At 42.5% G+C, this 288358-nt stretch overlaps 2 protein-coding genes and 1 non-coding gene across 3 annotated transcripts; 2 read left to right on the plus strand and 1 right to left on the minus strand.

Moving 5' to 3' along the window:
• Positions 1 to 77351: 77351 nt before the first annotated feature.
• On the minus strand, positions 77352 to 237833 carry LOC119942767 (transformation/transcription domain associated protein). The gene is made up of 71 exons (XM_038763700.1): positions 237785 to 237833; positions 226273 to 226435; positions 225887 to 225936; positions 221441 to 221551; positions 220261 to 220365; positions 218115 to 218198; positions 217172 to 217228; positions 215825 to 215950; positions 212930 to 213007; positions 212611 to 212699; positions 211939 to 212035; positions 210576 to 210714; positions 208569 to 208647; positions 207578 to 207812; positions 206691 to 207015; positions 206501 to 206598; positions 205656 to 205850; positions 204786 to 204977; positions 199625 to 199790; positions 195541 to 195797; positions 194506 to 194706; positions 188803 to 188954; positions 185003 to 185202; positions 184109 to 184326; positions 183762 to 183959; positions 180332 to 180592; positions 179472 to 179633; positions 178195 to 178291; positions 177495 to 177616; positions 173913 to 174083; positions 171763 to 171831; positions 167813 to 167932; positions 167373 to 167492; positions 166398 to 166562; positions 166126 to 166307; positions 165533 to 165731; positions 164675 to 164803; positions 160664 to 160930; positions 159736 to 159942; positions 157402 to 157560; positions 157173 to 157307; positions 156192 to 156302; positions 155282 to 155428; positions 154054 to 154267; positions 153207 to 153332; positions 147860 to 148006; positions 146776 to 146978; positions 145350 to 145471; positions 144844 to 145057; positions 142432 to 142611; positions 140655 to 140801; positions 138934 to 139053; positions 138319 to 138606; positions 138096 to 138233; positions 136902 to 137014; positions 136008 to 136143; positions 126324 to 126515; positions 123106 to 123301; positions 122033 to 122298; positions 121345 to 121445; positions 115668 to 115869; positions 111803 to 111967; positions 109905 to 109995; positions 104909 to 105108; positions 104000 to 104261; positions 95976 to 96201; positions 93292 to 93509; positions 89407 to 89591; positions 84377 to 84580; positions 84078 to 84272; positions 77352 to 78696 (listed from the first exon to the last, which is right to left on the minus strand). The coding sequence occupies exons 2-71, from the start codon at positions 226370 to 226372 to the stop codon at positions 78412 to 78414; spliced, it is 11511 nt and encodes a 3836-aa protein (XP_038619628.1). The 5' UTR covers positions 226373 to 226435; positions 237785 to 237833; the 3' UTR covers positions 77352 to 78411.
• Positions 237834 to 243851: 6018 nt separating this feature from the next.
• On the plus strand, positions 243852 to 269392 carry TMEM130 (transmembrane protein 130). Its single transcript, XM_038763096.1, has 8 exons — positions 243852 to 244141; positions 249930 to 250235; positions 252583 to 252754; positions 259920 to 260089; positions 261041 to 261125; positions 262428 to 262630; positions 264223 to 264335; positions 267574 to 269392. Exons 1-8 carry the CDS (start codon positions 244030 to 244032, stop codon positions 267760 to 267762), a joined length of 1350 nt encoding a protein of 449 aa, XP_038619024.1. The 5' UTR covers positions 243852 to 244029; the 3' UTR covers positions 267763 to 269392.
• Positions 262677 to 262814, plus strand: LOC119942961. The gene has a single exon (XR_005455452.1). It is a non-coding gene; the product is annotated as a small nucleolar RNA SNORA7 (small nucleolar RNA).
• Positions 269393 to 288358: the final 18966 nt, after the last annotated feature.

Genomic DNA, 288358 nt, shown 5'->3' on the forward strand with positions numbered 1-288358 from the left:
ATTTGAATATAGGGAGAGTGATGATGTGTCAGGTATGAAGTAGAGAGTTCCAATCAGGAGGGAGGGCAAGAGGAAAGGGTAACAGACTGAGGTTTCCAGATGAAACCAGTATTCTCAAGAGGAGCACTGTGGTCCAGCGGAAAGAGCATGGCCCTGGAATTCAAGGGATCTGCATTCTAAACCTGGCTCTGACACTTGTCTGCTGTGTCATCATGGGCCATACACTTAACTTCTCTGTGCCTCAGTACCCTCATCTGTAAAATGAGGATTAAACTCCTGCTTTCCTTCCCTTTTAGACTGCGAGCCCCACATGAGGCAGGGTTGTGTCGGATCTGATTATCTTGTATTTGTCCCAGGGCTAAACACAATGCTTGGCGTGTAGTAAACACTTAAGCAACAATACTTCTCCATCCTTAGTGACTCCCATGCCCATTGCCCATGCAGGCTGTTTCAGAATTTTAACTCATTCCTCAAACCCCCTGTGCCCACCATCTTTTTTCCCCTAATCATCTTGAGAGTTATTTCATTGATTAAAATTGAAACATTAGGTGTGATCTTTCAAATCTTCCCTGTTCCCTTCCATTTCCTTCTTCTTCCTGCATACTATTCAAGACTTCCATCCTTCCCAGCAGAATCTGAAGAGGATATCTCCTGTTTCTCAAATTCTCCCCATGGCCCTGTGCCACATCTCAAAACACGTGTCCCCTACTTACTTTCCTCCCTGACCATAATCTTTAACCATTCATTCCCAATGAATTTTGCCTCACTACTTTCAAATATGCCCATGTATCTCCTATCCTAAAAAAAAATCCTGCCTTGACCCCCGGCTTCCTCCAGTTACTACTCCGTCTCCCTCCTACCATTCCTCTCCAAACCCCTTGAGTGAGTTGACTACAACCTGCTGTCTCGTACTTCCTCTCCTCCAGTTCTTTCCTTGAATCCCTGCTATCTGACTTCCACCCCTTTTACTCCACAGAAAGAACCTTCTCTGGGTTCACCAGTGATCTTCTTCTTGCCAAATCCAGTGACCTCTACTGCATCCTAACTTTCCACTACCTTTGACACTGGACAACTCTCTTCTCCTGGAAACATTCTTTTTTTAAAAACTTTGGCTTTACTGGTATAGTTCTGAACTGGCTTTCATCCTATCACTGACCACTCCTTCTCAGTCTCTTTTTCTGGCTCCTCCTCTGTCTCCCACTCTCTAAATGTGGGGGTCAGTTCTGGGTCATTTTCTACTCTCCATCTCCACCCACTCCCTTGGAGAATCATTCATTCCCACTACTTCAAATATCATCTCTATGTGGATGATTCCCAAATTTACATCTCAACCCTGACCTCTCCTTCTCTGCTGTCTCACATTTCCTCTTGTCCACAGGCTACCTCTACTTGGATGTTCCACTGACACCTAAAATTTAACATGCCCAAAACAGAACTCATCTTCCCACCCAAACCTGTCCTCTCCTAGACTTTCCCATCGCTGTAATCAGCATCATTCTCCTTGTCACAGAAGCCCATAACCTTGACATTATCCACAACTTATCTCTTTCAACCATTCATTCAATCTTTCACCAAATACTGTCAGTTCTATCTTCACATTCTCTCTAAAATCTGCCTTTTCCTCCCATGTCTGCTCACATGCCAAATATTCATCCCACTGACACCGATTGATAGCTTGGCCCCTCCCCCTCTTTTTTATGGTATTTGTTAAGTGCATACTATGACACTGGGCATATGCAATGTAATGAGGTTGGACATAGTCTCTGTCCCACAAGGAGGGCACAGTACTAATCATTTTACAGATGAGGTAACAGGCACCGAGAAGTGAAGTGACTTGCCCAAAGTTACACACCATACAAGTAGCAGAGCCAGGATTAGAATCCATGGCTTTCTTCCTCCCAGACCCATGCTCTGTCCACTAGCTCCTGCCCAAGCATCCAAAGCACTCCTGGGGGTACTGGACTCAAGTACACCAGGCCACCAGAGAAATCAACAACATGGATGGTAGAAAACATGGACCAGAAACCCAGGCAAGGAGACCTACCAGGCCAACCTAACAAGCCCTAACCGTCCCCCATATTCCCCTTCTAAATGGGCCAGCAACAGAAACAGGAAAGTTGCTGGCCTCTGGAATGGTGGATGACAACTCTCTGAGAAAATAAAAAAAACCTTTACAATGACAATAACATCATCAAGAGACACACTAGGGATGGAAAACAAGATTTTTGGAGCTTCATCCTGCATTTAAAGTGTAAAACCCCTTTGTAACAATAGCAATTCTCAAGCACATCATCCAAAAGAGCATCAACAATATCATACTGGAGGAAAGAATAGAATTACTGGCCAAATTTTTCAGCAAATAACACAATGAAACAGGCTCAGTCAAAGCCACTGAGGTACCATACAACTCAAACATATTATAAATCAGCAAAGCCCCGAGGCATCATGTTTATATAGACACTTAAATGTAAAATAAAAATACTCAATCTTCATTGTTATGAACTGAGATTCAATTACTTCGAGCTTTACAGTCTGAATAATACCAGGCATAAAACTAAGAGTTTTGTCCCCAAGGTATTTGGCAATTGTGAGTCATTTAAATCACCTCGTTGCATGAAGCAGACAAAACAAATTAAACAAGAAGCAACAAAATTAGCCCTTATGTATGAAATTTCATATGTCTTGTGAAGTGGATTATGGGGAAATAACCATTCATAGCATCATGAAGTTCTCATCTTTTTTCGTTTCCTTTTAATCTCATCAGGCGCTCTAGCCGAATGCAAGAAAACGCTTTATTACTCAACTAGGATGACGAGTTGATCTTAATATTTCTGTCTAGGAGAAATAGTGCCAGAAGAAAGGGCCATGAAATATATAACTTAATGGAATATACATTCCTATGACAAACCTGAGGCTCATCAACAGCTTCTGGGAGTCTAAAGCATTTCTTTCTTCAGTCTAGTGCTTTATGCTCCCTGCTTTGAGAGGCTCAAACCACCTCTTTTAACAAATTTTTTTTTATGGTACTTGTTAAATGTTTGCTATGTGCCAGGCACTGCCGTAAGCACTAGGGTAGGAACAAGATCATCAGGTTGGACACAATCCCTGTCCACATGGAACTCACTTCTTAGTGGGGATTAAGATTTAATCTCCACTTTACAGATGAGGTAACGGTGCACAAGGAAATTAAATGACTTGCCCGAGGTCACACAGCCGACAAGTGTCAGAACCAGGTTTAGAACCCAAGTCTTCTCTGAGGCCTGCGCTCCTTCCATTAGGCCACACTGCTTGACTAAAGGGTCTCACCATTACCCTTTCAGCTACAATTCATTTTATTCTAAATGAGACTCCTTGGATGGTTTATTGAAGGAAAGTAAATCTTTAAACAAGGACCTTTCCGCTCTCAAACTCTGAAGTGTTTGCTATCAAAGAAACAATCCCCAGTCATTCACACCTGGACAATCCAGCTCTGCCCCAGATAGACTTCCACAAAGTAGACTTGTAGCCAGCCAAGTTTCCTTTTTAATTTTGGCTCTCCCACTGGAGCTCTGACACCAGCTTTTCTGAGAATATGGAAAACCATGAATAAAGTGTATCTTAAAACATAACTTCACAACAATCACAGTTATTAATTAATGACCCCAAATTTAACTCAGGAATGGAAAGGTTGAGGACGATGGGAGGCAGCGTGACTCAATGGAAAGAGCACGGGCTTTGGAGTCAGAGGTCATGGGTTCAAATTCAGCTCTGCCAACTGTCAGCTGTGTGACTTTGGGCAAGTCACTTAACTGCTCTGTGCCTCAGTTACCTCATCTGTAAAATGGGGATTAAAACTGTGAGCCCCCCGGGACAACTTGATCACCTTGTAACCTCCCCGGCGCTTAGAACAGTGCTTGCACATAGTAAGCGCTTAAATACCATCATCATCATTATTATTATTATGTGGGAAGGAGGAGAGTATATAATAGAAGAATGAAATGGATTTGTGGGTTGCTGGGGGATAGAAAGGCTTAAAATCTTAGAGAACAGAAATAATAAAATCTGTGCTAAAATTTACTATGCTTCGTTCCAATAAAAGTCAAGGAAGATGTATGATTTATAGGGTGATGCTTGGCTCAGGGCAACAATAAAAGTTAGGCCAATGAAGCAATTCTTTTCTTTAGTTTAGAAAAAATGGTTTAACTCTACACCTATCATCCTCACCCCTGAAAGCCTAGCAGTCATTCCAAGACATATGTTTATTTTCCCCAAACAGATGGGTCTGAAATTTTTTGTTTATTTGTTTATTTTTAAATCTTTTGAAATTCTAATCCAGGTTTCCTATCCACCAAGAGGAGAAAATAGATATTCATTATGTGCTTACATGTTAAACACTAGTATGCACTGGAGTAGATAAAAGAGAAGTAGCATGGCTCAGTGGAAAGAGCACGGGCTTTGGAATCAGAGGTCATGGGTTCAAATCCCAGATCCGCCAATTGTCAGCTGTGTGACTTTGGGCAAGTCACTTAACTTCTCTGGGCCTCAGTTACCTCATCTGTAAAATGGGGATTAAGATTGTGAGCCCCCCGTGGGACAACCTGATCACCTTGTAACCTCCTCAGTGCTTAGAACAGTGCTTTGCACATAGTAAACACTTAATAAATGCCATTATTATTATTATTATCAGATCAGGCACAATCCTTGCCACACATGGAGCTCACAGTCTGAAAGGAAGGGTGACCAGGTATTTTATCCCCATTTTACAGGTGAGGAAATTGAGGAAGAGAGAAGTTATGGTATTTGCCGAAGATCACCTAGTCAATCAAGGGCAGAGCTGGATTAGAACTTGGTCTGTTGACTCTAAATCCCATGTTCTTTCCACTAAGCCACCTTGGCTTGAATGATTTTGGCATCACTTAGATAAAATTCACCTGGAAATTATTCTGGACATGCTCAGAAACCAAATACGTTTACTGTAAACAGGAAGCCATCTATCACTGAAAGAAAATGAGAGAGAGATAGGTGTGTATAAACTATTAAAATTATGGAGAGGAGCCAGCGGGAAGCTTAAAATGAGTTTTCTTGAGAATATAAGAATTGAGCCTAGGCCATCACCTAAGCAGAAGAGGAACAAACCCTTGAGTTGCCCTCAAGTGTCTCATAGCTGATTAAGGAGAAAGGATGAACACAGACACAAATATGCAAGTAGATGTAAGAAAGGCCAGGCTTCAGACATCAGATAATCTGAGGAAAGAAAATATGTACTCCCCCACCCCCTCACTTCCCATTCGAATTAAACCATATTCCAAGTCCCTCTGAAGATCATTTCTTCTCCACCACCATTTCACTGCCACACCTGAAACCTCCCTGCTAGCACCCCTGGCCACCCCTCCACTAACTAAGAAACTCCAGTGGTTGCTCACCCACCTCTGCATCAAACAGAAACTCCTCACAACTAGCTTTAAAGCACTTAATCACTTTGCCACCTCCTACCTCACCTCTACTCTCCTATTACAACCCAACCCATAAACTTTATTCCTCTAATACTAACCTTCTCACTGCACCTTGATCTTATCTACCTTGCCACACCCTATATCTGGCCAGGAACGCCCTCCTTCCTCAGACAAATAATTGCTGTCCTCACTTCAAAGCCTTATTGAAAGCACATCTCCTTCAAGAAGCCTCCCCTAAGCCTTCCTCTCCTCTTCTCCCAGTCCCTTCTGAGCTGCTCTTACTTGATCCTTCATTCATCCTTTCTCCCATCCCCACAGCACATATGTATATATCTGTAATTCATTTTATCTTTTTATTTATATTAATGTCTGTCTCCCCCTCCAGTCTGTGAGTTCCTTATGGGCAGGAATTTGTCTGTCGTTATATTGTACTCTCCAAAGCTCCTAGTACATTGCTTTGCACACAGTAAGCGGTCAATAAATGCAATTGAATGAATAAATAAAAAAGCACCCTAAGCTGCTCAGTTCTAAAACCCTGTGTCCTGCCCCACTAATGTATCACTTCTGTCCTGAACGACACCCCACCCTGCTGTTGCCATCTTAGAGAGGGGCAAAGGGACAGGCACCCTTTCTCCTGCCATCTCTGTGAGGAGCAGAGAAGCTAACATTTTTGTGTGGGGCCAAGCTGCTGCCATCTTTTTGAGGGACCGAGCCGCTGCCTTCTTTGTGACTGACCATACTACCACCCCTGCTGCTCACTGTTCCCCACCCACGATGCTGTGCCACTGCCCCCTAAACTATTCCACTCTGAGATAGTCACCCTACTCAGCCATCTGAAACTGGCCTTGGTGCCAAGGCAAAATGTCAGGGGCTTAGGTGGGGGAAAAACAGAAAAGGAAAAAACAAACAAACACACATGGGCCATTTGCTGAGGCAAGCAGCAGTTTCTGGTGGGTAACTCATATGAGATAATACTAATTGTGGTACTTGTTAAGGACTCAATACATTGTGCTCAGCACAGAGGTTAATAATAGATAGGAAACAGCCATCGTCCCACATAGGGAAGAAGAACAGGAATTTGAGCCCCATTTTATAGGTGAGGAAACAAGCACAGAGTAGTTAAATGACTCTTCTAATCTCATGTGGCAGGCAAGTGACAGAGCCAGTTTTTCATAGTAATGCCAGCATCCACCAGGACACGTGATTATGGTTTAAAAAAAAAAAATCACTCTGGCTTTTGCTGCCAGGCTTTACTAATTCAGCATCCTGGTTACCAGTGTGTATTTGAGAAGGAATAGTCCATGCCCAACCCTGCTGGAGCCCAAGGCTTTTTGGAAGCAGCCACTTCCGCCGCATGGCCATATGTGCAATATCCATTAATGTGGCCTGAACTGGCCAAACACTCTTTAAACAGAAGCAGAAAGGTAATTTTCCAATGGATTTGGGATCCTCTGAACAGACACTGTAGAAAATTCAAGTAAAAATCTGTCCATTTGGCTTGAACTAAATATGGCAAAGTGTTAACGTATAACCATGTGTTCTCACCACAGGTTCAAAGGGACCTCTTGAAGAACAGGACAAGATGTAGCATGTTAAATTTAAAATACAGTAAAACCTAATTAGTTCAACTGAAGGGACTGAGCCAGTTTAAATTAGTACAAATGGAGAAGTTATTTAAAATGTAATTTCAATACGATGGAGTTGGAGGGTCAGTGTGCCATTTATCTCTTTTGTATATTTACTATGCATTAAATTACTTTAATAAAGATTTATCAATAGTTTAAAGACATTTATCTTTATAGTTTATAGCCCATAAAGGAATTCCACTTATTTTTTCTGGAACAGATCTTAATTTATAAAACATAAATCGATGGAAAACCATACACCTTAACATAATCATTTACTATACAGCTACATTTTTAAGAACATAACCATGTTGCATCCTGAGATATACAATGCCATAGGAGCAGACACAGCCTACTGGAAAGAGAGAGAGAGGGCCTGGGGGATCAAAGGACATGAGTTCTAATTCTGACTCTGCCACTTGCCTGCTGGTTGACCTTGGGCAAGTCACTTAAATGTCTCTATGCCTCAGTTTCCTCATCTGTAAAATGGGGATTCAATATTTGATCTGCCTCCAACTTACACTGTGAGCCCCATGTGGAAAGGGACTGTGTCCGACCTGATTAACTTGTATCTACCCCAGTGCGTAGAACAATGCATGACAAATAGTAAATGCTTAAATACCATAATTATTATATACCAGAACATTATTTTCTGTTGTTGTTTTAAGGATTTTCTTTTAAGTTTGAGACACATAATTTCTCTTCTAGTTAGGCTGGCCGAATTCATTTGCTTTTATCTTCCAGTTAGTAGCTGAGAATCTCCCCAAGCAGACAACAGTCAGCAAGAGATCAATCATATCATAGGCCTTTCAGCCTTTTAAGAGACAACTCAGAACTTGTTTAAGGGAATTTCAAGCTTTGTCAACTAAAGCCAATATTTTTTTCCTCTCCATTAAGTCTCCCTCCTTTAAAATATCTTCTTTTGGTTGCTGATCCATACAACAACTACCTCCCTCGTAAATGACACCTCCTGTTTTAAGTCAGAAAAGAAATGAGTCTTTGCAGGAGCCTGTAGAAATAAAAGCTTGTTCTGTTGATGGTGGTAGCAGTTTTTCAACTTCAGGGAAGAATTTGTCCAATTTATGTAAAACAGCCAGTTTATTTTCTTCATAAAACACCTTGTGTCAGGCTAAACTCATTCTGATCACCTTTGTACACTTTTGCACTTCTCCTTCTATTAGGATCTTCTATTTGAAACATTTATATAATTCATCCCCTTTCTTGAAAACTGATGCACAGTATTTTCATCCTGAAATTTTAGCTGTTGGGGAGAAACCTTAACTTCTTCATCTGTTTAAGCATCTTGAAATGATGAATTAGATTCTTGTTAGATTATGATTCTAAATTAAGTTGCCTTCCAGTTAACTTTGATTATCTGCTCAGGGGTCTTTTTTATGCCTTGAAAATCAGGCAAACTGTGGAGAGAGCTTTCTCCCAGATCCAGATTTCTTCAAAATCAGATTCCTTCTGTTAGTATAAACTTGTATCTATCTAGGGACTAAGCACATAGTTAATACCATAATAATAATAATAATTAATATTGATTGTTTAATCTCAGCTAGACGGGGAGAAAGTATAAAAGAGTTTTCCAACCCTGTAATGCTTGACAGGAATATTGAAGTCAAGTGTATGCACGGAATTAGGTATAAATAATGCATTTTGTACTAGTGGGTGGGTTATATCATAAGATTGCCATAACATGGGGAATATCTGAATTTATCTTGGTCAGCTGAGGTTAAGGCCCCCAAACTACCTGACCATTTCCCACTTTGAGTGTCAGAAACATATCCACTCCCAGTATCAGCAAATTTGAGTATTTGTTATCTCAAAAATGTATGCAGGAACTTCAGTTAAATAAGACAAGTACTTTAAGATATTACCAAATTTAGAATTAAAAAAGGGCCCCAAATAGGAGTAGATAATCACAGAGAAAAAATGGCACTATACAGATTCACAAGATAAACTGTGTCCTTGAGGGTTGGGCTAGCTCCTATCAGAAAATAAATTGTCTAAAATTCAAGTTGGGTTATTTGTTATAATGATAATAATAATAATAATGGTATTTGTTAAATACTTACTATGTGTCAAGCACTGTTATAAGCACTGGGGTACATACAAGGTAATCAGGTGGTCCCATCTGGGGCTCACAGTCTTAATCCCCATTATACAGATGGGGTAAGTGAGGCCCAGAGAAGTTAGATGACTTTCTCAAAGTCACACAGCTGACAAGTGGCAGAGCCGGGATTAGAACCCACGATCTCTGACTCCCAAGCCTATGCTCTTGCTACTAAGTCAAGCTGCTTCTCATAATTATGGTATTTGTTAAGCGCTTACTATGTGACAAGCACTGTTCTAAGTGCTGGGGTAGATGCAAGGTAATCAGGTTGTCCCACATGGGGCTCACAGTCAATTCCCATTTTACAGATGAGGGAGCTGAGGCACAGAGAAGTTAAGTGATTTGCCCAAGGCCACACAGCAGACAAATCGAGAAGCTAGGATTAGAACCCAAGTCCTCTGACTCCTAAACCTGCGCTCTTGCAACTAGGCCATGCTGCTTCTCTATTCCATGGAGGCCAGTTATTTTGTTTGATTTTACATTTACATCAATAACCATTAAAGAAATACTACTCTAATATGACTGGAGTCATAAACCATTGGCACTAAATGTATAGACTGCATTGGGTTTGAGTATGGTCTAGTCCAATTTTAATAAAAACAAACCAAATGGGGCCACCTGGTGTGTGGGTTAATACTTGGCAGGTTGGAGTTCAGCTTGGATTAAAACACAACAGGCCCAGGAGATTGTAAACCCTGAGGGTAGAGGCTGAGTTTTTAATCTTTTTCGAAATCTTCTAAGTGCCTACTACAGCACTTTCCTCCCAATAAACGCCCAAAAAATACTGATGGGTGAATGACCTTTGCCTCACTACAGGACAAACTTCCAGTTCTCCAGCAGAAGCAATATCCTAACAGAGAAGCAGTGTGGCCTAGTGGAATGAGCCTGGGCATCAGACCTGGGTTCTAACCCCGACTCTGTGACGTATCTGTTTTGTTACTTTGGGCAGGTCACTTCTCTTGCCTCAGTGACCTCATCTGTGAAATGGGGATTAAGACTATGAGCCCTATGTGGGACAGGGTCTGTGTCCAACCTGATTATCTTATTTCTACCCCAGCACTCAGGACGGTGTCTGGCACATAATAAATGCCTAACAAATACCATTAAAAAAATAACAATCTATCTTCAAAGCCCTACTGAAATTATATCACCTCCAGGAAGTCTTCCCTGACTAATTTCATCTCTCCACCCTATTTTCATTTCCTCCTGCATCATCTGTACACTTGAGTCCATACCCCACAATCACTTAGGCAATCACACCACTGCCTCCCACCCCCGCCCCAGCACTTATATGATAGCTTTATACTCTGTTGCTTCTCCTATTTCTAATTCATTTTAACATCTGTCTCTGTAGCTAGATAGTGAGCTCTTTGAAGGCAGAGATCATGTCTACTACCCCTATTGTACTCTCCCAGGAGTTTAGAATAGTGCTCTGCAACATAGTAAACACTCAATAAATTCCTTTGAATGATCGATTGAGTTCCAGCTCTTTCTCCATCCTGCTATATATTTTTTTTTTATCGAGATGATTGGTCAGTTTTTTCTTTTTTACAGGCCCAACCCCAGGCCTACCAGAAAAAGCAACTTGCTGAAGGTTTTCCACTCCTGCCTGCAGTAGAAGTCAGCATTGGACCTAATAATCATAATAATAATTGTGATATTTATAAACTTACTATGAGCTAACCACTGTACTGTGCCCACAAATAGATACAGTACAATCAGATCAGACACAAACCCTGTCCCACACAGGCTTACATACTAAGTAGGAGGGAGAATGGGTGTTGAATCCCCATTTTACAGAAAAGGAAACTGAGACCCAGATAGTTAAGTGACTTGCCCAAGGTCACATAGCAAGCAATTTGCAGAGGAGGGATTACAACCCAGATACTCTGACTCTCAGGCCTGGGCTCTTTCCACTAGGTCATGCTGCTTCTCCAACTCCAACTGAACAGATGAATTATTAGTGTGTCTAGGGAATGTTTTAGGGAACCCCTGCCACAGAATGTCCACCCAAAGACCTCCACCTTAGAGAGGCTGCAACTGTTAATTGCTGATTTATGACTCCATCCTTGATGATCAGTTGTCCTGGCTTGGTAAGATTTATTGCACACATCCAGCTGTGAGCACTAACAAAAATCAGATTAGGAGGCAAGGCTTTCTCAACTGGATTAAAATCTGCTGCCACACAGAACAATACCAGTCTCTATCTATTCTGCAACCTGCTATTATAAATGGCCAATGGATTGTGTGTCATAAAGAACTGCCTGCAATGCCATTAAATAAATGAGTTCTGGGAGAAGGTGGGTGATAGAGGTGACCTCCACTGTATTGGTTTTCATTGTAGCTGAGGAAGCTTTTTGCTCTGGGGGTTAGCCGCTCCACCGAACAGCTAAACTACATTTAAATGCACCAATCAGCTGAAGCTGTCAATAGTGGCCTGGTGAATAGCCCAGTAAAGCCTGAGCTCTAGAGTTAAACAAAGAAAGATATAGATCTGATCAGGGGCTTTGGGAAAGGGATGATAGAGGTCTGACTCCAAAATTGGAAAACTGAAAAGGACTAAAACATTTTAAAAGAAAAAGTGTGGAGGGTGGCTGTTTGAATACATGACCAATTCCTTAGAGGGAGGCCCAATTCTCAAAGCAATACTGAAACAAGACTGAAATGGGATGCTAATCCCTGAAAGGAGAGCCCAGGTATGAAGCCCTCAAAAGCATGATGGATGGAGATGTTAAGTGTGAGACTTATGTACCATTGATATATTGGTAAACTGCAGACTACCTTTCAAAAAAAAAGTTTTAAACGTGATTCTTTTTAAAGGGATAAGAGAGCATCATTTATGATTCATGAGGTACGTTACCAGTAATCTCCAAAGGATGATTTCCCCTGTTCATTTTATAATTGTTACTCTTTGAGCTTTTGTGTTAACTAGTTTCAAATAATGACCTTTATTTTTCTGAATTGCTTTGCATCTCTTGTTGCCATTAAGTAAGCTCCTTGAAGGCAGGGATCATGGGTACTTAGTCTATTATATTCTCCCAAGTGCTTAATATAGTGTTCTGGGTAGAGTGCTCATTAAATACCACTGATTGATGAAATGGTTCTATATGTGGGAAGCTTTGTATAAAATTCACCTCTACACCTCCTTGCAATGTTGTTACAGGGCATAGACAAGCTCTTCTGGTCAGGCAAGATGTTGCGGGAGATGACTGTACAGGAGAGAGAAGTTGATAAAAGTTAATGAGAAGTAGTGTTGTCTAGTGGAAAGAGCACGGGCCTGGAAGTCAGAGGAACTGCGTTCTAATCCTGGCTCTGCCACTTTGTCTCCTGCTTGACCTTGGGCAGGTCACTCAACTTCTCTGTGCCTTAGTTACCTCACCTGTGAAATGGGGAAGGAGGGGAAGTCAGGTGGAACAGAAGCAATTTCCCTTCCAGCATGGCCTAGTGAGAAGCAGGGTGGAATAGTGGAAAGAATATGGGCCTAGGAGTTAGAGGATTTAGGTTATAATCTCCGCCCCACTACATCCCTGCCATGTGACCTTGGGCAAGTCACTTAACTTCTCTGTGCTTCAGTTTCCTCACCTGCAAAATGGGGATTTGAAACCTGTTCTTCCTCCTGCTTAGTTGTGAGCCCTATATGGAACAAGAACTCTATCTGGCCTGATTATGCTCTGCGCACAGTAAGCGCTCAATACGATTGATTGATTACCTTATACCTACCCTAGTACCTATACCAGTGCTGGACACATAGTAAGCTCTTAAGAAATACCATAAAAAAACCCTTCTCCAGTCTCTCCTTGTAAAATATTCATGCTGTTAAATGCCCAGATATTTTATTCTTCTCCTTTGAAGAGACCCATCTCTCCAAGTGCTCCAGACACTAAGATTTTGAAATCATAACAATGTTTCTTGCAACACCAGGTGGTAAATCACAGCCCCCTAGCTGGACCCAAAGAACAACATTATTTCCTTCCAAGACAAAAGACCTGGACAAAGACCACATCTATCTAATTTCAACACCTGGTACTAATATTCAAAAAAGAAAACAAAATGCCTGCCGAGGACTGCAGAAAGAACTTGAGTAGGGCAATTATAAACAGCACTCTAAAGTCACCCTGAAGCATCAGAATTCTCTCATGGGCTCATGGACAACTAATTTCCAAGAAAGAACCTTGTTTAAAGCCTTAAAAGAGGAGGGTCAGAATTATAAAGAAACAGATCAACACCTAATAAAGGGACAGAGGGAGAAGAATAATACTAATAATAACAACAATTGTGGTATTTGTTATCACTAATTTAGTACACTTGTGGTGCACAAAGTGTTGGGGTAGATAATCAGATCAGATACCCTAACCCACACGGGGTTCACAGTCTAAAGGGAAGGAAGAACAGGTATTTAATCCTATTTTACAGACAGAGAAACTGGGGCACAGAGAAATCAGTGATTTGTCCAAGACATAGAGCAGGCAAGTGGTGGAGCTGGGATAAGAACCCTGGTTCTGTATTATTCTAACTGACCCTCTCAGTGTCCTTTTCTTCTTTTTCCATTGGTCATTTCACTCGTCCACAGGGAGGTGGGGGATGATGTCATTGGATAAAATCCCTCCCCTTTGAAAGACATCCAACTGGAACATCACTTCTCAGGACTCACCACGATCATCAACAGTGCAATGTGCTAAGTGTCCAGAAACAGAAAATAGAAGTAAAAACAAAAGAGACTCTGACCTTGAAGAGTTTACATTCTAGTGGAAGAGGCACATGGACACTAATTACTCAATAATCAACACATAAGAGTAAAAACCTAGATTCAAATGATGAAAACAAGAGTGATTATTCAATGATACTTATTGAACACTTACTATGTGTAGAGTACTGTACTAAGTACTAGGAAGAGTCCAATACAACAAATTTGGTAGAACAATTCCCACTCTCAAGGATCTTACAGTCTGGTTAAAATAAATTACAGGTAGGGGCCATTGTTTGAATGGTAAACAAGTATATACATTAGTCCTCTAGACACTAAGCTCACTGTGGGCTGGAAATGTGCCTGTTTAGTGTTATACTGAACTCTCCCAAGCACTTAATACAGTACTCTGCATACAGTAAGCTCTCAAAACAAGATTGATTGAAAGGATGTGGATTCCCTTGTAAATGGGCTTTTCATTTTATGTTCTTGAAGAAAACTGGATAGTTTTTTGGTCTTCCAATCCTACAAATATTACCTTGTTATTTTCCTTAGAGGGGTTTAAATATGAATCTGATTGGTGTTTTATTGAAAATTGGATTTGACTTCTTACTGAGAAATTCATTTTTAAAATGATAGGGTTGCTCTGCCCAAAGGGCTATGGTAAAGTAATTTCATGGTAATAAATCCCCTCTGTAATCATTCTATTACATTTACACATACTAGAAAGGAAATTTGATATTGTATGCATTACACTCTAATAACTTGATAAACTTTTTTTGAAAAAAATGAAATCAAATTTCAATAAAATATAGCATTATGCTTTGGCATAGGTCTGAAAACAGATAACTCAAATTTTAGCTTATAATATGCTTTGGCCTGAATGAATTGGCTATTACATGCTAAAAAGCTCATCCATCTGGAATACCTAGATAAAGCCCAGATATATTGTGCATGCCTGAATAATTGAATATTTTCATGTGCAATTACACTCCAATCAATGGTATCTACTGAGCACTTACTATGTGCAGAGTATTGTACTAAGCACTATTTCCCCCCTTACTGCATCTCCTATGTGCTTAAGTTTAAACACTCTCTCCCCCTGCCAAATCCCACAATCCCATAGCATTTATGTAAATTTCTTTATACTAAGTTTCTTCCCTACCTGTAATTTATTTTCATGTCTGTCTCCCCTACTGGATTGTAAACTCTTCAAGGGCAGGGAGCATCCCAAGTGCTTAGTATAGTGCTCTGCACACAGTAAGTGCTCAATAAATACGATTGAATGAATATCTACTTTATTGTACTCTCCTAAACACTTATACAGTGTTCTGCACACAGAAAGCCCCCAATAAATATTATTAATTGATTGTTTATTTCTACTCCTGAAGATAATTATGATGATTGTGTAATTTAAAAAGTGAAACATTCAGCCATGACATGACTTTAACCATCTATTCTCTCTGGAGGGAGTTCCAAATAATTATGTACTGTCTTCTAGGGACAAACAAATTTTTGGAAGATCATTTTTGAATAGAAAAATTCCACATCTATTTGAAGTAAGCCTCACATTGAGCATCAACCTAAAATTAGCTTAAGCAGGCAGATTTACATTTTTTGGAAGCACACACCACTTGTTCCTCATTCAATCCTGTCCTGGTAACCCTGATGTCAGCATAATTGCCTGATTGACAAGCAACATTCCAAGCTATTTCCTTCCTGTCTTTTCCCCCTTCCCAGCAACCTAGTGGCTCAGGTCAGACCAATAATACCAATAATTGTGGTATTTGTACTTATCGCTGGGGTAGATACAAGATAATTAGGTCAGATAATACCTGTCCCACACAGGGGGCTGACAGTCTAAGAAAGAGGGAGAACAGGTACCGAATCCCCATTTTTCAGCTGAGGTAACAGTCACAGAGAAGTTATTTTCTCAAGGTCACCCAGCAGCCAAGTGGCAGAGCTGGGTTTAGAACCCAAGTCTCCTGACTCCCAGAAGAATCCAGAAGAGCAGAGGTGGAAAACGAAGTAGAATGCAGGGTCACCACTCCTCAGACTAACAACCAGGAGACTCCTGGGACAACCAAAGGTCTCCATAAGGTTGCAAACGCATAACAGACCTCTGCTGTTCACTTGACCATATTATAACTTTGTTTGAATTCCAACTGCTAGAAGACAATGAGAAATGGAGCTCTGACGGGGTATGCTGTCTGTGACAATGCAGCCCAGATGAGGTGATAATACATAACATCTGCAGCCCAGAGCTGCCAGTGTGGGCAGCCAAACCTGATTTTCCCTGGCCATCTTGTGTCTTGTTGACCTTTCCCAAACATCACACTACCTGGCTCACCTCCATATAGCTGTGCTGGGTGGACCACGGGAAGAGAATGAACAACAGCCAGATCCTCAAACCACTGCTGGTTGGAGAGCTGAAATTGAGAAACCGAAAGCAGGCAGGGCTGAGGAAATGTTAGACGGGTGCAATAAAATGCAGCCTCAGATGGCGTTGCATCCCTCAGAGAACTGGGAGTCAATCGTCGAGGATCGACCAGCTTGTCAATTCTGCTATTTAGAAAGGAGTGGCTTTTTTTGAGTAAAATCTTTATAAGGAATAAAAGAGAATACAGCACCAGGTGCTGCAAACCTCGAACATAACAACACATAAGGGATGACCCTTTTATGTGCGCAATCTGTCCAGGACTATGGTTATCACATGGATATTTTCAGTCACACAGGTGAATTTCATTATCGGTCCTGCATACTGTATGTACACATTCGAATTTGCAATATACACTATATCCACTCCTATTGTACTTTCCAAAATGCTCCATTTAGTGCTCTGTACACAGTAAGTACTCAATAAATACGATTGAATGAATGAATATTGCATGGGACTCCCAAGTCTAGTCTACAATGACTGCATTCTTTGGTGGAATGAATGCGGACATTTACGTCAATGAGAATGAATGAATCAATCAACCCAACTTAGAGAAAATTAAATGGTAACGTCTCAGAAGCCATGGGAAGAACATGGTATGGACAGGAAGAAGTATGAGTCTAAATATAAAATAATGTAGGCTCAATCTTGATAGCACCACACCTCTGAATAAAGACCTGCAAATGGACTCATTAAAAGCACACCCATAGAATGCTCATTTTTGATAGTCTTGTGGGCAGAGAATGTGACTACCAGTTCTGTTGTATTGTACTTTCCTGAGCACTTAGTACAGTGCTCTACACACAGCAAATGCTCAATAAATACCATGGATGGATTGAAAGTCACAAACCATCTTGAAATTTTCCAAGCCTATTTATCTCATATGCCATTTGTCTTACCAACCTCTCTTTGCTGACCAGGGGGCACTTCGAGACACTTGGGGAAATGACAGAGATGGATTAAGACATAATCCTTCACAAAAAAATCATTATTTGAAGATGATGGTAATGATCAGCTGAAACCTATCCTTAGGTGAATGAGGCTGAAGAAACCCATGTGCATCAGACCTTCAGTTCCGCTCTGCGTTCACGTTAAAATGGTTCTGATTCTGATCCACCTCAAACCATTCCTCAGCAGGCAGAGATCAGTCAAGGGACTAAGAGTCAAATGAGAAGGGCAGCACCCAAACTGAACTTTATTTTGACTTTGCTAGGACAACTCAAAGTGAGACATCACCAGGATCTCAGACAGAGAAGGAAAAGGAACTGAATTGTTAAAATACAAATTTTTCATCAATCATTGCTCTCAGTAGAAAACCCCTATAGTTTACTGTTTAGTACAATGTTCTGTACAGAGTAAGTGCTCAGTAAATCACTGAATGATTGGAATAAAGGTAAAAAGGAGAAAAGTCAGGAGACAGATTCCTGAGGGGCAAACTGAACAGAGGAGAATGCCAGTGATTTACTTTAATCCATCTGTATGTGAACTTTTGATCAATTTTACTTACTGAAGTGATTGTAAGTAAGACTGCGTGTTCATTACCGATAGGGAACATATCTGTTAATTCTACTGTTGTATGCTCCCTTGTACCTGGTACAGTGTCCTGCACAGTAAGCACTAAATAAATATGATTAATGGTTTAGTAAAGCCTGGAAAGATCTGAGAATTCATCAATAATATGCTCCAATTAAAAATGTAAAATGGACAATAAATATAAAAGAACATTTTAAAATAGAGAGCAGAATGAACTCTTTTTTAGCTTGATGTATCAATTAATTGTATTTTTGAGCGCTTACTATGTGCAGAGCACTCCACTAAGTACATGGAAGAGTACAATACAACAGAGTGCCTTCTCAACAGAGTAAAGACTGTGCAACATAAAAATTCCATCTCCTTCAGGGAAGCTGCTCATAGTCAAGAAATACTTCAGTGCTGTCTGACTCGTAAAAAATTTTGCTGCAGAAATCTAACTTTAATCATAGTTTACTACGAACTGTTGTTTGCCTGCCTTGGAAATCAGACTAAGTGCAAGATAATGATTAGGAGGAAGCTAGTTGCTTACCTCATGGAGAAATGTAGTTTCTCAAATTTAAAAGAGGGGAAAAAAATGAAACTCAACATCACTGTGCCGATCCTGTAGCTAATGGAAGGTGTCCTATTTTTGATGAAACCTATTATTCTCTGTCTTTCTGCCACCCACAAAAAGTCTAATATGCCTGATTCAGTAGCAAAAAGAATGCAGGAAGAAAGTACCTTTTAGCACTTTTTGGGATATGAAAGACCTAACAGGTGATATCCAGGGTCACAGATATTTTGGAAATGGAATACAGACTTACAGAATCAGATGGGGAGATTCCTGTCAAAAGTGTGGCCAGGTAAGAGGACAGAATGTTCCAGAAAACAACAATAACAACAACAACAAAAGCTCATCAACTAAATACCTCCTCTTCCTGAGATTCAGTCTAACTGGCACTAAATCAGCGATGTTATTTCATTCAATAGTATTTATTGAGTGCTTTTTGTAAAATACTATACTAAGCATTCAGGAGAACACAATATAATAGAGTAGGTAGACATCGTCGCTGCCCTGGAACAGTCTCCATGGCCAGTAGCTTCCTTTATCTTACATCTCAGGAATTTCTTCCAGCCACTGATCATTAATTTCAATTCACAGATATCACTCATTTTCTAAGGCTTGGGGCTTCTCTTTAACCAGGGTCTCTGCTACAGTAACCACCCTCAATTCCTCTTTATTGCTCTCTAGCAATTATCTACCTCTGACGACACTCTCAGATGCAACCAAGCATGCCATTTCCTATGATCCCCTTTATATCTCTCTGAAACAAAACCATTTTGCTCTTTAGACTATAAGGAACAAACCAATGCATCATTTTGTTGCTCAAAACAGCTGACTTACAGGTCTCCTGTGCACACCAAGTGCTATTAAGAGTTACAACTCACTTCCCCATTAGCACCACTGACCTAAGTGGAAAAATTTGCAGATAAATTCTAGGGGAGCCCCAGGAAATAAAAAGTGCAAATCAAAGTTCAGTCAAATAATGGTACATATTAAGTGTTTACTTTGTTCAGAGTGCTGTACTAAGCACTTGGGGAAGTACAATAGAGTAGGAAGACCAATTCTTGCCCTCAAAATTCAGACATTAAAATAAATCACTGAGAGGGAAAGTGGCAGAGTAAAAGACTAGGTATGTAAGTACTGTGGGAATGGGATTGGCGTGACTATCCAAATGCTTAAGGAGAATGGACCTTTTCTAATGGTATTTGTTATGATTCAGCTATGGAATTTGTAGCTTCCCAAATGTCTCCAAGTGGATAGCTGCTTTTACCATTTGATTTTGAAGAAATCACAATGTGCTTAGAAGTTTGATTTACCTGGGGAAGCCAAAATTATTTCTTTATATTAATGTCTGCCTGCCCCTCTAAACTGTAAGCTTGTTGTGGCGAGGGAAAGTGTCTTCTAACTCTGTTGTACTCTCCCAAGAGCTTTGTATAGTGCTCTGCACACAGTAGGCACTCAATAAATACCACTAATGATGGTGATGATTTCCCTGGGAGAATTACCCTAGAGCCATTTTTTGTGTGAGCAAAGTTGTCAGTGGTCCAGTCCAAGACTGAAGTCCTTCAGAAGGCCAGATGTGCCGGAGCATTTACCCACCAGCCACTACATTTGAAATTCTTTCAATTTTAACCATTTCTTTGCAGCCAACCAAATGTATGGTCGCAGGTGGTGAGATCAAGATGTGCTTTGGCGAGATCTGGAGAGAACCCTCGAAACCTAACTTGTTTTTAAACTTCAGGTGGGACATCTTGGGAAACAGCACATTGTGGTTTCCTCACAATCAAATGATAAAAGCAGCCATCCACATGGAGGCATTTGGGAAGCTACAAATTCCATGGCTGAATCATCACCCAAAATAGCCACAATCACGACATGTCTGGTTCCCCTGAAAACAAATTACGTAGTTCCGTAGGCCACTTCCTTTGGTCAACCCCCAAAATAACCTACTACAAGATACATAATGCCTGTTCTTGGCTCTTGCTTTCTTCCTGACCCCAGACCTCAAGAGTGGGACCCGGGAAACCGCCCAGGAGAAACAACCTATACTAAAAGACAAAACGAGGGAAAGTTTGGAAATAATAAAAAGAAAAATGCTGCCTGTTGTGTTTCCCTTTAGAAACTATAATTAACAGAAGGCAAGGAGATTTCCCCAGTCTCCATCAGTCCCACATTTCAATGTTTAACAATTCTCACTCCCAGTCTCAGAAAGTTCCTCATTTAAACTTAACCTAACCTAAATCTGCCAAATTACATTTTGACTCCACTTCCTCTGTTTTCTCTCTGGGAAGTGTCAATTTGATAAAAATCAGTGGTGATACACCAGAAAGTAACAAGGGATGTGCCTGGGGACCCACTTACCTGATGCCACTCATTGTGAAGGCAGGGCCTTATTTTCTGATTAATTCCTGAATGTACCATGTGACACATTCAAGAAAAGTTCTGTCTCTTTTTTCCTTCAACTTCAGTTGTACCTCACTGCCACAAACACCCCTAGATTTGTTTTTCAATATTTTTTTCTTCATGAAGCCTGGCTAGTTACTGTCCTCTTTCAGGTAGTATTTGCAAATGAATATGTTCCTCCCTTATTAATGTCAAGTTTATAGATCTGTACTTTCAAGATTATGTTCCGTTTGCCCTTATTTAAATCCAGACAATACTCAGACCTACAACAAGATGTGGTTTTCAGGAGCCAATTGTAAGTCAAAATGTTACATCAGAACAATTTTTTCCATAGGAAAAATATCAATGGGGGGATTGATTCCTGAACCAACCTTCAAAGCCTTATTAAAGTTATTCCTCCAAGAGGCCTTCCCCAATTGAGTGCTCTGTTCCCCAGCTCCCTCTCCTTTCTGCATCACCAGAGAATCAGTGTGGCTTAGTGGAAAGAACACAGGCTTGGGAGTCAGAAGTCATGGGTTCTAATCCCAGCTCCGCCACTTATCAGCTGTGTGACCTTGGGCAAGTCACTTAACTTCTCTGTGCCTCAGGTACCTCATCTGTAAAATGGGGATTAAGACTGTGAGCCCCACATGGGACACCCTGATTACCATGAATCTACCCCAGCACTTGGAACAGTGCTTGGCACATAGTAAGCGCTTAACAAATACCATCATTATTATTATTTATTATATTCATTGAGCACTCAGTGTCAAAGCAGTGCACTAAGTACTTGGGTAAGTACAATCTAACAGAGTTGGTAGACATGTTCCCTGCCACAAGTCTATACACTTGCATCTATGCCCTTTTAGTACTTGGTATTCATCTCATCCTCAGCCCCTCAGAATTTATGTATGTAGCCATAATTTATTCATTTATATCAATGTCTGTCTCCATCTAAGCAGCCAACTCACTGTGGAAAAGGAACATGTCTACCAACTCTGTTGTATTGTATTCTCCTAAGTGATTAATAGAGTGTTCTGCATAAGTGCTCAATAAAAATCACTGATTGATTGATTCTATCTAAATTATTTGAAATTGTGAGCTGAATTATAATTGAATAATGTAACTATAGTAGTGCCTTTATATTGAGTCTGAGAGGTTTCATGCTAAGATAGGCTACTTTTAATTCATAAGAAGTGAAATAGACTTGTTAAACCACCTAAAGAAGCCACAAGGGTGGTCAGATAGCCTTGTCTTCCTCTCCAAACCTCTCCTGCTCCACTCTTCCCAAACTTTTCCCATTTCCTCCTTCCTATTGCAACTTTCAAAATTCTCCTTAGTTTCCTGTACCTCCCATACCCCTTCCCACCACCACCTCCACCCTCAGAGCTAGTGCTATACAGAACACAAGAAATATTGATTACTAGCAATATTTATTAAATGCTTATTTCGTGCCAAGCACTGTATCAGTGCTGAGGGAGATACCATACAATCAACTCGGACACATCTCTGTCACATAGGCCTCATAGTCTAAGGAGAAAGAGAGAACACTAAAGTCAGGAAGAGCTGTCTCCCTGACTTTCCCATCACTGTAGGCAGTAGTACCATCCTCCCCATCTCACAAGCCCACAACCTTGGTGTCATCCTCGACTCCACTCTCTTGTTCACCCCACTCATCCAATCCATCACCAAAACCTGCCGTTCTCACCTCCACAACATTGCCAAGATCCACCCTTTCCTCTCCATACAAACCGCTACCTTGCTGGTTCAATCTCTCATCCTATCCCGACTGGATTACTGCATCATCCTCCTGTCTCTCCTCACTTTAATCTATACTTCACTCTGCTGCCCAGATCATCTTTGTGCAGAAATGTTCTGGGCATGTTACTCCTCTCCTCAAAAATCTCCAGTGGCTGCCTGTCAACCTATCAAGCAAAAACTCCTCATTCTCAGCTTCAAGGCTCTCCATCACCTCGCCCCCTCCTACCTCACCTCCCTCCTCTCCTTCTATGACCCAGCCCGCACCCTCCACTCCTCTGCTGCTAACCTCCTCAATGTGCCTCGTTCTCGCCTGTCCTGACATCGATCCCTGGCCCACGTCCTTCCCCTGGCCTGGAATTCTCTCCCTCCACAAATCCGCCAAGCTAGCTCTCTTCCTCCCTTCAAAGCCCTACTGAGAGCTCACCTCCTCTAGGAGGCCTTCCCAGACTGAGCACCCTTTTTCCTCTCCTCCTCCCCATCTCCCTGCCCTACCTCCTTCCCCTCCCTACAGCACTTGTATATATTTGTACAGATTTATTACTCTATTTTACTTGTATGTGTGTATGTATATATATATATATATATATATATATATACACACTATTCTATTTATTTTGTTAATGATGTGCATATAGCTTAAATTCTATTTGTTCTGGTTATTTTGACTCCTGTCTACATGTTTTGTTGTCTGTCTCCCCCTTCTAGACTGTGAGCCCGTTGCTGGGTAGGGACCAACTCTATATGTTGCCGACTTGTTCTTCCCAAGTGCTTAGTAAAGTGCTCTGCACACAGTAGCCGCTCAATAAATACGAATGAACAAATAAATTACCACTTGACAAGGAAACTGAGGTACGTTGAAGTTAAATGACTTACCCCATGTCACATAGCAGGCACGTGGCAGAGCCAGGATTAAAATCCAGGTCCCTTGAATCATTAAGCCAGGCTGCCAATGTGATGTAATGGAGGGTCTAAATGTAGAAATGTTGTGAAGGTGGTTTGTTGTAACTCGAAATGTGTTGAAGACTGCCAATATGTAGTGGTCCTTTGTAATCAAAGAATGGTGAAATTCACGTGTGTGTGTGTGTGTGTGTGTGTGTGTGTGGTGTGTGTGTTTGAGAAAGCCATTGTGAGTTCCATAGTCCTGACAACATTGAACATAAAAGTTTGTGTTGTTGCCAGGTTTGCAGGAACCTGCTCCACAATTCGCAAACCAAATCAAGGACTGCCCTTATAGGTGCATTGTTGGCTTTGTTTTCAATCTCAGGATATTTACCGTTGGTTCTCACAATTATAGCTAGTGTTCCCTCAATGCCAGTGGTCAATTCCATTATATTCCTGAAAGTCAAGCCATCAGGGTCCAAAATTGGAATGCCTCTAGTCTTTCCCCAGTCCAGCCCTATTTGTCTGCCTAAACCTGTTCTAGATATTGCCTATCCCTGCATCCAAATCACTTTCTCTTAAACTAAAGGTTTCAGAAACAAAAATCACTAACCACTCCTGCACTTCCAATAGTGATGATGGCATTTGTTAAGTTACAATGTGTCAGGCACTGTACTAAGCCCTGGGGTGGATATAAGCAAATCGAGTTGGACACAGCCCCCATCCACGTGGGTCTCACAGTCTCAATCCCCATTTTTCATTCATTCATTCAACCATTCATTCATTCAATCATATTTACTGAGCGCTTACTGTGTGCAGAGCACTGTACTAAGCGCTTGAGAAGTATAAGTTGGCAACATACGGAGACGGTCCCTACCCAACAACGGGCTCACAGTCTAGAAGGGGGAGACAAACAACAAAACCAAACAAGTAGACAGGTGTCAAAACCATCAGAATAAATAATTGTAGCTATATACACAGCATTAATAAAATAAATAGAATAGTAAATATGTACAAGTAAAATAAATAGAGCAATAAATCTGTTAAAATATATATACAGGAGCTATGGGGACGGGAAGGAGGTAGGGCAGGGGGGATGGGGATTTTAAAGGTGTGGTAACAGGCACAGAGAAGTTAAGTGACTTGCCCAAGGTCACATAGCAGACAAGAGGCAGAGCTGCGATTAGAACCTCTGACCCCCAGCCCAGGCTCTCTCCACTGTATCATGCTGCTTCTCAGAGCCTCTTTCTTTCAGTCAATCACATTTAATAAGCACTTACTGTGTGCAGAGCACTGTACTAAGCACTTAAGAAAGTACAACAATAAACAGTGACAATCCCTGCCCACAACAATCTCACAGTCTGTGGGGGCAGAGACCGACATCACCACAAATAAACAGACATCATTCCTCAGCTTTCCTTTACAATCTGAATAAAGGACCAACCACCACTTGTTCCAGCTATTGTTAAAAATGCTTTCCTCTTTTTCTTTAAGACTTCTGTGAGTGTGGCATCTCACTTCTTCCGTTGTTTTTTTTCTTACCTCACTTCCAATGAGCTTCGAAAGCTGATTCTCTGATCTCACACCTCCTTTTCCCTAAGATCTCCTGGATTGGCTACTGCTAAGAGAGGGGTGACTCCTTTCCTTTTTGCAGGAAAAAGTTCAATAGAAATGCAGCAATTACACAGTAATCCAGTCAATGGAAGGGGTTCATGCTTCACTAAATCCTGCTTCCCCAAAGTCCAGGTGGGTTTTGGGGTTGTGAGCATACAGGGTTGAGGTCATATGTAACTGATCTCATATGCTGGATGGCATAGCAAGGTATCCCTGCCCATCAAATCCGAATAAGGATGCAAAGAGAGAAGCAGCAGTATGGTCTAGTGGATAGAGAACAAGAATGGGAGTCAGGAGACCTGGGTTCTAGTCACGGTTCCACTACTTGTCTGCACCCCGGGGTAGTAATGATAATAATGATATTTGTTAAGTGCGTAATATGTGCTGAACATTGTTCCATGTACTGGGGTAGATGCAAGGTAATCAGGTTGAACGTAGTCCCTGTCCCATAAGGGGTCAGAATCTAAGAAGTTCCATTTTTTTTTATAATATTTGTTATGCACTTACGATGTACTAGGCACTATTCTAAGCACTGTAGGTACAAGGTAATCAGGTCGGACAATGTTCTGTAATAATTGCAGCATTTGTTACTATGTGCCAGGCATTGTAACAAGCACTGGGGTAGATACAGGATTGTCAGGTTGGATACAGTCCCTGCCCCACATGGGGCTCCCAGTCTTAATCCCCATTTTACAGATGAGGTAACAGGCATAGAGAAGTTAAGTGACTTATCCAAGGTCACACAGCAGGCAAGTTGCAGAGCTGGGACTAGAACCCATGTCTCCTGACTCCCAGTCTTGGAACAAATTCTATGTTCCTCAGTCCAAAACCCAAGCTATTTCTCACCAGGAGCACGGTAAATATATTTGTTCTGTTGAATCAAGACATGGAACTCCATCTAATAATTTATGTCAAGTTCTCTCTCTCTCTCCTGCTTAGAGGGTTGTTTGTTTTATGATGACAATTTAATTACTTTGTTTTAGTAATAAAGCCATGATATCTAATTGCAAAAGGAGGAGCGCTGGCCTAGGCATTTCTTTGCTTCCAAAAGGATTATAGGATTATAGACTGTTGAGTCATAATAGTTTCAAATCATTTTCATAATACACACTACCCTGCAGGTCACCGAGCTCATTCTTTTATAGCTTGATATTTTCCTTTAGAGGGAGTTTGTGTACTTTCTCCTACTCTTGTTCCCTTTCCTGAAAATAATTACATTTTATGATAGAGGACGTCACAATACATCAATTATTTTATATAGTCAATGTTCCAAATATTAAATTTTAACCCATTCCCCCCTCCAGAAAAAGAAAAAGGAAGTTTGAAGACATTTCTTTAGAAAGGTTAGAACTTAAATATTCTGACACTCTTCTCCACAAATGGATTGATAAAAACAAATGGGTTATTAATACCTTATCAACCCATTTCTTCTGTCTCCCCAAAATAGGAAAAAAAAAAGAACCCAAAAAACAGGTTGTACAAAATAGGAACTCCAGATCAGAATAGTAAGGAGATACTATTCTCTGAGCTGTAAGAAAACCACAGTCTTCATCTCCTGAAATACCCCAACCTCTTGAAAAGTTGTGCAAATTGATGGTGGCTTTATTTGCCCTCAATCCTGAAATCATCATCATCATCAATTGTATTTATTGAGCGCTTAATATGTGCAGAACACTGTACTAAGCGCTTGGGAAGTACAAATTGGCAACATATAAAGACAGTCCCTACCCAACAGTGGGCTCACAGTCTAAAAGGGGGAGACAAAACCAAACATACTAGCAAAATAAAATAGAATAGATATGTACAAGTAAAATAAATAAATAGAGTAATAAATATGTACAAACATATATACAGGTGAAATGACAGTTGAAATGGCAGCTTTTCCCCACACCCAAACACAGCAATTGGAAGCCTGACAATTAGTGAAGAATTGAAATGTCCTGGACACATGGCAATCAAGAGAAGCAGCATGGCTCAGTGGCAAAGAGCACAGGCTTTGGAGTCAGAGGTCATGGGTTCAAATCCCAGCTCTGCCCATTATCAGCTGTGTGACTTTGGGCAAGTCACTTAACTTCTCTGTGCCTCAGTTACCTCATCTGTAAAATGGGGATTAAGACTGTGAGCTCCCCGTGGGACAACCTGACCACCTTGTAACCTCCCCAGTGCTTAGAACAGTGCTTTGTACATAATAAGTGTTTAATAAATGCCATTGAAAAAAAATCAACCGTCACATCAATGGAAAGTCAACAGCTTTTTCCTGGATTTCTCCATTCCTGAAGAGTGGTTAAAGCAACTCACCTTCCCAGAAAAGGATGAATGATGCTAGCCAAGTGCTGGTGTAGGCACATTCATCAGCAACAGGTCGGGTACCTACAACCAAGTGCTGTCAGTCGGGCATAAGCCCATAACCGTGATGCAAGTGCCAAACCAGCTTTGGCCCATTTCCCAGTGCCGGCAGGAATGGGAGGTCAGATATAAGCTCATTATGGTCAGGGAGTGTGTCTGTTTATTGTAATATTGTACTCTCCCAAGTGCTTATTACAGTGCTCTGCTCACAGTAAGTGCTTAATAAATGTGATTGAATGAATGAGTACTTTCTCTTATCCTTACTCACCAGAGCAAGATTGAAGCTAGAAATACCTGAGGAACATTGAGAAGCAAGAGGTTCTGTTTCAGCCCAATCCTTAGAACTGGATCAGAACTACATCTTCCTAGGACCCTCTTGGAGGTGGAAGTGTCCATCCACACCAAGCAGGCCACAATTCCGCATCCCACAAACAGGTCATTCTAGCCTTGAGGGCTTTTGGGAAGGTTGGAGAAGCTCTGGCCCCTGTCCCCTTACCTCTCACTCTCTGAGGAGCTCAGGTTATGATTCCACACAACCAATTTCCCTTGGCTCTTTTGATGATCAGATTGGCAAGGGAGGATTGGTTTGAGCACCCATAGGTCATCATCCATGGAAACAGAACCCACTAGCCTGACCCAGTTCAAGTGTGAACCCATAGCCAAAGGGTTCAGGGAGATTTGAACCACAGGATTCTCTCCAAATCCCTAGGTCCAATATCCAGGTATATGCCTTAAAAAGATTAAAATCAATCCATCTTGTTAGCAGGGAAGCATTATGGCCTGATGGAAAGAGTACAGGGTAGGGAGTCAGGACAGAGAAGCAGCATGGCTCAGTGGAAAGGGCACGGGCTTTGGAGTCTGAGGTCATGGGTTCAAATCCCAGCTCTGCTAATTGTCAGCTGTGTGATTTTGGGCAAGTCACTTAACTTCTCTGGGCCTCAGTTCCCTCATCTGTAAAATGGGGATTAATGTGAGCCCCCCGTGGGACAATCTGAGCACCGTGTAACCTCCCCAGCGCTTAGAACAGTGCTTGGCACATAGTAAGTGCTTAATAAATGCCATTATTATTATTATTACTATCTGGGTTTGGATACCTGCTCCATTACTTGGGGAAGTTACATAACTTCTTTGAGCCTCATCTTCCTCATCTGTAAAATGTGGTTTCAATACCTGTTCTCCCACCCTCTTAGGCTGTGAGCACATGTGGGACAGGGACTGTGTCCTACTTGATTACCTTGTATATACCCCAACATTTATCACAGTCCTTGACACACATCAAGCAATTAATACTACTACTAGTTATTATTACTACTACTATAGGAGGTTACTAATTCATTCAATCATATTTATTGAGTGCTTACTGAGTGCAGAGCACTACTAAGCACTTGATGTCCAAAGTGTCCATATTTGAGGGACTAAAGACAGGCTGGGGGCAGGAACTCCTGGAGCCTCAAGCATTCACATATAATTCATTCATTCATTCATATTTATTGAGCACTTACTGTGTGCAAAGCACTGTACTGAGAGCTTGGGAAGTACAAGTTGGCAACATATAGAGACAGTCCCTACCCAACAGCGGGCTCACAGTCTAGAAATGTACACACACACACACACACACACACACACACACACACAGTCTCAACCATTATTGCCCTGCACCAGTAGGCTAATTATAGGACTGGACTAAATGGGCACATGCCCAGAGTCACCAATTTGAAGAAGAGGCATTTTTTAGGCCTTGCCCCTCCCCATTCAAGCTGGCATTTCACAGCACTGGATGGAACTGCTTACAACTCTGGCACTTCCACTAATAAAATGCAAGATAATCAGGTTGGACACAGTTCCTCTCCCACATGGAGCTAGGAGAAAAGGTATTGCATCTCCAGTTTACAGATGACAGAACTGAGGCCCAGAAAAGCTAAGTGTCTTGCTTGGTCACACGGTAGACAAGTGGCAGAACTGGGATTAGAAAATGGGTCCTCTGACTACCAAGCCTGTGATCTTTCCTCTAGGCCACACTGCTTCTAAATGGCCATTCTCTTGACCAGTTTTGGAGTGGGGTGGCATTCTGGAACCAACACACTCCAGGCTCCATTTTACAGTCTGGAAATATTATGGAGCAGATTTCCCAAAGTGCAAGCTGGTTCCCTGTCTTTAAAACACATTCCTCCCAATAGGAGCTGCAGAATGCCCCTGTGCACTGAGCCAACAAGCTGGTACCCCGACCAGCTTAGAAAGGGGCCTAATGCCACCTTTCATGCAGTGCCAAGGAGCTCTGTGACCACTGATCAACCATGGTGGCCAAGGCTGAATCCTGAATGCTTCGTGGATGGTCAATATAACTTGTCTTCAGCCACACTGGAAACCTCAAGGAAGTCACCTGTCCACTCAGCAGGAAGGGAAATAGAGAAAGCCAAAGAAGGAAGAAGAGGAGGTAGATAGGGACCTTCTATTCTATTACTCCATCTCTCAGCTGTTAAGATGCCACCACAACCACCTCAGTTAGCAGATCCCCTCCCACCATCCCAGATGCAAGAGATTCCCCACAAGAAGTGATTTTTAAGTGGCAGAGAATCCTAAAACTAACCACTTTTCAAACCTTGAAACAAACACTAAATATTTATAACATGGTCAAAATAAAGTGAGCAGACACATTCCTGAGTCTTAAACAAAGTGTTAATAAGGTCAGAAGTACTAGGGGTGGCACAAAGGATGATAATAATGATAACGGTGTTTGTTAAGTGCTTACTCTGTGCCAAGCACTGTTCTAAGCGCTGGGGTAGATATAAGGTAATCAAGTTGTCCCACGTGAGGCTCACAGTCTTCATTCCCATTTTACAGATGAAGTAACTGAGGCAAAAAGACGCCTCAGTTAAGTGACTTGCCCAAATGTGGCTCATGGTGCTTGGAAATAAATCAGAAAAAGATTGTTGGAGGAAATGAGATTTTAAGAGGGATCCAAATGCGTGGAGAGTTCGGGTTCATCTGATGTGGGAATGGAAGGAGTTTCAAACTGGGAAACAGTTTGAGCAAGGGGATGGTGGAGGGAGAGTTAAAAGTGGCGTACAGCTAGAAGGCTGCCTTGGAAGTAGCAAAAATCAGCAGGTTGGGGAAGAGTGGGTGAAGAGAATGGGTATGTACGGTAGGACCAGGTAGTGGAGAGCCTGGAAGTTGCTTGTGAGGAGTTTTTGTTTAATTTGAAGTGTCACAGAGAGTGAGTGGAGGATTCTAGAAGGCAACAGCTGAATAAAAAGACAACAATCCTCCAAAGAGCTAGAGAAAAAAAAATTAATCTGTACTCTGTATAGACAGTATTGCTGGTGGAAAACTCCAAGCTGAGTTAGAAATCTGGGTTCAATTACCTATTCTGCTACTGACCTGGATGAAAAAGGAGAAAAAAGAAAAGTCACAGGGAGATGAATAAACATTGATCTTTGAAAGCACTAGAACAAACCTTAAATGATTCAACTACAAATGAAGGTTAAAACTGTCAACTCCTAGAGGACAGGGATTGACTCTACTCTTCTAATTGCTTAGTACAGAGTACTGCACACTGTTGGCTCTCAGTAAACACAACTATTTACTGATAACACAATTAAAAAAAGCATTAGCAGTCCAATCAAAATGATGATTGAGTTGAGCTAGTGTTACCTATTCATAGTTTCCCCAGCTCAAAAGTAGCTAGTGCAATACCATCAGCCAGTGCCAACTTGAAACTTTAAAAAGTGCAAATAGATTTCTTGTTAGGCATAAAGTGTCTCTCAAGATTCAGGTCTCAAAGCTTTAGCTGCCACAGGAATGGTAGCTTAAAGGGAGGAAGCAAATCATGTTTGCAAATATTAACAATTTTCATCACAAAATAATCCACTAAAGCAGCATCTCTGAATAAACCAGATATAACTCTCAGACACACCCTGTTTGAAGCTATTCTCAGCAGCCTCTTTGAGCTAATGAGCCTTAGAGATGGGATCATCTCAAACTGCTTCAACTCCCAAGGTAATGGATGTACCCTGATCAAGGGTTCTTTGGCCTTTTCCAAGTTCAAGAATTCTATAAGAAATTTCTGCCTGAAACTATAAACAACCTGCCCTAGACAAGTGCTTTTCTTTTAGTAGTCCCTCACTAAATGACTTTTTTAAAAAAAAATGGTATTTGTTAAGCACTTACTATTTACCAGGCTCTAAGTGCTTGGGTAGTTACAGCCTAATCGGGTTGGACACAGTCCATGTCCCACATGGGGCTCATAATCTTATTCTTCATTTTACAGATGAGGTAACAAGCACAGAGAGGTTAATTGATTTGCCCTAGGTCACCAAAGCAGTTAACAGATAGGCCCTTTCCCCTGCAATTGTCCTATTCTAAATAATAATAATGATGGTATTTGTTAAGTGCTTACTATTTGCAAGCCACGGTACTAAGTACTAGGGTAAATACAAAATAATCAGATCAGACAGAGGATCTGTCCCACAAAGGGCTCAAGGTCTCCATCCCCATTTTACAGATGAGGTAACAGACCCAGAGAAGTGAAGTGACTTACCCAAGGTCACATAGCAGAAAACTGACAGAACCAGGATTAGAACCCAGGTCCTCACTGTATCCATTAAGCCATGCTGCTACTAGACTGAAGATTCTTGAGCCAAGTTCACATGGAGTGGACAAGTTCCCATGTAAGAATCAATCAGTAATATTAATCAAGCACTTGTTGTGTGCACAGCCTTGTATTAAACACTTGAGAGACTATGATAGATTTAGTAGATACAATCCCTGCCCTCAGCTAGTTTACCAGGTTAGCAAGAGAAACAGACATTAAAATGAATTACAGATAGGGGAGGCTACTGTGTATAAGGATATGTACTTAGATTCTGTGAAGGCAGGGGTGGGTAGGGAGATGAGTACTTAAGTGCCTAGCAGGTATACACTCAAATGCATAGGTGATGAAATAGGGATGGAAAATATGGTGAAGAGATGAGAGATTATGAAGGGAAGGTTTCCTGGAGGAGAAATGATTTTAGGAAGGCTTTGAAGATGAAGTACTGCATGACCTATATTATGCTATAGGCTCTAGACCATTAGCTCCTTATGGCAGGGAACATGTCTACCAACTCTGTTATACTCTCCCAAGCGCTTAGTATAATACTCTGCAAAGAGTTAGCACTCAACTATGAATAATTGAGACTGGTACAAATCTCAGCCAGGCAGATTATAAACTTCTAGAAGCCAGGAATCATGCTTAACTGACACTACTGAGTGCCAAACAAAGTCATGTGGAGTGTGTACTTGATGAACACCTTTTTGATGATGAAGAATTTACCCCCACAAATTTTCTTCAGTTCTAGCAGATTTTAGAGATAGTTAAATTCCACCTATTACATGCTTAGATTTTTTTTTCTTAGACTTGTAATAGTGAAAGCTAACTACTTTCCAATCCTTGGTATCACATCTGTCATATGAACTGAATATGCAAATGCTTTTCCAGGTCAGATAATAAAATAAGGGCAAAAGGGGAGGTCATTTAAATAAACTCTGTCAGGAAACGGAAAAAAAATCATTTTACATAGGAGCATTGCAAGAAGATTTTGTGTGAAGCAGTGTGACCCTGGGGGAAAAGCATGGGCCTTAGAGTCCGAGGACCTAATAATATAGGCTCTTCCTATGTGACAAGCACTTTATTAAGCACTAGGGCAGATGTAATTAAATCAGGTCAGACAGTCATTGCCCCTCATGGGACTCCCAGTATAAATAGGAAGGAGAGCAGGCATTTGATCCCCATTTTATGGATAAGGAAATTGGCACAGAGAAGTTAAGTGACTTGCCCAAGGTCAAACAGGAGATGCATGGGAAAGCTAGGTTAGACCCCAGGTTCTCTGATTCACAGGCCTGTTCTTTTCCCATTAGGCCAAATTGCTTTTCTGGGTTCCTGCCCCAGTTCTAATCTAAATTTGGGTCCTAATTCTGACTCAGCCACTTGGGTAAATCACTAACTTCTCTGCACCTCATTTCCCTCATCTGTCAAACAGGGATTCAACACATCAAACAGGGATTCAACACCTGTTCTCTCTGCTAATTGGACTGTGAGCTCCATGGGGGACAGGGCCTGTGTCTGACCTGATTATCTTGTGTTTAGTACAGAGTTTGGCACATAGGAAACACTTAAGTATTACAGTGATTCTTAGATAGGGAGGCAGGGGGAAACAGGGAGCTACATGATTCTAACAGGCCCGGTACAGTAGGCTCTTGAACTGAGAATTATAGTTTTCTTTCTTATCTCAGCAACCTGCCCAGGTCTCTTTACATTAAACCCCTTTCTCTTTGATGATTTGCAGTGACATTACAGTCCAATTTTACATGGCTTTTACAATGGGAAATATTGATCCTGAATAATTGGTACTGAGGGAAAGAGAAACAGGGGAAGCAGTGATGCCCTAGTAGAAAGAACACAGGCCTGGGGGTCAGATGACCTGGATTCTCATTCCATTTCCACCACCTTTGTTGTGTGACCTGTTGTGTCTCTCCCCTGTACCTCTTTTACCTCATCTGTAAAATGGACATTAAGAGTATGAGTTCCATGCTGGACATAGATTGTATCCAACCTGATTATTTTGTATCTATTCCAGCATTTAGTACAGTGTCTGGAGCACAGTACGCTCTTGAAGTATTATATATATAAAAAATAAGGGAGGAAATAACCATGAGACTGGCTGTCAAGGAGGGTCACCATCACTCCATTCCACTGCACATCCTGTTGCCACTGCTGGAAACAAGACTCCTCAGCCATGAAGTGGGGACAAAGAGACTGAAGGGAGGAAGACACGCTATGACACACATCACCCTCTTGAAGCATCACTCAGCCTATCTCAAAAATCTTCCTCTGGCTTTCCATATCTCTCCGTATCAAAGAAAAACTCCTCACAATTGATGACAACGATTTCCGCCATCTGGCCCCTCCTTATCTATGTGCTATTCCTCAACTTACTCTCTTCACTCCTCCCAAACCAAAAGTTTAAGTGTTCTTCCCTGACCCTCCCACATCCAACCTACGCTCACACTGTTCCCTTGGCTTGGAACTCCTTTACTTTCTAAATCTGACAGAACCCAGGTCTCCATACATTCAAAGCCCTCCAAAACTCCCACTCCCTTCAAAAAGCTTTCCCTCGTCAATTTATCTAAGCCCTTTCATTCTCTCCAGTCAATTCTAATACTTTTAAACATAAACTCCTTGATTGTAAGGATTATGTCTATCAACTGTATTGTATTGCACCCTCCCAATAATTTACTACAATGCTCTGTATACCATAGGCAATCAATTAATACCTTTAATTGATACCCATCTTCAGTACTTTTGCACATATATCTATTCAACTGTACATTCAATGATTTATTTTGATTATTTCTGTTAATATTTTATGCTGGTCTCTCCAGTTAGACCATAAGCTCTTGGAGGGCAGAGAACAAGTCACTTCTTTATTCTATATTCATAAGCACCTAGTACAGCGTACCAATAGGTATTCAGTAAAAACTACTACCATCATTAAAATGGCACTTTGGTTGCAGATTCTGAGGTCTACATTTAGGAAGAGAAAAAATAAGCCAAATACAATCAAGAGAAGAGAGGCAGAAACAAGCAGACAGATAGTGAGGCAGGTAGGCAGAGAGGGTGATGTCGGAGAGACAGCAATGGAGAGAACCTAATTAGCCAAGCCCTATGGGAAGAGTTGAGGCTTGCAGTAGGTTAAAGGAAAAAATAAAGATTCCAGGAAGAGAGGGAAATGAAGGAGAATACTCTTCAACTCCACTGGTCCCATGAATAAGCTGACTTCATCATGTCAAGTTCCTCAAAAAGAAGGCTAACCCAGCAGCTTGAGGAGATGTTGCTAGCCAGTGAGAATTAGATAAATTGAATCTCTCCTGTGGCTTTTAGCATCCCAACATAGTCTTGGGGTTTGATTTAGTTGCCATATAGGCAGAAAATCGGATAAGAAACTCATGCTCTGACAATAGGGAATATCGTGCTTACAAGAATCTAATTTAGGAAAATAGATCAGAAACCAGTGTCTATAATGAAACGAGATCTTGCCCTGGGATATGTAATTTGACTCAATGCTCCACATGAAGTATTAACAAATACAATAAATAATGGAAAAGGCTGACATTTGGTATTAACAAAACTCTGTCAGGTGAAAAAACAGGCACCAATGATGACTGCTGCCACTAGGATTGGTTAAACTTCCACTCCCAACCTTCGTTATGATTATGCTAATATTGGTCATAAATAATTGTAATATAATCATAATTACGAGAAATGTTGTTTTGGGTACCACTTTTATCCCCCCATTTACTCAAAGCACAACTTTCCGCAGCACCTTCTACGTACAGTAACCCAGCAAGTAACCAAATTCTGACTCCAGGTTGTTTGCACTAATTGTTTCATTAATCCTATAAACAGTCCAAGGAACCCATTTACCAAACAGTGCTTATTTAATTAAAAACTAAGAGGACTCTGAGATAAATAATCCTATGTTGAACACCAATACTTCAAAGCCTAGAAGAAGAAAATCTGTATTACAGTCCTACAGAATTCTAATATAGCAATTTGATTTGATATTTGGGGAAAAACATTTAATGTCTTGCTCTGAGAAAATTACCACTTCCTTTAACTTAAAATGTTTTCAAGTAAGATGAAAATTTAGTTGAAGCACTATTAAGGTTGTTGAGCGAACTCCTCAAACTCAACCAGGATAATTTACTAAACACAGAGGTATTGTGAATAGAATAATGAACAACAGCTTTTGAAGAAGAGACCAAAAGAAGCATAGCTTCTTGTGTCAAAAAATGAGAGTAGCAAAGGTAAGAGAACAACACTTTTTTTAATAATTAAAGAGATTCATCCCTGCAGAGCATTTTATTTAGCAGCTTAGGTACAGGATAGCTTACTTCTTAAGTGAGTAAACTTTTCAAAAGTAAATAGTTTGGGAGCAAAACACTCAACAGAGGGGAGGAGTTGGCAGTTGCAGTGTTGACTTTCAAATGAAAACACCTTTTCTTAATGAAATAAAAATATCAGCTGGTCCCCAAAATTGCATTTCCAAATAAATAAGGCCTCTGTGTGATTCTGACTTGCCATATATGAGCATAAAAGGTGAGACTTATGGTTTGGCCCCAACGGTTGGATGGGACATACAATCTTATGAAGAAACTCTGGATTCCCTGCTTAGCACACCATATCTACTTCCAAGTCCATCAGGACTTTAGACCAATCTGATGTATGCTATTCAGTAAATTCAAAATGGAGGAGAGAGGCAATGTCCACTTAGCAGCTCTATTCAGACTACCCTATAAAAAGCAGTTACCAGCAATGTCATTTTTCCATGCATTTTTCATTCATTTATGTAAACTGAGGAATTTATTCCCCAATATCCAGTTCACAGCTCACTAGAGAACTTTAAAACAAATATTTTTGTTGGGTCAGCCATCTATGTAAAGGCCTGGAAGAAAACAAGCCAGTGACCCAGGTCACAAAGCAAAATAGTTTCCCATAATTTATTGAGAGCACTTTGAAAAGAAAAACAGAGCTTTTTTTGTTTTGTTTTAAATAAAGTCAAACGGTTGAGTGTAAGGACTGACTCTGTGTTATATCATTTTGAATGAATCAGCATTACTTTCCGGATAGGAAATCTGTGCTAACTCAGATGACAGTGGCAAAAAACTGAGTTGTCGGCTGAATTAAAGAGTACGGTATAAGGTACTTTAATCTAGTGGATTTCCACATGAAAACCACTCTGTGTTTAAAACTGTCCATCAGCTGTTATTAGTAAAGCAAAATTGAAAAATAATCAGATAAAAAGGCACTGGCCTATTTTTCTATCGCTTGAGGTGTCCTCAATAAAATAAACGTTTACATCCACCTTATATGAGCATTGTCTTTCTCCATTTTTGTCAATTACACAGAGAGTGAGAGGAGAGGCAGACACACAGACACCACTCTGTGCTCGTTGGAATGCAGTTGGTGAAAATCCAGGTACCAGGCCAACCTCCATCATCTCAAAGTCATCCTCACCTGCTGTAAACTCTGCTCTCTCTTGTACTCAGAGAACACTATTTTTACTCCTGTATTTGCTCCGGTGCCCACTGCCCACACCAACTAGTCCATTTAACTCCCTTCTTAAGCCCCTCTGCCTCACCCCCAACAACCTGGTCAACTATTCTGATGACAAAGTTAGAGCCATCAGACTTGAACTCCCCTGATGAGCTCCCCAGTTCCCTCTTACCCCCATCCACTCTCATCATTCCCAGTTGTCTCAAAAGGAGAGCTCCCGCTTCCTTTCGAAATCTACCCTCTCCACCTGTGCCTCTGAGCCCATCATCCCTTGACATTTTAAAAGCAATTCTCCTCCCATTTCTTCCCTCCCTTCCTGCCATCTTCAGATGCTTACTCTCTGGTGGATCATTCCCTTCTGTTTCAGACACACCCGCATCTCTCCTAACCTAAAAACATCCTCTTAAACCCACTGCACCATCTACTTATCTCCCCGTCTTCCTCCTACCATTCATGTCAACTCCCTGAATGGGTTGTATGCATCTGTCTTCTCCACATCCTCCTCTCTAACTCCCTTTCTGACCCTCTACAAGAGCCCAGCTTCTGTCCCCTTCTACTGGAACCACTCTCCTCAAAGTCACCAATGACCGACTTCCCACCAGATCTAGCAGATGCTACTCCATCTTAATTCTCCTTGACCACTCAGCTACTATTGACACTGAGGACTGCCTCCCCCTCCTAGAAACATGATCTAACCTTGGTTTCTCTGACACAGTCCTTTTCTGGTTCTCCGCTGACTTAGCTGACCTCTCCTCCATCTCTTTCTCCGGCTCTTCTTCTGCCTCCTGCTAACTCCAAGTGCCCTTTAAGGTCCAGTTCTAGGTCTGTCTATTCTCAATCTATATCTACACCCTGGGAGAGCTTATACTCTCTCACAGCCCTTCACAGATGACCGCCCCCCAAAAAAAATCTACCTCACTTTCCACAACCATTCTCCCATTCTGCAAACTTACCCCTCCGCTTGCCTCCGACATATTTAAGTGATTGTCCCACTGGCACCTCAAGCTCAACAATATTAAAAATTGAATTCCTCACCTTCCCTTCCCCACCTAATTTTCTTGACACCACCACTACTGTCCCTCTCTCTCTCTCTCAACCCCACAACTTTAACTTTATCCTTGACTCCTCTCTCTTTTAAGCCTGACATACAGGCAGTCATCAAATCCAGCAGATAATTTCTTCAGAACAAACTGAAAAGGAAATAGCTACAAATCTGCAGAGCAAAATCAACATGAGAAAAACAATGACTCCAATAATGCAACATAGCAGCTAAGTCCCAACAACTGTGTCATAGCAACCAGTTAACTCTAGCACTTACCTATTTATAAACCTTCTTCTGCACTTTTGTGCACATGTCGAATTAACTGCATTGTCAATATTTATTCTGAAGACTCCATTTGTGAATATTTTTATGTCTGTTCCCACTGGAACCATAAACTTCTTGTGGGCAGGAATTAGATCCTGTACTTCTGTTTTACTTTTCCAGGTGCTTAGTACCATTATTACTGCTGCTGCTACACTGTAGCAGAGAGTCCAGCCTGATAGACAACAATCACTTACTGGAGTGGAAGCTTCCTGAAAATTGGGAATCCAAAAGCGTGACTTTGAACAAGTCATTTCACTTCTCTGTGCCTCAGTTACCTCATCTGTAAAATGGGAATTAATATTGTGAGCTCCAAGTGGGACAGGGACTGTGTCCAACCTGATTATTTCATACCTATGCCAGAGCTTAGTACAGTGCCTGGAACATAGTAAGGGTGAAGCAGCATGTCTCAGTGGAAAGAGCCCGGGCTTTGGAGTCTGATGTCATGGGTTCAAATCCCAGCTCTGCCAATTGTCAGCTGTGTGACTTTGGGCAAGTCACTTAACTTCTCTGTGCCTCAGTTCCCTCATCTGTAAAATGGGGATGAAGACTGTGAGCCCCACATGGGACAACCTGATCACCTTGTATCCCCTCAGCTCTTAGAACAGTGCTTTGCAGATAATAAGCACTTAATACCATCATTATTATTATTAACAAGTACCATAAAAAGGAAGCTCTCAAAATCAGAGGCCAACACTCTAGAGGACAAATATTTTCGCATGGGAAAGACTAAAGGAACATAATATGAAATAGAGTGAGACTCAGCTGCCTTTTCAGTCACAACCACACCTAAACAAGACTTCATTTATCAGTTATGCCATCCCTGAGAATAAAAGGTCTCTCATTCTATCTCCCTCCTCCTAATTCCAAGTATATGTGTACATACATTTATGTACCCTTTACTTTTCCCCTCTACCAAATAAGGAGGTGATTTTTGTTCAACAATTGATCTTAGGTACAAAGATGATGGATGGGATGATAGGGTGAAAATAAGGTTTCATTTTCTTCTCTCTCCTTTTTTTAAAAAAAGAAAACTGCATTAAACTCAAGCTAAAGCATCACAATGAGTACCTTGAACCACTGGGCTTCTACGGCACCACTTATGGATTTAGGGAAATATCCTTAGAAACATCTGGTTAAAAACCCTTCCAACACCTTCAGCTAAAATGTGTCTGTAGCAGCAGTAGCATCACAATGAAAGCAGTCAAACTACTGTGGCTTTTCTCTTTAATACAATGGTCTGTAAGACAGAATTTTCTACCAGCTATGGACTGTGCTGTTCCCTCTGATCCAAACCACTGATAAGACTTAATGAGGCATTTATCTCTCCATGGACCAAAAGGAATTGGAAGTGATTTACAGGGAAAGAAGAAAAAGATGTCATGTATGAGATGCATTATTTTTAGTGAGCAGCTTTGGGATCCCTACACACACACCCACACAGAGCATGCAGTGAAGTTTAAAGGCCTGCAGTCAAAACAGTATTTTATTGTGTATCTCAAAAACTTTCATAGCCTAAACAGGGATTTTCTGACTTCCCTGTAGCACCCATTAGTAGGGATCAAAAATAGGAGAGCAGTAGCACCCATCATCTGTTTTTTTGATCTGAAAACAGTGGACCTTTGTGCTATCTTTTTCCATATTAATCTCCTCAGAGAACCCTAGGGAAGAAACATGGCCTAGTGGGAAGAGCACAACCCTGGAAGTAAGGGTTGGCTCTGCTACTTGCCTGCTGTGTGACTTTGGACAAACGATTTAAATTTCTCCATGTCTCAGTTTCCTCATCTATAAAATGGAGATTAAATGATAGTAATAATGATAATTGTGGTATCAGGCATTTACATAGTGTCAGGAACTATACTAAGCTCTGGGGTGGATATAAGCAAATTGGGTTGGACATAGTGTCTGTCCCACATGGGGCTCACAGTCTGAATCCCCATGTTATATATGAGGTCACTGAGGCCCAGAGAAGTGAAGTACCTTCCCCAAGATCACACAGCAGACAAGTGACAGATCAGGGATTAGAATCCAGTTCCTTCTAACTCCCAGGCCCAAGCTCTATCCATTAAGCCACACTGCTTCCCACTCCTTCCAACTTAAACTGTAAACCCCATGTGGGACAGGGATTGTGTCCAACCTGATGATCTTGTATCTATCCCAGTGATTTGTACGGTGCTTGTGTAGCTCTACCGTGGACACAAAGCTGCAGGATCCAGGCTTCCCTCACTTCAACATCCACTCTGACCTACATCTTCAGCCCCAGCCCAATAACTCAATTTTCCTGCAAGCACAAAGCTATGCAAACCACAGCATGACTTGACTCCAATTTCGAAGGTGAGGTGGACATCAACTCCAGAGCACAAGACAGTGTTGGAAACTTGGGAAAGGCATCCTGACTTCACACAGCATGAAATGTGACAGGAAGGCTCACTTAAGGCTGCATGGGCAGAAGCATGTTCTAATAAAAGAGACACGTTATGGAAGTATCCTTGTCACATTTGTAGGTTTCTGGATGATCAAACATTGTGTATCATATGCTCAGACAACACACATGGTCATCATCACCCCACTTGCTTCTGTGTAGAATGCATAAGTGTGGACACAGGCATTGCCCCCCAAAATAAAGGAGGTATGGGCCAGGATGTGGAGGACTCTCATCCCAACCTACTCATTATCAGCCTCTTTTCTTAGGAAGATCCCATCTCCTTCCTTCTGCCAATGTTGATGTAAGCCCCCATTCTGGGGAGGGAGCAGTCTTATGCTTACTCGTCCCCCATACTCCCAAGTTGTGCCACTAAATTCTCCCTAACATAGCCCAAGGTCCAAATGATGTCCAGTTTAATTCCTTTCTTTCTTTCCCACCTGCCCTCACAGCCCCCTCTCCTCCTAAAGTCCTATTCCCGATTAACTCACTGATCTTCCTTTACCTTTCTAGATGGGAGCTTTATTAAAGCCCACACTCTTCGCTCCTCTAATGTCAACCTACTCACTGTACCTCAATCTCGTCTATCTCGCTGCCGACCTTTTGCCCACATCCTGCCTCTGGCCTGGAATGCTCTCCCTCTCCATACGTGGAAGACAATCACTCTTGTCACCATCAAAGCATTTTGAAGGCATATCTCCAAGAGCCCAGGTCCTTCTAACTCCCAGTTCCGTGCTTTACCCACTAAGCCATGCTGCTTCTCCAGGAAGAAATGTTAGGACAACCAAAAAGATGAACCCAAAAGATCATCTTTTTGGTTGTCTTAATACCAGAAAATACCAGCAAAGAGACTAGACCAGAGACATAGAGAATAATGGGAAAGAAAGAAAAAGAGTGATAGAGGAAAGAAGGAAAACTTCTCATAGTTGGGCCAATCCTGGGTACAGAATGTCCACTAGTTCTCTTAAATGCTCTTCCTCGGGTCCGCAGCTCCTGCGGCATTTTTCAATGTTGCATTAAGGTAAAGCCAAAGCTCTTTATTCCATTCCTAAATTAGTTGCCTTAGAATTTGAAACATTTAATAAATTCACTTGCAAATCAGCCTGACCATGTTGCTTAGTTAATTTAGCACAGTTTATCTAGCAATTCATTCTGAGGCAAATGTAATTAAATGTTTGCCTGGGTTTTGTTTGGTTATTAAGGCTTTCGGTGCCAAAGGAAAGGTTTATGGATGTGAAAGCGGAAAATGCCATCTACTATATAACAGGAAAAGCTACACATTTTACTTTGACTTCCCAAAGAAAGTCTGATGGAGAATTGAGCTGTTAAGCATTTTGACAGGTTTAAGGCATATGACTGACAGCATACATTGGCATGCATATCCAGAGAGGCAGAAGCAAAGAGAGATAGACACTCTTCCCCCTCTAGACTAAAACTTATTGTGGGCAGGCAACATGTCTACTAACTCTGTTATATTGTACTTTCCCAAGGGCTTAGAACAGTGTTCTGCATACAGTAAGCCCTCAATAAATTTGATTGATTGATTCTCCAGTGAAAACACTGAGTGGCCATGAAGACTACTCAATCACAGAATGACAAAACTTACATAGCTAAGTTCTTTTCCTCAACAGAGACTTCCACCAATCTGTTCATTCAGTCATTCATGCAATCATATTTATTGAGCACTTATTGTGTGCAGAGCACTGTACTAAGCGCTTGGGAAGTACAAGTTGGCAACATATAGAGACGGTCCCTACCCAACAGCGGGTCACAGTCTAGAAGCAGGAGACAGACAACAAAACAAAACATATTAACAAAATAAAGTAGAATAGTAAATATGTACAAGTAAAATAGAATAATAAATATGTACAAACATATATACATGTGCTGTGGGGAGGGGAAGGAGGTAAGACGGGGGAGGGGAATGGGGGGGGGGGGAATATCAGTCCCACATTATGCAGCGTAATAAACTTTAAAGCCATTTTTTTCCCAAATCAGCACAACTTAGTCTTTTCTATTTCTATTCTTTTTTTTTTTAAGTAATGACCGGATTTTCCATGAAAACATCAACCACAGAGGTGTTTCTCAAATCGGGGGTTATTTCATGCTACTCACTTGGATGTATGTACTATCGTACACAATAATTATTCAAGAGGAGCCCTCTGAGACCAGCAGGCCTGAGTTAAGAAAACCCAACAGCCCACTGTCTTGTTAAACAGCAACATTGATTTGTAGGGTGTACATTCAGTGATCCTCCACCCTGAACCTAACTAAAGCAAAATAGGGGGTGGGATGGGAGGTATGACAGTAGGAATAGAAAGGGTAGAGGAGTGCAAGGGGGAAGAGAGAGAGAAGGATGAGAAGGAGAAAGGAAGGAGATAAGGAGATGGGGATGAGGGGGAAATGTGGGAAGAGGAAGGAGGGAAAAGGGAACGGAAGATGGGAAAGTGGAAAGAGAAGAGAGCAAGAGAAGGGGTGAGATGAGTGGAGAAGGAGGGGATGAGAGGGGGGAGGAGGAGAGAGGAAGGAAGGAGATGGAAACAGGGACGAGGGAGAGAAAGAGTGGAGAGAAATGGGGTGAGTAGAGAGGAAAAAGAATTTACATGGTCCTGATCACCTGGGTCATGAATAAGCACCTTCCATTTCTCTTACATGCATGATTTTCACCACCTATGGGTGAAGTGAAATCCAATAGCTGAATTGAGTATACAATCCTTAGATCTGTTTCTCAATGTAATTTTGAAGACTAAATTTTAAGATGCAATCCCTTCGTTTTCCTAATTGGAAAATTGAGTGTATGGTGATCAACAAAATATTCTGAGGCACAGAAGATTTATGTGCTTTTTTTCCCCCCTAAAGTCAAGCTAAAAGGCATTCTTGAGTCCCCATATCTAGAGTTTTGACAGATGAATGTAATTAGGACTCAGTGTGCTTACTCTACATGTTGAGGCACTTTACCTTATTTCAGCTTCTTGACATACGCAGCATATGGTTTGTTTTCTAGTCTGGAAAGCTGCCTTGTACACTAATAATGTCTCCCTCAAGTGAGGAAACGTGCTTATAATTTTATGACATGACCGTCTGAAGTGGCTTAACAATGAAATTCTGGAAATGGAAATGTTGCTTTTCAGGTAGGTCTTCTCCTCTATAAATTCCCAGCAATCAACAGGGGTACTTAATGAGTGCTTACTGTGTACAAAACACCGTACTAAGCACTTGGGAGAGTACAATATAACAGAGTAAGTAGTCATGTTCCCTTCCCAGCAGTGCTCTGTACAGGAGACTGATGACCAACCACTGTAAATGCCAGTTTTTTTGTTTTGTTTTTTTAAAATGACATGTTAAGTGCTTACTTTGTGTCAAGCACTGTGCTAAGCCCTGAGGTAGAAACAAGTTAATCAGGTTGGTCACAGTCCCTATTTCATATGGGGCTCACAGTCTAAGCAGGAGGGAGAACAGGTATTAATTTCCTATTAGAGAAGCAGCATGGCTTAATGGAAAGAGCCCGGGCTTGGGAGTCAGAGGTTGTGGGTTCTAATCCCGGCTCCGCCAATTGTCAGCTGTGTGACTTTGGGAAAGTCACTTCACTTCTCTGTGCCTCAGTTACCTCATCTGGAAAATGGGGATTAAGACTGGGAGCCCCACGTGGAACAGCCTGATTACCTTGTAGTTATTCCAAAGCTTAGAACAGTGCTCTGCACACAGTAAGTGCTCCATAAATACGACTGAATGAATGAATTTTGCATTTGAGGAAACAGAGGCTCAGAGAAGTGACTTGGGGTCACGCAGCAGCCAAGTAACTGAGCCGATTAGAACTCAGATCTTCTGGCTCCCATGCCCATGCTTTATCCACTAGGCCTCACTGCTTCCCTACTCCTGTTTGCTTCCCAATGGGACTCGAGAAGCAGTGTGGCTCAGTGGAAAGAGCACGGGCTTTGGAGTCAGAGATAATGGGTTCAAATCCCTGCTCCACCACTTGTCAGCTGTGTGACTTTGGGCAAGTCACTTAACTTATCTGTGCCTCAGTTACCTCATCTGTAAAATGGGGATTAAGACTGTGAGCTTCATGTGGGACAACCTGATTACCTTGTAATCTCCCCAGTGCTTAGAACAGTACTTTGCACATAGTAAGCACTTAATAAATGCCATCATTATTATTATTATTATTTTTCCCAAGACTATCTTTTCCAGATCGAAGCAGCTTCTAATTCACTACCCTTCAATCATTACCCCTCTGAAATGTTCAATTAGGTGAATGTTTGGTTTAATGTCTCTGTGTGAAGGGTAAATGCCAAGGAAGCAAGGAGGGGATGAGGAATTTATTCTGCTTCACCCACAGGCCGAGTTTTGTCAATTCTATCCATGCTACCTTCTCTGATTTCTGGTTTAATCACTCCCTGAGCCGCCATCCCTAGTACTGGAGGAGGAAGGATGGTCTCCTTGGAAATGGGAGCAGTCCTCAAGGGTCTACCCCATGGAAGCCTGAATCCAAGATCAGGAAGGGTTCTTTGACTTGAGGGATAGAGGCAGAAGTAAGGACTAAGATCAATTCAACAGTTCTCTCACTTGGCATGGTGATTGCAGAAGGGGCTGACGTCCTGATCATGAGAAAGCACTGGGTTTTCTCTTAAATATGTGGAGTGAGGCTGGCCAGGGGAAAAAGGAATTGTCAAGCAATGACCCCAGTGCTTTTCCCAGAGCAATGGATGTTTGGTGTCCCCAGAAGACTGGACTATTCCAAACTACAGTTGCTCTTCTTCTTCCAGAAACCAACACAACAACAACTATAATAATAATAAAGATACATGTTAAGCACTATATGCCAAGCGCTGAGGTAGTCACAAAATAATCGGATTAGATACAGTCCCTTCCCTACATGGAGCTCACAGTTTAAGGGATGGGACAACAGGTATTAAACCCCTATTTTATAGATGAGACAACTAAAGCTCAGAGAAGTTAAGTGATTTGCCCAAGGTCATGCCTAGAATAGGCATGAAGCAGAGCCAGGATTAGAACCTAGGTCACCTCACTCCCAGCCCTGTGCTTCTCCCACTAGGCCATGCTGCTTCCAAACAATAACAACAAAAAAATCAAAGCAATCTCCCTGTTATGATTATTACATGCAATTCTAGAGGACAAGTACACTCCATCACTTCTAACTCCTCAGGAAAAAAAAGAGTGGACACCTGGCTATTACAGAATTCACCCTAGCACAGTGCCTGGCACATAGTTTGGTGAACTCATTCGCTCCCATGGCTTCAACTATCATCTCTACGCTGATGACACCCAAATCTACATCTCTGCCCTTGCTCTCTCTCCCTCCCTCCAGGCTCGTATCTTCTCCTGCCTTCAGGACATCTCCATCTGGTTGTCTGCCCACCATCTAAAACTCAACATGTCCAAGACTGAACTCCTTATTGTCCCTCCCAAACCCTGCCCTCTCCCTGACTTTCCCATTACTGTTGATGGCACTACCATCCTTCCCATCTCACAAGCCCGCAAACTTGGTGTCATCCTCGACTCCGCTCTCTCGTTCACCCCTCACATTCAATCTGTCACCAAAACCTGCCGGTCTCACCTCCGCAACATCGTCAAGATCCACCCTTTCCTCTCCATCCAAACCGCTACCCTGCTCATTCAATCTCTTATCCTATCCCGACTGGTTTACTGCATCAGCCTCCTCTCCGATCTCCCATCCTCCTATCTCTCCCCACTTCAATCCATACTTCACGCCGCTGCCTAGATTGTCTTTGTGCAGAAACTCTCTGGGCATGTTTTTCCCCTCCTCAAAAATCTCCAGTGGCTACCAATCAAACTACTCATCAGGCAAAAACTCCTCACCCTCAGCTTCAAGGCTCTTCATCACCTCGCCCCCTCCTACCTCACCTCCCTTCTCTCCTACAGCCCAGCCTGCACCCTCTGCTCCTCTGCCGCTAATCTCCTCACTGTGCCTCATTCTCGCCTGTCCCACCATCGACGCACAGTCCACGTCATCCCCCTGGCCTGGAATGCCCTCCCTCCACACATCCGCCAAGCTAGCTCTCTTCCTCCCTTCAAAGCCCTACTGAGAGCTCACCTCCTCCAGGAGGCCTTCCCAGACTGAACCCCCTCTTTCCTCTCACCCTCATCCCCCTCCCCATCCTCCCCATCTTACCTCCTTCCCCTCCCAACAGCATCTGTATATATGTATATATGTTTGTACATATTTATTACTCTATTTATTTTACTTGTACATATTTATTCTATTTATTTTATTTTGTTAATGTGTTTTGTTTTGTTGTCTGTCTCCCCCCTCTGGACTGTGAGCATGCTGTTGGGTAGGGACCGTCTCTATATGTTGCCAGCTTGTACTTCCCAAGTGCTTAGTACAGTGCTCTGCATACAGTAAGCACTCAATAAATATGATTGAATGAATGAATAGTAAGCACCGAAATATCATAATAATTACAGGGAAATTTGGGGGGGAAAACTGCAGTAATTTTACAGGAGGAAAATTACATCACCTCAGTTTAAACAGTGAATTGGTATTCATGACCTCACTTGTAATGCCAAGTTTCAGGAAACCACTTGACCTGACTTACATTAAATTAAGCCACCAAACCATAATAATAAATAATAATAGCATTTGTTAAGCGTTTACTGTGTCCCAACCACTGCACTAAGCAGTGGGATTCCTGCAATCCCCGAGGATACTGCCCATTTCTTCAGAGATTTCTCACATAAAATGCAGGCTCAGGGCCAGACCTAGACCTGGTTGAATTGTGCAACAGCCACACAACCCAAAAATGAGCAGGGCACCTGATCATACAGAAGGAATCCTTTCTACATGTGGCCATCTAACTCAACCCTATCTATATTACACAGCTCCTCCAACATCAGCCTATTCACTACATCTCGATCCATCTATCTCCCCGCCGACCCTTAACCCAACAGCCTCCCTTGGTCCTGGAACTTCCTCCCTCTTCATATCTGACCATTTTTCCCACCTTCAAATCCTCCTAAAAATCACATCTCCATCATGAGGGCTTCTTTGAGTAAGCCCTCGTTACCCCTATCTTTCCCTCTTTGTCAGCTTTGCACTTGCCTGTGTACCATTCAAGAACTCTGATACTCACCTCAGCCCCACAGCACTATGTACATATCGTTATACAATTTCCACTGTCTAATTTATTTTAATGTCAGTCTCCCCCAGTAAGTTCCTTGTGGGTAGGGCTAATGTGTAGCAACTCTATGGTATTGCACATTCCCAAGTGTTTAATACAGTGTTGAGCAGTTACTTATTGCAAGTGCTCAAAAAATACCTTTGATTGATTGAGAAATAACCTCATTGGAGTGAAAGAGACAAAGCTTAGAGACTCTACAGCTTCTAGTGTCTGGTCCCAGGCTGCCACAGCTTCCTAACCCTCTTCAGGATTTGAGGCATGCTCCAATTAGACTTTGGATGAGATGGAGAAATCACACCACAAAGTTTCTGTTTTCACTTGTCTCATACTCCTTACAGAGGTCCTGTCAAAAGGAGGAGCTCCTTGCCAAATAGCAGAAGGTCATAGACATTTGAGGCAATGGACATCCAGTTTTCAGCTGGGGAACAGCAATCAACAGTTATTTACTGAGCATTTACTGTATGCACACTGTACTAAGTGCTTGGGAGAGTACAATATAATAGCTAGTAGACATGTTCCCTGTCTACAATAAGCTTATATTATCATGGAGATGCAGCATGTCCCTGAGGGCCAGAACGGTGTCTAATAGCTCTATTTTACTTTCCCAAGCACTTAGAATAGTTTTCTACACACATAAGCACCCATTAAATACCATGATTGATTGTTGTCCGTGTCTTTAGAACATTTCCTCTTGTCCTCGCTTTCAGTTTCCCACTGTCAACTCACCATACTCTCCCAAATGCTTAGTACAGTGCTCTACTCACAGTTAAGTGCTCAATAAATAAGATTGAATGAATGAACAATACAGCAGCCCTTAAGGTATTGTGATTCCATCCTCCTCACACATCCCACCCAGAAGAGCCATGTTAAAGTAGGCATAGCTTTGATGTTAAGGGATGACTAGCAGTCCTATTTCGACATTTTGTGTCAATTTCATCAATGGTATTTCTTGAGCATTTACAGTGTGCAGAGCATTATACTAAGCACTTGAGAGAATACAACACAGAGTTAGCAGATGGATTTCCTGCCCACAATGAACTTGACTTACAGTGGGGAAAAGAGTCTGCAGATGATGCTGATATAAGTGCTCAAGGATCACATTTCTGTGGGATCCAGAACCCACAGCCAGCAGAAAAAGTTGGGCAGTTCTACAGCCCTTTGAGCTTTTAATTTGGTCTGGAGCCTGTTACCATGCTGCTGCCACATAATAAACACCATACAGTACCCACAGTACTTCAAAGGGAAGGGAAAATGATGTTCACTCACTGGGTGTTCTTTCATTATATTGATTAGGTTTAGTGAAGGCTTAGAATTTTATTTTGAGAGAAGAAGCAGACTTGGAGAGAGTATAGAGGCTGAGATGACTGATGCTGTGTGAGCCAGTCAGGAGTCATAAAGCCTAGGCTGGTGATCTGTTCCTGGTCAAGGTTGGCCAGGTCCCAAACTGCTATTCCTAGACCCAAGCATCAGTTCTGGATCCCCGCCTCACTCTCCAGATCACCTACTGGGCTACCTGACTGGACCACGGGGACGTGGTTTCAGAGGTCACCCACAGAACCCCTGGCATACCACAAAGTGGTGCAAGAAAAGGGAGGAACCTAGCCACAGCCAGGAAGTCATGGGTAGCTGGAAGGGTACAACCAGTGGAGCCTCCACCTTGGTTCTACTTCTGGACTCCATCCAGCTCCAAGAAGAGGGTCGGGCTAGCTACAACCACCATCTCACTTATCTGTGCCTCAGTTCCCTCTCCTGTAAAATGGGGATTAATACTGTGAGCCCCATGTGGGACATGGACTGTGTCCAACCTGATTAGCTGGTACCTGCCTCAGGGCTTAGAAGAGTGCATGACACATAAGCATTTAAATACTATCATTATTAATAAATCAATCAATCGTATTTATTGAGCACTTACTGTGTGCACAGCACTGTACTAAGCGCTTGGGAAGTACAAGTTGGCAATGTATAGAGACAGTCGCTATCCAACAGTGGGCTCACAGTCTAAAAGGGGGAGAGAGAACAAAACCAAACATACTAACAAAATAAAATAGAATAGATATGTACAAGTAAAATAGAGTAATAAATATGTACAAACATATATACATATATACAGGTGCTGTGGGGAAAGGAAAGAGGTAAGATGGGGGGGGGATGGAGAGGGGGACGAGGGGGAGAGAAAGGAAGGGGCTCAGTCTGGGAAGGCCTCCTGGAGGAGGTGAGCTCTCAGTAGGGCCTTGAACGGAGGAAGAGAGCTAGCTTGGCGGATTGGCAGAGGGAGGGCATTCCAGGCCAGGGGGATGACGTGGGCCGGGGGTCGATGGCGGGACAGGCGAGAACAAGGTACAGTGAGGAGATTAGCGGCGGAGGAGCGGAGGGTGCGGGCTGGGCTGTAGAAGGAGAGAAGGGAGGTGAGGTAGGAGGGGGCGAGGTGATGGAGAGCCTTGAAGCCCAGGGTGAGGAGCTTCTGCCTGATACCTATTAGCTTGCCTGCCACAGTGCCAATCCCAAGAAGATGGTGATCTCTTCCCTAGCCCCTTCTCCTCATGATCATGTTGGTCCTGAATTTCTATCTGTGATTGTCACAAACCTTGAATCAAAGCCTCAAAATCTCAAATCCCTATTGGCCACTAAGCTTCTGGTTTTCTCAGCTTCATTTTGGCTAACCATGGGGACTCCCCAGAAACTCTCCCCTCCATGTAGAAGGGAAAGCTGTGAAATATAAATACAATTGATTGGTATCTTTCCCTGGGAGTTCTTAGACTAGTTGCTACAGAAAACAATCATTTATCCTACCCCAAAACCTCACCTCCACCTGTTACCTTCAGTTCAAAGTGGAGTTAATCATAGAATAAAATGTATTTTTAATGCAAGGGTAACTGATTTTAGGAAATAAGATTGGTGGTGTTTTAGTTTTACACAAATGAAAAAAGCCAATTTGAGAGACTTGTTTAGACTCTTAAATATTGGGTACTTAACTCCCCAACCCCTTCCCTCTTCCTCTCTCTCTATCCTGTCCTCCCTCCTCTTCCCTCAAGAGCAGTCCACTGGGGACTCCTGTTTTTGGCTCCATACCTCAGAAGCTGTGAGCATGGTTTTAACAAGTGACGTGGAAACTACAGTTCAAAGACCACAGAAATCTCAGGAATTATAGTATACTTTCTGGTTGATGGGTCAGGAGATGGGATTCCAAATAAAGAATGAAACTGTTTACTCTGAGAATCCCGTTGGAATGAACCCTTTGCTCAAACAAAGTGCCCCACTCCATTTTTTTTTAATCTCACTACTGCAGAACTGCAGCACTGAAAGGATCCTGAGTTAAATCATTGCATAATATGATGGTAATGAGCTACTCAGCTATCCCTTCCTATATCAGATGGTAATGAAATGGAATATCTTCCTTCTCTCTTCTGCTTGGAGAATATGCAGGTATGCCCATCCTCATTATAGCTTAATAGAAACAAAAGCAATTAGCACAGGTGCTGTAGATTTTAATGAGAGAGACACATAGAAACCAATCCAGCTCAGTTAGGATGACACTTATACCTAGGAGAAACTGATAAGAATCTAATGAGTCCATATCAATGGATGCAATGGGTTGATCAATTCCTTTCAAGAATGCCTTACTTACATGACCTTACAGTGTTGTAGAGACTGAATGTATCCTTCAATCAGATGAGGAAAAGGAGAGGATGGGGTGGTGGGAAGAGGAGAGGGATGGGGGTGGGAAGACAAGAGGAGGGATAGTGGGAAGGAGAGGTAGGGAGAGGGGCCTAACTCCCTGTTTGGCCTGGAGAGAAAATTAGAAGTGAAACCACAATCTTGCATCTCCTGTTGCTTCCAATCCAGTGCCAAGGCCCAGTGGACTACCCACAGAGGCCCATCTTACTTGACCTGGGGATGTGAAAAGAAGTGTTACTCCCATACTACCAACTCTTCTTTGTCCTCTGCTGCTACTAGGGCCCAGTTCTGACATGAAGGCCACACTTGTGAAAAGCAGTATGTCCCAGTGGAAAGAGCAACATACTGAGCATCAGGAGACTTGAGAGCTAATCCAAGCACTGCCAATAGCGTGGCTCAGTGGAAAAAGCACGGGCTTTGGAGTCAGAGGTCATGGGTTCAAATCCCAGCGCTGCCAATTATCAGCTTTGTGACTTTGGGCAAGTCACAACTTTTCTGTGCCTCAGTTACCTCATCTGTAAAATGGGATTAAGACCGTGAGCCCCCTGTGGGACAACCTGATCACCTTGTAACCTCCCCAGTGCTTAGAACAGTGCTTTGCACTTAGTAAGTGCTTAATAAATACCATCATTGTTATTATTAATAAAAACTATAATAATTAGTGGTACCTGTTAAGTGTTAAACACTACATTAAGCCCTGGGAAAGATACAAGACAATCAGGTCAGACACTGTCATTCTCCCATACAGGCTCGCAGTCTAGGGAGATGGAAGAACAGGTATTTAATCTCCAGTTTACAGATGAGGAAACAGTCTCAGAGAAGAAGGAACTTGCTCCAGTTTGCACAGCAGGCAAGTAGCGGAGCCAGGGTTAGAAACCAGGTCCTCTGACTCACAGGCCTATACTCTATCCACTATGCCACGCTGCCTGCTGTGTGTCCTTGGGCAAGTCACTTTACAGGTGAGGAAATAATAATAATAATGATAGCATTTATTAAGCGCTTACTATGTGCAAAGCACTGTTCTAAGCGCTGGGGGGTTTCAAGGTCATCAGGTTGTCCCACGGGGGGCTCACAGTCTTCATCCCCATTTTACAGATGAGGGAACTGAGGCCCAGAGAAGTTAAGTGACTTGCCCAAAGTCACACAGCTGACAGTTGGTGGAGCCGGGGTTTGAACCCATGACCTCTGACTCCAAAGCCCGGGCTGTTTCCACTGAGCCACGCTGCTTCTCTAATGCAGGAAATAAATATGTTAATAAAGGAAATGCAGGCACAAATATGTTGTGAGCACTAAATTCCTGTTCTCCCCCGACACCTCCTCTAGACTGTTAGACCTAAGTGGGATAGAAACTATGTCTGATCTGATTATACTGTATTCACTCCAGTGTATGGCTCATAGTAAGTGCTTACTAAATACCACAGTGATTACTGCTATTACTCTAACACAACTAACTCTGCAACCCCAAACCAAATAAACACACAGATGGAACCCTGCCCCATCTTTCAAATAGAAAAACTAAATTATTCAGAATACCCGTGTATTCAGATTAGCCTAAATACATTTTGGGTAGTTGAGCTTTTATTGGTTCTCTTTTATAAATAGCTTACCAGGTTCTATTCTTCTCAGAGTGTTGCCATTTGGCTAACTTGGAGACACACAGGAAAAGACAACCCAATCCCCAGGCTCATGGATGACCAGACAACACTGTCCTGAAACTGCACACCCTGAAACTGCACACCTAAACCTTACCTTCTGGGGAGCCAGGAGCCCATCTACCTCAGTCTTGCCTTTCACTGGGCCGGAGTCTGGGATCATGATGGTTCTGGCAGAATGGACATGGGGAGAACTTGGAAAGGTCAACGTCTTTTCACTAAGCCCCCCGGCCTTCTACTCCTACCAGGTGTAAGAGCACAATGCCTGCTCCAGGGGTGATATGTGGAAGCAAGAGCGAGAACGAAAGCTTTCATGGAAACCCTGCCTGCAGTTGGGGAAAATAGGGCAGACATATTTCATTGCCAGACCTTAAATGAAGCTCCCAGAAAAACTCCAAGCTTGACTGGGTCCTGCATTTCTTCTTGATCTTCTGGCTCTGCATTTGAAAAATCTTCAGCTGCTCTTTGCAGTGTGCTGCATCCCTGTCCCCCTAATAATAAGTATTATTTGTTAAATGCTGTGTCAGATAGAGTCCCTGTTCTACATGGGGCTTATAATCTAAGAAGGAGGGAGAACAGGTATTGCATCCTTATTTTACAGATGAGGAAACTGAGGCACCTACTTACTCTATGTACCCAAGCAGGATCACAACTGGTAGGAATAAGAAGGTGTGAGCAATATTACACAAACTACTAGTACTTGAATTAAATTCTTTCAGGCGGGCTCTCAGTCCTGAAGTCTCAGGTCTGAGTCACAACAGACACAAAATGGCAGACACCCTCATCATTGTTACCAAAAATAGTAAGCTACTGTGCTCCCAAATACCATAGTCTTCCTACCTCATAAGCTCCCAAGTCTCCCAGACCTTTCTCTTATTCTCATTATTTTTTCACATTACCCTTCCCACCCTCTAGTTCCTTACCTTCTGTTTCTTTCCCATTCCTGCTCCTTTACCTTTTTCCCTTGAGCTTCGGGTCCTCATCACTCTTTCCCCTAGTAGGTTAAGATCTCCAAACACAGAAATGCTCTAGCCCTAGATCACAAAACCTGTGCTTTAAGAGTCTTTTGAGAACTGTTACAGGAAGCAATCATCTGTACAAATACAGACTCTTAGTCAAAAGGAGATCAGTAAGTCTGTTACCTCTGCAGCCCATTCCCTCACTCCCAACTGTGCTTAATCTGGCTTCTTGGGTCCTGACGGAAAGACTGACTCAACCTCTCAGCCCCTCCCTCTCATTAAAGCAGCACAGCTGTTTCCCCCTGACTAAGCACAATTGTCCCACAAAGTCCTCTTTTAGGTCAACTTAAAAGGGCAGGAGTTAGAGGTGTCTCTTTTCAATCAATTGGTGGTGTATAATGAACAATTACTCTGTGCATAGCACTGTACTAAAGAGGAAAATATTAAAATAAATCACAGTTAGTGTAGAGATAATAATAATAATGAGGGCATTTATTAAGTACTTACTATGTGCAAAGCACGGTTCTAAGTGCTGGGGAGGTTACAAGGCAATCAGGGTGTCCCTCAGGGAGCTCACAGTCTTAAAACCCATTTTACAGATGAGGTAACTGAGGCACAGAGAAGTTAAGTGACTTGCCCAAAGTCACACAGCTGACAATTGGCAGAGCCGGGGTTTGAACCCATGACCCCTGACTCCAAAACCCATGTTCTTTCCACTGAGCCACGCTAAGTGCTTAGGGAATACAGACTCAAGTGCAGATGTGACACAGTGGGGAGAAAAAATAGGACTTGGAGATGAGGTTATTCATTGAATGCCTCCTTATGATTTCAAGAGGGTTTTGAAGATGGGGAGAGAAGCAGCTAGCTGCCTATGAACGGGGTGGATGATCCAGGTGGGAGGGAGAGTGGAGCAAGAGGTTAAAGATGAAAGCAAGGCTCCCCGCAAAATATACCCAAGTCTATTTTCTAAAAATGAAATATTCTGTGGAGAACTATGTTTTAAGCCAGGTATAATTCCAAATTTTCCAAGCCCCACTTCTGACTAAAGTCCTGCATTCAGCCTAGAAAGCATCCCACTCAGAGGTCAAGTCAGCCTCCGCAAAGGGTACACATTCCGTGCTGAAGAGAGATTGAGATGGGCCCTATTCTTGCAAAGAGCCATCTTGTTGGAAGAGGGGAAGACCTGATTATTAGTTTTACTCTGCTTCAGGAACAAAATAAACACCAGGGATTTAAGTGTGTGGGAAGGGATAATGTGATTTTAAGCTGTGTGCAGGAATACATTTTCCCTCTGGCCCCTTTTCCATTGGAACTGCCGGGGCCCAGTGGTCCTGGGCAAACCTAATTTCCTTGGCTCTGTCTGCAGCTGACTATTCACTAGATTACAAGACCCCTGAATGTACCTTCCTCATGAGGGACATCTTAGTGTGACAGTGGCAGACAAGCCCCCCACGGGAACTCCTGGGGATCAGCTTGATTCTCACAGCATCCCAGGTCCCAAGAGATTAGATGAATGTGGCTACAGGCTTCCCAGAGTCCCAGCGTCTCTGTACCGAACCCTCCTCCCAAAAAGGGGCCCACCTCCACTCTCTCAGGGTGGGGGGGGGGCGGTCAGAGGGGAGCCCTTTCCAGAGCCATTGATGTGACCAACTGGACCCAGAGCTCAGTTTTACCTTCAATCCCAGTTCAGCAAACACTTCCCTCCCATATATTCATTCAGGGATGAGTTATGAAGCCCTCAGCCATGCCTAGGTTCAGGTCAACTCACTGCTCATCTGGTCCACTGTGACCAAGGGGATGCTGGGAAACATAGAACATAGACAGCTGACCCTCACCACCTTCAGATGAGGATACTTGAATCTCATGCCAGTGACATCATCACTGTGCCCTGCTAGGGTGGAGATATGACCTACTTAGAGGAGTCTCCTTTGTTTCCTCTCCTGGAAATAGTTTTGCATGATAGTAATAATGATCATCATTAATGATGATAATATTTGTTAAGTGCTTACTTTATGCTAAGCACTGTAGTAGATATGACAATCAGGTCAGGCACAGCCCCTGTCCCCCATGAGGCTTACAGCCTAAGGGGAAGGGAGAAGAAGTATTGAACCTCTGTTTTACAGATGAGGAAACAGACACTGAGAAATGAAGTATCTTGCCTGATGTCATGCAGCACACTAGTTTCAGAGGCAGGATTAGAACTCAGATCTTCTGATTTCCAGGCCCACGCTCTTTCCACTATCCCAGGTTGCTTCTCAAGAGCAGACAGGGGAGATACCAGCTGAAGACCAGACTGCAAAACCAGATGAATAGTTACTCTAGTTAGGTTGACATGGGCAGGAGCAGGGACAGATGAGCTAATAACAATAATTGTGATATTTGTTAAATGCTTACTATGTGCCAGGCACTGTGCTAAGTGCTGGGGTGGATACAAGCGAATCAGGTTGGACACAGTCCCTGTCCCATATGGGGCTCATAGATTCAATACCCATTTAACAGATGAGGTAACTGAGGCACAGAGAAAGGACTTGCCCAAGGTCACACAACAGACACGTGGGGGAGCCAGGATTATAACCCATGATCTTCTAACTCCCAGGCCTGTGTTCCATCCACTACGGCACGCTGCTCTGTGTCTGTCCCACTAATCCAGGTACAACCAGGCTTGTATTATTACAAAGGCTATTAACTGCCAGAGTGGAGAGGAATAGGCAAATCCTTGAAATCATTCCCACTGCCCAGAATATAAGATGCAGACCCTCTACTTCAATAATTAAGATAATAATGATGGTATTTATTAAGAGCTTACTATACACTAGGCACTGTACTAAGTGCTGAAGTGGATACAAACAAATCAAGTTGGACACAGTCCCTGTCCCACATGGGTCACACTGTCTCAATCTCCATTTTAGAGATGAGGTAACAGGCACAGAGAAGCAAAATGACTTGCCCAAAGTCACACAGCAAACAAGTGGCTGAGCGGGGATTAGAGCCCATGATCTTCTGACTCTCAGGCCTGTGCTCTATCCACTCTGCCATGCTGCTTCTCCTGACAGCCTGCATAAAAGGGGCTATTTGGAGATAGGAAGCAGAGCTGTAAGAGGATAAATTAATCCACTGTGGATTTCAGACCAGGAAAACAGGCCTGCCAATTGAATTCTCTATCTTGTTTTCCCCAGTCTTAGCAAGTGGTGTAGAAAACATGAAACTTTCCAGTGTTTTTTTTTCTCTGCTAAAAACTGAATATTTAGCAATCAGTAGAAGCCAAAACACATGTTCACAGATTTAATTGCAGGGAACCTGTTCTTCTTTCCTGTGACATTTCTCACCTTGAAAAGGGTATTAGCATCTGGAGGTGAAAACAATATTAAAACACCAGCCTCCAAGCATCTGGCAGTCACCTGAAATTACTATTTCTCAATTTTCCCAGAAACAAGCACTTTTTGGAAGTCCTGAATATGGAGCAAGCTCTGTCATTTCCTAAGGGAACCTGGAAGATGGTATTACCCCCTCCCCACACACCTGATAGCAGTTCCAAATGAGCCATTAGTATCCCATCCATAATCACACACAAATGTGATTTATACAGTGCTTGTGAAATGAAATTTAAAAATCTATAATCTGAGCCAAAACCTCTTCAATTGCACGTGGAGAAGTGATGGGAAAATCCATGTCACTCCCTGTTCATATCTACTACAAAATCAAGAATTTTCCAACTGGGCAGGATGGTTTGATTCTAAATGTCCTTCCTTCCATATGATTTGTGGACAAGGAGCCAAGATATAGCAGGATAAAATTATAGACCACTAATAGTCCCCCTAGATGCCCTTGTCTATCTAAAACACTCCCCTCACAATGCCAGAACTGTTTCATTGAAATATTTATCTAATTTCCCCTTATTCCCTCAATAGGACCTCTTCAGCACTTCTGCATTGACTAAGAACTTGGCCCTCATTCCTCTCCCCTATGCGTAATTTTTTTTTCCTTTGATTTGTTTTTTAATGGTATTTGTTAAGCATTTACTGTGTAACAGGCACTGTTCTATGCCCTAGGTATATACAAGCTAGTAAGGTTGGATACAGTCCATATACCACTTGGGTAAGCTCACTGTGGGTAGGGAATGTGTCAGTTTATTGTTATAATGTCCTTCCCGAAGTGTTTAGTACAGGGCTCTGCACACAGTGCTCAATAAATACTATTGAGTGAATGAATGAACAAATTGTTATTATTATTATTATTATGGTATTTGTTAAGTGATTACTATGTTCCAAGCACTGTACTAAGCGCTGGGGTGGATACAAGCAAGTTGGGTTGGACAAAGTCTGTCCCACATGAAGCTCACAGCCTTAATCCCCATTTTACAGATGGGAGAACTGAGGCATATAGAAGTGTAGTGACTTCCCCAAAGTCACACAACAGACAAGTGGAGGAGTCAGGATTAGAACCCAGGTCCTTCTGACTCCCAGGCCTGTGTTCTACTCACTACAGCATACTGCTTTCCCTTATAGTCTATCTCCCTGCACATAATTTAGTTTAGCATCCTTCTCCAGTGCTCGATTGTGAGTTCCCTGAGGGCAGGGATCAGGTCTACTAATGCTACTGTACTCTCCCAAGTGCCTAGCACTGTGCTTTGCCCAGTATATCAATCAATAGGCACTATTGATTGATCAACTGATTGAATACATCCCCATATTAAGGATCCAACCCCAGCTACCAAATAGCAAGGTAAATTCTTTCCTAAAGCGTAGGTTTGATGCTGAGCAATCATGACCTGGAACTTTTGAGTCCTCAGCTTTCCAAGGGAAGGGTGAGCAATGAGAGATAGAACAGGACAGGGTAGTTTGGGGACCTGGCGAACAAAATGGAATTGATCATTTTGTCTCCAGAGCCCTGTATTCAAAAAAGTAGGAGGCTACTATGTGCCCCCCCTTAGATGGCGGAATCAGTGCTGTCAGTGAACTAGGACAACGGTGGAATGAGAAGAGCAATAATATTAACCAACTCTGTTATATTGTACTCTCCCAAGAGCTTCGTACAGTGCTCTGCACACAGTAAGTGCTAAATAAATACAATTGATTGATTGGATAATAATGATGATGGTATTTGCTAAGCGCTTACTATAAGCCAAGGACTATACTAAGTGCTGGGAGAGCTACAGGATAATCAGGTCAGACACTGTCCCACGTGCGGATCACAGAATACATCTTTAGGAGCTACAATATTGCTATCACCTTGTGGCAGAAAAAGAGTTTTGCCATGTCACTGAGATTCAAATGATTCCTCTTCCTCTCTGAAGCGTTTGTGAGTGGTGTTTACAGAGCATATGTATCTGTGGATTATGGGATTAAAAATTTGTCTTCTGCTAGTCTGCCCATGGTAGTGGGTCATTAAGTGATGTTTAACTTCAATCTTATCTGCTCATCATTAACATGAGATTTTGCTAGGCTCTTCATTCCATTCTCTTTGGCAGTGGGTGTGAACAGAATTCAGTGGCATCTTTTAACTAAAAAGCCTCAAGCCTCCTGAGAGTTACTGTTTCAATTGACAAGGAACCCCTGTGCCTCTTCCAGTTGAGTTTTTCTTCTTGTAGAAGAAGGGTGGGGTAGTGGAATAGCTCTGGCCTGGAAACCAGAGGACCCTGGTTCAAGTCCCAGCTCTGTCACGGGCCTGCTGTGTGACCTTGGGCAAGTCACTTAACTTCTCTGGGCCTCAGTTTCTTTATTTGGAAAATGGGATTCATTACCTGTTCTCCCCCCTACTTAGACTATGAACTCTGTGTGGGACAAGGATTGAGTTTGATACAGTTATCTTGTAATTACCCCAGTGCTTGATATGGTACTTTGCACCTAGTAAGCACTTAACAAATTCCACATTTTGTCTGAATGTGTTTCCTCATCTTCAAAATGGAGATAATAATACCTGCCTTCCTACCTAGCCCCCAGGACTGTTGTGTTGGCAAAAATGAGATAATTTATGTGAGAGCATTTGGGGAATAAAAGAGCTGTACAAAAGAAAGGGATTATTATTATTTCTTTAATGGTATTTCTTAAGCTCTTACTTTGTGCCAGGCACTGTACTAAGATCTGGGGTAGATACAAGTTAATCAGTTTGAACACAGCTCATGTCCCATATGGGCCTCACAGTCCTAATCTCCATTTTACAAATAAGGAAACTGAGCCACAGAAAAGTTAAGTGACTTGCCAGAGGTCACACAGCAGACAAGTGGCAGAACCAGGATTAGAACCCAGGTCCTCTGATGCCTAGGCTCATGCTTTTTCCACTAGGCCATATTGCTTCTCATTCGTACTTACCTGTTGTACTTACTTGTACCCTGGGGGATGTTCCCAGGTGCAGCTGTTCTGGGGAGCAGAACAGTCCCATTGCCTACAATCAATCAATCAATCAATCATATTTATTGAGCACACACTATGTGCAGAGCACTGCACTGAGAGCTTGGGAGAGCACAATGCAACAGAATTAGCAGGCATGTTTCCTGCCCATGATGAACAATGAGAGGATTTTCTTGAAGCTGTCAGCTAGTCCCTCACAGCCAGATAGATCCTCAGACAGCTCTAAGCATGTTGGAAGTAGGAAATATGGGCTCCTGGCCACTAATAGCTCATTCCCTGGGGATTCATTTGGATTTTCACATCTTCACAGCGCTGCAATAGTTTCCTCCTTTCCTAAACTGGAGTCCAGAGTCCCCACCCACCCTGGAGTCTCTGCTAGCCTGGATCTTCCTGAGGAATGGGAGCATACAACCCTCACTGCCCTCGGCCCAGGATCTTATGCCCAGCTCTGCCCTAGGCCAGGGATAATTTTGGAAGGTACTTTCTACCATAAACTTCCTTTCATGATCTGCACTTACACCAGAAGGCTCTAACCCTCAGCACCCATGGAATCCTTAGGGGCAGAAGTGGCCCTCAAACACAGACCCCCACAGACTCGCTCCAGGAACCCTGACATTATCACCCTCACCTGGAAGGCAGAGAATATTCTCAATCAGTCAATCATATTTATTGAGCAGGGAATGTGTCTGTTTACTGTTATACCATACTCTCTCAATTGCTTAGTACCATGCTCTGCACACAGTAAGCCCTCAATAAATACAGTTGAATGAATGCATTGAGCACTTACTGTGTGCGGAACACTGTACTGAGAGCTTGGGAGAGTATAATTTTCTCCCCCTTCTAGACTGTGAGCTCATTGTTGGGCAGGGGTTGTCTCTATAGGTTGTCGATTTGTACTTCCCAAGCTGTTAGTACAGTGCCTTGCACACAGTAAGTGCTCAATAAATACAATTGAATGAATATAACAGAGTTAGTAGATGAATTCCCTGCCCACAACAAGCTTGCAGTCTAGAGAGAGACACAACCATTAGTATAAATAAATTATGGCTATGTATGTGAGTGTTGAGGGGCTGTGGGAGTGGTGAATAAAGGATGCAAATCTAAGTGCAAAGGCGATGCAGAAAGGAGTGGGAGAAGCTGGGAGGAGCTGCCAACCTGATTGGAGAAGCAGCATGGCATAGTGGATAGAACACGGGCCTGGGAGGTAGAAAGTCACGGGTTCTAATCTCAGCTCTGCTACCTATCTGCTGTGTGTCCTTGGACAGGTCACTTCACTTCTCTGTGCATCAGTTACCTCATCTGTAAAATGGGGATTGACACTATGAGCCCCATGTGGGAAAGGGACTGTGTCCAACCAAATTTGCTTGTATCTACCCCAGCACCTAATATAATGCCGGGCACATAGTAAGCTCTTACCAAATACAATTATTATTAGTTGCACCCCATACCCACCTATGAGACTTATGATCATAGCAACTTACATTCTCTAGTACTTAGGAACTTATCTCCACACCTATTCTTTCTCTTTTTCTATCCATTAATTATTTTTGTGCCTGTCTCCCCTTTGATCAACCAATCATATTTATTGAGCACTAACTCTGTACAGGGCGCTGTACTAAGCACTCTTAGACTGTAAACTCCTTGAAGGAAGGGAGCTTTAAACTTCTCCCAAACACTTAGTATAATGTTCTGTAATTATTGTGGTATTTGTTAAGTGTTCACTTTGCACCAGGCACTGTACCAAGCACTGGGGTAGATACAAGGTCATCAGGTTGGACACAGTCCCTGCCCCACATGGGGCTCACAGTCTTAATCCCCATTTTACACATGAGGGAACTGAGGTCCAGATAAGAGAGTGACTTGCCTAAGGTCACACAGCAGACAAGTGATGGAGCCAGGATTAGAACCCAGGTTCTTCTGGCTCCCAGGCCTGTGTTCCATCCACAAGGCCACACTGCTTCTCTACCACAGAGTAGCTCTGCCAAAAATACTGTTGATTGATTGATGGTAATATATATTGAGCATGTATTTATTGAGGGATGCAGTGAACTGACCTAAGCACTTGGAAAGTCCAACAGAAGGAGAAGAAAAGTTTCCTACCCACAAGGAGCTCACACTTTAATCAATAGCCATGTTGACCAAGCCTTATTCTCTCCTAGTTCCTCCCACCCTGTCCCTTACTTGTTAAAATGGCTTCAAATCCAGGGCAGGAATTATGTGATTCGGGAATTTCTCTTTCCTTCCCTGCTTATTTGAAGAACATTTTCTTCCTTCTGTTCCCTTTCCTGAGAGATATGTTTTTTTATGAGCCCCTAGCTGGCTTTAATGCTCTCTGCTTGGCTGTTTTCCCAGGCCCAGTAATGCATTCAATTGTCTCTTTTCCTCCTGGTATTGCCATTTGCAGGACAAGTTGATGTTTGTTGAGAAGCAGTGTGGTCTAGTGAATAGAACACAGGCCTGGGAGTCAGAAGGACCTTGGTTCTCATCTCAGCTCCATCACTTGCCTGCTGTGTAACCTTGGACAAGTCACTTCATAATAATAATACTTGTTAAGCGCTTACTACGTGTCAATCACTGTTCTAGGCACTTGGATAGATACAAGTTAATCAGGATGTCCCACATGAGACTCACAGGCTTAATCCCCATTTTCCAGATGAGGTAACTGAGGCACAGAGAAGCTAAGTGACTTGCCCAGAGCCACACAACTGAAAAGTGGCTGAGCCAGAATTAGAACCCATGACCTCTGACTCCCTAGCCCAGGCTCTTAACACTAAGCCACGCTACTTCTACTATGGGCCTCGGTTACCTCATCTGTAAATGGGGAATGAGACCGTTACCCTCATGTGGGACAGAGACTGCACCCCACCCGATTTGCTTGTACCCACCCCAGAGCACCTGACATAAGTGCTTAACAAATGCCACAATTATTATTATTATAAGGCTCTTGGTCACAGTCCGAGCCACTGTAGTGCAAGGACCTTAGACTCAAATCTCCCAAGGAGAGTTCACCTCCCGTTTTGAGGTGGAAAAACTCTACCTGGGGAGTCCATGACATTCCTTGAGCTCTCCAAATTCCCACACTCAAAATTTTCACTGATGAGGTTCTTCCCAGCAGGCTCTGGGACTCCTAGGTCAGGGGAGAAATCTTCCGATAAGCTGTTAGCTTCCCTCCCTGGTTCCCTTCTTGTGATTTCAGGGCTAGTCTCCCTGTGCCTCGATCCCTTAGGTCAGGAAGGGCATCAGTTTCTCAGGGACTGCTTCAGCCCTGGGAAACTGTGGGACCTGACTCCACCAGGGGAGAAAATGAACAATCATGGGGGATCTTCAGGCCAAGAATTCTGAATTGGTCATCTTCATTTGATAAATGAAATGGGAGTAATATTGTTCCATCAGGAAATACTCACAAGTTTGGTATGTCAACGTTTTTTTAATAGATACTACAGAGCATGGGTACCAAGTCACTCCCTCTCAGGATAATAATGATGGTATTTGTTAAGTGTTTACTATGTGCCAAGCACTGCCTGGAGAGTTTCCAGAACTCTACCAGTCTCGGCTATAGGAGGCAGAGTCAAGCAGGGGCCTACCCATTTCATTCCTAGCTTAGGCAGTGGCTAGTGAATGGAGGGCAATCTGCTATAAGTCAAAACTCACCTGTGCTGGGCAGTAGTGGCATGGGAGAGATTTGAGGGCAGAGACTCAAATTTACTGCATGGAAGGAGGCAATAGTAAACCACTTGTACATTTTTACCAAGAAAACTCTATAGGTACAGTAGCAGAATGATTGCAGAGGGAGGTGGGATGATCTCAGAGAGATGTGTCCATGGAGTCACTATGGGTCAGAGATGACTTGACAGCATAAGACAACAACAACCAATTCACCACTGACCCTTCTCATCTGGAAGGGAATGATGTCTGGAAGGCTGATGTATTGCAAAAATGGAAACTAAACCAAAATGAGAGACATACAAGTTCCCCAGACTCAAAAGTCCTGTCAGAGTGGGAGAAGGGCATTGGATGCATCTGAAATCAGATTTACTTTCAGACCTTTGGTCTTACTGCAATGTTCAGTGCTAGAATCAGGGGGAGGGGAATTGTTCATACAGACTAAAGTGGGATCTGTGGGACCTGGGAAAGCCATTTCAGTCTACAGTCTTTCTGAGAGGAACAGGAGTGAAATCTAAATGGCTTGAAAATAGGATAGTGCTTCTATCCTTGTTCCCTCCCTGACTTTCCCCCAAGCCCTCCCCCTCTGCTCATCCCACCTCTTCCCATTCCTATCCACTAAAATTCAATTTGGTTAACAACCTTGGGATATGTTTGACACTTAAAAAATGGAAGTTTCACTTTGGTTGTGAACATAAGCAATCAAGAGACCTAGATTAGTTTGAGTGTCTGCTCTCATAGAGTTTTATTTAAAAAGTTTGAGTGTGTGTGCGTGTGTGTGCGCACGCACGCATAGAGAGAGTGTTGGCACAGAGAGAGTGTTTCTGCTTGTTGGTAAAGTGGAAAGGCCATTAAGGTTTTATCGGTTTGGCTTTCCACCTCAGAGATGTAAAGTAAGTTCCTGGTGTGAAAAATGCACTGGGAGTAGCATCCATTCTCTCACCCAACAATGAAATTCCTGGATTTAGCAAGATATCTCAGACATGGACTGATTCTGAAAACCCTGGTCATTCATTGATACTAGAATTGCTCTCTCATTTATAATGAGTTCAAGCACCCAACTGATGTGGCAGCCACTACTGCTTCCAGTCCCACCTCAGTGACCTCAGCCCTCCCATGTTTCTTGCCATCAGACAAATTAGTATAGACAGTTCTTATCCTGTGCTACACAATTCCTTCTCTGGTCCAGATGAGCCCATAGGCAAAGGAATAGACAATAACTCCAGGAACCATCTCCTCTTCCCCCTTCAATCCTCAATGAGTTCGGAAAAGCCTGGATTTCACATATGCTGAAACTGTGGGTGTAACATCCTGTTATTTTTAAGGTTACATGGCAAGGGGACTGTTAACTCATGACGTTGTCCTTGAGAAAACTGTGGCAGCAGCTGCTGCTGTAGTGGTCACTGTGACCATGGTTGTGACTGTGCACTGAACTGCGAGGAGTCTGAAATTCTGCTCCTCTAGCCACAGCACCCTATTAAGCTTTGCTTTGTCTTCATGTTATCTTAGTGGTTTTTTGCATCTCTCCTTAGGTATCTGTCACCTGTCCCCTTTTCCCTTTTTAGTTTTAGATTGTGATCCCCTAAGGGACAGGGGGCTCACTTGTGTATTCTTCCCCAGTGTTTAGCACAGTGCTCTACACCCAGTACAAGGCTGATAAATACTATTACTACTACTACTGCACTACTGTAGATTGAGTGTAAGCTCTTCTGTAAATTGTAAGCTCCTTGAAGGCAGGATCTGTGTCTACCAACTCTGTTATATTGTACTTGGTAGAACTTAGTAGAGTGCTCTGCACACCATAGGTGCTCGAAAAATCGATTGTTACTGTTTGTCCTTTGAACTCACATCGTTGTCCTTCATATTCGAAGATGACACAACTGACAGTGAAGTTCATCTGTGAGACTGCATATGACTGAAACAGCCAATGAGGGGTCCACAGTCCTGGAAAAATTGGACACACAAAAAGTTGTCCACTATGTTGTTGTGCCTAGTGCTGGCAGCACGTGATACTGTTTCTCTTTCGCCTCCTTGTCTCTTTCCATAGAAAGCTTTTGCTGCAGGTCTGTCCTCTGCGATTGACTCCTGCCTTTCAGCAGGGATGAGGCATTGTCTGTGGCTTTGTTTTTCTGTGTCCTTTATCCTTAGAACTTTTTCTCCGCACTCCTTTTTTTATCGTATTTGTTAAGCCCTTACTATGTGCCAGGCACTATACTAAAGTGCTGGGGTAGATACAAGCCCATCAGGTTGGACAAAGTCCCTGTCTTACAGATGAGGTAACAGGCACAGAGAAGTTAAGTGACTTGTCTAAGGTCACACAGCAGACAGGTAGTGGAGCTGGCATTAGAACACAGGTCCTTCTGACTCCCAGGCCTGTGCTCTAGCCATTAGGCCACACTACTTCCCTGCTTGCTCCTTGCTTTTGGTTTCCTAGTTTCAGCGCTCCATACGGCAGTTGTTGGAGCATCCGACAGTCGTTCATCTCTTCACATGCCCCACCCACCTTACCTGTGTTTAGGTGAGCATAACTTTGATGCAAAATCAGTTTCAAAGACTAAAACCTTGTATTTGAATAGTCTTTCTTTATTTAAGTGCCTTTACATTATCTTGTTTTCTCCTTAAAATATTCCTGGGAGGTAAGGAGAAGCAAAGATTAGTAATTATCATCATCATCAATGGCATTTATTGAGTACTTAGTATGTGCAGAGCACTGTACTAAGCACTTGGGATAGTACACTTCAACAAAGTTGGCAGACACGTTCCCTGCCCACAAGCTGATTAATGACAGCTCCTCCTTAGACTATAAGGTCCTTGTGGGCAGGGAACGTTTCTACCAACTCTGTTATGCTACACTTTCCTGAGCACTTAGTACAGTGCTCTGCACACATTAAGCACTCAATAAATACCACTGATTGATTGACTGATCTGCATTTCATAGATGAGGAAACGGAGACCCAGAAAGATGAACTGGCTTTACTTTTGCCACACAGCAGGTCAGTGTCAGAATTTTTTTTCATGGTATGTGTTAAGTGCTATGTGCCAAGCACTGTTCTAAGTGCTGAGGTGGATAGAAGGTCATCAGGTTGGGCACATTCCATGTCCCACATGGGGCTCATCGTCACAATCTTCATTTTACAAATGAAGTAACTGAGGCCCAGAGAAGTGAAATGACTTGCCCAAGGTCACATAACTGACAGATGGCAGAGCTGGGACTAGAATCCAGGTCCTTCTGACTCCCAAGCCCGTGCTCTATCCACTAGGCCATGCTGCTCGTCTTGGAACTAAATTGGAATTGGAACTAGAACCCAGGTCCTCTCACTCTCAGGCCCATGCTCTTTCCACATGAGTTTACACCAGTTGATTCAGGAAGAATGGCAGATTATTACTATCCAAATATTACCTATGCCAGGGTACCACTAACTGATAAGGCCTTGTGAGTAATAATAATGATGAGGATAATAATAGTAATATAATAATTGTGGTATTTGTCAAGCAATGACTATGCCAAGCAATGTACTAAGTGCTGGTGAGGATACAAGATAATTAGATCAAGCACAGGTCCCTGGCCCTAATGGGACTTAAAGGAAAGAGAACAGTTATTTTATCCCCATTTTATTATTTCATCCTCATTTTACAGATGAGGAAACTGAGTCACCAAAGAGTGAGTTGACTTGCCCAAGGTCACAAAGCTGGCCAACAGTGGAGGCAGGATTAAACCTCCCAGTTGAACCTTACTGTTGGACAGCACTTCAACCTTTCCTATTTTTCCATTGAGTTTACTTTTAAAAGAGCTGTTTATAATTGTTTCTGAGGCATTCTGGGGATGGATTAGCTGTCTCTTTACACTCTCCCTGTAGTCCCTGGCAGCCTGAAGAGGGTGAGCAGAGGAATTGCAGCCTTGAATGGGAGATTCCTTTCTGGGCTTAAATGGCATTCAGATCAAATGTGCTCTAGTTCTTTATCTCATTTAGACCTGGGAGATGGGTGGTGGAGCCACTGACCAATGATTGAAATGGATGGTGCTCTGTCATTTTCTGGGGGAAATATAGCTGGAGAGTTGATGGGTTCTGGCTCCACCAGCCATGCTCCCGCTGAGATAAATCCTCAGAACCGCATGGATGGATGGGTTCCAATTTGGCATTGGCATCAAGTCTGATTGGGCAGGGATTTCCCTGTACCCAAGAGTGTTAAAATGCATTTTGGGGCTCACATTTCCCGTTCATAAATTGACTCCCCTAAGCACAACTGCTTGAGTTGTTTCCTGCAAACGAAATACATTAGCGTCACTCACAGGTTAAAAAAAGGGCACAAAAGTGAAACTTCTGGAGTCAGCTACTCGGGGTTAAAAAGACCTTGCTCTGTGGGCTGGTAGCCAAATTTCCTGGAAAATCTGACAATAGATGTCTGCAGTGCCTGTGAGGCTGGAAAGGTTGCAGCTTAAATCTTCCCTGTTGATTTGACTCAGCTAAGAGGAAAAACCATCAAGAGGAAGGAATTTCACTCGTGTGCACCGCATCCTACTCTGAGCAGTCAACCGGCTAGAAAAGTCTAAAGGGCGGGACCAGGCACCCGAAGCACCACGGCCTAGTGGAAAGCGCACAAGCTTGGGAGTCAGAGGACATGAGTTCTAATCCCTCTAGACCACTTGTCTACTGTCACTTAGGGCAAGTCACTTAATTACTCTGTGCCTTCATTTCCTCATCTGTAGAAGGGAGATTCACTACCTGTTTTTTGTTTGTTTGTTTTTTGGTATTTGTTAAGCATTTATCATGTGTCAAATACTGTTCTAAGCACTCAGGTAGATACAAGTTAATTAGATTGGACACAGTCCCTGTCTCACATGAGGCTCACAGTCTAAGTAGGAGGGCGAACAGAACTAAGGCACAGAGAAGTTAAGTGACTTGTCCAAGGTCACACAGCAAGCAATTGGCAGAGCTGGGATTAGATCACTGTTCTCTCTACCACTTAGACTGTGAGCCCCATGTGGGACAGGACTGTGTCTGACCTTACTAACTCATATCTGCTCCAGAGCTTAGAACAGTGCTCGACACATAGTAGTGTTTAACCATTATAATAATCACTCATTCACAGCAATCGTGCTTTCACTTTCTGACTTCTGGGCCACTCCAAATTGTCATGTGGGCTGAGGCTGCTGAGAGAGCTCAAAAGTTGTTGACTGACCAACTGACCACTAATGGCCCTTCGTCCCCATTGGCCAAAGATGGACGAGCTACTTGGAGGTAGAATTGGTGAATTTAGTTCCATTTCACAGGACTTGGGTGGAGGACACCTTAGTGCTTAGTACAGTGCTCTGCACACAGTAAGCCCTCAATAAATACAATTGAATGAAGGACAAAGACTGGAAATAGAGGCAGAATTGGTGAGCAGATAACACCACATGATAGAGCGAATCTCCAATCCTGGGGAATCCCAGGAAGGCCTATTTCAGTCAGCTCTAAATGAAGGAGACTAGCCAATTGGTAATTACCAAATTAACAAGGAATATGCTTAGTAGTTTTTAGCATGATGTATCCTGTCGCCTCAATTTAGCATGCCCATCCATCCAGTGGCAGGGGTTAGCAGTGGGAGAAGGTCCATCACTTTTTTGGGACAGACAGATAGGAAGACATTGGAGTGCCCAATTATATGGGGTATTTGCGGGGAGATAGTGTTGTGGGGCGGAGGGCGGACTTTGCAATCTCAGCTTTGGCACTCTAGAGAGACACTAGTGCTTAAAGATTGGGAAGAAGCCAAAATGACTGGGGCAAGACAAAAGCCCCAGCGGGGAATAGTTCAGCCATAACAATCAGCATGGGCCCTTTGTGGCCTTAAAGGAAGTAGTCATTTGGCTTGAAAGCTTGGCTGCTTCTTTCAATTCCATTTTTTGGGAGGGTTGCAAAGGGATTTATGTTTGGAAGAGAGCTCAGGAGTGGATTTGTTTTTGGACACAAGATCAAGTTCTGCAGTACAAAGGTTCTCAAAGGTTTTTCAATAATAATAACTATTGTAATTATAATAATGATGATAATTGTCATTTGTTAAGCACTTACTTTATGCCAAGCACTGAACTAAACCCTCGGATAGATTCAAGACCATCGGGTCAGGTACAGTTCCTATCCCACATGGGCCTCGCAGTCTATGAAAAGGAGAAAACAGGGGTTGAATCACCATTTTACGGATGAGTAAACTGAGGTCCAGAGAAGTTAAATGACTTTGCAGAACCAGGATTAGAACCCAGGACCTTTAATTCCCAGGTCCATGATCTTTCCATGATCCTCCAAGGCTCACATCTCTCTCCAACAACAACAAGGATGCCAGTTTCTTGCCCTTTTGGGAGGAGGAAGGGAATGAAAGGGGAGAGTCCAGGAGGTGGAAGTTAGTTCATACTATTGCTAGATCTAGAAGTTCTCTTTTTTTTTTTAATGGCATTTGTTAAGCGCTTACTATGTGCAGAGCACTGTTCTAAGCGCTGGGGGGGGTTACAAGGTGATCAAGTTGTCCCACGTGGGGCTCACAGTCTTAATCCCCATTTTACAGATGAGGGAACTGAGGCTCAGAGAAGTTAAGTGACTTGCCCAAGGTCACACAGCAGACATGTGGTGGAGTAGGGATTCGAACCCATGACCTCTGACTCCAAAGCCCGGGCTCTTTCCGCTGAGCCATGCTGCTTCTCCAACTTTGCCTCTTTGTCCCTGGGCCTCTTCAAAGATTGGTATTATCATTCCCATTTCACAGAGGGAGAAGCTGAGGCAGAACAGCGATTAGGCTTACCCAAGGTCTCCTAGAGGATGAGCAGCCGAGCTGAGATTAGAACACAAACCTCAAGGACCAATAAGAAAGGCAGCTTCTAAAATCAGAAGGAAACGACTCTTTCCACCACAGAGATTGAAATCTCCCAGTTTTTGAAAATTAAGGATAGAGAAAGAGGCCTAACGGGGTGAAGAGCATAACAAGAAAAGGGAACAAGATTTTTCTTTTTAGTAAACTGTCTTAATAATAATGAACACCTGACCTTTTCCAAGGGCATCTCCTCCAGGACAAGACACCAAGCTCATAAAGGCAAGGGGGATGGTGGATAGCAGAAGAGACTGCAGAGCTGGGACACAATTGGACCATGATTAAAACCCCCATCTGACTGCCATGGAGACCAAAGAGAGCATAGCAAGGCTCTGAGAGGCTTTTTGCAGTGCCCCTGCCTCTCCACAGCCACTGGGATGGCTCTCCTGAGAGAAGTGATAACACACAGTGTTTCCAAATGCCAGGCAGAAGGCTCACAGACTACAATAATGAATGTGCTCATATCAGAGGGGAAAGGGAAAAAAAAAAAAAACCTCACAGACAAAGGGCTTTGTCCTCTTCAGATAAAAGACCCGAGAGATTTTCCCTTCACAGGGTCTGCAGAGTAATGGCTCAATGTGGTTAGAATAAGGGCAAGGAATAGATTGATTGATGAAGGTGGAATTCCGACAGCATCTCAGTGACTTTGGATAAACATCATAGCCTTATCTTCTCCCTGCAGACCCGAAGGAAAAAAGAGAGAAGAAAAGAATTCTGCTTGTGTGGATTGAGCATTAGAGTGGGACACGCCTAAGAATAGTTCCTCCACAGTTCTGGGGAGTATTATCTGTTGCCAAATTGTACTTTCCAAGCACTTTGTAAAGTGTTCTGCATACAGTAAACGCTCAATAAATACAATTGAATGAATGAATGAATCCCAAGAACCAAAAGGCTTTCAAGGGGATAGCCCACCTACTGCTTGAGCGCCACTGTACCCCTGACAGACAGAATGTTTACAGTGTCGTCCAATGGCTGCCTTTCTCACTTATGTATTGTATGTCCATCCTCAGCACTAGCAACTGACGTAGGAACAAGATGATCAGGTTAGACACCATATCTTGCCCCAGACAGAGCTCACCATCTAAGAGGGTGAGAGAATGGATGGTTTCACCTCATTTTACCCAGATCTGCTGTGGGAAGAAGCGTGGCGTAGTGGATAGAGCACAGCCCTGGGAGGCAGAAGGTCATAAGTTTTAATTCCAGCTCCGCCACTTGTCTGCTATGTGGCCTTGGGCAAGTCACTTCACTTCTCTGTGCCTCAGTTACCTCATCTGTAAAATGTGGATTAAGACTGTGAGCCCTATATGGGTTCCACCCCTTGCCTGCCGTGTACTTCTGTTTCCTCATCATAAAATGGGGATAAAATTCCTGTTCTCCTCTTTCTCTTATGAGCACGGTGGGTAGGGGACTATGTAAGATTTAATTATTTTATGTCTACCTCAGTGCTTTGCATATAATAAGCACTAAAATACCACATTTGTTATTGTTGATTGCATGGTGAGTTCTAGAGGAGAGTTGTACCCAAAGACACTGGACAGACGGATGTCAAGGAGAGGCTCCAGTTCAATTTATGCTACTGCTGATTTTCCCAAACTCGGGAAGAATTTGGCAGCTAAATGTGGCTGTGGATTCAGAGCTGGGAGAAGCCTGAAATTTGGCTCCTCTAGCCACAGCACTCTAAGATCTTTCAGGTCCTCTGACTCCCAGGCTCATGCTTTTTCCACTAAACCACAATCAATCAATCAATCAATCGTATTTATTGAGCACTTACTGTGTGCAGAGCACTGTACTAAGCGCTTGGGAAGTACAAGTTGGCAACATATAGAGACGGTCCCTACCCAACAGTGGGCTCACAGTCTAGAAGGGGGAGACAGAGAACAAAACATATTAACAAAATAGAATAAATAGAATAGATATGTACAAGTAAAATAGAGTAACAAATACATACAAACATATATACATATATACAGGTGCTGTGGGGAAGGGAAGGAGGTAAGGATGGAGAGGGGGAGGAGGGGGAGAGGAAGGAGGGGGCAAAGTCTCGGAAGGCCTCCTGGAGGAGGTGAGCTCTCAGTAGGGCCTTGAAGGGAAGAAGAGAGCTACCTTGGCGGATGTGGGGAGGGAGGGCATTCCAGGCCAGAAGGATAATGTGGGCCGGGGGTCGATGGTGGGACAGGCGAGAACAAGGCATGGTGAGGAGATTAGCAGCAATGATTCTTCTGTGCAGGGAATGGGCTTATCAACTCTTGTACTTTTCCAAGTGTTTAGTAGAGTTTTGCACAAAGTAAATGCTCAATAAATACCACTGACTGAGGAAGCAGCGTGGCTTAGTGGAAAGAGCACAGGCTTGGGAGTCAGAAGTCATGAGTTCTAATCCTGACTCAATCACTTGTCAGCTGTGTGACTTGGGGCAAGTCACTTAAGCTCTTTGTGCCTCAGTTACCTCATCTGTAAAATGGGGATTAAGACTGTGAGCCCCACGTGGGACAACCTGATTACCTTGTATGTACCCCAGCACATAGAACAGTGCCTGGCACATAGTAAGCGCTTAACAAATACCATCATTATTATCATTACATGCACCTCAACTGGAACAGAACTAAAACTTCACCTTCCCCAAGAGGAATTCCCAGATTAATCCTACCGCACAGATCCTGCAATCACAACAACCACCACGTTATGGCTGACCTTAGTTTAGAGGTCAGATTTAAAAAAATACAATTACATCATCATCCAAAAGCCTTCATCTACATATGCTTTTATTTATTTTTTAAAATGCACCTATCTTTAAGAAAATCTGGTGTCCAAATAAAGCTGCCCCTAACAGGCTCTATGGCAATTGCTGCTTTTATCCATCTAAAAAGCTAAGGATACTATACAGACACACTTTGTGCTTCTTTACCTTAAGAATAGCCTGCCAATGTATATTATCTATTTTAAGGCTATCATCTAAATTAGGTCTCTCCATCATCAAATGATTTTACTCATTGAATTTGAACATCAAATTTAATACAACTTCATTCTCTTGTTATTTGTAAAATAAAGTCTGTTAGCTTTACCTGAAGTGCTTTGAGTCATCTTATTCCAGTAAGGATCAATCTTCCCTTTGAATCTGATGATTCATCAACAGTCCAATCACAGAAGACTAAAAGCAGCATATCATTTGGGTGTGGGGTTAGAAGGGAACAGATGAATAGAAAACAGCCAACTAATACCAAATGATTTACATTATGGAATATAGTTTACTTTAGAAAACATCATGAATGACAATGAACTTTCAAAAGTAGGATGAAGTCAGGCTTAAAGGCAAAATTACAGTATCATCTAGGCAGAAGCAAAGAGTTTACCTCATCACTAGTTTAGACTGTATTGGTCAACATGGTTCTTTGCATCTTTTGGTGGAGAGTAGGTAGAGAGAATATGGTATTACATCTTAATTATAACTTTTTTCCCCAACCAATTTGGCCTGTTGGTCCATGAAGGGCCCCCAAATACCATTTTCCAGGCATCTAGACCATGAGCCCTCTGTGGAAAAGGTTCTAGGCATGAACTGATTATCTTAAATCTACTCCAGTGCTTAGTACAGTGGTTGGCACATAGTAAGTGCTTAACAAATACCAGTATTATTGCTTTCGAGACCACTTTTTATTCTAGTGTTTCAAGATGATATGTAGTCCTCACTGGCTTCCAAGTTGAGTCTGAATTTGCCTAGCTCAAGACAGAGAACCTTTTCCCAATCCCGATGAAACAGACTCCATGAGAAAAGTGCCTACAGAAGACACATGAAGAATATAATTTTTACATCTAACAACTCATTGCTCAGCTAAAATTCTGCACCCATAAAATTACTCAAACCACTTTATGAACCAGTATTTCTTTTTCTGAGGTGGCTCCAGCACCTTTTGGTAAATGAACATTCCACTCTTTGAAGAGGACGTGTTCAATTTGAACAAGTGGTTTTTGTTGCATGTGTCCTCTGCAGCCAGAAACTGAGGCTTTGTTGGACACATCAAGGCCTTTCAGAATAACAGTGATCATTTTCTCACTATTCTGGCAGTTCAAGAAAGTTACCTTCTGCTCCCGCTTGGCTGCAATTTGGATGTAATGTCTCTCACAAAAGGTTTGCTTAGGGGAATTTTTTTTTTTAATTTTAAAACTACATGTCTCTCACTGTAAATTAAATTTACAGTCTTTCACCAGCAACCAATTTGTTCTGCATAGTAATTCTACGTTTGCTGCTAGAAAATCCTATCTATGGTAGGAATAACTGAGGTAGAATGGGAACCAGGATGGTACAGTAGAAGGGTTGCTGGTCTGGTATCTTGAAGGAATTGGGTTCAAGTCCAAGTTCTGCCACTAGCCAGCTGCATGTCCTTAAGTAAGTCACTTAACCTCCTCTGTAGCTCAGTTTCCTCACCCTGCAAAATGGGGAGACTAATAACAGCCTTTCAATCAACCTCACAGGATTATTTGGTAGGGCAAACATTTGATAACTATTGCGAGAGCACTTTGGGAATAAGAGCACTATGCAAAAACCAAGGTGTTCATGATCCATACACTTACTTTGAAGTTACTGAGGTCAGGAGACCTTCAGGTGTGCCACACCTCTTGGAAATATAAGTCCCAGGTTGCTAAAGCTAAGAGGATTGCACAATGAGTTAGGCCTAAACTGCAGGTTCTTGAGCCTCCTAGGCTTGGGACTGGATCGGTTCCTGCCCCACAAAAGTTAGCTGGCTGAGTTTGATTACTGCTGCTTTCCACCTCCCCAAGCTCAGGCCACGGGGCTACCATGAATGTTCAGCGGGCTTAGTGGTCCCCCTGTGGACTGAAGGCTCTTCTAAACACTCAGGAATTCTGGTTACAAACGGAACCTGGGTTGGAGTTGGTCCTGGAGTTTGGCTCCGTTCAAATGGATTGCAGCTGGATACAAGGCAGGCCAGCCAACAAAACAATTAGCATCTCCCAGGGACTTTAAGGAGGCCAGGGAGCTCGACTAATGGCAACTCAAATACCTCTGCTCCTTTCTCTTATGTTTTTCTTAAGTTCCCATGAAAATTTTAGGCATGTGACATCTAAAAGTAGGTTTCACTTCGGGCAAACACAAACCTGGATCCACCTGAAGAAAGAAAGGGGGAGTGCAAGTGTTATGAAGGCCACAGAAAGTTTGGATAAGGCTGGTGAAAATTTTGCAGACATAGATTTTTCTCTAAATGTGAAAATATGCAAGACAGGTCTCAAGTCTTCCAATTAAAAATACATCTGGTCTAGTCTTCTTGTACATCTGTTAAAATGTGGACTGAGACTGGCCCCATGACTTCTGCGAAGCCCAAACAGTCTGTCAGTGTCTGCAGGTTAACGTGACCTTGATTTATCCTGAGGTGTCACTGACACACTCTCTCAAAAGGATGAAAAAGGACTAAATAATCTTCATCATATTTTGACATCAATGTCATTCTGACAACGGGGCTTTATATTATTAGTGAGAATTTCACTTTTTGCTCATTCGCAACCTTGTTTAAGTCTGCACCGTAGAAGGGACAGAAGTCTAGCCTGGTAAATATGACAGTCACAGATCTGTTCCACATGTATTGAGGGTGAGCAAATGGAAACTGTTCAAACCCGAGTTCAGTACCGACCACACCTTAAGTGCGAAACTCCACACCTAAAGTGCCAAACTCCGAAGCCCCCTAACAGAAGAGTATCCTCAGGCAAGCAAATGGTTTGCTGAATAGCCAAAGGACATTCTACTGTTGTGGACTAACTCCGCTAGTTCAAATATTTTATCGAACCTGCAAATGCAACAAAGTGTGCTAGAATCCACAGATCCTTTTAGAAAATATTTATTCTGAAAAAATCACTCTGTACAAATTTAGGTAGAACATTCGCAACACCGCAGATTTATAAAAATGCTAACACAACACAGAGGGCTCAAGTAAACTCAAGATCTGTTTTTAAATTACAAATGAAAAAAAGTCTTCTAGGAAGCAACTCTAACAAAAACAAAAAGTCTACAAGTGTCCTAGAAATCATCGCAAACCATGAGCAGATCCATTTTGATAACTTTTGCTGACCCACTTTGAGCTACCTTCAGATACATAACGTCTGGAAGGGCGGCGAGATCCTCAGCGTTTTATAAATCCCCATTTATACATAATGGTCAAACACTAAACTCAATTCCCAAAACTGGTTGCACTATCACTGTACACGGACTTGTGCTCTGAGAAAAAGCCCAGCACGATTTGTTCATAATTTTCTGTTTCGCTACCAAAAGTGGATTTTCTATACACTTGTTACAAACATCTGTACAAACCAACGAGGCCTTTGGAAAATGGTGATGGTTCTGACAGGAGAAAACTTGACAGAATATCATTGCTTTCAACAGTCCATCTGAATCTGGACATTAGTACAAATAAAGCAGTTTAGTAAAATTTCACAAAGAAAATTCACCTGGGGAAAATCTTTGTTTCTTCATGGGAATCTAAAAACATCAACACCAGGCCTAGGACTTGCTCCTAATTGTGTAGCGACGCTGGTGTTTCCACATTCTCCCTAAAACTATCAGAATACAGCTCACATCCTTTCCTCTCCACTTCCTTCTCTACCTCTTAGCCAGGCTTCAAAAAATCACCTCCGCATATCAAATTGGGGTATTTCCCTTTCACACCAAGAATCCCCCTTTGGAAACAGTTATTCGGCAGGACTTTTGTAAACATGATTAACAACTAGCTAGAGATGGAAATGAAATTGGCGGCAGCGGCCGGGTAAGCCAGTCTCAAATGAATTCTTCACATTGTCTCTCCCCTCTTCTCTTCCCTTCCCCACCCCAAAACCCAAAACATGGCTCATAGCACAAGGGTAGCAGAAGCAGCTACGGAAACGTCCCGTTACAGCCAAGGATGCCAGGCTGGATCCATACGGCACAGATTATCCAGACTATTTGCAGCTGCTACCAGGGTGTTGACTTTGCTCTCCCCGCCTTCAAACTGGGCGAGGTTATGAAGTCGAGTCATGATGGCGGTCACTGCTTTTTGGACCAGCGAGACCAGCTGCTGGCTGTCCATGTTCTCCGGCTGCCCGGCAGCAGAGAGGGGAGAGGAGGTGTCCTCTTGGGTTTTCTTATGCCAGGCAATGATTTCATCCCGAAGCACAGTTTTCAGGATGCCGTCAACCTGTGCGTGTAGAAGAAAATGAGTTAATTATGTCACACTGAAAGTACAGCCAAGGGACATAGAGGACTTTTAACTCAATAAGGAAATAAATTGCATTTTGACATTTGGGTCCCACTTTGCAATCTCCAGGCAGTGCTTGGTGGCATAGAAAAACTCGTGACCTACAGCAAAGCCTTCGAATCTGTTTTGGAAAGAAGCGATTTCCTCCTCCAGAGAAAATTTTCAAATGCTTTAAGGAAATGCCATCGAGGGTTGTCTGGCTAGGAAGGAACAGTGCTTCTTGTCTAGCCTTCAAAAACAGTTACAGGAGCCTAATTCAACTACATGCTTGTGTGTCTACTCTATTTTTAAATATAAAATCAATTTAATATATTTATTATGTTTTTACCATCAAAGCATGCATAGATAATTAGCTTTTAGATGTACATGAATATGTACACAGGAAAGGGATAATAAGGAAGCCTGCCAACCAGGGCATTTTAACTGTCCTTTCCTCCCCTCCCATTCTTTCAACAGATCCTAATTTGTTCTGAAAAGTAACAATGTTTGCTGCTAGAAAAAGCCAGTACTTACCCGTGATAGGAATAACTGAGTTAAAAACACGACTTTGCTCTAAGTCACTGAGTTCAGGAGGCTCTGAACCACACCAAGGCTATTTGGAAAGTTCCCACAGCCCCTCCAGCTAAACAAATCATGTGTATTTAAGCTGAGAGTTAACTAGTTGTTCGGCCTCAAGTTGTAATTTTATTTGTCTTTTACTATGGAGGGTTTTTTGTTTTTTTTAATGGTACTGTGAGGACTATCCCATAATCAGCCCCCCCACAAAAAATGTAAAACCACCAAAGGAACTTTCTATGTCCAAATGAAACTTTGTATTTTGATCCTTAAGGTCCAGATATAGTGTCTGGGTAGAGATTAATACACCTTCCTATAAATGGGTTTATTCACCCATTCACCAAACCAGAACTAAGAGATAAAGCTTTTTTTTTTTTTTGGTATGACCTTGGACAAACATCCTTTCCTCCTTCCACACCTAAAAAAAGACTAAGGGAGGCGTTTGGGGATTATGTTAAGTGTTCTGCCTGCTAAGCCTTTGGTATCTTAAATCTCTAATTCTAGTCAGAATCCACAAGAATTTCTGAGCTAGATCTGCAGCCCTTGGCCTCTCAGGACATCTAAGCTTTCCACTACCTCTGCATCTATGCCTTCTGTCTTCCCCTCTCCCCTTATCTCTTACCCTTCTTCCGCTGCCCACTCCATATTGCTGCCCATCAGTTCCTCTCTCCCACTACTTGTGTTCTCTTGCAAGCCTCAGCTATCTATGAGATTACACTTTCTACCCTACTGGAACAGTTTCCCAGCAATTAGGTTTAAAAATAAGAATGGTTAAGAATGTATTATTTGCCATGCTCATGCTAATACAAGGTAATCGGGCCCATGCAGGCCCTGCCCTAAAAGAGGGCTCACACTCTAAGGCGGGGACAGAGAACAGGTACTTAAATCCCTGTTTTTCAGATGAGAAAACTGAGGTACAGTGATGTTAACTGACTTGCCCAAAGTCACACAGCAGGCAAGTGGCAAAGTCAGGAATTCATTCATTCATTCACTGGTATTTACTGAGCGCTTACTGTGTGCAGATCACTGTATTAAGCGCTAAGAGCCCAGGTCTTCTAACTCCCAGGCTTGGGCTCTTCACATTAGGCCATGCTGCTCGCTATACATATATGATGGCATTTATTAAGCTCTTACCACTCACCAAGCAGTAGGCTAAACACAGAACATACAAAATAATCAGATCAGACCCAATCTCTGCCCTACATGGGGCTCACATCTAAGAGAGAGTGGAGAAGGAGAACAGGTATTTTACCCCATTTTATAGATGAGGCAGTGAAGAGCGACTAGACACAGGTCTTCTGATTCCCAGTCCCAGGCTCTTTCTACTAGGCAACTTACATTCAATTGTTTTATTCTGATTCCACTACTTGTAAATGTTTTTTTTTTCATTCATTCAATCAAATTTATTGAGGACTTACTCTGTGCAGAGCACTGTACTAAGCGCTTGGAAAGTACAATTTGGCAACAGAGTCAATCCCTACCCAACAACGGGCTCACAGTCTCGAAGTGGGGAGACAGACAACAAAGCAAAACAAGTAGACAGACATCAACAGCATCACTAAAAATAAACAGAATTATAAATACACATCATTAATAAAATATAGAATAACAAATATGTACATAGTACATAAGTGCTATGGGGCTGGGAGGGGGTAGAGCAGAGGGAGGGAGTTGGGGCGATGAGGAGGGGAGGAGGAGCAAAGGAAAGGGGGGGTGCAGTCTGGGAGGGCCTCCTGGATGATGTGAACTTTTCAGGTCTGCTTCCTCCTTTAAATTGTCAGCATTCACATTCAAGGCATGCATCTTGGGCAATCACCGCATTTTCCCCAGAACTCATTCATTCAATCATATTTATTGAGCACTTACTGTGTGCAGGGTACTGTAAAAGCACTTAGGAGAGTGCAATACAATAATAAACTGACACATTCCCTGCCCACAATGAGCTTACAGTCTAGATATGAGCTTACTTACAGTCTCAGTTCACGTAATACACTCAGTGGACACTGAATACCATTACTACTAACGATTCCACAAGGAACCCCACCTTTTAATAATGATAATAATCGCATTTGTTAAGTACTTACTATGTGCCAAGCACTGTATTATAAGGTGGGGGGGAAGTGTCAACCACAGTACCTGTCCCATATGGGAAAACGGATCCCCATTTTACAGATAAGGAAAATGAGGCACAGAGAAGTGACTTGTCCAAGGTCACACAATATGTAAGTGGCAGAGCTGGGATTAGAACCCAGGTCACTGACTCCTAGGCCCATAGTTTGTCCATTAGGCCACACTGCTTTTCATTTCTGTCAATAACACCATCCACCTCCCTTCCTATTAACCTGAAACTTAGATAACATCTTCCAAGCCTCACTGATTTTCAAGTCTTGCTACTCATCTAACTCTTGCTCATTCTTCCTCCAAAGCGATTCATAGACCCACCCTATCCTCTTCAGCAATAGAGTATAAAGAGAGGTACATAAGTGCTATGGGGAGGGGTGGTGAGACAGAGAGGAAGAGCTTAGGTAATGTGGAAGTGCTGAAATGACAGCAAGGAGGGAAACAGTGTGGGAAGATATTCCCTCTCCCTTCTGCATTGTCCGTGCACTTGGGTTTGCACCTTTAATTCACCCTACCCTCAGCCACACAACATTTATGTACTTATCTGTAATTAACGCCTGTCTCCTACTCTAGACTATAAGTTCCTTGTGGGCAGGGAACATGTCTACCAACTGTTATAATGTACTCTCCCAACCACTTAGTACAGTGTTCTGCACACAGTAAGAGTTCAATGAACACCACTGACTGACGGACTGAAATGTCTCCCGAAGATGAGATTTCAGAAGGGCTTTGAAGATGGGGAGAGAAGAGGTCTAAAGGATGTGAAAGGGGAAGCAGCTCCAGGCAGGAGGGTTGGCATCACCAAAAGGTCGACAGTATTTGAGACCAGAACAAGGCATACTGAGTAGGCTGGCTTGAGAGGAACACAGTGTGTGAGTTAGGGTGTGGTGGGAGAAGAGCGAGGTTAAGTAATGGGGAAAGTCCTGATTAAGTTCCTTAAGCTAATGGACAGGAGTTTCTGCTTGACGTGGAGTGGAATGGGCAACCAATGAAGGTTTTTGAGGAGTAGGAAGAGTAGTATTTATTAAGCACTTAATAAATGTTCACAGTATTGTACTCAGCACTGGGAGAGAATATACAGGTGGAAATTAGACATAGTCCTTGCCCAAGGGGATTTCCCAATCTAAAGTATAAGTGGAGACAGATGCATCTGGAATGATGTAACACAAAACTCAAAAGAGACAAATAGACAAAACACAATCAATCAATCGTATTTATTGAGCACTTACTGTGTGCACAGCACAGTACTAAGCGCTTGGGAAGTACAAGTTGGCAACACATAGAGACGGTCCCTACCCAACAGTGGGCTCACAGTCTAGAAGGGGGAGACAGAGAACAAAACAAAACATATTAACAAAATAAAATAGAATAGATATGTACAAGTAAAATAAATAAGTAGAGTAATAAATACGTACAAACATATATACACATACACAGGTGCTGTGGGGAAGGGAAGGAGGCAAGGCGGGGGGATGGAGAGGGGGAGAAGGGGGAGAGGAAGGAGGGGGCTCAGTCTGGGAAGGCCTCCTGGAGGAGGTGAGCTCTCAGTAGGGCCTTGAAGGGAGGAAGAGAGCTAGCTTGGCGGATGTGGGGAGGGAGAGCATTCCAGGCCAGGGGGATGACATGGGCCAGCGGTTGATGGCGGGACAGGCAAGAACGAGGCACGGTGAGGAGATTAGCTTCAGAGGAGCGGAGGGTGCAGGCTGGGCTGGAGAAGGAGAGAAGGGAGGTGAGGTAGGAGGGGGCTAGGTGATGGAGAGCCTTGAAGCCGAGGGTGAGGAGTTTCTGCCTGATGCTAGGTTGATTGGTAGCCACTGGAGATTTTTGAGGAGGGGAGTAACATGCCCAGAGCGTTTCTGGACAAACCAAATCAGGAGGCTGCTGCGGCAAGAAATGTGCACAGAACATTTCATAAAAATGATACTGGCAGCAGAGTGAAGTAGGACTTGAGGGGAGAGATGGCGGGGGGGAGATGGGCAAAGAGGCTGATGCAGTAATTGAGTTGGGATTTGAAAAGTGCCTGGGCCAGTGTGGGGACAGTTTGATAGGAGAGGAAGGGGCAGATATGTTGGAGAGGAAGAACTGACAGATATGGTGACAGACTGATACCATTCTTCCTATTGCTCCTGCCATTTGCAAATATTCTGCATGGTTTCCCCATTACATGGTAAGCTCCTTATGGGAGAAGAATATGTTTTGTGCTTCTGCAGTATTTTCTGAAACATTTAGTACAGTGTGTTGCACTGGGAAGGGTTAAATAAATGCTATAGCTACTTTAAAATCTTGCTGAATTGACTCCCTTAGTTTGGTAATACAGCGGTATGGTACATAACGAAAATGTGCTAACTGAAAAGCAGGGTGGCCTAGTGGGCACAGAATGGGCCTGAGAGTCAGAAGGACCTGGGTTCTTGGCTCCACCACTTGTCTGTTGTGGGCCCTTGGGCAAGTCACTTAACTTTTCTTGCCTCAGGTACCTCAACTGCAAATGGGGATTAGGACTGTGAGCCCAATGTGGGGAATGGACTGGGTCCAGCCCAAATAGCTTGTATCTACCCCAGCACTTAGAACAGTGCCTGGCACATAGTGAGCGCCTAACAAATACATAAAAATATTTTAAATGCAGTACTTAAAAGGGGACCACTTACCTTAAAGTTAGGCTGTGCAAAACACCGGGCAACAGCAATCATAGATGCAGTTAATGGGCCCGAGACCCCAATCATGGTCAGGAATTCAGAAATGTTAGGGGTGAGGCGGAATGGGACAGGGCGATTGGCATCCAGATCTCCTGTAGCATCATTGATATCAAATCGAAAGTAGGCAACATTGAGTTTGCCCGTATCCTAAACACCAGAGAGAGACCCAGTCAGAAGCCGTCTAACACCAAGGAGGAAAAAACATTTGGAAAAACCCCCAAAAGGCTTAGGTTTCGTGGGCAGCAAATTACCTGAGCGATCTGTAACATCTCTGGGTTGAGCCTATTCAAATGAAAGACGAATTCTGCGAAACCAATCAGAGCTAGCTGAATGGTGAACATCTTGCGGAATGTCCAGTAGTCCGTTGCATTGGGAAATGTGTGCAGTGCCCACTCCTTCAGCATGCTGCGTGGCACCATGTTACTCTGAACTTCTTTGAGGATATCACGAAGGACCTACCAACAAGGAAGAGTCATTTCAAAAAGGGTTGCCAGGTTTCAAAAGACACCATCAGCTGACACCGTCCTCCCACTCAGAGGAAAAGTTGTATTTCTAAACATCCAAGTGCTTAATTTAATCATTATTGTTATTATTATTGAAGTTACACATTAAAAAGAGAAATCAAAAAAGGTGATCCAACTAACAAATGACACTGATGCACCAAAAATTCTTTCCTGTGAGGCACAAGAGGCAAGTGAGGCAGGAAAGAAAAGTGGACGACGTTTGGGTGAAGGCAAAAGCTTCTAATGCCTTTTTCATAACCAAAAATTTCCACTGTACCCACTGGACCAGAGCAAGTGCCACTTGTCATGGGAGGTTGCACAGTCACTTCAGAAAGACTCCAACTATCTCTGAACGTAATCAAAGAGATCTGATGACTTGCATCCTACTGAATTTAAAAGAACTAGTGGTCCTACGAAAGAACAGAAAGTTGGGAAGGAATGGCAAAGGAAATAAAGGATGATGCTGGTAACTAGACACCTGCATCCCCAAATCAATCAATGATATTTACTGAGTGCTTATTGTATGCACAACAGTGAACTAAGCACTTGGGAGAACTGTACAATACAGAGTTCATTCAATCAAATTTTTGAGCACTTACTGTGTGCAGAGCACTGTACTAAGCACTTAGTTCCCTGAAAAACTTCATAAACATGTCAACCCATTTGCAACTGCCTCAAAGAGCAGAAGATTACAGGAAACAACTAACCTAGTTTAGTGAAGAGCAAATCATGACAGCCCAATTTAATTTCCTTTCATGACAGAGTGACAGGCAGGTGTAGACAAGGAAGAAGCAACTGATACTAGCAATCAAGCTTTCAGTTAAGCTTTTGCTCTATTCCACCAGATATTCCCAATGCAAAGCTGGTAAAGTAACTTACTGTTAAGATGGGGTACACCACTGGCTTAAGGATCAGTTCTGAAGCCAGTGCTATTCAGTATTTGTATATGAAATCTTTGTCAATGAACATACACATGAATCATTGAGTACACTCACTGTTTAGGAAAGATTACTAACAGTTGGAATTTTATTCCAAGTGATCTTGATAAATTATGGAAATGGTAACTCTAAACAGAAGGAAATCAATTAAAGACAAATATAAGGTGGCATAATTAAGAAGAACAAACAACTATGTGGTAGGGCAAGTCTGGTGAGCTGTGAACAGCAGAAAGAAAGCTACAAAGTCATATTTGTGTATCAAGTGAAGGCCAGTCAGATAAGAACTGCCTTTATGAACAAAATTGGCTTAGTTCAATAGGCATCTGACTTGACAAAGTCTGGCACATAGTGAGCGCTTAACAAGTACCATAATTAAGCTCGCTGTGGGCAGGGTATATATCCGTTTATTATTGTATCATATTCTCCCAGACACATAGTAAGCGCTCAATAAATATGATTGAATGAATGAATATGAGAAGCAGCATGGCATAGGGGACAGAGCCCAGGCTTGGGAATCAGAGGTCGTGGGTTCCAATCCCCACCTGCCACTTCACAGCCGTGTGACTTTGGGTAAACTACTTTACTTCTCTGGGCCTCAGTTCCCTCATCTGTAAAATGGGGATGAAGACGGTGAGGCCCACGTGGGGCAACCCTATTACCTTGTATCTACCCCAGCGCTTAGCATATAGTAAGCACTTAACAAATATCATTATCAGCAGTAAGAGAAGCAGCTTGACTTAGTGGAAGGAGCCCAGGCTTGGGAGTCAGAGGTCATGGGTTCTAATCCCGGCTCCGCCACTTGTCAGCCGTGTGACTTTGGACAAGTCGCTTCACTTCTCTGGTCCTCAGTTCCCTCATCTGTAAAATGGGGATGAAGACTGAATACAGTGAGCCCCACGTGGGACAACCTTGCATCTACCTCAGCGCTTAGAACAGTGCTTGGCACATACTTGTACATATTTACTATTTATATAGCACTTACTGTGTGCAGAGCATTGTACTAAGCACTTGGGAGAGTACAATACAACAAAGTTCATTCCCTACCTGCAACAAGCTTAGTGTAGAGGGATTATTCAGTCACATCTCTTCCAAAAGGCCTTCCTCAATTAAGTCCTCTTTCCCCTGACTCCCTCTCCCTTCTACTATGTCTTTGCACTTGGATCTGTATTTTTGGGCCCTTGATATTCTCCCCAACCTCAGCCCCACAGAACTTATGTACACATATGTAAATTATTTATTCATATTAATGCCTATATCTCCCTCTAGACCTTAAGCTCATCCTGGGCAGGGAACATGTCTACCAACTCTGTTGAACTGTACTCTCCCAAGTGCTTTGTACAGTGTTGTGCACACAGTAAGTGCTTGATAAATGCCACTGATAACCCTTTCTGGTGATCTGAAACATTACAGAGAAAGGTAAAATAAAATCATCCCCTGTAAGATTAGCCTCATTTCAGCTGCAAACATCAAGAGGGCTTGTTCAGGTGTTTCAGGAAACAGCCTCTAATTGCATGATGTGTGGGATAGCTCTTCTTGGGGATGGAAGTAAAAAACATCTGAAAACTACTACTGTATTTAGTTACTGCAGTATATACTGGGCTAATTAACTAGAAACAGAAACGAAGTCAGGAACTACTTCTCTGCATGAATGAACAGTTGAATAGCAATGACACCGCTTCAATTAAAAGACTATTAGAGACAAAAGTTTCATAACCTGAAGGAACTATTTTGCAAATCAGAAGCAGATGTTACAAAACACTTCACACCATGCTTTATCTTGAAAAATCCTAAGACTGACTTTCCTTTATTGCAGACATTACAAAGAAGACAAAGCTCAACCTAGGTGTTTTACTGGGCTGGCACAAAACGTAACAGAATGGCACTGGAAAATATTATAAGGAACACGTGATCCAGAAAATTGGCACCAGGCATCAAATATTTCACTCCTGAATTTATAGACGAGAGTACTCAAAAGGTGCTTCCCATTTGCTAGTTTGAATTAAATTGAGTTCATGGTGGAAAGAAGTGACCTAAACTAGTTAAGGGGGAGGACATCCAGGGAGTTGGGTTGGGAATTGGGGGTGGGGGGGGTGGGGGGAGGGTGTGTGTGTGTGTGTGTGTGTGTGTGTGTGTGTGTGTGTGTGTGTGTGTGTGTGTGTGTGTGTGTGTGTGTGTGTGTGTGTGTGAGAGAGAGAGAGAGAGAGAGAGAGAGAGAGAGAGAGAGAGAGAGAGAGAGAGAGAGAGAGAGAGAGAGAGAGAGAGAGAGAGAGAGAGAGAGAGAGAGAGAGAGAGAGAGAGAGAGAGAGAGAGAGAGAGAGAGAGAGGGGAGATTGATTCAGCGAGGCCTTATGGGGTCTGTGAAAGGAAGTGTCTATCTGAGTAGGGTATGAAGCCCTGTGTAGGGTTGGGTCAGAGTTTGTGGGTGATGCATACTGGGATCAGCAGTGAAGAGACCTTATTTTGGGTGGGGAGTATGAGGGCCGGGTGTTGAGGGTTTTGTGTTCTTTCAGCATCTGCTTCCCCGAACTATGTGCCCATACTCCCTTTCTGATGCTTCCAGCAACCTCAACTTTCCGTTAAAATAAGTGCAGGGAGTACTGGGGTAAAAGCCTGGTAAGTATATGCCAGGGAAGCCAAAGAGTAAAACTATACACTGTCATTGTTTCAGAACCTGCCTTTTCAGCTAAAACCTAAATTCTACCAGTGCTTTTCCTCTCAATTTGCACCTCCTCCCCAAAGCCTTTCAATATTTGACAACTCTTCGCTTACAGGAGACCTGGGTGTACAGGAAAAGTGAAAACCCCCGGACTTCTACACTGTGCTCCCTAATCCTGAAAGGCATTTGTTATCATCAACAGAGCAGCAATTTGGCAACTGTTAAGAAAATCTGGCTGGCCTAAAGAAAGTCACCAAGAACCTTTGGTTCCACAAATACGTGGTGGGTCAAAAGAATGAATAAGAACAGGATACTAGTGGCTGCTACAAGTGAATTGAAAGGAAGCTCATGCAAGCTGAGGGGTTAAGTGAAAAATCACTTAAATCCAAGATGAAGCCTAGTTTCAAACATTGAGACTTGGCAGAACTGTTGGGTGATGATGATGATGATGGCATTTATTAAGCACTTACTATGTGCAAAGCACTGTTCTAAGCGCTGGGGAGGTTACAAGGCGATCAGGTTGTCCCAAGGGGGGCTCATAGTCTTAATCCCCATTTTACAGATGAGGTAACTGAGGCCCAGAGAAGTTAAGAGACTTGCCCAAAGTCACACAGCTGACAATTGGCAGAGCTGGGATTTGAACTCATGACCTCTGACTCCCAAGCCCGTGCTCTTTCCACTGAGCCACGCTGCTTCACGCTGTTGGGTGACCAGTGCAGTGGACAGGCCAGCCAAGCAAGGCAGCAGTCAGGGAAGACAGCATACTCCTCAAGTAACAGCTTCAAGGAGATCTAGATGGCCAGAGATGGGCTCACTCTGAATAGTGTCACCTTCGAAAATACAGGCCAGCCACAGGCACATGTATATTTGCCATCTGTTGCTCCAATAAGCAGACACACATTCAATGCTCTCTGAGGTTCAAAGTTTCCTTAAACTTGCCGGATTCCTGCTGAATCCTCCATAATCTTAGGAAAGTTAGGGTCTTCTAATAAACCCACCGCAAACTCAAGACATCTCCTCAAGAAATGCTCTATTGGTTTCAGGTGGTTTCAAAACTATAGCTTTATAGAGGAAAGATGAGGAAACATGCAACCAGGGTGAAAAATATGAGGTAGCAAAGTGATGAAGAGGTTCATCAAACCCTCCAAAGTGAACGGGAATATTATTAATCACAAATTGACTACCTGATGGCTGGCTTGTGTCCCTCGTGCTTGCACTGTGGCCAGTCGGTCATAATAACGAGAAATGGGGTTGTCATGTTCAATGCCTTTTTTGGCACAGCGTTGCTTGTATATTTCCACCAGGGAAAGAGAAGAGGGATTGTCTTCAACAAGACGCATCTGCGGAGAGACCGCCACCACACGGGGAACTGGAAATAATTGTGGAAAGGAAAGAGGGAAGAGGAAAAAACCAACAACAGGTTAAAGCCATATTAAAATCCAGAAAGGGAACTTTAACAACTTGCAAAACGTTCCTCCTAAAACACTGGGAGCGCAGTCCTATACTCGGTGTTTCATCATTCATTCAACTGTATTTATTGAGCGTTTACTGTGTGCAAAGCACTGTATGTACTAAGTGCTTGGGAGAGTATAATAGGAAAGACACATTCCCTGTCCACATTGAGCTTACAGTCTAAATGGGGAGACAGACATTAATATAAATAAATTACAGACACGTAATCATCAATAGCATGTGTTGTGTGTCTGTGTGCAGCCCACTGTACTTGTACTTGGTCCTGCAGAACAATGCAAAAAGAAATAATGAATGTCAGTGATGGTGAATTTTTATTCTACTGAGGGAGAAAAATGGACAAAATTGGAGTAACAGCATGGCCTAGTGGAAAGAATACAGGCTTGGGAGTCAGTGGTCCTGGGTTCTAACCCCAGCTCCACCACTTAATTGCTGCGTAACCTTGGGCAAGTCACTTCATTTCTCTGTGCCTAAGTTCCCTCATCTGCAAAAGGGCAATTCAATACCTGTCTTCTCTCTTCCGACTTCTGAGCTCCATGTGGGACCTGATTATTTTGTATCTACTTTAGCTCTTAGTACAGAGCTTGGCACAGTAAACACTTAAATACCACAATTATTATTATCATTAAAATTGTCAGATACACAATAGGGAGAAGAAAAAAGGCACTTGTTCAGATGACAAAAATGAAAGTACACAAGAGAAAGGCAAGTATATAGTTTTTCTCTTAATGTAGCATCTGTATTCTTATAGAACCTGGCATTAAGGACAGCACAAGCTGTCTTATTCACTGGGTCCACTGCCACATACATGTACACACGTTTCTTCCGACATCATGTCACCCTGCACCCAGCCAGGTTTACGTTGTCAGAAGAATTTTCCCGAATTCTGTGGTACCACTTTAGGCAAAGCAGGGAGTGAAAACAAACTGGCAGAACTGGGAGAGTATAATAGGAAGCAGATACATTCCCTGACCACAATGAGAATACACTCTAAAGGGGTTTAAACTGCTCAGGCAACTGAGGGAATGGCATGACCTCTAAATGAGGGGCTAGGCAGGGAATACCGGAGAGAATGACTTTTAGAGAGGTCTCTGAATGTGGAAAGGGAATGGTTTTGGTTTCGACAGTATGAACCGCAGGGAGGATGACCAGCAATTTCAGCAGCTTAAGGGAGAGATTTCTGGGAGTGGTCTCAAAAGAGAGTCACAAGGGCGAAATCCACATGAACAAGAATCTGGAAGGCAGAGTGGAGGCAGAAGGAGGATACCACCCATTTTCAGAGTTGAGATACAAAAGGGAGATGGGCCAACAGCTGGAGAGAGAAGTGGGAGGATGAGGGAGGAGGTTAAAGGATTATTTTTTCCAGCAAAAGGAAGCTTTGACCAGAGGGGGAGGAGTCCAAAGAGTGGGTTGTTATTTCAAAAGAAAAAAAAGGCTCCAAAAATAAATTTTCCAACCCAACTCCCATACACAATTTTCCTAAACAATATGCTGTGGAGTTCTATAACCTACACTGCGTGCAGAAACATTCTTAATTAGTTAAATTCTTCTCTGTTGCCATCATTTAACTACAGGGGAGAGGAACTGAATGTGTGGGCTTTGGGGAACATCAATAAATAAAACAACAGGGAAGGGAGTTGAGAGATTTTCACCTAGACAGTAACATTAAATGAGATCTGCAGATGTGGTTTAATACTAAATTATGTGGTTTCAGCAGCAGCATCCAGTGATATTATAGTTAAGGGTCAGTTCCTATTATTAAGTCCATTTTTCAGGAATTGGTACTTTAGCCATTTTAATTACTTGGATTTCAATTTGGTATGCAATGTTGTCAATACAGATGCTTTGGTTTCCTAATGAACTAAGGCAGCAAATTTAGTTAGGTGTCAGTTAAAACACACCAATTAACATATTGTGTCAGGTGCTTCTATTAACCTGGTTTCATTCCTACTAGAAAATGCTGTTCTATTAAAAATAAAACTCCTTACAAGAACCATTCTGAGGTAACCTTGGGACCTTTAATTTTGTGCTAGGAGACCATGTTTCTCTGAGGTGGAGGGTGAAGGAGGAGATTAACAAAAGGTTATTTAGACATTTGTATTAATACAAATTTGGCAACTACTCTGTTTATATTTTTTAAAAGCACTTAAACACTTGCTTTGTTTGCCTTTGAGATCAAGAGCGTTGCTAGGTTAAGAAGTGGATCTCTCTTTCTGTTTAAGGACCTTCTTTTGGTCCCATTTTATTTCTTACTAGAGGGGATTTTGTTTGCAGGTCGGGTCATTAGGGTCCAATTTCTCAATTAATCGGTAGCTGATATGGGATTCACAGGTCCAAGATGAGAGTGCGGTCACGATGAATTTTATAACTGAACTGCCCGAAAGGCCCTGCCTGCACTCCTGGGTCCTTGTGCTTTCCCCTGACCCTGTTCCTATCTGTGTCTCTCCATGGCAGTACTCATTTCCCTAGCAATTCCTGGGTCCTTCCTTGACTAGACTCTCTCCTCCCTGCGGCTATCTCTTTCACTCCCCTTCCCTGATGTCTTCAATTTCTCAGGTCCTGACCTCTCCATTTCCCCCAATGTGGAGTAGGGGAAGCATTCAGACATGCTAAGGGATGGGCGCAAACTGCAACTTCAGCTTGTGAGTTTACTCTTCAGGAATAACAAAGTCAGTACTCCTACAGCTTGATTGATTTTGCCCTTAAAAAAGTTGTGTTTGCAGTTAATTGAATGGCCACCAGTGCCTCTCTCATACATAGTCAAATAACACAAACTCAGAGAAGCAGCGTGGCTCAGTGGAAAGAACACGGGCTTGGGAGCCAGAGCTCATGGGTTCTAATCCCAGATTCGCCACTTGTCAGCTGTGTGACTTTGGGCAAGTCACTTAACTTCCCTGTGGCTCAGTGACCTCAACTGTAAAATCATCTGTAAAATGGGGATTAAGGCTGTGAGGCCCACATGGGACAACCTGATCACCTTGTAACCCCCCGCAGCATTTGGAACAGTACTTCACACATAGTAAGCACTTAACAAATGCCATTATTATTATTAAATAACCATTATAATGCCATTTTGTATGGACCTGGCTTAATTGCATCTACTCCAGGGCCAAGTGTTCATTACCCAATATTCTTAAGCATTGAAAATCATATTTTTTTAACATGATGAAAACTGGCACTCTCAGTCCAGGGAGGAATGGAGTTGATAGTACAGGAAAAAGATTCACATAATATTACATCAGATAATAATAATAATGATGATAATAATAACAACCACCATCACCACTCAGGTCTTTCTGACTCCCATGCCCATTCTCTATCTGATAGGCCATGCTGCTTCTCAGTGTAATATATAGTGTAAACACTAGATAAGTGCAAATGCAGAACAGCAGCATGTAATACATAATCAAAGACATCTAAATGCTTGCCTAATCATCAACAAGTCACAGATTTAATCTTAGGGTCAAAGAGGTCAAATGCCTAAAAAGCAGGTCACACTTTGGTCGCATGAAACAAACATAACCAAGAGGTCCCTCTCAAACTGCTTTGGCCATTCCTCTCCGATAGAGAGAACTGTTTAAACACATACAACCAGATACCTGTGAAAAATAAGTGCCTCTTTGTGGTTTCTTTTCTCTTTTCCAAACAGGGATTCAGAAGACGAAGCAGCTGTAAAACCCGTTCTTCTCTGCGAGACTCTGTCAAGCAAGCGTCATTCATCACTAGATACGGGTAAATCTTCCCATTATGACCTCGGATATACAGTCTTCTGGCTGCGGTATTGTGCTTCTGTACTATCTCTACCCTGGGCATGAATCTGTAAGAGAAAAAGGTAAAACATTTGAGCTCTCTCTGAAATCCGAATCCTATTTGAGAGGAAAATAAAAATTTAAAGATATGAATTATGTGTAGAAAAATCTGGCCCTCTCCCACAGGGGGCAATTCAAAATAGGTACTATGAGGGGCAGGTGATCTAAGAAGGGATGAGGGGAGTTGGGGAATGACAAGTGATGCCCCTAACAGTCAATCAATGGTAATTACTGAGCATTTACTGGGCACAGAATACTGTATTAAGCATTTAGGAGAATACAATAAAGTTTTCCTTTTTTTTAAATGGTATTTGTTAAGCACTTACTTTATGTCAGGCACTACTCTAAGCACTGGGGTAGGTACAAAGTAATCAGCTTGGGCACACTCCATGACCCACATGGAGCTCACAGTTTTAATCCCCATTTTATAGATGAGGTACTGAGGAACAGAGAAGTGAAGTGACATTCTGAAGGTCACACAGAACAGAAGTGGCCGAGCCGGGACTAGAACCCAGGTCCTTCTTACTCCCAGGCCTGAGCTCTATCTACTAGGCCACATGATCCCTGCCCTCATGGAGTTTGTATTTTAGTGGATAGCTATTTATGAAAGCAAATTTTACACAAGAGACAGATGTAAGGATAACTTATTTCAATGCCTAAAAAAATCCAGATTAATGAGGTGTCCCCAACCTAACATTCTGGAAAAAGCTCAGAGAACCCCTTCTATACATCCGGAAACCGCTCTGGAGTGGAGAGGCACATCTGCTCTTTCATTTCATCATGTGAAAAACTAACCAGTATCTGCTCCAGTAAAACTCCAAGGCTCCTAAGCAGAGCAGGGCTTGGCAACTGGGAGGCTGAGATGACAGAAACATCTTCAAAAACCCTCCGAAAGAGGCCTTCCATGACTAAGCCCTCATTTCCCCTTTCCAAGGTCCCCTCTGTGTTGAGTAAGCACTTGGCTGAGTACTCCTTAAGCACTCTGATACTCACCCCTTACGCACTTTGATACTCACCTCAGTCCAAATGCGCTAATGTATATAGCCTTATCCTCCAATATTTCCCTTACCTGTAATTTAACAGTTCATTTCCCCCTGAAGGCTGTGAGCTCCTTGTGGGCAGAAATGGTGTCTACTAATTCCACTACATTTTACTTTCCCAAGTGCTTACCACAGTGTTCTGCGCACAGTAAGTGCTCAATAAATACCAGTCATTGAATGATTGATGTGTCACAACAGAAGGACCCCTAACCTGCTTGCAACTAGTGTTGGAGTTGCATGCTGGAGGGTAGGGTCCCCTAGGAGACAACATCTAGGAGCTGACATTTATTTCACATTCTTCTTTCCTTTAAATGACAAATGTTGAGAATTGAAAATGTCAGGAGGTGCAGGAGATCTATTTGGCTTTTTACTTTTTTCTTTTTATCCTCCCCAATCAGATAATAATAATAATAATAAAAATGATAATAATAATAACAATTGTGGTATTTGTTACGTACTTACTATGTACTTAGCGCTGGGGTAGACATTTGCAAATCGGGTTGGACCCAGTCCCTGTTCCACATGGGGCTCACAATCTTAATCCCCATTTTACAGATGAGGTGACTGAGACATACAGAAGCTAGGTGTCATGCCCAAGGTCACAGAGCAGACAAATGGAGGAGCCGTGATTACAACCCTGGGCCATATGACTCCCAGGTTCATGGTCTATCCACTAGGTCACGCAGCTGAAAGCTTGGCCTCTTCCTGAATGTCCTTAAGGCAGTTATGGGCCCAGTTAGAGGGGTTTTGGTCTGTTTTTGCAACATGGCATTAAGGTTTGGTCAAGGACTCTGCCCTGCATTCCCTGACCCCATACTGTGGCCTTCTCCTCTGCTTAGGAGAGACAAAAGCAAGTCCATCAACTCCACCGGGAAAGGGAGGGATGTCAGGGATGGGGCATGGAGAGATAGGATTTAGAGGAAAACCCTGAATTTTAGGAAGGATGGAGAGCAAATAAGACTACATTTTTTGTTCCAGATTTCAACATTAAAAACCCCAGAGCCTTGTTCTTCATATAGAACATTCAAAATGAGCTACTACCCACAAAAATGTTGCATCTGTTCCTGACAAATACAGATATTCAGTCAGAAATGCAGTCTGCAAAGGATACTGAGGCTAACAAAATATTTATCCTTCAGCAAGCTCCACACTCATTTAAAAAAGGTTCATTTGAAAGTAAACAAAAAACAATACCCAGGACATTTTACCCATCACTCAAATCAAATCCTTTAGCTAGAACAGGAAACAAGTCTAAACAGCAACATTAGGGTATTTTTTCATGTTATTTAAAAACAAAATACAGCTACAAGTTGAAAATAAAATTAGAAAACTGGGATCAACACTATAAAAACCTAACGTCCCTAACTAAGGCACTACTTTATTTCTGTTATGTTAACAGAAGTTATAGGTCCTCTCTGCTGGTTCTGAGTTTACCTGGCAATCTTGATATAGTAATGTGTTGGCTTTGGCATAAGGAACTCTCCAGGAATTTCCACTTCTGCTGTCTGCGCTGAGAAATTACTTAGGAAGCGGCACTTCTCTTCTATGAGGAAGAACTTTGGAAGCTGTTTTGTTTTTGCCTCCAGGATTTTGATCCATTTCTTCAGTTTAGAAATAAGATTATGAAGTTTCATGGAGCCAGGAACACTGAAGTCAAAGTCTTGAAAACAAACAAGATGCAAGTACTTATTTTAAAATGTCTAGGATTGAACAAAACTACTGCTTCCAACTAGTAAGACATAAGCATCCTGCAGGCACCTACTAGGGTAATAGGCATATTCTTGGCAGTTTGGAGGGAGAAAACAGATGATAAAAAGTAAATATTAAGAGTCAGAAGAACTGTAAGTTGGTTAAACACATCACTAGTACAAACAATACCCATGAAAACATAAGGATAGTACTGTTGCAGAGAAAAGGCAACAACACAGGAAATTATATGACCAGAATATTTATTTCTCCAAGTTCCATTCTCCTATACTTTAGAGGGAAAGTTCAACACCTTGGGACTGCTTGGGGAAAAGCTCTGTAAACATACAGTTTAGTTTATCACAAGCACATCTGCCTCTCAGAATTCCTTGTACCCAAATGTACTCGCCTTTCAAAATGTGGTCAAATCCACTTCACAGTTTTCTTGCAGTGTAGTGCTCCAAACATAAAAAACTACACTACAGAGGGGCAAGAATATTGTACAGCTGGAGTCAGCATGACAAAATCCAAGGCTAAAATAATAATAATAATAATAACGCTTTTTGTTAAGAGCTTACTCTGTTCTATGCACTGTACTAAGTGGTGGGATGGAAAGGAGCAAATTGGGTTGGACACCTTTCCAACTTGCCCAAGGTCACACGCAGACAAATGACAGGGCCAGAATTAGAATCCATGACCTTCTGACTCCCAGGACCGTGCTCTAATAATACTAATAATAGCATTTATTAAGTGCTTACTATGTGCAAAGCACTGTTCTAACCACTATGCCATGCTGCTTGTGGCATAAAATCCCCAGGATATTGTGATTTACCTTTTATTATGCCTAAGACTGCCCTGGAAATGTGTTTGTTCTTTTTTTTTCTTTTGGTTTCAGAGCCAAATTTGCAAGAAGCAACCTGAACACGAAATGTCAACCTAATGTTAGGCAGGGTTGAGCTTTGCAGGTTTGCCTAATGGTCACGATCATGTCTCATGTGTAAGAGACTGATGAACACTGCAGGAGGGAGAGTAGGGAGGACTGAGTACCCACTCTCGAGGGAGCCTCAAGAATCTTAAAGCCATTGTATTTCCTAAATGATAGACTTTTCCACCCTTAGCACCAACACTTACACCATGCTGCTGTTTTGGGGCGGCTCAAGAGATTCTCTAACAAATGGTCAGCAATCAAACTAATACTAAAATTTCAACCTAGCCGATTACCAATCTCCAGAACATGCCAAGCATCACAAAACCAATTAATGCGAAGTGCTGGAGAAGGGTGCTGACAAGTCTCCATTTAATTCTCCATCTGATCAGGGGCCATCTCTAATCAGACTGGATTCAATCTGTATTCAAAGGAACTCTAATCACAGTCCCGTGTGGAGGGGACTGCTAAATATAGCCCATTCCTGCTTCCAATACTGGGGCTGCACAAACACTGAAGAAGCTCAGGGTTTGAACTATCTGCCTTCCCTGCAGACAACACCCCTGATTCCATTTGACAAAAACTTCTTCATGCATATGTTCAACCAAATGTTCAACCAAACCAATGTGAACTCAAGCCTCCTATAAAAAGGGGATTCCAGGGGGAGAGAAATGCATTCCTAACTAACTCCACATTAAGGAATCTTTGTGATGTAGTTGGTGTGCCTGGCACTTGGACCTATGATCTTTGAGCATTTGCATCTTGCCCTATCCTCCACCCCACAGCACTTACCTTTATATACTGTAAAATATTTATTTTACAATAATGCCTGTCTCCCCAACTAGAACTGTCAACTCATGTTGGGCTGGGAACATGTTTGCCAACTCTGTTGTACTGTACTCTCCCAAGTGCTTAGTAAAGAGCTGTGTACATGGTAAGTTCTCACTATCACTGACTGATCCATTAATCAGCCATGAAACTAATAACAATTCTTTCCAACATCCTTACCACTAACGCCTGCCATGTTGGCAAAACCCAGGTGGAATCTATAAACTCTTTTAAACTTACTGTTAGGCTCTCCCCTTTCAATGATACCTTGGGCACTCATCTTAATACTGCAAAACCATAAATTAAGCTGAATACAGCTCATACCAGTAGATATTCTCTTCAGACTTCAATAAGGCAACAAGAGTTTGTGTATGACATCAAGTAAACATATTTTCACGGAGCGCAGCTCAAAAAGTTAATCTCTACCGTTTATAGAGTTTATCAGGATTGACTTCATCAGCAGCACAATCTCTCAACACAAAGGACAGCATTCTTTTCAGAAATTTGGGGGAGAAAATACATCTGGTTGGGTAAGTATTTTGCTAAACTCACAAAACAATCAGCTTGGAAAAAGGGTAGAGATGGCAAGGTTAACTACTAAATATAAAGAAGAAGGTGAAATGAAGTGCAGAGACAGGTAAAAATTGAGAGTAAGACCCATATTACAGAGTGGAGTAGGGGAAGCATTCAGACACTCTAAGGAAGGTAATTCTAATTTGGGATTTAAAAATAAAGGTATTACTCCAGCTACCACCTCTGTTATGCTGTACTACTACTACTACTACTACTACTACTACTAATAATAATAATAATAATAATAACGGTATTTGTTAGGCACTTACTATGTGCAAAGCACTGTTCTAAGCGCTGGGGAGGTTACAAGGTGATCAGGTTGTCCCATGGGGGGCTCACAGTTTTAATCCCCATTTTACAGATGAGGGAACTGAGGCCCAGAGAAGCGAAGTGACTTGCTCAAAGTCACATATCTGACAGTTGGCAGTTGGCGGAGCCAGGATTTGAACCCATGACCTCTGACTCCAAAGCCCAGGCTCTTTCCACTGAGCCACACTGCTTGTACTTTCCCATGTGCTTAGTAGAGTCCTCTGCATATGGTAAGTGCTCAATAAACAGCACTGATTGATCAATTAGGAAAAAATTCAATGCACACTAACACATTCTTGATGAACCCCATTTTTAGGAAAACCCCAAGTACATTAAACCCCTCTAGAGTGTAAGCTCCTTGTGTGCAGGTAACAAGTCTACCAACTCTGTTATACTGTACTCTCCTAAGCTCTTAGTTCAGTGTTCCGCACGCAGTAAATGCTCAATAAATTTGAGTGAGTCTAGCATATGCACCTCGGCCAAAATCACATGCAAGTGCACAGCTGCTTCTTCTAACTCCGCATCATATTCTATCCAGCTAGACATGCATACTCAGAATACAGTTCCCTAATTCTTAACCACTGTACTATGTAAACTGTATAGAGAAAACACTCATTATTGGGAAAACTGAAGATGGTTTATAGGTTAGAAAGCTTGATTCTCAAGTGACAGTTTCTGCACACTGCATCTTAAAATCTGCTTTTAAAAACGAAATTTAAAGTTTATTTTGGAACTGAGGAAACTATTTCCGGATTTCTCACAAGATATGAGTAGAAAATACATCACCATACAGCTTCCAATGAAAATGTAAATCAATAATTTAGTTACAGTATACCACTGAAGATAGAAATTCAAATTTCCTGCAACTCAGGTTATATAACGTGACAAAGATTATTCCCTTCAAAATATACTTCTAAAATGGGGAAAAATTCATGGAAATTGTATAACGTTTAAATATGCTATTATAAAAAAGCACTTCGGTATGCTATTAAAAACTTGAACACATAACTTGCGAAGAAAATGTTATTTTAATACAATTTCTCCACCCATAATATCCTGTCTTTGCAACTCACCTTAACATCTCTCCAATTCCCAAACTGCTAAATGCACCTACACACAATGTACTACTTTACTTAGTTTACACAAATAGCAAATAGCTATATTTTTAAACAAGTATTTGTTTGACCAAATGTACTTAATATGTATGTGCAAGTGCTCTTCAAGTCTGAACAAGATCCTAGAGGGAAACTGAACCTATTTTACCTGTATTGTTCAAGACCTACCTCCCAGTTATATTTATGTAGGTACTGAACAATATTTGTGATGTTGAAACTTCTGCAACCAATGTATCCCTTTCCCCCTAAAAAATTCAGAGGTTAATTTTTCGATAGCTTAAATGACCATGACGAACAATTAATTTTGCCTGCTGGACCTAGTCAAGACCGAGAGAAATTCAACAGCACTGTTGTTCCATAACAAGTGCTTCTAAATCTCCAGATGCTTGTCCAGACAGCTCACTCTCCGAGAGTCAGCCGGTGTGACACCCAAATCTACATCTCTGCCCCTGCTCTCTCTCCCTCCCTCCAGGCTCTTATCTCTTCCTGCCTTCAGGACATCTCCATCTGGATGTCCAAGACCTTATCTTCCCTCCCAAACTCTGCCCTATCCCTGACTTTCCCATCACTGTTGATGGCACTACCATCCTTCCCATCTCACAAGCCCGCAACTTTGGTGTCATCCTCGACTCCGCTCTCTCGTTCACCCCTCACATCCAAACCGTCACCAAAACCTGCCGGTCTCACCTCTGCAACATCACCAAGATCCGCCCTTTCCTCTCCATCCAAACCGCTACCCTGCTCGTTCAATCTCTCATCCTATCCCAACTGGATTACTGCATCAGCCTCCTCTCCGATCTCCCATCCTCCTGTCTCTCCCCACTTCAATCCATACTTCACGCCACTGCCCAGATCGTCTTTGTGCAGATACGCTCTGGGCATATTTCTCCCCTCCTCAAAAATCTCCAGTGGCTACCAATCAACCTACGCATCAGGCAAAAACTCCTCACCCTCGGCTTCAAGGCTGTCCATCACCTCGGCCCCTCCTACCTCACCTCCCTTCTCTCCTTTTACAGCCCAGCCTGCACCCTCTGCTCCTCTGCCGCTAATCTCACCGTGCCTCGTTCTCTCCTGTCCCACTGTTGACCCCCAGCCCACATCATCCCCCGGGCCTGGAATGCCCTCCCTCTGCCCATCTGCCAAGCTAGCTCTCTTCCTTCCTTCAAAGCCCTACTGAGAGCTAACCTCCTCCAGGAGGCCTTCCCAGACTGAGCCCCCTCCTTCCTCTCCCCCTCCTCCCCCTCTCCATCCCCCTCGCCTTACCTCCTTCCCCTCCCCACAGCACCTGTATTAATGTATATATGTTTGTATGTATTTATTACTCTATTTTACTTGTACATATTTATTCTATTTATTTTGTTAATATGTTTTGTTTTGTTGTCTGTCTCCCCCTTTTAGACTCTGAGCCCGCTGTTAGGTAGGGACCATCTTTATATGTTACCAACTTGTACTTCCCAGGCGCTTAGTACAGTGCTCTGCACACAGTAAGCACTCAATAAATACGATTGATTGAATGAATGAATGAATTTCCCTGTGAAGTCACTCTAAGAAGCAGGTGGCCCCACCTGCCTCATCCTCCTCAATGGAGGCCCTTAGCCATAATCCCCTTCTCAATAGCTGACCTATATTTCTGTAATTCAATCTGTGAAAACCCATATCCAATTATTCATTTGCAGGAATGGGACATGGTAGCTAAATGACTTCCCCCTTAGGAGTGAAGAACCTCCCTAGTTGACAATGGGTAAGTAGACTTGGTTTGTGGAACTGGATACCTTTTACAAATGTGAATCAGAAAGCTGATACAGTCTGAGACCTAAAAGCGATTATAGTCCTGAACATATTCTATTATACTTTTCATTCTTTCCTCCACCCCTTGTACACCAAATGAGATTTGTAGATGCAGAAAGGTTGAACATACAAATGACCTGTACCTTAAGAGTTGATGGGGGGTGGGGGGGGGAGTGGAGAGTGGAGATGAAAATCTCTATGGAGGTCTTTGCTGTCAAGTCCTTGTTGCTAGTGTCTAATACTTTCTACAGTGTGTGATTACAGGCCTACAGGGAGGCATTTCACAGGTCCTTTTCTTAGATCTGCACCCTTACAATACTAAGATCTGTACCCTTTAAGCACTTGATATTTGCCCTATGCTGAGTCCCACAGCAATTATGTGCATATCCACAGTATATTTATGTCTGCCTCACCCTCCAGACTGTAAGCTCCTTGACTCCAAAGCCCTTGCTCTTTCCACTGAGCCACGCTGCTTCCACAGCAGCTTCCATATTTAAGTGGATATTTTTATGATGCATTGAGTGGAAGATGAAAACTGTCTTCTGACTTTCAAAGTACCTCGTTTAAAATAAAAAAATATCTAAATGAAAACCATTTCTGGATATTGAATGGAAAAATGTTGATAATCAGAACTTATAAAAGGGCTCTTGCGAAAGAGCTTGGATGATTTCACAAGAGTGGTTCCCAACTATTACTTTCATGATCTATTATTTGATACACACTTCCTCCAGAAATTCTAATTTCATTTTTTTCTTCTGGGGTGGAGGGGAGGAGGGAGATTACGGTAGGGAGTGAGGAAAGAAGCCTTACTGAAGGCACATTTCCTTAATGGAGGTCTTCCCTAACTAAGTTCTCATTTTCTCTTCTCCCTCCCCTTCTGCATCACCCTTGCACTTGGATTTGCATCCTTTATTTATCCCTCCCTCAGGCCCACAGCACTTATGTACATATCCATAATTTACTTATTTATATTAATGTCTGTCTTCCTCTCTAAACTGTAAGCTTGTTGTGAGCAGGGAATGTCTACCAACCCTGTTAATTGTACTGTCCCATGATGAATACAATGCTCTTCACACAGTGAGTGCTCAATAAACATGGCTGATTGCAAAGTTACAGACAAGCTTTAAACCTGAAACCTACATTAAAATCAAGTAAATTATCCTCCCTTACAGCCAACCTGGATTAGACCTCAACTTTCAAAAAACTTAATCTACAGTAAACCTCTAACAGCAAAAGTACTAGCATGCTTTGATCAACCACTACACATTCATTTTCACTCCAAAACTTTCATTATTTACAGTGAATAGTGATTAAAAGATTCATTAGAATTTAATAATACAAAATCTTGAGGCACTTAAAAGCAAAAAAAAAACCCAAACCAGATTTCAATATACTTATGAAAGTACTTTCAGAGGGGCAGCTCTGAGGAAAGGAGGTACAGGGGTGTGAGTTTAGAAACAGTAGGCAAGGCCCTAGAACTTTTATAGTCCTAACTCACCCAGGTAGCCTAAATTTCAAACTTCTACTTCTTTCAGATTGGAGAGAAAGTGGTTAAGCATGAGCTCTTTAGACAAAAAAGCATCTATTAAAAATAGGAAATGAGGGCCATAAAAAAGTGCTTATTTAAATCATTTAAAAAGTGATAGTATATGCTAAAATGTAGCCTAGAAATGCAGTTACAACAAAATGCTAATACATTTCTTGCTACAAAAGGAAATTAACTTCCAAAATCTGCTCGTGCATGTTTGGATTCTACTACAATCAAAATTTTGATTTCATTTTCTGCATAATTAATTCAATGAGGAAATTCCATACACTAAGCACAGTGTCCGTTGAATCTCATGCCTAGCTTCTCACTCGTTTCCAGGGGAGAGAAAGGCCACAGAGTCTTGTACAGCTGATGAGCCCAAGTGATGCCAGGCCCCGGCGTATGAAAGGTGGAACATGGAGAAAGCGAGGGAACCCACTGATGAGCTGCAACCCAGCTAAGAGTGGATAAGAGTGGATCCCTGATATCCTTTCTGGTCAAGAAGGCTCTATCTGGAGCAGAATAAGATGCTCCACCCCGCCCAGGATTTTTTCATGACTGAGATTTGGGTTTCTAGAAATGCTAATGCACTGAAAATTACTGGAGATTTGTTTGGTAATTTGCCATTTCTTCATTTTGTTTCTGGTCCAAATTTTTTCTACATGCAAACACCCACCCCCTTCCCCCAACCAAAAAAAGAGCTTACCTGTCGTGAACTGCCCTTTCAGTTTCTGAAAGACAGGATCTTGAGCTGTTGCTTGAGCTCTTCTAGCCAAGGACTCTGAAGCTGCACTGGAAAACATGGTGGAGACGTTCGAGACATTCTCCAAGCCCACACCAAAGGTGCTGACCAATTTCTTGACAAAATTTAGGGTGTGGGGGGTAATTTTGGCATCGGAAACGGCTCCGCTTTTCTCAAAAGCAACTGAATAGCATTTTGCAAGGCCTTGTTGTAGCTGTCTGAGAACCTAATTGGAAAAAAAAATCATATCTGCATTAAAATGGATTCCCTTGACATTGGAGAATATGCACTTGATATTTTCTACGTTCAGAGTGGGCAAAATTTGATTCCTTAAATAAGGCACCTAATAAGAGGCAATTTACCCCACATCACTCTCAAGAAAAGGTGACTTTACTCTCTCCAATTCAGAGAATTCAGGTCTTGTGCCTTCCCTTTCATCTTCTATTTACAATAATAAATTATTCACATGATACCTGCTGTTTATAGAAATAGCCACCTATGTTATCTGCCAGAGCCTATATTTATTAAATACATAAAACCACAGAATGTTATGTAACCAACTCTGTACTTTGGACTATGTACAAATAACATGTGACCCACACTCATTAATGTACACACGAAGGGCTCAAGAAAACCGAAATATTTTACCATTTAAATGAAATCACCACATGGTGGCCTGCTCTCTGTCTGGCTTCTCTAGCCTGCCTGAAGTCTTCTGGTCACTCCCTGATTGCCTCCTGCTGCTGTTTAGAAAATCCCACCCAGGCTAAAGAGGAGGCAGTTGTCAGTCCCCATCAAGGGGTAAATAAGCAGAAAGTGTATTTGGTTGAGCCCTGAATAAATGGATACAATTTCTTAGTTCAGGCCCTATACCTCTTCGTGCCAGTTTTCTCTGAACCAGACCATCTGATCAACAATGCCTTCCAAAGAGGACAGCAGAGTTGGATGCAGCTCCCGCTGCATGTGCATAATTCTGCTGCAGCGCCACATTGGTGCCGTGGCCCTTATCGGCCCCGGATCTGACGCGGAATGGGACTGATTACCCACTGAACTCGGCTGCTGCTGTCCGGAATCTGCAAGGAAAACACACGAGTGGAGGGTTAGCCACAGAACCTGTAGAGGTGCCACTGGAGCCATGTGAATGCTGAACTAGAATTTCAGTTTTAAATTTTAGATTGGAATACTCAAGATCAATTAATCTTCAGTCTTACACGTTTACCAGCACATCTGAACACTGCTTTGTGCTCCCTGCTTTCTGAGTGGTAAATCTTCAAACACCCACAGCAACAAATGTAAAGGTGCTACCGAACAATAAAAGACAAATTCTCCCTCCTACTTAAATCTGTGAGCTCTATGTGGGACAGGGACTGTGTCCAACCTGATTAACTTGTATCTAACCCAGCACTTTAGAACAGAACTTGCCACAAAGTTAGCACTTAATAATAATAATGGTGGCGTTTATTAAGCGCTTACTATGTGCAAAGCACTGTTCTAAGTGCTGGGGAAGTTACAAAGTGATCAGGTTGTCTCATTGGGGGTTCAGTCTTAATCCCCATTTTACAGATGAGTTAACTGAGGCACAGAGAAGTTAAGTGACTTGCCCAAAGTCACACAGCTGACAACTGGCGGAGCTGGGATTTGAACCCGTGACCTCTGACTCCAAAGCCCATGCTCTTTCCACTGAACCACGCTGCTTCTCATGCTTCTCAATACCAAAGTTCCCTGCCCTTAATGAGCTTATAGTCTACTCTGTAACAAAATGCATAAAAATCTATATTTGGAAATTTAAAATATTTAATTTGGAGATTTCACCCAATCACACTTCAGTAAGCCATTTTCCAAAACACCGAAGACTTGCATGATTAGATAATAATAATGATTATGGTACTTGTTAAGTGCTTACTATGTACCGGACATTGTTCTAAGTGCTGGGGTAGATACAAGATAAACAGGTTGAATACAGTCCCTGTCTCACATAGGGCTCACAGTCTTAACCCCCTTTTTATAGATGAGGGAACTGAGGCACAGAGAATTTAAGTGACTAGCCCAAGGTCACACAGCAGACAAGTGGTGGAGTTAGGATTAGAATCCATGTCCTTCTGAGTTTTTAACCATAAAGTATCACTTGCCTCATAAAGTCAACCTTTTAGGACACTGTCTTCAAGAGCACTGAATTCGGGGAGTAGAGCCGCTCCCAGCTTTAACTGTGGGGTGCTGTGGAGGTCACTCCCGTACCTACATGAGGCTGAGGGGCAGGGACTCTCTATGGTGTGAAACACTGTAACATGAACACTGAGACATAAAGGTGTTTGAGTGCACTGTGGTGTGGCAGAACTGATGGGAGTTCCTAATGAGTACAGATGTGGACCAAGGTAAGGATCTAACAAGAAGCAGACTAGACTGTAAGCTCCTTGTGGGCAGGGAAAGTGTCTGTTATTATGTATTCTCCCAAACAGTACAGTACTCGCCACACAGTAAGTGCTCAAAAATTACAACTGATTGATAAGTAGTAAGTTGGACTTGTCTAGGATAATACAGGAAATGTAATGCTTACATGATAAGGGAAATCTGAAAGGGAACATTGCTAAAACCAATGTGTAGAGCAATCTTTATTGCACGCTGGACTTGAAAAAATTAAAAAACTAAAAACCAACCTCCTGCAAAAAACCCACAATGTTCTAATCATATGATAATAACAACAACAATAACAATAATATAGTAATAAAAAGCCACAGAAAAATTCCACCTGCTGCCCAGGAACTGAACTGTAGATTCAGCTCAGGGACAGAAGGGTAAAGGCACTTTCAGATCATAAGTTCCTGTGCATTGAAGTCAAGCATTACAAACAACACTGGGAGATGTAGTCTTACAGTACTTCTGCAGTATGCAGTCCCAAAAATGCTGGTGTGGACAAGTGGAAAGCACTAAGCGCTTGGGAGAGTTCAAAACAACACGAGTTGGTAGGGGCAGCAGAGTAGACTGTAAGCTCACTGTGGGCAGGGAATGTGTCAACCACTCCGTTATACTGTATATTCCCAAGCGCTCAGTACAGTGCTCTGCATATAGCAAGTGTTCAGTAAAAACGAATGACTGTGAGTCAGAGGACCTGGGTTCTAATCCTGCCTCTTTCATTTATTTGCTATGTGACTTTGGGCAAGTCGCTTTACTTCTCTGTCCTTGAGTTTCCTCATCTATAAAATGGGGAGTCCAGGCCTGTCCTATCTCCTACTTTGACTCTGAGCCCCATGTGCGACAGGGACTGCCCAACCTGATTATTTTATATCTACTTCACTACAGTGCTTGGCACATAGTATGTGCCTAACGAATCCCACAATTATTATGTTCCAGGCTCCATAAACAGGTCATGATATTATAGCCAGGGAAACACCTGGACAAGGGACTAAATCAGACATTTGTTCTTGGTTCGGAATTTGTTGAGGGGATTTGTGGCCTGAAAAAAACAGTGGGAACCAACTTGATGAACACGATATAAAGCATGAAGGTCGCTGAACACAAGATGATACAGCTGCCTGAAAATCACAGGGTGTCAGGGGAGAAACTAATAACTAAGGAAACACATCAGGGGAGTCAACCCTCTTGCATCAGCCGGGATTTGGACAGGGGTTCTGGCAACTTGGGAAAAGGGGACAATGGAGAGAAGTGACAACCCCTAATTCCAGAAAGTATAACCTATCCTGAATTCCACTATTCTGAGATGCCCATATTGTTAGCTTTCTCTAGTTTGTGAATCATTCTGAATAATTAATGTGAATCCCATGTGGGACACAGAGTGTGTTCTACCTGATTATCTTGGATCTTATCCCAGTGCTTGGTACAGGGCTTGTCACAAAGTTCTTGGAAACATTATCCAATCTTAACTTCACTGACTCTGTGTCCTCTTCTGGTTCTCCTCTTATCTCTCTAGCCATTCATTCTCCGTCTCCTTCGCAGGCTCCTCCTCTGCCTCCTACTCCCTAACAGCAGAGGTTCCTCAAGGTTCAGTTCTGGGTCCAATTCTATTCTCCACCTACACCCACTCCCTTGGAGAACTCATTCACTCCCATAGCTTCAACTACCACCTCTATGCAGCTCATACCCAAATCCACAACTCCAGCCCTGATCTCCTTCCCTCTCTGCAGTCTCACATTTCCTCTTGCCTTCAAGACATCTCCACTTGGATGTCCTCCCATCACCTCATGCTAACTAAACATGCCCACAACGGAACTCCTTATCTTCCCATCCAAACCCTGTCCTTTCTATGACTGTCCCATCACTGTAGACTATGGCACCACCCTCTTTCTGGTTTCACAAGCCCGTAACCTTGGTGTTATCCTTGACTCCTCTTCCTCACTCAACTCACATATTCAATCCATCAGTAAATCATATTGGTCCCACCTTCATAACATTGCTAAAATCTGCCCTTTCCTCTCCATCCAGACTCCTACCATGTTCATACAATCACTCATCCTACCCCACCTGGATTACTGCATCAACCTCCTCCCATATCATTTTTCTACAACAACATTTAGGGCATGTCATCTCGCTCATCAAAAAAACTCCAGTGGTTGCCCATCTAACTCAGGATCAAACAAAAACTCCTCACCATTAGCTTTAAAGCACTCCACCACCTTGCCCCCTCCTACCTCACCTCACTACTCTTCTTCTACAACCCAGCCTGCATACTTTGCTCTTCTAATCCTAGTCTTCTCACTGTGCCTCACTCTCTCCTGTCTCACTGCCGACCCCTCATCCGCATCCTGCCTGTGGCCTGGAACTCCCTCCCTCCTCAAATACGACAGACAATTACTCTTCCCTGCTTCAAAGCCTTATTGAGGGAACATCTCCTCCAAGAGGCCTTCTCAGACTAGGCCCCCACTTTCCTCTTCTCCCACTCCCTTCTTCGTCACCCTGACTTGCTCCCTTTGTCTGCCCCACCCCACCCAACAGCACTTATGCAGGTATCTGTAACTTATTTATCTGTATTGATATGTCTCCTCCCTCTAGACTATAAACTCCTTGTGGGCAAGGAATGTGTCCATTTATTGATGCATTATACTTTCCCAAGCACTTAGTATAGTGCTCTGGACATAGTAAGCACTCAATAAATATGACTGAATGAATGAATGATATTAATAATTATTATATGAATGAGCTGGAATTGGGGAATGTACTTTTGCATGCTGGCTGTATACAGCTATGCAGTACTGAATATTTCTTCAGTAACAATTCTTCACTCAGTCCCACCATTTTCCTTGCTATACACCCACTGAACAAAGACACATTTCCAATAGTGATCTACCATCGGGATTTGGAAGTGAATTCTCAGTGGAGCACAGTCACAGTATGGTTATGGGAATGCCCACAGTTTAACTAATAGAGCCACAAATTATCACTCTGAGAAACCTTGAGGATCATTCAATTTCATATGATTTGGTCTTTTGGTTTTTCCCAGGCATGCTTCCTTACACTTTTGGAGTTGATATTTGGGATTTTAAAAGGTCCTTACTTAAAATGTCCCTACACCTTTTTCCTTCATAATCTCACTCATTCGTGTCAACAAATACATCATGATATAGGTGATATTTAAGCTTTGGTTGGATAGTAAGCTTTGTCAACTATGCCCATTTCTCATCTTTATGGGTAAATGCCACAGGACCAAGCCAGAACTACCTGAAAGTGAATTTATAATAGACTTCTTGGAATTCAAATGAATCGTAATGCAACAACAACTTAGGTCTGGAGTAGATACTGAAGCACATTTGATATTAAACAATCTTAAAATTCTTTACAAACATCACAACTTCAAGGAGTTTTTTAAACAGCTTGGTGCAAAGGTACTACAAACAGTAAGACTGCATGAAAGTCTCACCACTTTTGTAGCGTTCTCGTTGCTCTATTTTCAGTGTCAAATACAGAGTTCTGATGGGAAAGTAGACAGCTTGGGGATATACTCTTCCAACCTATTCAGGGAGAAAGAGGAAACAGCAATCACCCTTTTGCTTCCTAATTAAAGGTAATCAGATTTAAAAAGAAATCAATCCTAGGGCACAAGGAAATAGCTTGAACATTCGTACTCTGTTTGAATTAAAGAAATGCCCATTGTCATTTAATCACAATATATTCCTGGTTCTTTGAACAAGCACAGAGAAAAGACACTCTAATTATGCTATTAAAAAATAATCCAGGAGATTGCAAGGGTGCATTTCTGTAAATTCTGCCTGGGGACTGTTAATGCAAAACCTCACTATGGTATCATCTAATAAATCGGAAAGCAGTAAAATGTGAGAGTACCGGGATCAGCATAAAGATCTTATTCACATAAACAATAGAAAAAAACAGACATAATGACACCAGTTAGGCTTTAAATTTGACCACAATTCCCAGTGAGCCCAATGCTGTGTGATAGCTGGGCCCATTAGAAGTAACTAAATTCCTTATAAGCTGTCAGGGAGGTTAAAAAATGGCTACTTAAAGTAAGGAGACACCATTTTCACCAAGCTGAAATTCTAATGCCAAAAACACTGAGTAGACACTGTCGTCTTTTTGTCTTTAAACCTACTAACTGCAGTATTTATGAAATTAAAGAAACAATGTATATTATAATTGCAGTAGAAAATGTAGTGTGGTTTGCAAAAATATAACTGTATTTAACATCAAAAAATATTAGACTGAATCTACATGCTAATGGTTAAGTATGAGCAAAATTAAAACCCTTAGAGACTATCTTTTGAATGAAAAAATAAATCTTTTGAATGAAAAAATAAATCAATTTGGAAGCTAAGAATTGGACAGATAATGCTGAAAATGTTATCTGGTGGAGCGGCATTTAAATATATAATAAGCAGGACATTTCTAAAGATACACATTCAAAAAAAAAAATCACACCAGTAATTCTAATTCTATAAAAATAAAACTGTACCAACCCTAAGTTCCATCAACTAGATTTTAAGCATAGCCACCAATTTTTCATTTTGAGTACGCGGGTGGAAATGGAGGAAGGCTTCAAAGGCCTGACAGGTCCCAAAGCTGCCATTTGGAGTTTTTTCAGTCCTGACTAGGAATTCTTAGGTCCATGTCCCCACCTAGACTGTAAATTCCTTGTGGGCACAGAACATCTCTGCCAACTCTGTTGGTACTGTACTCTCCCAAGCACTTAGCACAGTGCTCTACACAAGTGTGCGTTCAATAAATACCACTGATTAATTGACTGAAGGTTGAGAGTCCAGCTCAAACAGCAACCTCCCTCCTCACTCCCCAGGGACTTGGTACCTACAACTTTATGAGACAAACATTCTACAGAGTGGGGATTTTGTCTTTATATCATCTAGAAATCTCCTTGTATACTGTGAGTGATTGATAATATTCATTTGATATATCACAGATCTGCTCTAAAATTATCTTTAAGCCATCTAGTCCTAACCTTATGGAACATTATAACCGTGAATGTATTTACACAAACATTCACACCTTCCATTATTTCACTCGAGTCAAAGAAAGATTATGATTCCACAGAAGCGATGATTTACTAGACTCGTTATAAGATAATGGGAATTCATTTCTTTCATCTTGGAAACCAGGATTCACATGAAAATTATCTGTGACCTCTTGGGGAGCACAAACTTCATACTGTTTTGCCAAAGGAAACTTTGAAATTTCAAAGCTTTTAAAATGTACTTTTAATGCTCTGAGGATACAAGTACCCACACAAATGCTGAGACAGGAACCATGAGCCAAGAAAAGTAATGAGCTGTGCCACAATAATCCTACCTGACTAATAAGGTTCAAAAGAAGCTTCCCCTCTGAACCAACCAAGCAAGTTAACAGCTGTGGAATCCAGGCCAGCCACTGAATGGGTGGTACTCCAATACAGTATTTGTCAACTGCATCAGCTAATGTGTTTTTATCATCATCGAAACTCAATAGCCACAGGACCTAAAGAAAAGAAAAAAACATTTCCAATGGTCAAGTATACTTCACACACTGATGATACAAACCAAAATGAGGGAAATGCTCACCTGAGACATTTAGATGATATGATGCCAATGAAAACAAATTAATGAACAGTACACTGCATCTAAGTTTATATCCACATGCTATTAAAGTCCTCTTGAAAAATGGAAAAAATCCTCAATTCCTTTAATTTAGTACTATGAAAAGTGATTTCACAGATGGAATTTCATTTAGTCAGTCAGTCAACCGTATTTATTGAGCATTTGTGTGCAGAACACAGTACTAAGCACTTGGGAGAACACAATATAACAATAAATGGACACATTCCCTGCCCACAATGAGCTTACAGTCTAGAGGGGGAGACAGACTTTAATAGAAATAAATTACAGATGTAAGTATATAAATATATACATATAAGTATACTTATACTACTTATATACTTATAAGTATATAAGTGCTGGGGGGTTGGGGGTGGGGGAGGGGGTGGGATGAATAAGGGGAGCAAGACAGGGTGATGCAGAAGGGAGTAGAAGAGAAAAGGAGGGCTTAGTCAGGGAAGTCCTCTCCCCAGAGAAGTTCTAAATTTGCCCACCTTCACCTTCCACACAGCAGGCAAGTGGAGGAAGCAGCATTAAAACCCAGGTAGCCTATCTCCCTGTCCTGTTCACTTTCCACTAGATCATGCTGCTTCCCAATATCTTCCTACATCTGTTGGAACAGCAAGCACACTTAGTATTCAGCATTTAGAACAGTGCCAGCGCTTAGAACAGTGAACAGTGCTTAGAACACTAAGCACATAGTAAGCGCTTAACAAATACCATCATCATCATTTTCATACTGAGCATCTGAGCAATTCACAGGCAGCGCACTGACATGGGTAAACCCGATTATAGCTTCTTAAGAATAATTTGGGATTAAGTTGTCTTAACCTGCACATTTGAATCATAAAACTGAACCCCTATTTAATTCCAGTGACAGGGAAATAAGTTTTTAGTAGTATTTTGTCGGAAAGTTGCTTTTGAATCAGCAAAGTAACAATTTCTGTAGCTTTGAAATTCCTTTTTTTAAAAAATGAACAGGCCCATTACTGATGAGCCAAGAATTTAATATACCGATTAAGTCCAGCACTTACATGAACATAGTTCCTTTCAGGGGCTCATGAAAGCACTCCTGTAGGTGTGGCACTGGCCAACATGCTGTCGGTATTTTGCCCACACGCCTGGACAGGTAGATAGAAGTAACAATGGGTGACATTTGTGCTGACACCCGTGTTGCATGTACAAGTGCTAAATAGGGAGGGTAGTTCCCCTCCCATGGTACAGTTGTCCCGTGGCTCACCTAAGATGTTGCGGAGAAAACACCCCTTGCACATTGTGCCCATGGAAATACAGTAGTGCACGTTTTCTGACCTCTGTGCAAATCATCCTCTCTTCTCAATACAGTGCTTTCTGCACACAAGCACTCAATAAGTACCACGGACTGATTGACTGAGGGACTGAGCCATACTGTTGTCTCTGGAATGGGGGTGGGTAGTGGCGGAGGAGGAGGAGGAGAAAGAGGGTACATGAAGAAAGGAATGTTGGGAAGGGAGGAATGCTCAACCTTTGTGTTCCAAAGTGATGGTACAGACTGGGTTGCTGGCATGTGGGCAACTGTGATGGCAAAAAGACATGCAAGGCTAGTAATGTGTTCTCCATGGGAACCTGAGGAGGTGCCCTTTGTTTGAACCAATACCTAATACTTGTAGAGCTACTCAAATTTAAGGCAGATGTTGGTATAATTGTCATACTTTATTTATATTGATCATTTAGACTTATTACAATCTAATACAGAACCATGAAGTACCATTTTTAGTATGCTAAACGCCACCTGGTAGCCTCTATCTCCTGCCTTAAAAATAATGATTTCAAATGGCAAGAGTGAGGAAGGAAGGCTTCATTGTTAAGCCTATTAGCTTTCTACCCTCCTCTTTCTACCCTCCACCTTTCCACCCTCCTCTTGTTTCCCCCTCCTATTTAACTGTTTTTTGCTATTTTTGATTTAAAATGTGTTCAATGTTCATTATATAAAGAGCACTATGGGTTTTGAGCTCTTTGGCAAAAAAGACTACCTACATCTCAAAGACTCACAAAAGACTCAATAAATAAAACTGTTTACCAGATATAGCCCTTAATTACATCCACCAGGGCTAACCATAAAACCATAAACAAGTTGATTGAATCGACAGTTCTAGTGATTCCAGTTATTTTACTTTCCCTCCACTACACTATGTAGGAAAGTATCCAACTGTTCAATCTCAAAGACATAAACACCTAGTTCTTCACTTACTTAAATACTGCAGCAGAGAAAAGAACAAGATACTCATTCACATAATCACACTTCCCCCTTCAAAGCCCTACTGAAGGCTCACCTCCTCCAAGAGGCCTTCCCAGACTAAGCCCTCCTTTTCCTCAGCTCCCCCTCCACTTTGCATTTGTGAACCCCTGGGAGAAGAGTAATCTGGCTGTCTGAATACCTACTAGTGGGGTGTGGCAGATTGGGTACCCTTGATAATAATGATGACAACCGTTAAGCCATTACTATGTGACACATGTTATCCTAAGCTCTAGGGTAGATACAAGATGATCACACCAGACCAGACAAAGTCTGGTGTCACAATCTAAGAGGGAGGGAGAACAAGTATTTTAACCCCATTTGATAGATGAGTATTTGGATCTGTACCCTAAAATACTTGATATTCACCTCACCCTCAGCCACACAGTATTTACATACACACCCACACACTCTGCCATTTCTCCTAACTTTAAATTAATTTAATACCTGTCTCCCCTTCTAGGCTCTAAGCTCTTTGTGAGCAGGAATGTGGCTACCAACTCTAATTTCCCAAGCACTTAGTAGAGTGCTCTGCACACAGTAAGCTCTCAGTAAATGCTAGTGGGTAGACTGAAACCAAGACTTGGGGAAATAGGAATGACAGAAATGGAGGAGATAAAGGGAGAGTAAGGGAGGTGATCTCTGATTTTGCTGATAGTTTTCAGAATTCTTGGTCTCTCAAGTGCAGCCACCTAAAAGATTCAGCTCCCTTACTCCATCAAAACCCTACCTCCTTCCCTTACAATGAGACCAAACAGGCTCCTTACTCTTTTAATAAGAAGAAATTGGCCTTTATATAGCAAGTTCAGTTTGACACCCCCCACAATTGGGGGGGGTTTGAATAGTGAAAGACCCACTAGTAATTATTATAATGAGTGCTTCACAAGTACTATGATTATGTGACAAGCACTTTCCTAAACATTGGGGTAGATACAAGATAATCACGTCAGACAAAGTCCCTGTCCCACATGGCTCTCACAGTCTATGTCACAACCTCTAGACTGTAAACTCGTTACAGGCAGAGAATGAATGTACCTGCTAATCCTGCTGAACTGTATTCTCCCAAACGCTTAGTGTAGTGCTCTGTACATCAATACCACTGACCGATGAAGGAGGGAGTAGGATTTAATCCCCATTTTATAGATGAGGAAACTGAGGCACAGAGTAGTGAAGTGACCAGCCTAAGGTCACACAGCAGACTAGCGGTGGAGCTGGGATTAAAACCCAACCCAAGTATTCCAGGCCTGTGCTCTTTCCAAATAGGCCATGCTGCTTTTCCACTGACCCATGAAAATTTCCCGAGACTTACCTTGGCCAAATATTTTCTCGATTTGCTTTCATTCTGATGACGACATGCATGGAGATAACAAGTAATGGCAGATACACCTAAGTGAAGTTGCCGTTCCTTGACAAATATGTTCTCCAGATAATCGCCCCACATGGCCCAGGCCTTCACCAACACATCATGCATCTGAACTGCTGCTGAAAATGCTTTGTTTGCTTCTTCAGACCTGCAAAGGCAAGGAATATTTTTAAATTGTTTTCCATTAAGATTAAAGTCAAGTGACCTAAAATAAAAAGAATCATAACAGTGATGTATGGGGTTTTGCTTTTAAATACACAATGGTTACAGTTCTCTTTGAAGCGTGACTCATGTAAGTCACGTGTTAAGATATTAAAATTAGACCATTTGATTTAACAATAACAGTATTTATTAAGTGCTTACCATGTGTCAAGCACTGTTCTAAACGCTGGGCTGCATACAAGGTAATCAGGTTGTCCCACATGGGGCTCTCAGTCTTAATCCCCATTTCACAGATGAGGTAACTGAGGCACAGAGAAGTGAAGTGACTTGCCCATGGTCACACAGCAAACAAGTGGCGGAGCTGGGATTAGAGCCTTCTGACTCCCAAGCCCGTGCTCTATCCACTATGCCACGGGATTTCCAACTGCCGCACCGGCCTCAACAGAAACTCTTTGGACAAAGCAAAACTAAACTCATTTTTGAATTTAGCAACTTCTCCACTTTGCCCGTCACTCATTCTGATCGGTCTTTCAAACACTTATGAAGACTTTACAAATGACAACCTACTTCAGAACCTAAAAATAATTCATTCAATCATATTTACTGAGCACTTACTGTGTGCAACGCACTGTACTAAGTGCATGGGAGAGCATAGTAAACCAATTAATAGACAAATTCCCTACAGAACCCAAACACGCCAGCTGGGAGATTTGTGCTTTTGAGGGCAACAATTATAGTGTCAGTCAAGAAAAAAAAAAAAAATCAAAGTTTGAGAAAATAGAGGAGAAAAATGAGAAGGGAAATAGATGTCACAAAGGGAATAACACCATTTTATTGAGAAACAAAGTACTGTTCTTTTGTGGTCAATAATCAAATGACACTAAAACTCCAAAGACAATGATTACATGAAGAGGGTGAGCTCATTACCAAAAATAGCATGAAACAACTCTTCAACTAGAAAAAAAATGCATTCACTATCAACACTTCAATCAATCAATCCTATATAAGTGCTGTATTGTGTGCAGAGCATTGCCCTAAGCGCTTGAGAGAGTACAATATAACAGAGTTGGTGGTTACATTCCCTGTTCACAAGGAGCTCAAATACTTCAAATTGTATGGTAGTTCTGATTTCACAAAACATATGAAATGACCTTTCTTCAGTAAAAATCAAACCACTGCCATTTCAAGAAAATTAAGCCACTGAATATATTAATTTTCTAAATTTTAGGCACCAAATCTAAGCAAATCACTCCAGGGTTTAAAGTTTAATCTTCTCACATTACCAAGTCTATCAAGGAAAGAAATCACTGAATTTTACTTACATCTAAAAAACTGAAAGACTTTGTTCACTACATCCCTAGGATCACTTCATTGTATTGTATTCTACATATTCTCCCTCTTTTCTGTGATGCTAATAAGCCATATTCTTTTCATGTTACACAAACACAATGTTCTGTGCCCCATCTACTGGACTGAGAGAAGTTACTGGTTCACAGAACTATTTATCTGCACCCTTTATTCACCCCACCCTCAAACCCACAGTGTTTATGCACACATCCATAATTTACTTATACTAACGTCTGTCTACCCCGCTAGATTGTCAGCTCCTTATGGACAGGGAACTTGTCGATCTACTATGTTATACTGTACTCTCCCAAGCACTCAGTGAAGTGCTCTATACACAGTAAGCACTCAAATATGACTGAATACTCTTTCATATGCAAAGAGTAAGATGTTCTTATAGAGAACCAATGCAAATTTCCTAAGATTTTTTTTTATAACACTGTGAGCACCATGTGGAACAGGGACTGTGTTCAACCTTATTAATTTGCATCTACCCCACAGATAAGCACAGTGCTTGGCACACAGTAAGCACTTAATACAAGAATAACGGATCAAAAACTTTCTGTTTCAAATTTTAAAATCTCACCTCATCTTCTCTATTACCCATTTTTGATAAGGTTCAATAACATTTTGAGACCCTACTTACATAGCCCTTTCTTCAGCATACTTCAAAACTGATACCTCCCTTAAATCCAAAGGTCTAACACTCTGGAATTAAGATTTCATTATGGAATGCTAGGAGGGGCATAGTATTTAATGCAGATAGCCACATCTTATAACTTTTTATAATTTCTCATTTCTAATCTTTATAGCTAATCAAGATGGTGTGATCTAAATGCATGGAACAGAAAAGTTGAAAGACTAAATGTGGATTTCCTTATGACAATGCATTCCAAACTGATATTTTATACAGTTCAATAAAAATACACACAAAAAAACCCCCACGTGGCTTAGCAGAGAGAGCATGGGCCTACAAGTCAGAAGGGGCTGGGTTCTAATCACGGCTTCTCCACTTGTCTGCTGTGTGACCTTGGGTAAGTCACTTGACTCCTCATCTGTAAAATCAATCAATCAATCAATCGTATTTATTGAGCACTTCCTGTGTGCAGAGCACTGTACTAAGCGCTTGAGAAGTACAAGTTGGCAACACTGTGAGCCTCATGTGGGACGGGGCTGTGTCCAACTTGATTAGCTTGTATCTACCCCAGAGCTAAGTACAGTGCCTGGTACATAGTAGGCCCTTAACAAATATCATTAAAATACAATAACAGCAGATAGCAAGCCCTTAACAAATATCATTAAAATACAATAACAGCAGCAGCAGCAAAAAAAATAAAAAAGCTTCCAGTAGGGCCTTCCCCTAGAATAATCTGCTGAAGTTTTTGCAAATAATTACTTCAAACTCTAGTAGCAGAATGAACAGGAAAATGTTATTTCATCTTTCTTTGCCTCTTTCACCAAAAATTCTTCCAGCAACTGAAGATCACAATGGGTATGCCTACAACAACTCAAGTGGCACAGATCTCTAGACTTTAACTCCTTTGTTTCTAGCAAACGTGCCTATCAACTCTGAAATATTGTACTCTCCCAAGTGCTTAGTACAGTACTCTGCACAAAGTAAGAACTCAATAAATACCATTGATTGACTGACTGGAACTTAGATTTGCTTCTCCCAGAACCGTAGCTATGTGCTAGGTCAACTAGGAATTAAAACAAGCACACTTTATAAAAATGTAATCAATACCCTCTTGTCCTAAATTTATTCTTTTCACACTTGACATACAATATTAAATGAAAATGAGCTTAAGAAATTCTTAAGCCTACTGTAAGGCATAAGTTTTTCTTTAATTTGAACTGTGAAATAAATTCAAAAGTTGAGCACTGTTTTTTGGTTTTAGTTTAAAAAAACCCGACAATGTACTCAAGTCACAGATGTCCTATTTTACGGAAAAAAAATTAGGGGTCTTAAAACTGTGTAATTAAAATGACTAGCATTATGAAAAAGATGATGCTAATAACCTTGTCTATCATAGCTTAATAAAAAGCTAATTAGCCTCAGTAATACACAGACACTTTATTTTCCTTTAACAGCTTTCTATGACCTAGCTTGTGCCTTTCTGGCACAGATTATTTTGGAAGCACTCTGATAAATGACTCACTTTATCACTACTTTCCATTTCTAACAACAGGATTTGTCATGAGCTTCTGCTTTCTTCCCTCTTCCCTGGGTTATTGATCACCCTGACACCTCTGAGGACTCTTTCCATGTTACTTCCATCACCTTGTTCACAGAATAAGGGGCAAAGGAGGATGCGTGCACCCTCACCTGTAGATGCCTGTATCCTCCCCTGTAACCTCTAGCTTTCCTAATACGTTTACGACTTGGAAAGGTGTCAGTAATTCCTCAGAGCTGTGGCATTAAGAGGAGTCTGACAATCAGATGCATTTTGGATAAACCATCAAGTACTACATTTTCCATATTTTTTTTTCTGGAAACAAAAGGCAACTGGCTATTATATATACAGTATATATTCTAAAACCAAAGTCCTAGTCTCCCACACACTTGAATGCCTCGCCACACTGATGACTTCATCCCATTTCCAGACAGATCAACTACCTTGGAATCCTGAACCCTGTGTTCAGTAAGTATTTAAGATTATGGAATAGAAGTTGTATAGCTTTCATTTTTTCCTAAGATACTTCTAGTTTCAATTGTCTCGAGGACTCGCTCTCATAATGTACACGACTACACTAGACTTAACAATAATGAGCCTTAGAAATGTGGGGAATTCATTCATTCAACATATTTATTGAGCGCTTACTGTGTGCAGAGCACTGTATGAAGATTGCTCACCATTAGTAAAACAATCTTACCATTTTCTCACTAAACATTTTTATTATTTTTAACCTCAATGTGACAATGAAAACACTGTATTTTTATTAAAGAACAAGACCATCTGGTTTTGATAAGCTCGATTAAAATAACAGCTATAGCATTTCTCATTGTTCAGACCCAATCAAATCCCCACTAGAAACAATGGTTCCACCACCTCAGATATAGCCTCCTTTTCTTTCTTTCTTTTTCTTTTTAAAAGACACAAACTCAGCTGTCACATTACCTAACTGATCTTCTACCACAAACGAACATACATACTTTGCTCCTCTAGTCCTAAACTACTCAGTGCACCTTATTCTCGCCTGTCTTGCCACTGAACCCTTGCCCACATTCTCCCTCTGGCCTGCAACTCTCTCCCCTTTCACATCCAACAGACCACTACTCTCCATAACTTCAAAGCCCTACGTAAAAAATTACGGTATTTGTTAATTGCTTATATGGGTCGGGCGCTGTACTAAGTGTTACAGTGGATACAAACAAATCGGGTTGGACACAGCCTCTGTCCCATCTGGGGCTCACAGTTTCAATCCCCATTTACAATGAGGTAACTGAGGCCCAGAGAACTGAAGTGACTTGCCCAAGGTCACACAGCAGGCAAGTGGTGGAGCCTGGATTAAAACCCATGACCTTCTGACTCCAAGGCCCATGCTCTATCCACTAAACCATGCTGCTTCTCACATCTCCTTCAAGAGTCCTGACTAATCCCTGATTTCTCCTATTTGCCCTCCCTTCTTCAATGCCTATGCACTTGATCTGAACCCCTTAAGCACTTGATAATTCACCTCACCCCCATCCCCACGGCATTTATGTTCATATCCCTATATTCTCCCATTTCCCTTAGCTATAATGTATGTGGGCATGTCACCACGACCCCCTGGAGTTGGGTACCAGGGCAGGGTGGAAGGGTGGAGTTAGCACTAGGGGCTGTCCATGGGCAGTATCTGGACATGCCCAGAGTACAGCCAGCTGTGGCATCAAGGGGCAAGCTGTCTCAGGGAACCCTCTTGGAAGACCATTGAAACACAGGAAGAAGAGACAACGGCCAAGCAACAGAAGCAGAATATATATGCTGGTCCAATTCTCTGACAGGCCACACTGCACTGATCAATTTTGTTGACAGGACTGGATGTGAATACTACTGTTTAAAAAAAAAATCTCAAAAATCTGTAAATTGATTTCCCCACGGTTTTTCAGAAAATGTATCTATTTCAGAATACATACTTGTTAATCTGAGCCAAGAACATTCCCTTCAGTGCATAGAATTCAGCCGTCATCTCCTTTGTAAAGTACTTCAAATTTGTGGATTCAATAACTTCAAGCCCCTGTTAGAGGAATTGCATGGGAGAAGGAAAAAAAATTCACACACATGCCAAACTCTTAAAACAAATAAACGACTTCCTTAGATGATCTGTTAAGACAGTGATCTCCTTGCAATCCGGCTTCTAAGGGATCATCATTAAAATGAATTCTGAAGACACTGCACTTATCTTCAATCACTGGTCTATTATCTAATACTAAAAAATATTTTAACCTAGTCACTAATTGCCAAACTATAGCACTAACTCCTTAGCTCTGCATTATTAACTCTCCATTTTTTCTCCCTGTCTTTCACTTGCTTATGCTGATATAGTCTCCATTGTGCTATTAATTACTTATATGCATTTAATTCTTGAATTTTGTAAATATTTTTACCTTGACTAGAAAAACTGGGGATGAAACAAAGCTTATAAAATAACATTACATAATGCTCCTTGTGGACCAAATTTAACTGACTTTTGCCCTTAAATTAAAATGATTTTAAAGGTAGAATATGCACCTTTGTCATAACTATACTTTCAAACACTATACGTATTTTCTTACAGCTTATTACTAATACATTAGTTGGAAATTCAACTTGGCACTACTGTACCTGCATACATTCATTTTTGCCCATGACTCCAGCCAGCTGGAGGTAACACTTGACTTGCTGTCGAATCTTCTGAAAGCAATCCACAATTGGTACAGTAGGAATCGTGTGAATACGACTTAGAATGTCTAGCGCCACATTGACCAACCCTTGTTTCCGAGCGATTTTTCCATACTGGATAATTGCCGAAGCTGACGCATGGACTCCCAGCATGGCATTGTTAGAACTGGGATCGTGCTGTGAGCTATTCTCATAGGCGGTTACAATAGCTAGAAAGTAAAGGAATGAGTTTTTAGTACAGCTACAACAATTACACAGGAGAATCAAGGAGGCCAAACACAGTACTTGAAGATTTTCATAATTATGACAAATGGCTTATCATCATCAATCGTATTTATTGAGCACTTACTATGTGCAGAGCACTCTACTAGGCGCTTGAAAATGGAAACTGGGATGGATTCAAACTCATTCTGCCTTTTGCTTTTGAATCATTTCAATTCAAAAATGAACACGCCTAACTCATTGTGCTGAATATAATAATCGGTCCATCAATAGTATTTATTGCATTTATTAGGGCCTTCCTCTTTGCAGTGCACTGAGCTAAGCACTTGGGAGAGTACAACAGAAGTACGCTAAATCTAACTTCCTATAGTAACTAGGGCACAAATGCTGCCTTGAAAAACCACCATCAACCTGGGATTCCCATCAGTAGCTCTAGCTCACCTTCAGTGGCAAGAAACAAAAATGGAAGCCAGAACCAAAGGCCTGAGGTAGAACATTACCTGGCACCACATGATTCTCGCCACTACTGAGAAGGTCATCTGTGTGATTCATTCATTCATTAATTCATTCCATCGCATTTATTGAGCGCATACTGGGTGCAGAGCACTGTGTTAAGCGCTTGGGAGAATACCAATGTAAACAGTCATGTTCCCTGCTCACAGTGAGCTTACAGTCTAGAGGGACTCAGTTCTAACTAGAAAAATGTGACATAATGAAAGCATCAGTCTTTTTTAAAAACAATGGGTTGTCTGGAAAATTACATGATGAATGCATGCTGGACCAGGTAGATTTACCCTGATAATGATGCTGCCTCCACATGAAAATGCTGCTCCAGTGAGATAAATCATCTGACACAATGGGCAACCTGTTCCTCCAGGTTTTTACCACAGTCTTCATGTCATGCAGGCTGTTGTTCCTCCCCAGGTTAGTTGGCTGCAAACCTGCATTAATTTGCGCTGCTTCCTGAAGTTCAATTATTTGTTGTGCTGCCTAAATGGGAGAAATGGAAATTACAAAAAAAAAAAAGTTTTCTTACAGATGAATGCTAGGAAAACCAAACTGCAATCGATTTCATTGAGAGCTCTGTTGTGCTTCAAAAAGGTCTCCTCCTTGCCTTATGAGGAAATGACTCAGTCATGCACACCTCTCAATTCTGTGCATTCAGGGGGATAGATGAAACTTCACAAGCTTTATCAATAAAGCAAATTTATTGAGCACTAACTGTGTGCAGAGCACTATATAAGCACTTGGAAAAGTACAATATGATAGAGTTGGTAGACACGTTCCCTAACCACAACTTTACACAACACTGTTCAGGCAATAGGGCTTGTAATATGTTCCGCAGTAATGTATATAAGAACTAATACATGGGGAAAATAACATGGGTTCTTAAGCTTTTAAATAGAATGTTTTAAGTAAGAATTCATTAAGGTACAACAGAAACCTCTTAATGAAATCCCACTTTGAATCAGTATCAGATTTATTTACTCTTCAGTAATATATAAAAAAAGTGAATTAACACCTCCAGCCCCAAGGCACTTACATACTTACCTGTAATTATTTATTTATATTAATGTCTGTTTCCTTTAACGTCATTGTGGACAGGGAATGTGTCTGTTTATTGTTATATTGTATTCTCCCAAGAGCTTAGTACAGTGCTTTGCACATAGAAAGCACTCAAATACAACTGAATGAGAGAATTATAGTACCGTAATTTTTAATTCTAAAAAACCTGGAAAAAACAGTACCTAAGCTAAATATAATTTTCAGCCTGTCAGTTCATTTATGGCAGAGAAGCGGCATGGCTCAGTAGAAAGACCCCGGGCTTGGGAGTCAGAGGTCATGGGTTCTAATCCCGGCTCCACAACATGTCTGCTGTGTGACATTGGGCAAGTCACTTAACTTCTCTGAGCCTCAGTTCCTCATCTGTAAAATGGGGATTAAGACTGTGAGCCCCACATGGGACAACTTGATCACCTTGTACCAACCACCCCGCAGCGCTTAGAACCGTGCTTTGCACATCGTAAGCACTTAAATTGTATCATTATAATTTTTATTATCATTTATAAAAATGTAAACCCTGACAATAATTGCAATAAATGTAAAATTAGAGGTAATTAATCTATTGATTTTGTATTAAGATAATACATAAATTGTAGGGCTCACGCTTATCCACTAGGCTATGCCGCTCTTACAGGAATTTCAGGTCTAGTTCCTTATCAAGCTGTGGCATAATCAACGTAAATGGAAGAGGAGCAGGGTGGCCTAGTGGATAGTACATGGGCCTTTGAGTCAGAAGGACCTGTATTCTAATCCCGGCTCCACCACTTGTCTTGTCTGCTTTGTGACCTTGGGCAAATCACTCAATTTCTCTATTCCTTAGTTACCTCATCTTTACGGGGGATTAAAGCCTGTGACTTTGTCCAACCTGATTAGAACATACCTACCCCAGCACTTAATACAATGCCTGGCACTTAGACACCATACAAATAAACTACCAAAACAAAACAAAAAAAGAGTTGGTAGGCATTCCCTGCCCATAGGGAGTTTACAGTCTAGAGGGGGAGACAGGCATTGAAATCAACTACAGGTATGTATATAAGTGTTGAAGGTGGGAGTGACTAAAGGTAATAAATCCAAAGTGATGCAGATAAGGAGAGGCAATAGAGGATATGAGGGCTTAGTTGGAGAAGGCTATTCATTCTTCAAAAACCTGAAAAAAATAAGCAGAAGTTGGCAGCAGACACATTATGAAAACAGCAAACACTTTGAACTGCCAAACCACTACAGAGAAGACTTGTAAATTTAACTGGAAGTTAATCACCTGCAACATAATAAAACTAATGTACTATTCTCCGAACCACTCTTCCAGGAAAAAAGAATAAGACAACAGTCATATTAACTGTTCATCAGCGAAATAAAATACTGTTCAAATATCAAACACTTCAAAGTCAACTCTTGAAACAAAATAAAATTATGTAAAGTAACATTTTTCACAATCATCACAGTATCAGCTCACACAATAGCTTAACCTTCATTCTACTCCCATTCATCATGTACATTTAATTTTCTTGTAGGAATTTAATCACCTACTATCTGATGTAGAAAGGAATTACTGCAGTGCAAATTCACTGCTGGGTTTGTACCTTTGTCATTTGCTGCCTATTTTATCATTTCTACTCTAAGAATGTGCATAAAGATTATTTTTAAAATACCATTTTTAATTGATGCCATGCAAGTCTTTTAAATACTTTATTTGGAAATATTAATCCTTGGTTATTTCAGGAACTCCAACAATATAGTTGGCAATACCACAGCTTTCAAGTTGAGTTAAAGTGAATCAAGAAAATACTTTAAAAGGCAGCACAACTGTTCTTTTTCTATTTCTATGTATTTACACTTAATATCCTCAATTTAAAGTCTGTTAAATGGAGCCCAGTCTAAGTAGTTCAAACTTGCACGTCCTTTGGTTTCAGATTAAGCAAATGACCCACATTTTTGAGCTACAGTTTTTATTTCGAAAAGTGCTTTATATTTGTCAAAGAAAATACACAATCAGTGGTATTTACTGAGTGCGTACTGTGGGCAGAGTACTATACTAAGCACTTGGGAGAGTACAATACAAAGAGTTGGTAGACACCTTGCCTGTCCACAATGACCTTAAACGAAAGAAGCTTTGAAAGAGGGTTTTTGGCTCCAATGTACAGATGAAGCCCTCGAGCTTTTAGTTTTAATGCCAAGGCTGACTGTTAAATTTGAGAAAAATGTTCTCATCCAAGCAGACTTAGTGTGGGCTGGAATTTTTGCAAGTAAGTGCATCCAAATACTAGCCACTAATACTCATTATACACCTTCCAGGCAGCATGGTATGGTAGAAAGAACACTGGTCCTGGAGTCAAAAGAAACCGGTTCTCACCCCAGCTCTGTGGCCGGCCTGCTGTATGACTCTGGGAAAGTCATTTGACTGGCTCACGGCAACCGCGGCTACTAGGACACAAAATGTTTATCTTACCTGAAGAAGGGGAGTGTGAACATGCGACACAACATGGGGAAGCCTTCGCCATTCACGAATGGCCAAGCTACTAGCCATTTCAACGAGGCGTTCAATGAAGTTGAGCTGCTGTTCTTCAGGATGGCAAATAGCCAGATATCCTCGGTACATGTTGACTTTCCAGGCCATCTCTTTTGGACAACTCAGCTCCACCTGGTAGTAAAAGAACTGAATGCTTATTGTGCGAAGAGCACTGTGCGAAGCAGTTGGAAGAGTGCAATATAACGGAGTTGGAAGATATGTTGCCTACCCACCATGAGCTTACAGTCTAGAGTGGGAGACAGACATTAATACGAATAAATTACAGATATGTATGTAAGTGCTGTGGGGCTGAGGAAGGGGTGAAAAAAAGGGTGCAAATCCATGTGCAAAGTTGACACATCATCATCATCATCATCATCATCAATCGTATTTATTGAGAGCTTACTATGTGCAGAGCACTGTACTAAGCGCTTGGGAAGTACAAATTGGCAACATATAGAGACAGTCCCTACCCAACAGTGGGCTCACATAAGGGAATGGGAGAGGACGAAGAGAGGGTTTAGTCTGGAAAGGCCTCTTGAAGGAGATGTGCCTTCAATAAGACACAGTAAGTGCTCAATAAATGACAGAATGAATGAAGTCAGCCCACTGGTGGAAACATATTCATCTTCATTTATATTTGAATCCTGTTCAATTTTAATTCTATTGCCTGACCTTGGAAAGAAGCTTGATTCTCTCTGGTCTAGAAGTGTCACCTAGGGACTGACTTCACATGTCTCTCACAGTGTTCCTCGAATCATTTCAAAAAAACAGCTATATTCACTGTCATTTAAAACCATGCAACTTACTGTTTATAATGAAAAATAACTTTTGTTCTTGTATTCAAATTGTGACAAGTCAATGGCTTGCCTCTTTTACACTTGATTTTCACTGCTAATGTGATCACATTTTCCATAGCTTAAGGAACGGGAGAAGACATGGTTAACACACATTAGGGCCAAAAGATCAAGACTAGTAGGGAAAAAATGAGGAATAGGAGACAGGCACTAGAGAGAGACAAATATCCAAAGAAAGAAGCAAATACATACACAGGCAAAGAAACCCATTCACACTCCATCCCATTCCCTCACTCCATAGAGAGAAAATGAATTAGGCATGGGGATGAGGAAAGCTGGAGGAGAGAGTAAGAGCAGTTGCTGTAGCAGAACAACTTTCCCACAACTGCCATCACAGCTGAAATAGTGGTGAAGATTGTGTTGTGGCCCCATCTCTCTTTACCTGGCCCTGCCACAACTCACCACCACCTGCTTGGTTTCTTGAGCTACCATCTGAACCACCAACTTGGCCTCACACACCACTGCTGCAACAACTGAAGCAGGGCTTTCAATCAATCAAGGGAATTTGAGTACTTACTCTGGGAGAGCACTGTACTAGGCATTTGAGAGGACAGAAGAGACAGGAGACACGAACCCTGACCGCAAATGGAAGATTTTTTGGGTGGTGGAAAAGGCCTCCAAATGTTCTGATTGCCTTGCCTAATGTACACTTCCAATAGATCACCCAAATTATTTTGATTCAGAAAGATAAACAGAGGTCATTCTAGGGACAAACACCAGAATTCCAGAAAGCCCTAAATGGTCTGAGGTATAACACAACAAACTTTGATGTGGCAGTAGAAAAGAAAAAATATATATGAAAATGGTCCATTTATCAGCACATAGGCCATTATTCTTTCAGAACCTGATACTATTTCATGACATTTTACATGATCTGACCAAATAGAAATTCCATTTCTATTTCTGCCTTTTCTCTTCAGTTAATAAATGTCTCATTACTGAAAAAAATTCCATTCAAGCATATCTGCAGTCACCGGTAGCTGCCAGTTCTCTTCAACCTACAAACTATCACAGTACAGCTTGTCAGATATATTAAATTTACTCAAGGCTTAAATTCTACTGTGGAATTGAGTATATATTTTACATATTTAGAGTTACAAAAAATAAATAAGATAAGCCTCTTAATTAAGGTGAACTCTTGCGTTTCAACTGACAAACTCGTAGATAGGGCATTTTGCTGATTTTGGCCACATTAAGCTAAGTCACAGGAAATTTAAAATAAAGCCAGTCCAAACGAATGTGACACTTAAGCCTGATCATCAATTCTAGCTACTGGCATTGCTAAAAGGTGAATGATTTAAACTCAACGAGCCCTACTACCTTGCAGATAATTTTTTCCATCTATCACCTGGCAATCATTTTCCCAGTCATTCCAAAGTCATGACAATAATGTCTGATGGCAGTTTTTCAGGCCTAGTATTAGCAGACCTATTTGCAAGGCTGTTCTTGGCTTAGAATTTCAGTGGATAGCTCTCAACCACATCCACTTTCTATTGTGCCTTTCAAGCAGAAACTAAATCCTAGTTTTAGGATTTTAGGATGCCCTATGAGTGATATAGGTCTCCAAACCCCTTAAGAAGTGTTGTTTAAAACAAATGCATGTGTTGCTTTTTTTTTTTTTAACTGAAAAGGAAAAATTTACAGTCAAAAGGAAATAATTTTGGACAAATTGAGAAAACCATCAAGACTAAAGCAACAATTCTTGGGGACATTCCCATCTCTGTAGACAACACCACTGTCCTTCCTGTCTCACTAGTCTGTCACTTTGGCATTATCCTTGACTTCTCTCTCATTCAACCCACATATTCAATCACTAAATCCTGTTGGTTCAACCTCCACATCACTAAAAATCCATCCTTTCCTTTTCATCCAAATTGCTACCACATTAATCCAAGCACTAATTCCATCTGCCCTGATTACTGTATCAGTCTCTGTAGAGACCTCCCTAACTCCTCTCTCTCCTTACTCTGGTCCATATTTCATTCTGCTGCCCGGATCATTTTTCCACAAAAACCTTCAGTCCATATTTCCCCACTCATCAAGAACCTCCAATAATTGCTCATAGACCACCATAAACAGAAACCCCTTACCATTAGTTTAAAGCACTCAATTACCAGGCCCCCTCCTATCACACCTCACTACTTTTCTATTAAAATTCAGCCCTTACACTTTACTCCTCTAAAACCAACCTACACACTGTACCTCGATCTCACCTATCTAGTGGCCAACCACTAGGCCACATTCTGCAACACCCTCCCTCTTCAAATCCAGCAATTATTCTCCCCCCTTTCAAAGCCTTATTGAAGGCACTTTGCCTCCAGGAGGTCTTCAATGATGAAGCACTCTTTTCCTTTTCTTCTACTCCACCTGTGTCACCCTTACTTCCTCCTTTTATTCAATCCTACTTCCCGGCCTCACAGAACTTATGTACATATACATAATTTATTTTTTTATATTAATGTCTGTCTCCCCTTCTAGACCGTAAGCTCCTGGTGGGCAGGGAATGTGTCTATCAAGTCTGTTACACTGTCCCAAGCGCTGAGTACAGTGCCCTGCACCATAGTATGCACTCTATAAATATGATTTATTGATTGGAAACAAAATTACATTTCCCCTATGATTTGGTAATGTTAAACTGATAAGCTAGAAAACACAGTTTCCACAGGCTGCATAAACTAAGAAAGCATGTTCAAGAGTTTCATTTTTGTAAGGAACAAAGAAGATTCAAACTTGGTTTTAAAACTTGAGAATTACCTCCAAACACAACCTTCCCCATTCATTAAGTAAAACTAAGATGGCACTGTAGCTCCAGAAATAGACAAAAATCACTAGCAAAGTTTTAAATAATAGTAAAGGAGTTAATTTTACACTAACAAGTCCTTTTAAATTACATTTTCAGCAGGTGGTCAGGAAATTGCTTAAGTGCTTCAGACTTCGTAAAAGCAGTAAGTTTCTTTCCAATTTCTCTACCAACAGTCTAGAACTTATGAAGCATACATTTATCAGGCATATAGATAGCACAGAGCCATGTACTCTAAATGAGACCTTGAAAATGGCAAGACAGGGGGGTTAAGTGATCTACAAGGATTTGTCATTCAGCCAATTGTGGTGTTGGAGCAAAATAATGAACTTTAAATGCATCCAGAAGGTCACTGGTAAACAATAAATTTGACCAATTACTTTCAGTCTACAACAGTTTGTACATTGCTTGGCCAATGCACAGACCCTAGTCCTTGCTCTATTCTAAAACTTGAGCAAAATTAGATGGAAGATTTCAGATGCCTAAAATAACCTATTTAAAAAAAAATATCTTGGAAACCAACTTAATAACAAACATCACTGAATTAAAGACAAATTGAACTGGACTTAGGGTTCTAGGATGGCACTCCTCAAGGTGAGACTTTGATTTGTGTAAATGTGTGTCCACTCAATGACTAACAAGCTCTCCAGCAGCCCTGTTACATTTGTTACCCACAATGCCTACTGCCATTTTTTGCTTCTCCCTCTTAGTGATATAATATAAAGAACTAGAAACTGTTTGAAACCATGACACTATTTCAATTCATTCTATTTCGAGAAATAGGATACTTGGCCCAGACATGTAAAGCTTTTATCCCTATCCAACTATACACTGGGTTTCAAGTCCAAGTTCTTTACCAATTAGCTTCTTTTTAAAAAGAAACATAATATTTAGAATTGCAATAATTTTTTCAGTTAAAACTCACCACAGGATCTCAAACACTAGAGCAAATTCCCTCCTAATCTGAAAAGACATGATTCAATCACTTCTGAATTATAAAAATAAAGACTAGAATTGGCCTGTTCATTTCTTAATTTCAAAAAGACATTTTAGAAAATTATTATCACCCAAAAAACAGTTGCTAAGTAAACTTCCTCCCCTCCATTCAAGAAAAAAAAACACCCAAGAAATTTGTGTGCACTTACATATACACACAGATACCTAAAGAGGAGAGGGGGAGGGAGAAAGAGAGAGTGAGAGAGAGAGAGAGAAAGGAAGGAGAGAGAGAAGAAGGAGAGAGAGAAAAGGGGAGAAGAGAAAGGGGGAGAGAGAGAGAGAGAAAGGGAGGAGAGAAAAAGGGAGAAAGAGAGAGAGAGAGAAAGGGAGAGAAGGGGGAGAGAGAGGGTGGGAGGAGGAGGACAGAGAGAGAAAGGGAGAAGAGAAAGAGACAGTTAGTAATCACTGAAATTACCCCTATCCAGCTCCCTGTAGACTGGAAAGATGTGTTTCTTTCCTGAAGGGAGGAAAATATCTCTGCCTAAAATATCAGCCCTTCTCCTTCCTTCGTCAGTTACATAAAATTCAGCATGACCCTCACGAATATTCAAGAAAAAGTACAAAAGATCAACCCCCCAAAAAAAACTAATGGAAAATAACTGTTTTGGAAGTATTTAGGGATGAAAATCCAATGATAGTATGCCATCTAAAGAGGTTTCTCATGATATGAGCACTAGTGGATCAAACCCTCTTACAATTTTCACCCACTAATCATTTACCCCATGAGTTGTACAGTTTTTTGATTATACTGCTTTATAAATATTTCATCTGAGATAGAAAAGGCTTCTTTATGCCATATCCCTTGATAGCTAACATTAATAAATTAAGAAAACCTTAAAAGGTTGTATTTTGATTGCATGCTCAGCGCATAGTTCCCCATTGGTTATAAACAGCCTGCAGCCTTGGTTTCAATGCTCCACAACATGTTAATTATCTTAACATACTCCCCTGGGATGTGTTTACCCCAGAAATAATATCTGTTGGCATGATTAGCAGTCTAAGCCAAGAATTAGTGCCCTTGAGTCTTTTAAATCTGGTATTTACACAGGGCAAATTCTTCCATTTGTTGCTCATTCAGGTCTTTCCTTTTCTTTCAATTAGCAACATGTCAAGCCAATGAAGCCAATTTATGGGTGATAACTGTACAGCGTGCAGTGCCTCTTTAGAAGCAGGAAGCCTGTTTCTGAAAGTTACTTTCTTTTAGTGGATTCTAGATTTTGTTTTCTTTCCTCGGAATCTGAAGAGATCAGGGATTAGAACACATGGCCAACTAACTTTAGTGGGGTCTGCACTACACAAGAGCCTGAATATTTTTTGAAGCCATGTCCCATTAGACTTACCACCAAGTCATCTGCTTGCCTGAAAGATGGCATTTCTGGTCCATCAATCCCTCAAAATCATCACCTCTCCCACTGCATACAGTAAATTCTCAATAAATACCACTGGTTGATTGATTGACTGCCAACTGGTGGTGGGGAGATTGGAGGTGGGAAGGGAATGAATGGCTCATGAAGGTGCAAGAAAACTAGCAGTGAGGTGATGAGGGCAGCTCAAAGTCACAAGCAGCTTTACTTTATTAGGAATCTGTTAAGTGCTTACTATGAGCAAGGCACTGTACTAAGCGCTGGGGAGGATACAAGCGCACCAAGTTGGACAAAGTCCCTGTCTCACATGGGGCTCACAGTCTCAATCCCCATTTTACAGATGAGGTTACTGAGACACAGAGAAGTGAAGTGACTAGCCCAAGGTCACCCAGCACTCTTGAAGGATACCCCATTATGGAAAATTTGCATCACAGTATACTCCCCACTGTGCCTAATATCAAGTGTGCACATGCAACAATTTATTCCAATACCACACAGAGCGACATCCAGGCAGGCACATACTGTTAGAAGAACTTTCCTTAATTCTGCTGTCACATTCTATCCCAAGCATGTAATGAAAACACACGTTATGGCAGAATGAGGAGTCTTGGAACTGGGGCGGCTACCCTTCTACTTCAAGTGGAAGGGCGAGGAAGCAGAGGTATCAGGTATTCAAAGGTTGGGATGCCATGTCTGCCACTATATCCACTATATCAACCTACGCATCAGGCAAAAACCTCCTCACTCTCTCTAGGCTCTCAAGGCTATCACCTCGCCCCCTCCTACCTCACCTCCCTTCTTTCCTTCTACAGCCTGGCCCACATCCTCCGCTCCTCTGCCGCTAACCTCCTCACTGTGCCTCGTTCTCACCTGTCCCGCCGTCGACCCCCGGCCCACGTCCTCCCCCTTGCCTGGAATGCCCTACTTCTGCACATCTGCCAAGCTAGCTCTCCTCCTCCCTTCAAAGCCCTACTGAGAGGTCACCTCCTCCAGGAGGCCTTCCCACACTGAGCCCCCTCCTTCCTCTACCCCTCCTCAGCCCCCCGTCCTACCTCCTTCCCCTCCCCACAGCACCTGTATATATGTTTGTACAGATTTATTACTCTATTTTACTTGTACATATTTACTATTCTATTTATTTTATTTTGTTAATATGTTTTGTTTTGTTGTCTGTCTCCCCCTTCTAGACTGTGAGCCCGTTGTTGGGTAGGGACCGTCTCTACATGTTGCCAACTTGTACTTCCCAAGCGCTTAGAACACTGCTCTGCACACAGTAAGCGCTCAATAAATACGATTGAATGAATGAATGAATAAATGACTGTAGCCATGGCACAGGCTGCGGGACTTTGAGCCAGGACGAGCCCAAAACACTGTTCCTCCAGTCACAGTGTCCTACCCATCTTCCTGCCTATATCGAGAAGCAGTGTGGCCTAGTTAAAAGAGCATGGGCCTGGGAACCAGAGGGCCTTGTTCTAATCCCAGTTCCACCATTTCTCCGCTTTGTGACCTTGGGCAAGTCACTTCACTTCTCTGAGCCTCAGTTACCTCATCTGTAAAATGGGGATTAAGACTGCCTGGGACAGGGATTGTGTCAAATCCGGATATTTTATATATACCCCAGTGCTTAGAACAAATGGTGCATGACACACAGTAAGCATTTAACAGATACCACACACACAGAAAATGCTGTTCTCATTGTTTATGGATTTCTATTTTTGTTGTATTCTTATGACCGTCACCCATCCCCTCTTCCATTCCACACTTTTAGACTGTGAGCCCCTTGAAGGCCAGAGACCTTGTCTATTTTCAATGGTACATTTTTTCCCAATCCTTTGCTAATTTCTCTGCCCACGAGTTTAATATGTAAAATCACATCTCCTCCAGGAAGCCTTTCTAATCTTTCATCTCTACCCCATCTCCCCCGATTCACGGCATCACCTATGTATTGAACCCTCATCCTTAAAGCTCTTAAGCAACAAGGGTCAGCATGGCCTCGTGGAAAGAGCACAGGCCTGGGAATCAGAAGACCTGGGTTCTAATACCGGCTCTGCCAGTGGCCTGTTGTGTGACCTTAGGCAAGTCACTTAACTATCCTGTGACCTTGGGCATGATGATGGAGTGCTGTAAAGTTAATGGTAACAAGTTTCTGTTGGATGCGGAGATGGATGGGCAACCACTGATGGTTCTTCAGGATTGGGAATGGATTGAAAGAGTAAATCATCAGGGCAATCAATCAATTGTATTTACTGAGTGCTTACTGTGTGCAGAGCACCGTACTAAGCACTTGGGAGAGTAAAATAAAACAAACACAGACACATTCCTGCCTACAATGAGCTTACAGTCTAGAAGGGGAAACAGACATTAATATAAATGAATGAACTATGGATATGTACATAAGTGCTCTGGGGCTGGGAGGAGGGAATGAATAAAGGGAGGAAGTCAGGGCAAGGCAGAAGGGAGTGGATGAAAAGTAAAAGAAGGCTTAGTCAGGGAAGGTCTCTTGGAGAAGATAAGGCTTTGAAGTTGGGGGAGAGTAATTGTCTGTTGAATATGAAGAGAGAGGGTGTTCCAGGCCAGAGGCAGGATGTGGGCGAGAGGTTGGCAATGAGAGAGACAAGACTGAGGTTCAATGAGTAGGTTGGCATTAGAGAAACGAAGTGTGCAAACTGGATTGTAGTAGGAGAGTAGCGAGGAGAGGTAGGAGGGGACAAGGTGATTGAGTGCTTTAAAGTTGATGGCAAGGAAAAACAGAGTGAAGTATGGACTAGAGTGGGGAGAGACAGAAGGCAAGAAGGTCAGGAAGGAGACTGATGCAAGCAATAAAGCCAGGCTTGGATAAGAGTTTGGATTAACATAGTGGCAGTTTGGAAAAAGAGGAAAGGATGGATTTTAGCTATGCTGTGAAGGTTGAACTGACAGAATTTGGTGACAGACTGAACATGTGGGTTGAATGAGAGAGATAAATTGAGGACAACGTCAAGGTAAAGGCTTGTGAGACAGGAAGGATGGTGGTGCTGTCTACTGTGATGGGCAAGTCGGGGGGATAGGGTTTGAGTGGGAAGATGAGAAATTCATCAGTATATACTTGAAATAATTTATGAAAACCCCTAATGTGTGCCAAACAGAGTAATGAACACTGAGAAAAAATGCAATTTTTGAGAAAAATGAGAATACAATTGAGGACAATGATAAATACTTGAACAATAAGGCAGCTTGGTAAAGTTTCAGGCTCCTCACACCTCAGTACAACAGTCATATAAGTGACCATCCCAACATCCAGATAGTAAGAAGGCCTCAAACTGCATGAGTTTGTGTTAATACCTCCTTTGCATGTCCCCCAAGTACTTAATAAGCATTCTGCTTAGAGCACAATAAATACTGCTTATGACTCCTAGATAACCAAGGTAATTTACTACATAGATAAAACTTACTTCGACTGCCCAAATCCCCAGCTGTATCTTCAGTCAGAAGAAATCCCCTAAGAGACATCCACTATTTTTGTGAAATGAGTTTACAATGCTGACTGTAGAAGTGTACTCAGCATAATGTGGAAGGTACAAACACCTTAAGTGAAGCACGTCTTCAAATGGGGCTGGGGGAATCTTACCTGAACTAACGCCTCCTTCATGGCTGTCCAGTTTGACACTCTCCAAGCACATTCCAATACGAGATAAGGATTTATATGACCTTTCGACTGCCCGTATTCTGTCAAAGCCTCCCACTGGTTCAACTCCTTAGAGCAGCTACAAAAATGAGAACAAGTTTCAGCTGCCCTTTTACCCACCAGTCACAAAGAGAAAAAGGTGATCAAGTAATTTATAGCTTTTCCTCAGAGAAGGAAAGATGCTGCATAAATGTCAAAGCCCCAGTAATTAAGGAGGCTCCCTCAGTAGGTAAAATATGCTCAGACTTTTTGTTTAAGCACAATTTAAAAAACATCGCCAGGGCACTAAACTGCAAAGGAGTTTATTTTCTCCAAAAGGTGAATAGTTAACTAACTAGAGGAGGCCAACTATTAGGGGTAATACTAACATTTGGCATATTAATAATGAGATTTTTAAAATCGCATGGCAACCGTATTACAGATTTAAATAGTATTTTGCTAATTCCTATTTTACTACATCATTTTCAAAAGCTCCATTAATATGAGAAACCACTAAAACAAAGATAATATTTCTACACAAAGAAATAAAGAACTACGAAGCTCTACTTTACTTGTAAAGCTCCAATGTACCAATCTCAAAGGAAGAACAAACATCACCTAATTTTCCACCAATGCAAATACGCTTTGGCAGGATTTTATAAACAATTTAGCAAAAGAATAGCAACAGTTGTATTACAAATTCCCTACAGCTTTTAGTTGCAGTTGAAATTTTTTGAGGGTTTTTTTGGCTCTTAAAAGCGGTGTTTTCAAACAACCTCAGTGCTTGTTTTCCAGTGTTGTTCTTCTGAAGCTTTCCAATAGCAAATGCTTTGAAATATAACAATTTTAAACTCCTACCGAATCCAATGGTCTTCCCACAGCTGGTATTCTGGGAAGATAGCAGGAGACGCATTATTCCGTTCATGTTCCTTTTTGGCTTTCTCCATTGCTTTTTCATAGGATTCTTGTGCCTAAAAAACAGTTCTTAATATTTAGTGTCTTGCCATTCTATAAACACAAATAGAAAGAGAGAAAGCATTTTCATCCATAGGCAACACTAAATTTATCCAGGGTAATTTAACCATCCACCTTCCTTTCCCTCTACATCTCCCCCATGAATTTGGCTACCTGCCTTTTGCTGACCAGTTCATAATTCACAAAACCTCCATTAAGGCACAGGGGAAGAGAGAAGGGGAAAAGAAAGATGAGGAAAAAGTGAAATAATTTATCTGCAATGAAAGAATAAATCATTACCTTTCTGGATTATCTAGAACTTCAATGCATCTGTTTAAAAAGCCATTTCATCCAAGAAACACAACCTAAATTAGGTCCCCATTTCCCCAACCATCCCTCCCATTAACCACCCACATATGCACCTGCTTATTTAGTTGTTACTGACTGATTCATCTGTGCTATTAGTTCAGGCTACTCTCATTCTTAACTATGGGTCGCTGTTCAGTGTCTATCTTCTATTAAATTTGAAAGCTCAAGGGCAAGGATCACATCTTATGCTTTTTATATGTTCTCTAATATCTCATAGAGTGCTACTGTTTTATTAAAATAGGTACAATTCATTCAGCTGTGGTGATTTACTCTACTTAGTTCATGAGACTTGTATAAGATAAAGACTCCAGCGCATTGCAGAGTGCCAGGTACCTGATCAGTCCTTAATACATGACATAATTATTATATGGCCCTTAAATAGTAATACTGATAATATTTGTTAAGCATTTACTAGGTACCAAACACTGTACTAATTGTTGGGGTAGATATAAGATAATCAGGCCGGTCAGAGTCCCTGTCCTTCATCGGGCTCCCAGTTTTAAGTAGGAGGGAGAACAGTACTGCATCCCCATTTTACAGTAGAGGAAACAGAAGCACAAAGGAGTGAAGTGACTTGCCCAAGATCACCCAGCAGGTAAGTGGCAGAGTTGGGATCAGAATCCAGGTCTCCTGACTCCTAAACCCATGTACTTTCCACTACGCTATGGTGTAACTGTTCCAACAGTTCCTTACCAAATGAGTAACTTCACTGTGTTGACAAATGGTTACCTGCTCAAAAAATCCATGCTGTTCATATGCAATAGCTGTGGCTGTCTCAGGAAATTTGCAGCGTTTTTGCCATAAACCAGCCCACATATCCTCCTCTTGCAACAGTGAGTAAAGTTCAGCAAGTGAATCCAGTATTTCCTAAAAGATGGCACATATTAGATTTGCATGGGATTAAATGTTCTCCATACAACAAACATGATACTTTTCTAAAAGCATGACTTACTTGCTGAGGTGGTGTAATGCTCTCTTGCTCATAAAATTCTGTGGTCTGTTTAGGCTTAATTTGGAGACTTAGTCCTTTTTCAAAAGCTTGGTGCTCGAGCATTAATGTGGATCGGAACCAGAGATTATGAGTCTTGCCCAAATATTTCAGCACACAGGGTCGGATAGGGATGGGAGGGACACACTGGGACATAGCTTCCACGAAGCAGTTCAAAGCGCTTGGCTGGCAATCCCTCTGGACTTGGTGACTCCCACTGCACAAGAATGGGCTTATTTCACCCGCCAGTGCCTAAAATAAAGGGATTAAAAAAGCAAACAAAAAAAAATCATTTCTTGAAACAATCATTTCTTGAAACCAGTACACATCAATTCTCTATTCTCAACAAATTTAGAATTTTATTTTCAAAATTGGCTCTCTGGACGAAGGTGCCAATTTTCTTTGCCCACATTTGAATTTGTTCAACGGCACCTTTCATAAACATTAAGTACTGAGATACATGATTTGATTATTAATGGTATTCACCGACAGTAATGAGGCAAGTAATGGCTTAACAATATCTTTAAGAGAAAGGGAGGTGGCATGTCAACAATAGCTAAATACTTTTTTAATGCTCACATGTTGCTGTCGATCGGACAGAATTTTCCATAATCTGGCAAAAAGCTGGATCCAAGTCTTTTCAGCTAATGTTGTGGAAATATGGCACAGCTGGACAAAAGCACTGAGTAGTGCCCCAGTCTAAAGATACAAAGAGCTATTAGTTTTTGATTCACAGATTTATACCAAAAAACCCCCCAAAACAGATCCCCCATTCCCCACACGTATATATTATATATCTATAATTCTATTTATATGATGCCTGTTTACTTGTTTTGTTGACTGTCTTCCCTCTTCTAGACTGTATGCGTTTTAGAAAATCTAATTAGATACCATCATTTAATAATAGATGTAGTTCAATGACATTTAACAGAGGACTCTGCTTTTCAATGACGTTACAATATTTTACCTCAAAACATTTAAAAGTAGAAATAATCCTCAAAAATCTCATTCTATGTCCAAGCATTTCTTTCCATAATCTTATCCAACAAATACTGCATAATGAAGTAACATCTTTCTTTTAATCTTTTTGTGACCAGTATTTTAACTATGATTATTCCTCCACATATTTAATTATAATCTTAATTCTTAGAGTCTTGAGTTGGTATCACATGGGATTATTGCTTTCTAATTTTTTTTTTTAATTTAGGATTTATGGGGTAGGCAAACTCATATTTGATTTTTTTTTTTTTTTTTTTAACAAACTCACAAAATACCCTTCGTATCTAAAATCTAAATTTTGGGGGGATTCAATCAACAATATTAATTGTTTGTGTAGAGTAGTATACCAGGTGTTTGGGAGAGTTCAGAGTTAACGGTCAATCAATCATATTTATTGAGTGTTTACTGTGTACAAAGCACTGTACTAAGTGCTTGGGAGATCCTGCCCACAACGAGCTTAGGTCAAATGCTGCTCGTAAGGACCTTGCATTCTACCAGGTAAAACTGATACTGAAATAAATTAAAGGTTGGGGGAAGCAACAAAGTTTAAAGATACATACATATGGTCTGTGGGAAGAGACCAAAATAGTCATACATGCTTACGCATTATTTATCACTCAGGCTGCATTCAAAAGAGAACACACTGCACCTAATAATACAAGATAATCTACCTTGACTTTTTCCCTCTTTCAAGAACATTTCTTTCTAGATGCTAATTGGGACAGGGAAAGAGTCTACTAATTCTGTAGTATTGTACTCTCTTAAGCACTTAGTACAGTGCTCTGCACATAGCATTCAATAAATACCACTGATTGACTGAATGATTGGGAACATTATCTTCTTTCCGCCCAAGACAATTTGGAATTAATTTTCCTAAGGCATAGTTTTCAAAAGAAATACTTTCACTTAGCAACTTTATGATTTGGGTTCCACATTCTCAATTTAAAATGACTACATAGTATTTCAAGGGCTATAACAAACGATCCCCCTCTAGACTGTACTCTTCAAGCGTTTAGTACAGTGCTCTGCACACAATAAGCGCTCAATAAATACGATTGATGATACTCTTGTTGTGGGCATGGATTGTGTCTACCAACTCTGTAGTCTGTAGTGCTTTCCCAAGCACTTAGTACAGTGCTCTTGCACACAAGTGAGCACTCAATAAATATGATTGACTGATCTCAGAAAAAACAGAAACAGAGAAGAGAGAAAAAATACTGAATTTACTATGAATGGACAATTTAGGATTTCCAACTGCAGCTTTTCAGGAACTGTACTCCTGTTCCAATGGAAACACAAACCTTCACTTCCCGAAGGGAGTCCAGGAACTTGTCATGTCTGTTGGTCAACATATGTAATTGGTTGCCAATGTCTTTTTCAGAAAGTTCTTTGGTTTTGGGTGTGCTAGTCTGATCTCCTGGAGCTAGTTCAATGTCTATCTCCACATCCTAAACAGAAGTAAAGTTTAATAAAAATAGTTAGATTTTTAGGTCTAATCAGCAGAGGTCATTTCCTATAGATCTCCTAAAGCATTTCTGTCCCTGAGTTTGGGACAGTTTCCTGAAAATAATTTTGATGCTGATTTTGTCAGTCATCCTTGAGCTTTTATAGCAAAACTAAACCATTATTTCCATTATAGTCTTACTTTTTCAGTCAACAAACATTTCACATTGTTTCACATCTAGCTTTTTAGAAATTTAATTTATACTAACAAATTAAAAATAGCCAAGTTAAAACAAAGGATAAATCAAAGTTGGGTAGACAAATTTAATCAAATAAAATATGCAATATGTGACAAATTTACTTAGCAGCCTTTTTCCAATCAGATGAGGGCTGTTAAAGGAATAGCACATAATCTTGGAGCAAGATCTTGTTCAATAGAATTCCAAAGAGGCTTAACCCCCACCTGCACTCCAATTTCCAGCTGCCCAGAGCTTTCTGGAAGTCATACAATATTTGATTACCAAACTACTCTGCCAGTGATGTCTTCTATTCATTTCCCCCTGAACCCTGAAGTGGCTGTATTATCCATTAGTCCCCAAACTCTTCCCATTTCATAACCATTTTTATCCTCTCACAAATTCTGAAGTGCCTGAAGACTACAAGGCTTTAATGCCTTTATAGTTTGTATCACACAGGATGATTATTAAAAGACAAAGGAAGTCAACCAGATACCTTTTTACCCACACACAAACACTAACCAAAAAAGTGGTTCAAGCATAAGATTTTGGTTTAGCCTTTAAATGCTCTATTAAGCCTCCAGCTATGTGGGCAATTTTTTCTTCCACTTCTTCAGAAATAAATGAAAAAGACAGCACACCCATGGACCTCTGAAGTGTATGGCAGAGATGATCTACTTAAATTTGGATGGTTCTTTTCCTCCTAATAACACAATGCCACGGACAAAAATGTACTCGACTTCTGGAAAGCTCATCCCCCAAAGAACTAAAATCCCCAAATCAATACTATTTAGTCCCTGAACCAAGGATCTGTTGAACTGCAATTCTGATACCTGGGCCTTGCCAATATGAGACCCCATTACAGTTCACCCAAATAACCACAAAAGCCACTATGAATTCCTGGTGCCTGTTTTAAAGATTTCATGCCAGTGCCTGGGCTTGGGGTCTGAGTAGATAGAATCCAACTAGTGTTTCTAGTGGTGGGGTTGGGGGGAGAGAAATAGAGAGAGAGTGTGTGCGTTTGTGCGTGTGTGTGTTAAGGGTGAGGATTCTATGAGCAGATGACTGTAATGTATTTGTCACTAATTCCCATAATCAGTAAAGTATCTTGGAGACAAGAGTTGCTGAGATACCAGCTTTCCTTTCAGCAACTGCTGCTTCCCAGTACCAAATAGAGCAATTACTCCCAAGGTTTTCCACCCATTAAGATCAAAGGGGAAAATGAAAAGAGTGAGAAATCGTGATTTCTTTTTAAATAATAATTCTCATTTAGGATTTTCAGAATAAGTCACGTCTAAAACCATTGCCTTTGACCAATAATCTCTGCTTGCATAAACCTTTCACTCGGAAAAAGACATCTCAATCCCTTTTGAAGAAAAAGCAATAAGAACAATGTTACCTCTTCTTTGGATTCACTATTCTCCCTCTCCCGGGGTTCCTGTTTGACGTGGGTTACCATGGCAAATGCTGCCCGGTCGTGGCTGTCAGCTAGGTTGATGACATTAGTGATAGATGGCAGCATTGCGCCCTGACAACTTGTACCAATTGTCGTGTTTTTCTCGCAAACTGCCAACAGGAGCTAAAATATTTTTGAAAGATGAAAGGGAAAGGATTTAAAAAACACATACATGGTTAAAATGGTACTTAGATGTTCCCCATCCACAGATGTCTACATAATCACTGGTATTTGTTGAGGGCTAACTGTGTACACAATCTGCCCCTTTAGGCTGTATGCTCATTATGGGCAGGAAATGTGTCTGCCAGTGCATGGGAGAGTACAATACAATACAGAGTTAGTAGACATCTTCCCTGTCCAAAACAAGTTTGCAGTGTAAAGGGTGAGATTAATAGATGGCAATGCCAGTAATCCATTCCTAGGAAATATCACGGAACTGAGCCTTATTGAAACTGCAAATGAAGGCTCAGTTCAAGTACCTCAGGATCCACCAAAATAAAAAGTTCTGTGGAAATTTTCAGGATTAAGGGTCTACACATTAGATGATACTTCTAGGGGCCTCACTCTTTCAAGCTTGCCTTTGGTATTTCACACTGAGTTGAGAGATCAAAGAGTAGAAAACCCAATAACCACAGTCCATTCCCCCTACACTGAGGAGAGGAGGGTTCGAGTCTTTGGAGGGCATCCTCCGTCATCTTATCAGGACAGCAGAGGACAGAACAGTGTGCTCTCTGATTTCACTTGCCATGACTGGCACATCTATAGAGGACATTATTCCAACAATACAAAAGGAGGAAGTGTAGCTCTCGGCCACTGGCAGCCACCCCGTTTCTTCTATACCTTCCTCCAATGCTTGTGGTACTCTGAGATTGCCAAGTTGACCTCGGGGGTGCCATGTTAAGTTGCAGATGTACTTCATTCAAGGTCCCCAGTGGGGGCTAGGGTGGTTCTACCAATTAATAGTATTTACTGCTTGCTAAATGCAGAGCACTGTACTAAACGCTTACCGTACCTCGTTACGGTGAGTTAGTCCTCACCGTACCTCGTTCTCCTCACCGTACCTCGTTCTCGCCTGTCCTGCCATCGACCCCCGGCCCACGTCATCCCCCGGGCCTGGAATGCCCTTCCTCTGCCCATCCGCCAAGCTAGCTCTCTTCCTCCCTTCAAGGCCCTACTGAGAGCTCACCTCCTCCAGGAGGCCTTCCCAGAATGAGCCCCTTCCTTCCTCTCCCCCTCATCCCCTTCTCCATCCCCCCCATCTTACCTCCTTCCCTTCCCCACAGCACCTGTATATATGTATATATGTTTGTACATATTTGTTACTCTATTTATTTATTTTACCTGTACATATCTATTCTATTTATTTTATTTTGTTAGTATGTTTGGTTTTGTTCTCTGTCTCCCCCTTTTAGACTGTGAGCCCACTGTTGGGTAGGGACTGTCTCTATATGTTGCCAACTTGTACTTCCCAAGCGCTTAGTACAGTGCCCTGCACACAGTAAGTTCTCAATAAATACGATTGATGATGATGATAAGCGCTTGGGAGAGTACAATACAAATGCATTAGCAGAAACATTCCCCACCTATAACAAGCTTAGAGTCTGGAAGGGGAGATAGACATTCATGTAAATAACATGTATAATTTAGAGATATGTACATAAGTGTTGTGGAATTAGGGGAGGGGTGAATAACAAATGCCCAGAGGTCACATATCCAAGTGCACAGACGAGGCAGAAGGGAGAGCAAGGCAGGGAAAAGAGGGCTTAACTGGGGAAGGCCTTTTGAAAGAGATGTGACCTTAGTAATAGCTTCAGAGGTGGGGAGACTATAAGTATCATGACTATGATCTTTGGCTCTAAATGAGGTGTCTAACACTCAGCAGTACCATGGGAAATTGAAAGCATTCTTTGAATTTTTATATCTAGCTTGACATCTGTAGTGTCAGTTACAGCCAGGGCAATTCTGGGGAATGGCCTACAGCCCTATTCTTTACAATGCACCTTGAGACATACAATGCAGATGATGATGATGATGATGACGATGGTATTTGTTAAGCGCTTATTATGTGCAAAGCACTGTTCTAAGTGCTGGGGAGGTTACAAGGTGAACAGGTTGTCCCTGGGGGGGGCTCACAGTTTTAATCCCCATTTTTACAGATGAGGTAACTGAGGCACAGAGAAGTTAAGTGACTTGCCCAAAGTCACACAGCTGACAACTGGCGGAGCCAAGATTTGAACCCATGACCTCTGACTCCAAAGCCTGGGCTCTTTCCACTGAGCCATGCTGCTTCTCTGGTAGATGGTCATCCAATGTCCATACAGCAGGTCACACCATGTTTTAAGACGTTTGTCCTACCTCTATGCACTGTTTGATCCAAAAGTGGTTGCCCATGGCCTCCCAGTTTTGAGAGCAGGTCACATAAAGCAGACGTTCATAGACCCGACGCTTCATGGAGTTGTCAAAGACCTCAAAAAATTTGGCTCTGATGAGTGGCTGAGCACAGCGTAATCCTGAAAGGAAGGCAGGCTCTAGTTTCGCAGTGAGCTCGCTCCCAGACAGATTTTCATCCCTGTAATAAAAAATATACAGTCTGTTGAAAACAATAGCCTAGCCCACCTAAAATTCCCCCCAAAACACTTAAGTGCCAACATGTAAAGTAAGACTCAAAAGTAACTTTAGAATGTGCTCTCGTAGCCCATTTACGGCTTGGACAGGGAGCCCATCAGCATATCAGTTGATTTAATATTAAGAAACTTTTTAATTTACTCATAACTAGAAGATAAATGACACTTTACAGTGGCCAGATATAGCACACATTATAAACCAATAATCTGCCATATTTGATTAATTGCCATAATTACCTATAGACATAGTTAACCAAGTCCAAGAACTGGGCATTTAATTCAAGGTCTTCTGGAAACCGCTTTTCAATGTAGGTCATCATTTTCACTAGCAAGATGGACTTTTCTCGAAGAGTGGGGGTCTGAGTTGGAAAAAAAATACAATTAATTTTCCCAATTTGAGAAAAAAACATTCAGAAACCATTTCAATAGCTTTCTATCTTTTTAAAAAAATCCCTAAACTACAAGTCAGTGCACATCCCTAAACTACAATCCAGTGCACTGGAACCACATCGTACTTTAAATGTAAAACTACAGCCCTGAGCACATGCATCTGAATCTGTTCTCCTTCCTAATGACAACCATCAGCGTGGCCTAGTGGGAAAGACACGAGGCCTGGAAGTCGGAAGGACCTGGGTCCTAATTCCAGCTCGGCCGCTCATCTGCTGTATGACCTTAGGCAAGTCACTTCAGTTCTCTGTGCCTCAGTTACCTCATCTGTAAAAATAGGATTAAGACTGTGAGCCCCTTGTGGGACAGGGACTATGTCCAACTCAATGTGCATCTATCCATCCTAATGCTTAGTACAATGTCTGGCACATAGAAAATGCTTAACAAATACCACAATCATTATTATTACTATTATTATTATTGAATTTGTCAGGCTCTATGTGCTAAGCACTGTGATAGATGAGATATTCAGGTCCCTCAGTGGGTTCTCAGTAAGCCTACTTATCCCACTTAGTCTGTGAGCCCCATGTGGGACAAGGACTTTATTATCCAACTTGATTATCTTGTATCTAATCCAGCGCTTAGTACTGTAGCACTTAATACCACTATCATTACTGTTATTATTATTATTAATAACAACTTATTTTGCTTGATTTTAAAATCAACACATTGCAAGCACAATTTTTTTAGCAATTCAGAATCTGGTTTTCACTTTTGGCCTTAATCTCTCAATGAAAAGATTAGTAACAACTAAAGGCTGAACTTTACAATAATGAAAAGTTTAAGACAAATGGCATGCTTTATAGATATATGAACAGGAATATGTTCATGAAGTGATCAGGAAGTAATCGTATATTACATACAATCATATATATTGTTTATAATTAGATATATATTTGTATATTGAATACATACACATATACATACACACACACACACACACACACACACACACACACACACACACACACAAATGCACTGGTCAGACCTCAAACTAAGTATCCTGTCCAGCTTTGGTCACTGCACATTAAAATGGGTGTAAAGAGTTAAGAGATGAGCAACAGTGATGGCTAAAGAGTTCAAAAATCGATCCTTCGAGAAAGAGGAGGCTACAGGTCAACTAACCAGTTCTCTATGTCCACTGAGACTGGGTGAAAGAAAATGGACTTGAATTAAAGCAGGAGACGTAACCCACCATCTCCACTTAATTGTTTACCTGATTGGCTGCCAGAGGAGAATTATTTTTAACCCATTCTTCCACAATTTTTACAACAGCACGAAGAATCTTTGCATCAGATGATTTTTCAATGAGTGATGTCAGAATAGCTTGAATGAAGTTCTTCCTCATTTCCATGCTCATTACAGCAAGGCGAGTTTTCACAAGGTCCAAACTCAACATCACCAGTTCACTTGTACCTGCTAATGCAGAGAAGTACACTCTATAACATATAAAATATGTACAGTTTTTGTCCTTACTTAACATAAGCAAAATGATATTTTAGTGAGGCATTTTTCAATAAGCTAAACTATCCCTAAAGTACTCAGTGCTTGGCACATGGTAAGCGCTTAACAAATGCCATCATTATTATTACTCAGGAGTTCTGATATTGTGATTCCACTTAAAAGGGGACTTTTAAAAATTTAGGCAGACAATGGTTTAAAGAAGCAGCATGCTCTAGTGCAGAGAGCCCATGCTTGGCAGTCAGAGGGCCTGGGTTCTAATCCAGGCTCTGCCACTTGCCTGCTTGGGCAAGTCACTTTATTTCTCTGGGCCTCAATTTTCTCAACTGCAAAACAGAGATTCAATACCTGTCCTCCATCGCTTTTAGACTGTGAGCCTCATGTGGGATGGACTGTATCTGACCTGATTACTTTGCACCTAATCCCGTGCTTGGCACATAGTAAGACTTTAAATACCACAATTATTGTTAGGAATGCGAGGGGGAAAGGGTTGTGAAACAAAATACTAAGGACCACTGTGGTCAGCCTTGATTCTGTAGAAATGTATGGAAACCTATTTTCTGCACAACTAAATTAAGGCATTACTTTAACAGAGGAACACCCTGTTACATTTTGCAACAAAACTCATTTTTCTACACCATTAATGCCACCTAGAGGGGAAATCTCTTCATGCTTTCACTACCAAATCTGCAACTTGTCTTCATCCCTTACTCAATATCCAATCAGTACTTATTTGTCTCTGACCTTTTACGAAATGATAGCACTAACAGCCCCAGCTAACAGCCCTCTAGTTAAGAAAAAAAATACGATCGAAAATCATAGTGTACCAAATAGGTTACCTGAGTTTGCTTCTACAGTTCCTGATGCTGCTTGTGGATTTAAGTGATCTCTAACCATCTTCTGTAGGGACCGCATGAAGACAGAAATTAATCTGTCTATGTAGCTAGGGTTGTTACTGCAGGCAGACTTCAGAATCATTAAAGTACCTGAAAAATATTTTTTTTTACAGTTTTAACAGAAAGATAATGAAATTCTTCTTAAGCTACAATAAAAAGCCCATAATGGGAAAATATTAATAAAAAATTAATATTAGTGAAGTGCATACATAGAAAGATATAATCCATTTTAATTACACTGAGGTCTAAATTAACTTAGAAGAAATTTCAGAGTCAATGAAAGAGCAACAGTCCTAACTGTAAAACACTTAAAAGATGATAAAAATTATGTTTTGAATTAGAACTTTCTACAAAAATCACTGACAAATAGAAAATTACTTAAGTGAAATAATGCTGACTACACAGACAATTTTAGAAAATAGTAAGGATACACGCTGTTTAAAGTAGTTTACAAATTTGGACAATTTCAAGCCTGCCTTAAAGAATGTCTACATAGCAAAACTCTGAATATCTTACACAGTCCTAACAGACCTAGAGGAATCGTTCTGAAATTTTGATATAGGGAAACATTACAATTTTTAAAATGCTCCTTATAATAAACGACTTGTTGGGGGAGCCAATAAAATGAAAAAGAAAGCTATTCTTGAGCTGTCCAGGAATTCTGGAAACATCTAAATCAGGTGTATAACTAAAGCAAAGAGTCTCATTTCCATACTCTATGGATCCTTTCTTCTGCATCACCTTGCACTGAAGTTCAAACGCGGTAAACACTTTGATACTAGCCCCACCTTACACCCCCAAGTACTTAAGAATCTGTATCCTTAAAGTCTGTTGCTTCCCATACCTGTAATTTATTTTATCTAACTCTTCCACTAGTTTGCAAATCCCATGAGGACAGGAAATAGGGCCAAATAACTCTACTGTACTCTCCCTAATGCTTAGTTCAGTGCTCTGCACATACCATAAGCACTCAATAAATACCAATGACTGATTAATCTAGATAATTTACCCAATAAATCCAGTGGTGAATCATCTGGTTTGGCTGTCCACACTGCCCAAATTTACCAGGTACCGCCTGAATGTTTCACCTCTATTTAACCATGTAGCTCCAACACAAATTTCTAAATTTAGATGGCAATGATTCTTTGTTAGTGGCCTTTCTCAGGGAATGGTTTTTGCAATAAGTGTTACATAAACTCAATAAACAATAAAAGCTGTGTTGTTTGGGACTTTAATAACCACAAAGTTCTTCTATCAGTTACCTCACCTCTTGCTCCCCCCAACACAGGGAGGGGAAACAAAATACTAAGGACCACTGTGGTCAGCCTTGATTCTGTAGAAATGTACGGAAACATTTCTCAGTATGATGCACTTTGGTATTTCTCAGAATGATGCACTCCTTGGACACTCAAAAGCTCCGAATTAAGATCAGAAAATCTACCTCCTGCCAATCAGGGAATCCCACCATTCACTGATGCCCGCTAGCTAAATTGTCTACATAAACTCTTGTCAGATTCCTACAATGCCTTCCTTGAGCAAACAGGGTTAGCTGGTCTGATAAATACGCTTAGCAAACAGGCTTCAGCCTCAGTGATGGATCTGTTACTAGAGGGAATCTCCTAATCTGATTAGCACACAGACTTCTGAAAATGAGTGTGACCAGGGACTATACTAGGAACTTCACTAGGTAGTCCTGGCCCTCACTTAGCGGGAATCTTAGGCTAAATAGCTCATTCTCCAAGCATGTTCATATAATAATAATAATAATTGTGGTATTTGTTAAGCACTTACTATGTGCCAAGCACTGTTCTAAGCGCTGGGGTAGATACAAGGTAATCAGGTTGTCCCACATGGGGCTCACAGTCTTAATCCCCATTTTACAGATAATAATAATGGCATTTATTAAGCGCTTACTATGTGCAAAGCATTGTTCTAAGCGCTGAGGAGGTTACAAAGTGATCATGTTATCCCATGGGGGGCTCACAGTCTTAATCCCCATTTTACAGATGAGGGAACTGAGGCACAGAGAAGTTAAGTGACTTGCCCAAAGTCACACAGCTGACAATTGGAGGAGCTGGGATTTGAACCCATCAACCAATCAATCAATTGTATTTACTGAGTGCTTACTGTGTGCAGAGCACTGTACTAAGTGCTTGGGAAGTACAAGTTGGCAACATATAGAGATGGTCCCTACCCAACAGTGGGCTCACAGTCTAGAAGAGGGAGACAGAGAACAAAACAAAACAGATTAACAAAATAAAATGAATAGAATAGAATAGATATGTACAAGTAAAATAAATAGAGTAACAAATATGTACAAACATATATACATAAATACAGGTGCTGTGGGGAAGGGAAGGAGGTAAGGCGGGGGGCATGGAGAGGGGGAGGAGGGGGAGAGGAAGGAGGGGGCTCAGTCTGGGAAGGCCTCCTGGAGGAGGTGAGCTCTCAGTAGGGCCTTGAAGGGAGGAAGAGAGCTAGCTTGGCGGATGTGGGGAGGGAGGGCAATTCAGCCCAGGGGGATGATGTGGACTGGGGGTCGATGGCAGCAGGCAAGAACGAGGCACGGTGAGGATATTTTTAGACTGTGAGCCCACTGTTGGGTAGGGACTGTCTCTATATGGTGCCAACTTGTACTTCTCAAGCGCTTAGTACAGTGCTCTGCACACAGTAAGCGCTCAATAAATACGATTGATTGATTGATTAGCGGCAGAGGAGCGGAGGGTGCGGGCTGGACTGTAGAAGGAGAGAAGGGAGGTGAGGTAGGAGGGGGCGAGGTGATGGACAGCCTTGAAGCCGAACCTCCGAACCCATGACCTCTGACTCCAAAGCCTGTGCTCTTTCCACTGAGCCACGATGGGGTAACAGGAACAGAGAAGTGAAGTAACTTGCCCAAGGTCACCCAGCAGACAAGTGGCAGAGCTGGGATTAGAACCCACATCCTCTGACTCCCAAACCCGCGCTTTTTCCACTACTGTAGTCATTTTTTCTTTGCTAGAATTCTTCATGAAATATAGGCCATAGACGGTTCAATTGTCAAAAAGTCCCTCATTTCACTTGCTTCTCTGAGACTTAGAAGTCTAAATCAGTTTATAGAAATACCACTAATTGATAGTAAACAGTGGCAAAAATACTTGACAGTAACCACGGTGACTGGATTTGGAAAACAAAATTCATAAAAGTGAGTTTTAAGATTGCGTTTCTATTAGAATGAGTGTTTCCAACTTGCAATTTGAATAGAACACGAGGGGAGAATAAGGGAAGGGTACCATTATTACTTTGAAATAGCTGTGAACTGCATATATAAAGTGATGGGTGGCTACGCCAGGGATGCTGTTTCAGGAAGCTGTCAGGATCTTGTGGAAATCATTATCAGTTCTTTGTTGGCATTTCAGAGGGAACGATTTGTAAATATTTGAAATTCACTGTTTATTATCAATAAATGGTATCTCTAGAAACTGATTTAGACCTCTTGATAAGTCTCAGAGAAATCTCAGAGAACTAAGTGAAATGAGACAGTTAAAGTTAAAACAAGCCTTAGAAATCTTTTTCTACAACCTACTTGAATTTCACCTGGTATAACAGTAGTTAGGCAATTTTTCAATTGTTTTTGACCCAGCTTCCCCTTTCTCTTTATTTCCCAATGAAACAATTGATATCCCAACATGATTTCTGGCTAACAAAGGGTTCCTTAAACATAATTACTGTTTTGTAGGAGAAATGCTTGTGCATGCAATGGTAATGTCAACTATAAAACTTGGGCTGAGTTAAAGACAGGGACTGACAGAGGGATTAAATGAGAAAATCCAGCACTTAGAACAGTGCCTTGCACATATAAGCGCTTAAATGCCATTATTATTGTTATTATTATTATTATTAAATGAGCACTTACTGCATGCAGAGCACTGTACTAAGCACTTGGGAGAGTAAAATACAATAGAATAGGAAGACATGATCCCTCCCCACAAGAAATTTACAGCTAAAAGAGCTTACAGCTTTTCGTGGGTTAGTTATATAAGTTTCCCAAAGATTTTCAATATTCTTTTCCAGTCAAACCAGTGCTTGGCCTATTCCCTGAAACCAGTTAATTTTCTCAAAAGCCCCAAACTTCTGAACACTTTGAATGACCTAGATACAAATTCACCTCTAAGTCTTTTCAGTCCATCAGTCAGTGGTATTCACTGAGTGCTTACTGTGAGCAGAACACTGTACTAAGCACTTGGGAGAGTACTACAGAGTCAAGAGACTCATTTCCTGGCCACAGAAGCTTACAATCTTGAGGGGGAGACAGACTAATATAAATAAATGAATCACAGATATTTACTTGAGAGTGGTGCAGGGCTGAGGGAGGGGTGCGTATCCAGTGCTTAATAATAATAATAATCATAATGGTATTTGTTAAGCTCGTAGTATGTGCCATGCACTGTTCTAAGAGCTAGGATAGATGAAAGATAATAAGATTGTCCCACGTGGGGCTCACAGTCTTAATACCCATTTTATAGATGAGGTAACTGAAGCACAGAGAAGTTAAGCAACTTGCTCAAAGTCACACAGCTGACAAGTGGCAGAGCTGGGATTAGAACCCATGACCTCTACCCGTTCTCTTTCCACTAAGCCACGCTGCTTCTCAAAGGGTACAGATCCAAGTACCTAGGTGATGCAGAAGGGAAAGGGAGTGGGGAATAAGAGGCTTAATCAGGGCAGGCTTCTTGGAGGAGATGTGACCTTCAAAGATGGGGAAAGCGGTGGTCTGGCATATAGGGAGGAGGAGGAGGTCCAGGTCGGAGGGAAGATATGAGAAAGGGGTCAGCAGCGAGGTAGGTGAGATCGGGACACAGTGAGCAAGATGGCACTACATGAGCGAAGTGTGCGGGCTGGGCTGTAGTAGGAATTCAGTGTGATAGGGTAGGAGAAGGGTGAGTTGACAGAGTGCTTTAAAGCCTGTTGTAAGGAGTATCTGTTCAATGCAAAGATGAACAGGCAGCCACTGGAGGTTCTTGAGGAATGTGGAGATGTGGACTGGATGATCTGAGACCCATGTGGGACAAAGTCCAGATCCTACCTGACAATCTTGTACCTATTCCAGTACTTAATACAGTACATAACTGCTTAACCAGAGTAACTGCTATTATTAAGTCCAGGTGCACTCTCAGCTATCACTCAGTTCAGGAAACATCCAATTTCATCAGTTTTCTTTCACGAAAGAAAAATGCCCAATGCCAAAATAATTGTCAATTAACTTCATCTATATATTATTAACATAGAAAGGAGGGGAAAAACAAAATCTTACCAAAGAGTTGGGAAGGATTAGCATTGGTGGCCTTTTCGTAATTAGTAAGACCCTCATAAATCACTTTTCCTACTGCAGCATAGAGGCATTCCAGCTCTTCATATTTTGAAGCTACACTTGAAGTACCTGAAACAAGAGTTTAGTACAGCAACTTCTTGGCTTTTGTCCTTCAAAACTTCAACTACCTCTAGATAATTGGAAATCAGATGCACACAAATAAATTCTCGCATGCTTTTGAGTAACTCATGATGACACCAAAGCCATAAATATAAAGGAGTCTTTTATGACCAGAATTTGCATGGAAATACTTTGCATCTATTTCTAGAGTAATAGCCTCTTCACGGTGAATCTCTACAACACTCATCAAATCAACTATTTTGACTTTATTGGCATTTCCATACTATGGCACGTTCTAAATAAAATTTATTCAATAACATGGCAAAATTCACTTGTCAACTGTTCAACATTAGATTCAGTACATTTTACACCTAATTTCCCTTTCACATCTTAGTAAAGTAGTGATGTTCTACAAATGAAAAATTTCATTTCCAAAGCAGAGGAGAGATAATTGTAAAAAGACATTAAATTTATAGCAGGCATTTCTTGAGCCAAACCAATGCCTGCCCCGGGTTATTAAGTTTTTATGTTTGGAGATAATGACGCATTCCACATGATTACTTATTTCAACTTTTTTTTATGGGGGTTGGGAGTGCAAACTAAAAGGAGATGATAAAATGTAAAATCTGAGATTAGTCCATTCAAAACAGGCATCTCTCACTGCCCCTTTTCTTTAATCGCTAAAATCATGATGTGGAAAAAAGAGAAACCCAAGAGAAAGACTGCATACTTGGCTCCGTAGGGAAGATGCTCATTAAGCGGGATAGAAGGCTGTGAACTGCTCGCAAAACTTTGGTGTTCCCACAAGTCATGCAGGCAGCTATCCCTCGCTGTAAAGGTTTGAAGCTACTGAGGATTGCTGGAGACTGCAGAACGGTTAGCAGGAAACTCAGTACTTCTAAGCCAGTGCAAATATTTGCAAAATTGGCTTGATTTGGCTGCTCCTAGAAAGGAAGAAAACAGTCACTCATAGGTGCCATGAATGCTACAGATAGGTATCTTAGAGTTTAATGCCACAGTCTACTGAAAAATGGATTACAAGATAGGATACATTACCTAAACAGCATGTATATAAATACAGTAAAAATCTGGACAGATGTGTGGAACTTCCCCAGCACTTAGAACAGTGTTTTTCACATACTAAGCAATTAACAAATGCCATCATTATTATTATTATTATCTTGTTCTAATAACGAGACAGGAGGAACATAATGATGCTATACACACACACACACAAAAAAAAAAACCCCACCCCACCCCCCCACCATCTTATTCCAAATATGTACCAAACTCTAACCCTATATTCCCCATCCAGTGGCCCAGTAGTCTTCAGAGAAAGCACCTAATATGTGCAAACTGAGGGGGAAAAAAAAGTCTTGAAAAATCTGTGTCAAAAGACAGCTATTGCTACAATAAGTGTCTCTAGTATATAATAGAAGAGTCAGTATCTGTTTTGTAATGTTTCATGGTAAGCTGACATAACAAGAGATCAGTTTTTAAATATATGTTTTAATTTCTAAGCTTTCAACTAGCCACATTTCTCAAAAACAGAATAACAGTGTTCCTCTCAGAATAAAAGGGCATAATTAACGCATACTCTTCTGAAAACAGAACAGTAAATTTCAGATGAGCTGGGAAATAAATAATGGAAAGAAATTAAAATCAAAGCGTGCAATGCAGATTTATGGGGCATGAACATCTCATGTTCCACAAATAAGGCCTTGAGTTTTGCAGTCCTTCTGAGTTCAGAACAATATTCTTAATGACTCTAATTCAAAAGTGACTTCACTCGATGGCTTGGTAAATCAATCAGACAAAGTAGTAGTAGCAAGAATATTTGCTGAGTATTTACTGCGTGCCGAGCAAAGACCCCAAAATATTCCTTTCACACTTTAGAGAGTATGATTAGACTTATAGTTAGCAGTCCGTGAAATCTAGTTTACAGGCTATATACTTACCACAGTCATCAGTAGCTTGTCAAACCACTGTAGCTTGAGTTCTGATTTTGGCCACATATCTGGTCGCAAAGCAGTCTTTAGGAGATTTACACAGCGACGAGAAAGCAACTCTCCAGGAGAGCCTGCAGTATTGGAGTTGTCATTTACCTAAAAATCCAGAACGATCGCCAGATTTTTATTGTAATCACACACATGCATTTCATTGCTACATAGTTAAAATATATAGCTGTTAATTCTTATTCTATAATACAGACTTTTTCTGTCCTTTGAATCTTTTCCAGTTATTTGTTCCAATGCTGCATATACAGAAAGAGCAATCAGGAGCATGAGAAATACACAGTTTCAAGCAGGCAACTTGCTTATACGAAGAAGGATGCCTTAGTGGAAAGAGCATGACCCTTGGAGTCTGAGGACCTGGGTTCCAGTCTACCACATGCCTACTATGCGTGACCTTGGGCAAGTCACTGAACTTCTCTGTTCCTGTTTCCTTACCTGCAAAATGGGGATTAAATATCTATTCTCTATTTTAGACTGTGAGGCCCACGTGGGGAAGGGACTGTGTCCTACCGGATTATCCTATATCTATTCCAGAGCTTAATGCAAGAGCTTAGCACATAGGAAGAATTCCAAAATTATCATTATCATTTTTATTATTTACTGGATTTATTGAAAATATTCTTAACCAAGCATTCCAAGTAATATTCATTTAAGAGTTTGTCAGACTATGAGTGAAAAACACTGACCCACCATTAAAATTTTAAATTTTTTCAATATCCTGGTAAACTAAATAAGTATAAAAATGTAAGCAAGTGACAGGTCTGCTGAAATTTGCCATTTTACTAAAGCCACCATTTATAATAAATAATTTAATAAATAAGCAAAATGTAATAAATCTGGAATCACACAGTACCTGACAGGCAATTCTAATCAGAAAGTTCACGACAGTATCAGTATGCTGCTTATCAATGGGCTTGGCTTGAAGTGCATCAGCCCCAGGCAATGATTGGCTCCTTCCAAACACCTGGAAATACACATGAAGGGATGTTCAAGTGATAGCATATCTGATGCAGTAAGAGAATACATAAAGAAGCAGCGTGGCTCAGTGGAAAGAACATGGGCTTTGGAGTCAGAGGTCATGGGGTCAAATCCGGGCTCCACCAATTGTCAGTTGTGTGACTTTGGGCAAGTCACTTCACTTTTCTGGGCCTCAGTTCCCTCATCTGTAAAATGGGGATTAAGACTACAAGCCCCCCTTGGGACAACCTGATCTCCTTGTAACCTCCCCAGCGCTTAGAACAGTGCTTTGCACATAGTAAGCGTTTAATGAATGCCATCATTATTATTATAAAAATGAAATTCAGTTGGACAAGTTAAAGCATGCAATTCAACTGGGTGGACAGACCAACAGCTTAACAAAACCCAGACTAATTAATGTAGCTCATCAGCAACCTTAGCCTAAATCAAGCTAGGGAAGAGGAGATAGCATCCTTCAGCAAAGTAACACTACTATAACTGCCATATTCTAAAGAGCAATTTACCCAACCCTCCATTATCAACCTATTCTCCTCATAAAACACAAACCTCTGAATTATCTTTCCCAAGAGATAATTTCACTGTCACTCATTTAAAGAAGAACAATACTGAATGGGCAAGAATGATTTTGGCTTCAAGAGTACCAAAAGAAAGAAGGTTTTTAATTATTTGGGAGTGGGAGAAGAAAAGGAAGAAAAGCAAAGAAATGAAATAGCTTTGACATCCACATGTAGGTCAAATGCCAACAAAGAGTTCTATGCCAAGCACAACCCTCATAAAAAAAGCACATCGCCAATAAAGGGAAGTATATGTCGGAGCTGCCAGTGTCCATGAGGATTTATAGAAAACAATCTCTTACTGCACTTATTGCTCCAGAAGCAGTCCTGAAACGTTTCACTTCTTGGCCAGAATCAACCGACAGTCCCCTTTTAACAGCAGATGAGGTAGAACTGGCTCCCTCTCCACTTGCAGTTGAATCCATATCTGAATCCGGCTAACAAAGCAGAGAATAGCTTCAAGTAGGTCGCTTTTAAGGGGAAATGGGATACACACATCTATGAGGAATAGCAAGTAATTATTGTTCCTACCTGCTGATCTTTAATCCTTTGCAATTCCCATTTAATGACCACTTCCGCCAGATCTACAGCCAATTTTCTTTGCTCAATGGTAACGCTGGGAGTGAAGCCCAATCTCTGCATGGCACTCACCATATGTTGCACCAAATGATGTCTCACTGGGTAGTAAACCTGTAGGAATCATTCCCATTGACAGAACCATCATCAACATCAATGGCATCTCTTGAGCCCCTACTATGTGCAGAGCACTGTACTAAGCATTTGGGAGAGTGTAGAGTTGGCAGACATTCCCTGCCCACAACAAGCTACCAATCCCTTTCTTCGTATTTTCCAAAAGATTCAATAAATACAACTTTCGATCTCTTACTGAATTTGAAGAGCAACCACATGTATTTTCTACATAAGCTTGCCTAGGGCAAGCGTGACCCGTAACCGCGTAATACAATCTTTTAGAAAAACTAGAAACCCCCCCAAAAATTGACACGTAATTCCATTCTGTTGGATCACACTTGCAGGAGTTAAATTGCTGTAGGTCAAACTTGGGAGAGAAAAGTCTTAGTTTATAACTACAAGAAACCTCCTTCTTTGCCCCACATGAAAGATCCACTTGGACACAATCAATCAAGGGTATTTATTGAGCACTTATTAGGTACAAAGCACTGTACTAAGCCCTTGGAAGAGTAGAGTATAACAGACTTGGCAGACATGTTTCCTGCTCAAATGAGAGGCAGCTTTGTCTAGTGGATAGAGCACGGGCCTGGAAATCAAAAGGGCCTGGGTTTTAATCCCAGCTCTGTCACTTGTCTGCTGTGTGACCTTGGGCATGTCTCTTCACTTCTCTGTGCCTAGTTACCTCATACGTAAAATGGGGATTAAGACTATGAGCCCCATGAGGGATATGGACTATGTCTAACCTTGGTAAACTGAACCAACCTCGGTGCTTGCTTAGTACAGTGCCTGGCATATAATAAGTGCTTAAAGTGCATAAAAAACAAGCTTACAGTCTAGAAGGGGAGATAGACATTAGTCTAAAGAAAAATTTTAAATATATAATTCAGATTCATTCATTCAATCATAATTATTGAGCACTTGCTGTGTGCAGAGCACTGTACTACGCGCTTATGTGTACATAAGCACTGTGAGGTTGAGGGTGGAGTGAATAGCAAATGCCCAAAGGTTACAAAAGATGCAGAAGGGAAGAGGAGTTGGGGAGAAGAGGACATAAATGGGGGAAGGTCTCTTGTAGGAGATGTGACCTTTATAATGCTTTGAAGCGGGGAGAAGAGTGGTGGGTAGCATATAAGGAGGAGGAGGGAGTTCCAGGCTAGGAGAAGGATGTGGAAAATGGTTTGGCAGCAAGATAAATGAGATCAGGGCACAGTGAATAAGCTGGCACTACATGAGCATAGTGAGTGGGCTAGGTTGTAGTAGGAGATCAGTGGGGTGAGGTAGGATGGGGTGAGCTGCTTGAGTGCTTTAAGCCAATGGTAAGGAGTTCGTTTGATGTGAACGTGGGTGGGAGGTCCTTCAGCAGTGGGGAGACATGGGCTGAACTTTGTTTCTTGAAAAGCAGTCCATGCAGTAAAGTGTGGATTGGAGTGGGTAGAGACAGGAGGTAGGGAGGTCAGTGAGGAGCTTGATGCAGTAGTCACAGTGGGCTAGGACAAGTGCTTGGATCAGCATGGTATTAGTTTGGATACAGAGGAAAGGTGGGTTTTAGCAATGTTGTTGCTAAATGTTGACAGGATTTGGTGACAGATTAAATACATGGGGAAGAGAGGGATTCTAAGGGAAATGATGCTTTCTGAAGCAGAAAACACTGAATGTCCTTGGTGATTTAAACTAGAATCTGAATGTTTATTTCACGACACTATGTTCAGTGCATTGCACTACACTAGGTTCTATAGGGTTAAAAAAAAATCAACCAATAAAGCACCCTTGGCAAAGGGCTCAAGGAAGCAGGAAGTGGAAAAATAGCTAACAAGAGAAGCCACGTAGCCTAGTGGAAAGAGTACAGGCCCAGGAGTTAGAAGAGTTCGGATCCCAGCTCTGCCACATACCCTGTTGTGTGACCACAGGCAAGTCACTTCACTTCTCTATGCCTCAGTTCCCTCACCTCCAAAACAGGCATTCAATATCTGTTCTCCCTCCTACTTAGACTGTGAGCTCATATGGGACCTGATGATCTTGTGTCCACCCTAGCATTTAGTACAGTGCTTGGAACAGAGTAACAAACACAACAATCATTAACAATTAAAAGAAAAACCATAGAACTTGTAAGAACTGCACTTCTGAGGACAAATCCTTGACTAGACATATCATCACACATTATTATTTGCTACAAACCTTGAAATGCTGCACTATTAGATGCAAGATGTGGACAAGTTGAGGAACAGTATGACCCTCTTCTACAATGATTTTGCGGGTCCAGTGAGTCAGCATCTGGTGCCCATCTTCCATCCGAGCTGGTACTGCTGGAGTTAGGATAGCCATTGCTTGTCTGACAATTGCACGGGCCTCCATGGCGTGAGCCTTGAGAAGACTGTGAAAGACCTAACACAGGAGAATCTTGTCAGGTTACATGACTTGAAAATTAAATTTCCAAGCATGAATAAAGGAGCACTGTCAACTCAATGAAACAAAGACCAGAAGCTCATTAAAATGGCTTCTGAATGAGACTAAACGGTAAGTTCGGAATATTTCCAAGAGACACTTACTCTCCAGACCAATAAAAAGCAACTAAATGGTTTGATCTAATGCTTTACGGTATTAACAATTAGCTTGGCTTAACACAAATAAACAGAGAAGCAGCATGGTCTAGTGGAAATACCATGGGCCTGGTATTTAGAGGACCTGGGTTCTCATCCCAGCTCTTCCAAATGTCTGCTGCGTGATCTAAGGCAAGTCACTTAACTTCTCTGTTGTCTCATCTGTAAAATGGGGATTCAATGCCTGTTTTCTCTTCTACTTAGACTGTGAGCCCCATACAGAATAGGGAGTGTGTCCAACCTGATTATCTTGTACCTACCCCAGCTCTTAGAACAGTGCTTGAAACATAGTAAACGCCTAACAAATACCATAAAAAATTAAATGAAAACAGACTTAGCTGGCAAACAATCTAAAAAATGACAACCAAGTGGAAATAAGATTTCAGAAGAAGCCATGGAACCTAGATAAAAGGTTCAATACAAAAAAAATAAAAAATAAAAAACTCTAAAGTAACTTCATCTAGAAATAAAAAGTAACGCCAGGAAGAAAAGTCTATGCAACATACCTGAAGAACTATTTTCTTGTGTATTGCAAATTTGGCAATTATATGTGCAAGAAGTAAGTGACCACTGTATTTGCAGGCTGGATCCACACATGCCTTCGATAACAAGCACGGCCAAGCAAATGTCATCAAGCGGCGCAGTTTGCTATTCCGATTCTTGTTGTTATCGTGAATATGGTGTGGCGCGTGTTCAACAAGAAGCGTAGCAAATTGTAACAGGTAAATTCTGAGAGAGTCCAGCATGTCTGCCTGCTTCTCTGGGTCAAGTACCTAGCATGGAAGAAATGGAAAATATGGAACATGCTCATTTGTTTCTTCTTGAATTTAAAAGAGAAGTGTTAGAATTTAAGGCTGAAGAATTGAACAGTGGTGACCAAATCACTGGCTGAATAAGTGTCCTACCGACTAAATACCGGAGATGAACTAGTTGTTTTAGGTGTCAGGAGAGCGGTTCATACATTCATTCATTCAATCGTATTTATTGAGTGCTTACTGTGTGCAGTACTAAGCGCTTGGGAAGTACAAGTTGGCAACATAGAGAGACGGTCCCTACCCAACAGCGGGCTCACAGTCTAGAATGGGGAAACAGACAACAAAACAAAACATATTAATAAAATAAAATAAATAGAATAAATATGTACAAGTAAAATAGAGTAATAAATATGTACAAGCATATATACATATATGCAGGTGCGGTGGGGAGGGGAAGGAGGTAAGGCGAGGGGATGGGGAGGGGGAGGAGAGGGAAAAGAAGGAGGGGGCTCAGTCTGGGAAGGCCTCCTGGAGGAGGTGAGCTCTCAGTAGGGCTTTGAAGGGAGGAAGAAAGCTAGCTTGGTGGATGTGTGGAGGGACGGCATTCCAGGCCAGGGGGAAGACGTGGGGGAGGACAAGGTTCTAACCACCCTTTTGTTTCTGCCATAAATGGAAGAGATTGCTGATTCTGCTGGAAACTACAATGAGGTATCTGGACGTGAAGCTATCTGCTTGACTTAGCAAAGATAGCATTCATCAGAACTGAGCAAGGACGATAGTGTGGTTGCAGAAACAGGGAAAGCCTCTAAATGGCTTTACAGTTAGGAAGACCAATCCTCAAATGCATTATTTAAAATTGGAATAAAATTGACCTAACCTGGGTTAACAACTGCCATGTTTCATTCTAGATTTTGACCTACTTATAGTTTGAATGAGTTCACGGCCACAGAAGAATGGGTTGTTATAAACACACAAAGGCATTCAATCATTTCGCTCCGTTCATTTTTGGAGGGAGGAGAGAATACCAGGGCATAAAACTCACACAACACCAACATGCTACTATGCCAACAAGAACCAATCAACCGTATTGCAGGGCATTTTGCAGCAGGGACAAGGGCCCCAGGTAGTACTCACACATGGGCTAAAAATGAACCTTCCTGGAAGACCCTACCTGGAAGAAAGGGACAAACAGGTACTACTTACACAGCATCTCCTGATAACTCCAGGGTTTTCCATCTTACAGGAATAACCCATTAAGAGCCAGAGCAGAACTGCTAGTAAACAAGGAACAGCTTGAAGGCTGAAATGTCCATAAAGCAGCTTTCCTCAGAAGGTTATTCTCAACTATTTCCCCTACCTGCAATGCATTTTAATGTCTATCTTCACTGTAAACTGTAAGCTCCTTGGGGACAGGGATCATGTATTTTTAACTCTACAGTACTGGACTCTCCCAAGTCGGAAGATTAGCTTTACACATTCAGAACATGGGGAGGTTGCCATGGTTCAAACTAAGGTCTAGTTCCCTGAGATGTTTTACTTATCTTAACCTCAGAGTCTTGGCTTAGTGATGTAGTTTGTCACTGTTTGCAACCCCTTATTATTATGATCTCTGTCTGCCCTGACCCAGATTGAGCTCTATGTAGGACAGGGACTGTGTCTGACCTGCTTTGTTGTATCTAATCCAGCTATTAGCACAGTGCTCTGCAGACGGTACAGACAATACAACAACTCTAGTAATATTTTGGCTGCAAGTGATCGCTGTAAAGTGAAAAAGAAACCCAAAACCTACACTAGTTAAAAATGCTCCTGATGCTTTGTTAATATTCCTAGTTACTTGGCCATGGTTCAAAGTGGTAACTGAGCTAGATTAGCTGATGCTGGCCCTCTGTGCACTGAAGGTTATATTTAAAATTATAAAATAATGACCCTGAAAGACGTTTCTAAATGATCTTTAAAATAAAGTCTATTTCCCAAAATATGACAATATAAGAATCCTACTTTTAAAATTTTGGTGTTTTTAAACCACTAATAGTTTTTCTCAATTAGGGTTAACCCTGATATTCCTAATCTGATCCCTCCCAATTCTCTTGTAAAGCAGCACTAAATACTCTTGCCCTGAGAAGCACTGTTTAGCACCCACCCACCCAATCACCCGATTCTACCATGGCCCCCTGGAGTCTGTAGGATCAATCCTGATATTTCCGAGCCAGTCCCTCCCAATTCTCTCATCAATGGTAGTTACTGAGTGCTTACTATGTGCAGAGCACTGTACTAAGTGCTTGGGAGAGCAAAATACAACAGAACAGGACAATACTGGATCCTCTTGCCCTAGCATCTTCCCTCCCCATCATTCCCACCCCACTACCCCGCATCCTGATTCTGCAGTGACCACCTGGAGTCTGTTGGACCTGAGAATATCAACCTTCGAGAACCTTGACTTCAAGTTCCAAGTAAACCTCTAGTTAGGATGCCTGACAACATGCCTCACTACTCGCCTAAAGGACCCACACTCCACGAGGAGTTGAGTGGAGACATGCTGCGCTCAGAGACGGTTACGATGACCTGAACACAGCTAACCCGAAGATCAAAATACTCTCTGCCACCTCCTCACGTTGCGTCCATAAGTCTTCTACAGTCACAGTGGGCAGCTGCCAGGGTTTCAAACTGCTCTTTACCCCCTACCTTTCAGGAAGAGAATAGGGCACAAAAATTATCTGACAAACTATGTGCAATGTTATGTATTCCCTTGCAGATTAGTTCAATTCTTTTCAGAGACACATTGTGCTGGTCTTCACTGAAGAATTTTTTCTTTAATAATCCAATATACAGCTGGGTAATGGGGTATTTCTATTAGCCCACCCATCCATAAAAATTCTTCTGACTACAATAAAAACACTATCTTTTGGAAAGCCTGTGACTGAATCCGGACTGGGTCCCCAGATACTGTCTATAATTCAGTCAGTCAGCCAATCAATCATATTTATTGATTGCTTACTGTGTGCAGAACACTGTACTATGCATTTGGGAAAGTACAATATAACAATATAACAGACACATTTCCTGCCTACAACAAGCTTACAGTCTAGAGGGGTAGACAAACATTAATATAAATGAATAAAATTACGGATATGTATGTAAGTGCTGGGATGGAGGAATGAATAAGGGGAACAAGTCAGAGTGACGTAGAAGGGATTGGAAGAAGAGGAAAAGAGGGCTTAGTAAGGGAAGGCCTCATGGAGATGTGCCTTCAATAAGACTTTGAACAGAGAGAGAGCAGTTGTCTAGCGGATATGAAGAAGGGCATTCCAGGCAAGAGGCAGAATGTGGGCTAGAGGCCGGCGGTGAGACAGACAAGATGGAGGTACAACGAGAAGTTAACATTAGAGGAGCAAAGTGTGTGGGCTGGGTTGTAGTATGAGAGTAGCGAGGTGAAGTAGGAGAGGGCAAGGTGACTGAGTGCTTGAAAGCCGATGGTAAGGGGTTTCTATTTGATCAGTTTCTGATGAGTTCACCAGGATGCCGCTGCAAGCTCTTTGGGACCTCCTTCGAGCATGTCCATGACCTCTGAGGGGACACAATTAGAGCCAGGCATCACCTGGACTGATTTCAAAGTGTGCAGCAATATTAGTTGGGCGCATTATATGAAGTTTCCCGACCCCACATCCATATCTGGGCTCCACAATAACTAGGGCTTACTAGACACAGGCATTACTAGTCCCTGCTTGTGCTCCATCATTTGTGACAAAGTACACATATTTTTACCTTGGTTATAAAAACACTGGTGATGCTTTCTGGATTATCTCCTTCTGGATTGGGAGGTCCCAAAAGTTGCTCTCCTTCGGTTTTTTCGAAACTATATAAGAAAGCAGGATTCAGGACATGCTGCAGAACCTAGAACAAAAAGAATTACGATAAACAAAATCATGCCACTGGTTTCCCTTAAAATTGGTGTTGTAGCAATTGTTTTCTCCTTGTTAGAACAGCTCTGTTGCACCACAATATAGCATCATCATCATCATCAATCGTATTTATTGAGCGCTTACTATGTGCAGAGCACTGTACTAAGCGCTTGGGAAGTACAAATTGGCAACATATAGAGACAGTCCCTACCCAACAGTGGGCTCACAGTCTAAAAAGTGGGAGACAGAGAACAAAACCAAACATACTAACAAAATAAAATAAATAGAATAGATATGTACAAATAAAATAAATAGAGTAATAAATATGTACAAACATATATACATATACAAACATATATACATATACAAACATATATACATATAGCAGGCAATCCGAAGGTGAGGCCAACTTTTCTTTTATCATTTTATATTTAAATCCTTTGGAGTTACAAAGAAAGTTGGAGAGGCTGACTCTTCTCCCCAGTCCTTTCAAAAACAGATTTTCAGGAGGTAAGAACTATATTATTTCATTTCCTAAGTCCAATTTACTATTAAATCAGACTCTTACTTCCCTTAGGAATGGTATTTTCACGAAAATATTTCAACCCGTTACTTAAATGGCAACAAAAATAATGAAAGCACGTATTGTCATATTACCTCACTGGAAAAAAATGGGACCTAAATATCAGCCTGTTTCTGTTTCGTAATTTTTAGGACTCACCTTAGCCTTGAGCTCATCTCCAAAATTTGGGTCAGTGAAGTCTACAAAGCGGAAGAACAGAGCACGTTTTTGAGAAATGCTGTAATTTTTGGGAATTTCTTCCTCCATATACTCCTTTAAGAATGTCATGTTACAGAGGAAACGACCGGTAAAGGCTCGAAGCAGCTGAAAGAGCAACTCTATATCTCCATAATTTCTTCTGAAAGATCAAGCAAAGAAAAATGATTTTAAGGGAAATATTTTGCCCCAGCTATTAAATAAAGTTATTTTTCTGGAATACAATGAAAAATTCAGTTAGAAGACTCCTTGGAATGATGAAATAATCTGAGGGTGATTGCTTGAGGAATTTGGGTTTTAGTGCGTTGTATTTTTTTTTTTAAAAAAAAAGCTTCTCTCCTTTGAAGAAAATTAAAAAGTCAGCTCTCGGCAATTTTAACTCGAGGGCAGAAAGAAGCTAGCGGATTATTCATTCATTCATTCAATCGTATTTATTGAGCGCTTACTGTGTGCACAGCACTGTATTAAGCGCTTATCAAGCCTAATGAAACAGATGAGACAATTTTCTTAAGCAAATGTATACCAGATCACCCTACCTGCAGTAATTTAGCAAGCAGTATGCCAACAGCTTAGGCTCCTTCCAGTTAGTTGCAGCCATATTTTCCTTCCGGTGTCTTTCTTGAAAAGTTTCACTCACCCACACACGCCTTAATTGACTCACTAAGGAGTGTTGATTTGCCAACCAGGATTCATCATTCTTAACTATAATACTTATGATCTGTCAAAGAGACAACAGGAACAGGATTAAAAGAAGTGTTTAGCAGGCAAAACACGTAGGTTTGCAAAGGCCTGGAACTACAGAAGGTACCTTGATGGCCTGAAATTGAAGATCGAGACGCATTGTGCTAGTGCTGGGAGATCCAGGTCTTACTGCTGCTTGAGTACCACCAGGTAACAATAATGTGATGAATCGGTTTGGATTCGCCGCCAGGACATCCCGGAGAGGTTTGGCATCTTTGTGTTTTAAAAAACTCTGAAAAATAGCAAAAAAGGATTTTAGGTACCCTAACCTCACAGAGCACTGAACTGAATGATAACCAGGGGCCAAACCTGGTAGAAGCCTCACTATATACATGTTGCTGTAACACAATACTAAGTATCATATATCTTCATAATCTTTTCCACTGCTTGGAATTTGATCATCATCATCATAATAATAATGATAATAATATTGATGGCATTTGTTAAGCGCTTACTACGTGCCAGGCACTCTTCTAAGAATGGAGGTAGCTACAAGATAATCGGGCTGGACACAGTCCCACATACAGCTCACAGTCTTAATACCCATTTTACAGATGAAGGAACTGAGGCACAGAGAAGTTAAGTGACTTGCCCAAGGTCACACAACAGACAAGAGGCAGAGCCAGGATTAGAACCCATGAAAATAAAACACTGAACTCAGTGCCGCTCAGACTTCAGATTCTCACCCCAGCCCCACAGCACTTATATAAACATCCTCAAACTCTATTTCCCCTAATTATAAGTTATTTTACTGCCTGCTTCCTCCTATGGACTATAGGCTCCTTGTAAGCAGGGAATGCATCTTCCAACTCTAGTACATTGTACTTTCCCAGGCACTTCGTACAGTGCTCTGCACACAGTAAAAGCTCAATAAATACCATTGACTGAACACCACAACTCTACTTCAACATTCAAAAAGTCAGAGAATTTTGGTAATTCGGGCTATTAGTGGGCAAAATAATAAAGTCTTTTGAAAGCATTTTTTTTTAAGATTCAGGGTATCAGTTACTGAAGAGAACCTTGATTTTTCCTTAAAAATTACCATAAACATTCGGCTCCACTGTGGATCATTCAATGTAGCTTCCATCATGAAGAGTTCGACAGTTTGGGAAGGGTGACGTGTTAAAAACTTGATCAATGGCTCTCTGAATGGACTGCCAGCCTAGAAACATTTGGCAAGAACATAAGACAAATATTTTCCTTTGTAAAGCTTCTCTATTCATAATTGGCTCTTCTACATATGCAAATGATACATAATAGTAGTTCTGATCTGTTTTATCCTAGGAACTTTTTAGTAGTTACCTCTAAAACAATGAAACAACATACTATCATCAGTCATGAACTCAAATAAATGTGTGTTCAGAAAGAGTGTTAGAGTGTTCAGATATCAATACTTTTGCGTGGACCAGACTAAATTAAAATGATGTCTAAACAACCAGTAGGTTAAACACCAAAAAAAAAAAATCAAAATTTCATTGTTACCTCTATCAACATTGCTCGTTCGGTTTTCATTACAACTTCTAACAAAGGCTTAACCAGAGTCTGAGGAGCAGCTGGGATCAGATGAAACAGATTGATGATTGCTGAACAAATCTTCATTTCCTATTGACAAAAATCAGTTTAATTCACTTTTGCAACTTAAATAAACTTTCCTTCAGAACCTAGGACAGGCTATATTAGCAGAGCTAGCCAACAAAAGCAGGAGTTAACATAGGAAAAGCAACTTACCTGCAACAGGCAAATAACTAAGACCTAAAAAAAAAATGTTTTCACTTTGGCTTAAAATTTGAATTATTCTTTATGGCTGGGAGGGTGATGACTGCTTTGGGGGTTTTTTGAGCTTTTATGGAAAGGGGCTTCTTACTGGGATACAGAAATAAGAATCTCGGTTTATATGGCTCAAGATGCTAAACGCTTGATAAAATCTGGGTTCATAGGGTTTCGGGGTTCTAACCATCTTTCAAAGGCCATGAAATGGAGATGAAAAAGGAACTCAAGAAAGAATTACAGTAAGAACTCTTCTTGAAAGCCAGCCAACCAGGCACTTCTCTTCGACAGGATTTTCAATATGAACACACATAATTTATTCTGAAGTTATGTGGCTTTAATTTTTGGGGGGCGGGGGGGTTCTTTTTTGCCTACTTCTAGGAAAAGAGACTGATTTTCTATTCACCAGGTTTGGCCTCTTAAATATAAAAGCAGTCGGAGATAGGATAGAAAACCTATAATCTAATATTTTTTAAAATATTCCTCCATTTCCAGTGAGTACAATACACCAATTGTGTTGGACTGGGTTAGGAAAGTGATTTTTACACAAGCATTACTGTGATAAAATCCAATGAAATTGTTCAAATCCTTTCAAAAATAATATTAAAATATTGAAACTCAGAGTATGGAAAACTAAAACACTTAGAATCCTACTTCAAACTTCCTAATACAAAACATGCTTCGCATCCTTAACAATTCACAGCAGTGTTACTATTACATCTCTGCCACAGACAAACATGACAGTTCACAGCACTGCACTCAAAGGCACAATGCACTCTGCCCAATACAAAACAACAATACAGCTAACAAGTCACAGCAAAAACCAAATACAACAACAAACAACCTCCTGATGCCTTCACTGATATTCTCACCTCTACCCCTTCCACGGCAGGCTGAACCAAAACAAAAATTACAGCATGAAAAAAAAATGCAACAAAAAAGTAAAAAAATAAAAAAATAAAAGTATTTTCTATTCTGCAGATTGCACGTCAAACTAACTTAATAGGTTTATGTTCTCACCTCAAACTGACAGAATGGAGACAAGGAACATCTCCCGCACTCTGAAATGCTCTCCTGAGGATGGGGAGGAAAATCATCTTTTTTTTCTATTTACATTATTTACATATAATTTCCCATACACTTGTGCACAAAAGGTGTTAAAAGGAAAACAACACAGCGGAAACACAATATTCAGTTAACACTTCAGACATGAGAACTGCCAAACAAAAAAAAAACCAACACACCACCCATGAAATGTCGAGCCAAGTAACCCTTCTAATACAGTTCTCCCTTCCCTCCCAAAAAACAAGGATGCGATCCAGGACAAGAAACTACTAGATTAGGTTTACAGCAAACAGTTCCACCTGGAGAGCTGCTTAGCACTATAAAGGGAAGAGTCTGAGTTTTATAATGAATGAATCTGAAGCTTTAAAAAAAATAATAATTAGAAAGGCTTCTCTCCCCTAAAGTTGAAAATAGGTTCCAGAAGCACATAGATTTAGCCTTGGCCTCTAGGCACTTAATCGGGGCACAAATATATTCTGAAGAATTGGGTTGGGAGGATGGGTCAAAGCTGAGAGTTATCAGACCCACACAGAGCCAAATACTGAACTAGTCACTGATTCTGGGTTTCAGGTGTTTACGTCACTTTATAAACTACATCCACTTCTGGGGGTGGGGGACTGAGGGGGAGTTAAAAAAAAAACCTAACTACAACAAAAAACAACACCCTGGTTTAATGCCCAAATACAATGATTTTACTAGAAGGCTAGTCTTTCATCAGGTATCTTCTTATTTCTGTTCTCTATACCTCTGACTGTTGGCTCCACATTGTACTGTAGTCAACTTGATTATCCCATATCTACCCCATGGTTTAACCTGGAAATTGGGAACAAAGTACTCAATAAATACCACAGTACTATTCTGGTTAACTTAATCATTAGAGAGTGCTCTTTAGGTGTCCTTATAAATGGATCAGGGGGCAAAGTGTCCCCCATTTTACAAACTAGGAACTGCATGATTCTCTTAGAACACAGGGCAGCGTGAACTTTGGAAAAGGGAAAAGGGAAAGAAGAGAAAGACCTTCAAAGGAAGTGGCTATTAACACTTACAGTAAGGTATTCTCATATTGTCCTTGGTTCCTGCTGCCCTCCCTGATCTAGGCCTCTGACTGTCCATGGAGTGCAAAATACCCATCAAGCTTGCCATTCACGGGCACTTGAGAAAATACTCCTTCTGCCTTAGTGTGACACAGGGTGAATTCCGGACCTATATCTCTCACCACAGAATAAATTAGTTTAGTTTAATGTCAAGCCCAATGAATTTGAGTTAAATCCTTTATCTGGTGCCTTTTTTGATGCTTTGGAGATGAAACAACTATTTCATTAAGATTTTACATAGCAACTCATTAATAAATCTTCAAATTTGGTGTGATAGCAGAAAACAGATATAAAGAAAGTGCACTGCAATGGCCCCAAGAGCCTGCCTCTATTTTTGATCAATAGCAGCCATTTTCAAAAGTTCATGAATGGTGCCACTCTTCTTCAAAGTTAAAGTCTGGTTTAATTTTTTTAGTTAGCTTTTATCAACACAAGGATCACACACACACACACACACACACACACACACACACACACAAAATGGTCACGACAGAGCACAAAGGCAAGAAAATTAATAGGTCTGGTTGAAACAAAGCAATCAACACTTACACACGACAGATCAGAAAGCTACTGTGGTTACAACTCTGGAATTCCATAGAATTCCCTATGCAAAAACTTGTAAAGAAGCCAGTCATATTTCAAGAGAAACCTACGGGAACCACAAACCCTTCCCTGAGAACACAACCACTAACTAAATATGGAATGAATGTATTTTTAAATATTAAAAACAGAAGCAGCAAGCAATTTTAGATTCAAAAATATCCAAAAGCATGTCAGAACTGATGGTGACCAACTTCAGATTTCAAAACCACGGCTGTTCTGATGAGAATAATAAAAAGTCATTGAACATTAAAATCTACTTGAAACAATTGCTGAACAACTATTCAAATAATTTAAAAATCTTAAAAGGCCCCTTTCTCACTTTGACCAATAATGGTGCTTCCTGTTCCTTGATTTGAGGGCACCTATATGTGGAAATCTTTACTGTATGTTCACTGAAAATAGCATTTATTCAGGAACTACAATGTGAAAGACCCTGAAAAAAATATAAATTCCAGAAGAAATGGCTGATATACCACTATGAAAACTCCAGTTATGAAAATTATTTTGGAAAACAGACTGGTTTTAAACTGAATTATAAAAATGTATTACCATATTTCCCATTTCTCAGGTTAGTTTTTCTACAAGTTAGTTTGAATTTTAAGATAATCCATCCTACTCATCTCGTAAATGAGGAAGCCACATTCAACTGAGCAAAATGGCAAATCTTGAAGGTAAGCAATTTTAGTGACTTGTAAGAAATTTAGAGAATGCCCAGAAATGGCTTGTATTAATAAACATGGCTCAGTTTTACATTTTAAACGACTTAACACAAACTGCTAATATTATACACACACCTAGCCCTTTGACAAATATTTTGCTAGGAAATAGTTTCATGTAGTTTTAAGTCAAAAGTTATTTTGTTCTGCAATGCTTCCCCTCCCAAAATGAAAATTATTAACTTACGTTTCCATCACTTCTCTGTCCTCCTTTGTGAGTCATAACAACCACCTCCATCCATTTACGCAGGTGTTGCTGTTGGAAAACCCATTAATAGTTGCACATTAGTCAATATTATTTGCTTTCCTTCAGAAAAAAATTACATAAAACCACATGTAGATTTGCAGTATAAACTTCATTATCCAAACTAATTGGGATGTAAACTAGTCTAGATAATCTAAGGCATTCTCAATATAGTTCAGGGATCCAAAAATGTTTGGGGTTATCTGAACTACTGCAGGTGGACATTAACATCGTTCGATGCTTTAGTCTACCAAGATCAAAATTCATGTAAAACTCTGCTCAAAGACAATTGCTCTTGATAATACAAAGATAAAGGGAAGTAATAGGATAATTTGGAAAACTAGAAAATATGAAACCCTATTTTACCCCCATGCTTCCTAGTCATGGAAAGATAACTGCAAAGCTGATTTAATTTCCCTTTATTTACTATATTCCCTGAACAATCCCACATGTTTAAAAAGTAAACAAGTAGTTTACTGTAAAAGAAAGAATAATTACCAAAGTATTAGTTTTCTAAGGAGAGAGGAAGTTGTTAAAAATATCCTCCAGCTATTAAGAAAAGTATTAGAGACTTGATCTCATTTTGAAAGCACATCATACGCAAGGGAAATATATGTCAATGATATTGAGAACCAGCACAGCCTAGTGGAAACAGCATGGGCATGGGAGTCAGAAGACTAGGGTTCTAATCCTGTGTCCTCCACTTGTCTACTGTGTGACCTTGGGCAAGTCACTTCACTTCTGTGGGCCTCAGTTACCTCATCTTTACAATGGGGATTAAAGCTGTGAGCTCCATGTGGGACATGAACTGTGTCCAACCTGATTATGTTGTATCTTCCAGAGCTTAGTACACTGTGTGGTGCATACTAAGCACTTAAATACCATTAAAAATGCAAATGAGCTGTACCCTTAAGAATAGAGGGAAACCAATAATACATTCTTATTACCATCCTTCTGTCAAAGCAGCTACATAGGTAAACTAAATAAAAATGCAAAACTAATTTTACACATTCTATCAGACAAGGGAGAGCTGTTCCCAAAATTTATATGAGGTGGCTTAAATTTAGCAAACACGGCTCATTGTGGCCCTGAGACTAGACTGTAAACAGCAATAAGCTCTACACACTACAGCCGATCACTATTCAAAGACAACAAGTACCTAAACCAGAGAGAAACCCTGGCTCCATGCTTAAAGCCCACTGCACCTTTAGGAATCAATATAATCTGTGGTGTAAAGAGCTCCCAAAGAGCTACAGGTGGTTAAAGAGAACTGACATATTGAGACATAATCCACTACCATACAATCAGTGGTGCTCTAACTTGGAGACTGTGGTCCTGAAGAACTTCATGTTGGGGAATAATCATGAGATCATCCTCATGCCTGATGGATCGATACCATGTGCATGCCCCCAACCACAATGCATGGCACATAGCAAGCACTTAATAAATACCATATCTAACTACACCAAACCTACTTGAATTCAATTATGGACGTAGGTCTCTCTCTCTCTCTGAGACACACATTACACAAATAACTTGTCCTAATTTTTCAGGGGGTGCTAGCTAAACTGCTTAATAAAAACATATATTAGAGCAGAAATGATTATGTGAGACTGAGCATCTAATAATGCAAAATAATAACAACAACAATAATAATAATGGCATTTGTTAGTGCTTACTTTGTGCCAGGCATTATTCTAAGCCCTGGGGCAAATTCATGCTAATCAGGTTGGACACAATCTCTGTCTCACATGCGATCACAGTCTTAAATGGGGACTAAGACTGTAAGCACCATATAGGACAAGGACTGTGTCTAACCTGATTAGCTTATATTTACCACAGAGCTTAGAACAATGCCTGGCACATATGGTTATGTACGTACGTGCTGTGGGCAAGAGAGTGGAGTGAAAAATCAGGTGCTTTAAGGGCACAGAACCAAGTGGAAAGGTGATGCAGAAGGGACAGTAAGTAAGAGATGAGGGCTTAGTCAGGGAAGGTGTCTTGGAGATGTGATTTTAATAAGGCTTTGGCATGGGGGTTGCAAATCTAATTACGATAATTACATCTCAAATCTTTAAATATGCACAACTTACCATCATCTGATCACAGAATTTATCATTGAAGGAGTTTGGGAAGAGCCTCGTGACGGAAGTTAGACGATTCACAACATTCAGGGTCAAACTTCGATAATCTCCCAACATCATCAATAAAGGCCTCATGTGTGTGTGAATCTGATCAACTTCTATCGTAGCACCCTCCAAAAACTGTTACAATACATGAAGAGCAATATTAGAGACATACATGTAAACACATGTTGAGCAAGACAATAATTAACAGTAAAATGCATCAGAGTTCAAGTTTAACAAATTGTTTAATGAATTCAAACTTTTCAAGAAACCTCTCCATAGATCTCAATTTCAGGAGATTACCATAGGAATGACCTATTCCTTATCTTATGGCCACTGTAACTGACGAATCAATCAATTGTGTTTATTGAGTACTTACTGTGTACAGGGCATTGTACTAAGCGCTTGGAAGACAGCAGACACATTCTCTGCTCAAGATGAGCATACAATCTAGAGGGGCAAGCTGATAATAATGAACACCAACTACACTTCATCAACCACTGGGATCTGCTCCAGAGCCATTACAAGTATACGGAAAAGGCATATGCCCCAGGGGTTATTCACAGGAATTGAGGGGGTCCAGTCACTACGGCAGATAATGGGAACTCAAGGGACCCCCACAAAGCAGCAGGAGCTTGCAGAAAGCTCAGCAGAAGTTTCTTCTTCTCACCTGCTCCAGCTGCTGTCACCCTCTCTCAATCAACCAGTACATTCAGCCTGCACCAAATCCTGTCACTTTTACCTACACAACATGTCTAAAATCTGCTCTTTCCTCTCCAGTTTGGATACTGACCCATACTGAACCAAGGACTTATGATATCCTGCTTCGCTTCCTATCGTGCTTTGACTACTACATCAGTCTTTGTGCTGACCTCCCAGTCTCTAGTCTCCCCCCACTCCAGTCCATACTTTACTCTGCTGCCCTGATTATTTTTCTAAAACAAAAAACAAAAAACAAAAAAAACCCAAAACAAAAAGCTGCATAGAACATATTTCTTCAGTCCTCAGAAACCTCCTTTCCATCCACCTCTACATCAAACTCCTTACCACTCAATCAGCTCTGCTCATCTTACCTCACTGATCCAGCCCATATACGTAGTTCTACCACCAACCTACTCTTTGTAACTTGATCTCATCTATTCCACCACAGACCCTTATCCTGGTCTGCCTTCTATCCTGAAACTCTCTTCTTCATATCCAACAGTCTGCCACTCTACCTGCTTTCAAAGTGTTCCTAAAATTACACCTCCTTCAAGAGGCTTTTCCTAACTGCATCCTCAAAATCTACTGCGGGACAGGCGAGAACGAGGCACAGTGAGGTTAGTGGCAGAAGAGTGGGTGTGCAGGCTACTATGTAGGAGAGAAGAGAGGTGAGGTACGAGGGGCAAGGTGACGGAGAGCTTTGAAGCCAATAGTGAGGAGTTTTTGCTTCATATGACGGTTGATAGGCAACCATTGGAGATTTTTGAGGAGGGGGGTGACATGCCCAGAGAGTTTCTGTAGAAAGATAATCTGGGCAGCAGAGTGAAGTATAGACTGAAGTGGAGAGAGACAGGAGGTTGACCTACCAACTCAATCATACTGTACTTTCCCAAGCAATTAGTAAAGTGCTCTGTGCCCAGTAATGCTCTGTGCACAGAAAGCGCTCAATAAATACCACTAACTGCTCTGCTTGTAGGTGTCTTGGTTCTAGTATTAAGACATATGTTAGGTTGGAAGTGGGGTGAAGGAAAAGAGATTGAGTGCAAGTGGGAGTATGCGTGGTGAGACTAGGTACTTATTCTGACAAGAATAAAGACATTTTTTAAGTAATTACTATGTATATTTCGGGGAAATATTGATGTCACAGGAGTAACTGTTCCTAAACAGTTACTTAAACAGTTCTTAAACGCTTACACTGGTCCTCTATCTTTAGTCATACTTATTACTCAGAATCAAAAGCTACTCTGAGCATCAGTAGGTAACCGGACCATCATGTTCCCTGAAGGGGGCAATTGTTCTATTTTTTCTTTCATTACCACCCTCCAGCTAGAGGACAGGTTACAATCTCTCATTCTAAAATCATCTCTGCCCAAACGGAACTGACCTTCAGTTCAAACACAACATTGCCAATAGTGACATGGTATCTACGAGGATGTGTCTTGCACATACATGCTGTGCCCACGAAAATACACTCAGTTCTCCCATTGGAGAACACTGTGTTTAGGAAAACTCGAAGTGTACACTCATAAACGGTTGCAGTGTGCAGGTGCATAACTGTGTTTTCCATCTTTGCTCTGTGTTCTATTCAGCTAGACCCACAAAATAATAATTGTGATATTTGCTAAGCACTTACTATATGCCAACACTGTACTAAGTCCTGGGGTAGATACAATACAATCAGACCAGACACAGTCCCTGCCCCACACAGGGCTCACCATCTAAGGGTAAGGGAGAACAGATATTTCAACCCCATTTTACAGACGAGGAAACAGACACACAGAAGTTAAGTGATTTGTCCAGGATCATAAGCACGCAAGTGGCAGAGTCAGAATTAACAACTCTGGTCTCCTGAATCCCAGTCCTGTGCTCTTCCCAGTAGGCTTCACTGCTTCTTGTGTGGTCAAAAGAACATACCCTAATAGCATTTTTCCCAAAATGCACAGTGAAAACAGGTGTTATAGAACTACCCTCTAGACAACTGAGATGAGCATTGCTCAGACTCTTTAATAGTCAATTTATAAAACCAAGTACAAAACACTGTATGATACAGTACAAAAATCTAATAGTAAATGCCCTTACAATGGTTTGGAACAAGCTCAGTCAAGATATAGTGAACTTCTCCTGAGAAGCAGCGTGGGCTAGTGGAAAGAGCACAAACCAGAGAGCCAAAGGACTTGGATTTTAATCCTAGATCTGCCACTTGCCTGCTGTGTGACTTTAGGCAGGTCACTTAATTTCTCAGTGCTTCTGTCTCCTCATCTGTAAAATGGAGATGAAATACCTGTTCTCCCTCCCCATTAGACTGTGAGCCCAATTAGGGAGACAGACTTGCCCGAACTGATTGTCTATATCTACTCCATTGCAAAGTACAAGGCTTGGCCTTCAGTAAGTGCATAACAGATATAATCCACTTTAATTGTCATTATCACCATTATCAAAGGCAGAAAGTGCTTGGCCGCTAGAAGCCATTCTCCCTCTCAGTGCTTCTGTCCTATTTCTTATTTAAAACTATGCTGACATCACTGAAGCCTAATTAGTCAACACTGAAACACTGGACTCTTACCTCAGTGACAGCACCATCTCCTGCTCAGGGTTGGCAAGAAAGGGGCAGAAGAGGCAGCAGAATATCTTCACAGAGGGTAAATTTGATGTAGACTCATTTTGGGAAAGGAGGAATTTGTTATTTTTCATGTTCTACGACAGAACCTCACCTTATCATCTACCCATCAATGATTAATTCCTTACATTACTTCTTTGCAAGAGAATTGAGTATCATGATAGAGAAGAGATAAAAGGAATGCCCCAGAGCAATTCTTCTCCCAGCTTTTTTCCTCTAGTACCACTAACCTTTCTCATACAGGCTTCTCCTGCCTCCTGAAGTTCATTATTTGTGGAATTAAGTGCCTTGAAAAGTGCTGCAATGATTTTCTCTCTGGACTGAGGAAGGTAATTGCAGGCCGCTAGAGCATCTGGGGAAAAATAAAGTCAATGTTATTTTTGTGTGCCTTGCTCTTTGAGAGAAATCAGAATTTGGTACTTCTCTAAAGGGTTGATTTCAGGCTTTATGAAAAATACAAATGGTAAAGTTAAAGCAATAGGCACATGAATGCAGTAATATCAGTTGTGTCACATGTACATTCTCTTAAGCAATAATGACTGAATTTCTATTGTCCCAGCTAACGGGACTATTGCTGGCCTTTACACTGAGGTGTCATAAACATTACCTTTAAGCATTTTTAAGATCAATGGATAAAGATACGTAATAATGCAAAAATATACAGTGTAAACCTAACAACTTTTTCCATTCAATACAAGTGCTGAATGTCATTCTGTCTTCTAAATGTTCTTTTCAGTAACAAAATGATGGGTACATTAGCACTAACATTTTTTAATTCAAAAGATCCCTTAGACATTATAAAAACTGGAAAGTACAACTTGTTTTGAATTTACTACATAAATCTGAAAAAACAAAGAACAGTGCAACAGTTCCCATCTCATTTTATATTTATATTATCTAATTTTACAATATTTATGATATTTAACTTACTTAAAGCTGCAATTCGCAAAGGTACAAGTGATGGAAGACTTTTATAACAGGGTAGTTTCATTAAGGCTGCATCTTCAGCCTCACACAAATTCAGCAGCTGAAAAGCAAAGATAAAACAATTTAATTTAGCCTACTGATTTTAATGAAGACATTAATAAAAGCACACTTCTATACACCCAATTCAACGGCCATTAAGAACTTCATAAATACTTTCAGTCAAGGCAATTACTTTCAAAGTACAGGTATGCCAAATTCTTAAAATCCAAATTTAAAAGCTAATGTTTATCTTCCAGCATTGTTTTTAAATATCTACCTCCACCATTAGATTGGACGCTCCTCAAGGACAGGGATCATGGCTCCTAATTCTACTGTACTCATCCAAATGTTTAATATAATGCTCTGCACCAAATAAGTACTCAATAAATACTATTAAATGTTCTAAAACAAGCAAAATACTGCCAATAAAAAAGACACAATGTCCCTGTAATTGAAGGAACACTAAGCTGAGCATCCAGTCCTAGAGTTATTACTAATTACACTAAGAAAGGTTTTCCCATTCTTTAATGGATAATTATATAAAAATTAACTATTCTTCATAAGATCCTCAATTATTATAAATCAAGATTTATGGGCTCAAGACTTATTTACAGCTTTAAGCTTTTTTTTAAACTCATACCTTCCCCCCACCTTGTCTGTAGGGATAATGTACTCACTCTTTAATGGAAGTGTATGGAACTGAATAGGGTGAAGTGTCCTATGAGTCCTGGCTCTCTCCACAACAGAAAAGTTTATATGGGAATTCACCCAATTCTTTCCCCACTTTTCTTCTGCACTGCCCTCCGGAAAAAAACAAAAAATCCACCCAGTGTCCTCCCCACAAGCAAAGAATCTTGCTTTTTTTTTTTTTTTTGCTTTTTTTACAAAAATTCAAAACATACACAAGCATTTCAGACAGAATATTACCAACATCTACACAAGTAATGGAGCTGCTGGAGCCTGGTAAGCCTCCAAAGCCTTTGGTGCCCAAATGTTTCCCTTCAACAACTTTCATTCCCTGTACCCAGCCAATACTCCAGCTGTCTACTCTAGGTAAACAGCTAGAACCTCACTTCTACTCACATTACCTAATTCATCTTCAGCTGACCTGCTTATCCCTTCAAATCTGCTATCTATCCCACTCCCTGCATATCACCTAAGTGATAGGTTTCCTGATCTTCCTAGCAACTTGGCAGGCATATTTATTAGAGCCATTTCTACATATTCTAAAAGGGATCTACCTCTGTATAGAAAACCTTGTGTTCTACCACATTGAGGTCCATTGTAAACAGTCTTGGTTGTAGAGTTGTACAAAATGTGTTTCCCTCCATTAGGCCAATCTGGGCATTTGCAGGTTGATGCCTAAGTAAATGCTTTTTAGGAGGAACCATATCTTGGAGGACCTACAAAGAGAGAAAGGTATCATTATTGGCATGATTTTCATCTAAAAAGTACTTTGTGAACCTCTATATTATGAGACAGTGAGGTTAGCTTCCAAAGTCATCACACTTCTGTAAGCTACTTTGTTCATTCAGTACAGGAATTCTGACTCTGCTTTCCCAACAACAATGGAACAAGAGAGATCCTTCACCAACAAGCCCCACAGAGCTTAGGATGTGTTTAGTGAGTCTCTAAAATTTTCTTGTAAAAAAAAAACAACCCATTGCCAGTCTGCCCCACCCTGAGGTGGTCAACAAGTCACAAAGTGCACAAAATAATGACTCATCTACTCACCTAACATCTCTAACTACTGATTGTGCAGAGGGTGATCAATCCCTGTTCTTCCTCCTACTTAGATTGGGAACCTCAAGTGGGACAGGGACTGTGTCCAACCTGAGTAACCATTATCTCCCCCAACATTTAGAAAAGTGCTTGATACCCTGTAAGCACTTAACAAATACCATTAAAAAAAGTGAGTGACAGTTATTTTTAAGGCTGTATGGAAACAGTGGAAATGAAGGGAATTTAGGACTATGTTCATATATAGGTCATATTAAAAGTTGTTAACCAATGCAGCACTTCAAATAGGTTTCACTTCAAACCATAATTTTCAAAGTCTTCAATCTTTTACAGAAGTGATCCCGATTCTGAATTGCCTCACCTCTTTATGTGGCTCCATTATCACAGTGACACTTTTTCCAGTGACTTGTGCTAACACCTGCAGTGAATGCATAGCTTGCTTCCTCACAGTGGAATTTGGAGAGGTGACTTCTCGCACCAGATCATGTGTTACGTGGTGGAAAGACTTTTCCTGAGCTGAGAGAATCTCTTCAGATTTTTCCTCATCTTTCAAGGGGGTAGCACACCTAATCAGAAGCTGCTCCAGAGTGGTTTTTGCCATAGCCACTGCTCCATTGGAAACCTATGAAGTCATTGAGTCATTTGAGTCAATACCAACTAATGTCATTTAGGAGAACTGTATCAATTTAACTATTTCATATTAGTCACATCTCTATAGCCACATGCTGGTGTACATAAGAATATACAGTAGGTTCTACCATAATATTGGTTTTCATTACGTGTTTTGGAGAGAACACTGTTAGATAAATTTGTAAATATTCTTCCCATATTGGACATATTCCTGGCTCCCTCTCCCTTCAGTACTGACAATGCACTTGGCTCTGTGAACTTCGGGAATTTCATATCCGCCCCACCCTCAACCTCACGGCACTATGTAACTTCATATTAGAGATTTTAATTTTATATTAATGTCTGCCTCTCCCTCTAGACTGTAAGCTCATCACGGGTAGGGGACTTATCTATCTACCATCCTTCCCATCTCGCAAGCCTGTAACCTTGGTGTCATCCTCGACTCCGCTCTCTCATTCACCCCTCACATCCAATCCATCACCAAAACCTGCCGGTCTCACCTCCGCAACATCGCCAAGATCCGCCCTTCCCTCTCCATCCAAACTGCTACCCTGCTCGTTCAATCTCTCATCCTAACCCGACTGGATTACTGCATCAGCCTCCTCTCCGATCTCCCATCCTCCTGTCTCTCCCCACTTCAATGCATACTTCACAACACTGCCCGGATCGTCTTTGTGCAGAAACGTTCTGGGCATGTTACTCGCCTCTTCAAAAATCTCCAGTGGCTACCAATCAACCTATGCATCAGGCAAAAACTCCTCACCCTCGGCTTCAAGGCTCTCCATCACCTTGCCCCCTCTTACCTCACCTTCCTTCTCTCCTTCTCCAGCCCAGCCCGCACCCTCCACTCCTCTGCCGCTAATCTCCTCACTGTGCCTCATTCTTGCCTGTCCCACCGTCGACCGCTGGCCCACGTCCTCCCCGTGGCCTGGAATGCCCTCCCTCCACACATCCACCAAGCTAGCTCTCTTCCTCCCTTCAAAGCCCTACTGAGAGCTCACCTCCTCCAGGAGGCCTTCCCAGACTGAGCTCCCTCCTTCCTCTCCCCCTCCCCATTCCCCCCGCCTTACCTCCTTCCCCTCCCCACAGCACCTGTATATATGTATGTTTGTACATATTTATTACTCTATTTACTTTACTTGTACATATTGAACAGTGCCAGCACTTAGAACAGTGCTTTGCACATAGTAAGCGCTTAACAAATGCCACCATTATTATTATTATTATTATTTTGTTAATAGGTTTTGTTTTGTTGTCTGTCTCCCCCTTCTATAGACTGAGCCCGCTGTTGGGTAGGGACCATCTCTATATGTTGCCAACTTGTACTTCCCAAGCGCTTAGTACAGTGCTCTGCACACAGTAAGCGCTCAATAAATACGACTGAATGAATGAATGAATCTACCAACACTACTGTATTATACTCTCCCAAACACTTAGTATAGTGCTCTGCACAGAGTAAGCACTCAAATACCATTGAAGATGAAATATCTTTGATGATGGTATCTGGACAGGATGTAATGTGATGTCAGAAGAAACAACTGCGCTCATGCACATGACAGCGGTCAAGGAACAAGTACTGTACAGTGAGATCTATAGCACAGGTTATCAAGAATGCAACCCCCATATTACATGGGAATTGACCATTCTTCCATTAAGTTGAAATACTTGCTAGTTTTCCCTATCTGCTAATAATTTCTGCTCCTCGATTGATTGAAAGATAAGCAAAAAAGTTACGCCTAGCAGGTGAAGTAGTACCACATCTAGCTCCTTACAGGCAGGGAATGTATCTATCAACTCTGTTATATTGTACTCTCCCAAGGGCTTAGTACAATCCTCTGCCCCCAGTATGCACTCAATATAATCATCATCATCATCAATCGTATTTATTGAGCGCTTACTGTGTGCAGAGCACTGTACTAAGCACTTGGGAAGTACAAATTGGCAACATATAGAGACAGTCCCTACCCAACAGTGGGCTCACAGTCTAAAAGGGGGAGACAGAGAACAAAACCAAACATACTAACAAAATAAAATAAATAGAACAGATATGTACAAGTAAAATAAATAAATAAATAAATAAAGTAATAAATATGTACAAACATATATACATATATACAGGTGCTGTGGGGAAGGGAAGGAGGTAAGATGGGGGGATGGAGAGGGGGATGAGGGGGAGAGGAAGGAAGGGGCTTAGTCTGGGAAGGCCTCCTACCCTATAATACCATCATTTGATCTACAGATGTTTAGGAGATAGACTTAAAAAGATGTGAGATATTACAAAGGAAAGGGTGACTACTTTACTTCCCACTAATCATCAATTAACTACAATGAAGGATATCTACTTTAGGTGCTCCTGACATAACATTAACCCACTCTCTGTACCTTGATCTTGTCAATCCCACCACCAACCCCTTGCCCACATCCTCCCTCTAGCCTGGAACTCCCTCCCTGTTCATATCTAACAGACTATCACTCTCCCCATCTTCAAAACCTTCCTAAAAACCACATCTCCTTCAAGAGGGCTTTCCTGTCTAAGCCTTCATTTTCCCTGTCCGCCCTCCCCTTTGTGTTGACCTTGTACATAGGTCTGTACCCCTTAAGCACTTGATATTTTCCCCACAGCACTTATGCATATACCCTTATACTCTGCAATTCCCCCATCTGCAATTAACTTTAATGTCTGTCTCCCCCTCTAGACTGTAAACTCCTTGTAGATCATGTCTACCAACTCCATTGCATTGTACTTACCCATGAGCTTAGTACAGTGCTGTGCACACAGTAAGAACTCAAATCCCACTGACTGTCTGGTGTAGTACAATGAACATCTCAAGTTACAGAATGGACACGATTAAACACAAATCCAAACAAAAGGAACTGAAGGTGGGTTCCCCCCACCATCGCACTCATATTGAAAAGTCTTCCTCAGTAACTAGAACTGTGTTTTAATATGAGCAACATAATTACGACTAGTACAAAAATTTAAGTTTCCCAACAATTCAACTTGAATTTTTTTAAAAAAATTGCTAAAGATAATTAACTTTTTAAAACTATAATCATCGTCAAAAATTTGGTATGTTTCTAATATAACAGTATGGAATTCTACCCAGCTAACGCTTTTCACAATTCCCAAATGCTAGTTGAAATATCCATACATTAAATACCTCTCCTGTCAGGTCCATCATGACAAAAAGAAGCGCTTTGAGGAAAGTCTGCTGGTTCTGGAGGACCCAAATGAGAGGCAGTCGTTCCATGAGAAATTTAATGGACACCACACCTCCTAGTTTTGCATACCAGGCTTGTTCATAACAGCAAGCACATAAGCGTTCCACGATATAAGAAAAGAGTGGGAGCTGGCAAGCCTGAAAAGTGGAAAAAAAGCATTCGATATGTTGAATATGTCCTATATATTGATATATTTATATATCAAATTCTGCATTTTTAAGTGATTTTTATATGCAAAAAATATAAATTGGCTAGAATAAACTGTATCTATAGAGAGGTCCCTTACCCTTTCCTTGGAGCCCAGGATAATACTTGCAACATCAAATATGACTGCTAGGGCCACCTCCCCTATTTTGCAAAGTTCCTTTTCTTCATAAGCCATACAAATGGCTATTGCATCAATAAGCACCAAGGGATCCATTCCTTTCGATCCATTTTCTTCACTATGAAACATGGCTGTGCTTGGCTGACTGCCCACCTGATAGCACTGCAGCAAGAAAGGACCTAGAATTTACATGAAAGACACACAGGCAAAAATAAATAATTCTTAACATGTTTCAACAAACAGTAGAGCCAGTGAAAATACCATGAATAGTGGTATTTCTCCAAGAACTGCAGTACAAGTAACTATCACTAATGAAGAAACTATCTACGGCTATATTCTTACTTATGATAACTACTACTAGCAATAATACTACTTGTGGAATTTCTTAAGCACTTACTGTTTGCTGAGGACTGTGTGTTAAACACAGAGATAGATAATAATATTAATAATAGTATTTGTTAAGCGCTTACTATGTGCCAGGCACTGTACTAAGCACTGGGATGGATACATACAAGGTAATCAGGTCACACACAGTCCCCGTGCCGCAAGAGGTTCAAGAGCCAAAATAAGAGAACAGCTATTGAATCCCCACTTTATAGACATGGAAACGGAGGCACAGAGAAATAAGTGACTTGTCCAAGGTCACACAGAAAGCAATTGGCAGAGTCGGGATTAGAACCCAGATCCTTTAACTCCCAGGTCCAAGCCCTTTCCATGAGGCGATGCTATTTCTAGAATCTCAACAAAACCAACAGGTTCAAAAAGACACAAGTACTTAGTCTGTAACTTCGTACCTTCAAAACCCTCCTAATTCAAATGCTTCTTCCCACCCCCCGCGACAGGTCCCAAACTTACCACACTGCTGGGCTACCGCGACCATCGTGTAGTGACGGATTAAACTGGCTACAAAAGGCAGAGCACTAGGCCGCAGATCTTTGATCACCGCTGACATGAATGCGCCGGTCAATGCTTGCTCAAATGTTTTCCGGGCGGGTGTGTCCTGAGCCTTGTAGCGATGTGAAATTATTACGCTGGGTATCGACTTCTCTGTAAAGCTGAGACAAAATTAAATCCATTACCATATTCTGAGACTCCAGTGAACTGTTTGACCATGACTACCAGAAACTTCATTTACAATCTGCACCCACTTCCTTGCTGTTCGGATAGGGCTGAAGCAGTTCATTTATTCCACTTTAGTTTTAGTAAATCCTGGGTTCAATCATGATGGATGGCTCGATTTTATTACGAACATTTATCGCCAAGAGTTCAACAGAGGCGAAACATATTCTGAAGAATATGTACACAGGCAACAGAATGAAATTCAATTACACAATAGCATTTTCAATATTTTGAGCTTCATTTTTTATTTTAAGAGAGGTGACATTTAATTTTGATTTGTAAAGACAGAAGTGTTATTAAACAAATCAATTCCTAATAACGGCAATTCTGGTCAAAGCTCAAATTGGCGCCTAAACTCCTATATTTATATCAAGAATGGCAAATGAAAATTGTACATAATAAGGCTGTCATACAGTTGAATGATAGCCTACTTCTCTATTCTTGAATGCAACAAATACTAAAGAAATCTCAAAAGGATTGTGAGAACAGAACTAAAGTATTGCAACATTCATCACTGGTGAGATACAGCGAGGAAACAAAGTTTCTCCTGGATGTTTACAGCAAATTGAGAAAATATTTCAATATAGATTCAAGTGCTGCATTATTTTTTCAAATGCTATAATTTACTACTTTGTTATCTCCACGTCTTCTTCCTTCTCCCTCATTTTACCCATCCTCCCAACTCCCTCCCACAAGTCACTAGGCTTGGATTGTCAGTTGTGAAATATTTACTTTCCCATCTTCACGCATCTCAGCCCAAGGGTGAAGGGGTGAGAGTACCTGAACTACAGGATATCTTTCCCCTAATAAAGGAAATAGAAATCAGTCAATAGTATTTATTGAGTGATTACTGTGTGCAGAGCACTGTATTAAGCACCTAGAAGAGTACAATATAACACAGTTGGTAGACATGCTCCCTGCCTACAATGAGCTTACAGTCTAAAAGAACCATAACAGGTTCCAAAAGCCCCAGTGCCCCAATCCTCAATTTTAAATTAGATCTGGAGTGCCTTTCCTAGTAGAGAAGCATGTCTCTTTCCAGGGACTTATGCTCTAGTCTCCTTTATGGCGCACAGTATAAGGTGCAATAATAATAATAATAATAGTGGTAGTTTTTAAGTGCTTACTATGTGCCAGACTCTGTACTAAGCACTGGGATGGATACAAGCAAACCAGGTTGGTCCTATGTGGGGCTCAGTCTCAATCCCCATTTTACAGACGAGGTAGCTGAGGCCCAGAGAAGTGAAGTGACTTGCCCAAGGTCACACAGCAGACAAGTGGCTGGGCTGGGATTAGAACCCATGACCTCTGACTCCGAGGCCCATACTCTATCTGCTACATCATGCTGTTCCTCTGTAGGGTACAGAGTTGTAGAGTACAGCTGTGCAGTACGCTGAGCTCGAGTCTTACCTTGACCTACCAAAAGTGAAAGCCTGGGGTCAGGGAGTGCTACCACAGGTTAGTGCCCAGTTATTGGCAGTCGACTAAAGTCAGCAATCCTTCTAAGCTTCTAAGCTTCCAAGGGTTCTGGTGAGGGGGATGGAGCTTTGCCTCCCACCCAGACCAATATGGAGCAGTAGTCCCGTAGGCCGACGGAAATGTGAGTGAACATTAGCAGAGCTCCAAGTTATTACCCAGACCAGAAGCATCACAGTCCCCACAGTGACCCAGATATGGACTAGACTGTGAGCCCGTTGTTGGGTAGGGACAGTCTCTATGTGTTGCCAACTTGTACTTCCCAAGCGCTTAGTATAGTGCTCTGCACACAGTAAGCGCTCAATAAATATGACTGAATGAATGAATGAATGAGTATGGACCAAAGACTGGGGAGCTGTCCACATGCATGGAGCCCCTCTAGGCTGTAAGCTCGATATGGGCAGGGAACATGTCCACCAACTCTGCTATCCACGTATGTAGTCAATAAAAAAGACTGATTGATTCTTAAGGTATGTGAGGACCTCCTCCCTTCCCAGAACTGTTTTTAGCTAGTTTGTTTTAAATTATCTTTGAATTTTATATCTCATTGTTGCTCTGTTTTCCACTGTTATTGTTTACCTCAGTAAATAAGATTGATTTAAAATTGCTGACTCCATATGGCACATGGACTTGTTTACTTCATATTTAGCACAGCACTTACCACATACCCAACTCCTAATACATTGCATTACTTTTGGGAATGGGCAAAGCAGACCCCAGAGTGAAGGAAGAAGGCAAGCAGTTAGTTCCACAACAAAAAAACATGGACATCTTCCCCAAGCTTTAAAAGCCCCAGAAGTCAAGGTGCGCACCTCAACTGCTATCTCTCCCACAGGAGATCATTTATATGGTGGAGGTCAGGAGGAAAACCATCATACAGTTCTTCCAAGCCCTGAGACAATATACTGGGTTGGGGGTTCCATTAGTCTGACCCAATAATGGCATCGTTCACACAGAAACACTTTCAAAGTAATTTTTCAAAAATACTGAACAGCCTCAAAGAATAGATTGAAAAAGTGTAGCCAAGGTTAGAAGTCAAGAGTCCTGCCTTGTCCAAGCAAAAACCAATTTTTCTGTCCCTTGGTTGTATTGTACTACTTATTTCCTTACTCTTACAAAAGCAAAGAAAGCTGCTTGCATTGAAACAAGCTCAGATGAAAAGAGCTGTGAGAGTGCAAGAGTAAAAATAATTATGTTACTTAAGTGCTTACTATTTTCCAAGCACTGTACTAAGCACTGGGGTAGATAAAAGATAATCAGGTTGGACACAGTCCCTGTCCCATATGTGGCTCACTGTCAAAGTAGAAGGGAGTACGATTTAATCCCCACTTTACAGATGAGGAAAATGAAGCCTGGAGGAGTGAAGTGACTTGCCCAAGGTCACACAACTCCAAGACCCATGTTCTTCCCACTAGGCCACGTTGCTTTCCAATTCTACACAACATTCCGCCAGGACATTCCTCCCACCTTGTACCAGAGAAGCAACGTGGCTCAGTGGAAAGAGCCTGGGCTTTAGAGTCCGAGGTCATGGGTTCAAATCCCAGCTCTGCTACTTGTCAGCTGTGGGACTTTAGGCAAGTCACTTAACTTCTCTGTGCCTCAGTTACCTCATCTGTAAAATGGGGATTAAGACTGTGAGCCCCCCGTGGGACAACCTGATCACCTTGTAACCTCCCCAGTGCTTAGAACACTGCTTTGCACATAGTAAGCACTTAATAAATGCCATTATTATTATTATCAATTACCTCTAGCTTTCCTTATCCAGATGAGGGAATAGCAAGTCGGCCAAGGGTCAAAAATTTTTGAACAAAAAACAAGGGATTTTCAAAGTCATACCTCAATTTTCTCCTTCCCAAACATTCAAGGTCCCAGAGGCCAAGAGAAGCTTAAAGCTACCAGCTCAACTGTAAATCATAGTCCCTCCCTGTTCACTCACAGATCCTGCTGTTTGTACATTCCAAATTAAGGAACCGAGAAGGCCTTTTCTAGCTCTAATTTCTAGAGCAAGTTATGTAGAGAATCACATCCCTTCATCTCACTAGCTGAAGTTTTCCACTTACTTTGGATGTGCAAGGAGTTGATATAAGGCATGTTTATTGTCATCGAGACTCATCATGGCCACCAAAAAGCATTTGATCACTTCCCACGCCTGCCTCCGGTAGTATGGCTCTGTATTAGCGCTCTTCAGGCAGTCCAAAGCGGTCTCAATTGCCTAAGGAAGAGAATGAATAATCAGTCAGGCTCCTGCATTGCTCAAGCCATTCAAGAGAGCATATAATTTGAAACATAACATCAGCCAAAAAGAGACTAGATGCATTTCTCTAGTAGATCACAAAATCCCAAGTTGAAACCTCTTGGCAGTTATGGAGACCAGAGGTCCAAAGTGGAGCATGCCCCAACGTACTTCCTGTGACCACATCAACACGATCAAGTCTACCTCCTTTTTCTCTAGTCACTATCTGTTCTGCTTCCCTCTGCATCCCGTCAATTTCCTGCCCTCTACCTGACTCTAAATAGGGTAAGACTCAGTTAAGTGTCTGATCACGCCTACAGTTGGTGAAGCAAAAGTAAGCTCTTCATAGGCATGGAATGGGACTGCTAATTCTGATGTATTGTACTATACTAAGCACTTAGTACAGTGCTCTGCACTTACTACGCGCTCAATAAAGACAATTGATTGAAAATTGTTACTGTGACCGTCCCTCATCTCAACAAATGGCAATCCTTTCACTCTTTCTGAATGTAGTAGAGGGGTTATAAGAGCTCAGAAGGATTGCAAGGTAAAAAAAATTTGGAGTTCTCTGGCACTAAATAGTTAGTGTACCTGAAATACCCTAACAGATCATTCACTGAATGCAATCTCTAGGGAAGATTCTCTTTTTGAGGGGGAAGGGGAGGAAGAAAGAGAGAAAAAGGGGAGGAGGGAAGTAGAAGTGGGGGAAAGCAACATGACATAAGGAATTCCATTGTTTTACTATAAAATGAAATCCAATCATCCATGCTTAAATAGAGATCATGAAATTATGTAAATCAAGTGACCTGTGAAGGCCTCTTGCTACAGAGAAATGAGTAAATTTTTCCCCACATAAAGAAAAGACATCTTTCATTTGACAGATTAACTAGATGCTCTCATAATCTTCTACACAACCTTATCAATGTCCCAATGAAAAGAACAATGAGTTTTCTGCAGACCAGTGATGTGGAACTTTTTATGCCTGAAACACAACAAGATAGATTTCTTGGGTTTATACTGAACTCTCCATTTAAAAAAAAAAAAATGTGATTTTTTTTTCCCTGTTCAATTCCTAGGTATACATTGCCAATGAGATAGCCCTTAGGGCAGAAAGAACCCTGGATATATTTAAAGTACCTCAAACCATCTAATGAATAAATTACCTTTGATAATAACTGAATACATTTTATGCAAAGAACCAATCAAAGATAACCTCAGACAACACTGACTTAGTACCCATAAACAGATGATTTAGAAGTAAACCTTGCAATATCAGCTTGTTTGATGCCAAGGCACATTATGATTATATTAATATACACAACAAGCATTAATTACACTCACTGAAAATTCATTTTATGTTTGTAGAATGTATTACTAAATAATTAAGCCACAACAACCCACACAGGAAAGCCAAACCAAATATGGATAGGAAGTGAGAGTTTTTCCACTTAGCATTGTTTCTCCACTAAAAGTCAAACTACAAGCCTACTTATGAAAGATTTCTCTCAAAATGTGATATACCGAAGCTCAGTGTGGGCAGGGAATGTGTTTGTTTATTGTTATATTGTACTCTCCCAAGCGTTTAGTACAGTGCTTTGCAAATGTTAAGTGCTCAGTATATATGACTGAATGAATGAGTGCCACTACTACCACCGCCTTCAAGAAGAAAGATGAAAGGCCATCAGACTATGACACTATTGTGGCACCCTCGATGCTGGAAAGATTCTAGCCTGAGTTTTTCTGAACCAGATACTGAAGGCTACCGTTGACTACATGTTCCCAGAATTGCAATGTGATTACCGTTATGTGATCCAGATTACAGTTTCCGGTGGCACAGCAGACAATGTCTGCAGCAACTAAAAGGATACAGTGCTACACACACAGAATGAGTTTAATAAACATCAATGATCAATGTAGGGGGTCACTGAAACAAATGCCACACTCAGAGAAAGAGGTTAGGAAAAAACTTTGGAGAAGGAAATTCACTCCTAGAGACTCCTCCCTGAGAGGGCTAAAAAGACATAACAGATCACCTATCAGCCCACCGGGATCACAGTCAATCACATGGCAGGATTGGGAGACAAAGATCAGGGAATACTAGAGTGAAGAAGTCCCCTTGGCCATCTTGTGGAAGAGATTTCTGAGGTATGATCACTGGGAGATTAGGACCCAGAGAGAATCGAAGACGCAATTCTGGAGTGCCATGTCATAGGAGAATGGTTCTCCAAGGCACAAACCTATACTGAAGAATGAATTCCTGAGAGGTGAGGTCTCTCCCCAGGAGAAGGAGGTGAGACTAGATCCGGAGACATGGCAAGATGGGAGGGGAGAGAGCCAGAAACCCATGGGCACCAAGAAAGTAGAAAGGGCTCTGGGAAAAGCAGGGAAAGACTGTTGGAGAAGGGGACAGGCATGTTAGATCGGAATTCTGAAATCAGAATTTCACAGAGTTGGGTGATTCCAGGATGCTGGGGAGATGTACTTGCCCAGGAAGGTGGGAGGGTGGGCAAGAGGATGGAGACCTTTCTCCCCTGACCTCCTGGAGCCAACCTCATGGGTAGGGGCATCTGGCTAGACTCCAGCAGATCCCCCTGACACTCGAAGGGGCCAAAGATTCAAAGACAAGGAGTGGTGGTGGGCCAAGGGGAGGCAAGGAGTGGGGTTCACTAGGCAAAGGGCCCCCTTCCTGTCCATCTATGGACAGGCAGAACTGGAGGGATTCAGGACTCTCGCAGGGTCGGGGCTCTCCTAGGCTGTTTTGGCCAAAATTTGGGGCTGATCATCGCCAGCCTGTCCAAATAAGCTGCTTCTGGTCTGGGTCAGGTTCTGGTAAGCCTGGAGCACAGCCTGTCTTAGCCTCCCTTTAGGCCAGGAACTTTAATAGGATGTCCTCCACCTTGACTCTTTCGTTGGGGATGCTTCGGAACCTCTCCACCGCGAGACCCCACTTCACTTTGTACATCTAATAGCCTCCAGCCCTGGTGTAGCCATCTTGTCTCAGCTCTTTATCCAATGGCTCTACTATCTCCTGGCAGCCCTGGGTAGATGCCACCTGGTTCTGGTCCAGCAGGGAGTGACAGAGTTGGGCAATCCCAGTCATTAGCTCTGCCTGGTACTTTCCATACTGGTCCTTGGACAATTTCTTCCTGAAAACAGACCAGAGCTTTCATCTCTATCTTCCTGAGTTTGCTCTGACAAAAACCCCTGTTCCGTGGGCAAGAAGAACCCCTGCATCTCACGATCACATGTGGCCACAGCTCCGTTGACCACCACCCCTTTACCGGCTATGACAAGAGTGGTGACATCATTCTCCAGGCAGGGCAGGATGCCGCTCCTGTCACCTCCCAGTAGCTCTGCACCAAATCGCTAAAATGCGTCCAGGTGGTGAAGGTGAGGTTAGTTGCTGCCATTTACAAGGGTTTTCAGCGACAATGCTGCTAACAGCAGCCCTCTCCGTGGAGGTGGGTTGGAGCCCAGCCCTCACACAGACACTCCAGCCATCCCATCTCTGGCCCTGGCTTGGGGAACACAAAGCATTTTTGGAAAGGGAAGTAGTCCCACAAGCACTTCCAGAAAGGATTGTATTCCCAGCTCTTCTTCTTGATCTCTGTTTTCAGCTCCAGGGAGTTCTCCATGAACCACTTCTTGTCTATCTCCAGCTGCAGAGTGAAGTCCCACAAGGGCCAGATGAAGAATAAAGCAGGGCAGCCCAAAGCCATGCTGAAGAGTCAAATAAATAACTTGGCTGCTGATTTGCTTCAATCCTCTGGGAAACTTTCAACTTGACAGGCCTGAGCAATCTCCAAATTTCCAAAAACAGCCATAACAGTTTCTAAATCAAGCCTGTAAATTCCTTGTGGACAGAGAACCTGTCTGCGCTTAGTATAGTGTTCTGCACACAGTAAGCGCTCAGTTAATAGTACTGATTGATTAATAGTGGATGCCTGTGCCCAAAAGGCCTATTCCCATGAGACACCCAGACAACTAAAGGCTATTATTTCAAACTTGGAGCGTGGAATGACAAAACATCTGAAAAGAGTAAGGTGTTTGATCAGTCTGCTTCTGAGAAAACATGCACATAGCCCAGGACCTTCACTGGCAACCCAGAAATCAATTCCATTACATAAGTCTGTGACCTAAGCGGCATTCAGTTCAACACACTACAAGCACCACAACCACATTCCTACATTAGCTCCATCAGCTTCACTAACAGGCTATACTCAACATCAACTGTTGAAACAGCATCACAAACAAAGTCCTGGAACAAAGCCAGTCTACCAGCACTGAGGCTGGGCTCCCTTCAATGAAGCCATGAAGGAGACCATATGAAGGGCACTTAAACAGTTGGCACACAATGAGCTGGAACTGGGCAACTGAGGGAAAGGAAGAGGAAGGAAACACTTTAACTTTAAACACCTTAAAAGTATTTAACTTTAAACACTTTAAGGCTATCTACCAATCTCAGCCAATGCCGAGAAGCCAAGCCAAGGAAAAAGCATTGTCTACTGGAAAGAGTGAGGATGTGGGTTCTAATCCCAGCTCTGTCTTCTGTGTGACCTTGGGCAAGTTGCTTAACTTCTCTGTGCCTCAGTCACCTCATCTGTAAAAAAAGAGATTCAATCCTCCTCTGCCTGTGAGCTCCTCATGGGATGGGGCTATGTCCAACCTGATTATCTGGACTGTACCCTAGTGTTTAGTTCGAGAAGCAGCGTGGCTCCGTGGAAAGAGCACGGGCTCTGGAGTCAGAGGTCATGGGTTCAAATCCCGGCTCCGCCAATTGTCAGCTGTGTGACTTTGGGCAAGTCACTTAACTTCTCTGTGCCTCGGTTACCTCATCTGTAAAATGGGGATTAAAACTGTGAGCCCCCTGTGGGACAACCTGATCACCTTGTAACCTCCCCAGTGCTTAGAACAATGCTTTGCACATAGTAAGCGTTTAACAAATACCATCATTATTATTATTATTCAGTGTTTGGCACCTCATGATTAACAAATACCACAATTAGCAATGCAGCAACAGTCTCAACAAAGTTGAAAAGCAAAGGTGGCAGAGAGATCATTTGTACACACTAAACAAAGAGGTTTGGGTTCTGTTTTGAGCAGAGAGTTCCAGAAGAGAGGAAGACAAAGAAGCCAAAACGAAAACTCTGCAAACTGCAAATCCTTCTGAGCGTATTCTGTGGTCATGAATGTCAGGCCTATGTCAGCTTTTTGGGCCACAGAAACACCTATAGGTCAACTTTACTGTCACTAGTACCATCTAATACAAAGAACAGCTATATGCCTTCCCATGTGATTAGTTTCATTTCCCAATACAAAATCAGACAAGCCTCAATCAATAAATTACAGGAGTTTTTCCACGATTAAAACAATGAAAACTGTGAAGCCCATGTGGGACACGGACTGTCTGACCTGATTAACTTGTATCTACCTGAGTGCTTAAAACAGTGCTTGACATATAGTAAAGCACTTAAATTCCAGGATCATCATAAAGACACTACCTAATATAAGAGCAGACATTAAATTTTACCTTCTCCATTGGAAGCTGAATAGATGCTTTGCAATCAGAAAACTCTATGGTAATACTGGGTCCTTGAATTTCAGTGACAATGTACTGAAGCTTCTGTGATTCCTTTAACATTTTCCTGTTACTCCCTCCAAATTTACCAAGAACACGGTAGGCCACGTGAGAAATGCTGTCCGCGGGATTTCGTAAGGTACGCCACAAAGCCTTTAAAAAAAAAGTAGATTTTGAAATACATATAGTAAAGTGTACGCTTTTTTACATTCTACATGAATGCCACAAAATCTTATGGGTATTTCTAAATTACCTTGCAAAATATTCCCCAGTTTAAAGCTGTTTTACTCTGATATATAACAGGATCCACTGCTTTAAAGAGAAGTAGCGTGGCTCAGTGGAAAGAGCACAGGCTTTGGAATCAGAGGTCATGGGTTCAAATCCCGGCTCCGCCAATTGCCAGCTGTGTGACTTTGGACAAGTCACTTAACTTCTCTGTGCCTCAGTTACCTCATCTGTAAAATGGGGACTAAGACTGTGAGTCCCCCGTTGGGACAACCTGATCACCTTGTAACCTACGGTGCTTAGAACAGTGCTTTGTACGTAATAAGCGCTTAATAAATGCTATCATTTAAGGCGTAGTCCCTCAAATTCTGTATCGCCACCAAAAATTTTAAAGCGGATACTTTAATATTCACTTTGGATATGAGAAACTTAAAATTTGGTAAACGGGCAGGGGGGAAATAATGTTTTTTTTCCCCTTTGGGGGGCTCACTACAAAAAAAACTCTAACAGCTCCGCACAACTTAAAACTTTCAATCTTCTGATTCGGATAATTTCAATATTTTCTTAGCTGAGCAGTGTCACCTTTTGTGAAGTGATCAGATTATACCCTATAGTAATTTATATTAGAAACTTGAAAAAACAGAGTATTTAACATATGACTAGAAACAGTCCATGAAAATAATAACCTAAATTACAAAGCAAAAAAGTAGATGGAGAAAAGATTAATACCCTCTACTGGGTTTTAGAACAATTGCATATTACCTGCATGAGCTCAGCTCGGACTGGCTGAATGTGATCATACAGAAAGTCTGGCTGAAGATTATCTACACACAATTCAAGAGTTCTTAGGCCTTGGCTAACTAAAGTCTGAGATCCGTTTAGAGCTGATACCAAAGGATCCATTAACATTGGTAGATACGGAAGGAGAGAGCTCAGTCGGACGGGTACAGTGAGACACAGTTCTACGAACAAATCTTTCATGTGCTGCTTGTGTAGTCCACTTTGCAACATGTTGAGCCCTGAAAGTGAAAGATTATGTTTTCAATATATGCCAAATGAACTGACAAAAACATTAGTCCAGGTCTATAAGCCCATCTAGAAGTATTTTCCACACCTTAATATGGTCCTCCTAAATCAGTTGGAAATTGTTCCATGGCTACATACTATCTTCCCTAAAATATTATTTTTTTTTAGTTTAAAGGCAACTAAGTAGCATGGTCTAGCAGAAAAAGCATAAGCTTGGGAATCAGAGGATGTGGATTCTAAACTGGGTTCCACCACCTGACTGCTGTGGGACCTTGGGCAGTCACTTAACTTCTCTGGGCCTCAAGTTTCCTTGATTGTAAAATGGGGATTCAATACTTATTCTCCCTGCTACTTAGTCAATTGTATTTTTTCGAGCACTTACTATGTGCAGAGCACTGTACTAAGACCTTGGAGAATATAACAATCACAGACACATTCCCTGCCCACAATGAGCTTGCAGTCTAGAGAGGAGACAGACAGTGAGCCCCATATAGGACAGGGACTTTGTCCAGCCTGACTGACATACCCCAGTGCATGACAAATGGTAAGCATCAAACAGAGAAATAACAATAAATTCTACCTTAATATCAGCTATAGTTTCTTCTCCAAATGCATACAGTTAATGTTAAATACCATGGAATGAGGGTATTATACTTTATGGGAACTTTTTGGATAGTTTCACAAAATCTCCTCAAAGGGTGCCTATTCCAAATTTGAACACCTACAAACAATACTGGGTATAATTCAATTTTCCTCATTTTGAGGCTTAGCTGGAAACAACTTCTGAAGATGTACAGTAATTATATACACAGGTATCAAGTACTTCATTTTAAGTTTAAAGGCAGCAATTTCAGGAGGAGTAGGGAATGGAAAGATAGGCTTCAGAGAGCTAAGAGGCCAGAAGGTCACCATTTTGGATCTTTTCAGTTCTGACTGGGATCTCTTTGGTCATTGTAGAGACTTAGGAAGAGCAAGGCTGGGAACTCACTCAAAAGCATTTGTGGAGGTAATTGCTATCATAGCCCCCATGGAGCTTGGCATCTATAACCATACACACACAGACACAATATAACGTTTCTGTGGGAGAGGATCAGAATCAGTTCGCCGGGCACTGAAAATGAGATAAAGGTATCTTCTTATAAGCAGGTTTTTCTTGATTTCATTTACATTTTCCAGGTGAGGTAAAGTCTCAGTTCCAAATACTCCTTTCAAAGTATTTTGATGACCACATTTACCAAACTGTTGGCTCTGTTTTCTCTTGAAAAGGAAGGTATTAAAAAACTCTCCTTGGGCCTACATTACCTTGACGCAAACAGTCAGCTGCCTCTTAATTTAGACTGCTGACTTGAAGGATGGTATAAACAATAATGGGAAAAGAGGAATAAAAAAATACATGCATCAGGCAGACAGGGAGACAAGAGCCAAAAGAGATGTTTCAAGGTCACGAAACGTAGCCCGGGGGCTACACGTCAATGCCCCAAGAAACACCCATGATTTGAAATCAATGGTATCACCATGTGCAGAACACTGTACTAAGCACTTGGGAGAATACAATTGAGTTGGGAGACAAGATCCCTGCCTTCAAGATCCCCCGGCCCACGTCATCCCCTGGGCCTGGAATGCCCTCCCTCTGCCCATCCGCCAAGCTAGCTCTCTTCCTCCCTTCAAGGCCCTGAGAGCTCACCTCCTCCAGGAGGCCTTCCCAGACTGAGCCCCTTCTTTCCTCTTCCCCTCATCCCCCTCTCCATCCCCCCATCTTACCTCCTTCCCTTCCCCACAGCACCTGTATATATGTATATATGGTTGTACATATTTATTACTCTATTTATTTATTTATTTATTCATTTTACTTGTACATTTCTATCCTACTTATTTTATTTTGTTGGTATGTTTGGTTCTGTTCTCTGTCTCCCCCTTTTAGACTGTGAGCCCACTGTTGGGTAGGGACCGTCTCTATGTGATGCCAATCTGTACTTCCCAAGCGCTTAGTACAGTGCTCTGCACATAGTAAGCGCTCAATAAATACGATTGATTGATTGATTGATTGATTCAAGGAGCTTATATTCTGTGGGGGACACAGACATTAAAATAAATAACAAGTAAGGGAAGCCACAGAGTATAAGGACAAGTACATAAGGGCTGGGGTGGAGTGGTATCAAAGTGCTTAAGAGGAGCAAACCCAGGTGCATAGGTAATGCAGAGTGGAGGGCACTAAGTATGGGGAAATGAGAATTTAGTCAGGAAAGGCTTCTTGGAGGGGATATGATTTTAGTTAGGCTTTGAAGATGGGAGAGCACTGGTCTGAAGGATATGAAGGAGAAGGGAATCCCAGGCCAGAGGGAGGACAGAGAAGCAGCGTGGCTCAGTGGAAAGAGCACAGGCTTTGGAATCAGAGGTCATGGGTTCAAATCCCGGCTCTGCCAATTGCCAGCTGTGTGACTTTGGGCAAGTCACTTAACTTCTCTGTGCCTCAGTTACCTCATCTGTAAAATGGGGATTAAGACTGTGAGCCCCCCGTTGGGACAACCTGATCACCTTGTAACCTCCCTAGCGCTTAGAACAGTGCTTTGCACATAGTAAGCGCTTAATAAATGCTATCATTATTATTATTATTATTATATGAGCAAAGGGTCAGCAGGGAGATAGAGAAAATGGAGGTTCAGTGAGTAGGTTGGTGTTACAGGAGTAAATTGTGGAATTCCAGTTATAGAAGCAGATGAGTGAAGTTAGGTACAAGAGGAAGAGCAGATTGAGTACTTTAAAGCCAATGGCAAGGATGTTCTGTTTGAGGAGAGGACAGGGTTTTGAAGAGAGATGTGTAAAATACTTATCTTTTTTAGAAAAGTGATCCAGGCAATACAGTGATGCACAGACTGGAGAGGGGAGAGATTGGAGGCAGGGAGGTCAGTGAGGCTGATGCAGAATGTGAGGAGGGATACAAATCCTTGGACCAGTGTGGTACTAGTTTCAATGGGGAGGGAACAGGTGGATTCTAGAGAAGTTGTGAAGGTACAACTGACAGAATTTGGTGGAAGACTAAATATGTGGACTGAATGGAAGGAGTCAAGGAATAAGCCAAATTTAGGGGCTTATGAGACATGAGGGATGGTGGTGTTGTCAACAGTCAAGGGAAAGTCTTGGGCAGGACAAGGTTTAGGTGGGAAGACATGGAGTTTTGCTTTAGACATGTTAAGTTTGAGGTGCATGTGGGACATCCATGAAGAGATGTCCTGAAAGGAGAAGGAAATGAAAGAAGAAGAGAAATAGATTTGGAAATTATTTGCATAGATGGTAATTGAAATTTCCAAGGGAGTGGGTGTGCATGAAGAATAGAAGGGGAGCCAGAACTGAGCCTCCAGGAACCCCTCCAGTTAGAGGGTGGGAGGGAGAAATGGAGCTTCAAAAGAGACTGACGAGAAGGGGTCAGAGAGATAGGAGAACCAGGAGATGGCAGTGTCAGTAAAGCCACTGTTTCCAGGATCTGTTATTTGTTTAGATAATGTTTCCAGGAGAAAGGGGGGGTGGGGAGATCCACAATGTCAAAGGTAGCTGAATGGTCTACGATGTAGCAGCCAAGAGGCCTAAAAGGAAGGGAAACATTTTGGAAAATGCCTTTTCTTCATTTTTTCCATTCAAAAATCAACATACTTTTCAGAGTCTGACACTTGTCAACTGTGGAACCCACACCTCTCTGTACCCGCTGGATTTTCATCTAAGGATCCCCACTCTGTTCCAGACAGGCAAACAGTGGCAACTCCAGGGAGTATGTACCTGTCCATTCCTACAGAAGATTGGCAGGAAAAGCAATAAATAATCTGACCTTGCAGTAAGTTAGGCAACAGTGGCAAGAACTCTTGATACAGGAGGTCATGACTTCCTCCACCAATGGAGCGAAACAGGGCTCGAAGCAGCAGGAAATAGTTGTAGGGCTCTTTGGCAGTCTGGGCGAGTTCCATGGAGCTGTTCACTATCTTGTGCAAATGTGGCTATTAAGTTAGAAAGTCAGGTCAATAAACAGGAGGGGGAAGAAGAAAAAAAGAGATCAATAGATAGCAATAACATCATTGCTCAATCAATATGATGCAGTATTTAGGACAGGGACCTATATTCACTTGGTTTACAAGGGAAAGTGAGTTTATAAATTTCCTAATCTCCTGGACTCAAAAGCCACAATAATAGACTCTCCTTCAGGCAAGACAATCACTAAAAATTAGAAGTCATTCAAGAAGAAGGGAATGTGTCTGTTTACTGTTGTATGGTATTCTCCCAAGCACTGAGTACAGTGCTCTGCACAGAGTAAACACTCAATAAATACGACTGGAAGGCTGACAAGAAGCAGGCCTCCTAGAACATTTTCTATTTCTCATAACCATTAGTTATTTATGGCTCAGAATCTTAGTTCCCAATCTTCCTACAGATTAGGACCAACTGCATTATCAACTACATTAATGCAGCAAAGATACTGCTACATGAGGGTCAGGAGTGTGGGTGTAAATAATCAATATCCTGATTCGACAAGGCCAGGAATCTCATTAGTGTTCTTGCCTCTTTTCCCCATGTTCTCCTAGAATATAATTTTTATTATTATTTTATTATTGACGGTGAAGCAACAAATCCTATCGGAAACAGCACAGAACTAGGAGTCAGAAGATCGGGTTTTAATCTTTGCTCTGCTACTTAACTACGGAGAGAACTTGGGTGAGTCATTTAACTTCTTGGAGTCGGTTTCCTCATCTGTAAAACAAGAATGAAGTACCTGTTCTCCCTCCTACTAAACTGTGAGTCCCTTGTGGGATAGGGATTATGCCTGATCTGATTATATTTTATATCTGGTGCTTAAGATAGTGCTTGGCATACACCAGGAGCTCGAGGAATAATAATTGAGGTATTTGTTAAGCGCATATTATGTATCAAGCACTAAGAGATGAGGTAGTTACAAGATGAGTAAACCAGACACAGCCCCGTTTCCACATGAGACTCACAACATTAAGGGGAAGGAGAGAAAAGAGAGGTATTTTATCCTTCACTTGCTGATGACGAAACTGAAATACAGAAAGTTAAATAATTTGCTCACAGTCACACACCCAATAAGTGATGGAGCTGAAACTACCTCAGATCTCCGGATTCCAGTCTGTACACTACTAGACCATAGTGCCTGTCCTAGGCCAGCTTTCTCGAGCCACCTCTCAAAAACCCTACTATGGACAATTTGGTGTTATTCAGTAGGGCCTTTACCAGACTGACTTTTAATGGGGCTTACTATTCCACTGGATGCAAGAGACAGCAACCCAGATATATGCGACTTAGGAAAGAAAATTCATCTGGAAAGGTATTTACGGGCTAACATCTGAAACTTTTGTGTTCGGCCACATTATGCCGGTGAATAGCTTTCATGACTCACTGAAATATTTTACTGAAGGACATTATATCAACTCCAGACTCAAAAGTAGAGCCTCAGCATCCTGCGGTAAAAACAGTAAATCACAGGATTAATATTAAACTAGTTGTTTCAGACTCAAGGACCTTGATTCATGGGGAGGGATAGCTAAAAACCTGAATATTTCATATACACAGTTTCAGAATTCTTTCCTTTAAATCAAATTCCGTGAGTTAGATTATTAAGTAATAATAATAATAATAATGATAATGGCATTTAAGTGCTTACTATATACCAAGCACTGTTCTAAGCACTGGGAAGATAGAAGGTCATCAGGTTGTCCCACGTGGGGCTCACAGTCTTAATCCCCATTTTACAGATGAGGGAACTGAGGCACAGAGAAGTTAAGTGACTTGCCCATGGTCACACAGCAGACCCACGTCCTCTGACTCCCAAGTCCGTGCACTTTCCACTAAGCCATGCTAAGTTTCCATTGTTCCATGACAGTTTATTTCAATGACAAACAATATCCTACATAAAATTCTACACATTTTTAGTTACATATAGAAAGCATAAGATTTTGAGGCCCGTTGTTGGGTAGGGATTGTCTCTGTTGCTGAACTGTACTTTCCAAGCGCTGAGTACAGTGCTCTGCACATAGTAACAATAATAATAATAATAATAATGGCATTTATTAAGCGCTTACTATGTGCAAAGCACTGTTCTAAGCACTGGGGAGGTTACAAGGTAATCAGGTTGTCCCACGTGGGGCTCACAGTCTTCATCCCCATTTTACAGATGAGGTAACTGAGGCACAGAGAAGTTAAGTGACTTGCCCAAAGTCACACAGCTGACAATTGGCAGAGCCGGGATTTGAACCCATGACCTCTGACTCCAAAGCCCATGCTCTTTTCCACTGAGCCACGCTGCTTCTCTAATAATAATGGCATTTGTTAAGTGCTTACTATGTGCAGAGCACTGTTCTAAGCGCAAGGGGGGGGGATACAAGGTGATCAAGTCCCTCTTGGGGCTCACAGTCTTAATCCCCATTTTACAGATGAGGTAACTGAGGCTCAGAGAAGTTAAGTGACTTGCCCAAGGTCACACAGCAGACATGTTGCAGAGTCGGAATTCAAACCCATGACCTCTGACTCCAAAGCCCGTGCTCTTTCCACTGAGCCACGCTAATAAACACGACTGATTGAATGAATGAATGAATATTAAAAAATGTGCATAAGCCCTACAATTAAAAGTTTGAGAAAGCCAAAAGCCATTCTCTCAGCCTCCTTTCTATTCCACTTTCTGGACTAGACAGTGCTGCTCCAATATGTGTTGAAATCAGATAACCTATCTCCTATATTTAAATATAATCCTTTATATAAAAGAGTTAATACTCCTGGAAACTACCATCTGGTTTCTCACGCAAAGTTGAGCAGGATTCTTTGTAACTTCAAAAATTCAGGTGTCCCTTCCTGACACAGCAGACAAAAGTAACCGGTGAACAGGATGTCCATACTACAGATTTCTAGTCGACTGAGAGCAGCAAGGCCTACTGGATAGACCATGAGCTTGGGAGTCAGAAGAACGTGGGTTGTAATCCTGGCCCTGCCTCTTGTCTCTGTGTGACCCGTGGCAAGTCACTTAACTTCTCTGTGCCTCAGTTACCTCAACTGTAAAATGGGGATTACGACTGTGATCTCCACATGGGACATGGACTGTGTCCAGCCTGATTAACTTGCTTCTACCCTAGCACTCATTACAGTCCCTGGTATGCAGTAAGCACCTAACAGTTACCAGGGGGGTGGGGGGAAATTTGTAGAGGTTTGATTTTTGTAGGAGCTGGTGTCCTTATACGCTGTTGTTTCCTTTTTCTGTAGTTCATTTTAATGTCTATCTTGCCGACTAAATTGTAAAATATTTCAAGAAATTTATATTAATGTCTGTCTCCCCCCTAGACTGTAAGCTTATTGGGGACAAGAAATAAAAGCAACTCTGTTATATTATTATACAGTACAGTGCTTTGCACACAGTTAAGCACTCAATAAATACAATTAATTGATTGGTAAAATAGAAGGCTTTGGGGGGAAAGGAAGTAAGGGACTGCCTGGCTTTCATCTTATCAGGTGAAATCCAGGAAGACTGAGAAGGGATTTTTTTTTTAAAAAAAAAGGCACACCAAGCCCATTAGTTATATGCTGCTTGACCTGGCAACTACTGCTAGCCTATAGAGCTATGGCACAGTATCAGTGCTATGTGCAGTCACTTTAGCCCCAAATGGAATCGGTACATAAAACGCTTAAAAGCACTTTGCCACATGCTGCACTGCACCCCTGCCCACTAATCAGCTTGTTGCGCCAACTGCCCCAGCAAGGACATGACTGGTTAAGGATGAGAGTCCACCAACAGCACTATAACCAATTCCTTCTTGCAGGTTCTCATGCTCAGAGCCTTGGTTCCAGGACGTAGGCCTGTCCACCATACAGCGGGCGACTACGCTACCATTATACACTGTTCAACTTGCAAAGTGAATCTGTTATAGTAACTGTTCGAAGTTTGCTGTTACCCCACTACCGTGCACCCAGCACTCAGAGATATTCGGCTTCCTGTTCACAGAATTATACAGAGAACTGAATTCTTTTTAAAGAATTACTGTTACAATTTGCTCCCCATGTAGTGCTCCTGAATGACTGATAAAGGAATGGAGTAGCATGATTCTCCCTCAGTGCCAGAAGTAAAAATGGAAGGTACAAACAGCTTGAAAAAAGATAGGTGGCATTACTTGGGGCTATGGTAAACCACAATGAAAACTACGTGCAAGGCAAAATTGGATTCTGAAATTCGAGCATGGGGACTTCAAAAAGTAAGTGAAAAAACAGTCACAAAAGGGAAGGGAAATCTCTGTTCATGCAGAGAGGCCAAATTTACAGAAGTTTTGTTATGCTTATCCATGACAACCTCTCGTAACTACTTGGCAGCTTAAAGTGTCACTCTGAAAAAGTCAACTGTACTATGTAAACATTTTCTAGTAACTGACAGCTTATTTATTCAAAATAATAATAACTCAAAATGGAAAAATAGTAATAGAGTTCCTTTTAACATTAGATCCCCCAAATAAATCTTAGAATATTTGCCATAAAAATGCGACCAACTTGCCCCCCCCCAGAAACTAATAAAGTCCATCATTAAAAGAATATTTGTGAACTTTGACAGAGGATAAAGAAATAATAATTCCCAATATTTGCATTTCTGAACTGTCTTGGCTGAAGCACTAAAATACACAAATATTTAGGAGATGGAAAACCCACATCAAAAGTTGAACACATACAGAAAATCCTGCTGAGAGCACCAAGCACATCACTTCCAAGTACAACCACAAAGCTTTAGAATTTGAAACCTCAGTTCACAGCTTTGAATGTGTTTCTCAACATTTAATATACTGCTTACCCAAAGTATTTTAATGCTGGGTTCTCATCATTTGAGGATATGGGCAAAATCAGAGAACTCTTTCCAATGATGAGACAGTATATTCCGAAAAGGCTTCAAAAGAGTAAATCCATTCAAAGCTGATTTTTTAAAGCACTATATTAATCAAAACAAGGCTTACCTTCAGCATTTGTTCATTTTCAGCTGCGAAGAGTGAAACAGAGCCAAAGACCAACTTAAACAGCTTGAGATACAGATTGGAGAGTTCTACATTAGAACCCATTTCTGGCAGTCGATCAAGAAGATACTCCACCAAAATAGTAGCAAACAGAGCAGAGGTGGTGGGATTTGCCAAGAAGGAATTGGCAACAATCTGTCAAAGCAAGAAAAAATTGATTTATTTCCCAAAAGTCCAAAGGGTAATGAACCTCCCAAAACAACAGATTCACTGGCCTGTCAGGGGCTCCCAGAATGAATTACTTTCCATATGAAAGCAGAGAAAAATACATCAAATGAAAGCTTGTGTCTTAAGCACTTACAAATCCAACTTGATTTAAAATCTACACACTTAATTCCCTCAAACAACAAAAGGTAGTTCAGTCAGCTCGTCTATAATGCAGGAATTGTGTTCTTCAAGACCCTGACATTTTAAGGAAAAGCCACACTGCAGTATTAATGTCTTGATCATCACAGCACAAAAGTTTATTTTGACATCACTTCACATTCTACGCAGGCATACGGATTTGGAAAGATCGCTCCCCAATTCTTCAACAGCGTACCACTCCAAACTGTTAAATGAAATCATGCGATACGGCTGAATTGATGAAGCTGTCAAAGGGTTGCTGCTTCTTATAAAAGTTTTCTTTCTATTACACAATTGCCTTAACAAAGTAGTTTTAAAATCTGCTCTCAAAAAGATCTTTACGCTCTTTATCAAAACAAATGTCTAAATTGTCACACTATCATTGCAGATACAATATTTTATTAGTAACCAAAGAATGTTTTAATAGAAATTTCTAAGCAATCAAGAAAACGAGAAAACTGACAATACCTGAAGAGCATAATTTTTTGAGATTCTTTCCACCATATAAGGGACTGTGGTTTGAAAGATTTCTTTAAATGTTAAAGGGTTCATCATTGTGAAGACACCTGCAAAATGTTCCAGCACTTCCTTCTCTTCTTTCATTCTAACAGTCTGACAGTTTGCTACCCGAATGTAGGTCTGTCCATTCCCTGCTATCTGCACCTACAGTACGAAAAAGGTTTTATTACTTTATGTACTCTCAGACAGAAAGCCAGCTAACAAACTGAACTACACAAACTAAAATTCCATTTCAGAACTTACAAAATAAACCCCCTTGAAAATGGCCTTCAGTTTCAGGAGCCATGTTATACTTAGGGCTTATACAGTGCTTTAGACTGGAAAATGTCCTGAAAATATAATCTACCTCAGTAAGACATTTTATAATGACAGTTATTTATAAGGTGCTTATTAAATGTCAAGCACAGGGGCAGATATAATATAAACAGATCAGATAAAGTCTCTGTCCTACCAGAAGCTTACAGTTCTAAGAGGGAGGGAGAACAGCAATTCATGCCAATTTTACAGTTGAGGAAAAAAAGACACAGAGATGTTAAGTGACTTGCCCAAGGCCTGACAACACAGACAACTGGCAAAGTCTGCATCAGCCATGGTCTAATGTCTCCCAATTCTGTTCTCTTTCTTCCACAGCTCTCCGAATACCGGAGAGTTCTATGACCACATTACGTCGCATCACCCAAAGCAGCATGCATTCAATGTACAAGTCTAAGGGGCTCAAGAAAACATCAAAAAAAAACAAAAAACCCGAAACATCTTCTGAACAGAGTAGCTAGTTATCTGGCTAGGACACCCACCTGATAAATATCTAGAGCCTGCATAGCATATTTCACAAGCTTTATGTAAATCTGGGTCTCCTTGGGCTGCAACTGTTTGTTGGGAATGAATTGTGCTTCTGCAAAGATAAGGGTTACACACATAAGTACAGCTTTTACTCAGAAAACTGAAAATATTAATTGAATGTAGGTAATTAAAATGCCACATTACCACCAGGTGCTTTACACGACGTTATGCCCCAGGTAATTGTCTTGACACCACAAACCAAAGTTTTTACCAAACTCCGGCAATCTGTGACTTGGAATGTCTGCTTGTCTTCTTTCTCCTTTTCTCCTTGTTTCTCAAAAACAGGCACTGGAGCTGGAGCAACAGAAGTGGCTGGCGCTGGTGATGGAGCCGGGGCCGGAGCCGTGGGGGCTGTCGGGACCCCTGGCAGGGCGGCTTCTGCTGCTCCAAGTTCTGACTGAGGTTTACATTTTTTAAAAATGGCAGATAACTGGTAGCGGGCAATAGTGTGGAATTTAAGGACAAAAACCTTAGAGGAGAAAAAAAAACTCAATAAATGTGACAGTTGCAGGAAATCAATCAGTCCATGGCACTTAGTGAGGAGCACCATACTAAATGCTTGGGAGAGTGCAATACAACCGAGTTGACGGACACTCTCCCTGCCCACAAGGACCTTACAGTCTAGAGGGGTGACAAATATTAATATAAATAAATTATGGATATGTACAAAAGTCTTGTGGGGCTAAGGGTATAGTGAATATCAAGTGCTTAAATAGAAATAGATTTCACTAAAACAACAGTCTGGGAAGTAATCAAATTAGCCTAAAGTAAACTACGCGAAATACTTCCTGGCCTTCAATTTTCTTATTTTTAAAATTGCTTTTTTTCCTGCAACAACATACCTAAAAATTGACCCACGTATGCTCACTTTCCCAATTGAACATATGCATGGACTGATGAAGCTGGCACTTCACTCGATAATACATAATGGTCTAAAAAAAAAACCCACTGAGCAAGACTTTCAAAATCTGACAGTCTTAAGAAAACTGTGGGAAGACATTCATCTTTTACTTTAAAAATAAAATTCATACCTCTAACATCCTCATTAGGATATCTCTCCCATTTCCATTTTCTTGCTCACTTTTTGAACGGATGCAGTCTACGAGATTCAGCAAAAGTTTGCAAGACATGGTCTGAATACTACTAGGTAATGATTCATCGTCAATATTCTTGGCAAAGAGCTGGACAGCAAGGGAGAGGTCGTTTAGTGGTAAATGCTGACGAACGTGGTGCACCAGATCTGCCAGGGTGCTGTAGGCAAGTGGCCTAAAATGACAGAAATGGTGGTTTTTATTTTCCCTTCTATTTTTTTAAAAGTGCATGCCTCACTTCATCTCTCTCATTTTTCCTTTCATGAAAATCATCTGATCTGTACTTAACACAATGGAGTAACTGGTGTCCGACCCAGAATTCATCTTAAGAATTTGCTATTACCCATTGTACCTTTTCAGAAGCATTTTTATAATGGTTTTATAAACAGTCATTTTTAAAATGACAACTTTCATTTGACCATAAAACTTAAGGAGCAATTGCATATATAATTGGTTGATGGAGATAATATTTTTAAGTTCATTCTGCCAGAGTTTTTGTTGTTCAAAAAGTGGAAAAGTATATGCAATTAGCATTTTATTTTCTTAATATATATTACAGCCATTAAGATGTTCAAGCTTTAAATTTCTAGGAAAATCAACACCCTTCCATAAAGTCATTAGCTAGAGAACAACATTTAACATCTATCCTATGGCAATTAAATATTTTTTAGCTATTCCTCACAATGAGCATTATATATTTTTACTATGCAAGATCTACCCTCCTCAATTCAACTCATACTTCAATTCTCTAGGCTGTCAGTTGGTACATTTGGTACAGTTCATTTAAACATATGCAATTCTGGCAACTAAGCACAATGGACGAATTAAGGACATAAATAGCTCCAGAATGCAAGCTGTAGGCTTAAGGATTCAGCGCATAAAATACCACAGACCACCACCACTCTTGGCATGCATTCAACTAGTCTCATACCTCAGTGTCTCTCGAGCTGTATATCCAGAGCCAATTAGTATGGATTCATCAAACAGTTTGTCCATGCACGGAATGAATTCTAGAATACAAAATTCATTGCGATTCACTGACAAAATCGACTTCACATAACATCATTCATTCATTCAATCGCATTTATTGAGCACTTATTGTGTGCAGAGCATTCTACTAAGTGCTTGGGGGAGTACACTATAACAATAACAACTAAAAGTGCTTACACTGAAGCCAAAATTCAGTTAGTAAGAACGCAACTCACATTTGAGAATGGGCAGATGCATTAAATATTTTACAGTTTAGTTCTACTGAAGTTCTTATTTTGCTAAAGCCATTTAATCTAAAACGGAGTTTTCTCCAATTAGAGAATGCCTTCAAATATCAACCTGCCCAAAATGACATGACTGGAATGTAACTTTAAGAAGATGTAAAGGAGATTATTTGCAAAGAGAGTCGATACCTGACATTAGGTGAATATTTTCCTAATTATAATGAAGAATTTCCACTGTGCAATAAACGGCTTTATGCTCTGTAGTAGGGACATGCCTGTCTATGACTAGATGCATCCCCACTGCTGTAGCTGCACTAATTGCCCTGTAGTTCACTCTAGACAGTTAGGTAGTTACTGCAACTTTCCTAACAATCAAGTGTATGGAATGAGCACTTACTGTGGCCAGAGCACTGTACTAAATACTTAGGAGAGTACAAAGAGTTTGGCCTAGTGGAAAGAGAACAGACCTGGGAGTCCATTCCTTATGGGAAAGGGACTGTGTTCAGCCTGATTAACTTGTATCTACCCCAATGTTTACAACAGTGATTGACACACAGTAAAGTTGCATATGTTGCTTTTAGTTTTTTAACAAAAAGGAAAATTTTTCAATCAAAAGGAAATAATTTTGGAGAAATTGAGAAAACCATCAAGACTAAAGCAACAATTCTTAGGGATTTTTCCATCACTGTAAAAAGCACCATCATTCCTCCTGTCTCACAAGTCTGTAACTTTGGCATTATCCTCAACTCATCTCTCTTATTCAACCCTCATATTCAATCTAAATGCCAGTACTACTACTTCTATCACACAGAGAAAAATAAATTTGGGAGAGAGCCAATTGTCAAGCTGGTGGAGAAGTACTGACTAACATTGACTGACTGAAACTTGGAACTTGAAGGAATTTAATAATTCTAAGGACAATTTCGAACTCAATATCAAATGCCAGGGTATTTGCCTAGCAATGACAATGATCAATATGATAAGCCATTTGACAGCACCACGGTGGCTCCATCACAGGAACAATCAACTGTATCACCCCTCAAGGACTGCAATTTGCAGTGCGGACAGAGAGTTCAATCGTTTGATTTAAGCACTTAGTACAGTGCTTTGCACACAGTAAGCACTCAGTAAATAGGATCAACAATAATAATTATTGCAGTGGAGAGTGTGCACAGTCAGAACCTACTTTTTTGCATTAGAAACTATGATCCCAAGTAGAATAGTCACTAATGCAGTCATGCTTATCATGATTCAAAAGTTAAACAAAAAACTCCAGAAAATTAGCTCCATCAACTATCTCCAAGTCCATGTAATAGGATATACCCATTATCAATCAACTGCATTTACTGAACACCTACTGAGCACCAAACACTATATGAAGCACTTGGGAGAGTACAATAATATTTTTATAGAAAGGCACACATGTTCTCTGACCTCGAGTGTACAATTTAATGGGAAAGATGAATAAAAGTTATTCACAAATTGTGAAAGCAAGCAAAAGAAGGACACACCAAGAAGAGAAATCACTAAGTTATTCACTGCAGCAATAAAAATGTAAAGAAGAATATACATATGCACATTTGGACTTTCCTTATTTGCCTAAATAATAGGCTAACTCCAAAGATCTAAAGAGAAGATACATTCGGTAGAAGTAAAACTGAGCATTATTTAAAATGAGAGCCCGTTGTCACCACATATCCAGGCACAGAGAAAAAGCTACATACGGCTCCTTAAATCGGTGGTAAGAATGTGCTTTGCAGCAATCAGAAGTTCCTTTCGGAGGTGTGCAGTTTCTGCTGGGCAGTTTGACAGTAATTGCAACATTCCTTTGACCATTTGCTGGGAATACTTGGCTACCAGATCCTAAAAGAAGCATTAAAGAATAACAGATATGTGATAAATCATGGGGGGGGGGGGCGGGGGGGGAATAGCCCATTAATGGTCAAACATTGACAAGAACACAGACCTTTGATTTTTGGAACTGTTAAAATCGGAGAAAAAAAAATTGTAAATATACTGAAATTAATGCGCCTACCCAAACTGTACAGTAGAAAGAGCATGAAAAAAGATGTCCTCTATGGGAAAGGCTCTGAGGATACAATAGCTCCGTGTCATGTATAAGGCAGGTAAGTACTTTACGTCCAGGATGTTTCTGGCAGCCCAGAGTACCATTCTGGGCTACTACTCTGCAGAAAAAGCCCATTGGCCTCAGAAATGGTGCCCAGGATCTAGTGAGTCCAGTGAGCCTGATCCCCATGTTAGGGTCAGGTACATTTAAGGACCCCAGTATTCAGCCACTTGAGTCCTCAGCTGAAGAAGGAATGGGAGGAATTCTCAAGGATTCTCACTTGCTAATAAAATAAAATCTAATTTTCTAGCAATACTATAATTCCAATTAAACATATTCCAAAAAAGCAATAATTCCCTAATTTATGCTAATGTTTAACCTATCTTGGATGGAAATATCTGCCTGAATAATTTGCTGTCTTTAACCTATCCTGGATGGAAATACCTGCCTGAATAATTTGCTGTCTTTAACAGGTGCATTTTCACATTCTCGAAACAAAATCTCATTAAACAGACACCAAAGAAAGCCGATTTATGATCAAGACTGTGAGCTCCAGAGACTGTCCATCCCAAAGTGAGCACTTAAATAACATAATTGTTTTATTATTATTATTATATGGGAATGGATGTTTGTGAACAATGACTATATGTCTGGAGTACTGGGGAGTCTGAAGACTGTCCCGCTTCAAGTACTTTAACAGATAAATTTTGTTCCTGTTGATATTTTCATGTTGAATGCTAACCTTTCTTCATTGTGTTTGTATGATGTTCTTATTTTTCTACAGGTCTATCCTCTCCCAGTTAAGTCTAAGTCTCCTGTGGGCTAGGTATCCCATCTGATGTGGTTTCTTTCAGTATTTTCCTTTCCTCCCTTTAGTGCTTTGCACAGGATAAGCACTTAAATGTGAACAGGAATAACAAATTGTTCCACCAAGTTATACTATTCATCTCTAACAGTCTTGTCAACAGGTTATTACTATATATCAAAGCCCAGGCAAGATTAAAATATGTTTCACTCACCTGGTAAATTCTTATAATGTAAGCCAAAAATGATAAGGTTTTAATCTGAGCAGCAATGAAGTCAGCATACAACTCTTTATTGTAAAGTTTATGTTGCCTGAAATTAAGAAGAGCAGGTTTTACTAGGTCTTATTCTGGCTTTTTTTGGTCTTGGGTTTTGTTTGCTGTTGTTAAATGAAGTTAAGTGTTAGGGCATTGCACACAAAAAAAACCTATTAAAACAACTAAATGCTTAATTTCCGCACAAAACAGATCCCAATAGAACTATACAACAGCAAAAACTTCCACACTACCTTCATTTATTTGAACGATTCTTTAAATCCAAGGGCACTCTCCAAATATCACACAGAAAAAGATGGCCAAACTGGCAGACCACAAGCCTGTTTCACTAAGAAAATGGCACCTGGGCCAGATTTAATTGACTGGCTACTGACAATAGTAATTGGGTTCTATTGCCCATTACCAACACATTTTTTTCTAAAAGGCAAAGTATTTTTCTATGCTTTTAAAACAAAAACACACCTCTCGCTATAAAACAACAGATTCGAAAGAGCAAAACACCAATCTGTTTTACCAAACGTCTATGACTTGGCAATTCAGAACTCCTGTGAGCCATCAAAACTGAAAACTGCCGTACAAGTTTTCTATCGTAGAGAAACAGCTGAATCTTACCTTGCTTGTGCAGATACCTGAATGATAATGGTATTCATTATCAAGGGCACGAATTCAGCAACTACGTTGTGAATGTTCAGCTTGTAGAGCTAAAGCGACAAGAAAAGGGGTCAAAAACCTCCATTTTTCACACTGTTGCTGCAAGCTACTCAGAAAAATATTAGACACGGCATAAAAAAACTTTATTAGCAGATATTCTGCATTAGTAATTTCAATAAGAATGTTACATTTTACTTTAACAACGAATTCTCTCAGCTACCGTCTCAATATAAAAAGGTACAAAACTAAAGATGCGATCCTAGGCATTCAAGACACCTACCTGATACATTAAAACCACAATGATGGGCAACTCAGCCAATACTTTCAAGGACAAAGACCCTCTGGGAATTATGGAATGCTGGAAGACAAAAAACGTGTAGGATTTTGGAAATTATTTTAAAGTTCAAAGGCAAAAATTCACAAATAAACATTGCTCACCTCTCAATTACTAAAATGAACTACATACTTTCATCATCTCAATTCTTAAAATGAATTACAGATCTTCCAAAATGCTATGGCAACCTGAACTGTGAAAAGTACAGAAGTATAGCCAGGCTAATATTTTCTACGTAACCTTTTCATATTTTACATGCAGCCTCTTGGATCACATGAAAGTACACGGGGAAACATTTGTAGGATATGGGGAAATATCTGTTCCTCAATATGGAACATCAAAGAATTCAAAAATGAATCCCTGTAATGTAACAGTTTCAGTAACATGAAGTTAAGTCTTTGACTATGTAGAGAAGTAGAGAAGTATTAAGGCCTAGTGGATAGAGCAGAAGGACCTGGGTTCTAATCCCACCTCTGCTACTTGTCTGCTATGTGACCTTGGGTGAGTCACTTCACCTCTGCCTCAGTTTCCTCATCTGTGAAATGGAGATTAAGATTGTGAGCCCTGTTTGGGACACGGTTTGTGTCTAACCTGATTTGCCTGTTTTGATCCCAGCGCTTAGTACAATACAGTAAGTATGGAGAAGTTTGAAGTGGCTGAGTTCAGCCTGGATTTCCACCAGCAGTACTCCATGTGGTATGTGAGCAGGAACAGAGGGAGCGTATTGTGGAATTTTTGATCCAGGGTTCAGAGTTGGGGTAGGAGCAATGGAGGGAGAAGAACATTAGGAAGCTGAGTTCAGTAGAGGGGGCAGAGTTGAGGATATGGACTTAGGCTTCAAGAGAGGGGTGACTGAAATCCAAATGAGGCATGATGGCCTGGGATGAGTGTTGCGGGGGTATGGGGCATCATGAGATTGGAGGTGGGAAGAGGGTAGTTTTCCATGGGGAAAGAGGACAGTTCTGCAGGAATTGGGGGAGGGGTGTGAGACAGAAGGCAGGCTAGGATGTTGTTCTCAGAGAACAGGATTTCAGAGTTGATGAGGATAGAAATGATACCGAGATCCAGCATGGGTCCAAGTACATGAGTGGGTGAGATGGTGCTGGAGATCAGCAGAGTTGAGGAACGACAGGAAGTGGGCAGCTGGAGGAATAAGATTGCCAACTGCCTAGAAATCTGCTACAATTGTAAATATGGTCAGCTGCCACACAGGTAATCAGTGGGTGAGATGGAGGTGGAGCAAGGATTTGAGTAGTTGAGTGAGAGGAAGTAGGGAGCCGAGAGATCATCAGGAACCCATGTGGTCACTGAAGTCCCCAAGGACCAGTGCATAGGGAGGAGGAGGAGGAGAGAAGGAAAGAGAGAAAGATGTCAAAATCACTCTGAAAAGCAGAGGTGGGACCCAGGATGCAACTAGTAATTGTACTGGGTAGTAGAAGCAGAATACATGGGTTGCAAAAGAAGAAAAGGTGAGGAACATAAGAGGTGGAATGATGTGATACAGGCATGGAGGGTAAGGGGATGGCCTAGTTCTCCCCCTCCCCCCAACAGTTAAGGGAATGTGAGCCCCCCCATCTCTTGGGAGAGAGCAGTATGGGGGCACTGGCATCTGGAGACAGATCCCAGCAACAATGAGAAGCAGTGACTGGGTTAGGAAGAACTCAAGACTGAAGAGGAGGAGGAGCAGTGACTGGGTTAGGAAGAAGTCAAGAATGAAGAGGACCATGTCCACAATGGGATAGGGGGTTCTCCAATCAATCAATCAATCAATCGTATTTATTGAGCGCTTACTATGTGCAGAGCACTGTACTACATCTCCAGGCTACATCTTGACTGAAAAATAAGGCTACGGATGGGAGAGAGTGAGGTGATAGGATAAGATGTCTGGGGAAAAGGTGATTTTTGAGGGGGGAAGTGTGGGGGGAAGGAAGCACAAGAATGACATGAATGAAGCTAGCAGAGGGTAGAGTAGGAGAGGTCATGGAAAAAATCCTGCAGCTTTTATTCTTTGGTCCTGAATGGCTGCGACTTCCAGCCCACTACCTCTCTTATCCCTAACCAATATGTTTTAGCTATAGCACTTAGCAGTGCAGGCGATAATATTTTCCTTCTAGGAACTGGCAGACACCAAAATTATGCGGCTCGGCTAACAACACATAGCTAGTCAGGTCTCCGGCTTTTTGTGGGCAAGAACAGTGTCTACCAACTCTACTATATTGTACCTCCCCAAGTGCTTTATACAGTACGCATAGCAAGGGCTCAATAAATACCACTGACTGTACATAATAATAATTAGGATATTTGTTGAGAGTTTATTATGTGTCAAGCACTCTACTAAGAGCTGGAATAGTTACCAAATAATCAGGTCAGACACAGAACTTATCTCTCACAGTGTTCACAGTCTAAAGGGGAGAGAGGCCAGGTATTTAATTCCCCCAATTAGAGATGAAGAAACTGAGGCACAGAAAAGTGAAGTGACTTGCCCAAGGCTACATAGTAGGCAAGTGGTAGAGTCAGGCTTAGAACCTAGGTCCTCTGTCTCCCAGGTCTGGGTTCTTTCAAATAGGCCATGCTGCTTCTCTAGTACACTGCTACTTCCTAGACTGAAGTAAACCTACATTATAGAAAACATCTTTCTTATCTCTGCTGGGTGGCTATGCTTTATATTGCTTCACAGCTCCAGGGTATCATAGACTATGTTTTTGATATAAAGCCAATACTTTAAAAGTTATGAATCGTTTTAAGAAAATAGTAATCTGAAGATTTTAAAAGAAGAAGAAGTTAGACCTCTTTCCCTGTAGCTACAAATAAAGAAAAGGTGGCAGAGGAAGGGAGACCTACCGTCCTTGTTTCACTATCATCCCGTTCAGGATTGACTTTCACTGCAAGTGTTGTTATCATTCCAACCATTTCTGGAGAAGGAACAGTATTCTCGGGTATTACTTGGGGATTCTCAAAATAACGATTCTATTTATCAAAAAAAAAAAGTCACATTTTTCCAAATGAAAGAACAAACTTAAATAAAGCATACCTGAAATTCTTCCAAACGAGCCATGCATATATGTGCAAAACAAATTAGCTACTTAAATGCAATGGGTGGGACCTCTATTTTGATGCAATGTGCTTATAAGTGCATCATTTCTTACAACCTGGGATCAAATTCATCATTTTCTGTCCTACCAGGGAAGTTTTTCCAACTGTATAATTTAGAACCTGATACACAAATGTGGACTTCATGTGAAAAGCACAAGAACTTAGAAAAATCTAACCATTATTGATGTAGCTAACTCTTCAGCTTCAGTTACAGAAAACAAAATTGTATCCTAGCTCTGTTCCCCTATCCTACTGATTTTTTTCTAGTCTGGAAAGTATTAAAAACTCATTTGATTATGGAAATTGACATAATAGTATATTTATATTTCACCATATCAAGAGATTTATATGCCAAGATAATCTCAATATTAGCAAAATGAAACTTTATACCAAAGGTCAAATTCTGCATCTCTAATAATAATCAGCAAAATAAGGACGGGGGTCTAGTGTTATCACGTAGTTCTCAATTTGATATGTGCATAAGTACTTTTATAGCAAATGATTAATTCAACTACTTTATCCTGTGGTAAGAAAGGTATCATCATTTTCAAGATGGAGAAATGAACTTCATATTTTAATCATGTCTGAATTAAAAAAGGAAAAGATTTAAGTAAATTGGCACAGACCACACAAGTCAATGAAATGAATATGTCTTCACACCAAAATTTCAAATTCAATTTTCCAATCCACTCTGCTCCATTTACACACTCTCTCTCTCTCTCTTGCCCCCCCCCCCCGGGCCCAAATCCCTTTTCTCCTTTCCTCCCTCACTTTGCCAGACATGTTCCATCCCCCTGCCAGCAGCAACAGGGAACAAGACGGGGCAGGGAGGAAAGAAATAACTTAAACTGCGCATGTCCAATGCATGCTGCTTTTCAGAATCCTGGCCTAGGCTAGGGCAGCAGGGCCAGTGGGGAAGATGGGGAAGCCAGAAATGGAGTTAACACAAGCTGTGAATTTCTCTTTGGTCTCAGCTGGAACATACATGTGGCTGTGAGTATGTGAAGGAGGTAGTTTCTCATTAAGACATTTCTGTTTTAAATGTGCCAGAGTAAGAAATCAGAAGTATGGTTTTTAAAAGGGTTTAACACATACCACTACTTTCGGAAGCTCCTTGTAAATTTGTTTCACAAAGTCCATAAAGTGATGAATCTGAAGAGGAAGCACATCTATGTTAAAAGGGTACAAAATATTTAAAGAGGGTAATTCTTGTAATCCCCTCTGAGGGCACCAAATGGAAGGCAGCACAACTCAGCCCAAGCACTCAAAGTCTGAGGCAAAAATGAATGGTACTATAACAAGATCCCTTAGGGCTACTGTTGGCATTCAATTTCTCTCCAATGAAAGTGATTTTCCTTCTCACTTCTCCAAGTTGAGTGGAAGTTGGAGGAAGGAGCAGAGACACAGGCCCTACGAAATGTCTCCCTACCTCAAACTGATAACTCTCAACCGGAGATATGCCTATTACAGTGACAATTCTCCTGCCACCTTTCCTTTCTTTATTATCAAGGCCAGTTGGAGTTTTCTCCAACTCCTCAGGATCTTCTCCTCTCCCATGCTCCACACTTCCTCTGTGAAAGACGAAGAATCAGGACAGCTCCTGGGTCAGAAACTAAGATTCCTTTTTCAACACTGGAGTTGACAGGGGTCAAAGGAAGTCACATAAATCTAGTAAAAATACATTGTATCCTATGGGGAACTCGTGGGATCAAGGAGTGAATAACACTACAAGAAAGTTACTGTCCTAGGCAGGCTCGTTAAATCAGGTCAAAATGTTGAAAATAAAAATGATAAAACATCCATCACATACAGCAAGCTTCTTAATTTTACCTTAAAGCAACCAGAAGGAACCACCTTCAAAAAATTTGTTGACTATTTTTATACAATGCTTAAATCTGAAAGTTCCAAAGCTATACAAAATGTTCCCATGGTCAAAAGTATAAAAACACTGCCTTCACAATCTCAAACTGAATGAGTCATTTCACAGAAAGAAAATAGCTATTAATGTTTGCAATGGTTATCATAAATAGCGACTTACTTCTTGAGTAATTGGTGGCCTAAATTGTTTGTGCAGTTCAATAATTATCCTCAGACAAATAAGTACATTTTCTTCATTTTCCGTCTAGGATCACAAAAAAATAGTTAAAAAACTGAGCAGCAATTTCCCATAAAACCAATCTATCAGACTGTTTCCTACCAAATATTTCTCCAACTAAACCTTGCTTGACATATTAGAAATGAAAATCAATTTCACAACCAGAATTCTCACAGGCCTAAAGGATTTTTGAGGACAGAAATGACTGCAGTGTCAGACCCACTGCATTCACACAAATCATGACTAAACTAAAATTGGTAGTGAGCATAAAACCGAAATGAGCCCTGACATTCGTCAGCAGAGATTGTCAGAGGAGGCTATATCACAGGCTGTAAAAGGAACAGCCTTTGTGGCAATTTGACAGTGTGGAAGAGATACCATAATGAGAACTCAAGACCAAGTAAACAGCAACAGTGGTGGCTCTGGGAGCAGCCTAGGCCTTAGAAGCACTCTGTTGTTTTCTTTTGTCCCCTGCTCTGCTCTCCACTCTGCAGCTCAAATTTTGACTATCGTGAGTATTTCGGTAGGTACACATGTGTGCTTGGTGGTGAAGAGAGAGGTGGGGGGGGGGTGATTGGGTGGGGGAGCGTGGAGGGAACGGTAGGGGTAAGAAGAGAGGGAAACACAATTTGAGTTAAACAGTGTTGGAAGTAAGCAGGAACCAGGCAGAACCTGACTCTGGTATACAGAAATTTTCCTATATTTCATCATTTCCCCTATCTATGATGTAATTTCATGTCTGTGTTCCCCTATAGACTGCAAGCTCATAGTGGGCAGAGATCACATCAATCAATGGTATTTGTGCAAAGCATTCTAGTAAGCATTTGAGAGAGAATAATAATAATAATAGCGGCATTTGTTAAGCACCTACTATGAAGCAGGCACTGTATTAAGCAGAGGTAGATAAAGCAAATTGGGTTGGACACAGTCCCTGTCCCACATAGGGCTAACAGTCTTAATCCCCATTTTACAGCTGAGGTAACTGAAGCTATCTGCTGTACTTGGCCGCCCTGCTCCTGCCCTCTACCCCAGTTCAACCGAGGTCCTGGCTGCTGCCTGCCCACCCGCCACCCCATTCTGCATAAAGCTTACTCTGTTACAGGGCCTATCATCATATTTGATTCCACTGTGAGTCCAGAATTATAGGGATACACTTTAGAAATTGATTACTTATTATGTACATTATGTGTATCTCCATAATTTAATGTCTGTCTCCCCCTCTAGACTTTAAGCTCCTTGGGGGCAAGGAAAGTGCCTACCAACTCTGTTGTACAGTACTCTGCCCACTGTAAGCACTCATACACTACCGATTGACTGAAAGCTCACTGGCCAGTGCCCATATGCCCCTTCAACCCCAGTAAAGCCTCCACCAGCTGGGAGGCTGGGGCTGCTGCTGTCCTAGTAAGAATTTTTATTTTAGCTTAGTTTTTACTTTCAACACTAGGTGAAAAGGGAGCCTGAAGGGAAAAGGAAGGTGAGGGAAATTGTCAGCTGAAAACTTGAAACCACAGAATAGTAAATAAAAGTAGATGGCAGCCCCTTCAACAGGAAACTCTCCAAGAAAGGAGCCTACATTCTAAAAAAAGATTTCACGTTTCTAGTCACAGATTTACAGAGTTTGGCAGGGAGGGTGCCTCCACACTTCTACATTGTCATACAGACAAAGGAGGGGATTAAAAAAAAAAAAGTGCCATCATCCCAAGACAGAACAGAGTGAGGTAAAAATCAAGATGGAAAGAACAATGCAAACTAACCTGCTCACCAGGTCTTCCAAAAGTAAATAATGACAATAGTGGCCATTCTCCCCCTCCCTTCTCTCACATCAGGATGCTAAATGACTCTTTTTGCTTAGGCTCCCCATTTCTATATTTCAAAACATCTTTTGCCCTTCTGTTTCTCTCTCCTAGTAAATAGTAGCAGTATGTTCTAAGTGTGTACTGCATGGAGAGCATTGTGACAAAAAAACATTCTCAACTGAGAATTAGAACCAGTCCTTAGCCCTCAAGGGGTTCAGGATCTACAAATAGTAAAGACCAGAAAACTCCATTCGTAAAAGAAATAGCAATTGAACTAAATTTTAAGAGGATACCTCTAGGAAGCGAAACATCACAGACAGAACGTTTTTTGTATGAGGACGAAGATGTTCATTAGTTGGTATTCTATGGATTATTTCGAGAACTAACTTCCGCAATTGCTGTTGGGGGAAGAAAAGAAGAAAATAATTAAAACGGTAAAATGTAAACGTTTTCAAGAATAAAGAAATCTAAGGCCTTACTCCATGCTAGAGACCTGTCACAAGTTTCTAAATAAAACCAAGCAACGGCAATACAACTATACCACCCTCTTGACCTTACAGGATGGTTTTAATTTAATAGGATTGTACTGTTTTACTTGTACAGTAAGTAGGTTCTCCCTAGAACTCTGTTAGGGAACTAGAAAAAGATCTTCTGACAGCCAAATCCTGGATGGATATGGCAGGACTTGGGAGTTGGAAGAAATGGTTATGGGTATGCCCACAGTCAGAATGGCTAAGTTCCACAACACAAGTTTTACTTAAAGCACATTTGTCAGGAACAGGACCCCTACTTTATAGAAGAACTGGGTATGTGTAATTGCAAGTCAGAATCTTTGTTACAAAAAAGTTAGCTCTCAAGTGTAGATGAAGAGCAAATTAAATAGACTGTATCTTCTCTTTCTTTTTTCCCTCTACCCCTGCTTTCCTTGCAGTCAATTTTACTGCCCCTTATCTTCACTAGTGGAATCAGTAGAAGGTGATAATGGAATGGGTGTTTAGGATGGGAGCGCTGACACCAGAAATGGAAACTGGTTTGAATCACTGTTGTATAAGCATGTTTGTGGTCCCTTTCTGTTAAAGTGTACCAAAAGTACAAAACTGTATCATGTATCAAAACTCATGTATCATAAAGTTATCTCATTTTAAGATTGACATTATAATTAATCAATATCTAAAACATCTGGTGCTACTATTAAGGTCACAGAAAATTTAAAGCTTAAATGTTAGTTGTCAATATAATCACCTATCTGCACATATTAATATACTTTGCTTCAGAGCAGAATACATTTTCTTTGAAATTTGAATCTAATCTAAAAATAAGTCAGATGCAAGAGGTCTCATTCTCCACCAGACTCTTATTCCTCTACAAAATAAACCTTAATCATTCAAAAGTGAAGCATCCCAGAAAGTACAAGTCCCACTACATCTTTCCCCCTTTGAAGTAAGAAAATAAATGTAATTTTAAATAGATTACCTGTGCTGGTTTCTCCTGCAGAAACTGAACTTCTCCATCTTGAAGAAATGTAAGAAATCGAGGGATGATATGTTCCAAGAAAGTAGAATACTGAGGCGATGATGTTACATTCTAATTGCACAAAAACAAAAACATGCTTTGAACTAAGTACTGTTATTTTCAACTTGTTTTCATAACCCACACACTATATGTACACCTATGAAACCATTTTCAAAGTGATAGAATATGCCTGTTTCTCTCCCCCCCCCACCACAGAATGACAGTGGATGTCTAAATCCAAGAGATCAAGATTCATTCAATTGTATTTATTGAGTGCTCATTGTGTGCAAGGCACTGTACTAAGCGCTTAATGAAGAGAAACTTTCCGCTCTCAGTTTAAGAACACAATTTTATCATTTTTATTTTTCTGACCATATTTCTTAATATCCAAGATTAACATATTACCACGTAAATACTGAAGGTAAATGAAGAACTATTTTTACACTAGTGGTAAATGAAAAAATGAATCATAGGGAGCTCAATGAGAGCTCACCTCCTCCAGGAGGCCTTCCCAGACTGAGCCCCTCTTTTTCCTCTCCTCCTCATCGCCCCCCTCCCTCCCTCTGCCCTACCCCACCTCCCCACATCACTTGTACATATTTGCACATATTTATTACACTATTTCATTTGTACATATTTATTACTCTATTTTATTAATGATGTGTATAAAGCTATAATTCTATTTATTCTGATGGTATTGACACCTGTCTGTTTTGTTGTCTGTCTCCCCCTTCTAGACTGTGAGCCCGTTGTTGGGTAGGGACCGTCTCTAAATGTTGCCGATTTGTACTTCCCAAGAGCGTAGTACAGTGCGCTGCACACAGTAAGTGCTCAATAAATATGACTGAATGAATGAATGATATTTATTGAGCACTTACTTTGTGCAGAGCACTGTACTAAGCACTTGGGAGAACACAACAGAGTTGGTAGCCACATTCCTTGCTCGCAATGATATATCAGCTCTTAAGGATCCAAACTAGACATCTCCAATCCTACTTCATGTTATTCTCTGCCATGCTCTTCCTCAAGCATCAACAATAGTTTTACCTTATCAAACAGGCAGCAGTGTGGCCTAATGGAAACAGCATGGGCCTGGAGGACAGGAAATCTGGGTTCTAATCCCAGCTCTGCCACTTGTCTGCTGTGTGAACTTGGGCAACTCACTTGACTTCTCTATACCTCAGCTACCATATCTGTAAAATAGGAATTACATTCTACTCCCTACTAGACTGAAAGCCCCACGTGGAACAGGGACTGTATCCAATCTGACTGCCTTGTATTTCTAGACTGAATGCTCATTGTAGGCAGGGAATGCGTCTGCTAACTCTGTGTACTCTACTCTCTTGAGGGCTAAGTACAGTGCTCTGCACAATGTAAGTGCTCAATAAGTACCACTGATGAGGATTTAAAAAAAAAATTGCACAGAGCGAACCAGGGCTCCCAAAGGAGTTGCAACAGCATCACAATCACTGGCCACAGCCAGAACCAGGTGTTTCCCACACTGCTCTGGAGGTGCTCAATCAGCTCTCCCACTTCAATTTAACGTTACTGATCTCCTGCTGCAACTCTACCTAAACACATGACTCTCCTAACACCAACCTACTCACTGTACGTCAATCTTACAGCCGTCCCCTTGCCCGCGTCCTCCTGGAAATCCCTCCCCCTTCATATCTGACTGGCCACTCTCCCCACTTTCAAAGTCACATTAAAGTAACATCTCCTTTCAGAGGCCTTCCCTGACTAAACCCTCATTTCCTCTGTTCACTCTCCCTCCTTTTTTCCCTCCCTACTGGTTGCCTAATGACTTCAGTCTGTACTCCTTAAGCACTTGATATGCACTCCATCCAAGGTACTTACATACCGATCTTTATGGTCTGCCATTCCCCTAGATGTAATGTATTTTAATGTTCGTCTCCCCTTCTACACTGTATGCAGAGATTGTGTCTACCAATTACTGTACTCTCCCAAATGCCCAGTACAATGTTTTGCACACAGTAAGTGCTCAAATACCATTGACTGATTGAGTCCCATGACACTTAGCCAGCCTGAGACAAATCCACCTGTTTGTGCCCCTTTTAGCATTTTGATTTATGTGAAATCTGGCTTCCCTGTATCAGTAACAGCCTACAATCTCCCTAACTTGAGGTAGTGCATTAACAGCACATTGGCAACATTCATTCATTCATATTTGAGCACTCACTTTGCACAAAGCACTGTGCTGAGCACTTGGGAGAGGACACTATAACAATAAACAGACACGTTCCCTGCCCACAACCGGGACCACCCACAAACACTCTCTGACCGAGCTCTCACTCTGTCCCAACAACCAGGGCAACTCCCAGATATACCGGATCCTGCGTGCCTCTGATGCGGGCTCTGTGGGTTGTTCTTGCCAGCCAAGGAGAAGTAGTGGTGGGTAGGAGAGTCAGGGCATGGGCTGGGGTTATTAGCCTCAGATTCCAGCATGGCCGCACCAAGCCAGAAATCCCCTCGCACATCGAGATTTAGTAGTTCAAATTCAGAAAGGAACTTCAGTCCATAAGTTGTGGTTAGTCAGTCGGGGAGACTAAATGTATCATGCTCTGATCCACGGGTAGGAAGATACCTACTCTAGTTTCTAAAAATTATCACTGGTATAAATCAGCAGAGTATCCTCTGAATAATCCAAGTAATCTACGTTCTTTAGAGGAATTTCTCATCTTGGCAAAGCTATTAAAGCACCTTTCCTAGCCCTTAAAAGAGGCTATTTTGGTAAGCTCCAGGCCCTCAATACTAATTTCCAGCTTTCACAAACAATATGCTTGTTCTCGCCTATTATTCACAAGGATGAAGAAAGGCAACTGGGTCCAAGACCATTTTCCTGCCCCTTCCTAAATCAGTTTCCCTTGCCCTCGGGGGACCTCACCTGCCCACCACCATCCTCACACATGCACTGCCACTTGGCTTTCTTTCGCCTCTGCCCTCATTGCCCCAAACCAGGAAGTTGCCATGTTCCCCTGGATCAGTTCCCACTTTCCTCCGCAGCCCAGGCTGCTTCTCTACCATCTCGGTGCTCTGGAGAGTTGCCACAGTGGTCAGGGGCCTGGGCTGACAGCAGGGCCATCACCACCACAGGAAATAAAACAGAGTCCCCGAGTGAGTTGTGGGAACAAAAAAATTGAGTAATCTGAGCATGTGGACACAGCTAAGTCTTTTATGTACGCAGTTAAAGAGAGCGGGCCAACATCCCAGATCCCAAATTTGCAGCTCAAACATCAGCTCTAGCTATTTCTGATGGTATTTGATTAAGTGCTTACTATGTGTCAAGCACTACTCTAAGCGCAGGGGTAGATAAAAGATAATCAGGTTGGACACAGTCCCTGTCCCACAGGGGACTCACAGTCTTAGTAGCCATTTGACCATCAATTCCAATCCAGCTTGGTGGTTCTATACTTTTGCCCTCAGTCACGAAGGCATGGAACATGGGAAGCGGGCCTGGGCGTCAGAGGACCTGGACTAACCACAGCTCTGCCACTTGCCTGCAGTGTGATCTTTGGCAAGTTGGTTAATTTCTCTGTGCCTCAGAAACGTCATCTGTAAAATGGGGATTAAATCCTCCTCCCTACAATTTAGACTGTGAGCCCCATGTGGGACAGGGACTGTGTCTTACCTGATTATCTTGTATCTAGACTGGCACTTAATACAGTGCCTGACACACAGTAAGCTGTTAACAAGTACCATTAAGAAAAGTCTGATTGGGAGTGGATATCTTCAATTTTATGAGGACAGTTCATAGTTTCCAGGACATTGCCTCTATTAACACACCATATTGTATTGTTCCATCACAAACCAAAATGTTAATGGCAGTAACTTCCTAGCCATTCCTCTGGAGTTGAGCTGGTGGTTTTCTAGACAGTTCTACTACTGGCTGCTGAGAATTTTTTTCATTATAAAGAAGATTTCTATGTTACGGTTTCGCAAAGGAAAGACACTTCCTTACTAGAGGAAAAGTCACACCTTCTAATTATTCGAACAGTAAATCTGACTCCAACAAGGGAAAGCAATTCTCCAAAGATCTCCTGGTCTTCAAATGAATTCTAATAATGTACGACCCAAGTATTTGCCCCAGGTGTTATTTTCCAAATTCAAGATCAGCGTGTTTGTGTGACAGCAGGTAGGAACAGAGTCACAAAGTAACTGCCATCTGAGCAAAGCTCTGAACTTTAAGTGTGCATCCTGTTTGTTGTCATCCGAAATAATGCTCTATATGCAGTTATAATAAAATCCTGGAAACAAAGACCCTAAGTAACGTTTTTGTAAATGTTAGTTTAGAAGCAAATTAAACAGCAAACTAAAAACTCAGAGGCCACCATCACATATGAGCACCATATTAAGACTGGCTTCAAAGGCTGAAAGTCTAAAACATACCTCAAAATTTTCACTAACTTCTTGCATCATTTTCAATTTGGTTTCATCCGCTATAAGAGAAAGCAATTATTGAAATATGGCTTTAAGAACTTAATGACTGCATTTAAATTTTAAAAAGAGATATAGAAGCCATCAGATCTTATCAGTTTGAATATCATGGCCCTAGATCAAAGGTACCCAGGTCCCTAGTTCCATTCAAACACATGCATGTCTTCAGTGAGTGCACGCACACACAAACACACACACTCACACAAAAACACACAACCTTTAATACCTTTGTAGGGCTCCAACAGATAATGCTCATCATGTTGCTTCTCCACAATCAAGACCAAATGAAGTGCACGTATCACCATGCCATCTCCGAAGTAACAGAAAACTCAACTTACGTGTATTTACATCCGTCAGAGCAGCCACAAACTGAAGGTACTTTTTCATCAGCGTGGTTTGGTCAACCACCGTGGCCCCTTGGGTTGCCACAAACGCCATTTTTCTTTTGAGTTAGTTTCTTTTTCTTAAGAGAACAGAGTCGGGGCCATGCGAATACTTAACCTAAGGAAAAGGTAAGACAGTTACTAAGGGCCGGGTCTGAGCAATTGTGAGCCCAAGAAACGTATTCCCTCACCAACTCCCCTACTCATACTAATGCCACCAAGGAGGAAGGGGTGTTGTCTGGAGCAGTGACTTTTCCTCCTCCTCACCTGAGCCCCCTCTTCCTCAGGTATCACCCAGAAGGGGACTTATTCGCCTAGCCCCTTTTTCAGTGAGCCCTAGGCAAAGGCCTCACTTGCCATGGCCAACCTGTCCTCAGGTTCCAAGAATAGCTGCCAACAGTGATGCTGTGCCCACGAGTGTCTCGAGAGAATCCGTGGCACACTGCATCCATGAAAATACAGTAGCACCGCTGTTCAGGTGAGCACAATTCAGGCTGCAATGGTTAAAGGGGCCAAGGATTGCCCTGCTCCCAGCGGGACACAGCACTACGGTTGGTTTTGAGTAATAATAATTAATAGTTACGGTATTTGTTAAGCGCTTGCTATGTGCCAGGCACTGTACAAGTGCTGGGGTGGATACAGGCAAATTGGGTTGGACGCAACCCTGTCCCTCATGGGGCTCGCAGTCCTAATCCCCATTTCACAGATGAGGTAACTGGGGCACAGAAGTTACGTTACTTGCCCAACGTCACACAGCAGACACGTGATGGAGCTGGAATTAGAACCCCTGAACTTTAGACTCCCAGGCCTGGGGTCTATCCACATTCATTCATTCAATCGTATTTATTGAGCACTTACTGTGTACAAAGCACTGTACTAAGCACTTGGGAAGTACAAGTTGGCAACATACAGAGATGGTCCCTACCCAACAACGGGCTCACAGTCTATAAGGGGGAGACAGATGCATGCCATGTTGCTTCTACTATGCCATACTGCTTAGCGGTTGTGATCTGGGCCCAGCCACCTGCCCCCTCACCCAGTACTCCCCGTGCCCAATGCCATGGAATGGGAGACCGCTGGTAAGGAAAATGGGGTCCAGGCTGAGGCCACGGAGTGAGACCGTAACAGCAGTGGACACCGCTGTGGCTTCATCCATTTTGGAAAGCCACCGCTGAGTATGACACTCATGTTCTTGAAGTTGCAGGAGGGTGGGAGACTTCTTTTCCACTTTACTGAGATAAGAGAAGAGCAACAGACACCACAAAGAACAGCAGCAACAAATACCCAATTGTCCTTTGCCCAATTAGACAACCCGGAGCCAGAAAATAGCAGGATCATCAGAGTCAGGCATATCCTGCCAAGAGTGGTCTTTTTCAGGGGCAGAATACCATCACAGGATTTGAAGCCCTGATCCCAGCAATTATCTGGGTGCTGGCTACCACCAAAACGAGGCACATCCTCACCCTATCTCCATGAGTCAACCTTTAACAGGCTGCCTTTACCTAGGTTCTAAACCTGGTTCGGCCACTTGCCTGCCGTGTAACCTTGGGCAAGTCACTTGACTTCTCTGTGCCTCAATTTCCTCATCCGTAAAATGGGGACTACAAACCTGATCTCTTTCCTTTAGATTGTGAGCCCCATGTGGGACAGGGACTGTGTCTGACCTGATTATCTTCTATCTAACCCAGTGCTTAGTACAGTGCTTGGCGCATAGTAAGCACTTAAATATAACTATTATTATCAGGTTGTTGAGCCTCACCCAGGGCAGTGTGATAAACTCCACCCCCAGCCAGTCCAAATGCCATGCATGGTTTGCTACGGGTGACTGGGCAATTAATCCTCATCGTCTTACAGAGCCCCACTCAGAGGGGGTACGATGTGGAAGTAAGCAGAGCAGAAAATGTTTAAAACCCACACTCTGCACCATACCAGCTTGGAAGAGTAGAGGAATCAAGATTCCCCAAAAGCCTGTTTTAGGATCAGGCCGGTGAAAGGAAAAATAAAAAGAGAGGCGGCTTACTGCCCGCCTGAGGCCTGGATCCAGATAGTACACTATTGCTGAGGGAGACTCACTTCCACTGTATAAAACAGTGGCGATCACAAGAGGTTGGATAATGAAGGCTCCAGCTGCTGTGAGTGAAAGAATGAGCAAAGGAAAGAATCGAGTGAAGATATTGGGATTGAAATATGCATCACAGCAGTGAGAACATCAGACTTTACTCCATCTTAGCCAAGGGGTATTTTGCAGAGTAACCCCAGTTTCCTAAAAAGCATCCCCTTTCCTTTTTCTAAACCAGGGTCATGAAGCAACATGGAGGGAAAAACAATAATAGTAATAATGGTACTAAGTACTGGAGTAGATACAAGGTTATCAGTTTGGACACAGTTCCTGTCCAACATGGGGCTCACAGTCTAAGTAGGAGGGAGTAGGATTTAATCTCCATTTAATAGATGGGGAAACTGAGGCACAGAGAAGTGAAGTGACTTACCCATACAGCAGACAAGCAGCAGAGATGGGAATAGAACCCGGTCCTCTGACCCCCAAGGTCCACGCTCTTTCCACTAGGCCATGCTGCTTCCCAAAAGAGTTGGATGCTGCCTGAGGACTGCAGTATTAACCCCAAAACCCAGCTTTGTCTGAACAGATTTACTCATTTCAAGCACCTCAACAGTAAAAAAAGAAATCAAAGCATGCTACCTGCTAATAATCTACATGCTCTTAGAGAGTATTACCATTTTTCAATCGGTGTTAATCAATTCTGCTACCTTCTAAACATTTGCTAGTGCATTTTTTCCGATTGCTATTTATCGCCTTCTCCTTTAACTTACAATCATCCATTCCAATGATGAATGAGTAGAGATGACTTCCTGTCTGACAATGTAAAAATCACAAGCACTGGCTAGAGGCTTTGTCCATGTGAATTTCTTTTTTACTTTGACCATATAAACTTTTTAGTATCAATTTCCAGGTTTCATTTTTCTTTCAGCAAGCTCTAAATAAATGAACATCCCCTCTTCAAAATGTTCATTCATGATTATACAGCTCCTACCACACCACTGACATTCAATACATATTAAGAACTTGCTTTCAAGTGCCTCAATAAGCTCTAGAGAGTACCTAAACTAAGAAGCAATAAGCTGGGAAATAAAAAACTTTTTGAAACAACACCCATTTTTCCCCCTTTCAAGCTCAATATGCCTCCCACATCTGATGTTTCTCTCCTCCCTGGCTACCCCTAAAATCTTCTATTCAAAGATGCCTATTGATTAAACAGCAAGAGTGTCTGTTGTTGAAAGAGGCATCCTGTGTCCACAAAAGTCAGCATTTTGTCTTGCCCCTTGCTTTTTAGGACAGCCACTAAGGGTGCTGTCCAAAGGCAGCACTCTGGCTACTTCAAGCAAGGGACCACACCGGGGCTGCCTGTGTTTCCTGGGATGTCATTTTAGTTTAAAGTTGGGAGAGGAGATACAGGTATGGCCTACTGCAGGACAGCTAATAGGACAAGTGCTTGAATTATTTCTACAGTGGCTGTGATGGCTTGCTTTCAGCCACGCACACTCAAGCTGTGCCCACTAGCATGCATTGTGACACAGCTGACAGGGAGAATGGGTACAGCGTGGGGTCACTGGGCATAATATCATTGAAGCCACAACAGCAGCAGACAGACACCACTGTGCCCTCACCCATTCCAAAAGCCACTGCAAAGAAGGATAATCAGAATGCCTTAGTAGAAGGGTGGGGGGCATTTCATGGCCTAGTTGAAAGAGCATGAGTTTGAGGGCTCTAAACCCAACTCTGCCTTTTGTCTGCTTTGTGACTTAACTCTGTTGTCTGTTTCCTCACCTGTAAAAGAAGGACTCAATTCCTGAACTCGCTTCTACTGAGCCTGTGAGCACCATGTGTGACAAGGACCCTGACAAATCTAATTATCTTGGCTCTAACTCAGAACTAGTATAGTGCTTGGCATACAGTAAATGCTAAGCAAATACCGCAATATCTTGCAAAAATAAAGACAAAAGAAAAAACAGACATATTAATAATACTAATGTCTTTATTAAGTGCTTACCATGTGCCAGGCACTGTACTAAGCACTGGGGTGGACATAAGGAAATCAAGTTGGACACAGTCCCTGTCCCATGTGGGGCTCACAGTTTCAATCCCCATTTTCCAGATGAGGTAATTTGAGGCTCAGAAAAGTGACTTGCCCAAGGTCACCGAGCAGACAAGTGGCGGAGCCGGGATTAGAAGCCACGAGCAGATTCCGACTCTTGGGCCTGTGCTCTATCCACTATGCCACGCTGCTTCCCCAAGTAATGACGGTCTTTGTTAAATGCTTACTATGTGCCAGACACTGTACGGAGCGTTGGGGTGGAAACAAGCAAATTGGGTTGGTCTTCACACAACCGTATCAGAAAATAGCAGGATCATCATGGTAAGGCATACACAGGCGAGGGTTTTTATTTTAGGGGGCAGTACCAGATAGTCATTTCTACCTCTGGAAAGATTTGGAAGACTTTGATCAGAGGGCCTTTTGCTTTAGCGGCAGGCTTGGGAGTCAGAGGTCATGGGTTCTAATCCCGCCTCTGCCACATAGCTGTGTGACTTTGGACAAGTCACTTAACTTCTCTGTGCCTCAGTTCCCTCACCTGTAAAATGGGGATTAAAATTGTGAGTCCCACGTGGGACAACCTGATCACCTTTTATCCTCCCCAGCGCTTAGAACAGTGCTTTGCACATAGCAAGCGCTTAACAAATGTCATCATTATTACTATTATTATTACCACACTGTCATTTTTACATCTGGGCCAATTTGGAAGACTTGATACCAGGAACTTCCCGATTGTAAAACCACCTCCTACCAGCCAAGGTTTAATAATAATGGCATTTATTATGCGCTTAATGGGGGGAGGCCTCTCCCAAACAAGGTGCATCCAGTCTCTTAAACCTCCCTGTGGGAGGGTTGTAATGCGGACCTGACCCAAAGCCAGCCTGCCTTTCTTTTCATTACGCAGGGTCTCAATCCCACCCGGTAGTGTATGGAAGTAGCCGTTCTAGATGGTGAAAGAGTGGGACGGAGAAATCTAAAACCCACCCTCTCTACACCCTGCTAATCAGTCAGTGGTATTTACTGAGCGCTTACTCCACTAAGCACTTGGAGGAGCACAATACAACAGAGTTGGCAGACACATTTCCTGCTCACAGCGGCTTTCAGTCTAGAGGGGGAGTCAGGAAACTGGGAATAATAATAATGCTGGTATTTGTTAAGCGCTTACTATGTGCCAGGCACTGTTCTAAGCACTGTGGTGGATACAAGCAAGTCCCTGTCCCTCGTGGGGCTCCCAGTCTCAATCCCCATTTTACAGATGAGGTAACTGAGGCCCAGTGAAGCCAAGCGACTGGCCCGAAGTCACGCAGCAGACAAGCGGCAGAACCGGGATTAGAACTCATGACCTTCTGACTTCCAAGCCCAGTCTCTATTCACTATACCTTGAATCATGCTTCCTCGGGAGGCTCAAGATTTTCTGGCCCAGAAATGTCGAAAGATAAATACAAGCCAGTTGGTTTACCGAGGTTTCTGCCTGGATCTAGGTTCAACCTGCTTGTAAACTTGCATGGATCTTTAACGCCTCAAAGATGGGCACTTAGTGACCACTGGATGTGGGCTTTATGGGCCTCGAGCTCTTCATTAAGCTACCGCCTGCAACTTGTACTTCCCAAGCGCTTAGTACAGTGCTCTGCACACAGTAAGCGCTCAATAAATACGATTGATGATGACGATTAGCTCTGCAGCGGTCAAGTCCAGCAGTTATTTAAAAGGCCCAAGACTTTCAGGTAGAACAGGAGATGTGGGGATAGGGGCGGCGGGGCCTGCGGCAGTGAGCTCATTGCGGGCAGGGAGTTATACTGTACTCTCCCAAGCGTTTAGTACAGTGCTTTGCACACAGTAAGCGCTCAGTTGACACAACCGAATCTCTCGGTATGAAAAAGCGGGCCAACCTCCTTGTTGTTATCCAGGCCCCCCGACCATCCCACAGATATGGTACGCTCCCAGAAACCTGCTCCCTTTGAGGTTGACTTGAGAGCACTGGATCTACCCCAATGTTTAGGGCATAGTAAGCGCTTAACACCTACTATTATTCATTCGTTCATTCAATCGCATTTATTAAATGCTTACTGCGTGCAGAAGACCGTACTAAGCACTTGGGAAAGTACAATACAGCCATAAAGAGAGACGATCCCTGCCTGCAATGAGCTCACAGTCTAGAAGGGGGGGAGACAGACATCAAAGAAACAAACATCAACACAAAGAAACAGAATTACAGTCATATATTGAATTGCTGTGGGGCAGGGTAAGGGAAAAGGGAGCAAGTCAGGGGGTCGCAGCAGGGAGTGGGAGATGAGGAAAAGTGGGGTTTAGTCTGGGAAGGCCTCTTGGAGGAGGTGTACCTTCAGTAAGGCTTTGAAGAGAGTATTACTACTGCTAAGCAGCATGACTTAATGGAAAGAGCATGGGCTTGGGAGTCGGAGGTCATGGGTTCTAATCCCACCTCTGCCACTTTTCTGCGGTGTGACCTTGGGAAAGTTGTTTAAAAAAAAAATGATGGCCTTTGTTAAGCACTTAACTATGTGCCAAGCACTGTTGTAAGCTCTGGAGTGATACAAGGTAATCAGGTTGTCCCACATGGGGCTCACAGTCTTTATCCCCATTTTACAGATGAAGGAATTGAGGCCCAGAGAAGTTAAGTGACTTACCCAAAGCCACACAGCTGACAAGTGGCGGAGGTGGGATTAGAACCCATGACCTTCTGACTCCCAAGCCCGGGCTCTTACCACTGAGCCACGCTGCTTCTCTTCCAGTTCCCTCATCTGTAAAATGGGGAAGAAGCCTGGGAGCCCCACATGGGACAACCTGATTACGTTGTATCTTCCCCAGCGCTTATAACAGTGATGATGATGATGATGGTATTTGTTATGCGCTTACTATGTGTCAAGCACTGTTCTAAGCACTGAGGGAGATACAAGATAATCAGGTTGTCCCCCGTGGGGCTCAGTCTTTAATCCCTCTTTTACAGATGAGGTCACTGAGGCACAGGGAAGTGAAGTGACTTACCCAGTCACACAGCCAAGTGGCGGGGGCAGGATTAGAACCCATGACCTTCTGACTCCCAAGCCCGGGCTCTTGCCACTGAGCCATGCTGCTTCTCTTCCAGTACCCTCATCTGTAAAATGGGGAGGAAGCCTGGGAGGCCCAGAGAAGTGAAGTGACTTGCCTAAAAGTCACACGGCTGACAAGTGGATTAGAACCCACGACCTCTGACTTCTAAACCCGTGCTCTTTCCAGTGCTTGGCCCCTAGTAAGCGCTTAGCAAATACTATCATCATCTTCATTTTTATTATTGTCCAGGGGTTAAAGACACAAGGGAGAGTTTTCTAGGCCCTCGGATCTCTCTATTCCAGGCTGGGAAATAATAATAATAATAATGTTGGTATTTGTTCAGCGCTTACTATGTGCCAGGCACTGTTCTAAGTGCTGGGGGAGATACAATAATAATAATAATAATGATAGCAAGCGATTTGTTAAGCACTATGTGTGAAGCACTGTTCTAAGCACTGGGGGGGATACAAGGTGTTCAGGTTGTCCCACGTGGGGCACACATTCTTAATCCGCATTTTACAGATGAGGTCACCGAGGCACAAAGAAGTGAAGAATAATAACAATAATAATAATAATAATGGCATTTGTTAAGCGCTTACTATGGTGCAAAGCACTGTTCTAAGAGCTGGGGAGGATAAGGTGATCAGGTTGTCCCACGGGGTGCTCACGGTCTTAATCCCCATTTTACAGATGAAGTAAAGTGACTTACCCAAAGTCACACAGCCAAGTGGCGGAGGCGGCAGGATTAGTCACAAGTGAAGTGACTTGTAATCAGGTTGTCCCATGTGGGGCTCACAATCTTAATCCCCATTTTACAGATGTGTTAACTGAGGCCCAGAGAAGTGAAGTGAGTGAGTTGCCTACGGTCACACAGCTGCCTAGAATGTGAGCCCATTATTGGGTAGGGACCGCCTCTATATGTTGCCGACTTGTACTTCCCAAGCGCTGAGGACAGTGTTCTGCACACAGTAAGCGCTCAATAAATACGACTGAATGAATGAATCAGCTTGGCTCAGTGGAAAGAGCCCGGGCTTTGGAATGAGAGGTCATGGGTTCGAATCCCAGCTCCGCCAATTGTCAGCTGTGTGACTTTGGGCAAGCCACTTCACTTCTCCGTGCCTCAGTTCCCTCATCTGTAAAATGGGGATTAAGACTGTGAGCCCCCCATGGGACAACCTGATCACCTTGTAACCTCCCCAGCGCTTAGAACAGTGCTTTGCACACAGTAAGCGCTTAATAAATGCCATTATTATTATTATTATTAAAAAGTGGCAGAGGCGGAATTCAAACCCACAGCCTCCGACTCCCCAGCCCGGGCACTTTCCACTGAGCCACGCTGGAAACAACATGGCTTAGTGGAAAGAGCGCGGGCTTCCAAGTTAGAGGTCATAGGTTCGAATCCCGGCTCATTCATTCATTCAATCGTATTTATTGAGCACTTACTGTGTGCACAGCACTGCACTAAGCGCTTGGGAAGTACAAGTTGGCAACACATAGAGACGGTCCCTACCCAACAGTGGGCTCACAGTCTAGAAGGGGGAGACAGAGAACAAAACATTAACAAAAGAAAATAAATAGAATATGTACAAGTAAAATAAATAAATGGAGTAATAAATACATGCAAACATGTATACATATATACAGGTGCTGTGGGGAAGGGAAGGGGGTAAGGCGGGGGGGTTAGAGAGGGGGTAGCCAGCTCTGTGACCTTGGGCAAGCCACTTCACTTCTCTGTGCCTCAGTTACCTCATCTGTAAAATGGGCATTAAGACTGTGAGCCCCAAGTGGGACAAACTGATCACCTTGTATCTCCCCCAGCGCTTAGAACAGTGCTTTGCACATAGCAAGCGCTTAATAAATGCCATTATTATTATTAAAAGTGGCAGAGGCGGAATTCGAACCCATGGCCTCTGACACCCCAGCCCGGGCCCTTTCCACTGACCCATGCTGGAAACAACATGACTCAGTGGAAAGAGCCCGGGCTTGGGAGTCAGAGGTCATAGGTTCGAATCCCGGCTCTGCCACTTGTCAGCTGTGTGACCTCGGGCAAGCCACTTCACTTCTCTGGGCCTCAGTTCCCTCATCTATAAAACGGGCACTTGGACTGTGAGCCCCAAGTGGGACCAACTGATCACCTTCTATCTCCCCCAGCGCTTAGAACAGTGCTTTGCACATAGCAAGCGCTTAATAAATACCATTATCATTAGCAGCATGGCTCAGGGGAAAGAGCCTGGGCTTTGGAGTCAGAGATCATGGGTTCAAATCCTGACTCTGCCAATTTTCAGCTGTGTGACCTTGGGCAAGCCACTTCACTTCTCCGTGCCTCAGTTCCCTCATCTGTAAAATGGGCATTTAGACTGTGAGCCCCAAGTGGGGCAGACTGACCACCTTGTATCTCCCCCAGCGCTTAGAACAGTGATTTGCGCATAGCAAGCGCTTAATAAATTCCATTATTATTAGCAGCGTGGCTCAGTGGAAAGATCCCGGGCTTTGGAGTCAGAGGTCATGGGTTCGAATCCCGGCTCTGCCAATTGTCAGCGGTGTGACCTCGGGCAAGCCACTTCACTTCTCGGTGCCTCAGTTCCCTCATCTGCAAAATGGGGATTTAGACCGTGAGCCCCAAGTGGGGCAAACTGAACACCTTGTATCTCCCCCTGGCGCTTAGAACAGTGTTTTGTGCATAGCAAGCGCTTAATAAATGCCATTATTATTAGCAGCGTGGCTCAGTGGAAAGAGCCCGGGCTTGGGAGTCAGAGGTCATGGGTTCAAATCCCGGCTCCGCCAACTGTCAGCGGTGTGACCTCGGGCAAGCCACTTCACTTCTCCGCGCCTCAGTTCCCTCACCTGTAAAATGGGGATTTCGACCGTGAGCCCCCCGTGGGACAACCTGATCACCCTGTAACCTCCCCAGAGCTTAGAACGGTGCTTTGCACGTAGTAAGCGCTTAATAAATGCCAACATTATCATCATCATCATCAATCGTATTTATTGAGCGCTTACTATCATCATCATCAATCGTATTTATTGAGCGCTTACTATGTGCAGGGCACTGTACTAAGCACTTGGGAAGTACAAATTGGCAACATATAGAGACAGTCCCTACCCAACAGTGGGCTCTAATATATAGTAATGTAATATAATATATAATAATATAATATAATATATAATAATATAATATAATATATAATAATATAATATAATATATAATAATATAATATAATATATAATAATATAATATAACCTAATATAATAATATAATATAACCTAATATAACATAATATAACCTAATATAACATAATATAACCTAATATAACATAATATAACCTAATATAACATAACATAACATAACATAATATAATATAACATAACATAATATAATACAATATAACCTAATATAACATAATATAACCTAATATAACATAACATAACATAATATAACATAACATAACATAATATAATATAACATAACATAACATAATATAACATAAAACATAACATAATATAACATAAAACATAACATAATATAACATAAAACATAACATAATATAACATAAAACATAACATAATATAACATAACATAACATAACATAATATAATATAATAATAATAATAATAATAATAATAATAATAATAAAAGCGGCAGAGGCGGGATTCGAACCCACGGCCTCTGAGTCCCCAGCCGGGGCCCTTTCCGCCGAGCCACGCCGCTTCCCGAAATTAGGCTGCGGGGCCGCCGCCGCGCCGGGAGGGGGCGCTGCCGCCGCCGGCGCCGCCTCCTCCTCCTCCTCCTCCTCGCCGGGAGGGGGCGCTGCCGTTGCCGCGGCCGAGGGCGCTACCTGTCGGGGTCCCCAAGCGAGGGGTCCGCGGGCTTTGAGCCCCGAATCGGGCGGCGGACGCGTCCTTCCTTCCCCCCCTTCTCGCTCCCCTCCTTTGTTGCCGCCGTCCGCGGGCCGCTCGCGGCGCTCGGGGTCGGCGCTACGGCGCCCGCCGAGGGACAATTGTCCCCGCGCCTTGGCTTTGCCGCTCTTTCGCGGCCGGCGGTGGGGGGGGGGGGGGGGGGCGGGCGCGGTGCCCCCCGACGGCTCGTGCCCGGTGTGCGGGTCCCCGCCCGGCCTCCCTCCTCCCAAAGCCCCGGGAAACCGGGCGGCGGCGGCGTCCGAGCGGGTCCCGCAGGCCTCCGCCTTCGCCCGCGCCGGGCGGGATGGGGGGGGGCGGGCTCGCGCGCTGGGGGACTCCCGTCCCGTCCCGTCCCGTCCCGTCCCGTCCCGTCCCGTCCCGTCCCATCCCTATCCCATCCCGTCCCGCCTCACCTGAGAAGGGGCCGCCGCCGATTCCCCGGCACCGGTGGCGGCGTTGGCAGCAGGGCCCATGGCTCCGGGAGCCAAGCTGCCGCCCTGCCCAGTCCCCGCCCACGCTTAAAGCGGCAGCGCCGCCCCAGCCCAGCCCAGCCCCATCCTCTGGCCCTGGCCCCAGCCCCTGCCCATCACCAGCCCATGTCCCAGCCCCTGCCCATCACCAGCCCCTGCCCCAGCCCAGCCCATCACCAGCCCCAGCCCATCACCAGCGCAGCCCCTGCCCATCACCGGCCCCAGTCCCAGCCCAGCCCCTGCCCATCACCAACCCAGGCCCCAGCCCTGTCCCAGTCCCAGCGCAGCCCCTGCCCATCACCAGCCCCAGTCCCAGCCCAGCCCCTGCCCATCACCGGCCCCTGCCCCAGCCCAGCCCCAGCCCATCATTACCAGCCCAGCCCCTGCCCATCACCAGCCCCTGCCCATCACCGGCCCCTGCCCCAGCCCAGCCCCAGCCCATCATTACCAGCCCAGCCCCTGCCCATCACCAGCCCCTGCCCATCACCGGCCCCTGCCCCAGCCCAGCCCCAGCCCATCATTACCAGCCCAGCCCCTGCCCATCACCAGCCCCTTCCCATCATTACCAGCCCCTGCCCCAGCCCAGCCCCAGCCCATCATTACCAGCCCAGCCCCTGCCCATCACCAGCCCCTGCCCATCACCGGCCCCTGCCCCAGCCCAGCCCCAGCCCATCATTACCAGCCCAGCCCCTGCCCATCACCAGCCCCTGCCCATCACCGGCCCCTGCCCCAGCCCAGCCCCAGCCCATCATTACCAGCCCAGCCCCTGCCCATCACCAGCCCCTTCCCATCATTACCAGCCCCTGCCCCAGCCCAGCCCCAGCCCATCATTACCAGCCCAGCCCCTGCCCATCACCAGCCCCTGCCCATCACCGGCCCCTGCCCCAGCCCAGCCCCAGCCCATCATTACCAGCCCAGCCCCTGCCCATCACCAGCCCCTTCCCATCATTACCAGCCCCTGCCCCAGCCCAGCCCCAGCCCATCATTACCAGCCCAGCCCCTGCCCATCACCAGCCCCGGTCCAGCCCCTGCCCATCACCAGCCCCGGTCCAGCCCCTGCCCATCACCAGCCCCTGCCCCAGCCCAGCCCCAGCCCATCATTACCAGCCCTGGCCCGGCCCCTGCCCCAGCCCAGCCCCTGCCCATCACCAGCCCCTTCCCATCATTACCAGCCCCTGCCCCAGCCCAGCCCCAGCCCATCATTACCAGCCCAGCCCCTGCCCATCACCAGCCCCGGTCCAGCCCCTGCCCATCACCAGCCCCGGTCCAGCCCCTGCCCATCACCAGCCCCTGCCCCAGCCCAGCCCCAGCCCATCATTACCAGCCCTGGCCCGGCCCCTGCCCCAGCCCAGCGCATCACCAGCCCCGGCCCAGCCCCAGCCCATCATTACCAGCCCAGCCCCTGCCCATCACCAGCCCCTGCCCCAGCCCAGCGCATCCCCAGCCCCGGCCCAGCCCCTGCCCATCACCAGCCCCTGCCCCGGCCCAGCGCATCCCCAGACCATCATCATCACCAGCCCAGCCCCTGCCCATCACCAGCCCCTGCCCCAGCCCAGTCCCTTCCCATCACCAGCCCATCACCAGCCCAGCCTCTGCCCAAGCCCAGTCCCAGCCCATCATCATCACCAGCCCAGTCCCTTCCCATCACCAGCCCATCACCAGCCCAGACCCTGCCCAAGCCCCAGCCCAGCCCATCACCAGCCCAGCCCCTGCCCATCACCAGCCCTGGCCTAGCCCCTGCCCGTCACCAGCCCTGGCCCAGCCCCTGCCCATCACCAGCCCAGCCCCTGCCCATCACCAGCCCTGGCCCAGCCCCTGCCCATCACCAGCCCAGCCCCTGCCCATCACCAGCCCCTGCCCCAGTCCCAGCCCAGCCCCTGCCCATCACCAGCCCCTGTTCCAGCCCATCACCAGCCCCAGCCCAGCCCCGACCGCCGCAGGAGATGGGGGAAATAAAAGAAAGAAAGGGGGAAACCACGGGGGGGGGGCAGCTCACTGTGAGCGGCTCCCAAACACCACCCTACCAACACTCACTCATTCAGTCAGTCCTATTTACTGTGTGCAGGGCACTGTACTAAGCGCTTGACATGGCCCCACCAACTCTTATTCAGTCAGGCTGTCCTATTTACTGAGCGCTTACTGTGTGCAGGGCACTGTACTAAGCGCTTGGAAAGTGCAATGAGGCAACAGAGAGACAATCCCCACCCAACAACAGGCTCATTCAATCGTATTTATTGAGCTCTTGGGAGAGCATCCTACAACCCTAACCATACACATTTCACACACACACACACACCCCAACCCCACCCCCCTGGAGCCGGGCAATGGGAAATCGAGACACCGCAGCATCAGCGGCTTGGCTTATTGGAAAGAGCAAGGATTTAGGAGTCCAAGGTCATGGGTTCTAATCCTGACTTCCCCACTTGTCTGCTGTGTGACTTTGGGCAAGTCACTTCACTTCTCTGTGCCTCAGTTACCTCATCTATGAAATGGGGATGAAGACTGTGAGCCCAACGTGGGACAACAGGACTACCTTGTTACATAGCTTGGCACATAGTAAGCACTTAATAAATGCCATCATTGTTAGTATTATCAGCGTGACAGTGCATGGCATAAATAAATCACAGGCCTGGGAGTCAGAAAGTCATGAGTTTTCATCCTAGATCCACCACTTGTCTGCCGTGTGACCCTGGGGAAATCACTTCTCTTCTCTGTGCCTCGGTCACCTCATCTGTAAAATGAGGATTGAGACTGTGAGCCCCTCATGGGGTAGGAACTGCCTCCAACTTGATCTGCTTATATACACCCCACCGCTTAGTACAGTGCCTGGAACACAGTAAGTGCTTAAGAAATACCATCATTATTATTAGTGGAAAGGGCACGGGTTTAGGAATCAGAGGACATGGGTTCTAATCCCAGCTCTGCCACTTGTCTGCTGTACGACCTTGGGCAAGCCACTCACAACTTCTGTGTGCCGCGGTAACCTCATCTGTAAAATGGGGATAAAGACTGAGCCTCTCAAGGGACAACATGATTACCTCATATCTACCCCAGCACTTAGAACAGTGCTGGGCACATAGTAAGCGCTTAACAAATACCATAATTATTATTATTTTCAGAAGAGCCTGAGAAAGGTCCACCCATCCATCCCAGCACCTACAGGATACCATAATTATTCATTATTATTCAGGAGGCATTTTCCCACAGCCCTCCAGCACTAACGCCTTTCCACAGCCGTGGGAGGCCTTACTGTTTTTAAGGGGTTTCAGAGAGAGTTTAAGAGTTTCCAGTTCCTTCACCCATCAAACCTTGAGTTTCTAATAAAGGGTATGCATTTCCTCCCTCTGGTTGGTCATGAGCCATTCCGCTTTCTTCTACCTCTAAAGCAAATTAAAAGAGGTTCTGGATAAACCACTCCCTTCAAAATCTCGATTACATCAAATTTCTCATTTCAATCCAAATTCAGATTGCTACACAATTTGGAAGAGGCTTTTACCTGAGAGGTTCCAATTTGTACTTCCCAAGTGCTTAGTACAGTGCTCTGCACACAGCGCTCAATAAATATGATTGAATGAATGGACTTATTTGGTCCCATCTTCTCCTTTTCAACCCCAGGATTATGCAACCAGGGGTTATGTTTAACTAGGGCCTTGATTTACCTTGTCCAGCAGCTGCTGTTGTGTTTTGCTAGAATCCCAGCACTGCTAGGTAGCAGGATCAGGAACCCAAATTTGTTTGTCTCACGGACAGCCAAATGGATGTTCCCAGTAGCTAATTCTATCTGGGATATCACTAGTAAGCATCAATCAGGCCACCATGTTAGCCACAAACGGATCCTGCATGGAAAAAAAAAAGAAAAAGCCATTGCATGCACTTTCCAGTTTGCTGCATCCTTGTCATCTACTTGTAAATTGCACCCACTACCCCAGCAGGAATATGATTGCTAGAGACAAGTGAGTGCAAGCTGCAAGTGCAACTCCCTCTAGACAATAAGATTGTTGTGGTCAAGAAGCATGTCTACCAAATCTGTTGTACTGTTTCAAGCACAAAGTAAGTGCTCAATAAATACGGCTGACTGAAGTAACCCTGTGCAAACCCCTAGTTCTGTAATCAATTCCTTCAGAACTACCCCAGCAGGAATATGATTGCTAGAGACAAGTGAGTGCAAGCTGCAAGTGAAACTCCCTCTAGACAGTAAGATTGTTGTGGTCAAGAAGCATGTCTACCAAATCTGTTGTACTGTTTCAAGCACAAAGTAAGTGCTCAATAAATACGGCTGACTGAAGTAACCCTGTGCAAACCCCTAGTTCTGTAATCAATTCCTTCATGCAGTCTCAAAGCTGAATCCCTCCCGTCATCCTTGACTATCATCATCATTTATTTATTTATTTATTTTATTTGTACATATCTATTCTATTTATTTTATTTTGTTAGTATGTTTGGTTTTGTTCTCTGTCTCCCCCTTTTAGACTGTGAGCCCACTGTTGGGTAGGGACTGTCTCTATATGTTGCCAATTTGTACTTCCCAAGCGCTTAGTACAGTGCTCTGCACATAGTAAGCGCTCAATAAATACGATTGATGATGATGATGATCATCGTCATCATCATCACTCATCATCCCAGAATAAAACAGAATCCTATTAATAAGGCTGATCCCTATCTCATTGCTTTTATGTCAGGTTTGGCTAGGCGAACAGTGTCCATCCAATTAGGGACAATGATACTGGCAAAAAAAGTAAAGATGAACACTCTCCACTGTACATGTGAAATAAATGAAATGGAAAATCTACAACGCCCTCATTTACTGATATAGAGGTGAAAAATAACTCTGACCCAAAAGCGTGGGGCGTAAAATAAATTAAGCAGGACCATCAGGAATAAACCTAATGCTTGCCTCTATCTTTGCTGAAGGAGAGAGGGGAGGCTGAGGAAAGCTCTCGGCTCCAGGAAGCTCCAGTTACCTTCACTCTTTAAATAACACTGGGGTGGAACAGACATGCTTTTTACTTGGTGCTTATAGAAATGACAAGAACACTTAAGACCATCATCAGATGTAGGCTGTGGTAACTACTCGACAAGTTTCACTGCCTTAAATAGTTTACGCAGACCCTAAGAAGATCAGTCAGTCAAAATAATTAACAGTCACTGTAGCATTTGTTAACTGCTTATTCTGGGCCAAGATCTGCACTAAGCCCTAGAGTAGATACAAGATAATTAGGTCAGACACAGTCCCTGTCTCTCAAGGGTCTCACAGTCTAAGTGGGAGGGAGAATAGGTATTGAATCTCCACTATACAGATGAGGAAACTGAGGCAGAGTTGTCCTAGGTCACACAGCAGGTGGGTGGCAGAGTTGGGATTAGAACCCAGGTCTCTGGGCTCCTAAATCCGTGCTCTTTCCACTAGGCCACATACCTTCTTAAGAGGCAAAAAAAATGACGGTAGGGATAGATGCTGCAATCAGCAAACTAGCCTTGCACAAGGGACCATTTTTGCGAGTGCAGGGAGGAGATGGGACTGTGGATCCCGCATCGATCTTTTCAGCCTCTGGTGATGTCATCTGGGAATACGAAAGGCAACTACGAACGCATAGACATACAAAAAAAAAATAATAAAAGGTTGGACAACTTCCCTAATGGGTTTATATTAAGAAACCAGGAAGAACGCGGCTCCAGTTCCTTTCGAGACTTTTTTTTTTCTGCAGCTCTTCCCCCCACCCCGGACCCCACCCTCGAGGATGATGTCAGGAAAAGTTGGGAGGGGGGATGGAGGAGGAGAGAAGGGGAGGCTCCGGATTCTGGAATGAGGCAGGGAATGCGCGGAAGGGAGGAGCGGGGCTTGCAGGGATCTCAGGTGGACAGTAGGTGGCAGCATCGGCGCCCGCCGCGCAGCATCCCAGCGCAGCATCCCAACGCAGCATCCCAAATCAGCATCCCAACGCAGCATCCCAACGCAGCATCCCAGCGCAGCATCCCAGCTCAGCATCCCAACGCAGCATCCCAGCTCAGCATCCCAGCTCAGCATTCCAGCTCAGCATTCCAGCGCAGCATCCCAACGCAGCATCCCAACGCAGCATCCCAGCTCAGCATCCCAACGCAGAGGACCAGAGCCAGCCAAGGATGAGCAAGTCCGCTGCTCGGCGCTGAACAACAGCCACAGCTGGCTCACCTCGCCCATCTTCCCTGAGCCAATGGCCCCGCTGACTTCCCCGGCCTTCAGCTTCCTCCTCCTCCTGCTCCTGCTCCTCCTCCGGGCTGCCTGCCTCAGCCTCCTTCCCCAGGCCAGGCCAGAAGCAGCAGCAGGTAAGGCCGGCTGCCCCTCCCGCCGCCCACTCCTCAGTGGAGAGGCAGTTGAGAATTCTGCTCCTGAATGTGGGCAACTGTTCTGGGTGACCTGGCAGGAAAGGCGCCCTGCCTGACTCCAAGGAGCCGGCCTGCATTAGAGTCACCCTCCGCTTTCTCTTCCCCTGGAGTGTGTCATGGACATAGCATCGTCCTCATTATTATTTTGCACGTGTAAAATTATTTTCCCTACAGGAGCCTCTAGCTGAGTCTGTTTGTTAAAAACCAGTTGGCTTGATTCGCAGGGAGGAAATGATCATTGAAGATAACAGGTAGATTGACCTGTTAACTCTTAAGGGTGGATGGGGATGGGGTCAGTTTACTTCTGGACTTCCAAACGAGGTGGAAATTCTCTCCAGTCTTACTGCTAGGATTGACAGAAGAGATTGGGGTTCAGTTTTACTTCCCCTCTTGCCCGACAAACCTCCTTCCTAAAAGTGGGGATGTGGAGGGCTCCAGATCCTAAAGAACCAGTTTTTTTAAAACCATATTGCACCTAGCCTTCTCACAGGGAAACTTAGTGGTCCATCCTTCTCTCCCACCCAGGGTGTCATAAAAATGTCTTCAGCAACTGGCTCTCACCCCCTCTCCTTCCTTCTCAGTCTAGCCAGAATATGCTGGAATGCCTTACAAATGAGGCTAGTGAAACTTTATTCTGGGCCACATGGCGATATCTTTAAGGGTCCACTTAGTACCGTTAGTACTCAATCATTCAATCAATCAGTGGCATTTGCTGAGCATTTTCTGTGTGCTGAGCACCGTGCTAAGCACGTGAGAGAGTACAATACGACAGAGTTGGTAGATACATTCTCCGGCCACAATGAGCTTACAGCCTAGAGGGAAGGACAGGAAGTTCTCCTCGGTCACAAAGTCTGTGTTCTTTATGAACCCCGGGCTCTGAGGAAATTATGTTGTAGCAACCAATGGTTCGGTGGGACTTGTTGGGTTGGGGGCAGATGGCTCAAAGATGTTATCGTGACTGACATTTTTCCAAACAAATTCCTACATCACTGTATCCTCCACTAGCAGAATGCTTCATGTCTTGCCACTCAGAGTTATTTTACTGAACCAAACACTGTAAAGTGGCAAACACACATAGAAAAAAACACCGGTATATGGCACAGTACAGTAAGATGGAGGCATTGGCTGGGAAGAGTACAGTATCACACTCTGAACAACGCCATGCAAATACGAACAACTATTTCTTTCAATCCTGAATCTATCTGTGCCGATCTATCCATTGTGTTACACTACAGCAGATGTTTGCTGTGGGAACACAATTTCCTCATTCTTCCACAGTGTTATATCCAAGTAGCATAACTGTTGTAGAACTGGGGGTACTTGGTCCACTGCTTAGTACAGCGCTTGGCATATAATAGGCTCTTAACAAATATAATAATAATTGTTATTATTTTTAGTAGTGGTAGTAGTAGTACAATGGAGGTGAATCCATTTTTGGAGAGTTTTGCATTCTTAAGGAGACAAAATGTTGTTTCCCCTAAAGACCTGCTTTATTCATTAGCCAAATTGGGCATTTGTTTTGGGTCTCCCTCCCTCAGGGATGCAAGATCTGCAGAGTGACCACTGTGGCTCACAGCAACTTCTGGCTTAGACACTGCCAGCTGTCCATATAAATGTCACCCAGGTGGTGGGCAGGAAACTTATCTACCAACTCTGTTGTACACTCCCATGCGCTAGAACAATGCCCTGCATACAGTAAGTGCTCAGTAAATACCATGATTGATTGATTGGTGATGGGGCTTGGGGAGGCAATGTCTAGGGGCATACAGAGTTAGGAACACATAGCCACTCCAGAGAAGATGAGAGATGGAGTGAAGGCTGGCTTCTTGCAGCAAGCCGTGACACTGAAGCAGGTGAGTTTGAGGCTGTGGTGGAGCTGCCCACCTTCTACTATACAGGACCCACCAGAACCTTAAAAATGCCTTTTCCCTTTTTTAATGGCATTTGTTAAGCGGTTACCATTTGCCAGGCACTGTTCTAATTGAGCCCACTGTTGGGTAGGGACTGTCTCTATATGTTGCCAATTTGTACTTCCCAAGCGCTTAGTACAGTGCTCTACACATAGTAAGCGCTCAATAAATACGATTGATGATATAAATTGGGTTGGACACATCCCATGTCCCACATGGAGCTCACAATTTTAATCGCCATTTTTTAGATGAGGTAACTGAGGCACAGAGAAGTTCAGTGACTTGCCCAAAGTTGCACAGCAGACAAATAGTGGAGCAGGGATTAGAACCCAGGTCCTTCTGACTCCCAGGCCTACGCTCTATCCACTAGGCCATGCTGCTTTCCTTTATTGTCTTGGTTTATTCAAGAGGCAGAGCCCCAAATAAATCTGGTTTAATTTTGCATCTTTCCCGAATGGGAATGTCAGCATCACGCCTTCCGAACAATGTTGCTGGGATGTCTTAAAGGGAAAAATTGTTGACTTTGGTATCAGGGGCTTGAGTTTGAATCTCAGAAAGACCTTGATAATAATAATAATAATAATAATAATAATAATAATAATAGTATTTGTTAAGGGCTTACTATGTGCCAAGCACTATTCTAAGCGCTGGGGTAGATACAAGGTTAGGTTGTCCCATGTGAGGCTCACAGTCTTCATCCCCATTTTATAGATGAGGTAACTGAGGCCCAGGGAAGTTAAGTGACTTGCCCAAGGTCACACAGCTGGCAAGCGGCGGATCGGGGATTAGAACCCACGACCTCTGACTCCCAAGCCTGGGCTCTTTCCACTAAGCCATGCTGCTTCTGAGGGATTTCTTGATCCAGTCCTTTAGTCTTGTTGTACCTTTATTACTCTCAGAGGCTAAAATTTCCCTTTTAAATTTGTAAAAATATTGCTAACTGTTCACCTTTTTCTTAAAAGCATCAAATGTATCTTTTAACTATTTTGTTAACAGTACTCATTATGAGCTTACTATGTGCCAGACACTGTACTAAGCACTGGGGTAGAGACAAGCTAATCAGATTGGACACAGTCGGTGTCCCATCTGAGGCTCACAGTCTAATCCCCCATTTTGCAGATGAGAGAACTAAATTAAGTGACTTGCCCAAGATCACACAGCAGACAAATGGTGGAGTCAGGATTAGAACCCAGGTCCTCTGATTCCCAGACCCATGCTCTTTCCGCTGGAATCCCCTGGAATTCTCTGGAATTCTCCAAACTTGAATGCATTTTGTTTGGATGATATAACCTCCGTGATGTCACCTACTACATCACTTCATATTATTTGATCATTTACAAGTAACCATCATTTATTAACCACCGCCCTTTCTTGAATGCTAGATCAATATCATCCACAGAAGAAACTGAGACCTGACATAGTGGCTAAACTATGGACTAGGCAAATTCAGTTTTATACTTCATGAGACATGAGAAAGGGAGGTGAATTCAGATCTTCATCAGGAGACTCAGCTTACCCTGTTGCTGAATTGTACTTTCCAAGCGCTTGGTACAAACTCTGTTCACAGTAAGCGTTCAATAAATACGATGAAATGAATGAATTTAAGGCCCGTGTCTCCTAGAGAGAGGCCATAGTTAAGCATCAAATGCAGGCTGGGACTGCTATAGGTGGTGAAGATGTTGCACATCATTCTTAAACTTCTGAGCTCTTTTTCTTCTTAAAAGAACCCAAATTGACTTATGCAATTTGGGGACTGAAAAGATAGAACAGAAGGCCTGTGCCCAAAACTGCTAGGGAGAATCTCAACTCCTGGGAATACAAATTTATCTCTGGGGAGGAGGTGACATAATGTACAGTTTTAATCTGCTTATTTAAATTTGAGATTTGTTCAGAGCTTTTCCATATACTGGGGGCCACCAGCAGAATCGTAGGCTGATCCTCTGAGCTTGGATCTCTCTGTCTCTCTTCAATTCTCTCTCTCTCTCTTCCTCTTCCCCTCTCCCTGTCTCTTCCTCTCTCCCCTGCTCTGTTTTTTGACCGCTCAGTTTAGAGTTCTATTTATAGCATGACACCTCTGCCATCTACACCTCCCTTGTGTCCGCTACATCTGCTCTTTCCTTGCCTGAGGATGTGAGTTCTGGTCTTCTGCGGATGGGGTGGGTGGTGGGAGAGGAGGATTGGCAAAGGTTTGGGGAGTAGTCTGAGCATTCAGTAAGTGAGCTTCCGGCAACTGGATTACATGTTCTTCAATTTATAAGTCGTTATTGTCTAGTCTATGGTGCCACTGAGCTTGTAAAATGCAATAAAGGGAAAAAAAATCCCTTCGCAACTCCCCTGACAAAAAAATGTTCCAAGAACCAGAGAGAGGGAAAGTCATGAGGGAGTGTTGGTTCTCTCAGGCAAAGAGGACTGCTACTCAAGTGATGCCCACCCTATCTGTGCTCCTCTTGCCCCCCCAACAGCAGCCCTGCCAATGTTGGGCTTTGTTTTAGTGGTATTTTGTGAATGCTTACTACGAGCCAGGCACTGTAATAAGCGCTGGGGTAGCTACAAGAAAATTGGGTTGGACACATTCTATGTTCCACATAGGGCTCACCTCTTAATGCCCATTTTACGGATGAGGTAACTGAGGCACAGAAGTTAAGTTGTCCAAGATCATACAACAGATGAGTGGCGGAGGCAGGATTAGAACCCAGGTCCTTCAGACTCCCAGGCTTATGCTGTCCACTGGGCCACACTGCTTCTCAATGCAACTTCACCCCACTTAATGCCGAGGCAAGGCACCATCTGACATGTGTGTTCCTTCTTTCCACACCACTGCGGGCTGTTCCAAGGTCAGATACCCCCTCGGCAATGGGATGCTTCACTGATGTACTACATCACTCTGTAGAAAATCAGGACAACTGTTTGTGGGCTGACTAATGTATATAACTTTCCATGATGTAAACGTCTCTTTCTCCCTGCTTTTTTCTTCTCTCTGCTGTCCTTTTTCTTTCCTCCCATTAATTTCCTGGGGGAAAAGAACTGATTAAAGACACTGCATATTAATTATTAGCTAAAGGCATTGTCTTAGCTCTTACCTTTCTCTAGACCCAAAAATGACCTTGGTTCTGAAATTGACATGACTAAAACTTGGGCTGCTCAGAGTCTTTGGAATTGATTCCCATTGGAAGCCATGCTGAGTATTCTTTATTAATAATAACTATGGTACTTGTTAAGTGTTTACTATGTGCCACACACTGTTCTAAGCACTGGGGTACGTACAAGATAATCAGGTGAGACAGAATCCCTGACCCTCAATGGGCTCACAATCTTAAGTGGGGGAGAATCCCCCACTTTAGTGAATCCCCATTTTACAGATGAGGAAACTGATGCAAATTCTGTTGTAGTTTCCCAAAAGCTTAGTACAGTGCTCTGCACATAATAAGGGCTCAATAAATACTATCGATTGATTGATTAAGGCACAGGGAAGTTAAGTGACTTGCCAGAGGTCACATAGGTGGTAAATGGCAGAGCTGGGATTAGAACCCAGGTCTTCTGATTCCCAGGCCACTCTGCTTCCCTGGTGTTGCTGCTACTACTACTACTACAACAACTACTACTACATTTGGGAAGAGTCAAATCTCATCAGGCAGAACCTGTCACATAACTCAGAATGCAGAATTTGAGGCCTCATGGTACTCCTAATTTAGGAGCAAGACCGGGTGAAACGCCTTTACTTCCAGGAAAATGTACTCTTGGTTTTGTCTCCATGTATTCAGGCAGTGTGGTTAGCTGTGTTTCCTGCTCACTCTGAACTCTTCTTTCTGGTTTCCCAGTTCAGTATGATCTACATCTCAGCACAGATGGGCCGACCACCACCGGTGCAGATGGGCTGGTGCTTGCCACTCTGATCGCTGGGAACGGTAGCCATGCTGTCTTCCCTGATGACCTCAAACAATATCGCTTTCACTGGGTCTACAGCCCACTCCTGCTCACTGGGAAATCCGAGGGAGAATTTAATTCAGCCATCTCCGTGACTGGACAATCACCAGGAGACTTTCCCATTGCTGTCTGGGTCACTCCTGCAGACTGCTGGTTATGCCAGCCGTTGGCCAAAGGCTTCACGTTGCTCCATGTTACAGGTGAGTTTCATTCCCGTTTGTCAATTTCTCCATACACAGGCAGCGTCGGCTTTTGATCATCCAAGGCTGTGATAATGTGGCTGTAGTCTTCTTTTCCACCATCACAAGCAACCACTTCAATTAAGAAGAAGCACAAGGACCTAATTTGAATTTGATCCTGCCTGTCCTGAATTAGGGTGCTAATTGTCAAGGAAATGACAGGCAGAAGGAAAGAAAGAGGTGAGAAGTTGTTGGGTGCTTGAATAAAATTCACCAACTCAGTAATCAGCTTCGGAATAATGAGGAGAGACTGCCTTGATTTAAACAAGACTGGGAAGGAAGCCTCAAACAAACAAAAAGCCAATAGGCAACCATATGAAACCTAAAGTATCGGCTGGAAAGACCCAACCTGTTCTTAAAACACATGGAGCGCGATAAATGGGGCCTCAGTGTATAGGATGGGAGAGTCTAATTGTTATGTAGGTATTCGTGGTCTGGCCATCCCAAGTTGGAAGGGGGCGGGAGCAAATTGGGTGGTGAGGGGATTTGGGTCTAGGGTTTAGGGGTGAAGCAGTGGTGAGGGGGTTTAACTAGTGGAACTACTCAGCAGTGCAGGTGTTCTGCTCCTTAAATCGTTCCTCCCTCCACCCCAAACCTCTCTTGAAGGAATGTTTCCCATGATCCTCTACTTGCTATTTGTCCCCTACCTTACTGGAGGACTCTAATGCCCCCAGGGGAGAGGTGGGGGCCCTCTCAAGAACACAGCAGGGGATAATTACTCAATTAGCCCATGACAGGAGTTCAAAACCCATGGCTCACCAGCCAAATCTGGATATTTTTGGAGCCAAATGTGGCTTTCAGGCAGGGCTTCGAGCCACAGGTGAGGTGTCCTGCTGAGCACCCTATAATGTGCTCTGGGTGGCCCATTGTGGGCCGAAGGAGGAGTCATCTGACCTGAAACCTGCAGCTAAGGATAGAGAACCACTGGGATCCTCTGGTCCACTGCTGTCTGGGCTAGGGGAGGGAGAGTTGGAGGAGCCCCAGGGGAGAGAGAACAGGCAGCCACCCAGGGCCCACCAATCCATCCCAAGAAGGTCACCGATTCCATCTCCAGTCTTGGGAGCCCTCATGGGGCTCTGAAGTGCAGCAGACAGTCCTGGATGGGGCTGGACCCTCCCCGCTGGGGCCACCCACCCTGCACCGCTCAGGTCGGGGGCCCCTCACCCTGTACTGCCCAGAGTGATGGAGTCTCCCATGGGTTCAGAAATTCTCAGAACCAGGACAGAAAGAGGGGGCTGCAGGCAGCAGGAGAGGGGAGCAGGGGCCAGGACAAGGGCTTCAGCAAGAACATGTGGAGGAGGAAAGGCAGGGACCGGGACCAGGAGTAACAATAGGGGGACGGGGAGGAGGAGGGACAGGAGCAGGTACCAGAACATTAGCCACAGCAAGGGCAAGAGGAGAAGCAGGGGCAGGGGAAGGAGAAGGGCCAGGAAAGGAGCATCAGCAGGGGTGGGAAGAGGAGGAAGGGCAGGGCCAGTGCAGGGGCAACAGCAAGGACAGGAGGAGGAGGAGAGGCAGTGAGCAGAACAGAAGTGGAAACAAGAGCAGGATCTAGGGAGGTATTCCTCATCCCTCACATCATCCGGAGGAAAATGAATCCCCAGCCAGAACCCATCACTGGTGTGGACAGGGAGGGCTGGCGTCCAATTCCGAACTGGAGAGCGCAGGAGCCAGCCGGCCCCAGAGACCGTATCGCAGCCCCTGATGGAAGGGCAGGGGGTTCTTGACCACCTCTGAAGGGTCTGGGTCAAGGAGAGGGGCTGCTCCTGCTGATGCCCATGCCCATCCATGGGGGTACTGCCCAGTGTGCCCCTCTGACAAGGGGAGAGGATAAAGGCAACTCTTCATCAGTGTGAACCCAGTGCCCTTCCTTTCCCCTCTTTTGTTCTCCTCTCTCCTCCTCACCCTCTCTCCTTCCCTCTTTCTCTTCTCCCTTAACCCTCCCTCTCCCTTTCCCATTCCTCACTGGCAGCAAGAGCCATTGGCATTAACAGCTGTTGCTATGCAGCAGTCGCACAGCCCAGTGATAGCGACACATCACGCTCTGTACAGCACAAGGTAATGATGTCATGGACCCCGTGAGGAGGCCCATGGATTCTGGGATTGCACCCCAACTACTCAGAGCAGGAATTAGAACCCATGATCTCTTCCAGTTTACATAGAGAGGTTACTCTTCTAGGCAGTTAGCTCCTGGCTCAGTGGCATTAAGGTCTCCAACCAAACTGGACTAGTGTACAGGGTGGCAGGTTGTTTCAAACCCAGCTCCTAGCTTTACTTGAACTTGCTTTTATATTGGTTCCCCTTACAGAGTTCATAGTCGGGAATCTCATCCTGGTGCAGAGAGAAGGCATCAGCAGCCAGGCCAAGCAGGGCTCTCACCTGGCCAGAGACACTACAACACAAGCGTCCTTCATTCTTCACGATCCTAGTAACTATTTCAAGTCAGCGTCGTTCCTCTACAATTGGGACTTTGGAGATGGGTATGTTTTCCATTCCTTCCGACCACTGAGATCTTTGGCTGTGGATTCATTGTCATTACACTTTGGTATCATAGCCACTCTGGAGGTTGCCAGGGGCTTACTCAAAAGCAGGAAGCACTGAGGCCTAGGGAAATAATAATAGAAGTAATATTCATTCATTCATTCAATCGTATTTGTTGAGCGCTTACTGTGTGCAGAGCACTGTACTAAGCACTTGGGAAGTACAAGTTGGCAACATATAGAGACGGTCCCTACCCAACAGCGGGCTCACAGTCTAGAAGGGGGAGACAGACAACAAAACAAAATATATTAACAAAATAATAGAAATAATAGTTATGGTACTCGTTAAGTGCTTACTATGTGCCAAGCGCTGTTCTAAGCACTGGGGTAGAAACAAGTGAATCAGGTCGGACACAGTCCCTGTCCCACGTAGGGCTCACACTCTTAACCCCCATTTTACAGAGAAGTTAACTGGGGCCCAGAGAAGTTAAGCAACTTGCCCAAGATCACACAGCAGATATGTGGAGGAGGTGGGATTAAAACCCACATCCTTCTGACTCTCAGGCCTGTGCTCTATCCACTAAGACACGCTGTTTATCATGAGCACAGACCTGGGCGTCAGAGGACCTGGGTTTTGATCCCGACTCTGCTACTTACCTGCTGTGTGACCTTGGGCAAATCACTTCATTCTCCATTTCCTCATCTGTAAAATGGGGATTCTGTACCTGTTCTCCCTCTCCTCCAGATAGGGAGCCCCACGTGGGACAGGAGCCTACTTGTATCTACCCCCATGCAGGGCACAGTGCTAGGCACACAGTAAGTGCTTAACAAATACTATTGTTGTTATCATTATTGTCATCCCTGTTAGGTCCCCTCCAATTGCTGTGGGCCCAGCCATCATCAGGTAGTGCTTGGGGCTGGGGCGGGGCAGGGGATAAAAGAGGAGGAGGTAAGGGAAGGGGGTGCCACATTCAGGGAATAGGCATTCCTTCTCTCCTGCTACCTCCTGCCCAAACATCCAACCAGGGAATAGGCATTCCTTCTCTCCTGCTACCTCCTGCCCAAACATCCAACCAGTGGTGCCAAGTGCCTGGTGACTCCACCAGTGACTGTCCAGCTCAGAAAACAAACCCTCCCATCCCATTTCCACCAAGTCCACCCTGGGCTTCTTCCTAGAGCTGCCCTGACCCTGTTCCCACCCTCCCCCTGCTTTGGTAAGCACAGGAGTAGGGAAAGTGTTGCTGTATTGTAAACATTTTCACAGACTGTTCAATCGGCAATGCTGGATTGAACCATGCACTTCTAAAAGGCATTTGGAATGAAGTCAGAGAATTTTAACTGGGACAGGGCCTGTGTTCGACCTGATTGTCCTGATTCTTCTCAGTACATATTATAAACACTGATCAAATACCTTTATGTTCTGAGTGTAACACATAATGATAATAATTAGTATTATTATGGTATTCATTAAGTGCTTACTGTCTGCCAGGCACAGTACTAAGAGTTGGGGTGGATACAAGCAAATCAGGTTGGACACAGTTCCTGTCCCACATAGGGCTCACAGTCTTATTTTACAGATAAGGTAACAGATACAGAGAAGTGAAGTGAAGTGACTTACCTGAGGTCACACAGCAGACAAGTGTTGGAGAGCAGGGATTAGAACCCTATTACTCCCAGGCCAGTGCTCTATCCACTGTACCATGCTGTTTTCCTATACAGCTGCTCTGGTTCGATTATAGAGATTTAATTCTTGAGAGCAAGTTTCTATACTTTTCCCACTGCATAAGCTGAAATACAGTTCGTATTTTGCCTCCAAGTGATATTTTCTCATTTGCTTTCCTCATTATTTAAAATGATAATATTTCTTCAAACCATTTTTTTTTAGACTTGCCCTGCTCCTGTGCTTCTAATTTCCCCAAGGTGGTTCAAGTGATTGAAACTGGGCCAGAGTAACTTCTGAATAAATTCCAAGGCTTTGCTAGCTTTTAAAATATTTGTTCAGGTGGCATTGAGGCCAGCTGATTTAGCCCAAAAAACAAGAGCTGGTTTTATAGAGTCTGCAGTTTTGTGTGCTGCGATAAACTCAGGCAACCTATTGGTCCAGGACTCTGGTGCCGTGAGGGAGAGTTTCACACACCAAACAGAGGGGACTAAATACAGAGTCAGTTCTAGCTACCTACCAGCATCTTTTGGGACAGGATAAATTTTAAATACCCTCTCCGGATGGCACCTGGAGAGTTTCCAGTACTCTACCAGTCTCTGGGTATGGGAGGGAGAGTCAAGCAGTGGCATATCCATTCCTAGCTTGGGCAGTGGCTAGTGAGTGGAAGGCGATCTGCTACAAGTCAAAACTCACCTGCTCAGGGCAGCAGCAGTGTGGGAGACAACCAAGGGCGGAGATTCAAGTTTACTGCATGGAATAAGGCAATGGTAAACGACTTCCATATTTTTCTCAAGAAAATGGTATGGATATATTACCAGAACAATTGCAGATGGGGGTGTGGCATTTTGGGAAAGATGTGTCCACGGAGTCACTATGAGACGGGGATGATTAGACAGCATAAGACAAGACAAGGTAATTTTTAAATGGGAAATTAGATAATTATGAAAACAGGGGATTCAGGGTTAGGCATAGACATCATCATGCATCTGTTCCCTTGGTCTGCAGAATTTATTGGGAGCTCGGAATTTTTCCTCAGCCTCAGCCTCCTCACTCACCTCCCTGCTTCCTGTCTCTCCCCTCTCCAGTTCATATTTCACTCTGCTGCTCAAATCATTTTTCAAAAAGAGTTCAGTCTACATCCCCCACTTCTTGAAAACCTCCAATAGTTGTCCATCCACCTTAGCCTCTATCAGAAATTCCTTTCCATCAGCTTTAAAGCAATCAATCAGTTCACCTCCTTCTGATCTTGCAGATTTCCTACTACAACCCAGGATGTACACTCCACTCTTCTAACTCTAACCTACTCTCTGTACCTATTCTGTTCCCTATTCTGAAGGAATTCACAATCTAAGCTCCACACAAATAGTTGGAGGAGAAAGATAAAATGCTTACACTTGCTGATAGAAATATGGAAGAAAAAAGAGAAGCAGTGTGGCTCAGTGGAAAGAGCACAGGCTTTGGAGTCAGAGGTCATGGGTTCAAATCCCAGCTCCACCAATTGTCAGCCGTGTGACTTTGCGCAAGTCACTTAACTTCTCTGGGCCTCAGTTACCTCATCTGTAAAATGGGGATGAAGACTGTGAGAGCCCCCATGAGACAACCTGATCACCTTGTAACCTCCCCAGCACTTAGAACAGTGCTTTGCACATAGTAAGCACTTAATAAATGCCATTATTATTATTATTGTTACCTCCAGATCATCTATCCCACCGCTGATCCTTTCCCCACATCCTCCCTCAGGCCTGGAACTCCCTCCCCTTCATATCCAACAGTTGACTACTTTCCCCAACTTCAAAGACCTTCATTTCAAAGTAATGTCCTGCCCTCCACCTCCTCCCCTTGCCACTTTCATACCTGTCTTTAGGTCACTCCTGAATTTAGATCATACCTGAATTTATTTTAGTGTTTGCCTGGCCTGCTATATTTTAAATGCCCTGAGAGCAGGGACCACGTCTGCTAATTATATTGTACTCCCTCAAGTGATTAATATGGGTGTTCTGCACACAGTTAAATGCACGGTAATTCTATTGATTGGTTTGCATCTGTGAAAAGGTTACCTTAACTCAAACTTCTCCCGCTTTCTTTCTCTTCTTCTTCCCTGCAACTTTTGAAGTCCTCTGACCGACTTGGTTAGAAGGATTAAAGCACATTTCAACAATCTGTGCTCAGAGTACACTAAGCACATAATAGAGGAAGAAACAAGTTCCCTATTCTGAAGGAGTTCACAATCTAAGCTCTACACAAATAGTTGGAGAAAGATAAAATGCTTACATTTGATAGAAATACGGAAGAAAAAAGGGATAGGTATAAATTGATATAAATTAAGAAAAACCCTAAGTGGAAAGGGTAAGTTTATAAAAATAAGTGCTAAGGGTGGCTGTTGGATGACTACGACCTGAGAAGGAGGAGTTTAATTAGGAAATGTCTACTGAAAGCGATGGATTTTTGGAAAATGGAGAGAGCTTTGAAGATGGGCAGAGCAATAACCTGGGGGATTTGAAGCAGGGAGGGAATTCTGGAAGGAAGAAGGGCATGAGTAAGAGGTTAGGGGTGGGAGAGTAAAGAAGGAGGTACTAGGGGACAATTAACTTGGGCGGAGTGAAGAGTGTGAGCTGGGGTGTAGTGGGAGAAGAGAGTGGATTAGTAGAATGGACAGTTGATGGAATGGCTTAAAGCCAAATGACCTGAAGTTTTTGCCTGATGCAGAGAGGAATGGGAAATCATTGAATGTTTTTGAGGACTGAAGAGATGTGCAGACTGACGTTTGAGAAAAATGATCTGAACAGAATGAAGTAAGGACAGAGAGGACTATCCTTGATTCTCCTCTCTCTTTCAACCCCCATATTCAGTCTGTCTCCAAATCCCATCACTTGTCTCTCTACATCTCCAGACTCTACCCCTTTCTCTCCATCCTGATGACTACCATGTTGGTCCTGACACTTAACGTATCCAGGCTTGGTGATTGAATTCGCCACATTGCTAATCTTCATGCCTCCAGGCTTTCTCCTCTCCAGTCCGTACTTTTTTTTTAATGAGATTTGTTAAGGGTTACTATTTGCCAGGCACTATAATAAGCACTGGGGTAGATACAAGGTAATCGGATTGGACACAGTCTTTGTCCCACATGGGGCTTACAGTCTTAATCCTCGTTTAACAGATGGGCTAACTGAGGCCCAGAAAAGTTAAGCTACTTGTCCAACACCACCCAGCAGACAAGTGGCAAATCTGGGATTAGAACCCAGGTCTTCTGACTCCCGGGCCCGTGCTCTTTCCATGAAGCTACTTTGCTTCTCTGCTGCCTTCATACTTCACACTGCTGCCTGAATCATATTTGTAAAACATCATTCTGCACACATCTCTGCACTCCTCAAAAGCCTCAAATAATTGCCCATTCCTCCCCATATCAAGCAGAAATTTCTATTGGTTTTAATGCCCTCAATCAGTTCTTTCTCTTCTACTTATCCTCTTTCTTTTCCTGTAGCATCAGAGTTCACAATCTTCACTCCTCTCAAGCTAACCTACTCACTGTGCATCTTTTTTGTCTCTCCTGCCACCCACCTCTTGCTCATTCTCTCTCTTATGCCTGGAACATCTTCTTCAGACATTTATGTTCTTATCTTGCGAACTATCACTTCCACCTACCTGTAATTTATTTAAGGGTGTGTCCTCTGCTGAACTGTACGTTTTCTAAAGGCAAGAATTTATGTCTTCTAAGTCTAGTGTACTCTCCCAAGTGCTCGGTACGGTGCTCTGCATACAGTAGGCATCCAATAAATGTTATTGATTTATTGACTGGAGGCAGGGAGCTCAATGAGGAGGCTGATTCAGCTGTCTAGCAGGGGACATATCAAGGACATGGACCAGAATGGCCTTTTGGGTGGTGGGGAAGAGGGGCACCTGGGAAATGAGGAATCTGGAAAATCTGTGTTCTCAATTTGCTTAATGCTAATGATAGATCTCCAGTTAGTTTGCACAAGAGATCTTTGGCTGAATGAGATGTGAAAGATAACACATTGAAAATTAGATATTTACATATGCACGTATACAATTTTTTAATATTTCATATTTGGTGCATCTTTACATTGTTCTTTGAGAATGTAATCATATTTATTGTGTTTTTATCACTTTTAACATTAATATTATTTTGGACCTGGAAAAAAACATTAATGCACTTTACATTATTTCTAACAAAAAGCTATGCTTCTGGCTTTTTTATGGTATAGTTAAGCACTTATTGTGTGCCAGACACTGTACTAAGCGCTGGGGTAGATAAAAGCTAATTAGGTTGGATCCAGTCAATGTCCTACATGGGGCTCACAGCCTAAATCCCCATTTTACAGGTGAGGTAACTGAGGCCCAGAGAAGTGAAATGATTTGCCCAAGATCACACATCAGACTTCATTTGGTTCTCATGTGCTGTATTTTCACTGAAGCAATTCAGAGTACTGAGTACTACCATATATCAGTATATGAACCTATCAAACAATCAATAGTGTATATTGAGCGCTTACGGTGTGTGGAAAACTGTACCAAGTACCTGAGAAAATACAATGGAGGCAAAAAACACAATCCTTGCCCAAGAAGCTTACATTCAAATAGGGAATCAGGCAGATGCATATCATTTACAGTTAGGAGGAAAAATAGAGATCCAGCAGCATGCCCCAAGAGAACGGAGATGGATATGTGTTGGAGATGTGGTAGTGATTTAGTTCTCTAAGGGAAGTGGGTGTAGATGGAGAGAATAGAAGGGGGCCCAGAACTGAGCTTTAAGGAACTCCCAGAGCTCAGGTGTGGGAGGCAGAGGAGGAGCCCACACAAGAGATTGAGAATGAGCATCCCGACAGATAGGAGGAGAACCAAGAGAGGACAGTATCAGTGAAACCAAATTTAGGTTATGTTTCCAGGAGAAGGGGTAGGCAACGGTGTCAAAGGCAGCTGAGAGGTCGAGGAGGTTTGAGATGGATTAGAGACTATTGGATTTGACAAGAAGATGGTCAGTGGTGACCTTAGAAAGATCAGTTTCTGTGGAGTGAAGGGGACAAAAGCCAGATTGGAGGGGATCAAGGGAGATTTGGAAGAGAGAAAGTGGAGGAGGCGGGTAAAGATAACTCATTCAAGGAGTTTGTAGAGGAATGGTAGGAGGAATAAGCACGGCCTGATGAAAAGAGCATGGCTCTGGGAGTCAAAGAACCTGGGTTCTAATTCTAGCTCTGCCACTTGCCTGCTTTGTGACCTTGGACTACTCATTTCACTTCTGGACTACTCATTTCACTTCTCTGTACCTCAGTTTCCTCACCCGTAGAATGGGGATTCAATAACTGCTCTCCCTCTCACTTATATCACATATCTTGCCCAACACTTAGTACAGTGCCTGGCATACAGTAAATGCTTAACAAATATCACAATTATTAACTATTATTTTTAAGGATTAGCAAAGTCATGTAAATAATTTCTTACCGCTGGACAAGACTAATGTTTTCTCATGTCAAATGCCACTACCAGGACTCAGTTGGTAACAGAAGACTCGTTTGTCTATTATAATTACTCTACGGCTGGAACCTGCACAGTTCATCTCAAAGTTGTGGCTGAATGGAAGCAGTTGAAAAAGTCACCCAACGAGAAAGGCCTAGTGCAGAAAACTGGAGAGTTTACTGCCTCGCTGGAGTTACTAGGTAATGTAAATAGCCCTAATCCAAGGGCCTGCATAACTTTCAGCAGTTTAGAGAGTATGTTTCTATACACACAGAAGAACTTTACTGACAGTGAATGAAGTTAATTTCGGAGTCTGTGTACGCCTGAAAAGGCCAAGCCACAGTCCGGCCCACCTTAGGCACAGAAAAGATTGTCCCTTGTGTGTTGTTGTAGTATCACCTGGTGCTATTCCCCTTTACCTCCTTGTTCCTCTTGTTCAATGGTACAACTACACTTAAAATTAGTACAATGGTTTCAAAAATCAGTATAAAATAGCCTTCTAGGTTAGCCACTATCACCAGCTAGTCTCTGACACAATTATCGAGACAAGAAAGAGTAGCCTTAATGGTTTGATGTTGTTTGTTACAAGACACTTTTAAAAAATACCTGCTAAGAGCTGCCCCCAGTGGTTTTGTGAATCACTGTGTGAAACGAAGAGGAAACCAAAGTCCCACGGTTACTGGTTTCAAATGTAAAAGTGAATTGCCAAACTCTAGATAATCTGAAAAGTAAAAAGTTATGGGCGTCTTCTTCGCATAAAGAAAAACAGTTTGAAAACTGCTTAAGTGATGTAGTCAAGAAGATTTTGAAGGTAATGACTTTGACCTTTACAAACATCCTTCTGATGAAAGGAAATAATGTTCTTGGCTTGCCTAAAATGCTGTGAAATGGTGATTTGACTTTGTAATTATAATCTCTGCCTAATTCAGCAGACACCCAGTGTGGTGTGCCTGAAAATCAATCAATCAATAAAAGATATTTGATATTCAATTCCAGAGAAGTTCCGGACTTCCAGATAACCAGGAGAATAATGGGTGGGGCACTCTCAAAAAGAGGGATTTAAAATTCTTCCCATGACTCATCCCTACTGTAGAACAAACTTTGGCTAATGCCCACTCCCTGATGAGCTGCTGTATTCTATTTTTTTTCAGATGCGGTTCAAAGTATTCAAGTCTTGGGCTCCAGCGAGACTCACATAATGCAGACATTAAACTTCTCTCTGCAAATCAGTGGCAGGTAAGCAGTTGTTTTCCAACCTGGCCACTGTTTAACTTCCCCATTTTCCAGTCTGGGTTCCAGCATGATAGCTGCCTATTGCTTTTCTCTCCATAATAATAATAATGGTATTTGTTCAGCGCTTACTATTTGCCAGGCACTGTACTAAGCACTAGGGTGGATATAAGCAAATCTGGTTGTACACAGTCCCTTGTCCCATATGGGGCTCAATCCCCATTTTGCAGATGAGGTAACTGAGGCCCAGAGAAGTTAAATGACTTGCACAAGGTCACACAGCAGACAAATGGTGGAGCCGGGATTAGAACCCAGGACCTTCTGACTCCCAAGAACTACCCACTATGACATGCAGCTTCATGCTGCTTCCTTAGGGAGTAACCCACCCTCCCTCCTTCTCGGAGTCTCTCTAAAGAGGAGTAAGAGTACTGTCTCTCCCTCTTACAGCAAGGTGTTTTGCACCCTTAGAGAATGGTCCCAGGTATGGTGGGTGGTCCCTTAATCAGAGGACCCTTTCCTCCCCCTCAAGCAAGGACAGAGAGGACCACAGTGGATGCTTTGGCAAACTCAGCAGGGCTTTATTTCTCCATACCACCACCTTTAATTTGCCCGAGATACACAGGTGTGCTCTTGAGCATGGTAGTGTCACCCACATTTGAGACAAACAAAAAGTGGTGGAGCGCTGATGTTGGGGGCCTCGGACATTTCCAAGTCAGACTGCTGGGAATTACTGCCCTCAATAAATCTTAGGCTTAGTCAGTATAATTACTGCAATGACTGCATGGTGCTTTGCAGATATAGAGTCCAACACAATTCTACCTATAAGCAGAGCATGATGAAAGAGCAATTTTTGCTTGCCTAAAACATGGGGACAAGTATAAATTTTTACTGGCATGACTGTGGTGTATCTTTGGGATCTTGAAACAAGTATCTTCAAGCTGAGTCATCTCTATGATCATTTCGTGAAGAAAAGCAGGTGGGAATTTTTCAGGTTTATAAAATCTTGCGCTCGACCAGTAAATGTCTTTGGTCTGTGGCAATGTAGAGGGGGAGAACAAGACAACTGAAAACAGAGGTAGTTATTGAGTGTTTACTGTGAGCAGACCACTGTACCAAGCACTTGGACAACCTGTCATTTTTCTTATTGTGCCCACTCAGTTGAGCCCCTGTGTTGAGTGTCGTTTTTGGCTTTTTTTTTGAACTTCTGTACTTTCCAAGCACTTAGTACAGTGCTCTGCGCACAGTAAGTGCTCAATAAATACGATTGAATTGAATGAATGAATGCATCTTTCCTTCTGAAAATTGCAGCCCCCCACTGACCTTGTGTTGGCTGGTGAAGTCGGACTGCATCCCACTGGAAGGAGACGATTGCCACTTGATGAAAGTAAACGGCACCTCCTGCAATGTGAGCCACACCTTCAATGTGCCAGGGCGATACTGCCTCAGTGTGAGGGCCCAGAATGCTGTCAACAAGCTGCATCAGTACCATCCCATCACAGTCAGTGCCACTGGTGAGCTGGAGTGCCCAACCCAGATTTCTCTTCGGTAGCTCTTACTCCCCTCTCAGGATGGCAGCTGGAGAGTTTCCAGTACTCTACCAGTCTCAGCTACAGGAAGGAGAGTCAAGCAGAGGCCTACCCATTCCATTCCTAGCTGAGGCAGTGGCTAGTGAGTGGAAGGCCATCTGCTACAAGTCCAAACTCACCTGTGCTGGGCAGCAGCAGCACGGGAGAGAGTCGAGGACGGAGTGTCAAGTTTACTGCATGGAAGGAGGAGATGGTAGACGACTTATGTACTTTTACCAAGAAAACCCCATGGATACACTACCAGAATAATCACAGATGGAGAGTGGGGCACTCTGGGAGAGTTGGGTCCATGGAGTCGCTATGGGTTGGAAACGACTCGACAGCAAGTCAAGCTCATTATTGGATGGGCCTTGCCCAATCATCATCAATCGTATTTATTGAGCGCTTACTATGTGCAGAGCACTGTACTAAGCGCTTGGGAAGTACAAATTGGCAACATATAGAGACAGTCCCTACCCAACAGTGGGCTCACAGTCTAAAAGGGGGAGACAGAGAACAAACCAAACATACTAACAAAATAAAATAAATAGAATAGATATGTACAAATAAAATAAATAAATAGAGTAATAAATATGTACAAACATATATACATATATACAGGTATATATATGCCCAATCTAAATTGGTCCCTGCTGCCACCTTGCTTTTCCAGGGCATGTTTATGATCACATCAGCTCTGTGCCCTGGCTGGTAACGGGAGATGGAATAACGAGGACCAGGGGTTGACACTTACAAGACTCTCCCAGAAAGCCAGATAACACAGGCCCTCCATGCATTACATTTGTAGAACAGAAGTCAGATCAATCAGATCATTGTGAGAAGCAGCTTAGCCTAGTGGATAGAGCACGGGCCCGGGAATTAGAAGGACCTGGGTTCTAATCCCACCTCTGCATTATCTGCTGTTGGACCTTGGACAAGGCACTTAACTTCTCTGTGCCTTCGTTACCTCATCCTCCGTAAAATGGGTATTAAGACTGGGAGCCCCATGTGGGACATGGACTGTTTAGCTTGTATCTAGCACAATGCCTGGAACCTAGTAAGTGCTGAACAAATAGCATTTAAAAATTCAGAATTCTTACTGTAAGGAATTTCATCCATTTGCTCCTATAATGTGCTTACATTTTTACTAGTCTAGGGCTTCTCTGATGATCCAAAATACTGTTAAACCATCAATCCACAAAAAAATATATATCCACCTCCAAAGGTGAATTGTTTTGAATTCTCTGCATAACTATCCAATCCTCCCATTTGCTTTGGCTGTCAAATTGAGTTTTCCTTTTTTGCACTGTGCACTGTCTCTTCATGGATTGCTTTCATAGTGACAGAGTAGCCTACTGGTCTTCAGTGTCTGTCCCTATTTCATGTAGCTTGGTGTGAAAAATACAACTTCTTTCTGTCCATTTGAGCATGGGATGAGACTATGGAAAAGCAAATAAGTTCCTCATTCTCTTCCATCCTCAGAGAGGTGTCACTCTATATTCTGGGGCCCAGCTACAATTTCACGTTCTCTTTCCCAGGGATCCACCCAGCTGTTTTTGCTCTGCCTTGTGTCGTCCTCATCTCTGTGATGCTGGGCCTCATCGTGTATGCGACCTTTCGGAGTACCTCACAGCCAAAGGACCTAGTGGAGGTATGACGGGATTCTTACAGAGGGATGTCGAGTGAGAGGTGGGGAAGGGGAGAGGTCAGCAGAGCATAAGGGAGAGAGGCCCTAGAGCCTTTGCCAGCACTAATGAAGAACGAGAGGGTGGGGGTCCACTAACTCAGTTATCAAAAAGTCAGTCAGTCCACACTTTATGCTGACCACCAATAGGACTCTTAGTCCTGAAGTAGAAACTTGGGGTGCCTTTTAAAGAATTGACCCCATACTTGTCCTTCATGGCATTTCCAAAATCTGCCTTTCCTCTCCATCCAAAAGGCCACCACACTAGCTCAGGAACTTATCTCCCAGCTGGATTACCACACCAGCCTCCTTGCTAATCTGTCACATTTCAGCCTCTCCCCTTTCCAGTCCATATTACACTCTTCTGCCTGGTTGACTTTTCTCCCCCTTCCTTAGAAGCCTCCAGTCATTACCTATCCTTCTCTGCCATCAATCAGCACTCTTCCTCCTACTTATCCATTCTCTTCTCCCACTACACCCCACCTTGTACTCTTCATTCCTCTCAAAATAACCTACTCACTGTGCCTCAACCTCTGGCTCATGCCTTCCCTCCTGTCTGCAACTCCCTCCCCCTTCACATTCAGCAGAGCACTGCTCTCATCATCTTCAATTCCCTTCGGAAATTACATATCCCCCAGAAGAACTTCTCCAATTGATTTCTGATCTTGCCAACTGCCACTTCAACACTTCTTTGCCAACTAAGCACTTAAGAACTCACAAGCCCCCATAGCATGTATCTCTATACTCTACTGCTACTCCCTACCCATAATTTATTTTAGCACCCATCTCCCCAGCTTAGATTTTAAGATCCTCGAGGGCAGGGATCATGTCTGCTAATTCGGTTGTACCCTCCCAAGTGAGTACTGTGTACAGTGCTCTGCACACAGTAGAAGATCAATAAATACTCTTGATCGATTGATTGGTTATGATCTGTAGGGAAAGAGCTACAAATGTCAGCCGTGTGACTTTGGGCAAGTCACTTAACTTCTCTGTGCCTCAGTTACCTCATCTGTAAAATGGGGATTAAGACTGTGAGATGGGGATTAAGACTGTGAGGCCCCCATGGGACAACCTTTTCACCTTGTAACCTCCCCAGTGCTTAGAACAGTGCTTTGCACAAAGTAAGTGCTTAATAAATGCCATCATTGTTATTAGAGAAGCAGAATTGCTCAGTGGAAAGAGCACGGGCTTGGGAGTCAGAAGTCATGGGTACAAATCCCGGCTCTGCTGCTTGTCAGCTGTTTGACTTTGGGAAAGTCACTTAACTTCTGTATGCCTGAGTTACCTCATCTGTAAAATGGAGATTAAGATTGTGAGCTCCACAAGGGACAACCTGATTACCTTGTATCCTCCCCAGTGCTTAGAAGTGCTTTGCACATAGTAAGCACTTAACAAATACCAAAATTATTTTTATTATTACATCCAAGATTAACCTCACTGATCCTTGGCTTCTTCCCACTGCTTTCATATATACTTATGTCTCCCCATCCTAAAAAAAATCCTCCCTTGACCTTACGACTCCCTCCAGTTATCACCCCATCTCCCTCCTACCGTTCTTTCCCAAACTCCTTGAGTTGTCTACACCCGCTGCCCTCACTTCCTCTCCTCCAATTCTCTCCTTGACCCCATCCAAACTGGCTTCCTTCACTCCAGAGAAGCTGCCCACTAAAAGATCACCAATGATCTCCTTCTTGCCAACTCCAAAGAACTGTACTCCATTCTAATCCCCCTTGACCTCAAACTGCCTTCGACACTGTGCACTACCCCCTTCTCCTGGAAACATTATCTAATCCTGGCTTCACTGACACTGTCCTCTCCTTATTTTCCTCCTATCTCCCTGGCTGCTCATTTTGAGTCTCTTTTACAGACCCAATCGATCAATCTATCAATCGTATTTATTAAAAGCTTACTGTGGGCAGAGCACTGTACTAAACTCTTGGAAGAGTACAATATAACAGAGTTGATAGACATGCTCCCTGCCCACAATGAGCTCCTCCTCTGCCTTCCACCCCCTACCTGTGGGATTCCCTTCAGGCTCTGGGTCCCTTTCTATTCTCTTTAGCTCACTAAGCCTCAGTTACCTATTCTGTAAAATGGGGATTAGGACTGTGAGCCCTATTTGGGATGGGGACTGTGTCCAACCTTATTATCTCTATTACAGTGCTTAGCACAATGCCTGGCAAATAGTAATGCAAAACAAATACCATTTAAAAAACATGTCAAAAACAGAACACGTCATCTTCCCATCCAAACCCTGTCCTCTTCATTTCCAATCACTGTAGACAGCATCACCATTCTCCCTATTTCACAAGCCCATAAACTTGGCATTATCCTTGACTCCTCTTTTTCATTCAACCCACATATTCAACCTGTAACCAAATTATTGTTTGATTGATAATCAATCAGTGGTATTTACTGAGTGCTTACCATGGGCAGAGTACTGTACTAAGAGCTTTGGAAAGTACAATATAGCAGAGTTGGTAGACAGGATCTCTGCCCATAAGGAGCTTAAAAGACATTCAGGTAGTACAAGAAGGAGCTGAGGGGGAGAGGAGGGTTATGGAGTTAGGTAATCAGTTGGAAAATGGGTGAGGACCAGTCAGGGAACCAGCCACCTTAGAGTTTTGGCTACCTGGCATTCACAGTTTTCAGATGACTAGAGCCCCAAAACTTGGTGAGCAGCAAAATAACCAAAAGTTAATAATAATAATAAAATGATTATGGTATTTCTTCAGCTTTTACTATGTCAACCACTGTTCAAAGTACTGGGGTAGATACAAGCTATCAGGTTGGACACAGCCCCTGTGCCACTTGGGGCTCACAGACTGAATCCCCAGTTTAGAGATGAGGTAATTGAGGCACAGAGGAGTTAAGTGACTTGCTTAAAGTCACCCAGCAGACAAGTGGAAGAGCTGGGATTAGAACCCAGGTCCTTCTGACTCCCAGGCCCACCTTCTATCCACTAAGCCATGCTGCTTCCAGATCAAGGAGAAGCCAGAGACCCTGTGTAATCTACAAACCCTGTTGTCTTTCCCTGAATAATTGAGTGTTGACTATGTTTCTTGAGGCTCTTCACGGCCAAAAAGATTCTCCAGATTCCTCAGAAGGTGGTCAACCTTCTCTCCCAGACAAATCATTAATGAGGAATGTCAACCAGGCCGTGCCCAAGGTGAGGGCAACTGATTCCACGTTTCTTTCCATCTAGGTGGCTGACTTTGATTTTTCTCCCATGTCCGACAAGAGCACGGTTGGTTCAGAGGCCGAGGGCAGGTGTGCCTGGGTGTGCTGCAGGTCCTGCCGCCTTCAGGCCCCACACGGGTATCGAGAGATCATCCGAGAGACCCACGGGCTCCTCCATCCTCTGCACAAGCCGGCCAAAACGTACATGGTGTGACACCCCTGCCCAGCTCCAGTGGCCTGTGATCCTCCAAGCAACTGACAATGCGCGGATGGCTCCTTCTGGCAGGTGCGGTCTGCAGAGAAGAAACTCTATCCAGTGATAGAGGGCCTTTCATCCCAGAGTCAGGAAGGGAACTTGAAAAAGAATCAAGTGACTTTGCTACTGTAAGCTCCTGTAGGCAGACTCAAGACAGAGCAGGGAATAGCTGAATCATTCACCGTGCCATTTTGTTCCATAGTCCGTCCGTTCCCTATAACCCCCTGCTTCTAATACCTCGGGGAGTTACAGCACACTAAGTCTGTTTCAGAGGCAAAGATGCAGTAGGAATAAAAATCAATGCTGAGTCCTCCCCAACAACAGCAGAGGAGTAACCCAAGTTATTATTATTGCTGTTATTATATTTGTTAAGCACTTACTGTGTCACACATGCTCTAAGCACTAGAGTAGGTACAAGTTCATCAGGTTAAACACAGTCCCTGTCCCACAGAAGGCTCACGGTTTAAGAAGAAGGGAGAACAGGTGTTAAATTCACATTTTACAGTTGAGGAAACTGAGGCACGGAGAAGTTAAATGACTTATGCAAGGTCATACCGCAAACAAATTACAGAGCCAAGTTTGGGGCCCAGGTCCTCTGAAACCCAGGCCCATGCTCTTTCCACTAGGCCATGCTGCATCTCAAGAGTTGTGACTACTATAAAGCTGGCTGGTATTAGAATTAGGGTGGAAACTGATTTGTTTTTCAGAGTATAAATAGTCTCTTCCCCAGTGGCTTTCCAGTGCCCCATCCTCTTCCTTCCCCTGGCAGCACTTCTTGCCTGTCATTTTAGTAGTCCCATTTTCAGAAATGGGTCGGCTGCTACAGAAATGGCTAGCTTCAGAAAATATTAGAAGCTGCACGTAAGTACCACCTCAGATTTTGAAAAGTTTCTTATCTGATTAGAGTATTCTGCACAGAAGGGCTGGGTTTCAAAGGTGGCTCTAAAGCAAATTTACTCTGAAAATGAAAATTTAAGTCACCTCACATAGACCTCCCCAACAGAAATTTCAGCTGAACCGACTCTCATTTTAAGCAGTCTCCCTATAAGCAAGAGGCCTTAGAGAGAGGGAGAAAAAGCTTCCAGTCGGCCAAAGATTTCCCCCTGTAAAATTCAAAAGACAACCCTGTAGTGTGGCTCAGTGAGTCTGAAATAGGGTGAGCATATATTAAGGGTAGACTTGGAAAGAGGAGACACAGGGTAATTGAGCAGTTCAGGATAGAGTGAGGAGGCTAGTGAAATGAAGCCAGAATCAGTGGGAGAATTGAATGTCCACCTTATAGATCAATGACCTGGAAAAATTAATGTGCAGTTAGGCGGTGAAGTCACTGACTCAAACCTGAGAGGCCAGTCAATGCAGGAAGAGAGAGCAATTAAGTTCAGCTGAGAGAAACACATGGCCATACGTATAGGAGCAGCCAAGTGAAGGAAATGTTGGGAAATGAAACTAGGGGCAGAAAAACATTAACAAGAGATATTCCTGCAGTAATCATACACTACCAGACAACAGGAAAATGCTGTAACACTGTTATTCAGTTCATTATCCAGAAGTATGCTATAACTAAAATAAAGCTCATATGCTGAGAGTACACCCAGGGGCATAAAATGTAGTCTTTGCCATTTCTTGTCATACATATGGGCTCTATATTTATTGTTCCATAGGATAGCTTGTGGGCTTTTTTTTCTGGTTTTGTTAACCACTTACTATGTGGCAGTCACCGTACTAAGTGCTGGGGGAGATACAAGCTAATCGGGGCAGACACAGTCCATGTCCTGCATGGGGCTCCCAGTCTTAATGCCCATTTTACAGATGAGGGGACTGAGTCACAGAGAAGTTAAGTGACTTGCCCAAGGTCACAGAGCAGACAAGTGGTGGAGTCAGGATTAGAACCCAGGTCCTCTGACTCCCACGCCTGTATACTTTCCACTAGGCCACAGTGCTTCGGGCAGGGAATGAAGCTACCAGCTCTACTGTACTCTCCCAAATGATTAATTCAGTTCTCTGCAGACAGTAAGAGCTCCTAATCTGCCATTTTAGTTACTAGAGGCTAGAGGAACATACTGGTTTCTGGAACTTGAATAATGATAATACTGATGATGATGTCATTTGTTAAGTGCTTACTATGTGCCGAGCACTGTTCTAAGCACTGAGTTAGATACAAGGTCATCAGGTTGTCCCACGTGGGACTCACAGTCTTAATCCCCATTTTACAGATGAGGTAACTGAGGCACAGAGAAGTTAAATGACTTGCCTAAAGTCACACAGTTGATTAGTGGCAGAGCTGGTATTAGAACCCACAACCTCTGACTCCCAAGCCCATGCCCTTTCAACTAAGCCATGGTTTCCCAAGCCCCTTGTAAAACACCTGCAATGGGATAACTGGGGACGGGAGGCCCTTTTCTGGAAACTCCGCTGCTCTTAGAAAGGGAGTGTGTCTACCAACTCTGTTATAGCAAACTCTTCCAAGTGCTTAGTACAGTGCTCTGCATGCAGTAAGAAGCATCATGGTTCAGCAAGAAGCAGTATGGCCTAGTGGATAGAACCCGGTCCTGGGAATCAGAGGGTCGTGTATTCTAAACACAGCTCTGCCACTTGTCCGCTATGCAGCCTTGGGCAAGTCTCTTCACTTCTCTGGGTCCTAGTTACCTCATCATAAGGGGATTAAGACTGTGAGCCCCCGGAGGGACAGGGACTGTGTCCAATCCAATTTGCTTACATCCACCCCAGTGCTTAGTACAGTGCCTGACACATTGTAAGTGCTTAACAAATACCACAATTTTTACAATTACTATTATTAATAAATATGATTGATTGATTAAGCCAAAAAATAATGGCACATAAAGTATCAATGGTTTTTCCAGGCTGGCAGGGGGCACTTTAGAGCAGTCTCTTCTCCCTTGCAGTCTTCGTATTTCCCAGGAAACAGTGCCTGAAGCATTGTCAGGGTTACCTGCAAAACTCATCAGGGGCTGCTGATTGAGCTGCAAATTCCAGTCTCCAGAAGAGTTTAAAGGCAAGCATGAATCTTGCCAAACTACTGAATCTGGTTCTGAGGGGCTGAGAAAACCAAAGGGAAAATCCTGCTCTTTTCACTGAATTCATGCCAGAACATTTTGGGGGAGGACAGAGCGGCAAATCCAGGGAAAGAGAGTGGGGCTGTTTTCTTATTACAGAAATCCATATTTCCAATAAGGTCCCTTTCCCTGTGGCAACAGCAGGGAGAGAGGAGGACACAGGACACCCTCCCCGTCCTTGCACTCTAAAAAGTAGCCGGGCCTTGGGGGCAGGGAGGGATGCTGCAGGATCTGAATGGGGCAGGGCCACTAGGCCTGGCCCTGCTGTAACTTGTCAGCCTAGGGCTCATCCCTGAAAAAATGACTGAGGAGATCTGGAAGGAAAAGGTGAAAGAGAGGATGGGCATTGTCCGTGCCCAGGATGGAACGCAGCTGGTAGGGATGAGAGAGTGGGACATAGATGCCACTTCCACTGGGAATGATGAGAGCCAGGGTCATTCATCTAATCATATTTATTGAGCACTTACTGTATGCAGAGCACTGTACTAAGTGCTTGGGAGAGTACAATACTAAAAGACACATTCCCTGCCCACAACACGCTTACTCCACCACCATCTCAAGTAGGCTCCCACACTCACTAATCCCATATGTCTGACAACCCCCAAGAGCTTTTCTAGTCAGGACTGAGAAGCCCCGCAATGGTGCCCTTCTGCCCTAATCATGGTATTTAAGCTTGTCCTCTAGACGGTAACCTCATTGTGGGCACATAACTTGTCTACCGACTCTGTTATATTGTACTCTCCCAAGCACTTAGTACACAGTGGTCTTCCTACAGTATGTGCTCAATGAATACAATTCATTGATTGGTATTTTTAAAGTGCTTATTATGTGCCAAGCACTGCACTAGAAGCTAAGCAGCATGGTGTAGTGGATAGAGCACAGGCATGGGAGTCAGAAGATCATGGGTTCTAATCCTGGCTCTGCCACTTGTCTGCTGTGCGACCTTGGGCAAGTCACTTCATTTCCCTGTTCCTCAGTTACCTCATCTGTAAAATGGGGATTGAGGCTGCGCGCTCCAAGTGCGACAGGGACTGTGTAAAGCCCAATTTGCTTGTATCCACCCCAGCGCTTAGTAGAGTGCCTGGTGCACAATAAGCACTTAACAAAAACCACAATAATTATTATGACTAAATTCAGGGGAAGATACAGGATAAACAGACTGTACACAGTCCCTGCCCAACATGAGGCTCAGTCTAAAGTGGAGGGAGAACCAGCATTTAAAGTTGATTTTACAGATAAGGAAACTGAGGCCAAGAGAAGTTAAGAGACTTTCCCAAAGTCACACAGCAGGCAAGTGGTGGAGCCAGGATTAAAACCCAGGTCTCCTGACTCCCAGTCCTTTAATCTTTCCTTTAGGCCACACATTATATCGTGAAGCTGATACCTATCTGCAGACTTCCCTTTTCCCATACTTGTCCTCTTGCCCCTGGCCAGCCAAAATAAAATTATCACCTCCTTTTTTCCCATTTGATATTAACCCCACCCTCAGCCCCACAGTACGTATATATAACATATCTGTAATTTATTTTAGTGCATGAATCAAGCAATCAGTCATATTTATTGAGCACTTTCTGTGTGCAGAGCTCTGTACTAAGTGCTTGGGAGAGTATGATATCACAGAGTTAATGGTCACATTCTCTGCCCACGAGGACCGTTGTTGGGTAGGGACCGTCTCTACATGTTGCCAATTTGTACTTCCCAAGCACTTATTACAGTGTTCTGCACACAGTAAGTGCTCAATAAATACAACTGAATGAATGAATGGATGAGGAGCTTATATCCCCTCTAGATTGAAAGCTCCTTGTGGACGGGGAACATGTCTACCAACTCTTTTGGATTGTATTCTCCCAAGTGCTTGGTACAGTGTTCTGCGCACAGTAAGTGTTCAATAAATACGATTGATTGAGTAAAGAAACACCACTGATTCATTCATTCATAATTATTGAGCGCTTACTGTATGCAGAGCACTGTACTAAGCACTGATTGATATTGTGCTTCTCATTCTCTTAAGAAAAACCTCAAAAAACCCTCAAAAACCTTTCACTGGTCATATAGATCTGTTCCAGCAGATGGCCCACTAGGCTTATGAAATTTTCCTCATCAGCCTTTCCTCATCTCTGTTGTGCTGCAGGAGAAGCAGAAAGATTAAGGCTGGAGATCCCCAGATAGAGAGAAGCAAGGTTGCAGGCGAAGTAAAGTGGTCCTACCAAGCCCACGGGACCACCCGATAAGCCAGAGAATTTCTTGTCCGCCAGTCGGGTGTTTTAGGGCCTGTTTGTAATAGAAACAGTCCCAGAACTCAGACAGGACTTCCAAGCAGAGACCCTCTCATCACTTGAAGGTGACAAATATGCCTCACTCACCTATAAAGGAAAGATCCTTGTGTTCCTTATTGTTCCTTTTACCTAGACACTGTTACAAAATGGGGGAGCAGCGTGGACAAGTGATAAGAACACAGGGCTGGGAGTCAGAGGACCTAGGTTCTAAATCCCGGTTCTGCCGCTTGTACTGCTGTGTGACCTTGGGCAAATCCCTTAACCTCTCTGTGCCTCAGGTTTCTCATCTGAAATTGGTGATTAAGACTGGGAGCCCCATGTGGGACATGGACTGTGTCCAATCTGATTAGCTTGTTTCTACCATAGTGCTTAATACCGTGCCTGGCACAGAGTAAGTGATCGCCTACTACTATGTTATACTGCATTCACTTAATCATATTTACTGAGAGCTTACTGTGAGCAAAGTACTGTACAAATCATTTGGAAGAGTACAATATAACAGTGAACAGACACATTCCCTGCTCACAATGAGCTTACACTCTAGAGAACTGTTCTCTCCTAAGTGCTATAGTGCTCTGCACACAGTAAGTGGTCAATAATATGATTGATTGACAGTAGCTCAATAAATATGATAGATTGAAAGTGAGTACCTAACAAATGCCACCAAAAAAATTAGCAACTCTTCTGAACCATGATTAGATGACAAAAATGGTGTGGGAATTCACCTGGATTGTTCCCCTTTTCATCTCCATCCTCCAGAACTAAGTAAAATGGATCTAGATAATTAATCCACAGTAATCCACACCATCATACCACCCTAGTCAGCTGCTCCAAACAGACCCACCACTGAGTCAGAAATGACTCAGCATGGAAACTGAACACCTGGCAAAGAAGGGCTCATCAAAGGGTGAATTTGTACTTAGTACAGTCAGGCCTTATTTCTTAGGCTAATAGATGAGTTCTCAGGTCACTGCCTGATGCAGGGAAAGAAGTGTGGCTTGGTGACAAGTTAAAAAAAAAAATCTATAATGCCTCAAAGCCTTTCCAAGGCCACTGAAACTTCCTTCCCACTCTTTCTGGTTCAATGTGATAAGTCCCCACTTAACCAGGAATGCCAGGTACCCAAAAATACAAAAATGGTGGTGAGTCCCTCTTTTAATTTTACTAAAATCTTAATCTTCTCTTAGACCTGGCACTAGGAACCCCTGCCAATTTGCACACCTGCATTACCTCTTGTCCGCTGAAGTCGAGGTGACCTAAGAGCCAACACCTGGATTTTCTGAGCAGGAACAACAGACAGGGTTTTGGTCATATAGGATCACTATAATTTGTAAGCTGGTACATAAAACAAAAAGAGGTCAAACCCCAATACTTTTAATTGTATTTTGATTTCTAATTTCCTCACTTTACAGACTGTAAGCTCCTTGTGGGCAAGGAATGTGTCTACCAACTCTGTTGCACTTTCCCAAGCACTTAGTACAATGCCCTGTCCACAGTAATAACTCAATAAACACCACTGACTAATTTATATCCCCAACTGCCACATCAGCATTTCAGTCCTCAAAATCCCCCCAGAGTCCTAAAAGACATCCTTATGCTCCTTTCTCTTCTCCATAATTTAAGTTCCTATCTTCCCCGCTAGATGATAAGCTCCCTAAGAGCAGGAATCATTTCTATTAATTCTAGTGTACTCTCCAAAGAACTCATATAGTGCTCTGCACATAATACATGCTCGATCAATACTTTGATTGATTTCTTTCTAACAGATTTTAACAATTTTACAATTGTTTAGAAACCAGGTGTCTGTACCAAATCTAACCGAAAGGTGTGGAACTCAAAGAGACCTGTAGTGATATACAGAGAAGCAATTTGGCCTAGTAGAAAGAGCAAGGGCCTGAGAGTCAGAAGAACCTGGGTTCTAATTCTGGTTTTGCCACTTGTCTGTTGTGTGACCTTGGGCAAGGCACTTCACTTCTCTGTGCCTCAGTTACCTAATCTGTAAAATGGGAATCAAGACTCTGAGCCCCAGTTGGAACATGGACTGCATTCAACTTGATTAGTTTGCATGGCTTAGTGGAAAGAGCACGGGCTTGGGAGTCAGACATCGTGGGTTCTACGCCCAGCTCTGCCACTTGTCTGCTGTGTGACCTTGGGCAAGCCACTTAACTTCTCTGTGACTCAGTTACCACATCTGTAAAATAGGGATGAAGGTAGTGAGCCCCACATAGAACAACCTGATTTCCTTGTTATCTACCCCAGTGCTTAGAACAGTGCTTGGCACATATTAAGCACTTAATAAATACCATAATTATTATTTGTTACCCAGCACTTACTACAGTGCCGGGCATATAGTAAGCACTTAACAAATGCCATAAAAAAATGGGAGCTTGGGAAACACACAGGCCTATTTTCAGCAGAATTAACCCAGCACGCCTCTGAGAGCAGGATAAAAAGGATGAGTTTGAAACTTAAACTCATTTGTAGCTGCACATAGAAGCAATCACAATAGACATGTGCTTAACTGAAATAACTGGAAAAGCTCCTCAGCCAGCATGAGGGGAAAGGAGGATCTGGGACTTCTAGCCTTTTTTTTTTCTCTACCATGGAAGCTCTGAGTATTTGCACCTGGTCTTAATGCCCAAGGAAGCAGTAATTAGCTAAATGAAAATAATAGCAGGGCCAGAACAAGAACAGACAGCCCAAATCCCCTGTAAAACAGCCACCACTCTGACTCACACACACCTTCTCCTTAACCAGGACATTCTATCAGCTCTGGGAGACAGATTCCCTCAAGCTGCAGAAAGCAAATGGTTCTTAGGTCTGCACACAGTAAGCTCTCAATAAATATGATTGATCAATCAAGTGGTTATCAATTATCAACGCAGATCTTGGGGTGGGTTCATTCAACATCTTGTCGGACCTCATGACCCATTCCAGGAGTCCAGAGGGAACAGTCCGCTAAACTCTTCCCTCCTACTCAGACTATGAGACTCATGCTGGACATGGACTATGTCCAATCTAATTAACTTGTATCTACCCCAACACTCAGTACAGTGCTTGATACATAATAAGCGCTTAACAAATACCCTTGAAAAAGCGTGTACCTTCAGGTTTGGGATAGGAAATCAAATGCAGTCCAGGGAGCCTCTGCTCTATGTTTCTGAAGTTGACATATTTTATTAAAAGAACCGATTCATAGCAAACTTCAAAGTCTTCAGCACAGGAAACCAAGCAATAGGGATTAGAAAATTGACAGGAAAATGAATAAAAAACCAAGCCATGGAAACATTAGGATTTCTGATGGCTTTCCAAGGTTGTTAGTTTGCACAAGAGCTGAACTCTTCTTAATGAAAATAAACAACTCTTTGAATGAAGGCCCAAAGGAAGGAGGAGGTTTACTTAAACAAAACAACGGAGCAAGCAGATGTCCCATGTTGTCAAATCACAGCAGAAGAATCACTCAAAAGTCTCAGAAGTTCCTTAATTCAATCATGCAATCATATTTTTTGAACACTTACTGTGTTCAGAGCACTGTACTAAGTGCTTGGAAAGTACAGTTCAGCAACAAAGAGAGACAATCCCTGCCCACAACAGGCTCAGTCTAGAAGGGGGGAGACAGACTCAAAACAAGTTAACAGGCATCAATATAAATAAATAGAATTATAGATATGTACATATATACACAAGTGCTGTTGGGTGGGGAGTAGGGTAGAGCAAAGGGAGTGAGCCGGGGCACTGGGGGAGAAAGGCGAGCTGAGGAAAAGGAGGGCTTAGTCTGGGAAGGCCTCCTGGAGGAAGTGAGCCTTCAGTAGGGCTTTGAAGGGGGGAAGTGTGATTGCTTGGTGGATTTGAGGAGGGAGGGCATTCCAGGCCAGGGATAGGACATGGGCCAGGGGTCAATGGTGGGGACAGGTGATAATGAGGCACAGTGAGAAGGTTAGTACCAGAGGGGAGTGTGTGGGCTGGGATGTAGAGGAGAGAAGGGAGGTGAGATAGGAGGGGGAAAGGTAATGGAGAGCTTTGAAACCAATTGTGAAGAGTTTTTGCTTTGCTACACAAAGCCACATAAAACTGTGCAGGGTGAGGAGAGCACTGGATATTACAGCAGACTGCCCTTTATGCAGCACAACTCCTGGGGGAAAAAACAGTGGGAAGGAAGTGTGTGGGCCCCAGTGGGTTGGTTTTTAGGAGGCAAAAACACATAGTGGCAATGATAAAGCATCAGATAGCAAATAGTTCAAAGATCTGTCCCTCTCTGCATGTCAGATTTCAAATAATCTTGAACCAATCAATCATTTTTATTGAGCATTTATATACCTAAGTGCTGTGGGGCTGAGGGAGGGATGAATAAAGGGTGCAAATACAAGTGCAAGGGTGACAAAGAAGGGAGCTGGAGAAGAGGGAATGAGGGCTTAGTCGGGAAAGGCCTCTGGGAGGGGCTGTGCTCCAAGAACAACCGGATTAGATTCAGCTTTTTAGATGTCCTCGCTAATGTGCCAAGACAAATTTATCCAACTTGATAGGAGGACAATGAAATCTGTAGATAAAACTGCAGAAAGTGTATTTCTGCCTCTAAATGTGACTCCTGGGGGCCTAGTGGAAAGTATATGGGCCTGAAAAACCAGATACCCAAGTCCCGGCTCTATGACTTGTCTGCTGGGCTACAATGGGCAAGCGCTTAAACTCTCTGTGCTTCAGTTTCCTCATCCTTAAATAGGGATTAAAATACCTGCTCTCCTTTCCCACTACAGATAAAATTTTCCTGATGACGATGACAATAATGGCATTTGTTAAGCCCATACTATGTACCAGGTTCTGTACTAAGCAATGAAAGATAGATTAAACACAGTCCCTGTTCCACATGGGGCTCACAGTCTAAGGGACATAGACTTCCCTCTTTGACTGACAGCCCCATGTGGTGAAGAAACTGCATCCAACCTGATAATAATAATGATAGCATTTATTAAGCACTTATGTGCAAAGCACTGTTCTAAGCGCTGGGGAGGTTACAAGGTGATCAGGTTGTCCCACGGGGGGCTCACAGTCTTTATCCCCATTTTACAGATGAGGTAACTAAGGCACAGAGAAGTTAAGTGACTTGCCCAAGGTCACACAGACTTGCCCCAGGTCACACAGATATCTTGCACCTACTCTAGCATTTAGCATAGTTCTTGGCACATAGTACACAGACATAGTGCCTGTCTTCCCTGCTAGTAAGCATTTTAAAAATCCTATCGTTGTTATTATCAGAGAAGCAGCATGACCTAAGGGAAAAAGCGCAGGCCTGGGATTCAGAGAACCTAGGTTCTAACCCCAGATCTGTTACTTGCCTGCCATGTGACCTTGGGTAAGTCACTTAACATCTCTTAGTACAGTGCCTGGCACATAGTAAGCGCTTAGCAAATACCATTATTATTAATATTATTATTATTATCTCTGTGTCTCAGTTTCTTCAAGTGTAAAATGGAGATTAAATACCCATTCTCCCTCCTACTTAAACAGGGATTGTATCCTACCTGATTAAATTTATATGTACCTCAGCACTTAGTAAAGTGGTCGATGCACAACACTTAACACAATAATAATAATTATTAATGTGATATATAATACAATGCAATATTCTTTTTCTATATTAATATAATAATGATGATGATAAGAATAGTGAAGTTGAACCATGAAGAGTGGAGAAACCTGTGGGTTGCACCTTGTTCTAACGTGGGCAATCCTTTCCCTTATACTCTCCCCTGAATTTTCTTACTAGGTCAAAGAAGAGAAATAGAAGGACAGTCAACAATGGTTCCAGTCCATTAACCTTAGGTGGCCAGCAGGCAAATCTAGTTAAGCACACAATTACTGGTGGAAATTAAATACAGATCCCAGGAAGTACAGGGCCATGCATCTTTTCCTTTTTATCCTGTGGAAGGGATCTATTCTGCTGCATGGAAAATCATACATAAATGAGAATTTAAGTAATGTCATTATAGGTATAGCCCACATTTTAACTGGGACATGTTCCTTCGAAATATGGTGGAATCATGAGGTTTGTTTCCCAAGTCTTCCTTGTGAGTATCCATTCCAGAACCTCTGGAAAAGTATTATGAAATTCCTTCATATGCTATCAATCAGTGGTATTCATTGAGCGCATACTGTGTGCAGAGCACTGTACTAAGCACTTGGGAGAGAACAACATAATAGAGTTGGAAGACACATTCCCTGCCTAAGAGGAGCTTACAGTCTAGAAGGATTTGTAGTATGAAAAGCATTCTGTATCTTCTATGAGGATGGGGATTATGAATTCTAGTTCTATTGTACTCTCCCAAATGCTTAGTACAGTGTTCTGAACCCAGTGGGTGCTCAACAAGTACTACCGACTGTTTAATTGATCCTTGTCAAAGTAATTCAAAGCATAACATCCTAGTTTCAATACTGAATTGTAGTATGAGTAAGGGTCTTTGCAGGGTGCTGTAGAAGTGGCAGCTTGCTCTGCTCACTGGGTAGTAGTAATTTTTCACCTTTAGCTCTGCTTCTGGAATATCCTCCAATAGAAGCTGCCCAGCATAGACTAGACATGCTGTCTCAATTTGGGGGCTGTGGTCAACAGGGAGGATGGGGTGGGGGTGGTGGGGATGGGAGAATCAGAGCCATATAAAGTCAGAGATCCAGGAGCCAGTCCTGAGCTCCGACCATGGAGCTCCAACACTCCATCAGCTGCCCTCCTGCCCAATAGGGATGAGCTAGCCTTTCCCTCCCCGACCCCACTCAGCCCTTCTTTAATGGTTCCCTTTCCTCTCCAGTCCTTTCTTCCTGAACTATGATCTCCTGCACCCTACCAAAATGGCCACTGCTTGGGACATTCCCAGGAGACTGCACTTGACAACTAAAATGGCTGTCCTCAGTGTGTGGCATCAGAGGGTGCAGAGATCAGGTGGGAGGGGACTACATTTACATATGAGCCTCAGTGGCCCTCTGTCTCCTCTGCTGATGCACAAGCATGGCAGCCATTTTAATAAGATCCAGTGTGGTCTCCTTCTTGGAATGTCCCAAGCGGTGGCCTTCTTGGCAGGGTCAAAGGTTACGTGATTACTGTCTCAAGAAGTGGCAGCTCTAGTCAAGTGGCTCTCGGCTTTTCTGGCCTCCTTGAAGCAGCATGGCCTAGTGGATATCACACGGGCCTGGGAATAGGAAGGACTTGGGTTCTAATCCCAGTTCTGTCACTCTTCTGCTGTGTGACCTTGGGCAAGCCCCTCAACTGCTCTGTGCTTCCGTTACCTCATCTGTAAAATGGGGTGTAAGACTGTGAGCCCTATGTAGGAGAGGGACAGCATTTGCATCCACCCCAGTGCTTAGTACAGTGCCTAGCACAAGGTAAGTTCTTAACAAATACCACAATCATTATTATTATTATTGTTACTATTACCATTAATAATCTGGGGGCCAGAAGCTGGTGCCCCTTCAGCTCCTGATTTAATCCAGCCCTGTGGGGGTCCATAAGCCAGGACTGGCCCTTAAAGGATTCTAGTTTCAACCACTTCCTGGGTCATTTTGAGAGTTCAGTTTTTAGCAGCCCAGTGGTCAAGCACCCGGTTTTCTACCAGAGCGTTCAGTTTTCAGCTGATCTGTCCTCTCTGTGGATCTATCACTGGACTGCCACTTTGGTTCCGACCAGCCACGTTCCTCCACCGTGGCTCCCACTCCTGAATTCCATGGCCAGGAAGCCACGGCCATGGAGGGGAACACAGTAGCCCTGGACCAAGTCGAAGAGTTGTGGGGAAGAAATGGTCTAGATTAGGTGTCCAGTTTTACAGTGGACAGGACTGTTTTAGCTGGCCTGGTACCAATTCTGTAAATGATACTTCTGATTCCTCCTGTCATTTTCAACATTGAGCCTCCTTCCACCGTGAGTCCTGATGTGGTATCAGAGTTTTTAGTTACGTGAGAGAGGCTCCGGAACAAGTGGCAGGTTTGGGAGCTCACAGGAGAAATGCTTTAAGATAGTGTGAAATTGGGTCTTTATTACAAAATAGTGGCTACAGCGTCATCACTTTGCTCCATGTGCCCAGCATTGCACATGTGATGTCCCATGCAAGCCATCTGTCTGGTATTCACTTGAATGGTCACCCTGTGCACAGGGATGGAACATCCCCCCTGTGTTGTAATGCTCCAGGCAGCAGCCCGTGGCCTGACACCCCAAAGAGTGAGGAGGGACTACAGGGAACTTGGCAAGCTGCCTGAGCCCTCTAAAACCTGATGGGTTTGGCTTGATGTTGGCCTGATTTACCCTGCTCTGATGTCAAGCTGAGGACAAAAAGGGACACTCTAAAATGTTGGCACAGAAGGTCACTTCAGAGCTACAAAAGCTCAGGGCTGGCTTTCCGGAAGATCTAGGTTCTCTTCCAGAGAGCTCGGGTCCCCTCCCAAGTGCATTTGGGCTGGTCATCCCTTCTCTCTCCAGTTTCCGTCCTCGCCTAGAGGAAGAGCCTGAGAGGCCAGCCTCTCTTTAAGTGGGTAGGCTGAGCTACAACACGGTTTGGGGTCCTTTTTCACAGAGCTCAAGGAATGCTGAGTGATGAAGACTGCTTTTATTATTCAGTAAATACACCAGGAACAGAGACCTGAGTGGGGAAAGAGAGATCACTTGGGGGAAACTTGTGTCCCCTTATGCACTTCCAATCTGTGCTTGAGTAATTCAGAATCCATCATCTGGATCTGTGAAATCCATTTCATGGCAGTCTGGAGAGATGGATATCCAGACAAACCCCAGTGCAAACAGGGCCAGCCACTTCAGGAGCCAGCTTCCAGGAACCCGACCCAGGGAATGGAAATGCAGCCTGAGAGGACATGTGATGCGGCAGCCAACTTTAGGAGCACAGACCTGCAGGTTGGTAAGTAAGGTAGCCAGCCAACTGCTTTGGTCCTGAATCATCCTGTTTACAGCTAGTAATTATGGTACATGTTGAGTGCTTATTATGTGCCAAGCACTGCTGTAAGCTTTGGGGTACATACAAGTTAATGGTTGGAAACAGTCCCTGTCCAAAACGAGGCTCGTACTCTTAATCCCCATTTTACAGATAACTGAGGCCCAGAGAAGTTAAGCGACTTCCCCAAGGTCACACAGCAGATATGTGGCAGAGCTGGATTAGAACCCAGATCCTTCTGACTCCCAAGCCCATGCTCTATCCAGGAAGCCCTGCTGCTCTCCCAAGCTCTCAGCACAGTGCTTTGCAATAATAAGCACTCGATGATGACAATGATGATGATGGTATTTGTTAAGCACTTACTACATGCCAAGCACTGTTCTAAGCACCAGGGTAGATACAAGGTAATCAGGTTGTCCCACGTGGGGCTTACAATCTTAATCCCCATTTTACAGATGAGGTAACTGAGGCACAGAGAAGTTAAGTGACTTGCCCAAAGTCACACAGCTGACAAGTGGCGGAGACAGAATTAGAACCCACAACCTTTGACTCCTAAGCCCGGGCTTTTTCGACTAAGCCATGCTGTTCTTGCTAATACTCAGTACTCCTGCTAATACTCAGTAAATACCATTGATTGATCAATTGATTCCTGTCTCTCAATCCTGTTTGCCTGCCCCTGCCCACCCGCCTCCCCTCACCTCCCACACCTGGGTGGTGGCAGGGAGGAGGAGGAATGTCTGCATTCTGGTTAGAATTTCTTTTTTTTTTCCACTTTCAGCACTGATCTGAGGTCCAACAGTTCCTCATGTCAGCCTCCACTACCATTTCTACTCAGTTATATCAGTGGACATAGATCTTTCGCACATCACCAGAATGGGATGTTTCTTTGAATAGAAATAGATGATTGCACTGTAAATATGTGCTAAAGCTCAGTTCGGATACACAGACGCACATTTCCCTCAGTCCCATAACTTGAGGGTATAAATGGGAAGTCAATATGCTATTAGTGAGCAGTTGTTAATCTCAGAGAGCCCATACAGGATGGAGGAAGAACTTTGCAAGCAACCTAAATATCAGACTGACCCCTCTGCTCTGCTTTTCTTTCTAATCATCAACTCTGCCCTCTTCAAGATGCATTACTGAGAACGGGGAGAAATTACGGGCAAGCAACCAATGGGCAGGGCAGGGGTGAGAGAGAGGTAATGATATGCAGAAGGGTACAATTAACTCAGCAAAGGAATCACGATGGGCTCCATAGTTCAGTTTGTAAAATCATGTATCAACAAGGCATGAATTTTTTATAACTTAAACTTCCAGCCATTGCTAACAAAGAATAGAGGGAAAAAATGGGATCTCAGTGGGGAAATATTATCCATTAAAGACACCCTGGGGGATCAAGTAAAACTTAAAATTGAGATATGCTAACTGCATACTATATCTGAATTGATAACAGCAGGACACCCATCTGTACAGTTTTGTGTCCTGAAGAGTGTAATTTAGGATTTTCCTTTCCAGGGTTTTGTGACCTTCGGGGAATTTTCTTGCTTTATTTTTGCCCTATAGGATTAGAGCTAGTGTCTTCATTTTTGAAAAATAGAGCAGATAATATGCATTACTTATTCAATACATTCAATTCCTCAAAGACTAACACAGCTATTTTTGGACAAAATATTAAAAAAGAAAAAACTTCACTTAAAGCAGTGTTGCCTAGTGGAGAGACTTTGGGACAAAGTCAGTGAGACCTGGCTTCTAATCCCAGGGCTGTCACTTGCTTGCTTTGTGACCTTGGGCCAGTCACTTAACTTCTCTCTGCCTGAATTTCCTTACCTGTAAAATGGGGATGAAATATCTGTTCTCCCTCCTACTACATAGGAAGCCCTATTTGAGCCTTGGACTGTCTGGTCTGCTTAGACTGAATGAACTTCAATGCTTAGTACACTGCTTGACACATAGTAAACACTTAGAAAATAGCATGGATATTATTACTATCATTTTGCAAATGGTGAACGAAACTAATCATGAAGGAAAAATCAGAACACGAACACTAAAAGATCAAGGAGGGTTGGAGTTAATGGTCCCCATTGCTGGGGATTTGAAAATGGGTGTCTTGAGTACTAAACTCACTACTTTGCAGACAGGTTAAAAAAAATTGAAATTGATTGGCCTGCAAATATGTGACCAGATCATCTTGCGGCTTGGCCTACCCATGAGTTTAGGCCACCACTTGACTAGTTTGACCTTCCCATGAAGCCACAGGGCAGGAGGCAGGTCCTTTGATTTCCATGGTAAGGTTAAGCCATCTCTCCCTCTATGGGCTTAGCACGAAAACACTCCACAGTGTACCAGATACTTGCTTTTCACCACAAAAACATGGCCTTTTAGGCAAAGCAAAGCTCAGGAAGCATTCCCCAAAAGGCCTCGGGCTCTTTGGCAGCAACAGAACACCTGTGACCTTTAATGCTCTGCCTTAGCCGGACTCTACGAGTCCAAACAATGGACAGGTGAAGAGACACCTTTCCTGTGCAGTTCCTCCTTATTTTCTTGCAGAGAACACTGCAGCAGCAAGTGTGAGCTCACAGACCCAACCTGGGAGAGAGAAGAAAAGTTGGGGGCTGTTCTATGCTCTCCCATCAACTCTCTCCAGTCCTTCCCAGGAAAACAAAACAACAGTTTGATATCTTTCATTTTCTGAGGCAAATTCGATACACACCACATTCACCTATTGGGAAAGTAGCAGAAGATTAAACATTCATGCAATGTTTCAGTAGCCAGAGTTAAAACCCCTTTCAAATGTTCTTCCCCCGCAACCAGCTGCCATGCAGGAAGACTTATCGGGTCATAAAGTTTTGCGGCTTCCGAAGGGGAGAATTCGTAATTCTAGCCTGGGAAAGAGTCATCGGTTTTTCAAAGCTCCAGAAAAAGTGTGCACAAGCAGAGAAACCAAGCCAAAGATAAATCATTTGGATCAAAGGAATTCAAAAAAGACCCTCTGAAGGAGCGAGTCATTCATTCATTTCATTCAATTATATTTATTGAGCACTTACTGTGTGCAGAGCACTGTACTAAGTGCTTGGGAAGTACAAATTGGCAACATATAGAGACGGTCCCTACCCAACAATGGGCTCACAGTCTAGAAGGGGGAGACAGACAACAAAACAAGTAAACAGGTTGACAGAGTAGACAGACTCTGTCAGTAGCAGATAGGTAGACAGAGTAGGTTGAGATGTTTTGAGAACTCTAATACAGGAACCATGCTACAGTCTCCAAAAAAGAGAAAAAGAAAAATGATTGGTTTTCCAGATATAAAGCACAAGGACTGTTGATAAAGAGGTTTCCTCAAAAGTTCATCCTGAGGCCCAAAGATGGAGTAAACAGAAATACAGGGCACCCTTCCATCGACGCGGTGACTGTCCAGGGGAGCATTCATAAATCCATGGGTGATGTATTGGTCCAAGACACCTCCTTTCTCAAACCTGCCAGTCATGTTTCTTCCAGGGCCCAGAGTGCAACGAGTGAGTGGGCGGGGAGGAGCATGGGCAGTCTTTGCCTGAATTAGTCAACTAAAGGTAGAAACCGGATCTCCTGATTCCCAGAGCAGCCCTCCAATTGGACCAAGAGCTGGGGGAAGAAGACTCAAAAATAGGTCTAATGGTTTTAGTTCTCTTTCCAAGCTAACAGTGACCAAATCCCCACCTTGGGTTGGTAATACCAGGATAGACTGACTTCATTGTTGATATAAACAAAACACACACACACACACCACCGCCCCCCCAGCACCAGTTCCCCTTTCCCTATTCCCACACTGCCCCTGATTCCTTCCTAAGAAGTAAATGTCTTTTCTTCCAGCTTCCCATTTTCCCACAATCCCTTTCTGATGTAGAGCTTTCCCAGTTTTCTTTTGAATGTCACCTCTCAACAGGGAACAGAGAGAAATAAGCTCGTTGTTACAGAGTGGGCAGATGATTTTTCTTCCAGGGATGGCTCATGATAGTTCAGGCACTTGGAACGAATGAAGATTCGGTGTACACATTTATAAATAGTTACCCAAAAGAGGAATCCATTGTTTCCCAACCCATTTTAATTAGGATAATTATTAACAGATGGAGCTAGCATCTTGGCTACAAGCAATACTGAAGACACCAATATCTCTAGTGACATTGTGAGAGGTTACATCTACAGCACAGCATATGCTCTGCAAGGAAAACATGTTAAGTTAAATTACGTAAAGAGCACGAGTAAAATGCTCCCTGCTTTTTCCTTTGGCTCCCACTTTCTTGGGCCAGCTGCCAATATTAAATGGCAGAGAAAACTATAATTCTTGCTAAAAGGTCAACTTTAAAATTCATTGAATTTAGACATGTGGCTTTCCCTCCCTTTTAGGTCCTTGAAGTTACAAAAAAAAAAATTATGGCCTTTTCATCAGTATTTTATGGCACTGGAGGCATAATGTCACAGAAATGTCCTAGTCTAATATTATCTATATTCCTGGGCTAATTTTTTTTCCTCCCTCTTCTCCATAGTAGAAAAATGACTTTCACATATTCCTTTGGAAAAATACACGTACACATACACACACACCAACACATACAAACTGTTTGTTCCATGTTTGTGTATTCTTAAATGTACTGCAGCTGACAAAAACAAACTTTAAACAAGCCATGCTTCAATACTGTGGCTTCACTTTCCTCGCAAATACATTTTCCCCTTTGCCAATGAGTGACAAGTCCCAGAAATTCTGTCTACCACTGAACCCAAGAGTGAGACAAATTCTCAAAGGAGGTATTTCTGTTTCTCGGCATTTTTTACCCATCACTAGGCTGATGAAAATAGCATCACAGTTCCCATCTTCAAGTCAGCAAGTTTGGAGATGCTGAGAAGTCATAATCCCCAATTTCTGTGAGAAGTCACTTCCTTATTCATACAGGTGTCACCAGCACCACATTCCCAGCACGCGAAATAAGTTGGCTTCCTTTGGATCTAACTCCAGCAGTAATCCAAACCAGAAGTCAGTCATACCAGGGGCAAAATTTAATTCAGTTTAAATTGTGGCTTTGCTTCAGTGCAAAATATAACACTGCTAATTTATGCTGAGCACAAGCAACAGGGAGGGTATTAACCATAGCTAGATAGTATTGAATAAGCACTTATTATATGCTAAATCACAGAGATCAATGCTGGGGCAGATGCACAGAGAAGTGGCCTAGTAGAAAGAACTCAGACCTAGGAGACAAAGGACCTTGCATTCTAATTCCAGCACTGGTGTGTATTTGCTGTGTGACTTCGGACAAGTTAACTTCTCTGTACCTCAGTTCCCTCATCTGCAAAACAGGAATTCAATATCTATTCTTCCTCCTTCTTAGACTATACATCCCAAGTGGCACCTGATAATCTATTATCTACCCCAATGATACATAGTAAGTACTTAACAAATATCATAATTATTGTTAATTATTATACCTGATCAAACCCAATCCCTGTCCCATAGGAGGCTAACAGTCCAAGAGATGGAAGGTGCAAGGATCCAAGGTAGAAATTTCCTGGGATCTCTAGGAAATCTTTAGGAAATCAAGGATCTTTATTTAGGATCTTTAGGAAATCAAGTTCTTGAAAACAGCATTGTTTCCACCCTCCCACCACCAGGTCCTCTGGTGGTATTTTATGAAGCACAAACTAGGTGCTTTGCTTTGACACTGAGTTAAGCCTGGGGTAGACAAACTATAATCACACTGGAACCAGCCCCAGTCCCACACAGGTTTTGCAATTTAGGAGGGAGGGAGAGAAAGGTATCCTATCCCCATTCTACAGGGGAAGAAACTGAAGCATAAAAAGACTCAGGTATCCTAGCCCCATTCTACAGGGGAAGAAACTGAAGCATAAAAAGACTCAGTGGCTTGGTCAAGGTTACGCAGCTGGGCCTCCTGACTCTCAAATACATGCCTTTTGTCCACTCTGCCTCCCTGTGATCAATCAATAAACTGATGGCACTTATTGAGTGCTTACTGTATGCAGAGCACTGTCATAAAGGCAAAAATTGTTACATTTTTCTGCTTCTTTGCTCTGGCCCTTGGTTGAGTCCTAGTGGATTAATCTGTGTCAGTAGAGGGTTGCTTAGAGATTTCTAAAATTGCAGAAAGCCTCCTCAAATTTCTGAGTAGGTTCCTAGATCCTTTTCCATTTCCCTGGCCCCATGTTCCTCACCTACCTCTTTCCTGTAGACACATACAGGACCTGCCAGTCTCTGCTCCTTTCTACTTAAATATTTACTTCAGTTCCTGCACCTTTCCAATCC

Source organism: Tachyglossus aculeatus, chromosome 21 (genome assembly GCF_015852505.1).
Source record: "Tachyglossus aculeatus isolate mTacAcu1 chromosome 21, mTacAcu1.pri, whole genome shotgun sequence".
Classification (NCBI taxonomy): domain Eukaryota; kingdom Metazoa; phylum Chordata; class Mammalia; order Monotremata; family Tachyglossidae; genus Tachyglossus; species Tachyglossus aculeatus.

Bases quoted from the DNA above. Each gene is read 5' to 3' on its own strand.
- LOC119942767 (XM_038763700.1), bottom strand. From the start codon at position 226,372: ATGGCGTTTGTGGCAACCCAAGGGGCCACGGTGGTTGACCAAACCACG. The intron at 215,951-217,171 runs GTATGTGTTAAA...TTTGATAAATAG, and splicing joins AGGAGCTTCCGAAAGTAGTG to AATCGTTATTTTGAGAATCC. The intron at 145,472-146,775 runs GTAAACAATTAA...TTTCCAACTCAG, and splicing joins CTCCTCTGGCAGCCAATCAG to ACCCCCACTCTTCGAGAAAA.
- TMEM130 (XM_038763096.1), top strand. From the start codon at position 244,030: ATGGCCCCGCTGACTTCCCCGGCCTTCAGCTTCCTCCTCCTCCTGCTC. The intron at 244,142-249,929 runs GTAAGGCCGGCT...CTGGTTTCCCAG, and splicing joins CAGGCCAGAAGCAGCAGCAG to TTCAGTATGATCTACATCTC. The intron at 252,755-259,919 runs GTATGTTTTCCA...TGCCACTACCAG, and splicing joins AATTGGGACTTTGGAGATGG to GACTCAGTTGGTAACAGAAG.